Source organism: Panthera pardus, unplaced genomic scaffold (genome assembly GCF_024362965.1).
Source record: "Panthera pardus isolate Hobbes unplaced genomic scaffold, ASM2436296v1 HiC_scaffold_24, whole genome shotgun sequence".
NCBI lineage: Eukaryota > Metazoa > Chordata > Mammalia > Carnivora > Felidae > Panthera > Panthera pardus.
Window position 1 is genome coordinate 28,715,566 of NW_026526810.1, and position 288,358 is coordinate 29,003,923.

At 44.1% G+C, this 288,358-nt stretch overlaps 4 protein-coding genes, 1 long non-coding RNA gene and 1 pseudogene across 29 annotated transcripts in view; 2 read left to right on the top strand and 4 right to left on the bottom strand.

Annotated features, from left to right (window-relative positions):
• Positions 1 to 17,004: 17,004 nt before the first annotated feature.
• On the bottom strand, positions 17,005 to 19,675 carry RPLP1 (ribosomal protein lateral stalk subunit P1). Its single transcript, XM_019441639.2, has 4 exons — positions 19,480 to 19,675; positions 18,736 to 18,810; positions 17,588 to 17,705; positions 17,005 to 17,123 (listed from the first exon to the last, which is right to left on the bottom strand). Exons 1-4 carry the CDS (start codon positions 19,549 to 19,551, stop codon positions 17,044 to 17,046), a joined length of 345 nt encoding a protein of 114 aa, XP_019297184.2. The 5' UTR covers positions 19,552 to 19,675; the 3' UTR covers positions 17,005 to 17,043.
• A 30-nt stretch (positions 19,676 to 19,705) lies between these two features.
• Positions 19,706 to 86,738, top strand: LOC109262772 (uncharacterized). 9 transcript variants are annotated; one of them, XR_008417040.1, is made up of 8 exons: positions 19,706 to 20,205; positions 20,878 to 20,938; positions 22,369 to 22,499; positions 45,469 to 45,637; positions 71,593 to 71,683; positions 72,334 to 72,488; positions 72,601 to 82,453; positions 85,535 to 86,738. It is a non-coding gene; the product is annotated as an uncharacterized LOC109262772 (long non-coding RNA). The 9 variants fall into 9 exon arrangements; XR_008417038.1 differs by lacking the exon at positions 22,369 to 22,499 and having other exon boundaries at positions 85,535 to 85,682; positions 85,899 to 86,738; XR_008417042.1 differs by lacking the exon at positions 22,369 to 22,499 and having other exon boundaries at positions 72,601 to 78,389; positions 81,227 to 82,453.
• KIF23 (kinesin family member 23) lies at positions 45,163 to 72,425 on the bottom strand. Of its 6 annotated transcripts, none has more exons than XM_053888906.1 (24): positions 72,318 to 72,425; positions 70,500 to 70,569; positions 69,107 to 69,235; positions 65,056 to 65,161; positions 64,664 to 64,800; positions 64,348 to 64,457; positions 63,739 to 63,909; positions 62,424 to 62,465; positions 61,611 to 61,723; positions 61,347 to 61,468; positions 59,979 to 60,081; positions 56,004 to 56,083; positions 55,799 to 55,918; positions 55,447 to 55,573; positions 54,950 to 55,108; positions 53,473 to 53,630; positions 52,643 to 52,816; positions 52,228 to 52,410; positions 51,624 to 51,935; positions 48,319 to 48,549; positions 47,354 to 47,436; positions 47,096 to 47,174; positions 46,402 to 46,472; positions 45,163 to 45,658 (listed from the first exon to the last, which is right to left on the bottom strand). In XM_053888906.1, exons 1-24 carry the CDS (start codon positions 72,326 to 72,328, stop codon positions 45,643 to 45,645), a joined length of 2,907 nt encoding a protein of 968 aa, XP_053744881.1. In that variant the 5' UTR covers positions 72,329 to 72,425; the 3' UTR covers positions 45,163 to 45,642. The 6 variants fall into 6 exon arrangements, with proteins under 6 accessions (XP_053744881.1, XP_053744880.1, XP_019297172.2 ...); XM_053888905.1 differs by having other exon boundaries at positions 47,090 to 47,174; XM_019441627.2 differs by lacking the exon at positions 62,424 to 62,465.
• On the bottom strand, positions 78,190 to 156,671 carry PAQR5 (progestin and adipoQ receptor family member 5). Of its 9 annotated transcripts, none has more exons than XM_053888909.1 (10): positions 140,512 to 140,643; positions 125,815 to 125,999; positions 122,924 to 123,015; positions 119,222 to 119,366; positions 101,235 to 101,362; positions 98,879 to 99,084; positions 94,334 to 94,460; positions 87,170 to 87,266; positions 84,720 to 84,861; positions 78,190 to 81,436 (listed from the first exon to the last, which is right to left on the bottom strand). In XM_053888909.1, the coding sequence occupies exons 3-10, from the start codon at positions 122,977 to 122,979 to the stop codon at positions 81,195 to 81,197; spliced, it is 1,143 nt and encodes a 380-aa protein (XP_053744884.1). In that variant the 5' UTR covers positions 122,980 to 123,015; positions 125,815 to 125,999; positions 140,512 to 140,643; the 3' UTR covers positions 78,190 to 81,194. The 9 variants fall into 9 exon arrangements, 7 of the variants coding, with proteins under 7 accessions (XP_053744884.1, XP_019297176.2, XP_019297174.2 ...); XR_008417032.1 differs by lacking the exons at positions 122,924 to 123,015; positions 125,815 to 125,999; positions 140,512 to 140,643 and adding exons at positions 87,912 to 88,023; positions 89,556 to 89,697; positions 156,275 to 156,633 and having other exon boundaries at positions 81,321 to 81,436; XR_008417033.1 differs by lacking the exons at positions 78,190 to 81,436; positions 122,924 to 123,015; positions 125,815 to 125,999; positions 140,512 to 140,643 and adding exons at positions 87,912 to 88,023; positions 88,801 to 88,847; positions 89,556 to 89,697; positions 156,275 to 156,671 and having other exon boundaries at positions 84,835 to 84,861.
• Positions 156,672 to 179,690: 23,019 nt separating this feature from the next.
• Positions 179,691 to 288,358, bottom strand: part of GLCE (glucuronic acid epimerase) — a 114,415-nt gene continuing 5,747 nt past the window's right edge. Inside the window, exons 2-5 of one of the 4 annotated variants that reach the window (XM_019441641.2) lie at positions 213,611 to 213,658; positions 193,034 to 193,630; positions 189,545 to 189,790; positions 179,691 to 183,677 (exon numbers count right to left, since the gene is read on the bottom strand). In XM_019441641.2, the coding sequence (XP_019297186.1) occupies positions 182,653 to 183,677; positions 189,545 to 189,790; positions 193,034 to 193,616 (1,854 nt within the window). In that variant the 5' untranslated portion in view covers positions 193,617 to 193,630; positions 213,611 to 213,658 and the 3' untranslated portion in view covers positions 179,691 to 182,652. Of the gene's footprint in view, positions 183,678 to 189,544; positions 189,791 to 193,033; positions 193,631 to 213,610; positions 213,659 to 255,498; positions 255,566 to 288,358 lie in introns of all 4 variants that reach the window. The other 3 variants (XM_019441642.2, XM_019441640.2, XM_019441643.2) reach the window with 3 other exon arrangements.
• LOC109262568 (peptidyl-prolyl cis-trans isomerase A-like) lies at positions 245,555 to 246,023 on the top strand (annotated as a pseudogene).

Genomic DNA, 288,358 nt, shown 5'->3' on the forward strand with positions numbered 1-288,358 from the left:
CTGACATTGAGCAGGAGATATTGTGAGATCTTCCCAATTTGCATGGTAGTAGGTATTCCGGGGGAAACGCAGTGTATATTAAAGCCTTGCAAATATATTTGGTGTTTATTATGCAAATCGGAGGTTAGTGTTTAGCTCACATAATCATCTACATCAGTGTCTTGACAGACATTCTTTTTTTTTTTCCTTTTTTTTGTCTTGAGAGACCTTCTCAAGTCCTGTGGATTTGCAAAACCATTCTCCATTGTGAGATGGCCCCGGGCATTGCAAAATGCCTATCAGCCCTGGGTCCTCACAGGCTCCTCAATGCCAGCAGCACCCCTGTCAACTGTGACTGCCAGAAATACACCCCCCCACCAACATTTTTTTTTAATTTTTATTTAACGTTTATTCATTTTTGAGAGACAGAGAGAGACAGAGCGTGAACAGGGGAGGGGCAGAAACAGAGGGAGACACAGAATCTGAAACAGGCTCCAGGCTCCGAGCTGTCAGCACAGAGCCCAACGCGGGGCTTGAACTCACAAACTGCGAGATCCTGACCTGAGCCGAAGTCAGACGCTCAACCGACTGAGCCACCCAGGCGCCCCTTCCCCTCCCCCCCGCCCCCCGGCAACATTTGAGTGTCCTCTGGGACTTTCCTACCTTCACGGTGAAATTATCTGAAAGGACACAGTCACCACATGCACTAGGGTGGGTGAGGAAAGGTGTTTGGGGATGGGCATCTATTATCCATCAAAGGTTTCAAGGACCCCACCATTCGCATACCATAACATTCACCCTTGTAAAGTATATAATATAATACAGTGGTTATTAGTATATTCGCGAAGTTGTGCAGACATCACCACTAATTCCAGAACGTCTTTGTCACTCCGAACAGAAGCCTTGTACCCATTAACAGTCACTCGCTCCCATTCGCCCCTCCCCCCAAGCCCTGGAAGGCACTAATCCCCCTTCCCCCTCTATGGAATTGCCTATTCTGGACATCCCATTTAAATGGAATCGTACCCCTTATGGCCTCTTGTGTCTGGCTTTTTCACTTAAAACAATGTTTTCAAGGTTCACCTATATTGTAGCACGTGATTCCATTGAATGGCTGAATAATATCTCATTCTTTGGATATACCATGGATACTCACATACCATGGATCTCATACTATGGATATATCTACTGGTTGATTCATCAGTTGATGGGACAGTTGAATAATGGCTATTTCTGACTACTATGAATACTGCTGCTATGAATATTTGTGCATCATTTTTTGTGTGGACATATGTTTCCAATTTCCTTGGGTATATACCAAGTTGTGGCTGGGTCACATGATAACTCTATGCTTAAATTTTTCAGGAACTGTCTCAGTTTTTTGGTTTTTTTTAAGTGATTACACTCTTTTAAAATCCACCAGCAACATATGAGCGTTCCAGTTTCTCCACATCCTTCCCAACACCTATCATCAGTCTTTTTGATAATAGCTGCCCTAGTAAGTGGGAGGCTGTATCTCCTTGGGGGTTTTGTTTACATTTCCCCAGTGACGAATGATGTAAGACATCTTCCCATGTGCTTATTGGCGACTTGTATATGTTATTTGGGAAATGTCTGTTGAAGTCTTTGGCTCATTTGTAATTGGGTCACTTGCCTTTTTGTTGTTGAATTGTAAGAGCTCTTTACATATTCCAGACACAGGCCCCTTATCAGAAGTATGATTTGCAGATCTCTCTCCCAGTCTGTGGGTTGCCTTGGAGTTTTCTTGATGATGCCTTTTGAAGTGCCAGGGGTTTTAATTTTTGATGAAATCCAAAGTATCAGTTTTTCTTCAGTTGCTGTATGCCATAGGCCTTCGAACCAGCTACACCAGTAACCCCACCTGAGAGCAAGGCCCAAGAATGAAGGCTGCTATGATTTGAATGGGGGCAACGTCCTTCCCGCTTCAAAGCCTCTTGCCGAGATCCCATAAAGAGGGTTTAATTTCTCTAGATAAACTCTGTCCCTGCCCAAGTAAAATGTCCTCAGAAGGGGCAGCACCAACCCGAGCAGTCATTCACACCTTAGAGGAAACTACCTTACCGGCCCTTGGTCTAAGAGCAAACCCGGCTGGGGGTGTGGGGTGTGGGGACCCTGAACCCTGGGAGGGGCCACGTGGGTAAAGGGACACCAGAGGGCGAGCTGGACACTGAGGAAGGCCAAGGTCACCTCTTTGCCGAGGGAAGTCACCTCAAGCCGTGTCCTCCATGGGCCTTAGCTGGGAACCTACCCATTTCCTACCTGAGGCCACACTTGGGTTTCACAGCAAAGGGCCCTGCTAAAACGTACACATGCCTGCAGGATGGGAACACATTCCTGGATGGCTGATGGCAGACTGAGAAAGACCCCACGCCTCTCTCCTGCAGCCCCTCCAGTTGGAGAAATCGAGGCCCGCTGAGGGCTTCACCATCCCCCTGCTCCCCGCCGACCAACAGTGAGCACGTTGGCCTGAAGGAGATTCACAGGCCTCTGGCAACAAGCGGGGCCCGTGGGACACAAACAGTTTGCTCTGGCAGAAGAGGCACAGATAGGTCAATGTCCCAGAAGGTGAGCCCTTTGAAGGAGGGGAGCCAGAGCAGGGCAAGGACACCATGCCTGGGATGGTAGGGGCCTCACCTCTTTGGGACTACCCCACCAATCAACAGGTCTTTTTTTTAGAAAGTTGTTTTTTTTTTTTTTTTTTAACGTTTATTTATTTCGAGAGAGAGAGAGAGAGCACGTGCAGGGAAGGGGCAGAGAGAGGGAGAGAGAGAGAATCCAATGCTGGCTCCACACTGTCAGCACCGAGCCCCATGCAGGGCTCGACCTCACAAACCGTGAGATCATGACCCGAGCCGAAATCAAGAGTCCGATGCTTAACTGGCTGAGCCACCCAGGCGCCCCTACGTGTACATTTCTTAGCAGGGTATCTGGCACTCGAAGAAACTCTCAAGGAAAGGCATCCGTTACTGTTATTAAGACCTATCGATTTGGGGCGCCTGGGTGGCTCCGTCGGTTAAGCGTCCGACTTCAGCTCAGGTCACGATCTCGCGGTCCGTGAGTTCGAGCCCCGCGTCGGGCTCTGGGCTGATGGCCCGGAGCCTGGAGCCTGCTTCCGATTCTGTGTCTCCCTCTCTCTCTGCCCCTCCCCCGTTCATGCTCTGTCCCGTTCATGCTCTGTCTCTCTCTGTCTCAAAAATGGATAAACGTTAAAAAAAAAAATTAAAAAAAAAAAAAGACCTATCGATTTGTGGCGCCGGGGTGGCTCGGTTAAGCAAGGCCGGCTCTTGATTTCAGCTCAGGTCAGGCTCTCCTGGTTCGTGGGATGGAGCCCCGCCTCAGGCTCCACACTGACAGCGAGTCATGAAGCTGTTGAATTTCTCTTCCATGAGGACACTGAGGTTGCAAGAGGTTAAGTGACTGGCCCATGATCGCGAGCTATGCAAGAGCTGAGCAGGCTTTCAAACCCAAGGGCACCAACTCCAAAGTCAGTGCTCCTAATGGCCATACTTCCTGGTTTCTGGAGGCCGCTGCGGTTCTCAGCTCTCTGGTGGATCCCGGCCTGAGGGGATGCGGGACTCCTGGCCTTAGCCTGCCTCATCAGGCTGAGTTTCTCTGTGGAGCCTTCAGAACTGGATCTGTTTCCCAAGGGGAGCCGAGTTCTCCTCCGGTGTCACAGCGCCCCCTGCTGCTCGCCCACTCTCTTCCGCAAGATCATTTACTGCCAAAGGGCTGCCCGTGAACAGAGACTCTGGGGCTTCTCCAAATGGGAGCCCCACTCACTAACACCCTGTCCTCTTAAAGGTCCTCCTGGGGTCTGGAGCAAAAGCAGAGAGGAAAAAGTAAGCGTGTTTATTTCTGGGCGCTGAGGCCAGCCCAGGGGCCCCAAATCCCCGTATCTTGCCACTCTTCTGCAGGCAAGAGGAACTCTGGGACTTTATATCGCACACTGGAGGTCAACGACCCCACTCCAGCTCTTCACAGTCCTGGAGACGTGTGTAAACCGAGTCTCAGTTCCCTCACCTGCCAACAGGTGACAGAAGTGCCTACCTTCCTGTTGGGGTACGCCTAGGGTCCAGCGTTTGGCCAGTACCCCATACTGAGCTCCTTCCCTTCCTGGGCCTCTGTTTCCTCGTCTGCTGATGTTTCTTGGGCACCTGGCCTTCACCCTGCATTACCTCACTCACTCATCACAATAATACATGGGGTGGAATAAGGCAATCGAGGCTCAGAGGAGTCAAGCAAGTTGCCCAAAGTCACACAGCCTTCCAGTGCCAGATGCCCTATGTACTATGAAATGTGCAGAGTTTGCACAGGGCTGGGGAGATGTGGTAGAGGAAAGAATCAGAACAATCGGTAATTAGAAGAATAATGCCACAGTGGGAAGACTTCTGGGCTTGCATCCATCTTGGCCGACTTCCTGGAGGAGGTGGGGGCCGAGCCAAATCTCACAATATTACAGGGTCCAGCGGTCAGAATGACTGGTGGAAAAGGACCTGGCTGTCCTCCATCTGCCCATCTGGAAAGGAGGATTTCCCAACTTCACAGGAACTTTGAGAGAACAGGCATGAAGGGACTGTCACATTAATGAACACATTTACTGGGTGCCTATACTGGGTGTCTATACGGACCAGGCATAGTACTAAGTGCTTTATGTTTTTTTAACCCCCCAAGAGCCCTGGGGGCGTAGGAACCATTAACATGGCCCCTTTACATTCAAAGAAATTGGGCTTTCAGAGAGACTGAGTGGCTTTCCCAAGGCCTCACAACAACTTAGAGGAGAAGGCAGGATTCGAACCCAGGCAGCCTGACTCAGAGCCCTGTGCCACACGCCTAAGCCACAGAGCTCCGCTTCCTGGGGAAGAAAGCCCTTAGCAGCCATCCTCATTTTCCTGCTGTCTCCGCATGGACCGTCTTCCTAGATATTCCTCCTGGTGACTTTGCTCTCTGCTGAGGCAAAACAAGAAGAAGAAAGCCTTCCCTTCTCCCCGTGTCCCGGCATCCAGAAGGTACCAGTTGGAGGATGCTCCCAGAATAAATGGCTCTTGCTTAGGGAAGGACAGATTATCTATGTCTCTGGCGCCCCCTCCTGCCCTAAAGGAGAACTTCACGGGACTGCAGCCATTGGGGAGCACGCCCCGTGCAGGCTGCAAAAGGGGGTCAGGAGCAGCGCTTCCCAAGCCATCTTTGAAGAAGGACCAGGTTTTATTTACTTATTTTTTTTTTTACCTTCCAATCTGTCATGGACCGATACTTTTTGTAAACTGCAATAAAAAAATGAATCCGGGGGAAAAAATGAAATGCTGCTTAAACAACGCAGCGATGTCGAATTGCTCTAAAAAGTTTCCGAGTGTTGCTCTCAAATTCTCAGCAAGAATTTCCTGTGCCTGTCTTCAGGTAACAAGGGTCTGTGAGCCAGCATGGGTCCAGGGCTACAGTTCGAGTAGCACCCGTCCGCAGGGCCACTGACCCAAAGGCTGGCCCAAGATCAATGGCCAGAAAAGAGGAATCCATTCCCCGAGGCACTGCCTCAGCAGACAGCAAGGATTCCGGCGCCATTCTGAGACTCGGGGCCTGTGGCTCATTCGGGGGACAGCTCTGCACCTGCCGTTGGAAAAGAAGAAGAACTTAAGCCTGACGGAACCCCAGGGACAGTGCCCCAAAGACGGGTTCCAGAAGCCAGGCCCTGGGCTCTGCCGTCCCCATCTGTAAGACAGATGGGCAGGAAGGCGAGGACGCTTCCACGGAGGTCTCTGGAAACAACCCTATCCTCCAACAAGCTGGGAGGTTGGGGGACGTCTTAACCCGATGTGAGACCAGGGTGGCGGATGCCCTGGTTTCTAGTCCAAACTGGATGGCCATATCACCTCACCACTCTGAGCTTCCTCTTCCACAAATATTAAAAAAAAAAAAGGGGGGGGGATCGGATCGTCGCCGAGGTCCCTTCTAAATCTAACATGTTGTGTGTATCCTAGAAGATGTACTTATTGCCTGCACTCAGCGGGGGCGGGGGGAGGGGGCCGCAAAGCGAACGCACAGCCAGGAGGAGACCCCCAGACCCCGTGGAATGGAAACAGGCATTAGTTTTGCACTGCAGGCTGCTGCACCCACCCCCATCCCCCCCCCCCCCTCCGTGTCACCCCCCGGGGCTTCTTGAGGACAAGGAGAATCCAGGGCCTGGGAGACCAGACAAGGCTTCTGGGCCAGGGCGCGCACAGGGGTACCTTAGAGGGCAGAGGTGTGACAGGTCAGCTGGGCAGAGGCATTTGCCAGAACTGAAGGAGCGCTTGGGGGAAGTGTAAACAGCTCTTTCCACGTTAGCGGCCACACACACGGCCGCACTCCTCTGGTCCCACCGTCTTGGGCGGGAGGTGGGGGGGGGGGGGAGGGGGGGTCTCCAGCCTCTAAGTAAAGCAACCCCGAGCCCTTGAACGAAAGCAAACAGCTGCGGAGCAAGGAGCGAGCTTCCCACCCATTCCCAGCCAAGGTGAACAGGCTGCGAGTTTGTTGACAGAGAAAAAAGTCATCAATTTTTCATTACCCAGTGAAGGCAACAGAATGTCTCAGGATGCCAACAGTTTCCAGGCAACAGAGACAAACCAAATACACAGTCCCCTCGTCTAAAAAGATGTTTCCTTCACAAGCAGTCGGCTCGGATGGGGAGCGGGAGACGGCGAGAGGCAAAGGCAGGTGAGATCGCTTGGCAGCCACAAGGACTGATCCAGACGCTGGTGGCTTGTGGCTGTCTACAGTGACCCTATTAGCAGATCTTGTCAGACTATGACTCAAGGCTGAGCCTGCCTTTTGGAAGAATTCAGGCACGAGGTGTCAGAGCAAGACCCAAGAGATCAGCTGGAGTAGTTGATTCATCCCTTTATGCGAAAGAAACATTTTTGAGCATTCTTAGGGCCTGTGCTCTGGCCGGGGGCCCGGTCTCGCTGCGGAGATGTGTATGTAGACCACTCGCTCTCACCTTACGGATGAGAAAACCGAGAGCCAGAGAGAGGCAATGGCTGCCCCGGGATCACACAACCAGCTAGAGGCCAAGCTGTACTTGAACCCCCAGCTGACGGTCTCTGCGGCTGTGCCGTGGTCCCCAGCGTGCCCAGGGCCGGGCACTCGGAAGGAGGCCCAAGGGGCTGGCACGGATACAGCCTCGTCCAGAGCCAACACAGGAAGCTTTCTACACTTGATCTTAGCCAAAAGGCCGAGAAGCGATCAGGAAGCTTTCTAGAGACCTCTAGCAAAAGCCTTGAGGTACTGAATCTAAAAACTAAAAGGAGATCATCAGAACCTCTTATGGTGCGTGCATTACTGTTATTTTTAACTCTCAAGGTGATTCTAACCAAAACGGGAAGGATGGCCCTTTCTGGAGCACTTTGTCAGGCCTGTAGCTCCCAGGGTGGCTCTCTGTGTTTGCGTTGACATTTCCCAGTGAATGTCAATGAAGACTCAAGAATAAGTCAACACGGGTCCTCACAATAAATGCCAAAGCTTGTTAGCAGAGTAAACCGTGTGCTTAGCCTGTCTTAAAAGAATCTTTGCTGAGTAAACAGAAGGAAGGCTTTCCTTGGGAGTAAACAGAGCAAGGAGCTGGGCGCGCCCGGAGGGCCGGGAGGTGAGTCCACAGGCCCAGGCTGTAGACACTTCTTCTCAGGGCGGGAGGTCATGGGGCTTGTCTATCGTCACACAGCCAGTTCAGGCAGAACAGGGCTCTCCACCCAACAGTCTCTGATCTCGCCAGGAGCCACATCTCTTGGTGGGGAGGCGGAAACCAAGACTCTGAAAGAAGAACCTAGGGATGGATCTCATTTCCTCTGAGGTGTCAGAGACCTAATGTCTTAACCTTCCCAGGACCGTTTTTATATTTCAACATGACCGAAGGAAATGAGGCTCTGACCGTTGGGACGTCAGACAGCCGTGCGAAAAAGGTTTGGGGTCCAAATAGGCTACCAACCTTCTGTCTCTAATTTAGTCAACACTGATTCGATATTACCCTTAGTGGCAGTGGACAAGGAAATGAACCTTAATAGCTTCTGATCTTTTGCCCACAACTTACCACTTCCTTGAGGGCCTTATTTACATGAGCTTCTCATTTTCCCAAGTAAAGGCTCATTACGGTCTGAAGTCTTTGACCCATAAACTTGTTCGTCTCAAAAACCCAAGTGCAGCCACTGACTTAAAACCATCTCTAAAATCTTTGGGCCATAAAAAAAAAAAAAAAAAAAACCCTGAAATATTCCACTTTTCGTTTAATTTGTGGATTCTTGGTTCTTTCTTGAGAAGGATATGGGAGCATAGATCAAAGTACAAATATGCAGTGAATCATTAAAGGAGCCACGAAAAAAATTTTTTTTAATCAGTATCAAGAAAACATTACCCATCTGGGGGCAATTTCACTTGCTGAGATTAGACACCCAACTAACACCGTTTCTCAGCAGGGGAGGCAAGTGTAGTTAAGCCACGAGCTCTGGTTAGTGCAGAAGAGGCAGGGCTACCGATTCCTCAGAGGATACAAACTTTCTCTCGCCCCTAAATTTTAAAAGAATTTTCACACGAGACCTTATAACAACACAGCCTCCACAAGCCTTGTGGCAAAAACAGAAGTGGTTTTGATGCGGCTGTTTCTTCCAACAAACTTGGTGGGAAGCCAAGAGCACACCAGATAGCCCGGCCGCCTAGTAACGACCTTCTTGTTTTTAGACAAGAAGTGAACTTGAGCATGCTAAGAGGAAAAGTCAAATGTGCTAAGTAAATAACACAGGAGTCACCACCGTATTAAATAAAGTGCGCTTGTTTCTTCTCTTGGCTGAGTCACGGGCGGGCAGGCAAACATCCCTTTCCTTCCCAAGGTGTAGACCAACTCATTCAACCCCTGGGCCAACAGCTGGCCACCCCAGCCTGCCTGATTCACACACCCCCACCCAGCCCAGGTGAGCTCTGGTAAGCAAAGGCCAATTTACGTAAGGAGCCAATCCTACGATTGGCCACTGTGGGGCAGCACTGAGCCAGTATCCGGAAAACAACCTTCCATCAATTCCCTTTTGAAAGCGAAGGCGTCCAGCGTATCTGCAATAATTCTACCAATCTACTAAATCCGTTAATCCTGAAAATTCCATATTGGCTGTTTCCATAAATGTTTAAGGGTATAAAAACAGCCCCTCCAATAGTAGAAATGTTTTCTGTGATTCTCTTTTTAACTGTTTACGTGTCGATCCATCGCGTGGAACAGCAAAGAAATGCTAACATTTTTTGAACAGGAACTGTGCTGAGTGTTTTACTTGTACCGGATCATGTAATTCTACGAGAACTCTATGAGGTAGGTGTCATCATTTTCCCTCTCACGTAAATGCAGAAACTGAGGCAACCAGAGTTTAGACAATGAGCCTAAAGTCACACAGCCCTATTCGGTGGCAGAGTGGGATTGGAGTTAATCCAGGTAGGGTGACATAGAGCATTTAGCCCTACCCCCTTAAAGACCTGGGGTATTTAGCTACAAGAGGTATTTAAAGCACACTCCTCACGGAAGCAGACATTGTAATCCCCACCCCAGCCTCGGTCTAACGGCCAGCAAAGTTTTTCCTCATTTTCCTTATTTTGAGATAAAACTGTCTCACGATTGGTCAGACTTCTTCCCTCCAGACCTAGATAAATTCGGTTTTTCTCTATCTTGAAGTCCCTTCATTGTGGCTCCCCAACCACCACCCTCCTTCTCAAAACAACAGCCCTGTGGCAGGAACAGGTCGTTACTCCTAAGTTACGAATGAATCCCATCCTTTTCCTGCTGGTTAACAGCAAGTGCTGGAATCTCTTGACACAAGTTTCACAAGAGAGGAGTTGCTTTAATGGACTAACTAACACCTACTAAAACTAATACATGGTTGTGGCTTTTAAAAATCCAAGCGACATGAGGGGCGCCTGGGTAGCTCAGTTGGTTGAGCATCCGACTTCAGCTCGGGTCATGATCTCATGGCTCGTGAGTTTGAGCCCCGCATCGGGCTGTGTGCTGACAGCTCAGAGCCTGGATCCTGCTTCAGATTCTGTGCCCCCCCCCCCGCCCCTAACCCACTCACATTCTGTCTCTGCCTCTCTCAAAAATAAAATCAACGTTAAAAAAATAATAATAGGGGCGCCTGGGTGGCGCAGTCGGTTAAGCGTCCGACTTCAGCCAGGTCACGATCTCGCGGTCCGTGAGTTCGAGCCCCGCGTCAGGCTCTGGGCTGATGGCTCGGAGCCTGGAGCCTGTTTCCGATTCTGTGTCTCCCTCTCTCTCTGCCCCTCCCCCGTTCATGCTCTGTCTCTCTCTGTCCCAAAAATAAATTAAAAACGTTGAAAAAAAAATTAAAAAAAAAAAATAATAATAATCTAAGCGATATGGAATGGATAAACTGAAACGGAAAAATCTTACTCCTATCCTCTCCAACCCTTCTCCTCAGAGGTGATCATTTACCTTTTTACCTGTTTCTTTTTTTTTTAAATTAATGTTTATTTCCTTTTGAGAGAAAGAAAACAGTTGCACAAAGGAGATGCAGAGAGAGAGAGAGAGAGAGACAGAGGATCCAAAGCAGGCTTTACACTGACAGCACAGAGCCCGATTCGGGGCTTGAACTTACAAATCACAAGATCATGACTTGAACTGAAGTCAGACACTCAATGACTGAGCCTCAGGCACCCCCACCTTTTGCTTGTTTCTTTTGAACACTTCCAGAAATTTTCCTTACATGTATAAACACATGCATGTGAATCTTTTAGGATCATGCTATGTATACTGGTCTTCAACTTTTTCTTTTTTTCAAGTTTATTTATTTGAGTGGGGCGGGGTGCAGAGAGAAAGTTAGAGAATCCCAAGCAGGCTCCGAGCTGTGAGTGTGGAGCCTGACGCGGCGCTTGATCCCATGACTGTGAGATCATGACCTGGGCAGAAATCAAGAATTTGATGCTTAACTGACTGAGCCACCCAGGCACGCCTTGCTTTTTTCACTTAACAAGCTATTCTGGGTATCTTTCAATAACAGCATTCCTGTTAATTGCCACATGAAAGCCTCCTCTCATGCAATTTTCTTCTCTTACAAAAATGCTTCATTGAAATTGCACATATATTTTTGGATGGATTTCTACAAGTGATATTCCTGGATAAAAGGCAAGAGCACTTTTAATTCTGAGACATAGAACCCAACCACAGTCCCTAAAAAGTCGTGATCATTTACACTCCAACCAACAGTCCATTTTCCACGTGTCGTCAACGTGGTTTATTATCCAACTGTTAAACCTTCCTTCAATGTTTGAAAAGTTATTAATTCAGTCATTCTTTCAGACAGTGCTTATTATGCACCTTGTACTTGTCAGGCACCGCGGGAGGAGCTGTGTTTGCCCTAAACCAGTCATTCCCAACGCTAATCAGACTCTTCAGGAGAGCTTGTGAAAATGCAGATTTCCACCCCCCCACCTCCCCCCCACCCCGCCTCCCCGGAGGTCTCGGTTCCTTGGCCTGCGGAAGGGCCCAGAAAGCTGGGTAAGTTGTTGCTCTCTGTTTCATTCGGATGTTGTGTTTTGTTCTGTTTTGTTTAACAGCTTCCCAGGTGACTCAGCGGGATGATAAGCAGCCAAGTGCAGAGCAAATCTTCTCACTTCTTTCTCTGGGCGAAAACGCTTTCTGGAAATGAAGATGCTGGGAACAGTCAGCACCCACTTCCCTAAAGTAGAACAGGAAAGTAACTGAGGTGATAATTAACTAGGGGTGTCCAAACGCAGACACCTGTTGTCGCGCCCCACGCCCCAAAAAGCCAGTCCTGGGGGTCATTATTCCCAGTTTACAAATATGCCCCATCCCATTCCTGCTGGTTAACGAAAGTGCTGCAATATCCCGACAGAGAGGTTTCACAACAGACTAGTTGCTTTAATTTACTAACGAGCGCCCCAGACAGCGACATCGCCACTAAACCAGGCTTAAAAGCTAGTGCCAGCGGGACTAATATTAATGGGCATGCGCAAAAGGCTCGGAGGCTCCGCGCGTGCCCCCTGGCGGTCAATAGTCCTCGGTGCAATTGAAAAGTTCGGCTTCCCTCGGCCACACTCGGTCTTTAGCCCCGCCTCTCGTCCCGCCCTTGCTCCCAGCACCGACGTTGATTGGCGAGCGGCAGACTATAAAAGCTTGAAGGGAGGGCGGGGAGGAGTCTCAGGCACCTGCGCGGGTTGAGGATCTTGTGGGTGAAGCAGAGGCGAGCAGAGACGCCTTCATCCAGCCGCCTGCCCTCCTTTTCCAACCTCCTGCATCATTGCCTTCATCCTAGGCGACGTGGACGTGACAGGGAAGGTAACATGTCACTTTGTCCAGAAGGCAGTTTGCGGGCTCGAGGGAGCCACACCTTTGCGTCTGCTGCCCCACCGGCTGAGAATTCCCGGCTCAGCACTGGCTGGGGCCTCACCTGGGGGGACCTCCGGACGCCCCTGCCTTCTGTTGGCGGAGCCGGTCCCGTGGGTTTAGGATTAAGGAATGCATGAGGCCAGACCTGGTTGAGCGTCTCGGCCTTCAGAAGGTTCCCACCTTAGGGCCTGAATACCCTCACCTGTACCTGGTACCCTGGAAGGTGCGCCCAAGTGGGAATTGAATGAATGAATGAATGAATGAATGAATGAATGAATGAATGAAACTTGCGATGGGGGGCAGGCCTGGTTTTGTGCCCTTGCACGGCCTGCTACACTGGAAAGAGCATTTGCTGGCCCAGAGCCTTGGATTCCAGCTCCGGCTGTCGCATTCGCTGCCGCTGAGCAAGTTCCTCCCACCCTCTGGGCCCCGACTTCCTCCCGTGTAAAAGGAAAGGGTGGGACAGTGTGATGAATGCATATTGAACACCAACGATGAGCCAGACGTTGTGATAAGTATGGGGGATACAGGTGAGCCACAGCCCTGCTCCCCAAGCTTACTGTATGGGGGAGGATGATACTGAACAACCTGTCATAAACACGTAATTACACATCTACTATTAAGAGACGGTGAGACAGAGAACTTTCAGAAGAGGATTTTATACAGCCTGGGTGGGCTTCCTAAGGCTTGACAGAATTAACTGGGGTAGGTAGTCACTGGCCCTGGCGAGAGCGGGGAATAGCAAATACAAAGATATAGAAGGTGAAACACACACTTTTTCCCCCTTTTAATTGGATGTGATAATAACCCTCAAAGTATACAAGCCAGAGGAGTGGAAGCTTTGGTGAGTTAAATTGAGTAGAAGTTGGAGGGTTCTTTGGAAGCCCATAACTATCTTGAGCAATCTTGTGAAAATAAGGGATGGCCCCTGACCCTGCGTCCTCATAGGAGTGTTCCGGAAGGTTGTTGAATCAGACCTGAACAGTCCAGGTTTCATGGTGCTGTGTAGAATCCGTGCTTTGACTTTGAGAGGCATCGGGCTGCTTCAGAAGAACGAAAACAACAACAACGCTCTCTTGAAAGCGGCCCACGTCTACCTCAAGCTGAATTATCCAGGCTGGTTTGCACGGATAAGAAGACGGAGAGGTGGCTTGTACAGCGACAGAAGAAAAAAAAAAAATCAAGGGCTCATCACTGTACCTTATAAAAGCACATGTGTGGAGGGGTCACTGTGTCGGAGTAGAAGAAATGCTGGAGACCACTGAGGTGACGAGCCTGGCTTTGTCTTAACCTTAGCTACGCGAACCTGGCAGGCACTCAAACTCTCTGAGCCAACAGTCTGATAGATGAACAGGGCGAATGAAGTTCTCCTGCTGAGGTCAAGGCCAGAATGGGAAAACAGGTGAAAGTTATTTCTAAACTACAAAGCTCGACCCAACCAAACCAGGAACCGCCTGGCTCGCGTTGTCCCCTCAGAATTTTACTGTAGATCCTCCCTCAAAGTATGGGGAGAAAGGATTTGGCAGCTTTTATTTGCATTTGTAGCAATATACCAAGTTGTTTTGTTGCAGACGTATTTTGAATTCTTTCATTTTAATTAGAGCGTTTCTCTTTTCCAAAAGGTGGTTTTAGAATTTCATGTGTGGTTCTCTCATCATTTTTAGAAGAAAGAAGAAAAAACAAAACAAAACAGGGTAAAACAGTTGACAGGAGGTTTGGATTTTTTTTTATGCCATTGTGTAACACATCCAGTGACAATATGGATTTTTGTAAAAACTGTTGTTCTTAGATGGTTTGTCGGGAAGCAAGTCTGTTCCTAAAATTCTCTTACCCCTAATCCTGGCCCCCTTGCTAATCCCAGCCATGGACCTGGGTGTGCTTTCAGTGGTCACAGGAGAGATGTGAACAGAACCTGAGAAACAATGGAGCTTTTTTTTTTTTTTAACGGTTATTTATTTTTGAGACAGAGAGAGACAGAGCATGAACAGGGGAGGGTCAGAGAGAGGGAGACACAGAATCTGAAACAGGCTCCAGGCTCTGAGCTGTCAGCACAGAGCCCGACGCGGGGCTCGAACTCACAGACGGCGAAATCACAAAGTCCGCCGCTTAACCGACTGAGTCACCCAGGCGCCCCAACAATGGAGCTTTTTAAACAAAGTAGCAAGTATGCTTGGTGAACAATCAGAAGTGGGAAACCAGTTATGAGAAACCAAAGCTGCTGCCTGATTACAAAGGACTGGCAGGAGGGGGTTTGAAGAGCGCAAGGCTTAGGCTTGCTGGACCTGGGGATTCTGAGACCCAGGGTTGCCAGCTGTGTTCTTTGTACCTTATGCAGAAGGGAAATAGTGCCAGCATACGGGCAAGCATTGATGGGCATGTTCCCTTTCTCTGTTCATTCCCCAATATAGACTAGAGACTGTTCCCATTTTGCCAAGAAGAAATTCAGGGTCAGGAGAACTAAAAGGGGAGTGGAATTGGGCCGACTTTTTAATTCAATATCAAGTGAATAAAAAGATAGCATTTCTACAGGCCTATGTGAGTCTCCTAGCTTGATCATCTTTGGGAAAGGTTTTAGCTCTATTTAGATTTTTACTACCTTAAAAGATTTCTTTTCGAAAGCTGGGTCCACCCATGAGGCCATGTTAACACTTGAGTCTTGGGGGTGCCTGGGTGGCTCAGTCGGTTAGGCGTCCAGCTCTTGGTTTTGGCTCAGGCCGAGTCAGGCTCTGTGCTGACTGTGGAGCCTGCTTGGGATTCTCGGTCTCTCTCTCTCAAATAAATAAACGTTAAAAAAAAAAAAAAAAACAAACAAACAAACACTTGAATATTACTATAGTGAACATTTGTGATTGTACTGTTTGGTTCAGATAACTGAACTTGATGTTTATAATATCACGATTTACCACTTTTCTGTTCTAGGTGCTGTTTTCCTTTATCTTCTTAAGTGTCCTCTTTAACCCACTGAAAATATTTCCTTGGCTACATGAAGTGTCGGTATTCCCTCCTGACACCTGAGTGCTCACCAAAGGCAAGGAATTCCTATTCTCTCAGAACTCTCCAGAACCCAGTGAAGTAGACACTATCATTACAGATGAGGAGACTGATGCAGGAGGGGAGAAAGGAGTGACAGCCTGGGGAGCGATGCAAAGAGTAGGCTTTGCAGTCGGGGCCTGGTTTGAATCCTTCCACCCACTTACTAGCCTTTACCTCCCGCTAACCTCTGGCTTCCACTTGACCCATCTGTGACTTGGGGCTTTCCCTTGGGATTGTTGTGCAGAAAGCCATGACGTGATGACGTGCCTGAGATCAGTGCGGCCTTGGCTGTTGGCTGACAGATGAGGTTAGGGGGTAGAACTAGGCACCGAACGTAGACGTCGATCAGTTTTCATTTAAGCTCTATGCCCAAGGTGGGGTTTGAACTCATGACCCCCAAAACAAGAGTTGCACGCTCCACCTGAGCTGGCAGGAGCCCCACCATCATTTTTGTTTTACGACTTATTCCTCACTGGTCTGCAGATGACTCATTTCTAATACATGAAAACTCGCGAAAGTTGAATGACATCTATGTGCTACTGTTCTGAGGGTCCTAAAGTGAGCGTCCCTGCCTGATCTCTTGTAGATGTCCCAGCTTTTATTTTGGACCTTCAGGAAAAGGGTGGGGTGTTATACGCAGTTTGCTGGGATTTGTTTTCAACCCAACCTTATACCATTAAGGATTTCTCTATACCCATAGTTCATTTTCAAAGCTAACTTAGGATCATTTATTTTCTAGTTGATGGACCTTTTGAAGGAGTGTTGCCATTTTAAAGTACTGCTGATTCCCATTGCATATTCTCTTAGGTGATACCTGGAAGCGGAGTTGTGGGTTGTAGGTGTTTTACAAGGCACACCAGCCATTTACCCAAGTGGTTGTAAGACTGACACACATCGTCTCATACGATGGACTGAGGACAGTCAGGGATTTAAGTCCAGCTTTTCATCAACTCCTGATCCCATCAGGTGTTAAATGGAGACAAAAAAGGGCCACGATGTTCCACGTGCCTGGCACTTAATAGATGCTCTGAAGACAAAATCACATTTCATAAACCCAAGTCTTCGGGTCCCCTGGTATTTTGAAGTGAACCAGTCTCCACACCAGTGTTCAGCCACCCTTGGAGGTCCCCCAAACCTGTTAGTCAAACACTGGTTTGAATTTTGGTTTTAGCCTCTTTGTGTAAATACGTGGGGACTCAAACCTGAATTCTTCCCACTCCTTCAGTACTACTGAACTAAACCCAAAGTTTTAATAATACTCTGGCTCAGCACAGCACAAATACTTGTAGCCAGGAATATATTTGGGATTTTCAAGAGGTCTTGATTACACCATCAGTGACTCTTCTTCCCATCAAGGGGACAAACCCTGTAATCATGAACTCACGCATGTGGCCCCGACAAGGCATCTGCTCTGATCTTGTCTTCTCCCACCTCCCCACACAGTTCTCGGTGCAACAATACTAGATGCATTTTTGGTACAGCATCCAGCTTGTGTGCTATTTCCCACCACGAGATGCTAGCCGGGGTAAACACCCAGCTGGTGTCATACCAGAAGGCTGATCATCCCGACAAAGCACATCCCCAAACGACTGGCAGAACCAACAGCAACAAAGAGTTCAGCTTTTTATTGAATAGATTGCAGAAGAGATTTAGTCAAAAAGACCAAAGCCCATGTCATCATCAGACTCCTCTGACTCTTCTTTCTTTGCTTCCACTTTCTTCTCCTCAGCTAAAAAACAAAAACAGTCGATCACACACCTCAATATTTTACACTCCAAAGACCCCCAGGCCCTTCAGCATACATGGTCAAAAATACTAGACTTCCTCCCAACTATTCCCCTGGGTTTAGGATTTCTATACATCATTGATTCTTAGCAAACTAAAAAGTATCATAGGTGGGGCACCTGGGTGACTCAGTTGTGGTTGAGCCTCTGACTTCAGCTCAGGTCATGATCTCGTGGTCTAGGAGTTCGAGCCCCACATTGGGCTCTGTGCTGACACTCAGAGCCTGGAGCCTGCTTCAGATTCTGTGTCTCCCTCCCTCTGCGCCTCCCCTCCCACTCATGTTCTGTCTCTCTCTCTCTCAAAAATAAACACTAAAAAAAATTTGTTTTTAAGTATTGTAGGCAAGATAGCTCTTCATCTCCACACTCCTCCCTCCCATACCCCCCCCCCCCAAAAAAAGTTTTCTACCTGGGGCAGCAGTGGTGGAAGGAGCAGGACCGCCTGCTGGTGCAGCACCAGCTGCTGGAGCGGGTCCACCAGCTCCTACATTGCAGATGAGGCTCCCGATGTTGACGTTGGCCAGGGCCTGTAACACAGTACGCATACAGGTGACACTCAGTTCTGTCCTTTTGTTATAGTACCTACCCCACAAAAGGTACCCCATTTCAACTTACAGCAATAATTTCCCAACACTATATTGCTCTTCCTTTCTCCTTTGCTGCAGTCTGACAGTGACATTTTGTCTGCCACTGAGATTCCCTAAGACTTACTTTAGATAGGGCCACGCATATTAAAAATTAGTCACAAAAAAATGACTCAAGCTTTGAATGTTACAGTTGCAATGCAGTACCTTAAGTAGCAAGACAGAATAACCGAATCCCTTCAATAGATGAGAAAACTGGTCCCAAAATGCTGGCTTAAGTTGTTGGCAAAAAACGCAAGCTTCCTTAAACACTCAAACCAGGATTCTTTCCATAGTTCCAAGTCTCCTCTCAACACTGATTTCAATTTTTCAGACTGCTAGTCCAGGGACTTTTTATTAAAGAGGAGTACCTTTCTTAAAAGCCTAATGCTTTCAATCCTTCAAAACTCTTTGGAGGACAGAACCTGAAGAGATAGAAGCTAACAGCCTCTTGCCAGAGATTAAGTAACATATACAATGGAAGGTAGCCAGTGCCAAGCTCCTGGGGATAGGAATCCTGTCTTCATCAGTCTTTTAATATCGTAACAAACAGTAAATGGTCAATGACAGGCCACCAAGCCCAATTTCCACGAAACCAGATCATGCTGGAAGGATTTGCTTGAAGCAGTGTGGGTGGTATTATCTCCTGAGTGACCCTTTTAAGCAATCATCTGGCTGGTATCTCGTGTAGTTTTGGGTCATGGTTTCAGAACAGAAGGAAAGAGAAACCAGACTGAGATCAAGAAAGAAAAGGCAAGACAAACTTTAGACACTAGATGTGGAACTATGAAGAAGTTGTCACTTCAAAAAGATCCAGTGGAATACGGCATCTTCCAGCATTTTTCATGTCCTATGAATACATGAGTTGTGGAAGGTAATCAGTTCACCTTCCACAAGTCTGCTTCCCGAAGTCACTTTGAGGCCATCACCTTACCTTTGCAAACAAGCCCGGCCAGAAAGGCTCAACATTTACACCCGCTGCTTTAATGAGGGCGTTGATCTTATCCTCCTAAAAAAAAGTAAAACAGAAAAATCCATCAGGAAGCGTAACTTTCCTAAATGTCTCCAAAATACTGCGATTGAAAGTAAATCACTCAAAACGTGTGTACAAAACCGTGCGTAACCACTTCAAATATTCCATCCGTATTTCATGTATGCTTATCTAAACCCATCACGTCTAACACAAGTCTTACACTCTTAAGATTATCACGAGCAAAAGAAATGCATCCTGCTCCGTGTGCCAGGCACCTGGCTGCCATTTCACAGGCCGGGACCTGCCTAAGTCACGCAGCTATTTTAAGTTACGAGTCAGGCCGCGGGGTGGCCCAACAAGGCCTACTAAGAGGACCGCAGGAATTCAAGGCTATCCCACCAAACAGGGATAAAGTGCCCTCGGTGCGGGTGAGGATGCCCCCACGCCGAGAAAGCTTCGCTAAAGAAAGCTTCCCAAGGCCGGAGCGCGCAGCCCAAGTGAAATCCAGTCCCTCGGGGGCCAGCACGTGGCCAAGGTCCCCGGCGGCCGGGCACGCGGGCCCGCCCGCTACCGAGCGTCCGCCCCGCCGCCGGGGTGCTGACGGCCTCGGCTCCGGCCGGAAGGGCTTGGCAGGGACGCCTGGCACGTAGAGGGGAAAAGGCTGCCCGCAAGCATACCCCGCCGCCGGCCCAGGCCCGCACTCACCGTGACCGTCACCTCGTCGTCGTGCAGGATGAGGGCCGAGTAGATGCAGGCGAGCTCCGAGACGGAGGCCATGATGCGGGCGAGTGCTGAGCGGACGCTGCCGAGCGCGGTGCTAGTCGCCGGGTGAAGTGAGAGGCTCACCCCAACGCGGCCTTAGCCTCCTCGGAAGAACCGAGCACCTTAGCGGCAGCTGAGGAAAGGGAGTCCCGCGCCTGCGCACGGTGTCTTATACTGGTCACGCGGACCAATCGGCGCCCGCGCCTGGCGGAAGAGGCGGAGCGAGAAGCTCCTGCGACGACCACCAGGGCGCCTGCGCACAAAGCGTGACTGGCTTGTTAGCGAGTTCAAAAAGTTGGTGGGTCCGCGCTTGTAGTGGCGTCTTCTCTTGGTTCAGCTGAAACGCAGGGTTCATGAACAGTAAAAATATTTTTAGGAAAAAGTTATCTAGGTAAATGGACGTCACTCCCACGTACTGTATCCCATGTAACAGTATTTAGGCATTTAATGACGTCGGCAGCCTCCCCCAGCTGGCTGTGACCACTTGGAGCGCAGGAGCTAAATTTCAGTCCGGAGGACTCGCTTGCTTAGCGCAGCGTCTCGGATAAAATAAGTGATTTAAGAGGAAGAGAGAAGCTTGTTAGGAGAGCAGTAGCATTTGAGCGCCTATGTCCCAGGGATTGAGCCACACTCTACAAGGATTCATTTAATCCCGACACAGCCTAAGAGGTAAGCAACTATTGTTTTAAGTACAGAAGATCTGTTAAGAATTTAGGGAAACTTCCCACTTCAATTTCTTTTTCTTTTTTTCTTTTCTTTTCTTTCTTTTTTTTTTTTTTTTTTTTTATAACTCAGGCATCCTGTGTTAGGGTGGAAATTGTCTAAAACTTGCCCTTAAAATGTTCAAGACATCTTGATGCACCTGCTGCCTGTGTGGGTGCTGAATTGCCATCGTGTATCTTTTGAAGCTTAATAAAATTGGTATTGGATTCTATATTTAGTTTAATTTTTTTTTTGAGGTATAATTGACATAACATTTTTATTTCAGGTGTATACCATAATTGATGTTTGTATATGTTGCAAGATGGTAACAAGAAGTCTAGTTAATAGTTTAACATCCATCACCATACACAGTTACCACTCTTAAGGTCTACTCTTAGCAACTTTTAAGGAGGAAATAATATATTAATAACGATAGTCACCACGTTGTACATTACATCTAGTGACTTACAACTGAAGGTTTGTGACTTTTGACCCCTTTCACCCATTCCATCCCTCCCTCTGGCAACCATCAATCTGTTCTCTGGATATATGAGTTTGGTTTGTTTATTTTTGTTTGTTGTGGGATCCCACATATAAGTGAGATCATACAGTAGTCTTTCTCTGACTTATTTTACACAGTATAATGCCCTCAAGGCCCACCCATTTGTCTCAGATGGCAAGATGTTATACTTTTTTACAGGTGAGTAATATTCCTCTGTGGGTGACATTTACTTTATCCGTTCACTTTGGTTGTTTCCATGTCTTGGCTGTTGTAAATAATGCTGCTATGAACACGGGGATGAATATATCTTTTGGAATTAGTGTTTTTGTTATCTTCTGATAAGTACCCAAGAGTGGAATTGCTGGATCCTATGGTAGTAATACTTTTAATCTGGGGGTGAGGGGGGCACCTCTATGCTGTTTTCCAAGGTGCTTGCACCAATTTATAGTCCCACCGATTGTGCACAGATGTTCCCTTTTCTTCACATCCTTATGACCACTTAGTATTCTTGTCTTCTTGATGATAGCCATTCTAACAGGTGTGAGGCGATATCTTACTGTGGTTTTAATTTGCATTTCCCCGATGATTGGTATTGTTGAGTATCTTTTCATGTGCTTTTTTGGCCATTGCATGCCTTTGAAAAATGTCTATTCAGATCTTTTGCCTATTTTTAATGGGATTTTTCTTTATACGGAGTTGTATGAGTTCAATGTTTATTTGTTTTTGAGAAAGAGAGAACCAGAGTACGAGCGGGGCAGGGGCAGAGAGAGAGGGAGACACAGAATCCGAAGCAGGCTCCCGGCTCTGTGCTGTCAGCACAAAGCCCGACGCAGGGCTAGAACTCACCACGAGATCATGACTTGAGCTGAAGTTGGACGCTTAACCGACCGAGCCATCCAGGCATCACTATAAATTTTTCTCCTATTCAGTAGGTTGCCTTTTCAATTTGTTGATGATTTCCTTTGCTATGCAGAAGTTTTTAGTTTGATGTAGTCCCACTTGTTTACTTTAGCTTTTTTGCCTTGGCTTTTGGAGTCAGGTGCAAAAAAATCATTGCCAAGATCAGTGTCAGGTGGTTTACTGCCTATGTTTTCTTCTAGGAGTTTTATGTTGCAGGCAAGTCTTTAACCCATTTTGAATTAATTTTTGTGTAAAGTTTAAGCTAGTGGTCCATGTTCATTCTTTTGCATGTGGCTGTCCAGTTTTCCCAACACCATTCATTAAGGTCACTGTCCTTTCCTGAGTGTATATTCTTTTGTCATAAATTAATTGAGCATATATGAATGGCTTTATTTCTGTACCATTGATCTGTGTGCCTGTTTTAATGTCAACGTCTGTTTGGTAACTGTAGTTTTATGGTTTGAAATCAGGGAGCATGAAGTCTCCAGCTTTATTCTTTCTCAAGATTGCTTTGGCGATTCAGGGTCTGTTGTAGTTCCATACGAATTTGGGGATTGTTCTATCTCTGTGAAAAATGCCATTGGAATTTCAATGGAGATTGTTTTGAATCTGTAGATTGCTTTGAGTAGTATGCACGTTTTGATAATATGAATTTAACAGTTTAACAATTCTTCTGATTCATGACCACAAAATATCCTTCTTTTCTTTTTTTATTTTGAGAGAGAGAGAGAGAGAGAGAGAGACCGACCCAAGCAGGCTCCATGCTCAGCACGGAGCATGATGGGCCCGATCCATGACCCTGGGACCATGACCCAAGCTGAAATCAAGAACCGGGCACTCAATCTACTGAGCCACCCAAGTGCCCCCAAAATATCTATTTATTTGTGCCATCTTTCATTTCTTTTCATCAGGATCTTAACTTCTTTATTTTTGATGTTTTTTAAATTTTCGATACTTTGAATTGTCTAAAACGTGTACATATTGTTTTACTACATGATATGAAACCTAAATGTAATTCCTCCTATCAAAAATGATTATCTTTACATTTTCCATCAACTATTTCCCTCTCGGAATTCACGCAGTTTCCTAGAAAGGTGGTGTAGTCAATGTCATTATTTCATAATCATCCCTGACCAAACATCTCCATTGGAATCCCCCAGTTTAGGGGGCACCTGGGTGGCTCAGTTAAGCGTGCAACTTCGGCTCAGATCATGATTTCGCGGTTCCTGAATTCGAGCCCCATGTTGGGTTCAGTGCTGACAGCTCAGAGCCTGGAGCTTGCCTTGGATTCTGTGTCTCCCTCCCTCACTCTCAGCCCTTCCCTGCTTGTGATGCCTCTCTCTCTCAAAAATAAATATTAAAAAAAAATTTTTTTAAGGGAATCCCTCAGTTTAGGGACCCACTTGGATCACTCTTAGCCACAAATATGAACATATCTTAATATTCCAAACTTTTAAAAGAGCTTAAAAAATATCAAGCTTTCTGAAAATAAAAGTTATTATGAGTTTTCATCCAAATCTGAGAAGCACTTATAGTGGAATTGGGTGGAAAAGGAATACATTTTAAAGCTATTGAAAAATTCAAACAAAAAAGAAAAATTCAAACCTTTCCAAAGTCAGAATGGATCAGTCCAAAACACAGTCACACCCCACCCCTCCACCCCATCTCCAGTGTACTTCAAAAAAAAAAAAAACAAAAAACAAAAAAAACAAAACACAACTGATCTGGTAAATATGATACATCAACACAAAGTAAAACAAATATCACTTTGTTGAACTATATTAATTAGAAACCTTTTAAATCAATATTTTGTATCCCCTAATTGTTTTATAATTGTAGCAGCAAAACCTGAATGTTAGAGTATATAAAAGGTAAATTATAAGTTCTTCTCACTTGTAAATGTAAACACAAAAATCCAAAATAAAATGTGAATGTCAATTATGTCAGTAAAGCTGGAAAAAAAATTAAGGATTAATGAACTGAGTGCAGTACTGTGTATGAAAATATGGTATATCGTGACTAAACAGGATAGCTCAACATAAAATCTATTAAAAATAATTCACTAACGAGTTAAAGAGGAAGATCTATATGAAATTCTTATAGCTTCAAAAAAACCACTTGATAAAATTAAGTAACTATTCACGTTGACTCTTAGAAAATTGGAAGAGAAGGTAACTTCCTTAGCCTGATAAGGTATCTACTAAAAATCTATGGCAAATATCATACTTTTTTTTTTGCTTTTTTTTTTCCTTTGAGAGACTGAGAGAGAGAGCATAAGTGGGGGAGGAGCAGAGAGAGGGAGACAGAGGATCTGAAGCGGGCTCTGTGCTGACAGCAGAGAGCCTGACTCAGGGCTCAAACTCCTAAAGTGTGAGATCATGACCTGAGCTGAAGTAGGATGCTCAACCAACTGAGCACCAAGATGCCCCACAAACATCATACCTAATGGTGAAATTTTAAAACCTACTCTTTAAAATCAGGCACAAATAAGGATATCTCCCTTCTCTTCTTCTGCTTCAATTACTATTTTAGAGTTTAGCTATCTCCATAAGACAAGAAACAAAAAGATTATTAAATTGGAGAGTTATAAACTCTCTTTATTCATAGGTAATATGATTATTTATCCATTTATTTATCCATAGGCAAAACAACGTAATAAGTAGTTCAGTAAGGCAGCTAGATTCAAGATTAATACACAAAAGATAGCAGCATTTCTGTGATCTGCCAAACTCAATTACAAAATGTAGTATTAAAAAAATACACCTTATGCAATAGCAACAAAAATCATTTTGTTTCTAGGAGTAAATCTAATAAGATATGCATGACCATTATTTAAAATTTTCTTAAGTTTATTTATTTTGAGAGAGACGGAGTGAGAGCGGGGAAGGGGCAGATCGAGAGAGAGAGAGAATCCCAACTAGGCTCTGCACCCTCAGCACAGAGCCCAGTGCTGAGCTCAGTGTCACCAACCATGAGATCGTGACCTGAGCCAAAGTCAAGAGTCGGATGCCCACTGACTGAGCCACTCAGGCACCCCTTAAAAATTGCAAAACTTTATGGAACATCAAAGGCAACCTAAATGGAGTGATATACCATATTCACAGATGGAAAGATTTTTAAATGGGTAATTCTCTCCAAATTGTATAATTTCAGTCAATATTCCATTAGGGGTTCTGGTGAAATTTGACAAGTTGACCTTAAATTTTCATGGAAGGATCAAGGACCAATAATAATGAAGACAGTTTTCTAAAATATAACAGGCTTTGCTTACATGTAAATTCCATGAAGGACACAAACTTTGGTTTGCCACTGCATTTCTTATGCCTAAAACAGAGTCTGGCACATAGGAGACACTCCAGTAAATACATGCTGGATGAATTAAAACTGTGTTACTGACATAACAAATAGACAAATAGACCAATATAACAGAGAATCCAAAAATCCACTCTCATACGTATGGGACCCTGGTAAGTCAGAGGTACGGCTTTATAGATAGGGAGGGGGTGGACAGAGGGAAGAGTACCTTTTCAAAAAACATAGTACTGGGACAGTTGGTTTTCTATCCACATGGAAATGGGGAAACAATTTTTTTAATTTTGTCCTTATCATACATAATATGAAAAGGAAAAGTCTAAAATTTTAGAGGAAAATGGGAGTTTATTATTATTAAGTGTATATGAAAGGTTTCTTAAGGCACAGAACATAAAGGAAAAGATTCATATATTTGATTGCATTAAAATTGAAAACTATAAGCCAAAGAAACCATAACCAAACGTCTGAAAAACTATCATACTTAAGAGCCTGAGGGAACATAATGACTAAATGTGATACGGTTTCCTAGATGGGATCCTGGGAAGGACACAAGTCATTAGATAAAAACTAAAGAATTCTAAATAAAATATGGACTTTAGTTAATAACAGTATATCAGTATTGGTTTACTAATTGTAACAAATATATTGATATGTTAAAAGGAGAAACTGGCCTGAGGTATGTGGAACTCTCTATGCTCAAAATATTTTGATAAAACTAAAATAATTCTAAAAATTAACTTTATTTTTTATTTTTATTTTTTTAAATTTACATCCAAATTAGTTAGCATATAGTGCAACAGTGATTTCAGGAGTAGATTCCTTAATGCCCCTACCCATTTAGCCCATCCCCCCCCCACAACCCTTCCAGTTACCCTCTGTTTGTTCTCCATAGTTAAGTCTCTTATGTTTTGTTCCCCTCCCTGCTTTTATATTTGCTTCCCTTCCCTTATGTTCATCTGTTTTGTCTCTTAAAGTCCTCATATGAGTGAAGTCATATATTTGTCTTTCTCTAATTTTGCTTAGCATGATACCCTCTAGTTCCATCCATGTAGTTGCAAATGGCAAGATTTCATTCTTTTTGATTGCCAAGTAATACTCCATCATATGTATGCACCACATCTTATTTATCTATTCATCCATTGATGGACATTTGGGCTCTTTCCATGCTTTGGCTATTGTTGATAGTGCTGCTATAAACATGGGGGTGCACGTGTCCATTCGAAACAGCACATCTGTATCCCTTGGATAAATGCCTAGTAGTGCAATTGCTGGGTCGTAGGGTAGTTCTATTTTTAGTTTTTTGAGGAACCTCCGTACTGTTTTCCAGAGTGGCTGCACCAGCTTGCATTCCCAAAAATTAACTTTATTTTTAAAAACACCTTGATGAGGCCCCAGTAGTTCATTTTTGCTTTTGTTTCCCTTGACTCTGGAGACATGACTGTTTAGAAGTTGCTGTGGCTGAGGTTAAAGAGGTTGCTGCCTGTTTTCTCCTCTAGGATTTTGATGGTTTCCTGTCTCACGTTAGGTCTCTTATCCATTTTGAATTTACTTTTGCGTATGGTGCAAGAGAGTTGTCCAGTTTCATCATATTGCGTGTCACTGTCCAGTTTTCCTAACACCATTTGCTGAAGAGATTGTCTTTTTTCCATTAGATATTCTTCCCTGCTTTGTTGAAGATAAGTTGGCCACATATTTGTGGGTCCATTTCTGTGTTCTCTATTTTGTTCCGTTGATCTATGTGTCTGTTTTTGTGACAGTACCACACTGTCTTGATGACTACAGCTTTGTAATACAGCTTGAAGTTCGGATTTATAATGCCTCCAGCTTTGGTTTTGTTTTGCAACATTACTTTGGCTAATCGGGGTCTTTTCTGGTTCCATACAAGTTTTAGAATTGTTTGTTCTAGCACTCTGAAAAATGCTGGTGTTATTTTGATATGGATTGCACTGAATGTGTAGATTGTTTTGGGTAGTATACACATTTTAACAATATTCTTCCAGTCCATGAACATGGAATGCTTTTTCATGTCTTTGTGTCCTCTTCAGTTTCTTTCATAAGCATTCTATAGTTTTCAGCGTACAGATTTTTTTTTTTTTACCTCTTTGGTTAGGTTTATTCCTGGGTATCTTAAGGTTTTTGTTACAGTTGTAAATGGGACTGATTCCTTGATTTCTCTTTCTGCTGCTTCATTATTGATGCATAGAAATGCAACAGATTTCTGTGTGTTGATTTTATATACTGTGACTTTGCTGAATTGATTTGAAGGGGCACATGCATCCCAATGTTTACAGTAGCACTATCAAGAATAGCCAGATTATGGAAAGAGCCTAAATGTCCATCAACTGATGAATGGATAAAGAAGATATGGTATATAGAAGACACACACACACACACACACACACACACACACACACACAGTGGACTATTACTTGGCGATCAAAAAGAATGAAATCTTGCCATATGCAACAACATGGATGGAACTAGAATGTATTATGCTAAGTGAAATAAGTCAAACAGAGAAAGACAAATATTGTATGGTTTCACTCATATGTGGAATTTAAGGAACAAAACAGAAGAACATAGGGTAAGGGAAGGAAAAGATAAGAATAGAGAGGGAGGCAAACCGTAAGAGACTCTTAACTATAGAGAAAAAACTGAGGGTTGCTGGAAGGAAGGTGGGGGATGGATGGGCTAAATGGATGATGGGCATTAAGGAGGGCCCTTATGAGGAGCACTGGTTGTTGTACATAAGTGATGAATCACTAAATTATATTCCTGAAACCAATACTACACTATATGGTAACTAATTTGAATTCAAATAAAAATAAAGTCACCATAACCAAAATGGAAAAAATGTCACATTAGGAGAAGATATAAGGCCCAAAGTACCCAAAGGCTGTATTTAAAGTCATAGAAATCAGTAAGAAAGTACAAAACTTTCCTGTTTTGCAAAACATCAAAAATTATCAATTAAGGGGTACCTGGCTTAGTTGGTAGAGCATGCAGCTCTTGATCTTGGGGTCCTGAGTTCAGACTCCACAGTGGGCATAGAACTTCAAACAAAATAAAATTTTCATCTAAAAGTATCTAGGGCTAAGGAATTTTTATTTAAACTTTAAAGATGAGACACAGTCATTAACAAACTGGTTAAGCGCTTTGATGCCAGGCTCAGGCTTGGGTTTAAATATGATTTCCACCATTTATGCTGTTGGGGTCCTTGAGCAAGTCATTAATCCTCTCGATCTGTTTCTTCACCTGTACAATATCGATAACACCTGGTCAGGATGTCAGCTACTGAGCACCCAGTTAACCAGTTAGTCTTCATAAAGGTTGAGAGCAAGACATCAGTTGCCCATACGTTTCCCTTTATTATGTGTAGTTGTGGATTCAACATCATACTTTTACTTTAAACAAATTCTATCCCTCATCCCCCTATCATAGTACAAACATCCTGTTAAGATGTATTTTCAAAAGACTAAGCGGGGGGGCACCTGAGTGACTCAGTCGGTTAAGCGTCCACTCTTGGTTTCAGCTCAGGTCATGATTGCAGGGTTCATGAGTTGGAGCCATGCCTCAGGCTCTGCGCTTGGCAGCATGGAGCCTGCTTGGGATTCTCTCTCTCCCTGTCTCTCAAAATAAATAAATAAACATAAAAGAAAAAAAAAAAAAGGCTAAGCAGTATGCCAATTTAAAAAAATAAAAATAAGAAATGGAAAGGTTAAATCCAGTAACATCTACTGAAATACGATTAAACTTTAGTGCTCTGGAGCATTCTAGAAACACAGCTATGACATTGCTCACCACTATTAGTGACAAATAAGTGGGTTTTGTGGGTTAATATTACACTTTCACTATTAATTTAAAAAAATAGATTAAACTAGCATTGTGGTAAAAAAAAAAAAAAAAATCAACCTCCAAAGAAATCCTAATTTAATCAGGGAAAAATGTATGTTTGCCTAGGTAAGAATGTCGATTTCACCATGTTTTTCAGTGTTACTTTTTCTAATTTATGTTGTCTCCAAGCCATGTTTTTTAGTTAAGTGTCTAGAAGAGCATATTTAATACGTGGATATTACAGTTGTCACACAAAAAAGACATTATCAATTTAATGTCAAATTACTTTATATTTTCTACTGCTGTTTCATTTTTACAATTCCAAGAATTCTGTTCATTTTTTTCTATTGAAATGTATTTGACATGTAATATTATGTAAACTTAGAGCGTATAACACCATGTGTATAATTTGATGGATTTGTATATTGGAATATGATTACCATTTTGGCAATAATTAGCATCTCTGTCATATGACATAATTATCGTTTCTTTATAGTACTTAGAATAATTAAATTCTAGTGTCTTAGGGTGTCTGGTGTTTGTAATACAATATAATTGTCTGTAGTCAGTGTACTGTGTGTTAGATCCCTAGGACTTATTTACTACAGTGTTTTAAGTGTGTACCCTTCAGAGCGTCTGTCTTGTGTCCCCAGCCCCATCCGTTGATAGCCACCATTTTATTCTCTATTTTTACAAGTTTGGCTTTTTAAAATTCCACGTGTAAGTGATATCATACAGTATTTGCCTTTGGCTTGCCTCACTTAGTATAATGTGTTCAAGGTCCATCCATGTGGCAAATGGCAGGATGTCCTCCTTTCTCGTGGCTAATATTCCAGCGTGTGTCTGTATATACCACATTTTTTAATCCATTCCTCTACTGATGGGCACCTCAGCTGTGTCCTTATCTTGGCTGTTGTAAATAGTGCTGCAGCGAACATAGGGGTGCAGATGTCTTTTCAAGTTAGTGTTTGATTTTCTTCAGGTAAATACATAGAAGTCTGAATCCTATGGTAGTTCTAATTTTAATTTTTTGGGGAACCTCCATCTGTGTCCGTAGTGCCTGGACCACTTTCCATTCCTACCAACGGTGCACAAGGCTTCCCTTCTTTCCACATCCTTGCTAGCACTTGTTATTCTTGTCTTCTTGACGATGGCTGTTCCAACAGCTGTGAGGCGATATCTCACTGCTGTTTCTTTTGCATTTCCCTGATGATTAGTGATGTTGAGCATCTTTTCGTATACCTGGTGGCAATCTGTATGTCTTCTTTGGAAAAATGTCCATTTAGTTATTCTTCCCAGTTTTAAATCAGATTGTTTTTCTCTTTTTTTTTTTTTTAATTTTTTTTTTTTTTTAACATTTATTTATTTTTGAGACAGAGACAGAGCACGAACGGGGGAGGGGCAGAGAGAGAGGGAGACACAGAATCCGAAGCAGGCTCCAGGCTCTGAGCCATCAGCCCAGAGCCTGACGCGGGGCTCGAACTCACGGAGCGCGAGATCGTGACCTGAGCTGAAGTCGGACGCTCAACCGACTGAGCCACCCAGGCGCCCCTGTTTTTCTCTTACTGAGTTGTATGAATTCTCTATATATTTTGGATATTAACCCTTCATCTGATGTACGGTTTGCAAAAATTTTCTTCCATTTTTTGGGAAATGGTTGCCTTTTGTATTGTTATGTTGTTGTTGTTGTTGTTCAAAAGTTTTTTTTACTTATTTTGAGAGAAAGATTGAGAGCAAGCAAAGGAGGGGCAGAGAGAAAGGGAGACAGAATCCCAAGCAGGCTCCACACTGTCAGTGCAGAGCCTGATGCAGGGCTCAAACTCATGAACCGTGAGATCATGACCTGAGCCAATATCAAGAGTTAGACGTTTAACTGACTCAGCCACCCAGACACCCACGTTATTCATTAAGTTTGATGTAATCCCTTCTGTTGATTTTTGCTTTTGTTGTTTGATATCATATCCAAAAATCATTGCCAAAACCAGTCTCAAGGAGCTTCTTCCCTAGGAGGAGGTTTATAGTATCAGTTCTTAAGGTCAAGTCTGTAATCTATTTTGCATGAATTTTTGTGAGTGGTGTAAGATAGGTGTCCAGTTTCATTGTTCTGCATCTGTTTATCCAGTTTTCTCAACATTTGTTGAAGAGACTGTCTCTTCCCCATTTGGTGCTATTAGCCACCTTGTCAAATGTTAGTCTAAATGTATATTGTTAAATGTATAAGCAAAGGTTAATTTTGGGCTCTCCATTCTGTTTGTCAGTGTATCTGTTTTGTGCCAGTACCATACTGTTTTTAATACTATAGTTTGGTAGTATAGTTGAAATCAGGAAGTGCAATACCTCTAGTTTTGTTCATTAGCTATTTGGAGTCTTTTGTGGTTCTGTACAAACTTTACAGTTGTTTTTTTTTTGTTTTGTTTTGTTTTCTGTTTCTGTGAAGAATGCCATTAGTATTTGATGGGGATTCTGTGGAATCTGCAGATAGTTCTGAGTTGTATAGACTTTTTAACAATATTAATTCTTCCAATACATGAACACGGGCTGTCTTTCCATTTGTTTGTGTCTTTTTAGATTTTTTTTTCAGAAGTCTTATAGTTTTTGTTGTGCAAAACTTCTCACCTCCTAGGTTAAATTTATTCCTAAGTATTTTATTGTTTATGATGCTATTGTGAATAGGAAAGATTTCTTTTTTTGTGATCTTTATTATACTTTACTTTTTTTCCTTTTAAATTTTTTTTTAACGTTTATTTATTTATTTATATTTTTTTTTTTTTTTTTTTAACGTTTATTTATTTTTCAGACAGAGAGAGACAGAGCATGAATGGGGGAGGGTCAGAGAGAGGGAGACACAGAATCTGAAACAGGCTCCAGGCCCTGAGCTGTCAGCACAGAGCCCGACGTGGGGCTCGAACTCACGGACGGTGAGATCATGACCTGAGCCGAAGCCGGCCGCTCAACCGACTGAGCCACCCAGGCGCCCCTACGTTTATTTATTTTTGAGACAGAGAGAGACAGAGTGTGAACGGGGGAGGGTCAGAGAGAGGGAGACACAGAATCTGAAACAGGCTCCAGGCTCCGAGCTGTCAGCACAGAGCCCGACGCGGGGCTTGAACTCACGGACTGTGAGATCATGACCTGAGCCGAAGTCGGCCGCTCAACCGACTGAGCCACCCAGGCGCCCCTAAATTTTTATGTTTATTTTTGAGAGAGAGAGAAAGACACAGAGCACGAGCAGAGAAGGGTCAGAGAGAGGGGGGGCACACAGAATCCGAAGCAGGCTCCGGGCTCTGAGCTGTCAGCACAGAGCCTGACACGGGGCTTGAACTCACGAACCATGAGATCATGACCCGAGCCGAAGTCGCCCACTTAACCGACTGAGTCACCCAGGTGCCCCGATTATACTTTTCTTTTAAGACTTAATTGTTTTATTGAAACATAATTGACAATTAGTTTCAAGTGTACAACATATTGATTCCACAGTTCTGTGCATTACTCATTGCTCATCATGATAAGTGTAATAACCACACATTATTACAGTATCATTGATGATATTCCCTTTGCTGCACTTTTCATTTCTATGGCTTACTTATCTTACAACTGGAAGTTTGTACTTCCAGTCCTCTTTATTTTTCCATCCCTCTACTCGCCTCCCTTCTAACAATGGCCAGTTTGTTCTCTGTACTTAAGAGTCTGTTTGTTTTGTTTTTTAGATTCCAAATAAAAGTGAAACCATGTGGTATTTGTCTTTCTCTGTCTGACTTATTTCACTTAGCATAATATCCTCTAGGTCCATCCAGGTTTTTGCAGATGGCAATATCTGATTCTTTTTTATGGCCAAGTAACATTCTGTGTGTGTGTGTGTGTGTGTGTGTGTGTGTGTGTGTGTGTATGCCACATCTTCTTTATTCATCCACTGATGGACACTTCAGTTGCTTCCATATCTTGGCTATTGTACATAATGCGGTAAGGAACATAGAAGGGCATATATCTTTTGAATTAGTGTTTTCATTTTGGTGGGTAAATACCCAGTAGTGGAATTACTGGATCATTTGGTATTTCTGTTTTTAATTTCTTGAGGAACTGCCATATTGTTTTCCACAGTAGCTGCACCAATTTACGTTGTCACCAACAGTGCACAATGTTCTGTTTTCACCACAGAACCCTCACCAACGCTTGTTATTTCTTGTCTTTTGGGTACTGGACATTGTAACAGGTGTGAGGTGATGTATCATTGTGGTTTTGATTTGTATCTCCCTGATGATTAGTGATGATGAATATCTTTTCATGTGTCTGTCGGTGATCTGTAGGTCTTCTTTAGAAAAATGTCTACTCAGGTGGTCTGCTCATTTTTAATTGGATTATTTGTATTTTTTTGGTGTTGAGCTGTATGAGTTCTTTACATATTAACCCCTTATTGGAGGTATCATTTGCAAATATCTTCTCCCATTCACTAGGGAGAAAACCTTGTTTTGTTGATGGGTTTCTTTCACTATGCAAAAGCTTTTTATTTTGATGTAGTCCCAAGAGTTTATTTTTCCTTTTGTTTCCCCTGCCTGAGAAAACAGATCCATATATATGGTGCTGAAGCCAAATTCCATGACATTACTCCTTATGTTTTCTTTTAGATTTTTATGGCTTCAGGTCTCACATTTAGGTCTTTAATCCATTCTGTTTATTTTTCTGTATGATGTAATAAAGTGGTCCAGTTTCATTCTTTTGCATATAGCTGTCCAGTTTTCCCAATACCATTTCTTGAAACAACTGTCTTTTCCTCATTTTATATTCTTGCCTCTTTTGTCATAGATAAAACGACTGTTTAAGTGTGGATTTATTTCTGGGCTCTCTGTCCTGTTCCACTGAACTATGTGTCTGTATTTATGTCAGTACTATATTGTTTTGATTACTACAGCTTTGTAGTATATCTTAAAATTTGGAATTGTGATACCTCCAGCTTTGTTCTTCTTTCTCAAGATTGCTTTGGCTATTTGAGGTCTTTTGTGATTCCATGCAAATTTTAGGATTATTTGTTTTGGTTCTGTGGAAAATGCTATTAGTGTTTTGATAGGGATAGCACTGAATCTGTAGATTGCTTTAGGTAGTATGGACATTTAACAACATTCATTCTTCTAATCCATGAACATGGTATATCTTTCCACTTGTGTCATCTTCAGTTTCTTCCATCAGTGTTTTATAGGTTTTGAAGGACAAGTTCTTCACCTCATTGATGAAGCTTTTTCCTAATAATTTATTGTTCAAGGTACTGTTTCCTCATTGATTTTCTGCCTGGGTGATCTAGCCATTGATGTAAGTGGGGTGTCAAAGTCCCCTATTATTATTGTATTACTGTTAATTTCTCCCCTTGTGTCTATTAATTGTTCCTGTGTTGGGTGCATAGGATTGATCCTTTTATTATTATGTAGTGTTCTTTGTTGCTTGCTATAGTCATTGCTTTTCTTTTTTCTGTGAATATTTGAGATTTTTAAATTTTTTTATTAGAGAGCATGAGCAGGGAGAAAGAGGTGGGGGGGAGGGAGGGAGGGAGGAAAGGAAGAGAGAGAGAGAGAATGAATGAGTGAATATCTCAAGCAGGCTCCACACTCAGCACAGAGCCTGACGTGGGGCTCAGTCCCACGACCCTGGGATCACAACCAACTGGGCGACCCAGGCGCCCCTATTATTTTTTCTTCTCAGATTTTTATTTAAATTGTACGTAGTTAACATAAAGTGCAATATTGGTTTCAGGAGTAGAATTAAGTGATTCATCACTTACATACAACACCCAGTGCTCATCATAACAAGTGCCCTCCTTAATACCTGTCACCCATCTAGTCCATACCCTGGCTATCTCCCTCCCTCAATCCTCAGGTTGTTCTCTATCCTTAAGAGTCTCTGGTTTGTTTCATTCCCTCTTTTTCCCCCCTCCTGTATATTTATCTGTTTTGTTTCTTAAGTCCCACATATGGGTGAAATCATATGGTATTTGTCTTTCTCTGACTGACTTTGCTTAGCATAACACACTCTAGCTCCATCCAGGTTGTTGCAGATGGCAAGATTTCTTTCTTTTTGATGGCTGAGTTGTTCACACACTCTTCTGTGTGTGTGTGTGTGTGTGTGTGTGTGTGTGTGTGTATGCTACATCTTTATCCATTCATCAGTCGTTGGACATTAGGGCTGTCTCCATAGTTTGGCTATTGTTGATAATGCTGCTGTAAGCATTGAGGTGCATGAAACCCTTCAAATCTGTACCTTTGTATCCTTTGGATAAATACCTAGTAGTGTAATTGCTGGGTTGTAGGATGGTTCTATTTTTAACTTTTAGAGGAACCTCCATATTGTTTTCCAGAGTGGCTGCACCAGTTTGCATTCCCACCAGAGTGCAAGAGGGTTCCCCATTCTTAGCACCCTCACCAACACCTGTTGTTTCTTGTGTTGTTAATGTTAGCTATTCTGAGAGGCGTGAGGTGGTAACTCATTGTGGTTTTGATTTGTATTTCCCTGATGGTGAGTGATGTTGAGCATCTTTTCACGTGTCTGTTAGCCATCTGGATGTCTTCTTTGGAAAAGTGTGTATTCATGTCTTCTATCCACTTCTTAACTGGGTTATTTGTTTTTTGGGTGTTGAGTTTTATTAAGTTCTTTATAAGTTTTGGATACTAACCCTGTATCACATATGTCATTTGCAAATATCTTCTCCCATTCTGTAGGCTACCTTTTAGTTTTGTTGATTGTTTCCTTTGCTGTGCAGGTTTTCATCTTGATGAAGTCTCAGTAGTTCATTTTTGTTCTTGTTTCCCTTGCCTCTGGCGACATGTCTTGTAAAAAGTTGTTGCAGCCAAAGTCAGAGGAGTTACTGCCTGTGTTCTCTAAGAGATGGTTTGCTGTTTCACATTTAGGTCTTTCATCCATTTTGAATTTATTTTTGTGGATGGTGTAAGAAAGTGGTCCAGTTTCATTCTTCTGCATGTTGCTGTCCAGTTTCCCGAAGACCATTTGTTGAAGAGACCGTCTTTTTTTCCACTGGATATTTTTTCTGTTTTGTCAAAGATTAGTTGACCCTACAGGTGTGGGTCCATTTCTGGGTTTTGTGTTCTGTTCCATTGATCTACTTGTCTGTTTTTGTGCCAGTACCATACTGTTTTAATGAGTACAGCTTTATAAGAGCCTGAAATCTGGAATCATGATGCCTCCTGGTTTGTTTTTCTTTTTCAGGATTGCTTTGGCTATTTGGAGTCTTTTGTGTTTTCATACAAATTTTAGGATTATTTGTTCTAGCTCTGTGAAAAATGCTAGTGGTATTTTGATGGGGATTACATTAAATGTTTAGATTGCTTTGGGTAGTATAGACATTTTAATAATGTTTGTTCTTCTAATTCATGAGCATGGAATGCTTTTCCATTTATTGGTGTCCTCTTTAATTACTTTCATAAGTGTTATATAACTTTTAGGGTATAGATCTTTTACCTCTTTCATTAGATTTATTCCTGGGTATCCAATTGTTTTTGGTGCAATTACAAATGGGATCAATTCCTTGACTTCTTTTTCTGCTGTTTCATTATTGGTGTATAGAAATGCAACAGATTTCTGTACATTGATTTTATATCCTGCAACTGTGCTAAATTCCTGTATTAGTTCTAGCAATTTTTTGCTGGAGTCTTTCAGGCTTTCTACATAGAGTATCATGTCATCTGCAGATAGTGAAAGTTTGACTTCTTCCTTGCTGATTTGGATGCCTTTTATTTCTTTTTGTTATGTGACTGCTGAGGCTAAGACTTCCAATACTATGTTAAATAGTAATGGTAAGAGTGGACATCCTTGTCTTGTTCTTGACCATGGGGGAAAGGCTCTCTGTTTTTCCTTATTGAGGATGATATTAACTGTGAGTCTTTCATATATGGCCTTTTAGGTGTTGGGGTATGTTCTATCTATCCCTGCTTTGTTAGGGTTTTTGTCAAGAATGGATACTGTATTTTGTCAGTTGCTTTTTCTGCATCTATTGCGAGGATCATATGGTTTTTAATCCTTTCACTTATTAATGTGGTGTATCACATTAATTGATTTTCAAATATGGAACCAACCCTGCAGCCCACGAATAAATCCTACTTGATTGTGGTGAATAATTCTTTTAATGTACTGTTGAATTCGATTTCGTAGTATCTTAATGAGAATGTTTGTATCCGTGTTCATCGGGGATATTGGCCTGTAATTCTCCTTTTTAGTGGGGTCTTTGGTTTTGGAATCAAGGTGATGCTGACCTCATAGAATGAGTTTGGAAGTTTTCCTTCCATTTTTGTTTTGTGGGACAGTTTGAGAAGAATAGGTGTTAACTCTTATTTAAATGTCTGGTAGAATTCTCCTGGAAGCCATCTGGTCCTGGACTTTTGTTTGTTGGGAGATTTTTGATTACTGTTTGAATTTCTTTGTTGGTTATGGGTCTGTCCAAATTTTCTGTTTCTTCCTGTTTCAGTTTCATAGTTTGGAATTTATCCATTTCTTCAAGATTGCACAGTTTGTTGGCATATAATTTTTCATAATATTCTCTTATAATTGCCTGTATTTCTGTGGTGTTGGTTGTGATCTCTCTTCTTTCATTCATGATTTTATTTGGGTCCTTTCTCTTTTCCTTTGGATAGGTCTAGCTAGGGGCTTATCAATTTTATCCTTTCAAAGAACCAGCTCATAGTTTTGTTGATCTGTTCCACTGGGGTTTTTTTGTTTGTTTCTGTATCATTTATTTCTGCTCTAATCTCTGTTATTTCCCTTCTTCTGCTGGCTTTAGGCTTTATTTGCTGTTCCTTTTCTAGCTCCTTTAGGTGTAAGGTTAGGTTGTATATTTGAGACCTTCCTTGCTTTTTGAGGTAGGCCTGTGTTGCAATATACTTCCCTCTTAGGACTGCCTTTGCTGTGTCCCAGAGGTTTTGGACTATTAAGTTTTCATTTTCATTTGCTTCCATGCACTTTTTTATTTCCTCATTAATTTCCTGGTTATTAGGATGTTCTTTAATCTCCAAGTATTTGTGGTCTTTCCAAATCTTCCCTTGGAGTTCACTTCAAGTTTCATAGCGTTGTGATCTGAAAATAAGCATGATATAATCTCAGTCTTTTTGTACTTGTTGAGGGCTGATTTGTGACCCAGTATGTGATCTGTTCTGGAGAATGCTCCATGTGCACTCAAAAAGAATGTGTATTCTGATGCTTTAGGATGCATTGTTCTGAATATATCTGTTAAGTCCCCATCTGGTCCAGTGTGTCATTCAAGGCCATTGTTTCCTTGTTGACTTTCTGCTTAGATGATCTGTCCATTTCTGTGAGTGTGTTGTTAACGTTCTGTGTTAGTACTGTATGAGTGTCTGTAATACTACGGTATTATTGTCAATGAGTTTCTTTATGTTTGTGATTGATTTATATATTTGGATGCTTTCAAGTTGGGGGCATAAATATTTACGATTGTTAGATCTTGATGGATAGACTCTTTAATTATGACGCAGTGCCCTTCTTTATCTCTTGTTTCAGTCTTTGGTTTAGAATCTAGTTTGTCTAACATAAGTATGGCTGCTCCAACTTTCTTTTGGCATCCATTAGCATGATAGATGGTTCTCCATCCCTTCACTTTCAATCTGCCTATGTCTTCAGGTCTAAAATGAGTCTCCTGTAGATAGCATATAGATGGGTCTTGTTTTGTTATCCATTCTGATACCCTATGTCTTGTCTTTTGATTGGAGCATTTAGTCCATTTACATTCAGGGTGATTATTGAAAGATACGAGGTTAGTGCCATTGTGTTACCTATAAAGTCGGTGTTTCTGGTAATGTTCTCTTTTCTAGTCTTTGTTCCTTTTGGGTTTTTTCCCCCACTCACAGAGTCCCCCTTAATATTTCTTGCAGGGCTGGTTTAGTAGTCATGAACTCCTTTAGTTTTTCTTTGTCTGAGAAACTCTTTATCTCTCTTATTCTGAATGACATCCTTGCTGGTAAAGTATTCTTGGCTGCGTATTGGGGTTCACCTTGTTAGGGACTCTCTTTTGCTTCCTGGACCTAGATGTTTGTTTCCTTCCCCAGAGCGGGGAAGTTTTCAGCTGTTGTTTCTTCAAATGAGTTTTCTGCCTTCACTCTCTCTCTTCTCCTTCTGGCAGTCTGTAATGTGAATGCTATTATACTTGACGATGTCACAGATGCCTTTTGTCAGGTCCAGTGAGCATCTTTATGACCATTATTTTGATTTTTTTATAAAGCGTATTATGTGTATTTCATTTAGCTCTTCTTCTGTGGTTTGTCTTACTCTTCGGTATGTATTCCCCTGTCTCCTCATTTTGCCTAGCTGTTTTTTTTTATGTATTGGTCAGTCAGCAATATCTCCTGGCTTGAAAATAGTGGCCTTGTGTAGAAGCGGTCCTGTGGTGCCCTGTAGTGCAGACACCCCTGGTCACCAGAACCAAAGAGGATACGTCTTTGTGGGCGTTGTGTGCCTTCTTGTTGGGGCTAAGCTGTGATCGCCCTCAGCCCCGCCAGTTGCACTTACCTGCTTTGCCTGCTGGGGGCATCCGGGGAGTTTACTCCCCCACTGTTGACAGGCGTCTGCAGCAGCAATGGGTTTCATTAGTGGACAGGGCCGGCAGTCGGTCCAGCTGTCTGGACTTAGCCTCTGCCACAGCTGTAGGGCTTGCTCCGTCCACAGTCAGCTAAGAGGCTCAGCTGCAGGAACTGTGGGCACGTTGGTGTGTGGGCTTATTTCCACCGTGCCTCAGGGCAGGAGTCACTCTGGAGTGACTCCTGTGAGGCAGGCAGTTGCATTTGGGCAGGTCTGCAGGAGAACGCCAGGGTGGGGCGTGCGATGCTGGCAAAGTAGGTTGGAGAGTTTAGCGCTGGCTCCTGCAAGTATCAGCTATCTAAGCTGAAGAAGAAGAGAAATGGTGGCCACCAGCACTTTTGTCCCTGGAGAACTCTCCTTCCTGCAGATCCCTGCCTCTTCAACACACCTTCTAAATTTAGTCAGTTTATCTCCTTCGTGTAAACCCCAGGGGCTTTTCAGACTGCTGGTTTTGTGCTGTGTCTCTAGCCGAGTTATTTAGTGTATTGGCACTTTAAGGGCTGTGACTGTTTCCTGTCACCTGTCTCCTGAATTTTAAAGCTCCTGGGAGGAAGGCCCATTGGTTTCCAAAATCAGAGGTCATAAGGACTCCTCTTCCCCATTCTGGGTCCCCAGTGCCAGGGGTGCCTGGTGTGGGATCCTCTTCTCCATGCTTGTGATGTCCCTCCTGTTTGTGTCTAGTTACACCAGGAGGCTGGTTCCCAGCCATGTCTCCACCCCCTGCACTTGTTTATGATTAGCTGTGGAAGGTCTGTTCTGTCAGTCTTCAGGTCATTTTCAGAATTGGTCATATAGATGTAGCTGTTGTTTCAGAGTGTCCGTGGGACAGGGTGAGCTCAGGATCCTCCCACTCTGCCACCTTCCCAAAATTCTCTCAGGAGGTTTATTTTTTTGTCCAGATGTTTCACACATAGTGTATAGAAATGAAACTGATTTTGGTATGTTAGTTTTGTATTCTGCAACGTTATTGAAATAATTGATTAGCTCCAACAGTTTTTTGGTTGAGTCTTGGGATTTTCAATATACAGAATCATATCATTTAAAAATAGTGACTGGGTGGCTCAGTCGGTTAAGGGTCCGACTTCGGCCCAGGTCATGATCTCGCCATCTTGAGTTTGAGCCCCACGTTGGGCTCTGTGCTGACAGCTCAGAGCCTGGAGCCTGTTTCAGGTTCTGTGTCTCCCCCTCCGCCCCTCCTCCACTCACGCTCTGTCTCTCTCCAAAATAAATAACAAAAAATAAAAAAAAAATAAAAATAGTGACAGTTTTACTTCTTTCTTCTCAATTTGGATGGATTTTAGTTCTTTTTCTAGCCTAATTGCTAGGACTTCCAGTACTGCATTAGAAAACAGTGTTGAGAGTAGACATTCTAGGGGCGCCTGGGTGGCTCAGTTAAGTGTCTGACTTCGGCTCAGGTCATGATCTCACAGTTGGTGGGTTCGAGCCTTGCCTCCGGCTCTGTGCTGACCGCTCAGAGCCTGGAGCCCACTTCAGATTCTGTGTTTCCCCCTCTCTCTCTGCCCCTCCCCTGCTTGTGCTCTGTCTCTGCCTCTCAAAAATAAGTAAAAATGTTTTTAAAAATTTTTAAAAATAAAAGAGTGTTGAGAGTAGAGATTCTAGTCTTGTTTCTGATCTGAGAGGAAAAGCTTTCATTATTTTTCTTTCTGTGTTGAGTGTGTTATCTATAGGTTTGATGTGTATAGCCCTTAGTATGTTCCTTCTATATCCCATGTACCAAGGGTTTTTATCATGAAAGCATGTTGTATTTTGTCAAATGGTTTTTCTGCATCTATTAAGATGATCACGTGATTTTTATCTTTCATTGTGTTAATGTGATAAACCACGCGTAGTGATTGGTGTGTATTGCATCAGAGATAAATCGCACTTCGTCGTGGTGTATAACTCTTTTTATGTGTTCTTGAATTCAGTTTGCTAATATTTTGTTGAGAATGTTTGCATTTATATTCATCAGGGATACCGATGTTCAGTTTTCTTGTGGTGTCCTTATCTCACTTCGGTATCTGGCCTTGTTGAATGAGTCTGGAAGTATCTCTGCCTCCTCAATTGTTTGCAAGAGTTTGAAAAAGATTGCTGTTAATTATTCTTTGAAGGTTTGGTAGAACTTGCCTGTGAAACCATCTGGTCCTGGAGTTTTCTATGTTAAGTTTTGGTTACTGATTCAATCTCTTTGCCCATTATTCATCTTTTAAGATAGTCTATTTCTTTCTGACTCAGGGGTGGTGGGTTGTGTGTTTCTTGAAATTTATCCATTTCTTCTAGGGTAATTGACATAACAGTTGTTCATTGTAGTCTCTTCTGGTCCTATGTGTAGTACAGTTGTAATGTGTCCTTTTTCATTTCTTATTTGAATCTTTTTTTTTTTTCTTATTCTGGCTAAAGGTCTGTCAGTTTTGTTTACCTTTTCAAAGAACCAGCTTTTAGTTTTGTTGATCCTTTCTGTTGTTTTTCTGGTCTCCGTTTTATTTATTTACACTCTGATATTTATGATTTCCTTCCTTCTGATAACTTTGAGTTCGTTTTTCCGAGTTCTTTGGGGGAAAAGTTTATTTGTGATTTTTCTGATTCCGTCACATATGTATTTATTGCTATAAACTTTCCTCTCAGATCTGCTTTTATTACATCCCATGAGATTTGATATGCTGTATTTCCATTTTCCCTTGTTCCAAGGTAATTTTTATTTCCCTTTTGATTTCTTCTTTGGCCAATTGGGTTGTTCAGAGCATGTTGTTAGTTTCACATATTTGTAAATCTTCCTTCCAGTCTCCTTTTGTCGATTGCTAGTTTCATACCATAGTGGTCAGAAAAGATAATTTAAGTGGTTTCAGTCTTCTTAAATTTGCTGAGACTTGTTTTGTGCCCCGTTATGTGGAAAACATTCCATGTGCACTCAAAAGGAATACGTGTTCTGCCCCTGTTGGATAGAATGTTCTGTATACATCTGTTATTTTTGTTTAAGAGTATAGTTGTTTTCTTTCCTTGTCAATTTTCTGTCTGGATGGTTTATTGCTGACAGTGGGGTACCAAAGTCCTCTAGTATGGTTGTCTATTTCTCCCTTTACATCTGTTAGTATTTGCTTAATAGATTGTGGTGACCCAGTGTTGGGTGTGTATATAGTTACTATTGTGAGATCTTCCTGATGTATTAACCCTTTTATCATCATAAAATGATCTTCTCTGTCTCTTTTTATTGTTTGTAGGCTACATATCTGTTTTGTCTGGTCTAAGTATAGCTAGCTATTCCTGCTTTCATTTGGTTTCCATTTGCATGGAATATCCTCTTCCATCCTTTCCCTCTGAGCCTCTGTGTATCTATAAAGTTGAAATGAGCAGGGCACCTGGGTGGCTCAGTCAGTTGAGCATCCAACTTCAGCTCAGGTCATGATCTCACAGTATGTGGGTTTGAGCCCTGCGTCAGGCTCTGTGTCTTCCTCCCCACTCATGCTGTCTCTTTCAAAATTAAATAAACATTTAAAAAAAATGTTTTTTTAAGTTGAAATGAGCTTCCTATAGGCAGCATATGGTTCGGTCTTGTTTTTAATCAAGCTAGTGTGCCTTTGATTGATGGATTCAGTCCATTTCTACTGAGCGATTATTGATCTTAAGGACTTACTACTGCCATCTTCTATTTAGCCTTCTGGTTGTTTGGTATCTCCTGTTCCTTTTTCCCTTTCTTTTTACCTTCATAACATGGTGGCTTTCCATGGTGATTTGTTCAGTTTCCCTTTTTTTTTGTTTTGTTTTGTTTTGTGACTCTATTCTAGATTTTTGCTTTGTGGTTACCTTGTGGCTTACATAAAACATCCAAGGAGTCCTTTTTATGCTGATAGCACCATATTTCCATATAAAGTTTCCACCTTTTTACTCCTCCCTTTGTATTTTTGATGTCAGTTTACCTTTTTTGCTGTATATTCTTTGAGGAATTCTAGTGGTTGTAGTTTTTTTATTGCTTTTTTTGTTAAGCCTTTGTAATTAAGTGGTTAACCTATCATTCTAATACAGTTTTCCAATTCTGTTTTTTCACCTTTGACTAGAGTATAGTGCAATTTCATTTGCTTTTATGTCGCTAATTAGCGTCTTTCCATCTCAGCTTGGAGAATTCCTTCCAGCATTTCTTGAAAGACAGGTGTAATGGTGCTAAACTCTCTCAGTTTTTGTCAGGGAAAGCCTTTATTTCTCCTTCATATCTGAAGCATATCTGCCAGATAAAGTGTTCTGGGCGAGCAGCTTTTATTTTTCAGCATTTCGAATAGGTTATTCCATACCCTCCTGGTCTGTACGATGTGTGCTGTGAAATCTGATAGGGTAATGGAGGTTCCTTTGTAGGTTACCTTCATTTTTCCCTGGCTGCCTTTAAGACTTAACAGGTTCAATATAATGTCTAGGAGAGCATCTTATTGCATTGAGATAATAGAGTGTTCTGTTAGCTTTTTGGACTTGCCCAGTTCCTTCCCCAGGTTTGAGAAATTCTGTTACTATTTCTCTAAATATACTCTCTGCTCCCTTTTCCCTTTCTACTCCTCTTGGTGGACCAGTTATTCTTACATTTGTTTTTCTCATCATATATGATAGTTCTTGTAGGGTTTCTTCATTTTTAAAATCTTAGTTCTCCTGAGTCATTTCTAAATTTCTATCTTTCAGGTCAGTAATTCTTTCTTCCATCTGATCTGCCCTGTTCCCTAAGCTGTCTAATGCACTTCTTCATCTTACTCATTGAATTTGTCAGCTCCAGAAATTGTGTGGGACTTTCTAAAAATTTCAAACTCCTTTGTAAAAAAACATCTTCTGTTTAATAATTTTATTCCTAAATTGAACCATAGTCCCATTTTCTTGTAAGCTCATCAAATCTTTGTAACAACTATTTTGAATTATTTGTTAAATCATAACATTTTGCACCTTTGTGTTGCTGGAGAATTTTGTGTGTGTGCAGTACCATAGTATTGCATTTGAAATTGCACACACTTTTCTTTGTTGTTTATTTTGTTACAGTTGTAAGATTGGCAATTACAGACCTTTCTTTTGTTTCCCAGAAGGTGGTGCAATAGCTCAAGTTTTTGGTTTCTTCTTAACCTTAGCTGGTTCTGGGGCTGCACTCAGGAATGCATGTAAAAAAAAAGCCAATGTAGAAGCTTGTAGGAGGTGAGGGGAAGTATAGGCTTAGCACTGGATTTTGTGATTGCCTACAGACGGGTAGGGAGATCCTGGAATGAGGGTACTCCCAGAGGTCCATGTGCGAACCTCCTGCTGAAATCCCAAAGCAGACAGCAAGGAATGTTCCTTCGGTGTCCTTTGATATTTTTGTCTGTCTGTTCCCTTTTCCCTCTCCCCAGTCAGGGAGTTCCCTCTTCAAAGTTGTGTTGCTAGAGAGAAATGGGTCCTTGAGCAGGAGAAATACATCCCCCCCCCCCCCAGCTCCGCCCCTTTGAAGCTGTTCCTTTGTGTGCTTTAAAACAGGTAGCACCAGGGTGCCTGGGTGGCTCAGGCAGCTAACTGAGAGTCTGACTTGAGATTTTGGCTCAGGTCATGGTCTCATGGTTAGTAGGATTGAGCCCCGGGTCTGGCTGACAACTCAGAGCCTGTTTGGAATCCCCCCTCCCCACCTCTGTTCATGCAGTCTCTCTCAGAATGGATAAACATTAGAAACTTCTAGTGCTTGGGAGTATGTGGTAAATGTCCCACAACTTTGTTTCTGTTTCTCAGTTTTTTCAATTCTTTTGGCATATCTAAATGTCAGAAAGTGGATATATACATACAAAATTCAAAACAACTTCCTAAGATGGTTTTAGTATTGGCCAGTCACTGACATCTTTATTTTGAAAGTTTGAATTCCCAAATATGTCTAAAGTGCATTCTTGCAGCTAAGCTATAGCAGCATTTGTTTATAAACCCTTAAGAAGTATTCAGACAAGAGCTGGAAAAGTCACAATAAAAAAGTGTGATCTAAATATATTTTTCCTTAATCACCTAGGACAAAACACTTGTGTGAATTAGTTTATAAGTATACAAGAAATATACAAAATAATAGCATTATTAAAAAGTTCATATGGCAAGGCATATAATATAAAAAGTGTGCTGAATCCTAGATATCTTTGGAACCTTCGGGGGAATCTCTGATCTGCACCAGCGTCTGATGTATCTGAGGTCTGCGGTATTCAACAAAGCTGCAGTTCTACAGGGTGACTCTGAAGACTGCTGGCTCTGCTTGGAGAAATCACCAACACAAATGAAAATGTCCTCTCGTTACTGAAACCGGTAGGTCAAGGTTTCTTGCGCCTAAAATGTGAAAACCAGCATTTAGTATTGAGTTTTGCGATCAGTGATACATCCATAGCAATTAGATCTCCTAGGAAGACTTTACAAGAACTCTTTTATCATGGGAAAGTTCAGATCCTGAGATAGCAAGTAACAGTTATAAACTGTGAGTCTCCAGTATTAAGTTTAAAAAGCAGGACTTCCCGCCTTTATCCTATTGTGGTACTTTTCCAACCTGCCTGAGGAATGAATACCTGTGTTAAAAATGGACACACAGACATGTATAGGTAGACATATGAAAAGAAAGGGTTTTACTAACATGGAAAAAGAATGGGGTATGCATTTAACAGAAGGAAAAGTGTGATTCCTTCCCCTACCGTAAATTCGGCCACCCCGTTTTATTTTACTGAACACTTAACCACTATAAAGAGACCAAGAGGCATGTTCAGAAAGAATGAATTACAGAAATTGCTGTCATCCCTGACTAAAGCCTCCAGCCTCCCCTCCTTATGGGTGATCTCAGTTCAGCCTCCGAGAGCTTTATGAGCATTAGCAAAGTACGAATAAGAGTGAGCAATCTTCCATCACCTCCTCCTGTTACTGCTCTTCCCAAGCCTTCTGAGGTTCTCCGCACCGACTGTGGCAGTCTGCCAAAGCACCCAGATATTCCAAGGGGTAAACAGAAACCACATAATGTCCTCTTAAAGTGGACGGTAGGGAGAAGGGAGAAGCCACACAGAAAGGCCCAGTCAGTCAGGACTCACTTGGGTTGTGCGTGATGCTGATATCCGGGTCCCAGCTGAGATCCTGCTCTCATCTCCACAGCCACAGAACACTGATAGGAAAATTACAGAAGAGGAAAAGATCAGCTCCTCTGTGCAGTCTATAAAACAGTTCTGCTCAGATGGGTTCAGCCAAGGTGACACCCCACATTGCTTTCTAGTGCAGCACAGACAGCTATGTTAAAATACCAGGTATCTGCAGTTTATTTGACTTAAGCCACAAAGATGGTGAGCTGGAAGTGTCCGTAGACATCATCTGGGTAATTTCCTCAGTTTAGGTGAGGAAGAAATGGCCTCCTAACACCACCTGCCCTTCCCATGCTCTTTCCAGGGGAGCCTCTCATCAGGAGTAACAGTTCCACAGGGAAGTTGTGCTTGTGTGAAGATTCCCACCAATTTGACGTGAATTCTTGTCACTCTGCTGTGACGCTCTCTGACCTGATTCTCGGGCCCTATTCCTCTACACTGAAAACAAGGATGCTGAACCAGAGAGCTCCAGTGAGAGCTGATCCAAACCAGCATGAGTCCCTTGGCAGGTTTGCTAGGAACAGAACTACAGGCTGCACTGGCAGTGTGAGATCCGACCTCAGCTGCTTCCAAGAGCCAGAAAAACAATAAGCAGGGGGGTTAAAAATAGGTTACCCCTTATTTTTATTAAGCAAATATTTACCCCTACCCTTGTTTCTACATCGGTCCATTCAGACTCCGTACCATCTGGTTGGGCAGGTGCTGCCGAGGAAGATCTTCGTTTTCGCCTACAGAAAAAAGGGGAAACAATATGCAACAATTATTTTGTGTCCAGGAACAGGAACAATGTTAAAAATAGGGAAATATCACTACACTCCTTCAGATAATGAATGATACATTTCATAGGATGTTGTGTTCTGCAAGAATAAGCAAGCTAAGAAAACAATAGCCCTTGATGGTCACTCACCCAGTTGGCGATTCTTGTTTTAAAGTCTCGATATCGGTAAACTGAACAGATTGTCCACCACCTCTTGTTTTGTAAACATCACCCTGAAGTCAAGAGAAAAGGTCACCATTACACTTTGATATCCCAAGTGATAAATGTTTCAAACTGAACTTGAGATTCTCCATAAACCAATAAAGTCCCATCCACAAAACCAGATGGTGTTTCTGACTGCTGGGTCTGTACTATTAAAATACTTCAGAAATTATCTCTCACTAAACAAAAGTCCAATGCAGTATAATCAGTAACATTCTTCAGAATATTCCTTTTTGTTCTATAAAAACCACACCAAGGATCAAGAAATCTACCAGAAATTTCTAAATGTTCAAAGACATTTATACTTTCCTCTGGGTATACCCCACCCCTCATTTCCAAATGACAGTACAGTCGTGTTTGTAACTCTGGTTATACTAAGAATCATCATCTGAATTAAATTTGATATGAAAAACGTTTTTTCCCATTTGCCTTTTACTCCCCAATTATTCATTGACTCTGCAATCAAAGGAAAATTTTTCTACAGGAAGGGAAGAGAAAGGGCTCTGGGTAGCTCAATAATGAGAAATTTTGCTAGGTCACATTTTAATGTGGGCTTTTTATCTAGAACTGACAAATGGTACAAGTTCTTTGGGCTTACTTTTAAAGTAGTGGTTATAACTATATTAATTACAGTATATAATAGGATCCTCTAACAGAGGATCCGGAGAATCTAAGCCTCATTCAGTACAGAGCAGCTGATTTAATTGTAGTTTAGCAGATTCATAGCCTGAGCAGTTTTCTAACGAACAAACACAAAGGTCAAAAAGGTCGTATCAACACCCATTTATCTTCGTTGACACCACCTGTGTGTCATCAAAGGAATAGAAGATTAAGTGGTTTTTTGTGAAGTTGACATTTTGTATGTTTTTCGTCCTGTGTAAATTTGTTTTTACCTTGATTAGTTTAGTTTCAATCTCCCCATCGGAGGCTAGTTCCTGGTGGGTCAGCATATACTTCTCACACTTAGCTAGTGCCTTTTCATTTGCAACAGATACTGTGATGGCATGAGGGACATGTGGCTGCATGACTGTTTCAGTTTGCACGTTAGAGGCAGGCTTATGATCTACCCATCTGTCTCCTGCAGAGCGTGATCGTCTGTGTCGGAGACGAATTGGTGGTGCGTTCTGATCAGGTTGAAAGAGGAATCAAGAAACAAGCATAACCCAGAATTAATTTAAGGGTATTATTAGAAGTGCAGCAGGTTTGGCTACATTAGCTGATGATCATATCAAAACAAACGCACAAACATTTTCAAAAGCTCAATATGTTACTCAAATGATTTAAATGTTCTCTTGGTATTTAAACACCAAACCCACAAACATCTCTTAAAACCATCTTGTATGTTCTACGTTCTGCCAGGGAGCTTCCGTTTCAACAAAACAAAATGGAAGGAAAAATTCTGATAATGCTACTAGGCTTTCCTGTGTAGGTGGTATATTCAAGACCATTCATTTTACATTCTTGATCAAAACTGTTACCTGTGCCTGTCGTTGTGAGGTAATCTGTTAGGTCCACAACTGTGTTAAAGGCTCCAAATAAGGTCAATAAAAGCCTTAAACATGTCACAGGCCTCTAAACAAAAGAGAAAACACTCCTCCTACAAAGACGGACAAAAAATGAAAGCTAATGGCCTGTATGTACAAAATGCTAAAGAACATAAGGTATAATAAGAATTCTATGTATAAAATGATCAAGAGAATGTAAAAGAACTACTTCTGAGTACTTTCTGAGACTTTAAAAGTTCAAATAGAACTTCATGAAAAGTTCAAACACAGTGATGGCTAAAACATACCAACTATTTTTCCTCAAACATTTCATGAAGGTTCTAAGAACCAAACTAAAAATACAGTATCAAATTAGTCTCCATCAATCACACAATAAAAAACTAGTTGCTTCCAGTCAACTATCATGTAAATTTGGGGAAGTTAAATTTAGCACATTCAGTCTAAGAAAAGGTATCTCACACACAGGACATAGTTCCAAAGATACCCACTGCTTCAAACATCTCCTTTTTGTATAACTAAAAGCAAATGAAACAGTCTGTTACAGGCCAAATCCTTCAAAGCTGGTCGCCTATGAAGATCCCAAGTTGAAAATGCCTGTCTGGGGCGCCTGGGTGACTCGGTTGACTTGATTTTGGCTCAGGTCATGATCTCACAGTTTGTGAGATCGAGCCCCATGTCGGGCTCTGCTCTGATAGCAGGAAGCCTGCTTGGGTTTCTCTCTCTCTCTCTCTCTCTCTCTCTCTCTCTCTCACTCTCGCTCTCCTCTCTCTACCCCTCCCTTCCTCTCTCTCACACGCACACGCAAATAAACATTAAAAAAAATAAAATGCCTGTCTGGAGAACTGCAGCGTTTCCCCTAATAAGCACAAGCAACAGCAGAAGCACTGGTGAGAAATGATGCTGCTACAGAACGTGGGCAGTCAGTTTGCCATGCAAGATGCCCAAGCCTCCAAGCAACTAGGAAACCTTCCATTCTTAAAGTGGCCTCAGGCTCTCTCCCAATCTGTTTCAGTTTGCACGTCGTTACCATTTAGCAAAGGTGATGGTTTTCCTGAACACATTTGGCAGTAAATACATTATGAAACAAGCTTCAGAAAGATAGTTCTTACAATCTACTGTCATTTGTCTACTCGAAGATATTTAAAATTTCTTCCTCAAATTTCACTTTAGTAGTGTAAATTCAGTCCACCTGACTTAATTTTTGGCCAATAAACCTAGATGTGTAGATACTAGCCTAAACTTTGCTGCACTTCTAAAGAGATTTGATTTCAAGTGAGAAGTCAAAGGATCGCTAGTAAATCCTCTTAAGTATCTCAGAGCCAAATTGGATAACACGTTAATGCTGACCAGGCATAAGCAGGCCTTGAATAGTGTTCAGTCTATAAACTTTCATGAAAAATAAAGGGGATTTATTAGACTTGATCAGAAACTCTATCACCATAATTTTCTCCCTAAAAAGGTTTAAAGCAAAATCTGCAAAGTAAAAAACTCCGACTTTAGAACACATCTGTGCAGGGTCTTGGTAAATACCTTGCAATTAATTCTTCACTATTCCTGAATAATCAGGAGTGCAGGTGATCTAAATGAAGCTTATCTGTACCTAAATTATACAAGAAAAGCTAAAGCAAATACTATTAACTTGTTAAAAGAAAAATTCTAAAAGCCATATTGAAATTTTACTAAATATAAATTCACAATATTAGCTTGGCCCATTTATTCAGATTCAAAGTAAAAAGTTTATCTTAATCCTTAAGAAAATTTAAACATGAATGACTTTAAACACCCTTGACTGAGGCCGAGCCCTTGTAAATTGAGATCAAGTTCTTCAGATTAAAAGCAACTACTGGACATGCAGACCTTCAGTCGTTACACAACAGACCTGGAGTATTCAAAAACATTGAGTGTCATGAAAATCAAAAAAAGATATAGAATAACCACTTGCAGGGCATTCACTTTGTTAGGCTCATGGATTAAAAATAGAGGATATTTATTCAATTAATGTGAACTTTGTTGGGTTTGGTAAAGACTGTTTACACAGGACAGTCCTTATTAGGGATGAAGCACCACAAAGTGTATGACTGACTTTCGAAAGTTTGAGGAAAACAAGATTGCATATCTGTATAGATAATCACTGGTAAATCCAGGTAAGGGGGAAGGAAGCCACTGTACCATTCTTTCAGCTTTTGAGTTTGAAATTTTTCAAAATAGAAAACATTTTGAGAAAACATTTTTAAAAACAAAAGGTCAAAAGTGGCAAAAAATTTGAGGAAAGGAAACCAAAAGGAAAAACCAATGGAAACCGCCCTCAGCACTCGCACCCCGGTCTGGAGTGCTTAGGAGCAAATGCGGAGGAAAACACGATTACTCCGGGCCAGCCCCGTTGACCTGTGTTCCTTGGCATGGCTGCTGTTACCACATACGTTACAGCTTTTTCAGATTGAAGAGCTAGGCCTCAATTTCAGGGTGATTTCTCCAAGTAATTAACAGAAAAATTAGACCTTATTTATACTGGAGCTCACCCGTCTTCCGTTGAGCTTTCTGAATCAAGTCACACACAAAAATAATAATAATAAAATAAAATAATTAAAAACCAAAAAAGCAAAAAACCAAAAGCAAAAAAAGCAACCGCCACACAAAAGCCCCCAAGATGACGCTCTGTGGCTACGATACTTGAAGAGAATGCTGGCACTAACCCTGCAGCAGCGGTCCTCTTCTGTTTCTACCTCATTTCTGAATGTGGGCACCACCTCCCTGCCTTCGGTCCAGTACAGCCCTCGCCTTCTGTCTGACACGACACAAGTTTTACTTTGTCCTGGCTCCTGCTGCCTACGCCTTGCAACAGATGTGACATTGAGAGGTGTGTTGTACGGAGGAATTTTCTGCTCCCACTCCGAAATACAGGAAGCTACAGAAATGCTGCTGCAAGAGTTAGAGCGCCTATGGAGCTGCAGCTGGCTCAGGAGTTGTTGGCCGTTGGAAATCTGAGCGATACAGTTACTAGAAAGCTAAAAAAATGGAAGAGAAGTTAATGAGCGAGACAAACACTGAGAGAAACAGTTCACTGCTTTTCTATAATTTTAGCGCACGAAGACAACTCTAGACTTAGTTTTACTGAGTTAAAAAAATTTTTAGACCGAATGCGCTACATTGGCGTTGATGGCTAAATTTAGAGATATTTATGCAGAGAAGTTGGCGAAACACAGTAAGTAATATAAACGACAAGTGCTCATCATAGAAAGTCACCTAATCTGAACAGATTTTCTCCAGTGCGGGTTACTCCACAACCACATAACTTACAGGTACTGGTGACGGAGAGACGGCTCTCTGGGTCACTTTCTCCCGGTCCCGCTCCCGCGAAGGTCTCTCTGGCTTTTCAGCTGCTTTGGGCTCGGTAACAATAGCCTTCAGTTGTTTCAGTTTTTCATCTTTGACCCAGAGTTTATTTTGCATCTCCAGCTGCTTGGCTGCCACCCGACGCTCCTAGGTTGGCGACAGCGACACACATCGAATTCAGTTACACCACACAGGCGCAGCGCGTCACCCGGACGCATCGTTTGCCAAGAACGACAGTCCTCCCGTCCCTCCCGCGCTCGCCAGGCCAGGTCACTGGTCAGGAGCTGGAAGGGCGGGCAGCGGCTGCTGGAGCCGCCGTCACCACCACGGACACCCTCCCCCGGGGACGCGAGTGCGGAACGCTGGGAGCGACACTCACGCATTCCTTCTCCCACTTCATTGTCGTTTCTGTCACCATGCCTTGCAGCCTGGCTTCCAGTCTGCGTTTGTCAGAAAACTGCCGCTGCAGCTTCTGGTTCTGAGCTTCGAGTTCCTGCTGCAGGGTGCGCTTGTCTTCCTCATAGATGGTCGTCGTTTTCTCTAAAATCTCAATCTGGGGAAGCAGGCCATTCTGTTCAGCGTGTGGCACATAAACACCGCACGTAGCTGTGAAATAAGCTCGCAGAATTTGCTCATGTGGGCACAGTTGTGGGAGGAAAAATCAGGGAGAAAACAGTTTCCTTTAAACTCTCACCTGAATTCCTACCTCCATTCCTAGAAGCGAGAACTTTTAAACGAGTTTCTCACAGAAAAGATGTTTTAACCGACTTTGTGTGAAAATAAGTTTCCCCTGAGAGTAAGACCTGAATTCTCTTTTAGGCTGTTCTCAGACCAGAGAACACTGTGTTGGTTGAGATGGGCTTCTCTGGAATGAATGGGCACCCCCTAAATGACACTCAGTTAATGAGAGCAAACATGCTTCACCAGAAGTCAAAAAGCAAGCTACGAGCAGAGCCGAACTCTAGAGAGCCCTCTGGAAAACTCACCTGTTTGGTCCAAGAACATTCCCATCGATCACTAAAGTCTAACTCATAAAATTAAAGAGCATTATTACCCCTTGAATGCTTTTCATTCCCATTTCCTGTCTTTGGGGTGAGGCGAGGACGAGTAAGAACGCAGTGGTGAGAGGCTCTACAGCAGAACAGCTAAGGCAGAGAGAGCGGTGCTCAACGGCCAGCACGTACGCCCATAAATGATGCCGGCACAAACCTTGTATTCTAAAGTTTTGTTTTTCTTCTCCAGCCGTTCTATTTCCAACTTCTGTCCTGAGATCACCTTTTCTTTTTCATTTAGTTTTCCTTGAATGTAGTTTTCTTTATTTAAAACAGCATTGTCAAATTCTTGCAACAGGGCTTTGAAAGTAATAGCTGAAACAAAAGCATGCAGGCCAAGTTTACTCCAATTCCAGGATGACCGGTGGAATCAACTTTTACTAGTCGGTACTTTGTAAAATGTAGCTAGTCAGCAAATCATGAGGGTTAGTCCATAAAGAGTGTGAGGGGCACCTGGGTGGCTCAGTTGCTTTAAGCATCCAACTCTTGACTTCCACTCAAGTCATGATCCCAGGGTTGTGGGAACGAGCCCTGAGGCAGGTTCCACACTGAGCACGAAGCCTGCTTAAGACTCTCTCCCCTCCCCACCAGCCCCCCCTCTCTCCCTCTCTCTCTAAATTAAAAAAAAAAACAAAAAAAAAAAAAAAAAGAAAGAAATCTCTCAGAGAGACATTCCCAAAGGCTGTTTTTCACTGGAAAACACTGGGTCTTTCATTTTGCACTATGACATTCCCTTGTCAACCCTTATAGGTTAAGTCATTTGCTTCAAAACAAGTGCAAAAACTGGATTTAGGATCAGTTGTGGGACTTGACAAGTTACTTAATTTTTCTGAGCACATTTCCTCATTTCAAGACAGGGATATAAATATCACTCATCTCACACCTTTCTTATGAAGGTTTAAATGAACCGACGATAAAAATTGTTGATCTGTTTCCGAGCACTTAACTACATACCAGGCTGTTCGCTGTTCTGCATGATTTTCATAAATCATCTCATCCCCACGACACCCTCCTAGATAAAACAACTAAAATCTCCATTGTGCAGACGTGGAGAGTAAGAAATACATGATGAAGTAATTCGCCCAAAGACAGTTATTAAGATGTAATACATGTGGGGCGCCTGGGTGGCTCAGTCAGTTGAGCATCCGACTCTGGCTCAGGTCATGATCATGATCTCACGGTTCATGAGTTCAAGCCCCACATCAGGCTCTGTGCTGACAGCTCAGAGCCTGGAGCCTGCTTCAGATCCCACTCTCTCTTTGCCCCTCCCCCATTTGCGCGCGCGCGCTCTCTCTCTCTCTCGCTCTCTCTCACAAAAAATAAAACTAAAAAATTTTATATATAAAAAAAGATGTAATATATGTGAAGTGCCTTGCAAGTAACTAGTAAGAACTAAAAACAAAGTAGCTATCACTCCACTCTTTTGTGTCCATCAGTGTAAATTTTAAAAAGGGACCGTATACACACCCACCCACCTCTTTATTTTGTTTTATGATCTGTGGGAAGGTTCCGTGTCAGTCTAATTAACCAATGCCTTGAGTACTAAGATCCTTAAAGATCTGCCCCACCAGAGAACTCCGATTCACTGCATATTTCTGGAGTTGAAATGATCGCAGACCACTTTTGGCCCTTACATTGTTTGTGAAACTCCTCGATCATCATCTGCCGTAGGTGATGTCGTTTCTCTAATGCTTCAATCAGCCTGGGAAGAGTCTGCTCATCGTTGATATCCAAAAGTTCACAGGATGGCAAAGGTGGAAAACTCTGTAAAACTACTTCTGTAACCAGTGGTTCTGTGTTGAATTATAAAAAAATTACAAGAAGTTACACAGGAGAGAAAGAGCTTATTTAAACAAGTTTAACACTGTGATTAGAACCCCCAACCCCCGGTTCAATTAACCATGCACTTAGAGTTGTCACAATCATACTTCCTTTACAATGAATTACAAAAAAGGAAGAGTGGGGGGAAAAAGTTACAGTATGTGACAAAAGAAATCTCATTTATACTCTGGTTCAGAAATTCCCCCCCCCGCTTCGTTCTTGGGAGGAAGGGAAGTAAACTGTTCTCTCATGTAAAATAGATCTGAAGAGAGACTGACCAACATGCACATGATGTAACACCGAATCATACCGTCTCCGACTGGACCTCCCCGAGCCTGGTTTCTGTATCTCCTTCCAGGAGTTAAACCACAGATTGCCCTGTCTATTGGTCTTGCCACTTCAACCTCTTGGGTCACTTCTGCAAATCTCATGACTTGCTAAGATACAAGACAGATGGGAGGTTTTTAAATTTTTTTTTTAAATAAACATATCCAAGCCTTTCTTCAGAAATTACTTAATGAAATAATAGATTGGTCATTAGTTCCGTAACTAATGGTTCTGTATCAATTTTAAAAATATTTAGAATGTCATTCTTCACATCCAAATAGTTGTTTTCTCCATAGAAACTCTGAGACTTTATAGGATAAATACGTTAAAATTACCAAGCTTTCTTCATAATCTTCAGCCTTTGGATTCACACACACGATCATGCGTACTTTACCTTCCCCATCAAAGTAGTTCTTGAACAGATGGGTTAACTTTGAATCTCGGTATGGAACCATCTGTAAATAAATTCAAATCCAAATATATAAGGCCAAACAGTGCATACAAACAAAGCTACAGAAATGATGAAAGGCTATTGCTTACTTTGTTAGTTCCATACATTTGATTTTCTCTCAAGACTTCCATACATGTTCTTAGTGTCATTAATGACTGGTTAATGTTTCCTGACAGAAAAATAGAGACAGAAGACATTTGAAAACAGTAAAGTAGCTAGAGTGTGGTCTGTTTGCCTATAAAATCCCTACTTCATAGAAATATATGGAGGGGTGCCTGGGTGGCTCAGTTGGCTGAGCATCCGAGTTCGGCTTAGGTCATGATCTCATGGTTCGGGGGTTCGAGCCCATCATCCACCTTTGTGCTGACAGAGCTCAGAGCCGGGAGCCTGCTTCAGATTCCCTGTCTCCCTCTCTCTGCACGCCCCCCCCCCCCCCAAAATAAACACTGGTGCACATGGGTGGCTCAGTTGGTTGAGCATCAGACTTCAGCTCAGGTCATGATCTCGCAGTCCCTGAGTTCGAGCCCCACATCAGGCTCTGTGCTGACAGCTCGGAGCCTGGAGTCTGCTTCAGATTGTGTCTCCCTGTCTCTCTCTGCCCCTCCCCCGCTCTCGCTCTCTCAAGAATAAACATTTTAGAAAAAAATAAAAATAAAAAATAAACACTAAAAAAAACCCACAAATACTATAGGAAATTACAAATAACAGGTTATAGTGGCTAATTTAAAGATCACTCCCATATGGCCTGGCAGGAACATTCTATAATAGCGGTGTTTCGGGAGAGGTTAGATCCCATCCCTCAAGAATTCTAGTAAAAGGAATGCAACGTTACACTTCCTGGCCCATAAAGTTTCTTCCAAATCTTAAATTCTGTGAGAGAGTGTATTAGATGCAGATGTTAAATATCCTCTATTAACATATTCTCTACAGCATGACAATTTCAGGCTGTAGTTGGCTCCATCAGCACTGAAGTGTCCCCTGCACCCGGAGGGCCTCGTGTTTCTAACAGTCATGGGTCTTAGGGTCCAGCTAACTGCGTCCCTTCCACATCCAGACAAGGATTCCTTGGGCAGCATAATTGTTACTTCTGACCACTCTGTTTGGATTTCTGAGCCAAGGCGAGTCTGACAGATTAATTAAGCCTCCCATAATGCAGGAGATCCCATTTGCAGAGACTCCCCCTTCCCACATACGTAGCGATTTGTTTATTTTAGAACCTTGATTAGGGTCAGCTAACTCCCACCGTGCTCTCATCCTTGGCCACCTCTCAAAACAGAGCTCGTCTGTGCCTCCATAATGTCCCATGGTTCATGATTCCTCCTCCTTGACCCCAACTCCCAGTGTCCTTCCCGCTCCCGTTGTGTTCTCTGGAACCCAAATTCCTGTTACTAGACTTCCCCACCTCCTCACACCTCTCGCAGAGGGCTCCATCCGTCTCTCCCTAATTGCCAGGGGTTCTGAACCCGGGGTCCATGTTATCCATGGGCACATTTGGGGGAGTCTGCAAACTTGGGTGGGAAATAAATTACACCTTTATTTTGTACTGACTTCTGAAATTTAGCAGTTCCTTTCAATTACGAGCATAGGCCAAAAAGCAGTATTAGTGATACCTGTGATTTTTATCAGTAGAAATCACAGGTAATTTTATAGCACATTACAGTTTATTGCTGATCTCAAGATATTTATGTTCATTACTGCTTTGAAATTATGTAGTTTTAAGACCTCCTGGTGGATCTTTAATTTAGGCATTAATAGGAAGCATGTAAATTACTGTAATGACAAATGCTTTAAGAATACTGTTAAAAACACATTTTAATCTAATCGGTTTCCTTTGTGATCCTATGTATTTTATATTATTCATTCAGAAATCTTCTGTGAAGCGTCCATGGGCTTCACCCTGCAGCCACGGCGCAAAGCCCTGCAGCGCTTTAACTACAGACGGGCAGTGCCGCTTCCCCCCCGCAGCCTAAGTAAAAGTTGCTTGTTTTCTAAAGCCTGACATTTTATAAGGACGGTGAGCAGAGGGAGGCCAGCAAGATTTGTCCTAGTCCCTAGCTGCCATGCCTTCAGTGTTCCCCCTACACGCCCGGGTCATTTCTGACAAGCTGCCAGAGGCCCCACCTCCCTCAGCACATTGTTCTCTCTTTAGCACGGGAGCCGCGCAGCTATGACGGGCCCTGAAACCTTATCATTCAGAACCGCACCACCTCTTGAAACCTGGGCCCCAACCACCATCTCCCGTTCTTCTCATGCTCACGGCCTAATTTTAGTCACACCTGTTCCTCATCCTAGTAACTCTGGTAGTCCTTTCTGGCTTTTCCCCCAAAGCATCAGAACCCTCCAGTTTCTACTTTCTTGCGTTGAGACAAACCTCTTTTCCCATCAAGGTTAATCCTTTGTCATACCCTGGATCCCAGATTCTCTATCTACACGTACATAATGTGGATTGTTTTGTCATCTCACCTGGCTACCACCTTCTCTCTCCTTCCAGGCTCTTTAAATCATTTACCTCAAGTGTTTGTTCCTCCAGGCTCTGCCCTCAGCTTGTTCCCTTCTGTCCTCCAAGAGTAATCTCATCTCCCCTATTGCTTCCGTCATATTGGCAAAACCTAAAGCTGTAAACCTCCAGTCAGCTCTCCTTCCAAATGTGTGCACCTCTACATCCAGTTACTAGGCACTTCACCGGAATAAGCTACCCGTGTCCAACACAAACTCGAACCGCCCACACCTGCACCTCAGACTGCTTTCTCCTCAGTCAAGATCTTGGATCTGCCCTTGCCTCTCCCTGCCTCTCCACATCCAGGTGGCCTTCCTAACTAGCTCACTTTTGTCCAACCCTTGCCTCTGGGTCACATGATTGCTTGTGTGAATTACTGCAAAAGGCTCCCGACTGCTGTTCTTACCTCTGGACCTGCCTCGGTACATTAATTCTCTACATAGGAAAACAATCTTTCTAAAAGACTAATTCCTCATTGACTTTAAGGACCCTGTATAACAGCAGAAAGACACAAGCTTTGAGAATTCACCCGGGCTCCAGTGTTGGGAAAATTCATCTCTCCCAGCCCACTTCCTCATCTGAAAAATGGGTATGATACAGTCCTGAAAAGTCAGAATCAAGAAATCAAACCCATGCGTAGTAGATACTATGACACACACTAGTCCTTTAATAATAGGTAACCACCATTATTCCTTCAGGACAAAATTCAGACTTTTTAGTATGACAGACAAGGGTCCTCGTGACCTCGCCTTGCTCTGCCACCCCAGTTGTCATAGGTCATCAGCCCACACCATTTCAGTGACCTTGACTCTGCCGTTTCCCCCCCAAACTTGCCCTCACACACACACCCAGATTGGATGAGTGTTCAGATACCAGCACACAGTAGGTACTCCATAAATGCTATTATATGTAAAACGTAACATGAATAGCTACACTAATGAGAGACTAAAAACACCAACAACAAAACACAGATTCCCTTTCAATTTGTTTTTGTGTTCAAAGATTTTTCCCATCTCCAGAAGCCAATTTTCACCAGAATGAATGTTGGAATAACTGTTAAATCACTTAAGTTTAAGGGCCTAGTACTTATATTACTGGCAATAGATACAATATGAATGTAACTTGTTTTATATTCATTTTAATCACTTTTTTTCGTTCATTTTTTTTTTTAAGATTATTTATTTACCTTGAGAGAGAGAGCGCAAGTGAGCGAACCAGGTGGGGAGGGGCAGAGAGGCACAGAAACCCAAGCAGGCTCCACACTGTCAGCACACAAACCGATGTGGGGCTCAATCTCACGAACCATAGGATCACAACCTGAGCCGAGATCAAGAGTTGGATGCTTGACCCACTGAGCCACCCCAGCGCCCCGCTTATCTTCATTCTTAAAACAAGTCAGTGTATGGTCATATATTGATACCAAACCGGCATAACTAAAGAAACAGCACTGACCCCTAACTTTAGCCTCTAAACTATCAAATCACCACCTATCAATAAGCAGGTGACAGACTGACACTGCAAGTTCTGGAAAGTCGTAGCAATCACAGGAGTACTATGCTCTGCTCACCAGCTTCCCGTAATCTGTTCCCTTCTGCCTTCGTCCGATTAGTTCTTTCACTTCCAGCAAGATCTACCAGGGACAACTGGCTTATCGTGATTTGTTCCTTTTCCTGAAAGGAAGATCATAACGCCAATAACACAAGATACAACTGGTTTATGGTGTTCTTTAATTACATTCCTGTCAACGAATTATTAAGTCTTACGAATATAACATTTGCACAATACAAATGGTAGGGCCAAAGGATACATGTTCTGGGGGAAGAGTCCGCTAAAAGCATATGGGCTAAATGAATACACTGGTGAAGGGGACAAGGACTTGCCCATCGTCTGGTGTCTGCATTATACCATGAGCTTCACGAAAGCAGGGACTGCCTCTCAACCAGTGTTGTTCCCTCCGGCATCTCACCTAGCACCTAGCATGCAGCAGGAGCTCAGTCCGCATCTGCTAAGTCTAGAAAAGACCTATCCTAATTTTTCTATAACCGGATATTTGACAATTTTATAATCAAACACTTTCATAATACTGTAATTGTAGAATAAGAAATGAAAAGAGGTACATAACTGATATTACTAGATGTGATTCAAAGGAAAACAAGTGTATTTGAAGGCTTGACTTACAAGCATTTTCTAACTAACATTTACGAGTGCTGTCAGTCAGTTCTTAGGCACTGGCCTAAGAACTCTACATGCACTCCCTGCTCTAATCCTCACAACACTATAAAGAGTTTATAACCAGTCAGACAGCTAGTAAATTAACAGGAATCAAAATTCGAATCCTGGTGGTCTGCAATACCCTGCTGTAGTCATGCCATGAGGAGACCTTCTCAGTTTCAAATGGAATTACACTTTAATAGCTTAAAGTTATTAAATGATTTCTACTCAGGCCCAAATGCTTTTACTAATTGATGTAAGCCTTGTAGCATGACAGGCCCAATAGTAACGAGTGATCAGCAGACGGGAGCCCTACTGGCCTATCAGCCAAAAGAAGAACAATTTAGAATTGTCATCTCCTGAACCGTACCCACCCTGGGAAGTTAACTGCTGACATTTCGAAACCATTAACTGAATTCCCACATACAAAATGAGTCTTCAGAGATAAAATAATGATCCGTACCTACTTCTTACTTTATCTCCTCTATTAAAGAGATTTATAAAGATTTGTAAACCTTTTTCACAGCAGAATCCCAGGTTCTCAGATTCAATAGCCAGTTTCCCAAAACTACACTCTCTAGTGCAACAATTTTTAAACGTCATCACCTACCTATAATAATTCTAGAGCAGTCTTCATTGCGGCGAAACTTTCCTGTTTTAACTCTAGTTCCAAAAACTAAAGCTTCAGTTAAAACAAGAAAAACTCCACACGCTACACATTTACCTGTAAGACATTGTCTCCATCTGCATCCAAGGGAGCCTGCACTAATTTAATGTTGAACACGCTATGGGAACGGCTGGACTCACGATTCAAATGTGTGTTAGCAATACGTCTCTTTTTCTGGCCTGTGATGACAGAGACATCACTGATTAAACCTGAATTCGATCACTACAGTACTAAAAATTTAACTGCTGTTAAATTATAGTAGCAACTCTCAGGAGTATACTTATTGTTTCAGATTTTCTGAATGTTAGCGTGATTTCTAACCTCTCCAGAAAACTTCAAAAGCCTCTTCAGTAGATTTCACTTCTACTTCTGTACATCCTGCAACGTACATGTTATGGTTCTTATCTTCACGAAGCAATTTGGATTGTGGTGGTCTATGAGAAAGAAGAAAACATTAGTCTCCTAAATTATGGGATACTAATATTCTCAGTTTAAGACTAGGACTAAAATGCCAGGTGACATGACATCGATTCTTATAAGGGAATAAGCCTAGGCAAGAGCTCCGAAAAACATTGAACTTGAGTAAGTGTAAGGATGTATAGTCAAGATTAGTTACATAACAGGAGAACAGGAACCTACACTGTTTTAGAAGCTTTGCTATAATTTGTTCTAGTAAAGCACACAAAACACTTCCTAAACGAGTAGAGATCAAAATAGTAAGACGGCAACATCACATGCACAGGTTAAGCATCAGAATCTAGCGGGCATTTCCCTAATTGTAAAAGAGCCGGTCCCGACATCAGAGTCCGCAGAAGACAGATTCAGGAAGAGTTTGGTTTATACCAGGAGTGGCAGTCCTTTCAGAGTGGCTGCTCGAGTTCCGGTCTGTACGGTAGGATAAGGATAGGAAGGGCGCCACCTGCTCGGCCTGCCTCATGCACGGTGGGGGCACAAGCGAGTGCCGGCCACCACTGCTCAGTGAATGGCAGGCTGCTGGGAAGCAGGGAGGGGCTTAGAGGCAGCAGGCAGCCCAGTGCCAAGGACACACCAGCTCCGTGCAGACTCGCCACAGATGCCAGCCGCTAGTACAACCACACCCTTCTCCTTAAGAAAAGAGTCAGCATGGTCACATACACAAACTCTGTGCTCCTCATGGGCGTGCTGCAGCTGTTCCACCTACCGAAGGAAGAGGGTGTGAGCTACGTGACAGTCACAGGATCGGCTCCTCAAAACCCTCCACTTGTAATGTTTCTTCATCATATGTAAAAACACTTCAAAGTTAACCAGCTTGGAAGAGCAGGCTAAACACCACCCTCGCAAATTAAATCCGAATTCAGGGCCAAATACGCACCCGGTGGGTTCATTCAAGGAGTTACCAGAATGGTTGTTAAAAGGCGTGCAAGGCACATTTGTCAGCCTTCCTTTCGTAAAACTAAATAAAACCAAGCTAGGCTTCTTTGAAAATGATCGCATTTAGAACCCACCAACAAAGAACCTTGGCACGTGAGCAAAAAGGCAAGGGATCGGGAGCAACGAATGACATCACAAAAGTTTAGGAAAATGGGTAAACGTGACCGATACTCTGAAACAAATGGGAAAGTAAGTAATCTGTACATTGTTTAATGTAATTTATTAAACTCTTTCAGTCTGATGGTTTTCTAAATATCCAGCTGTTTCTCCAATAATGTTCAATTAGACACACACACACACACACACAGGTCTACATACTATTTATGTTCTGAGAGGCTCTAACAAAGACAGCACTGAAGATAAACATTTAGCTTGAGAACAAAACCATCAACTCAAGAGCAAGATACTAATGTTAAATGAGACTCCAGAGTCTGCTCTGGCACAGGCGCGGATTGGGATGCCAGGCTGGAGTTGTTCTTCAGTCTGAGCAGGCCAAGACCCAAGGAAATCTAAGGAGTTGTCTTTTAACTCTGGCAGAGTGACGATACAGATCACTTCCTATGTATGAATCAGTGATAGAAGACCTGTATTAGTTGTATAGACAATAGCTTTGGGCTCCTCCCTGCAGAGGTCACCGACCACAGATGGTTAATGTGGCTACAGACTCCCGACACTAAGTATTCGGTTCTTGAAAGGTGACCGCAGGTAACCCTCACCCTTAGGACACTTCCTTATGTGATCATGATCGTTCTCAAGATAATAGCCCCGAGGCCAAGAGTTTTCAAAAGTAATGTCTAAGGTGAGTATTCAGGTCTCTCTTCTCCTTAGACACCTTAACCCCCTGGTGCCCTGACACAGCTGCAGATCCAGTCAAGAATAAAACTACGCACCGAACGCCAACCGTACGATACACAAGTTACCTTTCATTTTGAAAACAAAAGCACGATTACCATTTATCACTGAGGAAACTAAAGCTCACTGAGGTCGAGTGGCTTCCCCAAGGTTAAGCAGCTAAGATGGGACTCTCTCCACTACTTACTTAGGCTTTATGGGATCAAACGGCACCTCTTCCAACAGATCATATATGTAATTGTTATATATTTCAATATACGAGACAAATACACCATAGACACTGTCTTCATCGACCTCTTCTGCTTTGCAAAATTCTTGTACATTTATCATATCTGCAAACTCTGGGTCTACTTGTCGTCTGAAAAAAGAAAAGGGCCAAAAAATCTGCTTACTCATTGTGAGTCAGAATCAAAAGTAAAGATCCCAAGAGGAGACTGAGAGAGAGAACGTAAGCGGCCTGTCACCGCAAACAGCAGTGCGTAAAGCAGTCTGTCCATGCTCCTGGTCAGCCGACAGCACCGCCGTGTCCTCCCGCATACACACGGCACCGGCTTTTATACCCTCTCCACCAAGAGCGGCACCTTCTCTAAACAGTAATTCAAGAACACTGTGCTCAAAACCAAAGAGGACATCTGAGCAAATAAACTTAATTAAGAACATTCCTCAACTTTGATCTCACTGCAGTCGACCGACCGTCAGACCAACCACCCTTCACTTTCACCATCCCGGGTGCCTGAGGAAACCACCAGACAGGGTTCCCCTCGGGCCAGTGTCACATACAAATGTAATTACTTACTTGCCAGAGGGGGTCTTTGGATTGGGCATGGCTTCCCTTTTCTGCCGTTCTAACAAGGCGTCAACTTCACACTGTATATCCATGCTATTCCTGTCATTAGATTTAAAAACCTGAAGTGGAGGGTAAAATCAGACCATGATTTTTAGATTTGACTTAAATAGTAAGAGACCTAGTTCAGAAATAAGAAACATTTACTATGTAAGGTTTCAGAATGTACCCAGTTTATTAGGAGTTCTCCCTTAACACTACATCCACAGGTATCTCCGTCTCTATGCCCTCAGGTGAACTAGTCACAACACAAAAGAATTACACTTACATATCGTTTAGCTTGAAATGTGCCTATACTGTTAAAGATCATGTCCAAACAACGAGGAAGCAGACCTCCTTCCCCTGGAGAACCAGTCATTGTGTGAGTTTTTCCACTTCCTGTCACACCATATGTAAAAAGGAGACCTACAATGTAGCAAGTCACATCCAGTTATATATTAAGTCAAGTCCTCCGCTCTTTTTCCTTCTTTCATAGCATTAAAAAACACGTAAAATTAACCAGCTCAAAAAAACAGGGTTTATACCACCCTTAATGTTTTATACCACATTTAACAAATTAAATGTGAGTTCAAGACCAACCATAATCAAATACATAAGTATCAAAAGAGTTTTATGAGGCAGACAGAAAGGAAAACGCAGTGAAAACTCCAGTACCCATACCATTTTTGCCATGAATGAGGTCATCTACCAAGGGATTAGCCACAACATCAAAGAGCTCCTTCTGGGTGGTATGAGTGCCAAATACTTGTTTAAATGAATACTGCGTCTGTGGAGAAGGGAGAAATAAAAAGCATATGAATGGCATTTCACTCTAAGCTAGAAATACATCTGTTTTAATGTATTCAGATGTTGCTTTAAGGTGTAGACACAAAGAAAAACCATGAAGTCTTTAAATTTGGAACCCTTAAAAAAGGCATGATGTACCTCAATCACACCACTTATAAATGATAAAGATTTACAGTTACAACTACTGAAGAGAATGTAGAAGTCTTAAGCCCACTAACACATCACAGACCACGGCAGATTGTAGACGACAAAGAGCAAAAATGACCATGACTCAGTTACGAACTTGTGAAAATCATCGGGCATTATTACTCCATACACTAGTTTGCTCTTTTAAAATGACACAGCACTCAGGGCGCCTGGGTGGCTCAGTCGGTTAAGCGGCCAACTTCAGCTCAGGTCATGATCTCACCATTCACCGGTTCGAGCCCCACATCGGACTCTATGCCTGCAGCCTGCTTCAGATAGTGTGTCTCTCTGCCCCTCCCCTGCTCACACACACGCTCTCTCTCTCTCTCTCTCAAAAATAAATTTAAAAACATTAAGAAAAAAATTTTTAAATGGCACAGCAGCATAAAACCAAGTGTCTTATTGTACTGTTTTAAAACCAGAAATGAACTATAAATTAAATTTCCTGAGTTCTTCTATGAAATTTTAAATAAATCGTGACCTTGAAAAAATCAACACTTCAATTATCAAATCTCTATCAAAATAGGATTATTATAAAGTTATAATCATAGTACCAAAAATATTACCAAACTCCTACCTGGAAAATTAGGTTGGGGAATATAAGTATATTTTAATGTCAATTAAATTGTCCTAACTGGGCAGGGGCTGGAGTTCTATTATTTCCATTTTTGTTATTTTTTAGTTTTTTTGTATTACAGACCTTGCGGTTTTGTCTGTGACCTTCTTGCAGGTTTTACTTCATGAACGTCAGTGCTAGGTTATTTGTTGTATGAGCATTTGCTGGAATTTATTACGGAGTATAGCAATGTCAAGTGGGACCCCTTTCCTGTTTCATACCCTTTTCCTTAAATTCAGCCTGCACAGATATCACTATCACAACCCTTACGTTTTTTAAAGTAGCAGTTTCGTCCCCCCAAGAGGAGACACGTACCGATTAGTACTCAAATATATAATAAGACAGCAGCTGGCCCTGAGCAGTGGCCAGGCACTGCCTTCGCATGGCAGTGACTCGTCTCACTCTCACCTGTGATTACATACTGTGAATTATGTTCATTTTACAGCTCGTTATAGATCACACACACAGCCTACTTCAGCTAGGCTAACTCTTCACTTTGCAGAAGTTTTTATTCTAATCCTGTAGATCAGCTGTAGAGTTCATAAGAGGTATAAAGAATCAGACCAGGAAGGACACACCTCAGGTAGTACCAGCAGGTTAGTTAGATGACCTCCAAGTCCCTGTGAACAAACCCCTCCTTTCCAGCAAAGAAAAGCAAGGCCCAGGGCAGGCACCTGCCCAAGCCTACAGCGCTGACTGGTTGCAGCCGTTTTCAGTCCAGCACCCTTTCCAATTTTCGGCCTTGCCTTCTGTCACAGGCAATGAGAGCTACTAATCCCCACCAAACTTTTTGTCTACTTATACATGCTTGAAAGTAAGTCCAATTAAAGACGTGAAGTTCTTCATAGTAAGTCAACTCTCAACTATCTGACATCTTCGAAAACCCAGTCCTCCATGAAGCCCTTCCAGACCATTCGTGCTTCATCCATATTCACTGAATGGGACACAGGACAGAGAAGGTGCATATCCTTGAAGCTTACACGATAGCAGGGGAAAGAGACAAAAAACAAACCTCTAGATGCAGTAAGTGCTACCAAGGAAGCACATAAAGGGCAGAGCGGGAGAGAAGGGGCTAAGGTGTAAGGGTGCTACTTCCGATAAGGTCGTCTGGACAGTCTCTCTGAGGCGGCGATTTTTAAGCTGAAATCCAAAGATGAGGAGCCATCCATGCTAAGAGCCAAGAGAAAGAAAAGTCCAGGCGAAGAGAACAAGCCTGAAGCAGGATCTGGGCTTATCCAAGGAACTCAGAGGATCGGATGAGTACTAAGAGAGGAGGGTGGAGAAACAGGAGGCAAATTAAGCAGGGTTTTGCCCATTTAAAGACATTCTGCCTTGAAAGATTTTAAACAGGAAAAAGGTCAGATCGGATTTATGCTTTAAAAGATCTCTCTGGCGGCTTTTAGAAAATGGACTGGAGAATAAGATTCAGAGTGGAAGCGAGCAGTCCAGTTAGATTTCAGAGTAGGGTCAGCAAACCAATGGACCTCTGAGAACTGCTTGTTTCCTATCTAGGAGGAGATAATTCCAGAAATGGAGAGTAAGTTTAGAAACTTCTGTAGCCACCTAACACGGCTGCAGCATCCCCGCACGTGATCAGGAGGCTCATCTCGTTGAACAGATTGTAAGCTCAGCTCTCAATGGTCTCACTCAGATGGCAAAGCTGCACAAAAGGATGTCACGATGCACTGAAGATTTTAAAAAGCTGTTCCTTCAGCACCAATCATTTGAGAAGTCCTAGTCTTGGTGATTCATAACAGGGCTGAGACAAGGGTGGTGGCAGTGGAGATAGAAACAAAAGGACACTTTCACATTGGAGAAGGGATAGAATCTACTGATACATGAGATACAAGGGGAAGAGACAGCGGTACCATTTATTTGGGAGAGAAGACAAGGGAGGAAGTGATTTAGAGGGGACGTGTAAAATTTCAGGTGCCTCCGTGACATCCAGACAGTGGACGTTTGACTTTAGAGCTGAGGACAGGTTTCAACTGGAGATCAACTCCAGAATTATTGTCACATAACCAACATTTAAAGCCATGAGAAGGGGTAGAGGAGAGAGTCCTGGGTGAGGGCACCTCAGTATTGAGAGGTTGGAAAAGGAAGAGGAACCTGCAGAGAGTGGCCAGCGAGAGCCGAGAACACAGAGACTTGGACGGGGAGACGGCAGAGGGCTTCAGGAAGGAGGGGACTGCTGAGAAATACGTTATGAGGACAAGAGGCGTCCGTCAAAATGTTAGCGGCCCAGAGACCACTGGTGGGCTTCTGACGGTTTCACAAGAGCAGCGTGCACACGAGTGAGACAGCTCGACAGTAGAGACAACGGCCCAAATAAACGTTTTCTTCTGCATTCCCACAGTCCCTCTCTTTCAGCACACCTGTCTGTCTCCTCTCGATACGAAGGTTACCTGTTTTCTATCCGTGCCCCCAGTTAAGTTGTAAGCTCCGTAAAGGCAAAGATTGTGTCTTACCCATAAAATCTTCTGCCCTGCAGCTTTAGTGCAAGATGTTTGAACTGCATTCAACTCACTTTGCTCAAGATTTTACTAAAAATAACACTTCTCAAGAGGTCGAAACAAAAACACAATGCCTATTGCTATTTTATTTTTAAATGTTTATTTTATTTATTTTGAGAGAGAGAGAGAGCATGAGCAGGGGAGGAGCAGAGAATCCCAAGCAGGGTCTGAACTATCAGCATGGAACCTGATGCAGGGCTTGAACCCATAAACTGTGAGATCATGACCTGAGCCAAAACCAAAAGTCAGACGCTTAACCACTGAGCTATCCAGGTGCCCCCTGCCATTGCTACTTTAATCTGCTTATGAAATTGAATATGTGTGTGTGTATAGCCACCTAGCACAATCATTCTGCATTAAACGATCCCTGACGTGCTCTAAAAAACAATATCCAGTACAAGAAATTACATTATAAAGGCAATCCTCTACCTCAATGATACCAAACGTATGCCTAGCCACACTTTATATATGGTGGTTATAGGGAAGTAAACAAGTTTTTCAAAAAAGTAGAAACGTGAATTTTGTTAAATGGAAAAAAATGAAAAAGCCCTGCAGGAAAAATCGAGTAAATCATATCAAGTAAAAATAGCTTGGGTCCAATGGCAATTACCTCCTTATAGTCTCCATTTCGGTTGAGTCTGTAACCCTCAGGAGTATGAAGTTGAACGGTCGTATTATTGATCACTTCTATGCAACACTCTTGATCAGGAAGGCTCAGTGGGCGCACCCTACAGTATACCTGAAAATACAGGAAGGGACTTTAAGAACAAAGGTTGACTTTTTACCTGACTTTTCATTTAAGCTTCCCATTTGTTCGTTCAACATTTGGTCTCTCGATATTAGAGATTCATATAAACTTAGAGCCATGAAAACCAAAACTTGCTACCAGAAATGGTCAGATGCACACAGATATATTAGACATTAGAGAGATTTTTTTTTTTTCAACGTTTTTTTTTTTTTTTTTAAATTTATTTTTGGGACAGAGAGAGACAGAGCATGAACGGGGGAGGGGCAGAGAGAGAGGGAGACACAGAATCGGAAACAGGCTCCAGGCTCCGAGCCATCAGCCCAGAGCCTGACGCGGGGCTCGAACTCACGGACCGCGAGATCGTGACCTGGCTGAAGTCGGACGCTTAACCGACTGCGCCACCCAGGCGCCCCGACATTAGAGAGATTTTTAAATGCACCTACAGTTGAAGTAAATTTGGATAACAAAAGCATCAAAGTCACACAGCTTCTCTTCACTGTTGTACAGGCACAAATTTAATAAAGTTATACTATTACTAATTTAAAAAATCTCTAAAATCAACATTACACAATGAGAATTTGAAAAGCTGTTAGAATTGTTTGAAACTGAATGTCAAGCAAAACTTGACAGCTTAACACTCAGTAAATATACAAATAAAGTATAAAGTGCCACATCCTAAACACATCTTCTCAATCAGTGATAGGGTTGAGGAAAAACTATTCAGCTTGCAAAAAGCATCTAGTTCCCTCAACTTAGAACAAGAGACACATTCCTGTGCCAGTGAAGGACAGACAGAAAATATCCCAGAGCAAATCAAACTACTATTTTTTGCATTTGAATTTAAAAGCAAGGTCCCAGGTCTGAAACTAGTGAAGTATGTGCAATTTTGAGAAGTTTACTAGACTGAATTTAGCTATTCTACAGCAGAGTCTTTATGAAGCATGCCATCAATTACTATTTAATGGTGGTGAAATGGGGAGGACGCTCACTGGAGCAGAAATTCCTACCTCCAGCCGAGGGTAGGAAGAATTCTCTGGGACAGCTGAAGAACATTTTTCATCACTTAATTGTTCAAATCATAATTAGTTACAGGAGTTATGCAATTGACAACCAAAGATTTCATTTTGCTGGACTAAAGAATCCTACACGGAGACAAAATCTCAAAGCTGAGATCTCCATCCCTTCCAAGCACACACAGAAGACAGAAAAGGACTGAAGAAAAAAACACACAAACAAATTCACAGAGAGACCTTACCCCAACTGGGTCTTTAAGACTCGTTTGGGATCCTTTCTTCACTAGAAGTTTCCTGGGCGTCTTAGTCCTCCTGGTCATGGGTTAAAAAAAAATTCTGTTCAAACTAACGTACAAAAACCTCACCTATAATTCATAGGGAGACAACCTTCCTAGAGCTTATAAAGTTATCCCTTAGCAGTTCCAAAACCTCACCCCCCAAATAACTAAGAATATGCTGCATTAGAAGAATGTGACACACATAATGCAGAAGTAAAACTGGGTTTAGGAGACATTTTTGGTTCTAGATGTGCCTACTTACTGTTTGAATAGTTCTATATTTTAAGTAGTTTGCATATTTTCTTGAACAATTTTACAGAAGCATGACAAAGTTGAAAAATCTACAGATAATTGACCACACTCATCTTGAAGGCACTTATCTATGCGCACAAGCACACACAGCGCTCTGACGGCCCTTGCCAAGGCAGACTGACAAGCTATTGACTTCACCTAATTATAAAAATGCAGATGGAGGGGCACCTGGGTGGCTCAGGTCATGATCTCACAGCTTGCGGGTTCGACCCCGCGTTGGGCTCTGTGCTGACAGCTCAGAGCCTGGAGCCTGCTTCAGATTCTGTGTCTCCCTCTCTCTCTGCTCCTGCCCAACTCGTGCCCTCTCTCTCAAAAAAATTAACATCAAAAAAATTTTTAAATAAAAATGCAGATGGACGGATCCATTTTTTCATCAAGATCAAGGTCTATACTTGTAAGGAACAACTGTTTATTGAGTTCTCCACGCTATCATCCTTTGTCCCCAAACAAAATTTAGTCTCCAAACTGCAATTTCTCTTGCTATCTTAGAAACAAAGGAAAAAGATATTTTGACTTCAGTTCACCAATTTCTCCAGCATGCCCCTTTCCTCCACCAACCCCCACATTTATCTGTCGTGTAGATGAACACTTAACATCAAAATTAAGTGAAATTACTGGCATGGGCTACGGATTATTAAAATATTTTCTCAACATGTTCCAAGATGAAACAAGCAAATTAGTGTTTTAAGTACAAACTATTACGGTAGGTTTACTTAAACTCAACTTTTTTTTTTTTTTTTTTAAGATAAAGATTTTGACTTTGGCCTCAAGAGAACAAGCTGCTTTTTGCAAATGACAGCCCTCCCCTCCGCGCAGGGATTGCTGTACCCAGAGCGGTGAGTGCTCGGGGCAGCGCAGCAACGCCGGCCGACTGCAGGGGGGAGGAATGTGGGCGTGGGCGCCCGTGGGCGGAGCGGGGCTGTCAGCGGCCCCAGACCGCGGCCGAAGAAACTGGTCTCCGTCTCAAGGCCACCGGCTAGGCTCAGAAAAGCACGCCGCGCTCCCGGGTGCCAGGGCCCTCCAAAGACCGAGGCCTCCTGGCGCCCTCAACCCCGGGGCACAGCCCGCGCGCGGGGAGACCCCCTGCCCGCACTACCGCGGCAGAGTGCAACCCGGACGAGCGGGCGGACAGGAGGGAAAGAGCTGGGGGGCGGCGGTCCCGGAACCAGGTGGATGGCAGCCCGGCTAACGGGGACTCGGGTCGCGGCACAGACCTCCCCGCTCCCCCCGTGGGCCGACCTTTCCTACCCCCGGGAGGCCGGGGCGGGACGCCGGGCTCCGGGCGGCAGAGGGCGGGGTGGAGGCTGGAGGGCGCGCCGCGGCCGAGTCTCCGCGCCCGGACTCCCCCTAAGCGGCCCACGCGGGGGCTCCCACTTTGGGGGGCAGCGGCCCGGGCCGCGCAGGGCTCCGTGCGGACCGCGCGGCCGGCTGCGACGGGAGACGCCGGCCCCGGCCCGGCCCGGTACTCACGCTGGCTTCATGGCAGCGGGCTCCGTGCTGCCCGGAGGCGCGCGCGGGACGCCGGGCTCGATCTGGCGGGCTGGCGAGGGCGGCAGGCCGCAGGGACGGGCCACGGGAAGCGGGACTCCACGACTCAGGCGCGGCGCTCCGAGAAGCCGGTCGACGCCGCCGCGAGCCCAGGTGAGCTCGCGCCCGGCGCATTTCAAACGGGCCAATCAGCGCCCGCCCGCGCGGAAGGGGCGGGGCCTCAGAGGAAGTGACTGCTCTGCCGGAAGTGGCGCTCGTCTCCTAGGCGACCGCGGGAGTGAGGCACGAGTTGTCTGCGTCTCCGGGCTGCGCTCAGATGTAATGAAGTCCATCCCCTTCCATTTTCCCATGAGGAAACTGAGGGCTTATTTTACTACAGTACAAGAAGTCCAACGGAAGGGCCAGTCCAGCGTGCATTCAGAGGTCAGCGGGGTTCCCGCACAGGAGTGTCCTATTGTGCGGTGCCCTGCACAGCCAGACTCCGCGTCTGGCTTCCATATCACCACATCATGTTGGCGTCCTCTCCCCCCTTCACGTTTCCTGGGTTCTCCCTCCCTGGTTCCTCCAGTTCTATCTTATATATACATTCTCTTATCAAATTATTTTCTTTTATCACATTCTTAACAATGTTTGATCCTGAGCATTGCTAAAAAGAAAACCACTGGCCCAAGATGGAGTCCCTTATGCTATGCCAGGTCACCAAACCGGGGCTTAATATCTAACCTAAGTGTAGTTTCTACCCCTCCCATAAACGTACTCTGAACCGGTCAGTCAGGAACTTTCTGGTCCGCACCAATGAGGTAATCTGTCGCAGGGGACCTCTCCGTCTCCCCTCTCCCCTCTCCCCCTGCCCCCTACCAAAGGAAGATGAGATGACCTTCCAAATAAGACCCCTGCCTTCCCCGCTTAGGGATGGTGACCTGGCCTGAAATAATCCTCACTTTTCTTTTACCAGTAACTTCCTTACCCTACCCTCCTTCCTATGAAAGCCTTACATTTTGTATGGCTCCTGGGAGCATCTCTCTGCTTGCTAGATGGGATACTGCCCCATTCATGAATCGCTTAATAAAACCAACTTGATCTTTGAGATTCCTCGGGTGAATTTTTAACAGCCTATAGAGATGAATAAAGTTTGGTCCTCACTCTTGAGGAGCAATGTCCATCCACTCTTTTCTAAGATGAACTAATTCTATCCCATTTTGACATTTGTCGCTAACCTCATGACTGTCAAATCTGCATCTACATCTGTGCTCTCATGGGACTCTAGTCCCAGCTCCTCAACCAGACACCAGTTAAACGGACAAAATTTAACATCCTTGTCCCATATTATGTGACATAAAGATGATTTTTCCTAATGCTTTTATTGCTTTGTTTGTTGTTAGAGGACCGGTTGGGACCTGTATTATTTAGGAATTAGGCGTGGCCATTTGACTACTTCTTAGTTACCCTGCAATCTGGCGTTGGCCTCAGTCTCTCCGTTAGAACTCTTCTCACTGAGACCACCACCTCCTTGATGCTAAATCTAATTGACCCTTCCATGCCCTTCTCTTGGCCTCTCAACAGCACCGAAAATATTTCTCATTCCTCTCGTACTATGTCTTCATTTTCCTCTCCGAGCTCTCTAAGTGCCCCTCTTTCGCGGAACTCATTTGTGAGTTCCTTTTTTGGGTGTGCTTAAATGTCGTAGCTTAGGGTTTTGACCTGGTCACCACTAGCTGAGGACTCTCCTCAGGCACTCCCAACCACTCCTGCGGCTTCACACACGTTTGTTCTTCTGAGCTCCAGACATTCTCCGCTTGGGTGTCCCACAGGCACCTCATACCTAAGACGCCCTAATCTCTTACCCCGAACCTGCTCCCCTTCAGTGGATGGGTGATACACCATCTACCCAGCCACCCAAGCCAGAGTCCCAGGTACCATCTTGGACTTTTGCCTCTCCTTCTGTTCCAACATCCACTCACCACATCTTGACAGTTCTACCTACCAAAGAGCCTTCACACCTCTCAAACGCTGCTCTCTATCCCCTTGGCTACTCCTATCATTTGTCTGGATGACTGCAACAGTACCCTAACAGGCTTTCCTGCTGCTGCCTTCCAAATCTGCAGCCCGTTCACCTCTAAACCACAGATCTAGTCATGTCACTCCCCTGTGTAATGCTTGTCACACTGCAGGAGCTTCCCAGCGCCGGACACCCTCACAGGGCCCTGAGGCTCTTCCTCTCCAAGCCCATTCCTTATCATGACCCCCTGCACACACTCCCTCTGCTGACAAGCTCTCCTCCCCGCCTTATTATGCCTCCTTATTCTCGGTTCTCAGCAGACCTTCTGCCAACGACTTGCCCCCGGATGCTAGATCCCTACTGTGTACCCCAGTCTCCTCCACCCTGCCAGCAAGCTGTTGGTTTGCTCCAGAGCGCCCAACCCGGTGTGCTCACTGTTCCTCTACTAGCTTATCCCCACAGGCTCACTAGGTGGCACTGTTGCACCCTTAGTGCCGCGCCACGGAGGCCCCCTTGCAACTGTCTGGGAGGAATGGATGAATCCATCCCAGGGGAGGACCCAGTTCCATCAAGCCCCACCCCAGCTTTTCTTCGGGCCACTTTCTTCTTTCTCCCTCGCCTCTATCCGTACTAAAGCTCTCTAGCTTGTTTGCTTTAAAATATAAAATAGAATAAAAACCGTCACCTCACACCTAACACGTTCTTCTCTCTCCCCTGCCTTCCTCTCCCCTCTCCCCCACTCCCCTCCAACGGGCTCCCCATAGGCTGTAAAAGATTTGCATTTTCCCCTAGAATTAGAGATCCAGACCAGGGGGAAGGGTAAGAGATGGGGAGGGAGTAGACCCCGGAGGCTTCTACCAAAGTCAGGGTTATGGAGGTACATTCTATATCCAGCAAAATCCACCCTTCTTGGTTGTACCGTGTGCATGGATTTAACAAACACACCATCCTGTAACCACCGCCACCATCACTGCAAAACTTTCTTTGTGCTGCATTTTGGTAGTCCATCACCTTCCTCTACCCCCAGCCCTCGGCAAGCGCTTTTCTGACTTCCTCCCTTAGAGTCTTATCTGTTCCAGAATGTCTCTTCTTTAGCTGGGCAAAATGCTCTGGAGATTCAACGCTTTTGAGTTGCACGTATCGATACCTGTTTCCTTTTTACTGCTAAGTAGTAATCCCCTGTAGGAATGCATGACAGCTCATCCATCCGCTATCCCGTTGGACGTTCAGGTCGTTTTCACCTTTAGGCAATTATGAATGAAACTGGTATAATTATTTGCATAAAGGTCTTTATGCAGATAGGGAGCTTCATTTCTCTTGGGTGGGATTGCTGGTCTGACGGTAAGTATAACTTTATAAGACACTGCCAAACTGGACTGGAGGGTCCTATGCAAATCACTGGAGAGAGGCTGACCCTACACGGATGGAAACCAATATAATTAACCCAAACACCCACACGAACAGCTGTGGGAACCTTGTAACAGCCAGTGACCGGAAAGGGCTGAGGTCTAGCGTGTTTGAGGAAAAGTGGTAAAAATGAGGACAGGATGACTGTGATATACCCAAACACTCCATGCGAGGAGCTGTCTCCCTGACCCTCCCTGCTGTTCACACTCAAGAGCTTAGGCTGCATCATCTCATATCCACAGGCCAAGTGACTCTCCCCAGGCCATTTGAAAATGAATGGATGTTAATGTTTTACATACTCAAAAGACAATAAAATCAGCAAACGGGGGGGGGGGGGGGGGGGGGGGTGTTGTAGAATTGATACAAAAAGAAACAAATGATCTGAACCATATTTCAAATGAGTAACATACACATAAAGCGGCCATAACTAAGCCAAGTAATTTAGACTATTGAGACTATATGCCCTCAGGCTCCAGACAAAAAGAACTTGAAACATATATTGGATTCTAATTAGCAAGCCTTTTTGCCGACGTGGGTTAGTAATTTTGAAATGACATTCTGTACGTTCTAAGATTGAGCAAATAATATATTGTGGATAATGGGAGCCAAGTTTCTCTCTGTTAGAGATGAGAGTTATATACATATCAAAAGGGGGAAGGATGAAAAGTACCTGGGAATTGTTTTTTAAGATTTTATTTTTAACTAATATCTACACCCAACGTGGGGCTTGAAACTACCATCCCGAGATGGATAGTCACATGCTCTACCAACTAAGCCAGCCAGATACCCCAGTACCTGGGGATTCTTCATACTACTCAATGTTTTTCCAAATCTGAAAAAAAAAAAAAAAAAAGAATGGTTGGACTAGTGTTTTCTTAAACTGCCTTATATTAAAAAGCACTTGGGGGGCACCTGGGTGGTTCAGTTGGTTAGCTTCCAACTTCAGCTCAGGTTATGATCTCACAGTTCATGAGTTCGAGCCCCGTGTCAGGCTCTGTGCTGACAGCTCAGAGCCTGGAACCTGCTTTGGAGTCTCTCTTTCTCTTTCTCTCTCTCTCTCTCTGCCCCTCCCCCACTCACACTGTCTCTTTCAATAAATAAACATTAAAACATTTTTTTTTAATTACTTGGGGCTTTTGATAAAAATGTAAAACTCTAAGACTACTTTTCCCTCCCAAGGTATGCTGCATCTGTCCATTTGGGCCTGACAATGTGCATTTTGCATCATCAAACACATTTAAAAATGTATTTATTTATTTATTTATTTATTTATTTATTTTGAGAGAGTGAGCAAGCAAGTGCAAATGGGGAGGAGCAGAGAGAGAGAGAGAGAGAGAGAATCCCAAGCAAGCTCCACCCTGTCAGGGTAGAGCCCAACTCAGGGCTGAAACTCAAGAACCATGAGATCGTGACAGGCAAAATCAAGAGTCGGAGGCTTAGCCAACTGATCCACCCAGGTGTCCCCATCATCAAACACATTTTTGAAACGCTGGATTAAATTATCTTTGAGGTCCGTTGTTCCATGCTCTACAGGAGGCATGAATTAAGCCAATTTTAGAAATTTGTTGCCCAGAGTGAAGAGAATGGGGGTAACGACTCTCTGTTTGCCTGAAATATATTTATTACAGAGTTGAAGCATTCATACAAGTACCAAGAGCCCAGAGGAAAGCCCCTTGGACAATCTCCTGGGAAGAACATGCAGGAGAAATCCCAGAATTCTTTGAAAGCCAAGTGATCCATACATTTGTCTAGAGTTACACATTTCAGGAATAAGTGGCTTGATTTCCATCCTTCCGATAGGACCAAGTGCCTACTGGTCTGGGGGCCTTCGCCCATACACCATCTGACCTGAAACACCTACCCCACCACACACTGGCAGGGCTGGCCCCTTCCTGCCCACCAAGGCTCTCCTCAAACGTCAACTTCTCAGAATGGCCATCCAATCTCACCTGCCCTATCCCACCCATCTCTATATCTTCACCAGCCTTCTCTTCTCTATAGCACTTACCGTTACCTGAATTTATCTATCTTTCCCTACTGACAGTCACAAGATTCACTCCATGCAGGAGTGTTCATTCCATATACACCAGGCACAGAATAAACATTCATTGAATGATTTAGCAATGTACACATGTACAGGAATCGATTTCTTAAATTTTTTAAGTTTGTTAATTTACTTTGAGAGAGAGAGAGAGACAGCGAGTGCACAAGCAGGGGAGGGGCAGAGAGACAGAAAGAGAGAGAGAGAGAGAGAGAATATCCCAAGCAGGCTCCACACCATCAGCGCAGAGCCCGATGCAGGGCTTGAACTCCCAAATCGTGAGATCATGACCTGAGCCGAGATCAAGAATCAGACGCTCAGCCGACTGCACTCCCCAGGCGCCCCAGGAATCAATTGCTTATGATGAACAAACATGTTTACAGTGTGGTAGGTGAACCATAACCAAATCAAGTGGGAAACAGGCCTTTATTATAATAAAGTTTATTTTTTTCCTCCCATACAGTTTAAGAAAACCAGACATCAGTGTAAGTTGGGGGAACAGCTGTGTTCAGAAATGGGTCTTTGCCTTTTCATCCACAATGGATTGTTGAGCAGAAAATCAGAGGCCGGCGTTCAACTAATATGTTATCAAGAGTTGTTATACAGTGTGAATAGGTGTTTCATATAGCACCACGGCCAAACAAATTTGGGACACAGCAGAGCCAAATGAAGTTGTCTCTCCAAACACATCTGATCACACTGATCCACTGCCCCTTGCCTTCCTTAGAACTTCTCACGTGAGCTGAGTTCCACAACAAACACTTTAAGACGGCAGCAGGTCAGACAGGTCACTTTGTACTCAAATGGTTTCCTAAAACCTCCCACTTCTCACTCCAATCGGTGACAGATTCGTTGCTCTCTAGAAACCGAGCAATGGAAAGCAAAGCTATGATGAGGGAAGGACAATGCGGTTAGCTAAACGGCCTCATTCGAATACATTCAAGTTTCATCACCACCGTGGCATCTGGGAAATGTGGGGGGGCAGTGTTTCTCATGCAGGGGGAGGAAGAAGAGGGTCATCCCATTAGGAGTTTGTCACCCCCCACAAAATCCTCTTTGAGATCGTGCGGTGGCGAGCATTGCTCCCAAGGGGAGTATGGCACATTTCCAAGGTGTATGGAGACAATAAAAACCTGAGGGCCGCCACATGAAAAGACACCTTCCCAGTGAGCTCTCCAGCCCACCCGCTGCCAACCTTTTTGCCTTTCCTTTTTGACTTTGGCTTAAGCAAACCCACATTACACTTAATACCTAATGGTAATTAATATTTTTGAACCCATTGTCTGTATCTAGAAGCTTCCAAATCAGCACATTGCAAACTGTCATCCGATTTTAATTTGTAACACTGTCCAAAAGTATACAGTGGGACTGAGTTTGCCAAACGTATAAAAACATTATGAAACACTGGTCTTCTTTTGTTGATGTAACATTTTCTTTCCCATCATTAAGGATGACGAAAAAGTCACATCACCCAAAATTAAATAATCTGAAGGTCCTTCAAATCAATCACCTATAACTTTCAACTATTTCTGAACTAAACAAACATTTTCCTCTCCCTAAACAAAAGAGATGTTAAAGAGCTTCATGTCTTTGGCACCTGCTAGAATAGGGTATTTAAACTCTGTGCCTTTTTGCAGCATAAAATTGAAGTTACAGCAAGACGAAACGGGTGCCCACAGACCCTGCTAGAGTAAAATTCCACTAGGAGTGTCAGATTATCGCCCCAAACCAAATTTTGTCATGCAGCGGGCAATTAATGTACCAAAAATTTACCAGCCCATATAATTTTATCAGTCTACCTTTCCCCAGAGGAAGTAAATAAACAGTAAAACTAATGAAATCATATTTCTTGACCACTCTCAGCCAATATAAATTTTTACTTGTCCTCAGAGGGTTGGACGATGAGCTATTCGTGAGGCCATTCAAGTTTCTGGGCCAGTTACCACAGAGGCAGTATTCTAAGTTTTGAGGGTGTTCCTGAGTCAGCAAAGAGGATCCTGCTTTGTGATGGACAGCCCAAGTCATTAGCAAGTACAGATCAGGGGTTGATGGGCGTCTGCTACAGTTTTGCATCAGCATTTCTGAACTCTCTGAAAACAGCACGAAATACTAAACTTTAACTCCTAAGGCAACAGATGAGAAAATGCTCAGTGTGCTACTCTTGTGCAGAGTAGACAGCAGGGGATACATCCTTAGGTGGTGAGTTGCTGAAAATTAGGTCAACTGCAACAAAGCTGAGAGGCCCAGTGCCTTCTGGAACTCATGACGCCAGCATTTTTCCCATTTGGCCTGTGGCCCTTCTGCATTAGGGTCACCTGGGGACTTCCTCAGATTCAGGGCAAATCTCCTCCAAAAGACCTACATCTTAAACTACTAACACAGAATCCCCTGACTTGGCCTGGGAATCCGCACTGGTCGCCAACTCACCAAATGTGTCTGATTCGCAGCAAAGCTTGAGGATCACTGTAGTTGACCAACCCTTTACAAGGTCTTTGACATCCTCTGCCCAGGAACACTAAACTTTGCAGCACCTTTGAAATGCTGAAGCAATATTAAATGGATAGCATCCCCAAATAGAGCCATGCCGTTGGTTTACACAGTGACAGATGAGCACAGCCAACTGGAATTAACTCAGCCAGCTCCCATGCCTCACACATTTGACCTGCACTGCATAATACTTTGCAGCATCGAATTGGCAATGAGAAAACAGAACAAAACAGAACACAGACACCCAGCCATGTGGCCTTTAGAGAAAATCCAAATCCACGTGACATGGGAATTGGCACTTTAAGGCACAACAGACTTGTGGGAAAGAGGACTCTTCTATTCATTCATTCATTCCCTTCACTAGGGGGAAAGGAAGAAACACCCTCCCCAAAACAGGTCTCTTCATCCTGAAGTGTCTCCCTAGTCCCCAGGGCTCCCACAGACCCAGCTTCCTCTTACTCCGCCCCCTCCACACCCCCCGCTGATCTTTCTGGCACATTCTCCTCCCACCGTGGAGGTCTCAGCAGGAGCTGTGCCATGTGGGACTCAACAAATGAAGCAGGGTCCGTTTTCAAAGGGTAACACTACAAGAGTAGTAAAGCTTCATCCGGCCATTTAATAGGAAGGCTTCAAACTGCCTTATTTTAAATAAATTTAAGACTTAATGAACTATTAAGGATTCGCCTGAACAAGGACTTACTTGAACCCATCTTCCCCTTTTAAAATCACAATTATAGAATAAGTGCACATTGAGAGACATTTCCCCAGTTAAATACCTTATTGACATGAACGCACTCAAAAATGCCAAGACATCAACCACCGTGAATATTTTAGACCTTGGTGAACAGGTACCACGAGGCACTTATGGTGCTTAGGAGGTTGTAGCTTAATGTTGACATCTGGCATGAAAAGCTTATGGTCTGAATCATGTTTCTTTTTTATGTAATTCTGGCTCAGGAATCCGATACAGAGCAGCTGAGAAATAAATAATGTTGCTGAGGCTGAAGATGAGGCACAGAAGTACAGCTCCAGCTATCTGAGGGAAAGACAGGGGCCTGGAGTTGGCCAGGAGCCATTCCCTCCTCAGAGTCTTGTCCAGAACAATGGCTTCCATCTGCAGGTGTGTGGCCAGGATCACACACACGTGGAACAGCTGGTGACTGTGACCTACGGCGAACACAGAAAAAGTTGCCAGGATCAGCAACAAAAAACGAACAGGGGCCCCTGGGTGGCGCAGTTGGTTAAGCTCCCAACTCTTGATTTCGGCTCAGGTCATGATCTCACAGTTTGTGAGTTCGAGCCCCGCACTGGGTTCTGCGCTGACAGGGCAGAGCCTGCTGGGGATTCTCTCTCTCTCTCCCTCTCTCTCTGCCCCTCCTGTATATCTCGCTCTCTCTCTCTCAAAATAAATAACTAAACTTTTTTTTTTTTAAAGGAATAGACTGCTGATACTGTTCCACGGTGTATAGGCTAAAAACATTATGCTGGGTAAAGAAGCTAGACACAAGGGACCACATATTGTCAGAATCCATTTATATCAAATGTCCAGGAAAGGCAAATCCACAGACACAAAGGTTAGTGGTTTCTTCAGGCAGGGGGGTAGGAATCAGGATTAATAAGACATGGGCAGGAGGGATCTTACCAGGGTGATGATCATGTTCTAAAACCCATTTGCGATGATGGGGATTCAACTTGGGGGGTTTACTAAAAATATCACTGAATTGTATCCTTGAAATCAGGGAACCATGTGATACGTAAAATATGCCTCAATACATTTATTTGTTTGTTTTTTAAATGTTTGTTCATTTATTTTTGAGACAGCATAAGCAGGGGAAGGGCAGAGAGAGAGGAAGACAGAGAATCCCAAGCAGGTTCCGCACTGACAGCACAGAGCCCCACAAGAGGACTGAAACCGCGAACCATGAAATCATGACCTGAGCCGAAACCAAGATTCTGATGCCCAACCAACTGAGCCACCCAGGCGCCCCAACATTTTTTTTTAATGCAGTGTGAGAAAAATTAAAAGGCCCGAGTACATTTTTTCAACTTCCACCAGTCCTGTTTTTCACATGAAGTCTGGCATCGTGTTCTCCCAAAGTTCACCTCCTCAGAACCAGCACTCATCAGCTCCAATTCTGAGGCCAACGGAGAAGCCAACCAGACTTTCTATTGGCCAGTTACAAGGTAGCCCTCTCCTTACTGCTGGTTAATCCCAGATATGAGCAGGGGCTCTTCCTCCCTGATGACCTTCAGGACCTTGGCTCACCAGCTATGTGTCCACAGAGGGGAGGACCCAGCAGAGGGGGGTGGTAGTGGGCGGGAACATGCTGAGTTGGTAGTGATGAGAAAAAGAGTCCATTGCCCAGGGCCGAGGACTGTTTGCAGGACAACCCTCAGAAATCAGAAGATGAGAAGAGAACAAAGACAGCATGTGTCATGGGCTAAGTTGTGTCTCCCTTCCCCCAGTTCCAAATGTTGAAGTCCCAATGCCCAATACCTCAGAATGTGACCATATCTGGAGACAGGATCTTTTATTAAGTTTCTATATTTATTTTGAGAGAGAGAGGGAGAGAGGTAGAGGGAGGGGCAGAGAGAGGGAGAGAGAGAAAATCCCAAGCAGGCTCCGTGCCGTTGACAGCAGTGAGCCTGATGTGGGGCTTGAACTCACAAACCACAAGATCATGACCTGACACTCAACCGACCGAGCCACCCAGGTGCCCTGTGACTGGTACGCTTCTAAGAGGAGGAAGTTAGGACCTGGGCATGAATGTACACAGAGGAAAGACCACGTGAGGAGAGACAGAGAAGACGGCTGTCTGCAAGCCAGGGAGAGAGCCAGGAAAGAGACAGACCCAGCCCCCACCTTGGTCTCAGCCTCCAAAATTATGAGAAAATGCATTTCTGTTGTTTAAGCCACTCAGTCTGTGATTCTTTGTTATGGCAGTCCTAGCAAACAGATACAACACAAGAGATAAGGATTCTCTTTCATTAAAAGAGAGAGAGAGAGATTCCCGCAATCTGGCTGGACAGGAATATGGAGGAACTTCCTACGGGCAGGGCCAGCACTAACCAGTTAGCACTCTGCCCCACGTCGGAGAGGGAATCCCACATCTGGCAGACCCCATTATTGTGGGACGGATCATTTTCCAAACCCGTTGTTAATTAACAGTTGTCATTAACATTTGTCTGTCATTAACAGTTGTCTGGCAAATGTCTGGCCAATGGAGGGGTGTCTCTGGGTTCTGTTCCCCTAGGCCCAAGAGAGTGGGATTAAAAGTGAATAAATGAAATGTTATTAAGACACCAGGGAGTTGGTAAAACAAGGCCAGGGCTATTTTTTTCCTGCAGTCCCCGGACTTCATTTACAACCACCGATACTTTGTCTAGGTGGGGCTCGGGAGGTGGACAGGGCTCCTGTAGACAAGTTCCAACTCCGTGGCCCTCTCGTCTCCCCCGCCCCCTCACCTTTTTGTTTGAAATTTACCCTCCAAGCATCTTGGTCCTTGGCATCCCTTCTGATAGGACAGAATTGAAATAAAGGAGATGAAGCTCTTTTCAGAGCCAATAAAGCAAATCTGGCCACACGTCTTAGGTGGGAGGAGATGAAAAAAATCATTGGAGAAATGGGCTTGGGGAGAACCAGGGTCCCTGCCCACCATTTAAGGATAAGGGCTGACCCTTGAACCCCCATGACAGCGTATCTAGGGAGCTCTCATCTCAAGGAGTCCTCAGCCTCACCAGAAGTGGCCCAAGGGTCCCTCCTCCAGCCAGTGCCCGACCCATTTCCCTAGACAGAGAGGAAAGGCGCTCTCCCAGCAGGTGGAAGTCCTCTGGCTCTGACAGCTCCTCTCCAGCACATCACTTCTTTAATGGCGGTGAGCTCAGGTTCCCCTGGAGAGTCACCCAGCCTCTGAGTGAGGCGCCCCGAGCTTCTGGTTTGGGATGTCCGGGGGCCTGAGAATCTGAGAATTCCCAGATAATGCTAAATGCTGATGCTCCAGGGGCCACACCTGAGAACCAAGACTCCTGGCCCCACTGCAGCCGCCTGAACGAGACGAAGACACGCTCCCCTCCTTGGCACAGCCCCTGCCATCTGTCAGCCTCGGGGCCATCTGCACTCGGTCTGTCTTGTTCCTCTCCAGGGCTGCCCTCGATGTCCATTTAATCCTGGGATTTCATCTTCGGGGTAATAACGGGACTCCCTAGGCCCCGTAGCCCATAGGAATGCCTTAGAATCCTAGATGCACCTGTTCTCCATCCTCCCATCCTACCTGGCCATTTGCTGGCTACGTACATCCTGGCCTCCATTGCCTTACAGTTTCACTTCCCTTGGCCTGCTCCTAGAGAAGCCCCTGGGGAATTGCGTCTCTCCATGCCCCTGCTTCCCCTTCGAGACCGCATGCACTGGCGTCCTGGTGGCAGGGAGACAACGGGGCCGCCGCGCACTCACCGATGTAGTCGAAGCGTCCGGGCGCCAGGCGCTCTGGCAGGTGTGCGGAGTAGAAGAAAGAGGCCAGGAGGGTCATGGCCGTGTGCTTCTGGTGGTACAAGGCGGCTTCATTCTGCGCACCGTCCCCCGAAAGCAGGAACAGCTGCAGGGATTCAGAGGAACATCAGGTCTCGAGAGGAGGCCCCCTTCCTTCTCATCACCTGAAGCCATCTCTGCACACGCGTGCGGGCACCACGGGCCAAGGCCCTCACCTCCTTGGTCTGTGACTTGGAAGGGGAACTCTCAGGGACTGTGGGAGCAGAATTCCTATTCCTTTTTTTTTTAATATTAAAAAAAATTTTTTTTAGGTTTATTTAGAGAGAGAGAGAGTGCAGGGGAGGGGCAGAGAGAAAGGGAGAGAGAGAATCCCAAGCAGGCTCCGCACTGTTAGCACAGAGCCCAGTGTGGGGCTCAAAGTCACAAACTGCGAGATTATGACCTGGGCCGAAATCAAGAGTCGGACACTTAACCGACTGTGGCACCTAGGTGCCCCTTAATATTTTTTTTAATGTTTATTCATTTTTGTGTGGGAGAGAGACAGAGCGCAAATAGGGGAGGGGCAGAGAGAGAAAGAGACCCAGAATCCGAAGCAGGCTCCCAGGCTCTGAGCTGTCAGCACAGAGCCCGAACCGGGGCTCGAACTCACAAACCATGAGATTATGACCTGAGCCGAAGTCAGATGCTTAACCAACTGAGCCACCCAGGCTCCCCCATAATTCTGACTGTGATCTTTTGAGAGACCCAAGGCAACTGTATTTTATTTTTTCTCCCCGCAGGGCAGCTGTATTTTAATCCTCCAAATGCCCATAAAGCCTTTTGGGTTATTTAATTACCAAAGAAAAGGAAAGAAATCAAGGAAGGAAGAGAAAGGAAAAGAAAAATCCTACTAGATCTATTTACTACTCTTTTGTCTGGGGGTAAAATGTAAGTATAGTAAAAAGTGGTCTAGTCACCCTTGAACTCACTTCTCACCAGCGCATCCCCTGATTTCAAGCTCCTAATTAAGGCTTTAAAGCCTAGAAATCCCTGGAAGGCCTTTCTGAGTCATCAAAACGTGTTAATTACAGCCATTATCCTGTTTGAGAGCTAAGTATAGTTTTTGTATTATCATTATAATGACAGCAGCCATCACTTACCTAGGGCACTAAGCCAGCCTTTTATTTGCACAATTTCATCACAGCCTCAACAACTACCAAAACATCCCACTTTGCGGATGAGGAAGCTGGGCCAGAGGGTGACTTGCAAACCACTAATCAGCAGTGAAGTCAGGCTGTGGATCCAGGCAGGCTGATTCCCGAACCGGTGCTCAACCTCCCCGCTCGCGATCAGACCTCCCCGCCCCTCCTCCGCCCCCTGTCTGACTCAGCTGGTGCTCCTAATAACGCAGACCTGTGCTATGCGATTTGGTGGCATGTGGGAACGGCTTGCTCTCTGCTCTGGTTTCCTATGGGTGTTCTGTGTCGTCGAGGAAGGAGTCAGGGGAATGGGCCGCACCCATGCCTCTGGGTCTCCCCCCACCCCAGGCTCACACAGGTGGCACCGGCTCTGGCCCTCCCCTTCGGTCCCTGACTTGCGCATCAAACTTCAAGCTGCCCCTGGGAGGGAAACTCCACTCACTGGGTGCAGGCCCTCTGCCGGGCATTGCTGAGCCCTCCGATCTGCTGATTTGATTAAGCCCCTCTACCCCTCTGTGCGGGAGAGGATGTCAGCCTCATTAACAGATGAGGAAACCGAGGCTCAGAGAGATCAGGTGCATTCCCTAAGGTCACAGAGCCAGTGCGCGCTGGGATTTGAACTCAGGTCCATCCGATTTGTGAGTGCCTCTCCCCTTTCTTGTGTCCCTCCTACACCCCCTTCCTTCATGTTCTCCAATTCCCATCTATCTTGCGACCTTCATTTATCCTTTTTCCTTCGCTGCTAGTATGTTAGTTGATAATACAGAATAAATGCATTTAGTGGCCACTTGCCACGAGCCAGCGATCTCATGTAATCTTCCCCGCAGTCTGATGAAAGCAGGTGTTATTACCATGCCCATTTTACAGAGGGGGACATCAAGGCACAGAGATGGTACATAACTGGCCCAAAGTCTTACAGCGAGTACGTATTAGAGATTTGCCTCCAGAGCCTGCTTTCCTGGTCACCGCACTAAACCCCAGGCTGCCTCCCCTTCCCAGCCCTCCACGACTGCGTCTGAGCCCCCAGTCAGTGCTGGCCATTGATGCATCCCCTGTGGTTTGCCAGGGCCTTCATTCTCCTGCTGTGTCCTAACTACTAAGGGACCCCCTGAGTCGTGCCTCCCACGTCCGTCCCTCGCAGTGACCAGCATGGCGCTCCGAGCCCCAGGAGCTCAGGAAACAATAGATTCCCTGGTGTTGCCAACAGGCAGAGAAAAGACGGAGCCGGGCCCTTACCCTGTAGAAGATGGGAAGGGAGTCCCAGGTGTAGGGATAAGCAAAGGCAAGGACGCGAAGCATCTTGCAGAGCCCGGGCTTCTGGATTTCAAGAAACCTAAAGCGGGGAAGGAAAGGGGGAAGACGTTGGACCGAAAACGGTTTCCGTGAATGACACACGTGCACGCACATGACAAATTACTGAGGGCAGGTCGTCCGCAGAAGAGAAGTCTTTTTGTACAACCTCCTCCGGAGGCCAGTGGCTCCCCCTCGATGGGCCTCTTCCACTTCTCCCAGCCCGACGGGAGTGACTCTGCCTTCGAGGAGAAAGGGTCTCAGGGGAAACCATCTCCTGGGGCGCATCGTTAGAGGCAACGGTGTCCAAAGAAGCCAGGGAGGAGGTATTGGACTGGGAAGGCCCTCTGGGAGGCAAGTTGTCAAACTGCCAAAGGGCCTTTTAGAAGTCCAGCAGCAACCAGGGTGGGCAGACGTGGGGGGCGTGGGGGGCCCCCAGCCCGGGCTCCGGGGGCGAGCACGGCTGTGAAGGAGCCGATGTCAGCTGCCCCGTGTGCGTGCTGTGCCAAAGCCCTTGGTTCGGTGAAGTCTTTAATGACTTTGAGAGACTTCCGGAATACTTGGTACCACACACAGGGACGCTGGCCTGGGGAAACCGAGTAAACGTGGCCTTTCCCCCTCGTTCAGCAACACCCCGACCCGCCTCCAGTCCCAAGAGGAAGCCAACGTTAAAATGAGCGATGCTGACCGTGGCAAAGACAGGTAGGTCCTCCTGGACAGAATGCGATGGGGCGTCTGCTGGCTCGGGGCCGGCAGCGCAGGGTGTGGGGACTCTGGCAGCACAAATGGCAGGCTGGACGCTGGGAGGACGTGAGAGGAGCGAGGAGAATGTCCACACAAAACCAGAGCCCTGAACTGGGGCTCAGGCGAGGGAGGGCTCACGCCCTGGGCCAGGGGGCTGTCGAGGCAGGGTAGCAGGGCAGGACCCCGCTTGGGTACCACTGGTTATCAGTGGGGGGGGGGGGGGGGGGCGGGGCCCTCCCTCAGTGCCCCCAGGGCTGCAGGGCGAGGCCGGAGGTCCCCACAAAGGTGGGGTGCAGAGTCAGGGCGCCAGGGCTGGTGGGGTGGCCGTCCTGGTGCAGCCAGTAAGGCAGTGGAGGCATTTGGCCCCTCTCAGCCCTTCCTGACGGTCCTGCCCCTCGTCACGCTCTCTGGCGAGAATGGAGTCTGCTCCCCACCCCTGGTCCCCAGACCCCCCAGTCCCAGCCCACAAGCCTGCCCTTTCCTCCACCAAACACAATCTGCCTCTCTGCTCAGCCCGTGCCCATCTCCCCACTCAGCCAGGTTCTTCCTGTCGCCACAGGCTGGTGCCATCACCTGTCACCTGCTGTCCCCCTGGCCGCTGTGTCGTGTCTAGCCCTCAGGAATGCCAAGCATGAGGATCCCTGCTCCAGAATAAGAGGCAGAGAAGCCCCACAGTCTCCAGCGATAGGCTCCGACTGCTCTCAAGCCCACGGCAGCATGTGTCCCCTTTCCTGACCCTGTCCTACATCAGACAAGCGCATGGCGGGCGCTGGGTAGAGAAGGAAGACAAGCTCCAGGAAAAGGAGGGAAAGAAACAAGGGACAGCAACTTACATCCCCCCGCAAACAGGAACCCCAGCCTTGGGAGTAAACCACCGACCCTGGGAGAGGGGAAGAGACACCGTGCCATGATTTCACACGCAGTTTCTGACCTGGACACCCGGGGTTCGAATCCTGCCTCTGCCCTTCATGATCATGTGACCCCGGCAGGTGAGGTAACCTCTGCGCCCCTCTGAATCCTCGTGTGTGACACAGGGCCGACAACCCTACCCCCTCACGGGCTTGTTGCAAGCATCTGATGAGATGATACTTACGAGGGAGCTTACATCACAGAGGAACACTCACGAAATGGAAGCTTTTACTAAAATGTGTGTCGTGGGATTCATTCTCTCCCCGTCCCCATCTTATAGCTACGCCATAAGGAAAATGGGCACAGGCAGGTTCTGGGTGATTTGCCTAGAGTCAGAGGAGCTGGTAAGAGGCAAAGCTAGGACTGAAACCCTGGGCCGTCTGGCTTCCACGTTTCACACCGCCGCCCCTCCGGCAGGCTGAGCAGGCCTCAGACCACAACCCAGCCTTCATCCTAGCCTGTACCCTCTGCCCCAGGGAGCAGCTGGGACACACGCCCACTGCCCCAACAGCCAGAGTCCATCTCAATAGCATTCACGGTCTCCTGGCAAACCCGACCGCACGCCCACTCCCTCCTGCCCCGTGCATGGCACGGCCTATCCTTCCTGAGTTAGGAGAGGCTCGCCATTAAACGCTCTTTATGGCTCACCATAAAGCACGCTCTTTCTGTGACCACTTACACAGGAGGAAAGCTGGCTGTGGCCGGCGAGGGCCATCCCCCAAACCATGGATTTCCCGTGACTTGAGACAACATTTCGCCCGGCCTGACAAAGTGCTTTCCCGGGGGCAAACGAACCAGCCTCTCCAGCTGCAAAGCCGAGTCTACAGGGAGAAAAAAGGAGAAAAAGCAGAGCAGAAGAGAGACAGCAACAGAATAAAAGGCAGAAGGGCCAGCAGCCACAGACAGGGGCCTCCCACTACTAAGGTGCAGTTCCATATTTAGCCACAGGGTGTCGCTCCATCCAGAGATTCCCGGAAGGAGGGGTGGGAGCCACAGAATCCTCAGGAAAGCACCGGATGCCCCACCTGGTCTCCAAAGCCCCACCTGGTCAGACAGTCCCTACACCACAGAGTTGAGAGGCCAGTTTACAGGGAGTCAGGCCTCGGCTGCCTAGAACCAGGTTGGCAGGCAACACTGGATTTTTTTGGCAGAAGCCTTTATCAGGAGAGGGTCGATACGATACCAGTCTGTTCTAAAACCTGATAAATCTTGTTGCAACAAAGCCAGCAGGATTTGCAAGCAAGTTCTGGAACGGGTGCCTGAAACGGGTGAGCTTTTGGCAACGTTCTGTTGCAGAGGCCGTGTGCGTGTATGTGTGTGCGCTGTGGTTACAGCTGTTCTGTTGTGGGAGCGACATCACAGGAATGTGGACGTTTCCGCATGCTGGGCCCTGGCCCCGGTAGCACTGTCATCTGGCTGAGCCCTCCGACCTCCAGAGGTGTCTGAGAACCACTCACTGCTGAGCCTCCTGCCTCCAGCTCTGACCTCCAAACCCTCTCCTGGGCCTTCTCTGTGCCGCTCTTGGCTGCCACAGTACCAAAGCCACAGGATGGCTCTCACGGTGCAGCTCACTTTCCGTCCGGGATAAAAAGTCACCCCTCTCCCTCACAGCACTGCCCATAGGGCATTCCACTGAGCAAGTATCTGTCCAAAAAGCCGACTGCTGGGTGCCTTGGATGCGTGGATAAAAGTACCTACAGGGACTTGTAACATACAGCAAACTCTGTGGGACCAACGTGCCTTAAGGGAGTGAGGACACCTTTCTGGGCTTCTGGGTGGTCAGCAGGATGAGCAAGCGAGGTCTCCGTCACCCCACTTTGCTCCAAGAGCCACATAGAGATCACGCATTCTCCCATCTCCTTTCTCAAGTGCTACCGAGGAAGAAAGCAGTTTTCTGGAATATTCATTTGAACAAGAGGCCATGATCATAGGGACCAGAAACCCAGTCAGGGGAATCCCCGGTTCTCTACGTTCTGAGGACTCCTCAGAAGGAGATTTACCTTAAAGACATGCACTGTAATGGAATGAATGCCACTTAGACCGTGATACTCCGGTAAGCACGGAAATAACTAAAAACTACTCGCGAGGTTCACGGTCTACTTCCTGCCCAGGGAAGACGACGGTGGTTCTCTGCCACTCCTGGCCACGCCGTGGACTGATGGCGCAGGAGGCCAAGGTCGGGTGGGCTTGAGGGAGGGGGAAGGCAAGGAGAGAAATCTTGGAAAAGACTCCGAAGCTCCGGCATTGTAGAACACCCAAACCAGACAGGACCCAGAAACATCCTCTCAGATGCCCTTGCTTGTATAGACACTGGAGCCAGAGGCCACACGGAAAGTCTGTGAAATCGGGGCCTCCGGGGGGCCCTGGCCCTCCTCTCCACCTGCTTCTCCTGAAGTTAATAGGGGCTGAGTCACCCCCCGCCCTGGGCACAAGTCCTCTTTCTTGTTCCTCAGACACTGAAGACCAAGAAGGAAATGAAAACATGAAAGGAAAGAGGACCAGGTGAGAAGGGAGCCCAAAGGGCCCTCAGATGCGTCATCCCACCCTGTCTGTGGGCCCCCTTCTCTGTTTCTCTTCCAGCACCACCTTCCTCCTATCCCCACGGCAGCAGCTGCTACCACACCAGGAAGCCCCTCAGCTCCAAAGTGGAGTCCATGGAACTGGCCTCCTACAGAGATCACTGTCCTTCACGAGCACAGGGCCAGTCCTCAGAAGGACACGTGAGGCACCTCAGATCCTGGCAGCTGCTGAGACCCTCTCCAGCCACTCTCCTCCTTCCAGCTGTGCAGGCAACTTCCGGCGACTCCTTGCTGCCTCCCAGTACTATCCTCTCTGGCCCCCTCACCCTACCCAGGCCGTTCGCTCTGTCCAAGAGGCCCATCCCCCATCTCCAGCTAATACTCAGTCCTAGTACCATTTTGCAGAACTTTGTGTATCCAAGCAGGTGTCATCTTATATTCTCATTGTTTATGTTGCCTTCTGTAATGCTATACTCTAAATTCCATCTCCTCTGGCCGTTAGAGGAAATGATGAGTCCGCCTGGCCTTTGCGGGGGTCTGCAGTCTGCTTCAACCACTGCACTGGGTGCTCTCTGAGGGTGAGGGCTGTGCCTTTCTCCTCCTGGTATTCCCAGATCTTAACATGATGCCTGGAGTAGGGCAGGCATTTAAGGAATGTTGGGTGGTTGGTTGGCTGGCCGGCTGGCTGGCTGGATGAATGGGTGAATGGATGGATGGATAGATGCATGGACGGATGGACAAGTAGGGGGTAGATGGGTAGTGGATGGATGGGTGAATGGATGGATAGATGCATGGATGGACGGACAAGTAGGAGGTAGATGGGTAGCGGATGGATGGTTGAGTGAGTGGATGGGTGGATGGATGGATGGATGGTTGGGTAGGTGGATGGGTGAATGGGTGGGCAGATGGATGGGTAGGTGGTGGTTGGGTAGGGGGAATGGTGGATAGGAAGGTGGATGGATGGATGCATGGATGGATGAATGGATAGACGGATAGATGGAATAGCGACAGATGTGCCCCAGAAGTAAACAGAGATAATCCATTTCATTGACAAGGGAGAAGCCTCCAAGCACAAGCATCAAGAGATTCCTAGCCAGCCTGCCCTGCCAAATGAGTTTGTCGAAAGGTAACAGGTATGCCACATCCAGAAGACCCATTTATTATAAACAACCCGGGTGGATCCCTGGTTAGAAGGAAACAATCTACCCTGGTGGCTTATAGGTGATTCAGAAAGCTTAAAAAAAGGGGGGGGGGGAGCAAATGTTTTGAGAATTTGCACTGGGAGTTCCTAGGAAAGCAGTCCTGGATCATGAACTCTGGGACAATTTGTTTGACACTCATGGAAACTTCCTTGCACCCTTGCGGCCCACAGTGCTCACCTCCCTCCAATCCTAACTACACAGCCCAGCAGGAGCTAACCAGACAGGGCGGTGACTCATCCAAGGACCAGAGCTAGGTGTGTGTGTGTGTGTGCATCCCCGGCCCCGTGCCTCGAGGTCATGCTTCGCGTCTCGTGGGCGGTGGCTGGCATCCTTGTTACTTTTCTGTGAGTGTTAAGCCTTGTCTCACCCGAGGCAGGGACCCACCCACTCCTCTCTGTCACCCATGCAACCGTCACAGCGCCAGTCTGGCACAGAGGCTGCACTCCAGAAAGAGGCTTCTGCGTCCCTGGCAACGGAGTCCTCGAGGAAGTGGGGAGGAGGCGAGGATAAGCCCGTGACATCGGATTCGGTTTCTTACCCCCACGGGCAGACCCGATCTCCTCACAGCTTTAGGAGGCTTCTGCACTTCCAGGAGGGAAGAGACTTTATCCCCCACTCCCACCCCCAGGCTTCTGTCATGGGATGAGCAGCCCTAATGTTGAGACGGAGCCTAGAAATGAGACTCCCTCTGACTCAAAGCAACTCCACGCTTCCCACCCGTCTCAGGACAGGCAAGTAGAAGGCAGGTTGGGGCAAGTGGGTCTGCATGCTCTTTAAGAATCTATCCTTCCGTTTCTACAGAAAACCAGCCTGTCAAGTTTGGGAAAACGGGCCTACCTTCTGTGCCACGAAACCCCAATGTCACCCAAGGAAAGGTGTAGCCACAATCATCGCAGAGAAGCGCCCCTCCCTCCGCCCCCGTCCGTCTCCTCCTGGGGAGGGGCGAGCGGATGGCTACAATTCTCTGAGCTGGTCCAATGGGGAGACCCCAACCGGCGCCCCGGAATCGAGACCGGGGGACGGAAGATGGGATGCAACCTGCCAGCCTCCCACGAGAGCCCCCGCCGCTCCCCCACCCAGCACCCCGGCGGCATCCAGACATGGCTAACACCCTAACACCACCATCTGAGAGGTGTCCCAAATAATTTAAGCAAGAGGAAATTGAGGCGGTTCCTTTTCACAAAGGGCTGCATAAACCAGAGCTTTTAGCCACAAAACAGTGTCTCGTGTATTCACACTCCAGTGAGCTTTCTTGAGTGAAAGGGAGAAACTAGAGAGAATCAGAGCCAGTGATCTGGGTGTGGCTCACAGCCATAGGGTTTCTCCAGGGACGCCGGGGACACTTGGGTGCCATCTGACAGCTTGACAGCTGGCACATATGTCTAGAGACGGGCCCGCTCAGTCACTGTTCGCAGACGGCCCACTGATGGGGCACCGCCTCTGGGCCAGCTGTTCCCACCACATTGCCTGTAACCCTTACCTCCATCTCACAAGGAGAGTAGTTGGGTTGGCCCCATTTTACAGATGAGCAAACTGAGGTTCAAGGAGGAGACGCAGCCTGCCCCGCAATAGGGCCAGCATGAAGCCAAGTGTGGAGTCCCCTTGAACACGCAGGCTTCGTGCCCACGAAGCGGGTCCTGCCAGCCGCGGGACGTCCGTGTGGACCCGAGCCCCCAGGCTTCCGAGAGCCCTTCCACTGAGCCTCCCCCGCCCTCTGAGGTGCAGCGGCCGGGTACCTGGAGTAGCAGGAGAGGCCGGTGCTGATGATGGTGTTCAGCACGGCCAGGGGCACGTAGTAGTCATGGAAGGTGGTGTTCACCATCACGTTGGGGATCGAATAGGCAGAGTAAGCGATGGCTGAGCCTGGGGAAGAAAAACCAGCTTTGGGCGGGAAGCCAGGATGCAGCACAGTCTGGACTCCTCGGGAAGACCAACCCCAGCATCTGGCTGAGCCCTCATTATCCCCAGGGACCATGAGCGTCCTGCCGCCATACCTTGCCTGCGCCACCGCCCCTCCCAGAACGTCCTCCCTCTCCTCCCTGCCTACCCCAATCCTACCCTGAGAACTTACTATGAGCCCAGCACGCCCACCCCCCGGGGCTTTACACACGTTGACTCGCAGAACGTTTACAATCACCCTGTGACATAAATCCTGCACTCATCCTCATGTACAGATGATGAGACGGAGGCACAGAGAGGTCTAGCAACCCACCTGGGGGGCACCCAGCTAGAAAGCGGCAAAGCCAAGCTTCAGCCTGAGGCAGCTCAGTGAAAGCCCCCACTGTTAACCACATGCCGTGGCCCACGAGGACCCCTCCACATGCTCAGATTTGCTCTGAGTGTGCACATCTCACCTGCCGATGACGCGGGGTGCCCCCGTGGGAAGGTGGATGTGGCAGGGAGGGAGGGCCCTTGCCGAGGCGAGGCATATCGCGCCAGTGCGCTGGGGGACTGGCCAGCTCACGGGCGGGTATGAGAGGCTAGGCTTGGTGTTCCGTTGCCTTAGGTCTGGGAGTCTGTGACAGAGGGGTTACCAGGGGCCCTTGAGAGACCTGTCTGCTGCAGCTTTTACTTGAAAGAACAGGGGAGATCGCTGTCCTTTTCAAAGGGGCCAGGTGTGTCCATGGGCCTGGCCCAGAAGCCCTCTCCAGCCACCCTTACCAGGTCTCCTCTGGGAGGGGAGAAGACAGTCACGGACCTGTCAGCCCAGGGCCTCAGGGGTCAGCGCTAAGCTCACCTGTTACTCCAAAGATCTAGAGAACGGTGAAATCCCGGCTCAAGGCTGAAGCAGGCCTGGGCCACACAGGTTCACCTCTGCCTCTGACCCCATTTAACAGATGGGAGTCTGATTAAAGCCAAGGGGTGTTCCCACTCAGGGAAAAGAGCCGAGATGGGATTTCAGCTGGGAACTGACTCCCGGGGCACAAACTCTTCCTCTGCCTGATACACCCGGGGGCTCCATCTGGACCAGGATGCACTTGCTGGGCGGGGGGCCAAGGTGCACGCAAGCTCCGTGGGTGGGACAAGAGCAGGGGAACCTCAGACCCTGCCCCCAACCGCGGGCGGGGGGGGGGGGGAACGAAATGACTTCCAATAAGAAATACACGTTTGGTCTCCTCCACTGTTCCTGGCACAGAGCTCCTAAAACCCCTGGAATGTCCTAAGCGAGGACCGCCACAAAGGTGTCTCTCGTTCTGTTAATGAGATGACTTTGGAAAGCCCCTTCGGGATGGGGCCTGGATTTCTGGAGACCAACCCTGTCACCAGAGGGTTGGAAGCCTCAGTCCCGCACCCCCGACGCCCGGGAGGGGAGAGGGGCTGGAGGTGAAATCAACGGTAACTAATGAAGTCTCCATAAAAAACCAAAGGGAGAGGTTCGGCGAGCTTCCGGGTGGGTGAACACGTGGAGATTCAGGGAGAGGGGCGTGCTCGGTGGGCGTAGAAGCTCCAGGCCCCTCCCCAGGCCCTACCCTGGGCGTCTCTTCTATCTGGCCGTCCCCAAGTTATAGTCTTTTATAACAGACCAGTAATCCAGTGTGTAAAGTGTTTCTCTGAGTTCTGTGAGCCGGGGTCACTGAAGCCTTGGGTCTATAGCCAGTCTGTCAACGGCACAGGTAACAACCTGGGCTTGAGATAGGTGTCTGAAGGGGGTGGGGGGAAGGGGTGGTCAGTCTTATGGGACTGAGCCCTTAACCTGTGGGAACAGTATCAGAAATGAGTTGAACTATAGGGCGCCCAGCTCGTATCTGAGAATTGCTTGGTGCCGTGGGGAACCGCACCCCTCCACACAAACACGCATTGTAAATGGTGCTCAGACCCCTTTAGGGGGCTTTCCAGGGAGCAGGAGTAGAGGCAGCTTTGGATTCCAGGCTAAGGAAAGGAAACATCCTCTTTGAGGCACTAGGGAGCCACGGAAGGTTTCCGAGCAAGGGATTGAGATGGCCAAAACCTAGTGAAATTGCACAGGATGACCTAGAGAGAGGAACAGCTGGAAACCAGGGAGGAAGTGGGGGCAAATGCCATCTGGGGGGGGTGGGTACTGAGGGTTTCCACACAGGCAGGAGAGGCGGCTGCAGACAAAGGGTCAGGGAGGCCGAGGTGGAATCCGTAGGCTCTCTCCACGGACTAGACCTCCCTTCTGTGTTCCCTGAACCGCTCCCCATCAGGCACTGGGCCACAGGCTGGAAAGCCAAATGCAAAGGAACAATGTCCCATCCTCAGGGAGCCATTCTGAGCAAGGAGCAGCAATGAAGACATCACTGACCAGGCTGGGGCCCAGAGCCACATGGAGGGGCTTCCGGTCCGGGCGCTTGGAGGGGGCCATGGGTAGGGGCCGCTGAGGCTGCCGGGGCCGAGCCTTGAAGGCCCTGCAGGGAGGGAAAGAGGAAGTTCTCTGGTAAGGTCCTGTGTGGGGGCACCAGACACCCAGGAACTCTTACAAAGACAGAAAGCCAGTGACGGGAAGGGAGGCAGTTCGGGGGGGGGGCGGCTGACCCCTGGGGCTTGGGTTCTAACCCTGGCTCTGCCATTGGCAAGCTGTGCGACCTGAGTAACTCACTTCACGGCGCCTCATTATTCTTACCTACAGGGTGGGTACAGCGATGGCCCCCATCCCCGGGGACCGACGTCAGGGTTAAGGACAGAATCGTGGTAATGGCTACCTTCCGATGCTTGCTCAGTGCCAGGCACTGTGGGGGGTGCTCCCCTTGGCTAAACTCGTCTCACCTTCATCCCACCCTATGAGGGAGATAGGATGCCCATTTTGTGGCCCAGAGGACTGAGGCTTAGTGAGGTTCAGAAACGTGCCCGCGAGCATATAATGATTAAGAGGCGGGGGCGGCCGGGCCACAAGCTCTGCCTTGTGCTGCCCCCCCTCGTGACATGTGTCAGGGGCTCAGCACGCAGCCTGCTGTGTCGTGGTTTCTCCAAAATGCCTGCTCTTATCATGGGTCTGGGGCGGGTGATCAAGGGCTCCGGAAGCCTCTAGACTAAGGAGTGTGAACTTCCTCCGGGGTCACTGGGAATCCTGAAAGGTCTCAAGTGGGCGGGGGTGCCATATTGGAAGGTGTTAGAGAAGGCTCCCAGGAAGGAAGCTGGCTGGAGTCGGGGAGAAGCAGGAAGTGGAGGGGAGGCTGTTGTCATGGTGCAGGGGGAGAGGCAGGCAGGGGGGTGTGAGTGAAGCCCACGCCAGGGAGCGATTTGAAGAACGTGGGGTAGAGACTCACTGAACGGCGTGGACAGGATAGTGGAGTTGCACGGGCAGGGGCCTGAGAGGGAGGGGACTCGAGGGCTGTGTACGGATTCGGACTTGGAAGACCGGGTGGGGGTGCGACCACCAGCCAGGTGAGTCACTGCAGGAGGGGAGCAGGTGTGCCCAGGGGGTGTTGGGGCGGGGGGGGGGAATGAGGGCCGGACATGGTGTGGACCTCAGGTGGGCGGTAAACCAGAGATGGCTTTGGGAGTGCCCGGTCCAGAGGTGTTGGGGGATGGCATGGGCACGAGGGAGATCACCCTAAAACGGGACCCCGCAGCAGCAGAGGCCCAAGGACTGATGGGGAGCTTGCCCGCTGACGGCAGAGCAGAGGAGGGGAGCCAGCAAAGGAGGGTGAGAACATGGAGAGGCCGAAGGAGAACGGGGGAGTGATGGGATGGGGGCCAGAGAAAGGGGAGTGGTTTGGGGCGCACGGCGGGGCTCCCCCCCCCCCCCCGACCCCGCATCAGAGGCTGGGAGAGCTCTCGGAAGAGCGGCCCATGAGGCCGCGGGGACCCGGCAGCCGGGAGGAGGCGGCGCCCTGGCCTAGGACAGCAGATTGCTTAGCTTGCCCAGATCCTGCAGGCCGACTGTTAAAACACGGCCAGCTCCACAAGCGTGCAATTAAACAAGCACGTTCGCAGAAGTAACGACTTCCAGTTAGTGCATCTACCTAGAGTCTCTGCACAGACAAACTTACTGCCTGATGGTACACGACCGTGTGTCTCTCCCCGCCCGCGTTCAGGGACGTCTGGCTGCAAGTTAGCCGCGATGGGAGTCGTTTACGCCGCACGAGTCGGCCAACACCACAGAGCAGGGCCCTTGTCCCCAGACGATCGGTCGTTAGCATTTGCCAGCACACCCTTGGCCCGGCTGCTTACCGGACACTCACCGGGAACCTGGATGGGGCCCCGGCGTCCCCGTGACTCTTCCGCAAGCCCAGCAACGCCTTCCGGTGGCCCCAGCTCCCAGAGGAAGGGGCGAGGAGCTTGGCCCCGGGCAGGGGAGGAGAGCGCGGGCCCCCACGTACCCAGGCTGAAGAGGTTGACGGCACCGTAGTCCAGGAAGTAGCAGATGTGCCGGGCGTTCTTGGACATGGAGTTGAAGGTATGCGCACAGCTGGACGCAAGCGGGTACACGCAGCTGGTGCCCATGTACACAAACAGAGGCCAGGAGTAGCTGTCATTCCAGATGTCTGTCACGTACAAGGCGGTCACAAACCTCCACGTGAAGAACCTGGAACACAGCGCAGCCCACTCGACCTCTGCGGTGTGGTGGGGGGCTCCCCTCACACCCCCCACCCCTCCCCGGACTCTCCGTTGCCCTGGGACAACTGAACCCCGTGTGTTCTCACCTCGGTGAAACACCAGGCGGGACGGAGGGTGAGTGGGATCCTTTTGGGGTTGGAAGTGGGCAGGAGGGGCAAGAGGAGAGCATTTAGGTTCGTCTAGTCCGGTCTTCGCCCGGCCTTGTAAGCACAGAATCTCTCTTACAGCATCTTGCCCGAGTCCTTCATTGAGCTGACACCTGTCTCCCCTGAATCTCTCCATTGGGTCAGCCCTGGTTCCCCCTCAACGGGACCGCAGGAGAACAGCCTATCCCATACCCGAGGCAGTCTTCGTAACCCTCCCCCACCTCTTTGAACGTCACATTAAATAACCTCATGACACTCAGCCACTCCCCATAGGAGTGGTCGGCCTTGTCACCATCCCTGTGGTTTGTCTATGTCCCTTTGCAGGAAGGCTCTTCAAAGAGAAGCATCCTCCCGGGGTGGTGGTGGAGGGCGGGGGGGGGGGGGTGCTTGAAAGTCTAGAAGATGCCAGGACTTTTTTCTCCCTCCTCTCCATGCTATTCCCTCACTGCCACTGCAGCCCCCATTCTGAGTGGCCTCGTCCCATGCTGAGGCTCAGCTGACCCTGGGTCTCTGGGCCCCACCTGTACACAGAGACACGGCACAGCTCTGCCTCCCGTCTGCCTCACCCGCGACCCGGGCAAGGGGGGCCCTGCCTGCAGAGTTGCCCTCCACCACAAACCACTCCTTCTAGAAAGCCGGCCCCTCTGCCCACTGGCTCTCCCACAGAGGGAGACAACAAAGCATCTTCTGGCTACACTGACCATCTTTCTCCTCCTGTCCCAGCAAACACAGGCCTTCAGCCATGTGCTGGTCTCAAAACCTGTCTTATCACCTCAAGATGACTCCCCGGCCCCACTTGGCCAGGGCGTCTCTCAAACCCTCCCCGCTCCGCGTCACTCAGTGGTGACCGCCTCTCGGGGGCCTGGCAGTGGCAGGATGTCGTACGCAGCGGGGGGCCTCAGCCAGAGTGGCTCAGCTTTAGGACCGCCAAGAAGTCGCCCCACAGGGATCTGAGCACCGGAGCTTAAGACGCACAAACAAGGATGGTCAGGCCAGCGCCCCTGGCGGCACAAACTTTAAAACAGCTGAAATCACCAGTGGTCCCTCCACGCAGCCCGAGAGGTTTGTGGCCAGATGGGGATTGGAGGGAAGAAAGCCAGGGCCGAGCAGGAGCAGGGAAAGCCTGGGGGCTGGGGGTGCTCACATCACCGGGGGTGGGGGGGGCTCTGAGAGGACCCACAAGAAGCAGGTGACCCGGCACCTCCAGGGAGAACAGGGGGCGGGGGAAGAGACCACCACCATCCCCATCTGCAAATTCTAATTTATTAGCATTTAAAGTATTTTTTTAAATGTTTTAAGTGTTTATTTTTTGAGAGAGAGACAGAGGGTGAGCAAGGGAGGGGCAGAGAGAGAGGGAGACACAGAATCCAAAGCGGGCTCCAGGCTCCGAGCTGTCAGCACAGAGCCTGATGCGGGGCTCGAGCTCACGGACCGCGAAATCATGACCTGAGCTGAAGTCGGATGCTTAACCGACTGAGCCACCCAGGCGCCCCTAATGTTTTAAATGTTTATTTATTTTTTGAGAGAGAGATAGAGGGTGAGTGAGGGAGGGGCAGAGAGAGAGGGAGACACAGAATCCGAAGCGGGCTCCAGGCTCCAAGCTGTCAGCACAGAGCCCGACGGCGGGGCTCGAACCCACGAACCACGAGATCGTGACCTGAGCCGAAGTCGGCCGCTCAACCGACTGAGCCACCCGGGCGCCCCTAGAGCTCGTGACATTTTAACCAGGCGCTGGAGCAGGGGAAGACTGGGGAGCCACCAGGAGCCCCCTGAATCCTACCAGAGTCCGTGTGCTAAAGCTCGCCCAGCTGTAGGCCCCAGCAACTCCCAGCTCCACACCCATGTGCCATGGGGGCGTCCCCCAACATCCCAGCATGGAATCTCAGCCTTCCCAACCCACCCTGGGCTTTAACGAAGCCCCAGTCCCCGGGGCTCCCGAATGAGACGGCCGGTCAAGGGGGCTGGAAGGTACCAGAAGGGCAGCAAGTGAGTCCAGATGTTGAGGGTCTCATTGGTCATTTGGAAAAGGCTGAGGACGCAGGCCGTGGCGGAACTCTGCGGATGCCGGTAGCCAAAGAGGATGCCCTGCTCATGGAACACCTGCAGGGGGCGGAGAGAGAGGGGCACCGAGGTGAGGTGAGAGGGCGGCGAGAAAGTCTCAGGAGGGGCAGCTTTGGTAGCACCTAGTGTCCTCTCGGCCTGCGCGCTTGAACCCTGAAGCCTGGACCACTCGACCCCAAGTCCTTGAGCTGTCAAGCTGCTTCCCTCTCCCCGCTCCTCTCCTCCTTCCCGTAAGTTCTAAAATCCTTCCAGATTTCCAGAAGCCCGCAGCGGCTGGAGGAGAGACGTTAAGAGCCAGACTCCCTTTGGGAGCCCAGCCCGTCTCTGCATTCCCAGGCACACTTACTCTTGTCATGAATATTGGCTGGTTTTGCACCCTCTGCCTGGGGCCTACAGCCCGGTCTTTGGGTGCCTTCCCGGTCGGAGGACGTATATGCTGTCTGCCTGAGCCGACATGCCCTGGATGTCAGGGGCTGGTGGGAAGATCTCTGCAGAAGATCCCCGCTCAGTGCCAGGATATATTCACCAAGGCGCTTCATAAAGGCCTTTTGATGATGAAGACGGTGATGGCATTAGCCTGGGACGCGGGCAGAGGGGAGGCTGCCACAGCTGGGCCTGCGCAAGCCCCCCCCCCCCCCATTGTGCGGCACCTGGCAAGTCTCTTGGTCACCACCCCCCAGGGGAGAGAGTTGGGCTGGTCAGCTCACATATGGGGGTCAACCCGCCCGGAGAGCTCCATTAGAGCCATTAAAAAGGATAACTGTACGGGGCGCCCGGGTGGCTCCGTCGGTTAAGCGTCCGACTTCAGCTCAGGTCATGATCTCGCGGTTCGTGAGTTCGAGCCCCGAGTCGGGCTCTGTGCTGACAGCTCAGAGCCTGGAGCCTGCTTCGGATTCTGTGTCTCCCTCTCTCTCTGCCCCTCCCCCTCTCACGCTCGCTCACTCTCTCACTCCCCCTCAAAAATGAACACTAAAAAAAAAAATTTTTTTAAGTACAAAATAGGTAACGTGTACTATCTCTCGAGGTTCTGAGTCAAGTGGAGAAAGTCAGGGGTTATTAGGATAAAGAGTCAAACCTGGGCCCCATGACCTTGAGCCAGCCACGCCTCTCAGGGCTTCAGCGTCCTCACCTATAAAACAGGGAGTACATTCCCTTCCTAGTTCAGTTCTGGGTTAAACTGGTCAACCAGGGGGAGGGGGACCCGTGAAGTTGGTTCATGGTCCAGTGGAAAAATACTATTTGAATTAGGTTTGGGTTTTAGCTGATTAAAGCGATTTGTTCCGGTTTCTGATTCACCGTTCAATTCTGCTGACGTCCCCGGTTTGCAGTGGACAGGCATCAGTCCCGGGCAGCAGAAATCCTGGCTCGCAGCTACGCACCCCCCCCCCCCCCCACCGCCCAGGGCTGCTGACAAGGAGGCAGGTGGGCCCATGGACTTCAGCTCTGTACCCGTGAGAGGAGGGTGGCCGTGCCCGGTGGGCATACGACAGCCCTGCAGCGGAAACTGGGGGTCTATTGTCCATCTCACATTACAGTCTTCCCTTAAAAAAATTTTTTTTTGGAGGGCGCCTGGGTGGCTCAGTCGGTTAAGTATCTGACTTTGGCTCAGATTCATGATCTCACAGTTCGTGAGTTCGAGCCCCGTGTCGGGCTCCGTGCGGACAGCTCGGATCCTGGAGCCTGCTTCGGATTCTGTTGTCTCCCTCTCTCTCTGCCCCTCCCCTGCTCCTGCTCTGTCTCGTCCTCTCAAATATAACATAAAACATAAAAAAAATTTTTTTCAAGTTTTTTTTTTTTTTTTTTGAAGGCATTGGCCTCTTATGAAAATGTAAAAATTCCAGAAAGGAGCCATTGTTATTGATGATTCACTCCTTCACATGAATGAGTTTAGCAGATCTGTGCAGGAGGAGATCTCATGACGAGGGGCTCGCAGAGCGCTGGGCATGTGGGGGGCGGGGTGGTGGCACACAGGGCGGGGTTGGAGGACAGTCTGGACACAGGGCCCACAGGTGGGCAGTAGACGGACAGGAGGGGAGGGGGAGACCACCTACATCTTGCCCTGGGTGATTCGGGACATGACTACTGTTCTCTCTTTGGATCAGAAGATGCTGACATAGTTCAAAGCCAGAGGGGAACAGACGGGCTGGGAAATTCACACTCTGGACAACCGGACCACACTTAGGAATCTTGCCCCAGACCTGGCGGGGTTACTTTACCACCAACGCCAGGATTGGGCCTATATTTAAAGAATCTCCTCTGACCTGCTATCCTGACCCCAGATAGGGATGGGAGGCCCACTAACCATGCTCTAGGGGCAAGATTTATTTATTTTTTTAATTGTTTTAAATGCTTATTCTTGAGAGAGAGACAGAGACAGAGCGTGAGCGGGGGAGGGGCAGAGAGAGAGGGAGACACAGAATCCGAAGCGGGCTCCAGGCTCCGAGCTGTCAGCACAGAGCCCGACGCGGGGCCCGAACCCACGAACTGTGGGACCATGACCTGAACTGAAGTCAGATGCTTAATCCACTGAGCCACCCAGGCGCCCCTATAGGGGCAGGATTTAAAGCAGCCCCTCCAAAAAAAAAGAATAAAGACTGGATAAAAGAGAAGGAGTCCCTCAGCCCTAGAACAGCGATGTTCTGACCTGCCCCTACCCTCCTCAACTTGAACCTCAGTTTATTAGGCCAAAATGCTAGACGCACTCTTGCCCCGAGGCCCTCTGAACACGGGAAAGGAGCGGCATTCTCTCCATCTTCCCGCCCTGGCCTCAGCAAAGTGCTCTGCACAGAGTAGATCTTAAAAGAAGACACGCGACATAAATCTAAACAACCAATGGGACATTTGAAAACAATTTTGTATTCACACCCAGTCTAACCCCACAAGGCAAATTGCAATCATTGCCTTAGTGCTCCAGAGCTGGGTCTCATTTCCAAACAGCCCTAGGTTAGCAGGTGCTGGCTAATTTGCACGGCAGGATTGATTTGTAGGAATCCACCCCGCATCCCTAGTTGTGGGCTAGGCAATTTCATGTGAAATGAAATCAAATTGTGTGTGCAGCCTATTATTTAGAAGTGAGAGCCCCCAGGTACCCGGGGTGGAAGGACAAATCAGCGGGTTTTCCTCTTAGTGCCTGCCAAGGCTTGGCTTCCCGGAAAGACCCTATGCACCTGCCAGTTGAGCCCGAAATTCCACTGTGACGATTTTAAACCCTTGGTTTTTCTAGCTATTAAACTGCAAATCACCTGGGGAAAATAATCGAACATTCCGGCTAGCAGTAAATAAGGGTGGATTCTGACAGCCGGCCAAGAGGGCCAGGCGCTGTCGGTGTGGCAACCTACATTTCCCGTCCAAATCTCAGGGAGTCCTCATGACCTTGGGAGGGAGAGCCTTTCATTGTCCCCATTTCACAGAAAAGGAAACTAAGGCCCGGGGAGCTTAAGACATTTTCCCAAGCTCCCAGGAGTAGGGGGAGCAGATCTGAAAGCTGCATGCAGACCTCAGACTTCCCTTCCTTGGCCTCTTACACCTTCATTGCTGCTGCTCAGAAGGGCTCTTGTAGGAGGCGAAGCGCTCATCTTTAGGCCTGTGTTGGGATTTGGACTGTCAGGTGCTTCTCTGAGCCTGTTTCTTCTTCTTCAGGGTTATAGGCTGTATCGTGTCCCCCACAAAACTCACATGTGGAGGCCCTAACCCCCCAGTAACTCAGATGTGACCGTATTTGGAGACAGGATTTTTTTATTTTGAGAGAGAGACTGAGCGTGAGCAGGGGAGGGGCAGAGAGAGAGGGAGACACAGAATCCGCAGCAGGCTCCAGGCTCCGAGCTGTCAGCACGGAGCCCGACGCGGGGCTCGAACCCACGAGACCGTGAGGTCATGGCCTGAGCCAAAACCAAGAGTCGGACACTCAACCGACTGAGCCACCCAGTCGCCGCCGGAGACAGGGATGATTCAAATGAGGCTATTAGGGTGGTCCTGGTCCAATCTGACTGGCGTCCCTCAGAAGAAGGGGAGACGGTAGGGGCGTGTGCAGAGGAACCACCACGTGAAGGGGCACCTGCAAGCCAAGGAGAGAGGCCCCAAGAGAACCAGCCCCGCCAGCACCTTGACCTTGGACTTCCAGCCTCCAGAACTGTGAACTTCTGTTTGTCCAGCCAGTCTGTGGCACTTTGCCACGGCAGCCCGAGCTGGCCAAGACCGGCAGGGACACCGGGTGACAGTGTCCCTAAGTCAGCGCCCCTCAAACGCTCTTGTGCAGGTGTCGGCAGATCGCCTGGGGTTCTTACGGCGAATTCGGTGGGACTGGGGGAGAACGTGCACTTCTCGCAAGGTCCCGGGGCATGCCGCTGGTGACGCTGCCTCTGGTCACAGCCCGTCCCCCGCCTCCGCATCCGACGGTCACTTCCCTGCCCAGAATCCAATTCATTGCAAAAGGGGGACAAGGTGCGCCTGAACACATGGGCATTAAAAGCCAGAGCGGGAGAGAGAGACCAGTGAGGAGTTCAGTGAGGTGTTTGTGGGCGGAAGGCACGGAGATTATGGAGAAGGAAAAGGGAAGGCCGCTAGCTGATGCATCAGTTATAACCTGCCATTTAGTGAGCGCCTGCAGGACTGAGCTGGACGCTAAGCCACTGGCTCGTGCAGGACGGGCCGTGCTGAGCCCTGGCAAGAGACAGCACTTAGGATCTCAATTAAAATGCCATAAAACCGCTTATACACAAGTCACATGCAATTACGAGAACCACAAATACATTGAAGTGACAGCCAACCGTTGTTGGCATTAAGCGATTACAATTACAGGTGAATGTAATTTAGGACACTGGGGTCGCGTTTTTAAAAACAGAAGTGGCCAGTGTTCAGTCCAGTCGAAGGATGCTTTTTGTAAATGCACCACAATAGTCATAGACAATGAAGCCGGGGCGCCTGGGTGGCTCAGTTGGTTAAGCATCCGACTCTTGATTTTGGCTCAGGTCATGATCTCATGGTCATGGGATCGAGCCCCGTGTTGGGCTCTGTGCTGACAGCGTGGAGCCTGCTTGGGATTCTCTCTCTCTGCCCCCCTCCCTCTCTCTCTTTCTCTCTCTCTCTCTCAAAATCAATAAACATTATATTAAAAAAAAAAGAAAATGAAGCTAAATTTCTTTTGGCTGAACACAAAAGATGTATAAAAAGTCAACAAATTACCTATCACCATCTAGGACAGAGGCTCCCAAGGACATTAGTGATTTAACGGACAGGAACGTGAAAAAGGACACATACGATGTCTTAAAAAAATAAATATTGCTCAATGCAGGTTGGGCGTACCGGGGTGAAAGGTCCCCTTGAATGGCCAGCACCATACACAGCACTGACCTACGGAAGAAGCAAGGAAGTTGAGACAATGGAACATTCCACTGGTTTCACATTTGTTGTAAAAAGTAAGTCTTTGATTTAAGAACTAGGAAAACAATTTTCAATTTTGGGCACTGACTGAAAAACCTGCCATGGGCTTGGTGTGGTAACATGACTGGAAAGTCTACGGCAGGCAGAATAATGCGCCCCCCCCCCAAAGATGTCCACACCCTAATCCCAGAAACCGTGACTACGTAAGGTGACACGGCAAAAGGGAAATTAAGGTCACAGATGGAATTAAAGTTGCAAATCAGCTAGCTTTAAAATAGGGAGATTGCCTGGATTATCCAGGTGAGTCCCGTGTGATCACAGGGTCCTTAAAGGAAGGAAGGAGGAGGCGGCAGAAGAAAGGGAGATGTGGCCGTGGAAGAATGGTCAGAGATGCTACCTGCCTGCTCTGAAGGTGCAGGAAGGGGCCAGAAGCCAAGGACACACGTGGTCTCCAGAAGCTGGAACAGGCAAGGAAACAGACTCTCCCCTAGAGCCTCTACCAACACCATGAGTTTAGCCTAGTGAGACCCATGTCAGACTTCTAACCTCCACAACTGTAAGACAATAAATTCATGCTCTTTTTGAAAGCCACCCAATCTGTGGTAATATGTTGTGGCAACAAGAGGAAACGAACATAAGGTCAGAATTTGACCAAAACTCCAAAAGCAATCCTAGAGCTGGAAATAAATGGCCACCCACGGTCTCAGTTTCTTCCGAGGGGGACTGAGGACTTCCTTTGGAACAGTTCAAAGATGATGAGTGGCGTTCTCTGAATCTTCTCCAGCATGGGACATCTTGCGGAAACACTCATCAAAGGTGACCAGAAACTACTCTCATTCACACAATGAGAATGCCAAATAAATGCCACTAAACTCCTAGATTTAATCTAGGCAAGATGCAAGGTGATGGAAAGAAATCAATGAAACAGAGGGTCCTCAAATACAGAGCAAGCCCCATCTTTGGGACGAAATGGCATTAATGCGAGTCTGAGCTCTCCACAGGTATTCATTATGGGATGTTGTTAGCAAAAGCCTACAAAAATATTGGGGTTTGGGGCGCCTGGGTGGCTCAGTCGGTTAAGTGTCCGACTCTTGATCTCAACTCAGGTCTTGATTTCAGGGTGGTGAGTTCAAGGCCCACGTTGGGCTCTACACTGGGTGTGAGGCCTACTTCAAAAGACAAAAAAAATCGGGGCGCCTGGGTGGCTCAGTCGGTTAAGCGGCCGACTTCGGCTCAGGTCATGATCTCGTGGTCTGTGAGTTCGAGCCCCGCGTCGGGCTCTGTGCTGACAGCTTGGAGCCTGGAGCCTGCTTCTGTTTCTGTGTCTTCCTCTCTCTCTGGCCCTCCCCCGTTTGCGCTCTGTCTCTCTCTGCCTTTCAAAAATGAATAAATGTTAAAAAAATTAAAAAAGAAAATCAAGGTTTGGCTATTTCACTTCTAACGGGACTCAAAGTACATATTTATTATCATAGATACGTAGAGGATTTTCCTAAGCCAAAGGAGCCACATGTGAAATATGTAACAAAAATGACATTTAAACACAACAAAACTCAAAAAAAGAAACAAAACTCAAAAAAAGAAACAAAACGTCCGTGGACAATGAAAGAGAAGATTCGCATACAAATGAGCAGGAAATTAACTTCCATGCAGATTACTTTTCTGAACATTATACAGTATAATTTTGACTAAGCAAAATATTGCTATTTGAAGTTTTCTTTGTAACTTCTTTCTTGAAAAAAAAATCAAATTTAAGTACTGTATGGGTCTATATATTGTTTTAAAAGAGAGTAAAGAGAGCCGTATAAAAATGGTAGTGTATATTAAATTTAAATATTTAATAATTTTTCTTCTTAACTTTAATTATTATATGCAATTTCATTATGCTTGAACTTGATATGTAGAATTTATAGTTCACTTCTGATTCTAAAAAGGCTTTAAGAATGCATACATATGCATATATATGCAATATATATATGTACATATATTTTTTTTTCTTTTTTTTTTTTTTAAGTAGGCTTCATACCCAGTGCAGAGCCCAACGCAGGACTTAAACCCATGACCCTGAGATCACGACCTGAGCTGAGATCAAGAGTCTGACATTTAACTGACTGAGCCACCCAGGCACCCCAAGAACATTTTTTGATAATTCCAGTTACTATACTTGAGCAGAACTGAGCAGAAACTCACCAGAATTTTCTCCCACATGAAATTAATTAAAAAAAAACAAAACAAAACAAAGACTCAGTGACTCAAGAACAATGGTGTAATTTGGAATCATTGTTAACAGAGCACTAATTATATGATAATGTTGATTATAGCAAGATAACCCATAATTTTGCCGAAATAAAGGCAAAAAATAAATCTTATGGACTAAACGTACTAATTTATAAATTGCATATGGTTTTTAAACATTTTTTTTAATGTTTATTTTTGAGAGAGAGAGAGACAGAGCGTGAGGTCGGGAGGGGCAGAGAGAGAGGGAGACACAGAATTGGAAGCAGGCTCCAGGCTCTGAGCCATCAGCACAGAGCCTGACGAGGGGTTCGAATTTATGAACCGCGAAATCATGACCTGAGCCGAAGTCAGATGCTTAACCGGCTTGTATTACCAAATTGTACATGTTTTTATTTTATTACTCATCCAAACATCACTAATGCATCAACGTAACATCCAGATATGTACAACAATAGTTAAGTTTAGTTGTCTTTGATATTTTGCTTTCACTGTATAAAAATTAGAGCTTTACATATACTCTTTTGGGATTATGACGGGATATTTGTCAAGAGAGAACAGAACCATTCCGCCTAACTGTTTGCCAGCTCCATATGTAACTTTCACATTCAGACATGCGGTCTGTGGTCGCTATGGTTCTCCTGATTCAGACCCAGCGCACGTTAGGAGCACAGCCTGTTTTATCGGATCATCACGAGGAGACTGTAAGATACAGACCGTCAACCCCGTTTTACAGAGGAGGAAACTGAAGTTCAACGAGAGGAGTTTCCAAGGCCATAATTCATAGCAGAAGCAAGAGGCAATCGCTAGTCTGTTCGCTCGCAAAGCCCATCACACTTCGCTGCATCCGCCCTAGTGAAACCAGCGATTGCTATAGTCGGTGGAAATGCTAAGTGTTATCAAAGTTTTCAGAAGCAAGAGGTCACTGGGCCCAGAGTAAGGGAGGAAGAACCTGGAAGAATGGTTGGAGACCCTCTGGTTTGGGACGAACGATGGTCAGTTAGATGTCACGAAAGATCCTTCTGACTAGAACAATTAAAGTGCTGGATGAAGTCTGCATCGAAAGCCGGATAAGCGTATCAGCAAAATGGCACAAAAGAAAGAGCATCGCAAAGCCCCCAGGAGCCCCGTGCGGTAAGCTGCCTTCAGCATCAGAGTTTCTGCTGCCAGACCCTGCAAATAAGAGATGAACCCTAAGGCCCATCAAAGGCAGACTTGCCAGGAAGGCTAGGACTCTAAAGGCAAGGGAATGTGAAATAAACCCCACCAGGCAGAAAGAAATAATAAGGAAGCTGTCTCCCTGAAACAATCAGGGCGGCAATCGCTATCTCCCCAGAATTGAGGATCTGGCAATCTCCCCAGAATTGAGAACAACCAGCTAGATTGCATACAGGCTTCTGATCCAAATCCACACTGACTTCTATGGTCCAAGAAATCTCAAGTGGAGAAATTAAAGTGGTTTCAAATAACCAGAGGTGGAAGGTGTGCGGCTCCCTCCCATCAGTAACAAAAGCAAATGCAAATCCTCTCTGGGGAGTTTCTGCTTCAATGCAAGCAGGCACAAGCAAACGACACTAGGTGTCAGACATGGCAAGAACCATAGATGCTAGACAGCTCAAGGAGCAGATATTGAAATATAAAATAAGTGTGTTCAATATGTTTAAAGGAATGACTTAATAATATGAACGAAAAACAAACAGACTGGGAAAGGACCCAAGATAACATTTGGAGGTTAAGAAACATTGAAGTAAAAAGTCATTGAAGGGATAAATAGCAGACTAGATCTAGCCGAAGAGAAAATTAGTCAACTGAAAACAGATTCCAAGAAAGCAGTCCAGAGAGATTAAGGGGTAGAAACTATGAAAAACTGGGGCGCCTGAGTGGCTCAGTTAGTTAAGTGTCCAACTTCGGCTCAGGTCATGATCGTGCTGTCCCAAGTTCAAGCCCCGCATCGGGCTCTGACAGCTGACAGCTCAGAGCCCGGAACCTGCTTCAGATTCTGTGTCTCCTTCTCTCCCGGCCCCTCCCCCACCCTCTCCCTCCCTCTCTCTCTCTCTTTCTCTCTCTCTCTCAAAAAGTGAATAAACATTAAATTTTTTTTTAAAAACCAAATAAGAGACACGGTATATTTCTCCAAAGGAGAAAAATACAACGGTTTTGTTGTGATCTATGAAGACAAACTGATAAGCTTCCAGAATGTTTTTGATGTTGCCGGTCTTGAGATCCAAGAAGTTAGGTATGGCAGAGACAGCTGGCCAAATATTCCGTGTGTTTTCTGACCTTTCTCAGCCTTTTTGGCAGTTAGGTCGGGGCCATGAGACTATCTCTGGTTAATGTTACATCTACCCAGAGTGCCTTCTGGTGGTGGATACTATGATGCACTTAGGAGGGAACCCTTCCCTCCTTCAGAGCTGAGCCACTTGTCCCTCTATGGGAACTGCTATTGGCCAAAGGCCACCCCAGTGACCACGTTATACTCCCTGCCCAGAGGCAGCACGCATCCACTGATGATGATACGAAATCCTAGCCTCCTTTTCTCATTTGGGACAAGTCTGAAGGACCAACCCCATTCCAGAACATTCTGTGTGATCAACTGAGGCCTGGCCCTTCCTGCCTAGCCCAACGTTTCATATTACCATAGCTACAGTAACCACTAAATGAATCAATATAGAGCATATTAACTGTGAAACAAGTGGAGGAGAAAATCAAAAGTTAAAAGGAAGGAAGAAATAAGGATGTAAAACTCAATGCAAAGAAAGCAAGAAAGGAAATAGAGACAATAACTAGAAACCACATAAGATGATCAAAATGAATGGAAATACATCAATAATCCTTATAAATATAAACAGACTAAACTATCCAGTGAAATGACAAATATTATCAAACTTGGTAAAATCCAACTATGTGCCATTTACACAAGATACAGTTAAAATATAAGGGCAGAGAGGGATTAAAAGTCAAAGGAAGGAAAGAAATAAACCAGACAAATAACAAAAACAACAAAGCTGGGTCGTTATTTGACTATGAGAGATTCTAATACAGAAAACAGAACTAGACAGAAAGAGCATCACTACAAAATAATAAGAAATTTACTTCACTAGGAAGATATTATATAAATCTGGATGTACCTAAAAAACATAGGCTCAAAATCTATAAAGCAAAAATTGACTGGGGATGCGTAGGTGGTCAGCTAGTTAAGCGTCCAACTCTTGATTTCGGCTCAGGTCTTCATCTCAGGGTCATGAGTTCGAGTCCTGCCTTGGGCTCCACACTGGGTGTGAACCCTACTTAAAAAAAAAAAAAAAAAAACAAATGACTTGTCCACAGGAGTAATTCACAAATCTGCCACCACGGTGGAAGATTTTAACATATCTCAACTATGACTAGATCAAGCAGAACAAAATTAGTAATAATATAAAAATATTGGATATTACAGGACATATATGCAATACTGCCCCCAACAACTGAAGATTATGCATTATTTTCAAGTACATTTAGAAGATTTATGAAAATTGATCACGTGCCAGGCCATAATGTATTCTGAACAAATTTCAAAAATGGGAATGATACAGAGGACATTCTCAGGCCACAATCAATTAAATTAAATCGATAACAAAAACTCCCAACTTTTGGGAATTAAAAAAAAAATACATATAGACTTCTAAGCAATTACACATTACATAAGAAATCAAAACAGAAATTAGATATGAATTCAAACAGGGGCACCTGAGCGGCTCAGTCGGTTGAGGGTTCGACTTCAGCTCAGGTTGTGATCTCACGGTTCGTGAGTTCGAGCGCCACATCGGGGGCTGTCAGCCCGTCAGTGCAGACAGAGCCTGCTTTGGACTTTCTGTCCCCCTTTCTCTGACCCTACCCTTGCTTGCTCTCGCTCAAAAATAAATAAACATTAAAAAAAATCTTGGGGTGCCTGGGTGGCTCAGTCGGTTAAGCGGCCGACTTCGGCTCAGGTCACGATCTCGCGGTCCGCGGGTTCGAGCCCCGCGTCGGGCTCTGGGCTGATGGCTCAGAGCCTGGAGCCTGCTTCCGATTCTGTGTCTCCCTCTCTCTCTGCCCCTCCCCTGTTCATGCTGTGTCTCTCTCTGTCTGAAAAATAAATAAACGTTAAAAAAAAAAAAATTAAAAAAAAAAATTAAAAAAAAAATCTTAAAAAAAAAAGAGGAAAGGAATTCAAACAGCATATGTGGGCTGCAGTTAAAGCCATACTTAAAGGAGATAATACATACTCAGTTGTTTACTTTAGAAGGCGGAGTGATTCACTTAAAAAGTTAGAGCAGGCACAACAAAAGGAACCCAAAACGGAAAGAAAATCGTAACAAATAACGGACATTAGAGATATAAAATACATAACAGAGCGGCTCCGCTGAGCCACCAATCCACCTTTTTTCGGGTAGAATTTAATATTCTCAATTATTTTTTTTTATTTAAAAATTTTTTAATGTTTTTATTTATTTTTGAGACAGAGAGAGGCAGAGCATGAGCAGGGGAGGGGCAGAGAGAGAGGGAGACACGGAATCGGAAGCAGGCTCCAGGCTCTGCGCTGTCAGCACAGAGCCCGACGCGGGGCTCGAACTCACGGACCGTGAGATCATGACCTGAGCCGAAGCCGGACGCTTAACCGACTGAGCCACCCAGGTGCCCCAATATTCTCAATTATTGAAAACCAGAAAGAAAAGAGACAAACTGACCAGATTCATTCAGAGGAGAAAAAAAGAAAAAAAAAAAAAGAAACAAAACCACAACTGTGTCAAAAAACACAGAAAAGGCATTTCATGAGATCCAATATCCTTTCATGACAAGAAGACGCTCAACAAAATAGGGATAAAACTTCTTCAACCCAGCAAAGGCCACCTATGAGAAACTCACAGCTCACATACCTCGTGGTAGGAAATGAAATACTTTCCCCTTACAATCGGGAGCAAGACAAGGACGTTTGCTCTCACCACTTCTATGCAGTGTCAATCATAGTGGAGGTTCTAGCTAGGTCAACTGGACAAGGAAAAGAAAAAAAAGGCATCTAAATAGGAAAGGAAGATGCAAAACTATATTTGCAGATGATATAATCTTACATATAGGAAATCCGAAAGGATCCACTAAAAAATTATTAGAACTAATACATGAGTTCGGCGAGGCTGAAGGATTTATCGATATACCAAACTCAGTTTTATTTTTATATACTAGCAACGAACAATCTGAAAGAGAATTTAAGGGAATAATTCCATGTGCAACAATATCAAAAACGATAAAATGCTTTGGAATAAAGTTAACAAATTCTGGTTTTGTTTTTATGATTTTTTTAATGTTTATTTTTGAGAGAGAGGGAGGGAGCGTGTGGAAGCGGGGGGGGGGGAGGGATAGAAAGAGGGGGAGGCAAAATCCCAAGCAGCCTCAGTGCTGCCAGCACAGGGCTCAACGTGGGGCTCGAACCCATGAACCGTGAGATTATGACCTGAGCCGAAACCAAGAGTTGGACGTGTAACTGACTGAGACACCCAGGTGCCCCTAATAAATACTTTTACTGGTGTGAGACCTGTACACTGAAAATTACAAAATATCACCGAAAGAAATTAAAAACCTAAATATAATGCAAAGACATCCCATGTTCATGGATTAAAAGACTTACTATTGTTAAGATGGTAACGCTCCCCAAATTAATCCATAGATTCAATGCAATCCCTAAAATAAATCCCAGCTGCCTGTTTGTTTTGCAGAAATGAGATGTTCCACTTCTGGGTGTATACCCCAAAAAATTGAAAGCAAGATCTCAAAGGGATATTTCCACACCTCGGTTCATAGCAGCATTTCTCACAACAGCTACAACACAGAAGTCATCTGGTATCCACTGATGGAAGAATGAATAAGCAAAATGTGGTGTGTCGATACAATGGAATATGATCCGGCCTTAAAAATGAAGGAAATTCACAGGGGCGCCTGGGTGGCTCGGTCGGTTAAGCGTCCGACTTCGGCTCAGGTCATGATCTCACGGTCCGTGGGTTTGAGCCCCGCGTCGGGCTCTGTGCTGACAGCTCAGAACCTGGAGCCTGCTTCCGATTCTGTGTCTCCCTCTCTCTCTGCCCCTCCCCCATTCATGCTCTGTCTCTATCTCAAAAATAAATAAACGTTAAACAAAAATTAAAAAAAAAAATGAAGGAAATTCTGACATATACAACAGGGATGAACCTTGAGGACACCACGCCGAGTGAAATGAATAAAGCAGTCACAAAAAAAACCAAACACCATATGATTCCACTTCTATAAGGCACTGGAAGAGTCAAAATCATAAAGCCAGGAAGTAGAAGGATGGTTTTCAGAAGCTAGGGGGACAGGGCAAGTGGGGAGTTATTGTTTAATGGGTAGAGAGTTTCCGTTTTATCTTCAGATAAAAAGAATTATGGAAGATACACGGCAGGGGCAGTTGCATAACAATTTGCATATATTTAACACCGCTGAACCCTGCACCTAAAATTGGTTAAGACGGTGAACTTTAGGTTAACTATATTGTACTACAATAAAAAAAAAAAATAGTTAAGCACAGAGTCACCACGTGATCCAACATTGCACTCCTGAGGGGGTGCCTAAGAGAACCGGAAACATGTCCACACAGAAACCTGTCCACAGATGTCCCCCGTAGCATGATTCAAAACAGAAACTCAAGTGTCCACCACCTAACGAATGAATAGACAAACGGGCACATCCACACAAGGGAATATCACTCAGCCATGAAAACAAAGGCAGCCCTACAGGGTACAGCATCGACGAACCTTGGAAGCATTGTGCCAAGGGAAAGAAGCCATTTGCCAAAGGCCACCTGTTGTGTGGTCCCATTTATATGAAATACCAAGATCAGGCAAATCCACAGAGATCGGTGGTTGCCATGGCAAGTGGAAAACGACTGCTAATTGGCACATTTTCTTTCTAGGTAATGACAATGTTCTAAAATTGACCGTGGTGATAGTTTTGTGCAACATACGTCTTGTGTGCCATAACCCACGGAGCTACTTTTAAAGGAGGACTCGAGAGGCATGTGAATTATTTTCCAACAGACCTCTTATTAAAAAAAAAAGGGGGGCACCTGGGTGGCTCGGTCGGTTAGGCGTCCGACTTCGGTTCAGGTCATGATCTCACGGTCCGCGAGTTCGAGCCCCGCGTCGGGCTCTGTGCTGACCGGTCAGAGCCTGGAGCCTGTTTCAGATTCTGTGTCTCCCTCTCTCTCTGCCCCTCCCCCATTCATGCTCTGTCTCTCTGTCTCAAAAATAAATAAACGTTAAAAAAAAAAAAATTAAAAAAAAAAAAAGACCTGAGCTGAGATCAAGAGCTGGACACTTAACTGACTGAGCCACCCAGGTGCCCCAAAAGCATTCCTTTTATTTATTTTTTTTATTTTTTTTTTCCAACTTTTTTTAATTTATTTTTGGGACAGAGAGAGACAGAGCATGAACGGGGGAGGGGCAGAGAGAGAGGGAGACACAGAATCGGAAACAGGCTCCAGGCTCCGAGCCATCAGCCCAGAGCCTGACGCGGGGCTCGAACTCACGGACAGCGAGATCATGACCTGGCTGAAGTCGGACGCTTAACCGACTGCGCCACCCAGGCGCCCAAGCATTCCTTTTAATTCAAGTCAAGAACAATATATAAGGATCCCTGCAGTCATTAACAACTCCCTAAAGTACCCAGACCTGTTTTTAGGCACAAAGGAGGCTAGAAATTGTGAGTCACATACCCAAATCCCACCTTCTGAGGAAAGGGACAAGCTGTCCTTTCCTGGGAGCGATCTCTCGGCCAGGAATGTGCCGGAATTATAGCCCTGACGATGCCGGGAGGTGGTGCTCTGGCCCCCTCTGATGGGTGAGGCTCAGAGAGGGTAGGGAAGTCGCCCAGGCCACACAGCTCATTGATATACAAAGGGAGAGGCTATCTGGGGCCTCCGTATGAAACAGGTGATGGCAGCAACATTACTGACTGTTCACCATGTGCTGGGCTCCTCTAATCCTCCCCGTGACCCCAGGAAGCAGACACTCTCATCACCCTGCTTTACAGGTGCAGAAACTGAGGTAGGGAAATGAAACATCTTGTCCAAGGTCACGCCACAGACTGAGCATCAGAACCCACGGAGCCCCCCAAAAGTAAGCTCGGTGTTTGTACCACGTCTGTGTTAAATGTTCATGCACGTCACGCATTTTTCTCAATCTGGTTGCATCTGTCTTAATAAGCAAAAACTGCTTGTTCCCTACTCCCAGCAAATCCTCAAATAAACTGACCTTCTAGGGGAACCTGGGTGGCTCAGTCGGTTAAGCATCCGACTCTTGATTTTGGCTCAGGTCACGATCTCACGGTCCGTGAGTTCGAGCCCCGCGTCGGGCTCTGTGCCGACAGCTCGGAGCCTGGAGCCCGCTTCGGGTTCTGTGTCTCCCTCTCTCTCTGCCCCTCCCCTGCTCATGCTCTGTCTCTCTCTGTCTCCAAAATAAACAAAAACATTGGAAAAAAAAAAAAAAAAGGATACTGTCACCTCCACTGTCCAAATCCCACATCGCTCCCCAAAGCGCCCACTGAGACTTTCACTTCTCCTTCATGTCTTTCCTGGGCACATACTCTGAACCCAACCTTGACCAAAACACCCAGGGGGACATCTCAGCAGAACCCATAATCCCTCCTCCCAGAGTCCCCACACCTGCCCGGTGGTTTCCCGTATCCAGGCCTCTGCCCACACCGGTCCCTCCACCTGGTATGCTTTCCCCGCCTCCCACATCCTACCTACCCTCAAGCTCATCTTAAAGATCATGCGGCCTTCCCTGAGCCTTTCCTCTCCCACGACGGAAGGGACCAACCCTCCTCCGGGTCTTTTGGGACACACCCCGACCCACTTTGCAACAGAAGCACTCCGGCATATTTTTAAGTCCTCAGGGGCGGGATTCGTACCCGATTGTTCTGAGTCCCCCCACAGAGCAACACCTTGCACGCAGCAGGCAGGCAAGAAACATTTCAAGAGTGAATGAATCAAAGAATCACCCCGTGCTCCCACTAACCACAGCCACTAGTGCTGTGTGGGCAGAACTGAGTGGTGAATCACAGAGGAGGAGACACAGCCTCGGGAGCACAGAGGGGGCGCCCTGATTGGCAGCGTCCTGCGAGGCCAGCCTCATTTTTCATTTGTCCGTCCTCTGCCTCGTGTCCGATCGTGCCACCCCTGTGCCACCTTGCTGCAGTCACCTAGTTTCACGGGCTTTCGGGACAAAGTCTGGCCGTGGGTCTGCTCCTAATCTTCCACGCCTGGTGCTGAGCCACGGCAAGCTGGTGCGCCCCTCCTGCCCTGGAAAGAAAACATCATCTGGTCGCACCCTGAGCTCAGTGTCAACTTTCCTTCCTTTTTGACCGAAAATGAGCAAGTGTTATCTCAGGGTGGGACGTTTCATCTGGAGGATGTCACAGACAGAAGGGACACCTCCTTTCCACTCAGCTTGCCGTGGCTCACAAGCGGTGGCCTCGCCTAAGGCCTATTACAAATGCAGGTTATCGTATCGACGTGTACCAGGTTTTTCGGGGTGGCCCCGTGTGAGTTCCCGGCCCCGGGAGCCCACGACAGGAGGGGGTAAGGCCCTCTTGACAACCCTCCTCACCCCCCCCGCCCCCCCCCCTCCCGGCCAGGCCTGGCCTGAGCCTCCCACAAGTGATAAGGACAATGGCAAGGCCACACGCGAGGTGACTCCACCCCTGGCCTGCTCTCAAGCACCCAAGGGAGGGTCCCCAAGACACCTTCTACCCGGTCAGGTGCCACTGGCTTCTTCTCTTCAGCTAGAAAGTGTAATCTCAATAATGACTTCCCGATACAATACAGATGTCACAGGGAGGGGGTTACAACCCAGACAGTTTCAGGACCACTTCTGTTTCCAGGTGCCATGGAGGTGGGGAAACAGGAAGCTCTACTTCCCCGAGGGAGTCGGGGAGGGCCTTCTTGAAGAGAACGGGCCGGGGGCAGCCGGTTGAACCCCCGACTCTCGATTTCAGCTCAGGTCCTGATCTCAAGGGTTCATGAGATCGAGCCCCACATCAGGCTCTGCACTCGGGATTCTCCGCCTCCCTCTCTCTCTCCGCCCCGCCCCTGCTTGCTCTCACCCTCAGGATAAATAGATCAACCTAAACAAAAATGTTTTAATGAAAATAAAAAGAGAACAGGCCTACACAGAACAGGCTGGCTGAAGACAGAGTAGTCACTCCGGTGCAGACACCATGCCCTGGCCTCCGCCTGGAACTCCCCGGAACCAGAGCACATACCTGGGGCACCTGGTCGATGCGAAACAGCCGGGGGAGCTTCAGGCTCAGCATCTTGAGGCTGTGACAACCGCTCTCTGTCACCTGCTCAAAGTTCTGACATGGCCCGGGGTGCCTCTGGCCAGCAGCCGGTGCCCAGGATGCTCCCCTGAAAGAGGCCAGCGTGAAGAAATCCGGTCAGCCCCCGCCTAACTCCAGCTGGACCAAGACCGTCAGGCTTTGAACCACGGAACAAAAACTCGCCTGTCATGGCAAAATCATCAGGCTTCCTTAAAACCAGCCGCAAAAATATCAGACCGCTGAGTCATTTATCCCAAGAGCGCTGGGGGGAGGTCATTAAATCATAATATGGGCAATCATAACATTGTAGAGCTGGAAGGGCCGTGGAGGCCACCCGGTCCCCTTGTGTTGCACATCAGGGTCAGAGGGGTGGGGTGACTTTCCCAAGGCTGCACAGCGAGGGGAGAGCTGGAAAGGCTGACTCTCCACTGCGTCGGGTGCTGCCCTTGGACGGACAGCGTGATCTCAAGTCTGGGTCCCCCCAGTGGGCAGAGGAAGGCAGGAGTCAGGCCCCGGGTCACCCAAAGAGAAGCAGCTCTTCCAGAAGGCTCCCGGGAGCGTGGCTGCCCCATGACACATAAAAGAACCAGACAGGCCAATCGGAGGCACTTGTGGGAGACAGAGCAAGTCCCAGTAACAAGGCCGTTTAAAGGCAGGATGAAGGCTGCTTAACAGCTGCGAGTAAGAGGAATCCAGGCCTAAGAAACAGAAGCATCCAAGCTGGGCTTAGCCAAGAAAGGGCGGCGCTAGGAGTTTAGTTAACGCCTCTCCTGCCCCCATTATCGCCGGGTGGAAATCTGCCACCTCCTTAAAGCTCCCCCAGAGGAATTCTGTCCTTCCCCCTGAAGGTCCAGAGACCTTTCCTGCACCTCCCTCGTGTGGCACCAACCTCGTCTGCCTGCAAGCAAAGCCACCTGCCCAGGTGTCTGGGGAGGACCCTCCCGGGATGGTTGGCAACTCAGCAGGTACTGCCAGGTCGTCCTGGGCCTTCAGCAAATGTTTCTTTCACACCATTTGTCCCAGCAGTGCCGCTCGCGCTCGGGACGGAAGTGTATTTTGGTTTCTGTAGCTTATACTTTTGTTCCCTACTGTGTAGTCCTTTACGTTCTATGTGTTCTTATCTGGGACTATGGTGCAACATACAATGTATGTTTCATCGTCATAAAGTTGTTTCTTTTTCAAAAACACTGATGTAAGGGGCGCCTGGGTGGCTCAGTCTGTTAAGCACCCACCTTCAGCTCAGGTCATGATCTCACAGTTCGTGAGTTCAAGCCCCGTGTCGGGCTCTGTGCTGACAGCTCAGAGCCTGGAGCCTGCTTTGGTTTCTGTGTCTCCCTCTCTTTGTCCCTCCCCGACTCGTGCTCTGTCTCTCAAGAATAAACATTAGGGGCATCTGGGTGGCTCAGTCGGTTGAGCGTCTGACTTCGGCTCAGGTCATGATCTCGCGGTCTGTGAGTTCGAGCCCCACGTCGGGCTCTGTGCCGACAGCTCAGAGCATGGAGCCTGCTTCCGATTCTGTGTCTCCCTGTCTCTGCCCCTCCCCCACTCATGCTCTGTCTCTCTCTCTCTCTCTCTCTCTATCAAAAATAAATATTAAAAAAAATTTAAAAAAAGAATAAACATTAAAAAAATTTTTAAAAAAGAAAGTAATGCCATTCTGCTCCATGTTTCAATATGAGTGAAACTTGAAAACATCACACCAAAGTAAATAAGCCACTCACAAAAAGACAGATATTGTACAGTTCCCCTCATGCAAGGCACCTAGAGTGAGCCAACTCACACAGACAAAATGTAGATTAGAGGCCTTGTGGGGGGAGGAATGGGGTATTGTTTAATGGGTACTGAGTTTCCATTTGGGATGACAGAAAGTTCTGGAAACAGGTAGTGGTGATGGTTGCACAACATTCTGAATGTAATGTCACTGAAATATGCACTTAAAAATGGACAGAACGGTCAGTTTCATGTTGTGCATAGTTTACCACAGTAAAAACTTACGTAATGTTTCCACATTACCGAATAATAAAGAAAATGCTTTTTTGAGAAAATAATTTCTTTTTTTTTTTTTTTAATTTTTTTTTTTCAACTTTTTTTTTTTTTTTTTGGGACAGAGAGAGACAGAGCATGAACGGGGGAGGGGCAGAGAGAGAGGGAGACACAGAATCGGAAACAGGCTCCAGGCTCCGAGCCATCAGCCCAGAGCCTGACGCGGGGCTCGAACTCACGGACCGCGAGATCGTGACCTGGCTGAAGTCGGACGCTTAACCGACTGCGCCACCCAGGCGCCCCTAATTTTTTTTTTTTTTTAACGTTTATTTATTTTTGAGACAGAGAGAGACAGAGCATGAACAGGGGAGGGGCAGAGAGAGAGGGAGACACAGAATCCGAAACAGGCCCCAGGCTCTGAGCTGTCAGCACAGAGCCCGACGCGGGGCTCGAACTCACGGACCATGAGATCGTGACCTGAGCCGAAGTCGGACGCTTAACCGACCAAGCCACCCAGGCGCCCTGAGAAAATAATTTCTTAAAGCACATGTACACATGTACATTTTACCCAGGTTTAAAAAATAAAAGTTAATGCTTTTTAAGTGTATTTATTTTATTTTTTTATGTTTATTTATTTTGAGAGAGAGAGAGATAGCACGAGTGGGGGCGGGGCAGAGAGAGAGGGGGACACAGAATCCGAAGCGGGCTCCAGGCTCTGAGCTGTCAGCACAGAGCCCGACACGGGGCTCGAACCCACAGACCACGAGACCATGACGGGAGCTGAAGTCAGACGCTCAACTGACTAAGCCACCAGTCGCCCCAGTTTATTTGTTTTGAGAAAGAGAGAGAGTGCAAGGGGGGGGGGGGCGAGGGGCAATCCCAAGCTGTCAGCGCAGAGACTGACCTGGGACTCAATCCCACAAACGGTGAGATCGTGACCTGAGCCGAAATCAAGAGTCAGGACGTGTAACTGACGGAGCCACCCGATCTCCCCCCAGATTAGTACTTTGCAAACAACACCGATGTGAGCAGGCCACGGTTCTCTCGGTTTTGCAGGCCTAAATCAACAAGACTCCCCCACTCCCGGAAGCACCATGAATTCACCCAGTGGTAGGACACGAACGGAAGGTCCGGTACTGGGGGGACCCCAAGCACACCAGGAAAGCCTCCACAGACCTGCCCATCTCGGTCCTCCGGTTCTCCCTAGAGTAGCCTCAGTGTCACGGGCAAGAAAAGGAAAAGAAACAGTCCCTTCCCGCCCAGCACACACCATCCAGGTAGGATGACCAGACTAAACTTCCAACATCGGCAATAATCATAGTGCCGGAATCACCGATTTCTTCCTTCAGTCACCGCTTACTGCGCGTTTATCACGCGGCAAGTAAGGGGAAGGCTAAATGCCTAGGTGCTTGTTCTCCGTCGGCTGCTACAGCTTGAAGGAAAAGCTGAGACCTTAGGGAACATAAAAATCGTATAGGTTTGTGACACGCAGAGTAGAGGAGTGTAGGCATCCTCTGTACGTTCTCTTCTTTTACAACACAGGGGAACAAAAAGATTAGTAAGAGAGTCACCGTCCCCAAGAAATGTGTAAAGAGAGAGCTGAGACGGATAAGCACCCAACTGGCTGGCAAAAGTCGCCCTGAGAAGGAGGGAAACTCTTACCCACTCTGCACCAAGCCCGGGCTGTTCCCCTGCCCCATCTCATTTATCCTCACCATGGCCGTCTCAGGAGGCGAGGCAGAGTGGATAAGGGCCTGGGTGGAAAGGAAATAAGGCAAATAAGCTAGTCACCAAAGGCCACTTGCGTTCAAAGGCTCATTCGCCATTTCCTGTGCAACCCTGGGCAAGGAACTTAACTCCTGTGCCTCGGTTTCCCTATCTGTAAAATGGAAGTAACAGTAGCACTTTCTTCATGGGGGTGTCATTATAATTAAAAAAGAGAACTAAGGCACCTGGGTGGCTTAGTCCATTAAGCATCTGACTCTTCTTTAAAAAAATTTTTTTTAATGTTTATTTATTTTTGAGACAGAGAGAGACAGAGCATGAATGGGGGAGGGTCAGAGAGAAAGGGAGACACAGAATCTGAAACAGGCTCCAGGCTCGGAGCTGTCAGCACAGAGCCGGACGTGGGGCTCGAACTCACGGGCCGTGAGATCATGACCTGGGCTGAAGTCCGACGTTTAACCGACTGAGCCACCCAGGAGCCCCTAAGCATCTGACTCTTGATCTTAGCTCAGGTCTTGATTTCAGGGCCGTGAGTTCAAGCCCCACGATGGGCTCTGCACAGGGCGTGAAGCCTACTTAAAAAGAGAGAGAGGCAGAGAGAGAGAGAGAGAGAGAACCTGTGTAAAGGGCCCTGCCATAAAGCATGGGTCCAAGAAACACTTGCTATTTTTTTAAGTTTATTTGAGAGACACAGAGAGAGAGAACAAGAGAGAAAGCAAGTGCACGAGCAGGGGAGGGGCAGAGAGAGAGAGAGAGAGAGAGAGAATCCTAAGCAGGCTCCAAGCTGTCAGCACGGAGCCCAACTCGGGACTTGAACTCATGAACCGTGAGATCACGATCTGAGCCGAAATCAAGAGTCGGACGCTTAATGGACTGAGCCACCTAGGCACCCCAAACACTTGCTATTATTATTAATTTTCAGGTTGGAAAATTCATTTTGTATTTTATAGGCAGGAAAACGGAAGCATAGAATAGCTATGGGGCTTTCCCAAGATCACACAGCTGGCGGCTGGTAGAACTCAGATTTGAATCAAGGTTATTCAAAGCACTAGGACTTAATTTCCCTTTGCTACTGAGAGACGATGGAAAATACAGAGTGTTTATGATGATGCTGATGACCTAGAGGCTGGACGATGGCCATTCCTGTCTGTTGATCAGGTTGAGACAATCTCTCAGGTAAGACTTGACCTTGCTCTTTCAAAAGCGGGAGATTTCTCACGTCATGTTTTTCTGGCAAGGAAATAAGAACTCTTCCGGTACAACATTGCCATGTGGCACCTGAAACGTAAACTTTTACGCTTGTCGAAATGGCGAAACATCCCTGGATGGTCACGGGAAGTCCTAAAGCATGGCCGATGCTTCAAATGTTGTGGCCGTTGTTAATTACTGCAGATACAATTGAACAGCAAATGAACTCACTGGTCTCTGGGGCCACTTTCCGTCATAAGCCAAGCTCCCAATTTCACCAACACCATAAAAACGTAGGGGCGCTTGGGTGGCTCTGTGAGTTGAACGTCTGACTCTTGACTTCGGCTCAGGTCATGATCTCACAGTTCCTGGATGGAGCCTCGTGTCCGTGCTCAGCATGGAGCCCGATTACGATTCTCTGTCTCCCTCTGCCCCTCTCCCCCACTCACACTCGCTCTAAAAAACTTTTTTAAATTAAAAAAATTAATATATTGGAAGGGACTCTAATACGCCTGACCACATTAATAAATTAATGTTAGAGACCGATTGTGTACTAGTTCATTGATATCCCCAGAAGTTACGCGCTTTTTGGACCCTCTTAGAGGGAAAACAGTCCGACTTATATTCAGCCATCTTACACGTAGACATATCTGGGAGGTTACGGGTTTGCTGGCTGAGTCCTCAAGCCTGTGGGGGGAAGGACCTTCAGGAATATGGACGGAGCACTAGCCTTATAGAGATGAGGCAGTCAGGTTCAAATTTCACCTCGCATTAAGTTTGTTTGCTCTTGACCTGAGCGGACTAGCCTGAAATCTGATGGTGATCTCGTTATGATTTGCCTTTTTAAAACAGAACAAACAAAAAACAACCAGGGGCACTTGGGTGGCTCAGTCGGTTAAACGTCCAACTTCATTCAGCTCAGGTCATGATCTCACGGTCTGTGAGTTCGAGCCCCGCGTCGGGCTCTCTGCTGACGGCTCGGAGCCTGGAGCCCGCTTCGGATTCTGTGTCTCCGTCTCTCTCTGCCCCTCCCCCGCTCACACTCTGTCTCTCTCTCTCAAAAATAAAATAAAAACATACAACTATTTTTAAAAAGCAACCATTTTTTTAGGGCTGTTTTAGGAAAAGTCGGCAGATCTTTGAGAGTGTGTTATAGCCCATCCCCCCCTTTTTTAGTTGTTTTAAAACCTATCTTTTAGCTGTGGAACCCTCACGCAAATGAAATCTCACATAGAACACCAATATACTGTTGACATATCGGCAAAACTTGACATTGTGCCTCGATTTCAGCACGATCCGAAGCCTTTTGGTTTTCTTCAATCTTGGTTTTAGGTCTCTGAAGAAAGAGACAACGAACCAAGCTGCTGTTTGAAATACTGGAAATTATATTATTATTTTTTTAAATGTTGATTTAGTTTGAGAGAGACAGAGAGAGAGAGAGTGGGGAGGGAGGGTCAGAGAGAGAGGGAGAGAGGATCCCAAGCAGGCTCCACACCATCAGTGCAGAGCCCCACTTGGGGCTCGTCTCTGGAACCTCGAGATCATGACCTGAGCCGAAGTCAAGAGTCAGACGCTCCACTGAATGAACCGCCCAGGCGCCCCCCAACGTAATAATTTTAAAATACTGCTTTTCCACTCACATTTCACAGAAGTACGCACATTCAAAGTCTTCATATGCATCTTCAACGACAGTAGCCTCGTAACTACAGCCACTTTTTGGAATGACTAACACAGCTGACGTGCAAAACCTTCTCATTTCCCTCTGGGTGACTGGAAGTCTGTGCTCCGAGAAGCTGCGTTTCATGCCGCTGCTACAAAACGTATCCTAAATCGGAAGTATTCATTTGCTGGTATTATGCTGCCTGTGATTTGCTTTCAAACGCTTCGCACAGACAGCGTGATACGGAAATGTTAGTTTTAACCCACACCCCTGGGGTGGCGATTAATTAGCATCTTGAAACACTCACACTTCAGAGGCCACACCTTTGGTGCAACTGGGGCTTTTTCCGATCCACCTAAGAGGGTTTGCGACTTAGCGTTAAGGGGTGCTGTTTAATTGGAGAAACGAATGGAATAGAGACCTGGGAGCTGATGAGAGGCACTGCCCAGGTGCCCCCCCTCTTGCACGAGCAAAGACAGCGACAGGTGAGCCCAGTAGGGAGGATTTGGGGGCCAAAAACCGGCAAGAAGTCCGGCTGACGCAAGCCCCTAGACACATTTGCACGAACTTTGCTCACACGTTCAGAAAAGGTGCGCAGAAGCGTTCCTAAAAGGGCAGATTGCTGGGACTTCACCTGCCTGCAGAAACAGGCCATCCTACTGCTTTGCACCTGCTGAAAAATATGCGGATGGTGGCAGAACTCAGCCACAGACTCTCACAGGCCACCTGGCCATGAGGTTGGGGGGGATCCCCTGGCTCTCAGGTACTTCTAAATACTGATAGAGCCCAAGACCATATCTCAATACACTCAGACGCTCTCCGCTGGCAGTCCCACGACTATTTTGGGTACTAGTAAGACGGGGAAAAAAATGCTGCCAATCACAATCAGGGGATGACGTCACTGATTGGAAAGGATTCCCGATTTCAGAACTTGTAAAGAAAACAAGGGGCGCCTGGGTGGCTCAATCGGTTGAGCAACGGATTTCAGATCAGGCCGTGATCTCAGGATTCATGAGCTCAAGCCCCGTATGGGGCTCTCTTCGGTCAGTGTGGAGCCCACTCTCCCCCACTCTCTCTCTTGCAAAAATAAACATTTACAACAATACGTAGGAATTGATGAAATACAGAAATTATAAATGAGCAATTGGATTGGCTAAGTTTGCAGTGGCTACTCTCTCCATCTTCCTACTCTGCTCTTTAAAGGGATCATTAAAGTAAAGTCTCCTTTATAACAAGGGGCACCTGGTTGGTTAAGCTCGGTCGGTCGGTTAAGCGTCAGACTCTCGGTTTCAGCTCAGGTCATGAGCTCACGGTTTCATGAGTTCGAGCCCCACGTCAGGCTCTGCAGTGATCGTGTGGAGCCTGCTGGGGATTCTCTCTCTCTCTCTCTCTCTCTCTGCCCCTACCCTGCTCATGCTGTCTCCGTCTCCCTCAAAAATAAGTAAATAGACTTTAAAAAAAAAATTAAAGTCTCCTTTATAACAAAACCAGTTCTTACAAGTGGGAGACCATGTACCTGGGAATAAATCTCCATCTGTATTACATTGTTTTTCTTCTGCCTCTCTTTCTCTGTCTCTTTGATTGTGTGTGTCAGGTGCCTTCTGGAAGGATCCCAAACAAGCATGGATGGGGAGAGTTTCAGGTTACAGTGTCTTTCCCAAACAGCCCATACAGCCAGGCCATTGTTCAAAACTAAGGGAATGCAGTGGCCCCGAATATGAAAAGCTCTGGATGGACCCAACTGTTATGCCACTTCCTCTTTTCTGAAAAAAAAATTATGCTGGAAAACAAAAAACTCATAGTTGGGCATATGTAGCAAAAACAAAGAAGGCTGTTTGGTGGGGAATTTTTCCCATGCTTGCTTTAGAAAACTAGAAACATGAGATCAGGAAGCTCCTGAGAGGTCTCTAATCCAAGTTGCCACTGGATGCATGAATTTCATCAATGGGATTTTGGACAAGAGGTCCCACACTTGACCCAAAGAAGCAACGTTAACAGAAGGAGTTCAGGTTTCATGAGAAGCCAGTGGGGGAACCTGGAGACAGGACAGGCATTTTTACCTTTAAAAATGCATGTGAAAATTAGCTTTTTTCGGTGTGCATCAAAGGCTGCTGTCAACAGAGTGAAAAACAGAATGGGAGAAAATATAGAAGCCACATATCTGATGAGATTAATATCCAGAATGCATAAAGAACTCCTACAAGTCAGTAACAACAAAAATAACCCAAGTCAAAAATGGGCAAAGGACTTGAGTAGACATTCTCAAAAAAAAAAAAAAAAAAAAAACACACACACACGCACACACACACACACACACATATACATGGCCAATAAGCACATGAAAAGTTTGGCATCACTAGTCCTTAGGGAAATGTAAATCAAAACTACAGTACGATACCATTTCATACCACTAGCGTGACCATGATCACAAACAACGAGTGTTGACAAGGATGTAGAGAAGCTAGAACCTGGGCACATTGCTGGCGGGGAATGGAAAGACAGGGCAACCACTATGGAAAACAATATGGCGGCTCCTCAGAAAATTAACCAGAGAATTACTAGATGATCCAGAAATCCCACTGTTGGGCATATACCCAAAGGAGTTAAAAGCAGGCACCAAACAGATAGCTGTACCCCCCTGTTCCGGACAGCAGGATTCACGATACCCGAAAGGTGGAAGGAACCCGTGCGTCCGTCAGCAAATGAACGAACCCAGTGTGGCACACACGTGCAACAGGATTAGTACTCAGCCTTAAAAAGGAATAAAATTCTGGCCCATGCCACCACGTGGAGGAACCCTGAAAAACACTATGCTAAGTGAATAAGCTAGATTAAAAAAGGGCCAATACCATACGATTCCACTTAGACACGGTACCTAGAAGAGGCAAATTTATAGAGGCAGAAGATAAAATCGAGGTTGTCAGGAGCTGGAGAGAGAAGTAAATGGGAAGTTGTTGTTTAATGGGTACAGAGTTTCTGTTTGGGATGTTGAGAACGTTCTGGAAATGGATAGTGACGATGCGTGCACAACACCGTGAATATAAATAATGTTACTGAACTTTACGCTTAAAAATGGTTAAAATGGTAAATTTTATGTCATGCATCTTTTACCTCAATGAAAAAAGTATCTATAAGAGAACATGTGTGGGGGCACCCGGGTGGCTCAGTTGGTTGGGTGTCCGCCTTCTTCTCAGGTCATGATCTCACAGTTCATGGGTTCGAGCCCCACGTCGGACTCTGTGCTGACAGCTCAGAGCCCGGAGCCTGCTTCGGATTCTGCGTCTCCCTCTGTCCCTGCCCCTCCCCTGCTCACGCTCTGCCTCTCTCTCAAAAATAAATAAATGTTAAAAAAAACCAAAAACCTTTTTTAAATAGATAAAAGAAAACGTGAGAATCACTTAACTATGTTTGTATTAATATAACATTTTATTTTCTCCAAATCTTCCAGAAAAATATAAATCACAAATATACACACTTTGGCTTAGCCCATTCAGGCTGCTCTAACAAAATCCCACAGAGTAGAGGGTTTATAAACCACAGACACTTATCGCCCACAGTTCTGGAGGCCGGAAGTCCAAGATCAGGGTGCCAGCCAGCATTTGGGGGTCATGGTGAAGGCCCTCTTCTGGGTGCAGAGTTCTTGCTGTGTCCTCACACGGGGGGAGGGGCAAGGAAGCCATCTCAGGCCGCTTTCATAAGGCCACTAATCGCATTCGTGATGGCTCCAAGCCTCCTTCCCTTCCCTCCGGAGACTTCCGCTCGCTCCTACTAAGGATTCGAGCATCCAGACAGTTTGCCCTCAACTCTCCTCCTTGCTGAGACACCTCCTCTCCCCTCCCTGCAGCCACTGAAACTTGAGATTTGCCCAGGTCTCTGTCACTTGCCAACTGCACCCAAAGCCTGTTCCCTGGAAGCCCCGGACCCAGCACACATCCAAGCACGGAGCCAATTCCAAAGCACTCAAGGCCTGTCCTTGAGGATGCAGGCTTCTAGGCTTTCAGACTTCTCTGAGTGCCTCAAGGACTTCATCGTCTGATAGGAGAGAAGTGTGACAGCACACTGTCCCTGTCCAGGGATAGGCAGCTCCAGAGCTCAGAGAGGCAAGAGCTGCCTGCAGGGTGGGGAGGAGAAAATGAACAGGAGGCGTGTCGCGGGAGGAAAGTGTGGAAAGTAGAGGGTCTGGGCTTCCAAAGTGTTTCAAAAACAAGAAGCATGGAAAAAAAAAAAAAAAAAACTGGCATGATCCTGCCATGGTGGATACATCAACATTATATCTTCCGGAAGCACACAGAATGTACCAGAGTGAACCCTGATGTAACTACGGGCATTAGTTAATGACGTATCAGTGTTGGTTCATCAGTTGTAACAAATGTACCACACCAACGCAAGCTATTCATAATAGGGGAAAGGGGTAGGACAGAAGGGGGCATCGGGAACGCTTTCTACCTCCTACATAATTTTTCCAAAAACCTAAAACTGCTGTAAAAAAAGAATCGGGTCTATCAAGAAAAACAAACATAGGCCAACATTAAAAAAAATCAAGGGATGTCATATAGAAACCGGGACTCCAGTTTCTGTTGGCAAATCTGAAGGTCAAGTTCACCCATGGCTACAACTGGCTGTTCCTTTCCTCTGGGTAAATGGAGGTAAGCACTGTCAGGCTCACAGCAGCCGTCTCACCCCTGCCAGGCCTGGCCAGAGATGTGCAGTTTGGGTTCTGGGGATCAAGGTCAGGTGTCTGATCACAGCGAGCCCGGGTCTCAAAGCGGCATCTCCTAAGGGCTGGGAAATCGTGCCACCCATGAAGGAGGGGAGTAAGACCAGGACAGATTTCAGTCAAGTTGAGTCTGACTTGCACAGATTTGCGGTTTCAAAATTTTTAAGTTTTTTTTAATGTTTATTTGTTTTTGAGAGGGAGAGAGGGAGAGCAGGGGAGGGGCAGAGAGAGAGGGAGGGAGACACAGAATCCGAGGCAGGCTCCAGGCTCTGAGCTGTCAGCACAGAGTATGACATGGGCCTCAAGCTCACCAACCGCAAGACCATGACCTGAGCTGAAGTCAGATGCCTAACCGACTGAGCCACCCAGGCGCCCCTGTAGTTTTAAAAGTACGTGACCATGTCCTGGAGGAGAAATCAAGGCTACAGATAGATTTAGGAGGCAGAGAGAAGTGACCTTCAAAGGTCCCCTCGAGGGAGAAGAACAGACAGAAGACCCAAGGGACGAGAAAAAGTCAGGCACTGATAAAGCAAAGCTGACACAGTTGGGAGGGCAGGAGCCGTGATCCAGAAGATTCTCCCAGTACCTCGGTTTCTCTGGCAGGGCAAGGCAAGACCTGTGAAAGAAAGGGGCGAGCCGGTCTGGAGGAGGGCCAAGGCTGGGGGCCAGTGCTGCGGGGCAATGTGGGGGAACCAGCCAGGTGAGAGGCGGGGCAGCCCGGAGCAGCGGCTGGTAGACAGCGTGTTCATCCAAGACGCCGGGTTAAAATCATCCCTGTGTTCTCCCTGGGGACAGCTGCCCAGGGCAGGGGGCAGAAATGGAGAGTGGACAGGAAGACGCTCGGTCCTTGACTCATTCATTCAGCACCCATTACTGAACACCCACTATATGTCCGAGGCTACCGTAGGAAACGGGGGTGGGTCCGAGGCTACCGTAGGAAACGGGGGTGGGCCCTCCCATCCCTTACCTCACATTCTCAGTGCAGGAGATCAGCACTGACAAGTGACACAAACACAGCAGATGCTTCTGGGAAACACGGCTTCCCAGGGAAGCCACACCAGGGAGTCAGGAAAGACTTCCTGAAGACACGAGGTCTGAGCCAAGTCTCGAAGAATCAGGAGCGCCGCCGCCACGGAGGACAGAGACCGCTCTACACTGCGGGTGCAGGGGCGCCTGGGTGGCTCGGTCCCACTTCGGTTTGGGAGTTCGAGCCCCGCGTCGGGCTCTGTGCTGACCGCTCAGAGCCTGGAGCCTGCTTCGGATTCTTTGTCTCCCTCTCTCTCTGCTCCTCCCCCTCTTGCACTCTGTCTCTCTCTCTCTCAAAAAAAACAAAATAAAATAAATATTAAAACAATTAAGTAAATACACTGAGGGTGCAGCAGGGGCCCAGGCGGAGTGCACATGCGGGGAGCTGTCCACAGTTCAGCATGGAGGTGGTGGGGGGTACCAGGTGGGAAGGGCCCAGGACGGAGCCCGCAGAAGAGCCCAGAAGAAGGCTCAGCGCGCGCCATCTGAATGCCGTCGGAATGAACGCACCAGGTGGTGGGGAGTCGGGACTGGGGGTCTCAGGGATGGTGGCCGGGGAGAGGCTGGTATGGTCCTGAGCGGTGGATGCAGGACAATTCCAAATCCTGGCTCCATCGTTCACCGTGTGCCCCTTGGCGATCACCTAACCTCTGCCACTTGAATTTTCTTATCAGCTAAATGAGGATAATACAAGTATCAATGGCTCTTGCAGGGATGAAAAACCATGGTATCTACCCGATAACAGGCACTCAATAAAAAGTGGCTCTTATCACCACGGCGCCCTAGACCATCTCGGCTCTGCATGAACACTCATGCCCCTTCTGCCCTGGGGGTATAATTTTGCTTGAAAAATAGACTGTTTCCTTTTCGGCTCTCACCCACCTCCCCGGCTGGAGGTGGAGCTCATGGGCACTCCACGAGCGAGTGGGGGAGGGGTTGCCATGGCGACCTCCCAGCGTGGCTTTAGGACCCGGTGAATGAACCAAACCTTTCCTTTATTCCAGCGATCCCGGCTCTTCCAGCTAGTTACTGCTAGGCCATTACCGCACATCTGAAGAAGCTGAATGATATTCTTTAGCACATTGTGAAAAAACAGGAAACCATCCAAATGGCTGGCAACACAGAGCTGGCTGGGTAAGTTATGGTACACCCATGCAAACCGGCACTGTGCGGCGATTAAAAATGTTACAGATCTGTGTGGTTACTGACAGGACACGGTGTCGCGACATGCTGTTAAATGCGAAAAAAGAAAAAAACCAAACCCGGGTTATGGGGCAGCATAAATCTTGGAACACCAACCGTATAAAACCGTGTTACCGTTAACTGCTTGGATTTATGGACAGAAAAGTGTTTGCAAGGATGTTCCCCAAAGTGTGTTCACAGCGGTTCCCTCTAGACGGTAGTGGTGAGCCCTAGGTATCTGGGTTACTCTCTTCCTCCTCCTTTTCTAGAACACTAGCGTTTGCCCACAATGAGCATGTGGATTATTACGTGGTTGTTTTTTTCATTAAAGCAACAACGCTATTAACAGGAAGTAGGTGAATGAGTTAGTCCTCCAGCCCTTGGCGAGTCTTGAGAAATTAGCCATGTGAGCCAATCCATGGGTTGCAAAGACCAGCCTTTCCCCACACACACCCGCCAAGAAGCTCGTACCTGAGCCTTCCTCCATGTGCCCTGTCCTGCCTGCTGACCCAGGGGCAACCCTGGTCCTGAAGTGCCCCATTCAGGGTAACTGGGGCACCTAAAGCCTAAAGCCTTCCCATTTTGGAAGAGCCACCAGATTTCCCCCAGGCGAAGCTAAAGGGGGCTCCCTCTGTCATGACCACGGTGAGGGTGGAAGTAGGCAGGAGTGCCCTGCACTGGGAGCACCGAGAGGAGGTCATCAGTCAACGGACACGGAGTGAGTACTTTCTGTGTGCCAGGCCCCGTGCCCGCCCTGGAGATCCACAGAGTTCCAGACGGACACAGGCCTGCCCCCACCACCGCATGCAGGACTCCTGGTCTAGCGGATGGAGGGCTCCAGGAAGGGCCTGGAAATCCAAATAACTCTTCGTGGTTCCTCCAAGGCTCTGCTCTCCTGACTCATGGTCCAAACTTGATGCTCCTACAGACCAAGGCATGGGGTCTCCTCTGAAAGGGCCCAGAAGATTCCGCTCCTTAGCATAACCTCAAGGCCTCCACAGCCACCCCCCACCACAGCCCCAGCCTCAGCTACCGCCCGCCTCGCCACACGCCCCACACCCCATCACACCCATCTCTCTTCTCTGTCCTTGAACGCTCCATGCTTTTGCACTTCCTGTTTACTGGGAGTGGGGCACCTCCTCTCCCACTTTCTCTTCTTGATGGAATTCTACCCATTCTTCAAGGCTAAACTCGAGGATCACTTGCAAAAGTCTCTATCATCCCACGTGCAAGCTTCACAGTGAAATGCCAGTACCCTGTCCCCCCTCAGTCAAGACTGCCTGGTTCGAGTCTGCCTGATTCACGGCTATGTCCACGATGCCCTGCCCGGGACTGGGCACGGTATTACTACTGATTGAATGCATCAATTTGGTTGCTGAAACACCAAATGATTTCTGCTGCCCACTGCCCTCTGAACCCCAAAGGCAGGGTCTGACCCATCCGTGTAGAACCTTCTGCCTGGTGGTTGCCATGCTCTGTTCATAAATCCTGTACGTCAGTGCCAAAAGGGTGTTATTTTTGCTTGCTCCCCGATTTTTTTATTTCAGGATTTTTAACATCTGAAATCTCAAGCCAATTGTAAAAAAAAAAAAAAATGTATGAGACAACTGGGGGACTCTGAATGCCGGGTATTTTATGATGGAGAGAAACGATCAATTCCTAGGGTGCGATAATAGAACCACGGCTGGGTGTCTTACAGGGCCCTTCTCCTTCCGAGAGGTATAGTGAAGGGATTACAGGTGAAATGAGATAATGTCTTAGACCGGCTTCGACAGACTCCAGCTGGGGGCAGGGGGCGGCGGGTAAGGGTAGAGGTGAAGGAAGATTGGCCATGAGCTGGTCACTGTTGAGGCCAGTCGTGGGAGTCCGTCATACTTAACGTCTCGATTTGTGTACGTGTTTTAAAAAGGAGACAAGCACAATGTAAAAAAAAAAAAAAGGACAAAAGACCCTGAGATGTGACAGAGGTCTCAAGTCCTGCTCGGGCATTGCCTGGCAGGAGACAATGTGAAACTCTGTAGCAAGAATAATTACTACTCTATTTGGAGACTCTCCGAACATTTGGAACATCAACATGACAGTTGTGAAACTGACACCAGAAACGTTGCCTCAGAATCTCCATCAGAACAAGATGAAACCAAAGAAATGGAGGATAAACTGGAAATGCTTTAAAAACAAAAACAAGGGCTCCTTATGAATAAACGACTGCAGGCCCTGAGAAAAAGCCAGAAGGCCTTGTCAGCGGAAAATACTCGGAGATATCTCACAAATATATCTTCTCACCATTCCCCGGCTAGGGTTAGAGCCAGGAACAGCTTTTGCTAGAAAATCTTACAGAGAAAAACATATTCGAGACACAGCGATACCACCAGCGTGCTTTTTAAAGATTCTGCTTTAAAAGGGGGAATCAGATAATATTGCAACTTCCAACTTTTCACCATTGGATGTGGTGCTTTTGAAGCGTGTGGCTTTTAACGTGTTGGATGCTTCATCTGTGTTCAGCTCTCAACGTAGACTAGACCTATGACATCCGTCTTTATAAATTTTACAGTTACTTGATGTTCTAAGATGTTAATACAGTTTTGTCCTTTTTAATTATTGAATATTTGATTTAAATTTTTAAATGCCTTCTTATGAGCTTTGTGAGATACATGTAATATATTAAAACATTTCCATATTCTGGGACACACAGAGCAAGAGGACCTTGGCTCTTTTACTCCTGGGTAAACTCTTCCCACAGGTAGTCAGAGCTAGACCTACGGGTGCTGGGCATGTAGCCCGGTGGTCCTCAACTCAGAACCACCTAGAAAGTTTTTACTTTTTTTTTTTAATGTTTATTTATTTGGGGAGAGAGACAGAGGAGGGGGGCAAGGGGCAGAGGGAGGGAGGAGAGAATCTCAAGCAGGCTCCTCGCTATCAGCGTAGAGCCCACAGAGCCTGACGCGGAGCTCGATCCCATGAACCGAGCGGAGATCCTGACCTGAGCTGAGTGAGATTAAGAGTCAGAGCCTTGGGGCGCCTGGGTGGCTCAGTCGGTTAAGCCTCCAACTTCGCTCAGGTCACGATCTCGCAGTCCGTGAGTTCGAGCCCCGCGTCGGGCTCTGTGCTGACAGCTCGGAGCCTGGAGCCTGTTTCAGATTCTGTGTCTCCCTCTCTCTGACCCTCCCCCGTTCATGCTCTGTCTCTCTCTGTCTCAAAAATAAATAAACGTTAAAAAAAAAAATTTAAAAAAAAAAAAAATTAAAAAAAAAAAAAAAAAGAGTCAGAGCCTTGACCAACTAAGCCACCCCCAGGCGGCCCTCCACCTAGAAAGCTTTAAAACATACTGCTTCCCCCCAGCCCACCACAGCTCAGTTAGGATAAGCTCTCCAAAAGTCAGGTTGGGAAGGTGAAGCCCGGTGACGACAGGCACAGCCAGAGACGAGAGAGCTGAGATTCTGACCCACCCAGAGCTGGCCTACCTACCACTGAGCTCTGCGGAGCGAGCACCAGGGCGTCCATATCTCGCAGCTCACGGCCTCCATCCGGGGTGCGCGCGTGGGCAGGTTCCTCCCCCCCCGGGCTGGGAAAGGGTGAGTCCCTGCCAGGTTGACGGAAGGTGAATGCAGGCCCTGACTGTTGGGGGACCCCTTCACCCCAACGGGGAAGTGTGGGGCTGCTGGAGAACGCACGATCCGATCTCTACCACCCTCCCAAGCCTCTAACCTGATGAGAAACTTAAAGTCTGAGATAAGGCTGTCAGCCTGCAAGGGAGCCCAGACCACAGGAGGAAGGAGAGGAGGGAGACCGGCGAGGACGGGGCACGCAGCGCCTTCCCACATCCTGGGGAAGCAGGTGTGGAAAACCGAAGGAGGTCATGCAGCCCCTAAGGTCAGAACCAAGACCCCCAGGGGGGTTCTCCTGGGAGGCGGGCTTCGGCTCAAGCCGCAGAGGCACTCTCCCCCAGTGAGGAAGGCCTGCTCCGTGGGCACTGAGCCCCCCACCTTGGAAGTGTCCAGATGAGGTCTGAGGCACCTACCCTGGGGAGGAGGGTGAAGTCAGGGGTCCGGACAGGGGCCTGGCAAACCTCTTTCACATTAAGTCCCAAACTCAGCCGTGCATCCAAATAACCCAGGGGTTGTTGCTGGAAACACAGAACAGACTAGGCTGAGCCCATCTCGGGCTTTTGGAGTCAGAATCCTCGGGGGGGGGGGGGGGGGGGGCAGCCCGGAGACCCGCCGGGGTATTAAGCTCCAGTGCCGACTCCCAGGCATGGCCCCATCCTGGGACAACTGCCCACCTCCACGTGGCCTAGATCCAGTCGGGAGACAAAACACTCAGAGCCCAAAGTGAGCAGAAGTACGGGGAGCTGGGGACCAGTGTCCGCAGGAGAAGGTGGAAAGTGTGCTGGTGGAAAGTGCGTGCTCAGTGAGCAGGTGCCCATGACTCAGCCCCTGCTGGGCAGAGTAGGAGAAATTACGGCTGCCCTCGAAGAGACCCCTTCTTTCTGAGGACACGTTTCATAATATTTTGAGGGATCGATAGGAAGGAAGGAGACAGACTTCTCTGAGGGGCCACCCGCCTTCCGGATACACCCCCCTGGGGATTCACAGCTACCTCGAAGGCCACACATCCACACTCGAATCGTCATCTGACCACCCCGCCACGCCTCTCTGTGCGCACGGCTCCCTCCGCAGGCAGATGGCCTGGAAAATTCTATCTCCCCTTCAGCATCCACCTGAGCCCCTCAGACGCCAGCCCCTCACCTCCCATCTGCCCTGGGCCTCCTCTGCCAGTCCTGCTGCACGGGTGCTCCGGGGACAGCAGTCCAGGAGGGAGTGCTACCCAGCACTACCCAGGGAACACAGCCCCCGGGTGCCAGGCAAATGGTCAGGGGCAGCAAGGAGACAGGGAAGTGTGACCTGGCAGAAGGAAGAGCGTCGCAGGGACTGGGCAGGGCGATGGGGAGGTGGCTGGCGCGTGCCCAAACCCTCAGCTGAGACCAGACGACGCTGAGGGTCAGAGGACAGAGGGCCCAGCCAGGAAAGGGTATGGCTTCTACGTGGCCCCATAGCCACTGAGGAGCTCAGATAGGCAGGAGCCTCGGTCACACGCAGTCGTTCCCATCGGTGATGTGGGAGTCAGACGCACGTGGCTTTGAGCCCCGGAGCCTCTCCGGGCCTCACTCTCCTCCTCTGTAAAATGGGGATGATGTTGATTCGAAGTCCCTCGGTCTATTCCAAGCCCTTATGGGCAGTGTATGCTCCACTGGGCTTTGACCCTATGCTCCTGGGGGCGGGGGCACTTTCACAACCCCCAGAGTGACTACCTCTCCGGCCTGGTTCGGGCTTGGTGCACAGCAGGGGTTCAGTGGTGCCCCCGAATTTATGCCGACCCGACAGAGGACGTTGCTCCCCCGGCCTGCCGTGGGCTACAAGGGAGATTGCAAAGCTGACCTTCCTTCCTCCTCACTGGAACGTTATTTTTCCTGCTAACCCCACATCCTAGCCAATACATTTCACAATATTTGAATACGGTGGATTCAGAGCCCCACGGGCTGACCTGTGCCACAGGTCCTTATTCTAGCATTGTTAAGCACAGGCTTTTTTCAAGGGCCGAGGCAAAATGCATTCGTCAAAAGCCCCTGAAAATGGGAATAAGAGGTCCTTCCAGATCAGCCCCCACAACCGTGCAGTCAGCGCTCGGGACGGTGGAAACGGCAACCCCCCACCTTCTCTGGACTTCTGCTGCTGGACCGCCTCTGAGGCCCCAGCTGGCCTGCACCCCTGCCCTCAGGTCTGCCCAGAACCCAACTGGGCCACTAGAGTCTGCAGCGAGGAACCGGCGAGCTGATGACGGTGGGAAGGGGGGGATTCTGGCTGCGTCTGTCCCTGACCCCGGCCATCCCTCCCTGCTCCCAAAAGCCCCTGCAGCCACTGGTTGGTGTTGAAAATGATTCGCTTTCCCCGGGGGGAGTGCGGTGGGGGGGGGACACCAGGCCTCTACGTGAACAGTGAGAAGAAAACGATCATTTTCGTGCTTCAGACACGTCTCCCCTGCACATGTCCCCACGGCGTCCCACAGAGCACCGTGAAGCAGCAAGCCCCGTCAAAAGGTCTCTCTTGCTTCTTGGCCCAGGGATGTCACACTGGGCTGCATCTGTGTGAGGAGGTAGAAAAGTGGTCGCCTCAACACTGTGAATTTCACCATTACAGATTCATTTGTTTGGACTTTGAAGGAAGGGCCGCAGGTACATTCCAGGACACCGGGGAGAGGGGGAGGTGGCACCGGGATTAGCTGAGATTATGGGAGGAAATTTCCGTCCCCTCACTTTCCACACAGAGGCCCAGATCCTCCTCCCGGAGCAAGTGAGTCCGCTTCCACGGGCACCGGGCAGCAGCTGGCGTTCATGGGGGAGAAATCAGGGCAGAGAACCCGCGCGCGTTAGGGCCCATCTTAAACGGTTTTCGGGAAGACGACAAGGGCAAGGAGTCCAAACACCTGGTGCACGTCTGACTGAGCTGTCCCTGGGAGGCCCAAGGGACCCTGCACACGCCGCGTGTCCTGCCTGTGCCTCAGTTTCCTCATCCCAGCATGAGAAAACGGGAGGCAGCCTACCTGCCTGCAGCAGCAGGTGCCTGGTTTGCGGTGCTGAAGGCACAAAGCGCTTTTGCTCACCCGCTGCAGGGACAATGTCACCCACAGAGGCCTGTCCTCCTCACGCCCTGGAGCCCAAACAAAGCCGGCTGTAATGGAACGAGGCCCACCTTATCAGGAGGGGTGCTTTTCCTTTGAAAGTCAAATCTGAGGCCTTGGGACAATGAAGCGTGGGTGTTCCCACACAGCACACCCAGGCAGGCGGGGTGGAGGCCCATCTGGCCCAGCCTGGCCCAAGAGCCCCCCCAACCCGTCCCCGCTGCTCCCCCCACCCGCCGCCCTGGGGAATTCACTTCCTCAGACCCCTCTTCTGCTCTTTTCAGAGTCTTAAGAAAACCCTGAGGACGGCAAGCAAAGGCATCCAAAGGGCAAAATTTCTCTAGAAGAGATGCCCGGTGTGAAACCCGGACCCAGAGACGTCGGCCGCTTACCCAGGATCACACAGCACGGTGGTCCTAGGGTAAGTCCCGAAGCCCCCAGGCTTGCTGAGCAACATTCCAATGCTCAAGCATCAGCTGGACTCAGGGAACTTGTCCAGGAGGACAGGGATTAAGCCAAGCCTGACTGCAGGGAGGAGGGAGGAGGGAGGAGGGGGGAGGGCAGCAGGGCTCTCACTTTCTCCCTCCCACATCCTCTCCCCAGCTTCATGGTTAAGCCAAATGTTTCATCCTCCTTCACACAATTTCCTTTTTTCTTTTCTTTTTTTTTTTTTATCACTGCCATTTTTTTTTTGGTTTGTAAACCATCGGTCAGGTTCTAGAGAGGATGTGTCCCCAAAACATCCGAGAAACGAACTACTAACATCCCACATTTCAGCTGCAGCTCCCCACCCCTACTTTCAAAAGGATCTCCCCCCCCCCCCCCCCCCCCCCGCCACAAGGCATCAGGGAGCCCCGATCTGGGGACACACTTGCTCCCTGCCCTGGGGGCATCCCAAGGACACTTCAGCCTCACGGAAGGGCAAGGTCACTGAGCCCATCCCCGCCCATCTAGCTTGAGGGCGCCCCAGGGCTCGCTCCCCTGCAAGCAGCGGGGACCCAGCACCGCCCCCACCGCTGTTGACAGAGCCCGTGGGGACTCTGCTGCCTCCCGTCCCCTCCCATCCCAGCGGCTCACCTGTTGCCCCCAGGGAAGCCATCACCATCCTCCTGCCATCCTCCTGCCCCTCGACCTCCCCCATGGACAGCTGGCCCGCGGACTGCGAGAACCAGGGGCCTCCTCCCCAGACCTCCTTTCCCCTCCTTTCCTCTCCACACCTTTTCCACACCCACTGTCTGCTTGAGCTCTTCCTCTTTCAAGAAGTCTGCTCTGCCAACCACAGCCCAGCTGGCTTCCCTTTATCCTCCGCGCTGGCGCTGGTGGCTGGGCCTGCACAGCATGTTGGTGAATCATTACACGGTGTCGTTTCTGGGGAGGCAAAGCAAACACGGCAGCATTCTAAGACCCACGGCACACGGCCCAGTTCAGAGTTCATAAGAGCTAGATAAGCACTCGGTGAATACGACATTATTTCCCCACAAATTCCACTCTCAAAAAGGTAAATAATTCCCTGGGCGACAATAAAGAAATCGCAAGGTAGCATGAGTAATCGCCGGCTGTGTGCGTGTGTTTGTGTGTGAACTCCAGACTCGCTCACCCAGAGCGCACAGGCCCGGGACCTAGGCCCACGTGATCGGAACAGACAACCCCCCCGCCCCCCGCCACCCTCCCCGAAAAGACTCCGCGTGGTGTGCCGCAGCGTGGATCGGCGAGGGCCCCCCCAGCTCCAGCACAGCAATGTCATCGCCAAACGTTCCGCCATTAACACCCCACTCGCCATGGTTCGAAGGCTATTTGGTCTTTAAGAATGCTTCTCCCAATTCAGATGCCACTCTGCAGCTCAAAACCTGCTGGCATCTGAGCCCGAGGGAGGCTCTGGAAGAGAGGAGGGGGGTGTTCACGGGGGAGACAGAAAACACCACGCTGGTGGAGGCTCTCTTGAGACAGGAGGGGAAACAGGGCCGCTGTGTAAGCAGCTGAAGGGTGGGAGCAGGGTGCCCGTGTGGGGCTGGTGGTTGCAAGCTGGGGGAGTGAAGGCGGGGAGGTGAATTCATCCATGGATGGGTGGTGTTAACGTGCCATCAAAAAGGTAAGGGGGCGCCTGGCTGGCTCAGTCGGTTGGGCGTCCGACTTCGGCTCAGGTCACGATCTCACGGTTCGTGAGTTCGAGCCCCGAGTCGGGCTCTGTGCTGACAGCTCGGAGCCTGGAGCCTGCTGCGGATTCTGTGTCTCCCTCTCTCTCTCTCTGCCCCTCCCCTGCTTACACTCTGTCTCTCTGTCTCTTAAAAATAAATAAACGTTAAAAAAAAAAAAGGGGGTAAGGTGCAGGGAGGCCGCTGTCTTCCTGGGAGTTGGGTTGGTCCTAATGTGGGGTTAGACCACCTGTCACTGTTTAGACTCACCATCAGAAGCAGCCCCACCCTGAGCCCCCACAGGGAGCTCACACAAAGTCAAAGTAGTCTTGGGAATTTAAAAAAAAAACCCACTTTCAACAAGTATCCCCAGGACCCACCCTGCATCTTGGACCCTATCACGTACCTCTTCTCCCCCTTAGACCTGCCCCCCTCTCCTATCTTCTTCAGCCTCACTTTGGACCTCTGCCCACCCTCCTCCACCTCCACGGCCCTGTGCCTCCTAATCTGTACCCCTGCCATCCCCACCGCAGAGGCCTCTCCTCATCTCCAGGCCACTTCCTCCAGGAAGCCTCCCCCTCCCCCCGGACAGCCTGCTTATTTAACCACCCACACTGTGACAGTTTTGGAGCCTCACTGGGACCGGCAGTCGACAAACCCTCATACTCTGTCCCTGTCCAGGGCCACTGTTGTCTCAACTGAACGCATAGGGTTTTAACGTATGGAAGTGACCAAGGGACACGCGGAGAAGCTAATGCCCTTGAAAGAAGATTTTTATTACTTACATTTCCCGAGAGGGAGCGTGTTACACCTCCCAGGGCCACATGGAAAAGCACCCGTGTTGGTCAGGGGGCAGAAAGGAATGAGGGGAAGACACAGGCCACTGCCTTTATTAGGGTTTCCATGGGGAAGGCAAGGCAGGGCAGGATGACTAGCTTAGGGTTGGCTAGTTTGAACAGCTCAGGCGGGCTCTGGGGCACAGGGGCTGTCCCCAGTTGTCTGGTCCCTGGCCCCGGGTGGTTCAGGGCAGGGGACGTTATGTGGCGTGTAAGAGTGAGATAAGGAAGACTCCAGATCACAGGCAAGATATAAACAACTGGGACCGTTAGTCTAAGAAAGCACATGATGCATCCACTTGCCTCCGGGCATCTAGCTGAGTTTCCAGTGTTTTTTAATCAACTGCTCTCTGGCTAACACCATCACTCTCCTGCCCCGCTAGCTTTCTGATTCCTCGTCAACACAACCCCATCCCTGGACTAACTGCAGACTCCTCCCTCCCTCTGCCTGTTACACAACAGAGAGGAGTTTCACACCCGGGAACTCACCCCAATGCTTCCTCAGGGACCTCCCCACCAGGGACCCGCCACTCAGTTGACTCTCTCCCTCGGCATTCATAATTGTTAAAAACATAAATAAAATAAAAAGCAGCGACAGCCAAAAACTTCTTGATCAACTGTGGGGGAAACACTTGTAATTGATCTTCTAGACAAAACACTAGTTTCCTTCATATACAAAGATCGCCTCCAATTCAATAAGAAAAAGACCAACCACCTGAGAGAAAGGAGGCAAAATATACGAAAAGACAGTTCATGGTAAAGAAAACACAAGTGGCTCTCAGGTCGGTGAACACAGCCAAGAATTGCAAATTAAAACTCTATTGAGAAACTATTTTTACCTTCCAGGTTGGCAAATGTCAGCAAGTTTGGTAACACTTCACGTAAGAGGGCATGGGACCAGAGCACCCTCATCCACCGCTGGAGTGTATCTTTCTAAACTTTTATGGAGAGCGGTCTGCTGATATCTTTCAAAATCCAAACACACACCCTTCCGGCCCTTCAATTCCTCTCCTGAGGCTTTATCCCACATGAACCGCCTACACTGCAAAATGACTAGATGACAAGGCAATTCAGTGGGACGTTGTTTGTGACACCCCAAAACCAGGAGATTCATCAAATAAATGTGCGACATCCATGCAGTGGCACATTCTACAGCCTTGAACACTCGAGGGACCAATCTGGAAGCATCCCAAGAGAGCTAAGTGGGGAAACAACAAATGAAGGGCACCCGTGGGCCACCCTTTGGGGGAGAATGAATCGATACACGTTTTTACTGATTCGTCCCAGAACCGTCTCTGGAAGGGTACGTAGGAAGCTGGTGAAGCTGCTTCCAGGAAGGGGAGTGCGCTAGGAGGCCAAGGGAGACGGGAGACAGAGACTTTTCACGGGAAGTCTCTGCAATTTACAATTTTTTCGGCACCACCTACGTTTACTTTCTAAGAAAAAAAGGCGGGGCGGGGGAAGGGTGGGCAACAAGCGGATGAAATAAACAGAACAAAACCTTCCCTGACCCGCCTCCCTTTCTGGCTTCCTCTCACCTCCACAGAGGTGTCTGTACCTCTGTTTCTCCAGACACGCCGGCTGCCTCTGTTCCCTCCTGCCCCGCTGCCTCGGCCAGACCTGCCCCAGGGCACCGGGCTCCTTGATTTCTGGTCTCCAACTCCAGTGGCCACTCCGGCCCCACCGACCTCACAGCGGCCTCGCCCTCCTCCCCGACTCTCCCCCGCACCGGGCACCACGGTTTTTTTTCTGCTCCCTCTCTGGGAGCTCCTCCCCAGTCTCTACATGGTGGAGCTCGCTTCCAGGTCCGTTCGCTCTCCCTGGGCTGCCTCGTCCACCCCAGGGCTTCACTCATCATGGGTATGCATGTAACTCCCAGACGTGTACCTCTGGCCAGACCTCTTTTCTGAGCTCAGGGCCCCACCTGGAAGCCTCCCAGGGGGCTCCAACCCAAAATGCCCAAACGTCACTCGCCAGCCTCCAACAGTTCCATCCCGTGCGTCCGGGAGGCTCCCTGGCCTGTGCTCCCTCCCAAGCACCCCAAGGGTCTGGCCCCTCTCCCCACCTCCACCATGCCTCCGCTGGTTGGTCTCCCTTCACGGTCTTCCCCACGTCAGGGCCTGAGCACACACTGTCACCTAAGCCCGGAGTACTCTCCCCCGCTCCCCACGTCTGTTTCATCTTGATTAATTCTTACATATCTTCTAGAGGGTGGATTAACATCATTCCTGCAAGAAGCGTCTCCCGGCCTCCGGACCGACGGATGTCAACTGAAGGTGATTTCTGTCCCACCAGGGGACATCGGGCAGTGTCTGGGAGACATTTTTGGGTGTCACAAATGGGCCGGGAGTGTGTGTGGCTACTGGCACCCAATGGGCAGAGGCCAGGGATGCTCCTGAACGTCCCACAAGGCACGAGACAGCCCCCCACGACGCGGGATGACCTGGCCCAGAATGGCAGTAGCTCTGAGGTGAGAGACCCTGACCTGGACTAAATCATGGACCCGTGACACCCTTTCAGTACACGCTCTACTTCCACCGGGGATCGCCCACCCCGAATGTGATTCCATGCGTAACTGTGCAACGATATTGGCCGAGTTCCATTTCCTAAGCTTTGGAGGATGCATAAGTGAATTACACTTACCGGCTCACGGTATGTGATACGTAACCGGCTCACATTTATCTATCCCCCACCCCCAGGACCCAGCCCCAAGCGCAGAGACTGGTGGTGTGGATTGGTATGACGCGCTCAGGGTGGGGCGGACCCGGACCAGGCAGGGGTGGCGTCCTGGCCTCCAGCTCTTCTGGGCCCTCTGTGCCACCCCAAGGTCGCCCCTTCCGTGTGGTCCCACCGCTCTGCACCCCACTCCGACCCTCGTCCCCACCCCAGGGGTCCTAAGAGACCCTTCCAGACCATCGGGCCCCAGCTTGCCCCTTGGTCATCTTGGCAAACAGGCCACTCCCCCATCAGCTGACCCAGGCAGGAGCGGGCACCTCAGTTCACCCAGCCGCCGAAGCAGGTCCACCCTTAGACCTGCTCCCTCCATGCACACCGGCCACCCGGCTTCAGCGGTACCCAGTTTTGACGCACCTGGCCCTCGCCTTAAGCGTCTTTCCCTCCCAGTCCGCCGTGACACGACCCGCACGGACATCCTTCTGGCTGGTATCACTTCCCGATTAAAACCCCCTTCAGCGCCTCTTACGGCCCGTAGCCAGGAGCCCAAGTTCGCCAGCCTGGTCCACCTACCTTTCGCGGTCCACGACCCTCTCCACGGCTCCCTCGCCAGCCACACCCGGCTTCAGCAAGCACACGCACCACTGTGCTTCACGGCACGGGTCGGCCCTTCCTTCCCCTGCCCTGCGCTCCCCCGCCTCTCCTCTACCTGGATGCTTGGATATCCCGTGTTCACCGTTAACATCCACTTCTGACCTCTTCCTCACCAGTACGGCGACGCCTCAAAAGGTTAACCGCAGAATTTCCATCTGACCCGGCAATTCTGCTGCTGCGAATATATACAGAAGAACTGGGAGCGGGGACCCAAACGGATTATCTGCACACCCACGTTCATGGCTATACTACTGGCAATGGCCAAAAGGCAGCAGCAACCCAAATGTCCACCAACAGGTGAATGGAGGAAGAAAATGTGGTATATACTTAACGGTGGAATGCTATTCAGCCTTTATTTTTTTTAATTATCTTTAATGTTTACTTAGTTTTGAGAGAGAGAGAGGGAGAGAGGGAGAGAGACAGAGCACGAACAGGGGAGGGGCAGAGAGAGAGGGAGACACAGAAGCTGAAACAGGTTCCGGGCTCTGAGCTGTCAGCACAGAGCCCGACGTGGGGCTCGAACCCGCGAACCGTGGGATCGCGACCAGAGCCGAAGTCTGGCGCTTAACCTACTGAGCCACCCAGGCGCCCTGCTATTTGGCCTTTATAGGGAAGGAAATTCTGATGCACCTAATGAACTTTAAAACATGATGCTAAGTGAAGAGCCCAGATGGGGGGCTCACATGGCGTGTGATCCTGCTTACACGTGGGACCTAGAACGGTCCGATTCACAGAGGCAGAAAGAACAGTGGCAACCAGGGGCTGCGGGATGGCGGGGACGGGGAGTTAGTGTTTAACGGGTTTATCTTTTTTTTTTTTTTTTAAATGTTTATTTTTTTATATTTGAGACAGAGAGAGACAGAGCATGAACGGGGGAGGGTCAGAGGGAGGGAGACACAGAATCCGAAACAGGCCCCAGGCTCTGAGCTGTCAGCACAGAGCCCGATGCGGGGCTCGAACTCACGGACCGCGAGATCGTGACCTGAGCCGAAGTCGGCCGCTCAACCGACTGAGCCACCCAGGTGCCCCAGTGTTTAACGGGTTTAGACTTTCAGTTAATATTCAGTGGGTACAGAGTTTATAGGGCACACCTGTGGCTCCGCAATTAAGTACTGAATCTTTGTCCTCTCGGACCGATGGTGGGGGTTCCTGAGGTTAAGCCCCATGTCCGGCTCCCTGCTGACAGCGGGAGACTGGGATTCTCTCTTTCCCTCTCTCTCTCTCCACCCCTCCCCCCCACTCTCACTCCCTTTCTCTCTCTCAAACTAAATAAGCTGTTAAATAAAAATAGTAATAACATTGTTGTGCACACTTGAAAGCTGTCAAGAGCAGCTCATAAAAGTCAACCTTGGGGGCATCGCGGTTTGTGAGTTCGAGCCCCGTGTCGGGCTCTGTGCCGACAGCTCGGAGCCTGGAGCCCGCTTCGGATTCTGTGTCTCCTCTCTCTCTCTCTCTCGAAAATATTAAACATTAAGGAAAAAAAATATTTTAAGTCAACTTTGTATGGGGACAGATGGTGATCCCCTCGCAGTGTGTGCTAATATCAAATCATTATGTTGTAAACCTGAAATCAACATGTTAAACATCAGTTACACCTCAGTAAAAAAAATTAAAGGAAAAGAATGAATAACCCAAACGAATCATCTGGGTTAATGCTTTCCCAAATCTCACAGCCTGCTGTACCCAGAACAATGACTTACTTCCAGGATTCACTGACAAACCCCTTCCACCCCTGGAGGAGACACATTTTCGCCCTTCCATCAGGCAATGAGGTCAGAAGGGGCTTCTGTGGACAAAGTTAATAAACAGCTAACTTGGGAGGAATAAACAAAATAAAGCCAGGGCTGGGTCAGTGCAGGCGTGTGTGGCCCTTGTGTCTGACACCACTGGGTTGCATCCCTGCCCCCCACCCCCACCCCCGGCTGCCCACTGGCTGGGCTGATTCACTTCCTGTGTCCTCTCAGGGGCAGGCAGCCAGAGAGGGGACAGGGGACTGTGGACCAGAAGCTGAACCCTTAGGGCACACAGAGACTATTAGTCACTGGCTGGAGGGCTTCCGACCTTAGTGCTCATGGGGACCACAGGCCTGCCCCCTCCCATCACCTTCTTATGTAAGCCAAGGTCTGGAAGGCAGAGTGAACTTGGCCTTGGGGCTCAGCAAGAGGCAGTGGCCCAGAGCCTCCCTTTTCCTCATAGCTCACGTCGCACCCTACAAGCCCTTGGAGCCCCCATCCCCAGGCCCCCCGTTCATGCACTGTCCATATTTATAAAATAGGGGCTGGAAAAGAGAAATGTGTCCCTAGTCATCAAGGTGTCTTCAACCAGAGACCCCCTGGGGTTCTCCACCGGAGAGGATTTTGCCTCCGGGACATTTAGCAACATCTGGAGACATCGTTGGTTGCCAAGAAGGAAGTGACAGGTGGCCCCGGCACCTGGCATCCGAGGGGTAGAAGCCAAGGTTGCTGCTAAGCATCCCGCGACACACAGGGCGGCCCCCACCCCCACAACAAAGACCTGTCCTGCTCCCAGACATCACTAGCGCTGAGGTGAGAAACCCTGATCTAAGCCAAGCTGTTTTTTACCGATGAGGCCCACCCAGGAAGGGACAGGGCCAAAGTCACACCGTGATATAGTATCAGAATTAGCACCCATGGTTCCCCACCAGCCACAGCAGCCTTGAGCTCCCAAGAGTGCAGTGACCAACTCAAAGATTGGTAGTGGGCTGGCAGAGTGGCCCGATTTAGGACCACGCGACCTAGAAGCCCAGGGTGGCTGGGCTCTGGGCCTTTGACAGGCTCCCAATCACTTCTACCGCGGTCAGCCTGGCCAGGGGGCTCCCGAATAACTGAAGGGGAAAAAACGTCTCATGGGCGATGGTGTGCTCAGGCAAAACGCGGGCTTGAGGCCTAGGCAAAATTCACCACTCACACCCCGCAGAGCACGCTGGGGGTGGTCAGGGCCACAAGTGAGGCCAATCCTGTGAAACAAACCCTGCCTTAGAGGACACGGCAAGGGCAGGAGTTACAGCTTGGGTCACTGCTCTGGGACACGCTGCCTTTTCTCCCAGACACTAAAAACGGCTGTGTCTCTTGCACCTGTTGGCCCCTCGCTGCCACCTGCATAATTTCAAAATAATGTCTAGAGTCACCCTGTCCTTTTCCCCAAGCAACCAGCCCCAGGTCTCCAGGTACCGGGGTGCAGGCCAAGGCCTCAGAGCTGACTGTGCAACCCCATCGTTGAAGAAGGGCTGACTCATGCTATGTCACAATAGGCGAACTTTTCCATTCACTGTTGCTGGAAGCCACCGAACTGGTAGTGATGGGGGCGATAAAGAGAAGGCCAGGGGTCAGGAATGCATAAGCTATGTCTCGGGTCAGGGTCTCGCCTGCTCCAGGGGAAGGGAGCCCGTAGGGAGCAGTTGGGGAGCAAGGAGGGGGGGACCACAGTGGCCCGGGACACAGGAGGAGTCACCATTATGGATTCACTTCTTCAGGCAAAGCATTTTCTTTGTCCGCCCCCCCCCCCATCTCCCGGTCCCCTTCCTCCCCAATTTTTTCCAAACAGCTGATAAACTCGTAAACACGTACATTCCTAGAGGCACAACTTCTGGGTGTCTCCCCCAACACCAAGGCATAGGGGCATTCCCGCTCTGCATCTGGCAAACCACAATGAGAACGGAAAAGGATCTGGGGGTCAAGAGCAGGGCTCGGGGGAAACAGCCAAAGCTCCCCAAGGCGGGTGCTGGCCACCCTCGCGTCCAGGCTCTCTGTCCCATCTGTGTGGCCTGCTGGGTCGTACAGAGGCAGCACGGCCGAAAGGCTACGGCCGTCCAGGGTACCTCTGGCCCCCCTCTCCCTCTGCCCAAGTGTTATCTTGGGCAAAGTTACACCACCGCTCTGGGCCTCGGTCTCCACATCTGTCAAATGCAGACGACCCGGGTTTCAACGTCACGGAGTTAGTGTAAAGATTAACCGATTCGTGCAGAGAGGTTAGAACACGGCCTGGCAAACAGCTAACAATTACTGAATGCTTATGACTGGTATTAAAATGCAACGATCACCCCTCCAAGCCATCGGGGAAGAAGGCAGGAGCCATATTTCCTGTGAGTGTGAAGAGGAAATGCCTCCAGGGACCTCACCTCCCACCTATGGCCCTACTAGCTTCCTCCAGAAGTCATCTTTGTCCCATCTCTTCTCCTCCAATTGACTCCACAGGGGCCCAGAGTTTTGCCTTGAGACACAGATAAAATTCCTTTGCTGAAGATGGCAGCTGAAAGAACGATGGGGCGGGGCCGAAGCCGCTTGGTGTGTGTGTGTGTGTAGGTGTGTTCCATATTTTCTATTGCATAGAAAGTTCCGGCTTCTACTCTAGATAATTCTTGGACCTCCACTCCACCCCCACCCTCGAGCTTCTCCATCCTGCTTGTCCCTGCACTGGGGTAGTTCTTGGGTCCTCCAAGGAAACCACTCTGATCAGATTCCTAAGTGAGGTCTCAGAGCCCCAAGCCTTCCCCAGGGCCTTGGGCAGAATAATGTCCTCACTCTTCCCAGCCCACACATCTGGTCACACCTTCTCAGACTGGTTTGTTAACCTTGGCCCATGATCTGAAGCTCCATTCTTCCCCCCAGGGCTGCCTGGGGACCTGGCTCTGGTCCTCCTCCTTGGTTCTCCAGTGTCCCGGGGAATTTTAAAAGTGCCTGGAAAGGCCACTGTTTTCACCACTAACTGAGGAACTTCCCACCTCTGGAGAGCAGCACTGGGAGTTTTCTTTGGGGGATGGGAGTCTAAAGGGGAGCACTCCTCCCTGGCTCTCTCAGTTCGCGGGGTGGCCATGCGTTCTGCCTGGGAGCTGCCTCTCTGGGTGACCTGAAGGTTCTTGCCAAGGCAGCTCTCAAGCACCGCGAGCACCCAGGTGCAGGGAACAGAGACCCAGCTTTGAATGAACTTGAGTTCCATCAAGAAGAACTCCAGCTCTGCCTCCAACAGGTCACTCTGGGCCTCAGTCTCCCCGTGAGGAGAGGAGGGGTGGGCTGAATGTGTTCATTTATTCAACACATATTTAACTAAGCACCCATTACACACAAGCCACGGCGCCGATCCCCAGCGGCAGAGCCGTGACTAAAACCGACAGAAAGCCCTGCCTTCACGGCCCTGATATTCTAACCGGGAAGACAGATGATAAACGAGATAGAAAAGGAAACGAGACAGGATGTTCGCTGATATGGAAAATACAGCACAGAGTGGGTAGAAGGGATACGGCCTCTAACGCCATTCCAGCTGAGAAACTCCGGGTCTCAACCTCTTCCCCTACTGGGTTCTGGTTAAGACCCAGGAACTGGCAGAGGCCTCCTCCAGGGAAGAGAACTGATCAACTCTGGCTGTGCGGGCCTGTCCTGAGGGCAAAGGGGACACCTGGGCCGGCTGAGGAGTCCAGGGCTATAGGGCTCCTGGCAGGGCCTCAAAAGTCTTCAGGGCCCTGCCAGGGAAAGGCCTACACCCCCTGCCATGCTTCCCCACTTGACCGTGGCCTAGAATGAGCCAGACACTGACCACCTCCTCCTCTAGGGGCTCTCAGACCCCTCCAGTCCCTCCTCCTGCAGCCTCCCCTGTATGGTAGAATGTTCTCTCTGCTTACATAAGGATGGGGGGGAAGGATTAAAAAAAATCCAATTTTAGCACCTTCTCTTCCTGTAGAGACTGTTTTTGATCGGTGGCTACTTCCTGTGAACCTACTGTATGCTCAGGATAAGACCAGCTCTCTGAGGGAGACCAAAGATGTGTGATCGCTTCCCAGACGTATTCACAGGCCACGTGGGGAGCTCAGGCTAACACACATACACAGGAGGAAATCACCATCATCTCTTACAGTTTGCTTGGAAGCTTACAGAGCCCTCTGGACCGCTCACTCATAAAACCACGCAGACTCTACTGTCCCCGTGTTACAAATGAGGAGACTGAGGCATGCACCGTCTCTGCCCTCCACCCATGGTTGCCCCATGAATGGGTAAGGAGAAGGAGGAGGCAAAGGGTCAAGTTTCCAACGAGATTTCCTGGAAGGCTGGGTAGGACTCCAGTGCAAATGGGACAGAGGCCTCGGTCTCCGAGGGCAGGGCGAAGCCAGGCACATAACTTACCTCCCTTGGGCCTGACAAGTGGATCCAGGGTAAAGGCAAAGCCTACCTGTCTGGAAAAGCACAGGGGATTATGGATGCGCTCGCTGGTTTATAAAGCATCAAACCGCCCCAAGTGGGTGTCAAGGACCCTCGGTGGCAGGAGGCACCTTTCCAGTCCAAAGGAAAGAATCTCTGCCCTTCGAGGTTGATTCAGTCCGTTCCTGTTGGGCAGCCTCCGGGAGCCGCGAAACTATGGCTACGGCAGTGAACAAAACAGGTGCCTGCCTCCCGCAGTCCTGGAGCTTAGCAAGGAGCTGGCTCTCTCTTGAGGAGCCGCCTGACCGGATTTTACTTCTTCTTGGAGGTGCCCTTTCCTGGCCTACCCCTTCCAGAAGAACCTCCAGGGAAGAGGGGAGGAGGGGGAGAAGAAAGGAACCCCTGCTGAGTCAGAGGCCCCGGCAAAAATGGAGCACCAACCACCTGGCTCTAGGAGACTGGTTTGAAGTTCAGGTCTACCATATTTCGCCCCCCCCCCCCCAATGACTTAACCTGTTTGAGACTCCTCCTCCCCCCCCCAACCCCCCACCCCAACCTTGCTAATGGGATAAGACCTACTACCTCGCTGGTTTATTGTAGGGGGGGAAATGAAATCAGCGACGCGTCCATGCTAGTGATGTTAGCTCTTACTCTGATCCACGGACCTCCCTCATCTGTTCTCTCGGGTTCTGCGTGGAAAGGGGCATCTTTCACCCCCGTCCTCACACTGAGCTGGGCGTCCTCGCCGCCTTGGCTGCACGAAGCCCATTCTGCTCAGGTCCGCAAGGGTCACAGAGCTCTAGACCTAGCTAGGCCCCTGCCGGGCTGGTGGGGGAGGGGGGGGTTGGGGACGCCACCCTCCCTCCTGCTCTCAACTCCTCCGACTGGGGCTTGGGGAGTGCTTGGGGGGAGCCAAGGATGCCCAGCCGGGCGGCGGCCTGCCGGAAGACAGGACAGAAGCCGGGATGCCCTGGTGGCTGGGCACCCACCGCAACAGGGCCCAGCCGCCCCCCACCCCGGGCAAGGGACGCCCCCTCACCCGCACCCCGCCTGGCGCGGCCGGCTCTCCCGTCGTGGGTCTGGCCCCCGGGCGGCGGGAAGCGCGAATGTAAACATCCCTCCAGAATTCGCCAACTCCGCAGTCCCCATCCGAGGACTCTGCTCAGGGGCTCGGGGACGGGCGGGGAGGGGCGCAAACGCCCAGGGGACTGAGAGATGGGACGCGCGAGAGGGCCGGCGTCCCCAGGTGTCCGCGGAGACCCGGCGCGCCCGCCCCAGCTCCGCTCGGGCTCCCCGCGCGGGGACGTGCGGGGCCGCGGATGCCTGTCGCCGCCGCCCGGGGCGCGGCGGTCCCGGCGCAAACTTTCCTTCCGAGAGCGGCCCTCGGCGACCTCGGCGGGCCGCGGGCAGCGCGGGGGCGACGGCGGGGTGCGCGTGGACCCCAGGCGCGGGGTCCCGCCCTCGGTTACCTGGGTTCCGAGGGGCGCCGGCGTCCGGCGAAGGGGGCGCAGGGACGCGGCACCGGCAGGCCGGACACCGGGACGCTCCTCCGGGGCCGCTGTGGCCCCCAGACACGCGGGCGCTGCACCTGGCCCGGCCGGTCGGCGCGCCTACCCCGTGGGTCCCGCCCCCGGTCCCCTCCCGCCCGGGGCGGGGCGCGCAGGCCCCGGGGAGGAGCCGAGGGCAGGGGGGAGGGCAGGGGGCACCGCGGGGGCACCCCTCTCCGCGCGGCCCGCACAGAACCACGTGCCACCGACGCCGGACTCGGTGACCTCCCGAGCGGCGCCCACCGCTCGCCCCGCCTGAGATGCCACCGAAGCCGTGCGCCAGGTGGAGTCGCGTGTAGGCCCCCGTCACCCGCCGGACCCCTCTGCACGCTCCACCGCGCGCACCCCCACTCCCGGGGGCCGAGGGCTGGGAGCCTGCCCTTCAGAAGAATGCACGGGGTGGAGCACAGAGAAGGAAAAAAACAACCGGGTACCCGCAGCCCCACCCCACCATGATCTCTCCCCACCCCTGGCTGTTCTTGGCCTTGGCCAAGCTCCACCGGCTCTCTCCGGAATGCCCCTGCCCAAGGGAGCTTTGCCACCCTCTCCCGTTCCCCAGGACTCCACTTCCCAGGCCTGGAAGGGGCTGGGCCTGGACTTCTGCCACTCAGTGGACACAGCAGAAAGAGTCACAGGGGGACACAGGGGACAAAGAAGAAACAGCCACCCAGACTGTGTGGCTACTCCCAGGTGCTGAAGGAACAAGTTGTAGGTTGTTCCTGCCTGCCCCCCCTCCCCTAACTCTCCTAGAGGAATTCTGGAAAATGCACCCTTTGGACAAAGCTTCCAGAATGAAATGGGGGGCGGGGTCGACCTTCCTTGCCTGCCCAGGTTGTCTGAGCTCTTTTTTCTGCCTGCCTTGCCTTGTTTGTTACATGTGCAGACACAGTGGAAGGAGCACAGGACCAGGAGTCCAGAGGCCTCCATTTAGCTCTGTGGCCTTGGGAGGGTCTCTAGCTCTTCCTGAGCCTCAGTTTCCCCATTTGCCGTGAGTTAATGATCTCTCAGGCCCTTTTTATGGATCCTCAATGGTACTATTGGGCATCTTGCTTAGGTTGGCCTGCAGCTGTGCATCACATAAAGAAGTGTGTCTCGCTTGTCCTTTCAGATGTAAGTTCTTGGAGGGAAGGGACAAGGCCGTACAAACAGGCAGCCGTGCTGTGCAAACCAGAGCTTGACAGGAGTGGGGGGCATGGAGTGGATCCCAGTCCCAGCTTATGCTGAACTCAGAGTGGCCTCGTAATCCCTGCTTTGCCTTCACGAGGGTTTGGGGGACTGAGATTTGAGACGTGGAGCCCTTTGCGGGGGAGGCAAGGCCCCGGGCGGTGTCCTTTCTGATGTCATCTTTATTTTTTAATGTTTATTTATTTTTGAGAGAGACAGAGCACAAGCAGGGGAGCGGCAGAGAGAGAGGGAGACACAGAATCGGAAGCAGGCTCCAGGCTCTGAGCAAGCTGTCAGCACAGAGCCTGATGCGGGGCCCGAACCCACAATCTGTAAGATCATGACCTGAGCTGAAATCAGACGCTTAACCCACTCAGCCACCCAGGCGCCCCATAACATCATCTTTAGATGCCCGGGACAGTGATGGGCTTTGGAGGCAGAATAGGGCGTGAGGTGTTTAAAGCCAAATGCTGGCCTGGCCCCCAGCCTGCAGAAGCTGTTGGCACGCACAAGGCAGGCACACAGCCCACCGCTGAGCAGAGACAGCCAGTGCCCCACCGGACTCCTGCCCACCGCAGGCCTTTTTGTGTGCACCTTGGGGACTGAAGAGGGACGACTAAGTGGCTCCCAGAACCTAAAGGAGTGTGGTCAGTGGATCTTGGCCAAACACCTGGTCACCAGGGGCCACAGCCCCCACCTCTGCTGCTGGGAGACGAAAGCCTAGCTGAGTGGTTAAACAGGAACCCTCTGGAGAGGGCTGTGGAGCAAGGAGAGGCTGCTGGGGAGAAGGGGGGAGCAGAGGAGAGAGTGCTGGAGTCCCAGGGAGGGTCTGGAAAGCTGGGCTGGGATCGGTCGACCTTGGGGGATTTTGAGGCCACACCGGTTGGGAGATAGGGGCACGGGACGTTTCTGGAGAGACCCGGACCGCAAATTACCCAACGAGGCAGCCGATGATATGTCAGGAGAGGCAGCGAGGTGACATGGAAAGAGCACCAGGAGTCAGGCAGCCTGGATGCAAACGGCCTTGAGCAGCTGTTTCTTTATCTGCGAGCGGGGATCGGAATCCTGTTCCTCGTAGGGTTAGCGTGGTGACCACAGAATGCATTTGGAAGTGCTTTGGGCGCAGGAGTGCTGTGTGAATTAAATATTCAGGCTTTGTAGTTTCTTTTCAAGGGCCTCAGCGAACATTTGTGGGACCGGCCCAGTGGGGGGGACAGGCACTACGTGTCCTCGTGGCCATGGGAGGTAGACCACGGAAGGGTGTGGGGGGATGTCTGCAGTGGTCCGAGGGACCGAGGAGGGGTGGGGGAAATGGAGAGCATCACTCAGAAATGTCAGTTCTCTTTGGGGACACCTTTATAACACAATGCAAATATCCTTTTTGGGCAGAGCCACCCCCCCATCCATATGACACAGAATCAACCATTTCTCCCTCTTGCCCTCGCTGCCCCCTGGGCGTGCAGGGTGCCAGGTGTCGGAAGTACTTTTCCCGGCCAGGAGCCCACTCCTCAGGGTGCTCACCAGCTCCTCCCGGGTGGCCCCAGACGGTCTGTCCCCTTTGTCCAGAGGGCTTTATCTGACAGCAAGAACTGTGCACCCCAAACATAGCAGGACTCGGGAGCCTCATGCATCCTTAGCTCTCTTGCACCCAACGCTCAGCCCTCAAGTTCTCTCCCTCCTCTTACCTCCCCTGCGATGGAGTCTTCAGGCCAGGCTTCCTGCTCCACTTTGCGGATGAGAAAACGGAGGCCGGGAGAGGGGCCAGCGCTTGCCCGACAGTGCCTCTGACGAGGCTCTTCCCTTGCTGCATCGGGGCTGGAAGTATTAGCCTCATTTCACAGGAGAAGAAGTCGCCGCTCAGGGGGAGTACATGGTTGACAGAAAGGCCTTCTCTCACTATCCTGGGGGCTAGAAGTCTCCAATCGCTACATCAGCAGGGCCACGCCCTTCGAAATTTCCATAGGAGAGTGAGTCCTGGTCTCTTCCAGCTTCTGTGGGCTCCGGGCGGTGCTCGGCTTGCGGGGGTGTGACTCCAATCACACTCCCTTCTCCTCCGTGTCTCTCTGGGTCCTCTCCTGTTTGTATGAGGACTCCAGTCCCTGGGTCCAGGACGATCTCGTCTAAAGATCCTTAATTACAACTACAAAGGCCCTTGTTCCCAAATACCTTCACAGTCCCAGGGACTGGAGGTTAGGGCATGGCATTATCTTTTTAGGGGACACCATTCAGCCCAGTTCGGTGTTTTTCCTCCTAAGGGTAGCACCTCGTGGTCCCCCAGTGTCGTACCTCATCTCAGCTGCCTGGGAGAGGCCTCCCTCAGCCTCCTCCCCCACCTGGCTGTTTAGGGAGGAGACAGGCTAAGGCCACTTGGGGGCCTTGCTGGGGCAGTGAGTTGGGGGACTCCCCTTCCTCTGACTTCCTGTCCCAGCACCTCCCAGTCTGACCACGGTTGTTTCAGTAGCACCCTTTGTGTCCTTTTCTCTAACACCTTTCCATCATGGGGTACTTATGGGAAAGACTCCCTTCAAGGGGGATGTTCTCCCTGCCTTCCATGCCCCAGCCCCTCTGCTGATGCCCAGGGCCTGACAGCCCTTTACCGGGGAGCTACGAGAAACGACAAAGGTTTGCATTCCCCGCAGAAATCACAGACCCCCAGGGGAACACCCCCCCCGCCCCGGGGGGGGGGGCACAGTCTCTCCCCAGGTGTGGATCCGGTCCTTAGAGGGGAGTTGAGGGAGGTAAAGCATGAGAAGCCCCCGAAGGGTGTGTGTGGAGTGGGAAGACGCTGAGAGGGGAGGAGGGTGACCCCCCGCCCCCTTGTCTGGGACTCACCTCGGCCAGGGCTGAGCCACAGGGCCAGGCTTAGGGCCCGGACACCCACCTCCCGAGGGAAATACCACGAGGGCCTGTGCCCAGTGGGTTTTTCTCCACCAAGAACCAGAGAATCTGGAAAGGCCTTCAGGGTCATTTGACCTAAGGGGTAACGGTGCTCAGGGAGGAGCAGAGATGCCATGAAGGGGACCAGGAGGCTGATGGTGTCTCGCGTGCCAGCTTCCTAGGCCAAGGCAGGTCCGTACAGCAGCCCACAGTCCTCTAGGCAAGGGGCTTGGGCAGCCCCTGTTTGCAAGGGGAGGGCTACAGGACTGGTCTTGAGGCCACAGTAGCGGAGAGGCGCACGGGGTCTATTGGGTGGAGGGTTTCTAACAGGTGGCTTGGGGGAGGGCACACATGGACGTTATGAAGGAGATTTAGCTCCCGCCCCACCCCCTGGCGAACTCCATCATAACCCCACCACAACCTCTGTTTTCTCCTGTCAGCCTCGGAGGGCCTCTGTCCCTGCAGCCAAAAATGCCCTAGCGTGAAAATATAATATCTAGTCCAGCGGTTCTCAATCCCGGCTGGACGTCAGCATGAGCCACCGATTCAATCCAAATCTCTGGAGGTGGGGCCTGGGTCTTTTCTAAAGTTCCCCAGGTGATTCTGGCGGGCCGCCAGCGTGGGGATCCCGAGGTAGTCCGACGGCCTGGGCTGTCTGGCTCTTGGTCTGTGTCCTCATCATCCCGCCCCCAGTGCCGGGTGGGACCCAGGTCACAGCAAATATACATACAAATACGGGAGCCCGCCCCGACGGTTCCAGCACCTATGATGGTGGCCTACGTGCCCCAACAGCCATTGTAGCAACACTTCCTGCCTGGATTCTGGGCCATCCATTGCACGTGGCTCAGCGCTTCCCTGGGTTTCTCCTGCTCCTGTCCCCCTGAGCCCCACGCACCGGGTGTGGACGGCGCAGACCGGGCGTGGACATGCTGGAGGTGAGTCAAGCTCTCCGGGCGGGGGAGGAGGGGGGTAGGGAGGGGGACGAGGGGTGCTGCCTCTGGTTCTCTTCTCTCAGCCAGAGGCTGCTCCCTCTCCTCCAGGCCTTTAAGGACTGCCCTCCCCCACCGCAGCAAACGTTGACTGCCCCGTGAACCCAGAGACTCCCTCCCGGACCCCCAGCTCTCTCTCCGCCCCCAGGTACCAGCTGTCGGCAAGCTCCCCGCAAAAACCGGACTCCCGCTCTCTCTCCAGAGCCAAAGGCACACGCATCACCTTTAACACAGCAGTCCCACCCCTGAGAGCGTATCCCAAGGGAATAATCCTGAAGAAATGAAAAAGCTCTTTGAACAAAGTTTCGGCATTGTATCCAAAAGCAGGGAGCTGGAAGCAACCTAAGTGTCCAGTTCCAGGGTGCCTGGGAAGCAACAGCACACCCACCGTAAAAGCTAATTGTGAGGACGGTTGCAACATCGGAGATGGCTAATGATACAGTGTTGAGTGCAAAATTGCACTGGGCAGGAGCCCAGCTGTGAAAAGTTGCATATGTGCATGTACAAGGGCTGGAGGGGAACTGGGGGTGGGGCGGCGGGGGGGGGGGGGGGGGGAACCTCCAGTGCCCACTTTTTAAAAGGCCGGCAATTGTGGGTGATTCTTTTTCTGATTTCTGATATTGTTGTAATATTGTTTGTGCAATAAATAGCTGAATGAATATAAAATAATAGTAATTATTATTAGTCTCTAGGGGAAGGCTCTTGAATACACCTATTCAAGCTCAGGTGTAAATGAGCACAGGTCCCCGTGCGGGCTGCCTGGGTGGAACATTTGCATTTGAAAGAAGCTAAAGTTTCCGACGAACCCTGGCATTCAGGTCCGGGTCGCAGAGCTATTTTATAGGCAGGTGAAGGCCTTGAAGTCCCCAGCCGTAGATGAGCCCCCTTCTCCACACATTTCTTAGCTCAATGTGCCCACTTTGTGGGGCCACAGGGGAAGGGACAGCACACAGGTAACTCAGCCTCTGAGCCTCGCCCTACACTGCACATTATTTTATTCAATAATAAGGATATCTGTGGCATCAGACAACAACACTCTGACTGGGCAGGGAAGGTGCCAGGGGTTCACAGCCAGGAAAAGGCAGGGGCTGAGATCTGAACCCTGGTGGGGTTTAGCTAAGGGGAAGGGGGCTTCTCCCCTCTGGCCTTGGGTCTTTCCTTGGAGATGAAAAGGTGACAGGTGCTATCCAGAGCCTCTCAGTGACAGCCTGGATGCACAAGGACAGTTCTAGTCATAGGAGTGGGACAGGGTGCTGACGGACCCCAGGGAGAAAGAAGGGCAGGCTGGCGCTGGGTCTGAGGCTTTCTTAAAAATCTGGGTGTGGACCTTTTGAAGTTGTGTGCTCAGGAAAGGCGCAGGAAGCTTGCTGTGTTCTCTGTCCCCACCCAGCTCCGGAGCTGTCAGAGGTGGGAGGGGGAAGTGATCCCCTGCTGATCTCCTGGGGCCTGGCTGGCTAGGCAGGGCAGCTCCAGAGAGCCAGTGAGCCCTGTGATATATACCCAGTCTGCTCACGGGCGTGGAAGTCCAGATTTACACAAACAAGCAGGAGAGCTTCTTTCTGACCAGAGGATTGAAGGCGACAGTCCCCACCAGTGTTTACCAAGTTCTTACTACTACTGGTATAAGCTCTATAGACCCCGTATCTCATTTAATGCTCACTGAGCCCCATACCATTGTCCCTGTTTCAGAGTTGGGAAAGTGGAGGCAGTGACTTGGATGAGGTCACGCAGCAGGGACTCGGGACTGGCGCAAAGTTTGTGCTCTCAACCGCGGTGCCATTCTGCCTTAATAACCAGAGGCTACATTTTGATTTCTGAAACTTCAATATATATACGACTTCTCCTGGAACACGTCTGCTCTGAAGTTCACCACAACGTCCATCCTAACAGCTAACGTTCAAAATAGGACCATTCGCATCAGCCAGCTGCTCCCCAGGCTTTCACAGGTCCAAGCCTTTGAGAAACAGTCCGCTTATGGGAAATACGGAGCACCTGCGATCAGTTTCATGCATTAGAATACAGGGACCATAGCCATCTATTAGCCATCCTAGCAACAGTAAGATACTAAAAGAGCAAACGACTTGCCTGAATGGCTCCATGACCTAGACGCCGAACTTGTATCGCACAGCCATCAGGCCTGCTAGGATTTCTTCCTCCTCAAAAATCGTTGTGCAACTCTTTTCCGGGATGGTTTCTGACCCGTTTTCTAGAAAGTCCCTTTGGCTCCAGCCCGTGTCGTACCTAGCCAACACGGTCTGCTTTGCCTTTTAAAGATCCAAGTGCAATGTCTTTCTTCCGATGCCCAGGTCTGGAAGAGCCAAGGGGATGGTCCTGGCCTCTGACGAAAGCAGCCGGGGCTGAGAATGTGCCGAGGCCCCCGGCGACATCTTTGTCACTCTGAGCCATAGTTGGGTTTGCGAATACTCCCAAAATCCCTGCTAAATATTTTAGCATGGGGAGGAAGCTGCTAAAGAGAGGGAGAAGATTATTGAGGGCTGTGTAAATATTTAATTTAGCTCCAAGCTGGTAACCTCAATTACAGCACACTAATGCCTTTAGCCTAATATTCCTGAATCTGAGGACAAAGAGCCCTTTCTCAGGCACACGTCAAAGCCCTTCACCAGCAGGGCAACCCCACCCTCATTGACCACACCAGGGCTGGAAAACTCATGCCTTCTCTTCAGTTCCCATGACAACCTGGTGAAGCTGGTGGTATCATCCCACATTGCACAGGAAGTAACCGAGGAGGCACAGAGTGTGTACGTAAGTGGCAAATGGCTGAGTCGGGACTCGAGCCCAGAATGTATGTACTCTTGGTGACCCCGGCCACCAAACCTACCAGCAGGCGTCCCACATTCCCTTCACGGCCCACCTTTGGATTGCTGGCCCACCGGTCCTAATGTTCGCTGAGTGGCGTCCCTGGCTCCGTCCTGGGTGGTGGAGCCTCACTTCTGAGTCTCACCTGCCCAATGCACTTGTAGCCAAGAAGCAATGTGCTCAGGACTATGGACAGGTCTCATCACCTAGGAACCAGGTCAGATGCTCACAGGATGCGGCAGAAGGAGGTTTCCTCTGGACTCCGATTTCTTTCTTCATTCACTCATTCACATTCTTACTACAGATCCTTGCTGAGCACGTGCCGTGGGACGGATGCTGTGGTAGGCTGCATAACGGTCCGTCAGAGGTGCTCCCAGATCCTGTGACTATGGTAACTTATGTGGTGAAAAGAATTTTGCAGATGTGATGAAGTTAAGGATCTTGAGATGCGCGGATCGTCCTGGATTTTTAGAGTGGGTCCCTCGTAATCACAAAGGTTCTTATAAGCGGAAGGCAGGAGGGTCAGCGGTCAAAGTGTGACAATGGTAGCGGAGGTTGGAGAGACGCAGAGGTGAGCGGAGGAAGACGGGCAGCCTCTATAAGCAGGAAAAGGCAAAGAAATGGATTCTCCCCTGGAGTGTCCGGAAGGAACATAGCCATACCAACACCTTGATTTTACCCCCAGTAAAACTGATTTTGAACGTCTGCTCTCCAGAACCATAAGATAATAAATTTGGGATGTTTTAAGGCACTGCGTTTGCAGTCATTTGTTATGGCTCCAACAGGAAACTAATACAGATACCAAGATAAATGAGGTGTGGTCCCTAACATTGAGGAGCCCTTTATGGGACCATGAAGAATCCCCTGGAGGGCTTGTCAAACACAAATGCTGGGCCCCACCCACAGAGTTTCTGCTACAGTGGGTCTGGGCGGGGGCTGAGAATTTGCTTTCTAACAAGCTCCCAGGAGATGCTGAGGCCATAGGCTGAGGACCACACTTTGAGAATCGCTTGCCTAGAGGCGCGGTTCTGGAGTTTTACTGTGCATTCAGCCGTCCCGGGGGATCTTGCAACATGCAGTTTCTGAAGATAAATGCGTTCATTTATTTGTTGCCATGTGTATTGCCTGCACCCTCGGCTAGAATGTCAGGTATGGGAAAACAGCTCCTTTGCGGCTGCTGCCAGAGCAGTGCCTAGCAATGGACATGCAATAAACATCTGGTGACTGGCTGGGTGGATGAGCAAGGCTTTGGAGCTTGCTGGCACCGTTTTAGGTCAGACACGGTGATGTGGGTGTCCTGGGTGCCCTTGCCGATGGCACGGAGTGAATGAAACCCCATAGGGACAGAATAAAGATTAGGAGGCAAAAGGGGGTGGAAGGGTCCCCAGGGGCCCTCCATCATAGGAGAGGGGCAGCATGAGTATCCCTGAGGGAGGAGGAGCAGCTGGGGGGGGGAGCGGGGAGAGCCAGGACACGGCCAGGAAGGAGGGTATTCCCAAGAGGGAAGGGAAGTCAGCAGCTCCTACAGCAGCCAGCCAAGAGGGGCTTCCGGATAAGGCTCCAGGGAGGGAGAACTCAAGCACAAAACTCCCACTGTTAGGAACTGGGGTGGCATCTTCTGTGTGAAGGGAGGGCTTAGGGGCTCAGATAGGCATCCATTTTTTTCTCTCTTGACTTATTAGACAATTTATAAAAGCCAGATGTGTATGCTGGGAAATATTTTGGAGAATTCTGAGAGGTATACAGAAAAAAACGGAAATCTCCAGTAACTGCCATACCCAGAAATGAGCCTTATTTATGTTTTTATGTATTTGTTTTTATTTAATACGTGTATGTCACACACACACTATTTTCCTTCAAATTGGGATAGTACTGTTTGTATCTTTAAATCCTGTTTCTTTTACTTAATACAGTGTCCCATAAATATTTTTTATGTTATTTTGAAGAGCAAAATAGAATTTCTGAAGGAGGATAATACGCTTCCTCACAAATGCACCATAATTTAGCTCTACCCTTATTTTTTTAGTCTTTACGTTGTTTCATTTGGTTTTAATTTCCATCACCCTAAGACTAATGATGTTCGACATCTTTTATGTGTTTATTTTCCATCCTTATCTCTTCTTTAGTGAAATAGCTACTGAGATGTTTTGCCTATTTTTTAACCAGGTTACTTCTTATTGTTGAGTCCTTTACATATTCTGAATATAAGTCGTTTTTCAGGGATAGGATTTGTATTTTCTCCCAGTCTGTGTTTACGTTGTCCATGTCTTTGGCAGAGCAAAATTTTTGAATTGTGGTAAAGTCCACTTTGTTATAAATTTTTTTTCTTTTAGATTGTTTTTGATATCTGAACACTCTTCACTTAACCCAAAGTCACAAATGCATTCTCTCGTGTCTTCTAGAAGTTCACAGGTTTGCATTTTACATTTAGGACTATGATCCATTTTGGAATGAGGGTTTTTGTTGTTGTTTGTTTGTTTGTTTGTTTGTTTTTTAATAAGATGTGGGGTGTGTGAGGTCTTTTTCTTCTTCTTTTTTTTTTTTTTTTCCTTTTCGGTCTTGCAAATAGATGCCCAGTTCTCCCGGTCATTCATACACTTGTCCAAAGGATGTGAGTGTGCACCCTGGCTTTGCACATCCCCGCTTACACATAGAAGACACAGGAATTCGCCATCGCTCTACACTCCTTGCCCACAAGGAGAGACAGCGCCTGGCACGAAGTGCCGGGGTCTTGCGATCAGACCTCCACCGTCTCCAGCCCGCCCCTTGCTCTGTGGAACAAGTCACACCATCTCCCTAAGTCTCCGTTTGAAAACCGGCAGCAGCAGTCCTGACCTCAGCGGGTTGTTGTGAGGGCTGTGGTGTTAATCTGGTAGCAAAATTCTGGACACACGGTTACAAACCGCGAAGAGCTTTCCCGAGGCAAGGAGATGGGTGTGAGCGCGAGCTGCGGCTGGAGAGATCGGGTTCGCAGGAATGGGACGGGAACAACCCACGCATTCGCAGGGAGCTGTATCTCTGGAAGCCCTAGGAAGCAGCTACAAAGGCTGGGGTTGCCGGTTCTCTGCAGTGAGAAAGGCTTCCTTGGCAGATGGAGCGATTGAGGTTAGGCATTGGAAAGAACTTTCCCTCTGCCGGAGGAAGAGGTAAAAAGGGATAACTGAGTAAATAGGGGAGGGGCGGCTTTCCTGATTGCGCATGTGCAGACCTTCTTCTTTCCCGAGGGCCCCGCACGGGCCTGAGCAGCCTCTGTCCGGGTGCGGTTCTCCCGGCGATGCGTGCGGACGGGCTTGCTCGGGAAGGGCCCCCGCTGCCCTGCAGGTGGCGCCCTCGTGCCGGCGCAGGGGGCGGCGCGGCCTCGGTCCTGCTCTGCCTCCGCGGTGACCGCGGCCAGGGTCTGGTCCCCACCCTGGGCCCCGCACAACCTCAGGCTAGGGTTGCAGGACCCCCGAGCCTGAGGCCTGAAGGAGCCAGAGCTAGCTTCGCGCATCAGTGTGAAGACGAGAACGCCCACCTGCCCACAACAGTTCAGATCCCTGCCCGATGGGTACTCAGCTGTGTGGTGAGTCAGAAAAACCTGAATCGGGTCCCGGTTGTGGCCCTCACTGCCTGAGGCCATCAGGACAAGTCCTTGGTTCCTCTGTTTTCCCTAATGAGTACTCCCTCCCACCGCATAGGACCGCCAGAACACGTAATGAACACCTAATACATGTGAGCAATTATTGTTATTCAGCAAACACGATGTGTCAAAGACTCAGGAAAGGCTACATTGCCAGCTGGGTGGACTGGGTTGAATGCCAGAACCACAGCGGTTTTTATTTTTATAAAATATTTAACAAGGTTTAGTTACGATTTCAAAACATTAAGAATTCCAAATCAAGTAATTTTGGTTTCAAGTTTTGATATTCATTACCTAGCATTTGCATTTGGCCTCTAAAGTTTAACAGTTAACTTTTGAATATTTTCGGGAAAAAAAAAGATTATTTTTCACATACATTTTTTGAAGTTAATTTTTACAACTGATGTAATTTATATTCCTATGATGAAAGTACATTCAAATTGTATACCCTGGATGTAATTCATTTCGCCTCGAATCCCTTGGATCATCCAGACTGAGTGCAAATAGAAATCACAGGAGAGGGCACAATCATGATAGTAGGGTGCAGGCAAAAAAAGGAAAAAAGAAAATGAAAAACCTTGAAGGAGACCATCTGCTTAAAATTTTTTAAATTCCCAATAGCAAAGTGAGCATATTTCACTTGTCCCCCCCAAAAGCATTTATATGATTACTAGAGACGGGAAAGAGGCATAGACAGTAATCCATGGTCAGTCTTCAATAAAGACAAGGGAACAGCAATAGGAAACATCCGTAGGATGTTCCTAAAAGAATAAAATTATGTGCCCTATGTTCAGCCAAACGTAATGTTTTATTCGGGGTGGGGTGAGGCAATAATGGCGTAAAATATACAGAAAACAAAATAATAAAGCCTAGGTTTAGTAGAAATGACTTCAATTTGTTTTTCCTATTTCACCCCTCCCCCCCACTCTTGCAAACACCAGTTTGTTTTCTGTTATTTAAGAGTCTGGTATTGTATTTATCTCTTTTTTTCCTTGTTGAAATGACTTCAAATTTTAATGTCCAAATAGCCAACCACGCAGGATGGATTTGTAAAAAGTGAAACAAATAATTACCTAGGAGATAGACAATGACTTTATTAGTTTGGGGGATAAGAAACGGGAGAAGAAATTGAACATAACAAATATTTTTAAGTGACTATTACTCAGATCGATTACACTGTATCAGGGTCAAAAGCCACAATGAATGACTAATGTTTATTGTCCACATTTTGAACTACAGAAAAAGAAAACAGAGTCACGGAGCATTTCACTGGTTTTATGCCTTTTACAGAAAGTAAAGGTTTTGATTAATATGATGAACTGAATAAACAGTTTTCAGTTACAGGCAATGAACTGTCAAGGGTAAACCTATGATGATGTCAGCAACACAACTGTAAAAAAAAGGAAAGAAGTGTATAAGCCAGAATTTTGACTAAAAAGGCAGAAGCATTCTCTGTGCTGTGCACAGCTCGTGGCTTCAATTCATAGCAGGAGGCGTGGCTTCACTTATGTCCATGCAATGGCATTCTTTGGACAATTCAACGATCCTATGTGATATTTTCTGAGCCACTAACAATGTTAGCCAAAGGTTATTTTCAAAAACAAACATCTAAATTGGCTGTGTCATTTTTTACTTTTAATATTTGAGAGAGAGAGAGAGAGAAAATCCTAAGCAGTCTCCATGCTAGGCATGGACCCAGACACCAGGCTCTATCCCATGACCCTGGGATCATGACCTGAGTTGAAATCAAGAGTTGGACGTTCAACCAACTGAGCCACCCAGGCGCCTCGGCCATGTCATTTTTTAAGGGACTGAAAATATTTTCAACGTTTAGAGAAAACATTTTCTTTTTTTAATACACAGAAGGAGCCTTCATAGAAAATATGCAATAAAAGTGATATTCCAGTAAAATATAAGAAAATTAAAAAACAGAAGGAAAATGCTCATATGACTATAAATAAGAAGATTCATATTCAAATAGTCCAGTTTATATCTCTATAAACTATATTCAGGTCACTCTACATTAAGGCAGAGTCTCAATTGAAGAGATTTGAACAAATGAGCCAAATACTAGTGTTTTGGGTTTTCTTTATAATATGCCAGTATTGAGAAATGTAAAAGAATTTAAGAAATGTTGAGGCACCTGGGCAGCTCAGTCGGTTAAGCGTCCGACTTCAGCTTAGGTCATGATCCCATGGAGCGTGAGTTCGAGGCCCGCATTGGGCTCTCTGCCCTCAGCCCAGAGCTCACTTTGAATCTTCTGTCTCCCCCTCTCTGCTCCTCCCCTGCTCAAGTGGGCACCCGTGTGTGCATGCGTGGTCTCTCTCTCTCTCTCTCAAAAATAAATAAACATTAAAAAAGAACAAAAAGAAGCTTGAAGTGTCTCCATGTAGAATTTAAAGGAAAATTGTCTAAGAATTCAAGAAAGATTGTCTCATGTGGCATTTCAGTCAATAGAACAAAATTTGGTTATTCACTATGTCACAGCATAATTAGTAATTTTGTTGAAATAAAGGGAGATAACTTACAAAATCAATCGGTGCGTAACACGTGTGTTTTTATTCTACTATCCTTTCAAACATCACTAGCCCACCAACAGAACCCTGATATACCCAGCCACGATTAAATGCAGTCCTCCTTGATATTTGACTAATTTTCAGCCATATTAAAAACCAGTTTTCAGTCCCTTGAAAACACACTGTTCAATTCTATCACTATTAAGGTATATTTGTTAAGGTAGGAGGAGAAAATATTTTCCTTTTATGGACTGTGAGCCTGATTAGTAACTTAAATATTGAGACATATAGTAGGTGGGCCTCCATCGGTGTTCTTTCGGGCCCCAGAAGTGTCAGGAACCAGCCTGAACCTTCACCAACGATAGTGTTACGCAGACGCCTCACTCCCCTTCTTCTGAGAGGCTCTGAGGCATAATGGGGAAACCACTGAGTATGAAACATGAGGACCCACGTCACTTGCCTTATTTCCTTCATCATCCATGGAGCAAAGGTGATACGCCTGCCTCCCAGCACTGTTCAGAAATCATGTGATATGGTATATGTGGGAGTGTTTCACGACACAGGGAGGACTATCCAGATGGAACTATTCTTGCCATGCCCCAGGACCCCTGGGGTCATGCCTTACCTCCTTCCTAAGGAACACTGGCTTGCCCCAACACTTGACTCAATGGCAGGTCTAGGCTGTCATATTTTATACGATGGGCTTCCTCTTGCCCCAGTAGTCAACCTATGATGTGGGGCAGGAGTAGACAAAGAGAAGCTGGCACAGTAGAACATTTTGAACCGCCTATTGATTTCCCTGCCCTCCCCAGGACATCCTCAGGATTGTTGCCAAACTTTTCTCCAATCTGCCTCTTGTTCACCATCCTGCCTGTCCAGCTCCTAAATGTAGTCACAATTTATGTGTGTGTGCGTGTGTGTGTGTGTGTGTGTGTGTATGGGATTTAAGCTTAGAAGTAGTTATAAATTCTTTTTTTTTTAAGTAGGCTTCATGCCCAGCATGGAGCCTAATGCAGGGCTCAAATTCACAACCCTGAGATCAAGACCCGAGCTGAGATCAAGAGTCAGACGATTAACTGACTGATCCACCCAGGCACCCCAGAAGTAGTTATACATTCTGAAGTTTTTTATCCAATGCATAGAAAAACTAAGATAGCTAAATTCAATAATTTGTAATCTACTAGAACTCATGAAAGAATCCAATGTTCTTGACAAAACTCGGAACAAAATTGGACCCTGGAAAACGGACTTGGTAGAAATAAAGTTCACAAAAGGAGAAACTCACCACCACAGAAGCTGTCATCAGTGAAATGTAATATTGACAAAAATTTGATCTATGGACCAAATTTCTGATATAAAACTTAAGTGCAAAAGAATTGGTCCCAGTGAAAATAGTTTCAATCAACTCAAAATGAAAAAAGTGAAAAAATTGGAAATAGCTTAACGGAGCTTTAAGGAAAATTGATCAAGGAATTAAATTGACTTCTTGGGGTCTATTCCGGAAAACCCTTTCCCAAGGAAAATTCATCAAAGTCAGCAGCCTTCCTAGTTACATGTTTGAATTCAGAATGTCTCCCATGGATTTTCTGGAATTTTCCTTAAGAAGCAAAGGAGAGCTGGCCTGTGGGGAAAGTTGTGCCTGTGAGGTCACAGCGTGGAGAGACCAGGAAGTGTGATGGGCAGTGCCTCAGTGGGCAGGCCCCTCTCTTCGTAAAAATACATTAAAAATTATATAGACTGCATTGGCATAGAGGAAAGGGCATAATCTAAACTAGATTCATTATTTTATATTCATTATTATTATATTCTTTTTTTCTTTTGATTTTAAAAGAAATTAAAATATTTTCACTAAAAAGTCCCCGAGGCACTGTGGCTGATGGATAAGTTGGCCTGGTAGGAGCCCAGGTCAAGCAGGAGAGTGTGGATGAACCTGGGGTGGGGCGGGACAAAGAGAAGAGACCGGGCTTTGTCTGAATCTTCTTAATGGAAGGCGCCAGCGTCTCCCAGAGGCTCCCAGCCTCGCCTTCCCGGCCGGTCCGCTTTTGCCACACCCTGGGTTTCCATTCAGTCTCTTCACAGTGAATGAATGTTCCACCTCAAGGCCTGGCTGCATTTCTGTTCTTCTAACCTAAACAGCCCAACTGAACAGACAATTCTAATGTTCCCCCCCACTCCCGCCCCCCGAACTCATGAAGCCTGTCTCAGCGAACTCACGTCCTGGCGGTCGGGCCTTAGTTGAGTTGTCTGCATGGAGGAGGCCAGCCGTGCTCAAGGTGGCCTCCTGACCCAGCTGTGCACTACTGGGGCCCAGGTTGACTCTTTCTCTTTAGGCCCACCCTCCAGGCACGGGGTACCTCCTGCATGCCAGACCCTAGGTCACAGGCCCTGTGGGCAAAGCATTAACCAGAACACAGAGCTGCCCTCAATAAGCTCATTCAGGGTCAGCTCAGGACAGGGTTTCTCAACCTTGGCACTATTAACAGCTGAGCCAGGTAATTTTTGTTTGTGTCCTACGTTCAGCAACATCCTTGTATCCCATCTCCAAATCATGGCCTTCAAAATGTTTCCAGACATTGCCAGATTGTCCCCGGTTGACAACTGAGTCAGAGGGCTCAGGGAGCACAGTGTAGCTCATCATGGGCTCCTCCAGAACACCCACAGGAACTAAAGGGCGGAGGCATGTGGGTCTGGCTGTCAAGGACGCTTCATGGTGAAGGTGCTGTTTAACTTGGGCCTCGAGTGAGCAGCCCCCTGGAAGAACTGGGAGCAACCCAAAAGAAAAGCAGTGAGAGAATTCTTATCAAGGAAGATGGAGGGGAACTGGCATATGCACCAGTAGGAATGACTGGGTTACGGAATAGGTAGATCTCGTTATTGGTTGGAGACAGGGGGCAGATGTAAATACCTCGACAATCCTAAGACCTGGTAATAATTTAATTGTTGAAATGATTTTACTTTTCATTATTTAAATTTTTATTTTAGAGAGAGAGAAAGAGAGCACAAGGTGGAGAGAGGGGCAGAGGAAAGAGAGAGAGAATCGTAAGCAGGTTCTATGCTCAGCACAGAGCCTGACTCGGGGCTCCATCACACGACCCTGCCATCATGACCTGAGCCAAAATCAAGAGTCGGACGCCCAACTGACTGAGCCACACCAGGCGCCCCTGATTTTTGAAATGATTTTAAATGCTTCATTTTAGCCACAGTCCCCACCACTCCTTATCACCCACTGACCCAACTATTCATTTGCAATGATTTTACCTGCCAGGTTTCTCAAGGCTTGTGAGTTTATATTTTAAAACATAAGCAATAAAGTGATTTTTCACCTGGGGTTCATGGACCCTCTCCAGATCTTTGGTTGAAATTCAGGGCATCTGGAGGCTCAACAACTGTAGGCAGGGACGATGAGACCCTGAATGCATCTATACTTTTCTGGGCACTATATTTTCTGGTGAAAGAGTCCTTGGCTTTCATAGGTTTCTCCAAAGGCTCCCCCGTCTCCTCAGAAGGAAGTCTGGCAAGGTGGGGCAGGGGTCTCTGCAGGTCCCTGGAGAAAGGAGAGACAGAGCCAGGGCTGAGTTCTATTCACCTTTCCCTCGCAGGCCATTTTAATTCAGTTAGTAATTTAAAATACTAATGCACTGTGGGGTCTGCTATAGCACAGGCAGATGCTGTGGCTGTCACCGGAGGGCTGGGTGCGCTGATCTGAGGAGGGGGTGCAAAGTGAGCAACTTTGTGAGCCAGAGCGAAAGCCTCCCGTCGGTGATTTCTTCCACCCAGGAAGAGGCTGCTTTGGAGGACACAGAGCCAGAAAGGGAGACCGGAGTTGTGGCAGGTGGCAACCAGCCAGGGAGGACCCTGCTCGAGGGTGGTGTGGCCCACAGCAGGCCTCTCTCACCCTCCTCCACCCCTGGTCCCAGGGCACACTGGCTGTGTTACCTCCCAGCAAACCACTCCAAACAAAGGATCTGATCACTCCATTCACACCAAGGAGGAGACAATGAAAACAGCTTACTAATATTTTAACTGGCAGCATAGTTCAGCCCAAGGGCTGAGTCTCTGATTTCAGCGATAGCTTGTTGGGACGAGGCAAGGGGACAGGATAACTCTGGGAAGGGGTCTGTGGGGGTGTGGCCTGGGGGAAGGGGTAGGGGTCCTGTCCTCAGATTAAAATCCCGTTTCTTCAACTGAGAATCGGAATTGTTTGACACCCTAGGACAGCTAGGGCATTTTTTCTTGGTGGTTCCAGCATGGGTGAAGACGCATTTCCATTGACAGAGGCTGAGTGTGCTTTTCCTCATTTCTCTCGGTTTTCTGTTAACTGTATTTCCCTCCAGCTTTTGCCCAAAGGATCTGCTGGGCCCACCAGGCCTGAGAGGAGCTCTGGATTTCCCACGGGGGTGGGCAGGCTGGCAGTGTGTATGTGTGTGTGTGCTCACGCGCACACGCACACTCACACACACAGGTCTGGGGCTCACTCTGACCCTGGCCCACCTTCCCTGCTGAGCACCCACCAGAGAACTTCCTGCTGAGAGCTCTGGAGACCTGGTCTGTTTTAGGGGATGGGGAAAATGAGAAGGCTTAGGGAGGTCACTGTCTGACCAGGGTTTAGTCCCTAGTCCGATCCCCAGTCTCCCTGCGGAGAGCAACATGAAGAGGAATAAAACAGGGCCCTGAGCACCTTAGGAACCAGGAGAAGGGTGCTCGAAAATAACAAGCGACCTGCTGATGGCTGGACCTAAATGGGAGGCAATCACATTTCCCTTTCTTCCTCCCACCGTCTCCAAGCCTTACCATTCCTTGAGCCCTGCGCTTTGCTTGCCAGCAGGCAAGAGCTCGTTCTCTCACCAGCTAGTTCTCCACCTTGGCTGCACAGTCTAACGGGCTGGGTACTCGGCCACAGCCAAGAGCAGAGCAGATCAGAAGCCCCAGGGGAGGGCCCAGGCAGCAGTGTTGTGTATGACTCCCCATCAGTGAACTAGGGGGCGCTTCTTACACTTTAATATGCACACCGATTGCCTGGGGGTATTGGTGAAATGGTAAAACCCTGACTCTGATTCAGTAGGTTTGTGTGGAGCCCAAGATTCTTCATTTCCAGCAAGCTCCTAGGTCATCACCCAGGAGCTACGCTGATGCCAGAGGTCATAAGGAACTCTATCAGAGTGTTGTAAGGAGAGAGCTAATTCCCAACCCCCCTGAATTCTTTGAAGCTTGCATTTATTCATTCATTCATTCATTCATTCATTCAACCACCCATGCACCATTTATTGAGCTCACAGGGCTGGGCTCTGTGCTAGGTGCTAGGAATAAGGTAGTGACTGACCAGAGTTAAGCTCCTGCTGTCAAGGAGGTTGCATCCCAGTGGGGGGCAGGGGGGCGGGGCACAGGTGAACCAACATGCGAGCAAGTCCATTCCTGCTGGTGAGAATGGCTACGCACATATAAAGTGGGGGGCTGTGACAGGGGCGTCCAGGAGGCTAGCTTCGCTGGGTGCTCACAGAAGGCTTCAGGAAGGATCTGAGATTGGAGCTGGTGACTGAATGAGAAGCCGGCCCCTGAAAAACTGGGAAACAGTTCCGGCAGGAAGAACGACAGTGCCAATGCCCGAGGCTGGATCGGGCGGTCCAAGAAGCCTCTGCGTGGAGCGCAGTGACAGGGGAGAGGCTAGGACTGGGCGTGAGGTGGGTGCAGGGGCAGGGGCAGCTCCTGGTGAACCTCCCAAGGCTGCGGAGGAATCCAGATTCTGGTTTGGGGCAATGGGAAGCCATTGGAGAGTTTCAAGCACCTGATTTTTGTTCTAAGACAATGTCTCTGCTGGCTATGCGGACACAGGATTACAGCGAGGCAGGAGTGAAATCCCACTGGTGAATAAATTGGCCTCGTAGTGACACACACACACACACACACACACACACACACACACACACAATCCTTTTATCTCCTCATACCCTCACACACCCCTGGAAAAGGCACTGTTCTTTGGCCTGGGAGGGGACCTGGTCTGCAGAAGACCCCTGTGAGCACATTTAGACCTCTCATCTCAGCCAATGACCCTTCTGTCACCCACACCTAGGAGCCGCCCCTCACCCCCACCCAATCCTGTCCCATTACCCCCTACCCGCCACACTGCCTGTCAATTCTTAGTTCAACCACATCTCACAATCCAACCACCTCAGTCCTGGCCACCCCCCTATCCCACCCAGGCTCCTGCAATGACCCCCTTACTCCACTGTCCACTTCCCCGCCTGCCCCTGTGACCCTGGGTCCACACAGCCGGTGGAGTCACTGAAGTGTGGGAGAGGCCCAGTGAGCAGTGGGCCAGTGTGAGGACTGCAATTAAATGAAAGGCTGGGGGGCCACTCAGCGGTGAAAGACTCAGCTTGGATTTTCCTTGGGAAGGAAATAAAACTATGGTTTCTAAAATTTATGAAGAAATTGGCACCTTGAGAGAGAGAGAATGTTTTTTCCCCTTTAAAATTTAATTTGCTTTAAATAAAAACCCAGCTTGGGGCACCTGGATGGCTCAGTTGGTTAAGCGTCCGACTTCAGCTTAGGTCATGATCTCACAGTTCGTGGGTTCAATCCCCGCATCGGGCTCTGTGCTGACAGCTCGGGGCCTGGAGCCTGCTTCGGATTCTGTGTCTCCCTCTCTCTCTGCCCCTCTGCTGCTCATGCTCTCTCTCTCTCTCAAAAATAAATAAGCATTTTAAAAAATTTTAAATGAAAACCCAGCTTTAAACAAGGTGGCCAGGCAACAGGTAGGCAGACCTTTGGGTGGTTCTCTGGGTCACTTTCTTCTGTCTGGTCAGTAAGAGCTTGCATGTGATGAGACAGGGGACTGATAACCAAAGAGAAACAGAAACCAACAAAGAAGGGCCCCCCACCCTCATGCCAAGCCCAGGGCCAAAGGAGACAAGGCAAGGCCCCGCCCTGGCTCACGCCAGGCCGTGCCGACCCTGGGAGCCCCCTTCTAGACTCCCACCCAGGCTGTGAGCACAGCACACGATGAGGAGACGAAGTGGGAGCTTCATTCCAGCTCTGGTGTCAGCACAAGGACCCCAGGACGCTACCACACACTGAGCCCCTGCTCCCACACTGGAAGGAGACCCCACTCGGCTGGTCCCCCAGGACCACTCTGAGGCTCGACTCAAACAATGAAAGGACTCTAAAAGGTGTGAATGTAGGCAGGTCCTTTAGAATCTCATTAATTCAAACTCTGATTTGGAATCTGTCGTATTTTAAACATGTTTTGATTCGTTTTCACGGCAAAGAGTAAAAACTATGTACCTGCTGAATCTGTTACTTGGCGGACATGTGAGGGGCAGGGACTTCTTCCTCATCATTGCATCCCTGCAGCCGGCGGGGTGCCTGGGAGCTTCACTGTGACTCCTTCCAGATGTCTTCGTGCAGCTGCGCGTGCGCACGCACACACACACACACACACACACACACTCGATTACATCCTACTCTATAACAGATACAGCTTTTGCAAGTCCATTAGGGAAAACAGTCAATGGCAGGAAGGTGTTGCAGAGAGGCCACAGAGGGGACCGTCATGCCGGGTCACCCCAAATCTAATGTAAACAGACAGTCTGGGGATGCCGAGGAAAGGGGGGCACATACCAAGGAGACTTGATGGCGAGAGAACCTCCTGTTTCTGGACTCTTCTAACCATGTCGTGGAGCACGTATCAATTTCAGCAGAGCGGACAGAGCCTGCGGATGAAATGGGCTAATTCTCTCACCTGTGGGGGAGCGCCGGGGCTCTCTCGTCCCCGGGAGGCCTGCAGCTCGGGTTGAGCACACTGTGCGGGGTGCGGTCGGGAGCGAGTGGAGATGGTGATGGCCTGAGGACCTCGAGGACGGCGCTTCCGAACATGGAACCTGGCTTCCGGACCTTGGTGTGTCAGAGAACCGAATGACCTCTGGCAAGCGGCTTTGCTTCACGTTTGTTTTCTCCACTGTACAGCTCGCATGATACCACTTCCCAAGATCGTCAAAAGAATTCTAAAGAATGTATACGGGGTCCTTCCGCAAAAGCCTGACTGAGGACACTTGGCCACTTTAGCTGTTAGTGTTGCCACTATCGCTTGGTCTTTGATTCTGGAAAAGGAGGGCTACCCAAGGCCTTCCAGAGCGAAGAGCATTCCAGGGTGTGCAGGGCCGGAATGGGATCTTCTCATCCTGTCTTCTGGCAGGGAGCACAGGCTTGGCGGGAAGCTGGTCAACAAGCGTTTCAGGGAAAGGCACTGCGTGACCTTGACCAAGTTATATACAGTGTTCCATTTTCTCATCTCCTGCCAGAGATGAGCCAGGCTTTCACTCATGGCTGTGAGAGTCTGGGAAGCACCTGAAACAGTGTTTGTCCCCAGTCCCTAAGCAAAGATGGCCAAGAAAGACCAATCAGAACCATAGTTTGTTGTACCCGGACAGTAAGAACTCAGATTTATTCAAGCACATAAGCAGTTGCCCAGGTAGTATCTACTGGTGGGCGTTTCCAGATGGAGATAGTATCTCTCTCTGTTGGCTGCAGGAGTTGAGAAGATACACTCTCCTCCTGATTAACTTGCCATACCATTGACAGGACCGGAGAATCAGTCTGGGGCCTCCCACCCTATATTCAACTGAATTACAGAGATTTCATTTCACTGGTGTTAAAAAGGAAAGATGAAGTTAACAGGCGTTAAATTAAAATCATGCACGTTTGCCAAGACACCCCCACCCCCACCGCGCCCCAGGGATTTCTTTCCTTCCTCTAGTCCCCAAAGAGAGGAACGCTCTTTACTAGATTTTCTAAACTGGAGTGGGGCGGCCCTTCTCGTCTCAGTGCTTTCACGGGGTGCAGATGAGAACAGAGTAGAACCCCAGGAAGGTACGAGCTCTTCCAGGGGGTGGGCTTGGGGTTGCCCCCTAATATCCTATCTAAACTGTGTGTTTGCTGTCAGGCTGCTAGCTTTCTGATCCTTCACAGGTGTTCTTTCTCCCCCTTTGGCTGTTCTCTTTGCCTCTGCGCCTCTCTGCTTTGCTTTGCAGCCCTGTCATTTCAAGAAATCCTTCTACTCCTGGAAAAAGATTAGCAAAATTACACAGTGTTGCTGCTACTTAACATTCAGGAAATGCAGCACGCGCGCGCGCACACACACGCTACCCATCATGCTTACCAGATGGCAAATGTAGCTCTTTTCACCAGAAAGTGAGCAGCGTTCAAATTCATCACCAATACAACATTTAAATTCACATCCATTTTCAATTTGACATCTTTAATGGGTTGGTATAATGAAAAGCAATATTTTATCCCAATATTGCTAACTATTTGTAAGTTACAATAATGCAGACTCCAGAGTAAAAAAAAATTGTCATTAAACAAATCTTACGACTTGCAATTTTGATACACTCTGGATCTATTTATCTATTTTTGATCCCTCCGAGTTCTGTATTCAGAGAGGCTAACAGGAATGGCACTGGGTAGGAAGAATAAAAATCTACTAGCTAATGCTGGGGTGTGTGTATATATATATATATATATATATATATATATATATACACATATATTTTAATTTTTTTAATGTTTATTTATATTTGAGAGAGAGACAGACACAAATGGGGGAGGCACAGAGAGAGAGGGAGACACAGAATCCGAAGGAGGCTCCAGGCTCTGAGCTGTCAGCAGCACAGAGCCTGATATAGGGCTCGAACTCATGAACCGTGAGATCATGACCTGAGCTGAAGTCAGATGCTTAACCGACTGAGCCACCCAGGCGTCCCTGGTCTGTACATTTTTTTAAATGCCACTGCTTAAGTTTAGTGGTGACAGTTTACTAGTTTATAAAAAACTTTAAGATTGATTAGTCTTATTAGACTGTATTACCAAATAGTTGAGGTCCATGGGGTAGAGCAAGTTCCTTATGCTAACAGTGGCCAAGCCCACAAGCCCTGTCTCTGGAGTCTCAAGTGTAGATGTCTGCCCACCTACTGTTCCCCAAAGATCTCAGAGTTTTGGGTTTTAAGCTGGTTATCAACTAACTAAATGGCACCCCTGGCTAGTTCAGTTCCTCTACACTGAAGAGTAAAGAGTAGCAAGGGGAGCCTGGGTGGCTCAGTCAGTTAAGCGTCTGACTTCAGCTCAGATCATGATCTCACGGTTCGTGGGTTTGAGCCCCGCATCAGGCTGTTGACAGCTGGGAGCCTGGATCCTGGTTCAGATTCTGTGTCTGCCTCTCTCTCTCTGCCCCTCCTCTGCTTGCACTCTCTCTCTCTCTCTCTCTCTCTCTCTCTCTCTCTCAAAAATAAACATTAAAATTAAAGAGTGAAGAGTGGTTTTTATGAGCTGATTGTGTCCCCCTCTCCCCACCAAATCCACGCTGAACGCCTAGGACTTCAGATTGTGACTGCGTTTGGAGATAAGACCTTTAAAAAAGGTAATTAGGGCCGCCTGGGTGGCTTGGTTGGTTAAGCGTCCGACTTCGGCTCAGGTCATGATCTCACAGCCCGTGAGTTCGAGCCCCGCGTCGGGCTCTGTGCTGACCGCTCAGGGCCTGCAGCCTGTTTCAGAGTCTGTGTCTTCCTCTGTCTCTGCCCCTCCCCTGTTCATGCTCTGTCTCTCTCTGTCTCAAAAATAAATAAACGTTGAAAAAAAAAATTAAAAAAAAAATAAATTAAAAAAGGTAATTAAGGTAAAGAGGTCATATGAATGGGGCCCTAATTCACTACGACTGGTGCCCTTATAAGAATAGGACACAGACAACACACAGGGGGGTGACCAGGTAGGGGCACAGCAAGGCAGCCATCTACAAGCCAAGGAAAGAGGCCTCAGAAGAAACCAAACCTATCGACACCTTAATTTTGAACTTTTAGCCTCCAGAGTTGTGAGAAAAGAAATTTCTGTTGCCTAAGCCACTAAGTCTGTGGTATTTTGTTATGGTAAACCTAGCAACCACAGTGGTCCAGACTGGGGGGAAATGTATGTAATGTAGAATTTACATTATACATTTCTCTGTAATGCAGACACTATGTTATTAACTAGGGTTTGTTATTCTAGGGAACAGAGGTCAAATCTGGCCAACCTAAGCAAGCACACATTAGGAATGCATCCTGAGGAGACAGCGGTATCTCACGGAACTGGAGAAACGCAGCAGGCCCCAGAAACACACTGCATCCAGGGCCCGAAGCACTGACAAGATTCTGTTCTCATCTCTGCGTTTCACGATGTATCTACTTCGGTTTTCTAATCCATCCCAATTTCAGATTCCTGGGGCAGACATTCATGGGCCCAGCTTGAGGGACTCACCCCTGGTCTCACAGTCCTGGCTCGAGGCAGCAGGGTCACGTGGCACAGTGGCTGGCAGGGTCCCGTGGAGAAGGAGGCATTCTCAGGTCACACGAGCTCCTCAGACTGTGGAATAAGTCCTCTGGGGCTTGGAGGGTCTGTTCCCGCTCAAGGGCAATGGGGGAGGTGAACAGAAGAGGTTTAGTGTGCTAAAGCAGAATGGCCAACGGGTTAACAGTTTGGCTCTAAATAGCAAAATCAAAGCAAGAGCAGCCTGAGCCCTCATCCAGACCAAGAACTGCTTGCAACCCGTGGCTGTCTCCCAACTGAGGATGAGAGAGAGAAAAAAGAGATGCCAAGGATGTTGAGTCGTAGCCTGTGCACCCATCAGCTAGAAAAGTTGCTTGGGGATCCACCGGTACTCCATCATACAAACGGTGTGCAATGTGTCTAACCCAAAAGATAATGTGCAGTGAAACACAACATAAACCCGGACTGGTCTCTGGTTTTACATGTATTGGGGAGGGTATATCATTACTGAGAAGAAGGGAGGGGCGGAGATTCAATAATGCTTATTGTTCTGGAGAAGAGGCGAGGGCAGAAAATACAGGAAGGACAAACTTTCAAATAAATCTAAGACAAAAATGGTTACCAGCCTGAATCAGCATGGCAAAGGGCACCCTGATTTTGCTCGTTGCCCTTTCCTCTTCTTCGACTCGGCACCGGGAACTGAAGCCCCCAGGGAGGCACTGTCTCCTCCACAACACCTTTCCTGACCAACCAGAGTCTGGCAGTTTACTTTTCTGAAACTGTTCTGTGGACACTGTGTCCCCCTGTACAATAAACCTCCTAGGGGTAAGACCCACGGGACAGGCCCTTCCCACTTTGTCTTAAAGGGCCCGATACACCTTTGATGAATATTTACTGCCTAGTTGTCACCGGTTGAACAGAAAATCCTCAGAAATCCACTTGCTGGGCTCAAAAAATCTTAGATTAGAGAAGGAAGAAATCTCCAGAGATATTCCTTTTAAGATAAAAACTTTATTTTACAATTTTATAAAGCAGCTTTACATTAAGCACAAACAATCCATTTACTTTGTATAGAAACAAAATACCTTTCCATCTGCAAAAAATCCAGTTTTGCTGTATAGAAAACTAACATGTGCACATTGTGCTTAAATTGCCAAGTCTGTACAGCTTTACAAAGGACCGCCCTTCAGAAGGGCGTCCTGTAAACACTTTATTGCATATTTAACACATGGCATCTAACCCACATGGACAATGGAGGAGAAACAAGAAAAACAATTACAACAAGGATGAAAATAGCAGCTTTCAGTGAAAGTTTGCACACCGACAAAGAAAAGGCCTCTGCCACATCTGGAAAGTTGTGCTTGTGTGTCACTTCTGTATTTGCTCACAGACACTGGGTGGTTTTTGGATGAAGCCTTTATGTACAATAATCCTAAAGGGCCAAACTTGACCTTTATGTGGAAACTTTTGGCTGGTTTTACAACTGAAGTGGCAATAGATTTAATTTAACATCAGAGCTAACTCAAGATGAATGCAAAAAACAAAGACCCATTATCTTGAAACAAAGACAAATCAAAAGAAACAAAACAAAACTAAAATATCTTCCCCATTCTTCTAAGCTGAGAACAAGTAAACGTTTCACATGGTTTAAAACCCTAGAAAACTCTGTAGGTGCTTCGGAACAAAAACGCAATCGATGGTCTTGGGCAGTGTTCCTCCACGTCTGCCCCGCAGATCACCTGCATGAGAATTATCCGAATGCTTGTCAAAAATGCAGATTCTCATGCTTCACGGGCAGATTTAGTGAGTAACCGGCATCTGAATTTCAGGAAGCTCCCAGGTGATGCTGAGGCACCCTGAAGTTTGAGAACCACCGGTATATGCTGGCGGGGCGGTCGCAGGTTCAACTCATCCTCTTAGAAAATTCTGGGACCACGAGAAAAATCAAGTTGCTGTTGCAACGTGGAAGGCAGTGTGAAACCAACAGCAATGAAACAGCAATGCCATTTCTAGATCAAAATGTCTTTCCTTTTTCAGTGGAAAAGGACAGCCACATCGTTAAGGCACTGGTATCTGTCACGGAAGCATACCACGCTGTTTTTGCTGATTCCCTTAGTCTGAAGTACCAGTATGCAAACACAAGGCAGAAGTCTGGACCGCTCTAGATAATAACAGAGAAGATGAAGTAAAAAGGGTTTCCAGACTGGAGAAAGTTTATTTTTTGAGCACTGAAATTAAAAAAAAAAAAAAAAAAAAAAAAGAGGAGTCTAGGTATTTTTGTTGAGACATCTAATGTAGAACTCCAAAAGTCAAATGCTAGGGGGAAACTGAATAACCCGCAGCTCTTCTGTTGTGGGCAAAATAGAGTTGTGGCCGCATAACTTGGGAGTTGAAGCTTACTTTTCTGTAATGTCGTCTTCAGTGTAGGTCTATATTGTTTTCTCGGCTCCTGCTCCCTTTGCCACTAATATGTATACTTTGCCTTTATATTACACTCATACACATGTATACATTTTCTGACTTCTAAGTTGTGTTGGTAGGCTGAGTTCAATTTAAGATGCAGTATGTGGGCAAGTGCCCTCGTGGCTCTTGATGTGCATTTAATACAGGTCACAGACAAATTGCAATGTGTTTGTCAGACTCAGTCTCCTGAAAGTGTGGGGTCTCGTATTTCAATCTGTGTAAGTTACAGTAGTGACTTGGTGTTCGTCACACACTAAAACAAAAACAGCAAAATCAACCTCGCTTGATATTGACAATGCCGGAAGCCCTCTAGCAGACACTGCCCAGGGTGTGAGGGCTGTGAACCTATTTATGTGAGGTATGGTGGGATAGAACACCAAAAGAAAGGTCTGGTTACACACATACAGCGAATGTGGTAGCATCTACCCAATAGCTGAAATAATTTAAATTTAAAATTGCAAAAGAAAAACACTGATGTGCAGAGTCAATGGTCTGGAAAGTTGACAACCAAGAATGACCTGAAAGAAGGGAAAAAACCTGCTATGGTTCTTGTGTATAATATCTGACAGAGTACGTTTCTTTACAGAGGGGAAAAAAACCCCTGTAAGGGCAGCGGGAGGGGACTAGCTCCTTAAAGAAAATTTCCAAAATGTCCTCCCAAAACAGATAAAACTCTCAAGTGTAGTCTGAAATGAAATACAGAATTCTAGACAGTGACAAAAAGAAACCATCACAGGGGGAGTGGGGAGGGATAGACTGATTATCAAATCTTTACTGATTGTAGATCGAGTTTCATAAAACAGAATAACATTTTTGTGATTTCTTGTGCAGTCAACAAGTTTCATTTTAGTTGTGCTTACATTATATAACTGTGAAGCCTGAACACTGGCTGTGTTTTTAATTTACATGTTTCAAGAAAACCATACATTCAAAATATTCTCCATATATAACAAATTCAACAAACGCAACACGAAATTTGCCCAGAAATTAATCTATAGAAAAGAAACATCATTTTAAAAAGTTGCACACAGTCCACTACTCAGGCTGCGAGTACACACTTACTGTATTACAGCACATAATTTTTTAAAGTTTGCTTCCAACATAAACATAAATAGTCACATTTTAAGAGAGGCCCATACTAAGTTTTCAGGTAAGCACTAGACAGCTGGCCACTAACAGCCACTTACCAGTGTCTTTCCCAAACCCAGAGGGATGGGACTATCTGTGGAACCGCAGAAGGTGATAAGCAAGGCAAAGTTAAACACCTTTGTTCAGCCATCGACTAACACTTTTCTGCTCCAAGGGCCACCGAGGTTTCAAAACACCCAACCCACAGAATGCAATGATCTCCGACGACTGGTTTCATTTATCACTTTGATGTAATCCACAAAAACCTAGTATACCACCTTTCAAAATGTGCCTATGCTCCGCTGACGTAGAGCCCATAGCTGTGTATGACAGAGGCTGAAAGACGATTTTGGTTCTGAGCTCTAGTTGTGCTTTGCCCTGCTGCCTTTAAGGTAGCTTTTCCACCTCTTGACAAACTCTTTGAAGATTGGGGACTCATCGATGGTGCTGAGTAGCTGCAGCTGATTGATGTGGGTGGTGTGGTAGTCCCAGCGGGCCAGGTTGGGGGCAATGCCGAGCATGAAGTGGCGGAGGTCATAGATGGTTCCTGACCCGGTGTCATACAAGGGGAGCATGGCTTTAAGGGATTCCATACCACGCTCATACAAGGACCTCGCTTCTTTCCCGAGTTTTTCCCCTGCAGTTTCTTTTAAGTCATACAGCCCAATTAAAGAATACATAAAGCCATTTAAAACGAAAGAGCTAGGTGTGGTGGGATATTCTTCATACCAGTCGTGTTTATTCATAAACACAGCCCTAACTCCATGCTGTTCAGACAGAAACTTGTAAGGGGCTGTTGCCCTTAAAGCTGAACTGAGGAATAAATGGTCTTTTGTTAACAGATAGGCCCTGACTAAGGTAGAAATGGCCTGCCCTTGGGCCATGGCCGAGTACCACCCTGGCTCTAAAGACTTGAACCCCTCCCCTAACTTACGGGTCACCATAATTGGCCAGCCACCTTTCTCATCCTGGTTCCTTACCAGCCAATCGCTGGCAGCGAAGAATGCAGCCATGTGGGCTGTGGTAGAGATGGTAATGTTGTCAAGGAAGCCTTTCCCTTTTGCAATCAACCTAACCACCTTTTTGGGCATGATTTTGGTTGGCTTGACAGCTTTTGTGTTGGAAAGACCCACTCCTTTCCTGAGGTCAGTGACCAGGTCCCTTGTGACCGTGCTCCACGAAGTTCTAGGCCCAATGCCATAGTATATGTCTCTTTCTTTAAAAGCAATTAGCTGGGTATTTGAGACATAATGTACAGTGAAGAGCTGATTCTTTTCTGTGGTCTCTAGAACCACGGACACACTTCCATTTGTCAAGAACTTGAGGTCAAATGAAATAATAAAATCTTTTGTGTTCCCCAGTTGCAAGGATACACCTTCACTGGTTTCTGTAGGGGGAAAATATACCAACAGAGACTGGTTAGAATAAAAGCTCTTTGTATTAAAAATAAATCACAATTCCTCCTTGATAACCACTAACCATACAAAATTAGCATTTCGATATTTTGGTTAACCATATCATCATCATCATCATCATCATCATCATCATCATCATCATCATTTTACTGAAGTAACCAAAAACAAATGATACAATTGATGAGCCCATCCATGACGGCTCACGAGTTTCAGGCCTGTCTAGTTTAGCGGGCTAAGAGCAAATGATTAAGGTGTTGTTGATCAAACTGCCTTTTCTAGATCGAATGCTGGCTGGTCGATAATCAATGGCTGCCCTAATATACCCATTCTATAAAGAGAAAAAATAGCCAAAATAGGCTTAGCACATAATATTGTGAGACGTTAGAAGAATGGCTGCACATGAATTTTTTAATCTAACATTTAGTAAGTATTTACTATGTTCTAAGTGCTTTACTAGTCGCTTTTTTTTTTAATGTTTTTATTTTATTTTTGAGAGAGAGAGACAGAGTGCAAGCAGGGGAGGGGCAGAGAGAGAGGGAGACACAGAATCGGAAGCAGGCTCCAGGCTCTGAGCTGTCAGCACAGAGCCCCACGTGGGGCTTGAACCCACAGACCGTGAATTCATGACCTGAGCCCAAGTTGGACACTTAACCGACTGAGCCACCCAGGCACCCCAGTGCTTTACTAGACTTAACTCACTTAATCTTTGTAACAAGAATAGTGCTATTATTACTCTTACTTTATGGTTGACAAACTGAGACACAGGAAAGTTAAGTAACTTGCCTGATGTACAAAATGTGAAACTCAGGTTGCCTAGTTTGGCTTCACAATACACATTTTTTTTTTTTTTTAGTTTATTTTTAAGTAATCTCTATGCCCAACATGGGGCTCAAAGTCACGACCCAGAGATCAAGAGTTGCACACTCTGCCAACTGAACCAGTCAGGCTTCCCTTTACAATATACACTCTTAACTGCTGCTAACTGATGCTGAAAATGATAGGTTTGCTTCCAGATATCTGCTGGAGTTGTGAATAAAATTTCTGAAAATTAAGCGATGGGTTCATGTAGCCCACAAAAAGGGAGGGAAACTGGGGGAGGTCGAGGGGGAAGCATAGAATTAAAACCCCACCAAACCTTGTTTGAACTGTTACTCTACCACCTACTAGCTTTGAGATGTTCAAGACGATATAACTCTTTGAACCTCAGTTTGTTCGCATGTTAAATAATACTTTGCAAGGTAATTGTGAGGATTAAAAAAAAAAAAAAGATAGTGGCTTGGAACAAAGTAAAAATTGATAGTGATTATGATTATTATTACTCTGAAGCCACTGGCCTTCGGAGGCTGATAAAACAGTAACAGCTGTTTTATCTGGCAAATCATCAAATAAGAGATTTCTCTTGCGTATCTACAGTACAATGACAGCTGACTCCCAAAAAGTTGCCTTTCTGAATATGGCTGGTCTAGATCTACCAAGAAAAGAAACAGAGCATATTAAAGAGCAGCAGCAACACGACCATCACCACCAGCAAAAATATACGTACTGCATATTTTATATATGAATTTACACTCCCATGTGTTATCTCACAGGATCTTTATAATAATCTGAGGCCGGTAGAGCAGGAATTACTACTTCCATTTCAGGAACAAAGATATGGAGGCTTTGCAAGGTTAAAAGGTTTGCTCAGAGCCAAATGCCAATTCGTGGTAGAGTAGGGACCAGAAACCAGGATTCCTGGACCCAAGATCAAAGACTATGAAAAAGAAATGGTATTGGAAATGGCATCCTCATGAGCATAATCGCTGGAAGAGTTATTTCTCTCAAAATAGCTACAGAATCAGATCTGCTTTGAGGAGTCCTTTGAAGAAATCTTCCGTATATCACCAGGGGCAAAGATGAAGTGTGGACTGATGATGGTGTATACAAGAGTAATTAGCCTGGAGAGCCCTAGCATGTGGAGCTGGCTGTTAAACTCTCCCAACACTGGACTCTACCAGTGTGGACATAATTGGTCCGGGGCTCTTAATTATTTCATTTGATGGAACAGACAATCATGGAAATTGTATAAGGAATGAGAACATCTTGATAGACTTACATGTCAAATGATGCTTTGAGTGACTTTTTTTTTTTTAACTTTATTTTTTATTTTTTAAAATTTACATCCAAATTAGCATATAGTGCAACAATGATTTCAGGAGTAGATTCCTTAGTGCCCTTACCCATTTAGCCCATCCCCCCTCCCACAACCCCTCCAGCAACCCTCAGTTTGTTCTCCATATTTATGAGTCTCTTCTGTTTTGTCCCCCTCCCAGTTTTTATATTATTTTTGTTTCCCTTCCTTTATGTTCATCTGTTTTGTCTCTTAAAGTCTTGAGTGACTTTTTAAAAAGGGATTTCAGAAGCATATTTCTAATAAAGATCCATTTTATCTGGAAAAATGTCAACATGCAATCTCTCTCTTTACTAGTTGTTTTCCTACATCTACGGTAAAATGGAATCTGATGCTCAATACAACATTCCCAAAACACTGCAGGGTTCTAAATTGACTGACAAATCACTCAAGTTTAAATTATATTCAGCAGAGAAGACTGTCTTGAGTGCTTATTTTTTCATTCTTAGGGTAATGCCTCATTAATAAGACAATATTATTAAGTATGACCAATTCATTCTCATGAAACTGAATAACAGTGATCCATCTTTAGAAGTCCAAATGGGGGGGCTCCTGGGTGGCTCAGTTGGTTAAGTGACTGACTTTGGCTTGGGTCATGATCTCACGATTTGTGGGTTTAAGCCCTGCATTGGATTCTGTGCTGACGGCTCAGAGCGTGGAGCCTGTTTCTGATTGTATCTCCTTCTCTCTCTGCCCCTCCCCCACTTGCACTCTCTTTCTTAACAATAATAAAAATTTTTAAAATTTAAAAAGTCCAAAATGGGAGGAAGCTGAAGAATTATCTATTTTCCTCCCAGAATTCCCTTCTTTCACTTTATCAATATAAATCTAATGAAATGATATGGCCAAAATTACCTGATGTTTCACTATAACAGATTAGTTGATGTCATGGGATATAACCTTTAAAAAAAAAAGACTATTTTCCTAAAACACTATCACCACCAGAGGGAGCTACTGAGCCACACAGAAGAAGAGAAGAAGTCCTAATTCCCAACATAAATCAATCAAACAAAAAATGGTAGTCTTTACAACAATCTTCCAAGTCTTTTAATTCCCAATTTATAGATATACAGAGTGGTTACATAACCTGTCAACACCACTCGGAAGGATCCAAATGGTAGCAAAAGGGATGTGAGTGTGGTTGTGGCAACCACTCTGGAAATACAGCAGGCGAGGTCTGAGCTCTACTGAAGGTATTCTGTACCTAGAGATGCCTACTTTCAATCTATTAGTAGAAAGTTCTGGGTTTCCCATTTTTTGAAATCCATACTCATCCTCTCTCTGAGCAGTTAAGCCTAGGAGTTACTAGAAGTGTTTATTCTTGGTGTATGTGTCCTTTAGGCCAAAAAAGGATGATAAACACTGAAGAATGGTCTTTAAATCAATGTTTTCACATACAACACAAACCATCATCATTCATTAATTTTAATCCACATACTAATAAGCTCAGTGAGAAGAGGCCCTCCCTACTCAGAACCTTGAGGAACAGTGAGAGATAAGGGCCAGGCAGAACAGGAGAAGCTCACAAGAAGTCTGAGAAAGAATGGCTGCACAGAGAGAGGGGAGAAAGTGAGGTCATGCAAATGAAGTGAAGAAAGTACATCAGGAAAGGGAAAGCTAATTTAATTTAATGGAGTATGACAGGTATAGTTTCAGTTCATTCAATTTTAAAATTAGGAAGAGGAACTCAAACATTATTCAACAAACAAAACAATAAAATATGATGTAGACCCATGTTCTGGTTCTTTCTTCTAGAGGATTTTAATTTTATTTCCTTTCAAGGAAAAAAATTAAAGGCCCCAAAAGAAAAACTAAAAGGCCAACAGCATTCAGCCCCTGGTCCTCTGAGACTCACCTCATTGAGGCCAATGTTTCTATACACAAGTTCCAAATTCTTCTCAACAGGGATTCTCTGAATTGATCCCCCAGGAGGTCTATACCCTCTGAAAAGCCTCATCTCCCCATCCTGCGCTTCAAATACAACAGTCTCACTGCTTTGATTTCCTTCTCCTGCGCTGAGCAACAACTTCCATGTAACCCAACTCACTTGCCCTCATAACCTAGATCAAATACACCTCCACGCATGCCCAGATAGCAAAACAAGCGCCCCATTCCCAATTAGCACACTCCACCAACACGGAGTTCCAACTGTGAGTAGCTTGTGTGCCACTGACAGAGTGTCCCAGAGTTCCCTCCCCCCATAGAATGAAAACCACCTTAGGAAGCAGTTCTATCTCTAGCTACGGGCTGCAGAATGAAGAGCTGACGTGAGGGTCCCTCACACAGTATGAGGAGACTTATCTTTTGTATCACCCAGGGCATCCAAAGTGAGCAATGAAATCTACTGCTCTAAATAGAATAGAGTTCAAAAGACCACTCTAGACAACTTCTCAACATTTGAGATCAAGATGAGAGCTGTTTCTCACCCTAATCCAGACAACATTATTAATTAGTGCAAAAGTAAGCTCCTTGGGTACATACAAAAACAAATGTCCTTTTGCTTAGTCTAATCATTTCCTGCTACAATAACCTCTTTGGTATCACAAGCTAAATACTCTTGAACATCTCCATGTACTTTCTCACCAGTCAAGCCTGTGGTTTTACAATAAGCAGAGATGCTCTGTGTACTGGAGTATCACAGAATACCATAGGAGAAAAGAAGTTCTAGTCACAATAAAAACTAAAGGTCATTCATTATTTGCACTGCATTAAGCACTCATAAATCCATTACTTAAGGTCATCTAGAATGAGTAGATTTGTATTGTGGCTTTCAAGGTCTGTGAATTACACAGTCATCAATAAAGGACAAGGAGAGAATACAGAAGAGGTCTTATAACCTTTTCTCTCGTTTTATTTACCGACTGCAAGGTTGGTGGGAGGGGGGAATCAGTTCTGTTCTTGACAACATTTCCCCCATAGAGAATTAAGCCTGAGGTGCTAACTGAAATTATTTCATTGTCTTTTTAAGTAATCGACTCATTAATTCTCATGGATATTGATTAGAGGAGAAAAATACATTACATCCTAATTAATGAGACTGTCTTACTAAAAGGGGAAATGTTGCATAAAGTTAATTTGATTTTATAAATGCTTTTATTAATGAAATGGTTTTATATGAAGTTTGAGACAATCTAGTACATTAACAAAACTCAATACGAGAAGCAGGCCTGGTTGCTAATGCTATAATATTTTGAAAAAAAAAAACAAAAAAAACAAACAAAAAAAAACCATGCTGGTAAAAACCAGACAAAGGAAAGGATGGCTCTCTATAAAGAAAAATTTCTACCTTAATGCAAAACAGTTTAAAAGTTAAAGAATAAATGCTGCACTGAAATACTAAAATAAACCAATGAGGGTCATTCCTATGGGACATAGATCCCTGGAAGGAGACACATACCATGTAGTAACCTGGATCTTAATATTCAATCTATGGCTTGGTTTTCCACGCAGTTTTTTTTTTTTTTTTTTTTTTTTTTTTTAATAACCTTGAATTTTTAGCTGTTCTTTTTCTAGGGATTTCACTTGGGTGACACCATGTTTCTTTATATAGATACAATATAAAGGGTCTGCTAATGTGCTTTTTAAAACCATAAAAGCAATTTTAAAGGAGTTATCAGGTACCATAAATCAACATAAAATTAGCAGACACATATAATAATCATCACTTACCTGGAGTAATGAACTGCTTAACATTGGTGAATCTAGACTTATCAGCCACACTAGCCATAAAGCAGCCCTTTGGCACAGTCCAGTCATTCGGCTTGCTGTTTCTGTCTCTGTCTTCTGCTGTTTCATATACCTCTACATGAGGGGGTTTCTCAGTTAGATTCTTGCTGTAATGACTCAACCCATATTGTGCAATCTGGATTGGGTAGAAATAGCCTTGAGGTCCCCATTGTGTAGATAAAGGTACACCTACAAAATAGAGAGACTAAATAAATAACCACATCTGGACATTTCCAAGCGTATTCTGAACAACGCTCTCCACTGCTTTACCTCTGGGGCACGTTACAGGGTTATCGGCAGCTTTAATGCTTTGGTATTACGCTACTTTCATAATGATTAAAAAACTAGTTAATGAGGCAATCAGACATGAAAAACAAAATTGAGGCTTATTCACTCTTGTTCAGTATTTGACAGACAGCAATGCAGTGTGGTAGAAAACCCTTTAAGAACTGATGTTTTACAGAGCTACAGACGTCCCGTTTTCAAAACCCCGTTTCATACATTCGTATTTTGTACAATTTCAATACATGTAGATAATGTTACCACAGGTTTATCCTAAAATATTAACTCTGAAATTTTCTTACATGTTTGTACTTCACATTCAAGTTAGTAACCTACTCCTCTCTCTCTCCAATGTTAAGATGTGGTCTAACTATATCAGCTGATGGTTGAAGTATTTGCTTAAGGAGCCGGGTATGACCAGGCAACTTCAAGTATAAACGCAGTTTGCAATTCTTCTTCATATCCGGCATGTCAAAATGTGACTTTTGAGAATGAGGCGTGTTTTTTAAATGAGTTAAAGTTGTATATCTAACCAGAGATTTCTGACATAATTCATTAATGGATGATCTCTTCTTGTAAAGTTCTAAGCAAAACTTTGAGATGTTTATTAGTGTTTATTTTAGTAATTTTACACGGGGAATACAATAATGCCACATTGCACAGAATATTGTATTGCTGCCTCATGGTCTATGTGTTTAGAAATAAACTCCTTTCTGTAGTTCTAAAATAATTTGATCAACATCAGATGGACATAGCAGAAACCAAGAACCTACAAAACTGTATGTGTGATGTAGTTTCAAAACAGTTTAAGGAATTAGGAGCTATAAGGGCTAAGAAACCTAGGCTACAGATATGCTTTTAATATAAAGACTGCATCATGAATTGGTGGGGACAAAAGATTATTCAATACATGTGAGGGGAAGAGTCTGAAATTATACCCTGACTTTGTACCATTTACCAAAATATAAATCAATTAAGCTGGCCTAAAAAGCTTAATGTAAAAAACCAAAACCCTAATAAAACTATTAAGAGAAAATACAGATGAACAGCTGACCACAATGTGGCAATGACTTTCTAACCATAAAAGTAAAAAAAAAAAAGTCTGTAAGTTTAGTAAATGAAACTAAAAACTTCCAAAACTAACAAATCATAAGTAAAATGAAAGATAACCAAATTGAAGAAAATATCTTTAATAAGTGCAACAAAGTATTATTAACCTTACTATATATATAAAAGTTCACATAAATATTTTAAAAGCCCACTTAATTAGAGAAAGAGGGAAACAACATGAAGATCATTTTATAATGATTGAAAGCATATGAAAAAGATATCTGACCTCACTAATTGTTATAGAAAGCAAATCATGAGATCCTTTGTAAACAACAGATTAAAAAAAGAAAAACCAATGTTCCTTGGGGCCCCTGGGTGGCTCAGTCAGTTAAGCATCTGACTTTGGCTCTGGTCATGATCTCACGGTTCGTGAGTTCGAGCCCCATGCTGGGCTCTGTGCTGCCGGCTCAGAGCCTAGAGCCTGCTTCAGATTCTGTCTCTCTCTCTCTCTCTGCCCCTCCCCCGCTCACACTCTGTCTCTCTCTCTCTCTCTCTCTCTCTCTCTCTCACAAATAAATAAACATTAAGAAATTAAACAAACAAAAAAACAATGTTCCTTACAGAAAAACAATAAAAACAAAAAACGATGTTCCACGATGTCAAGAGCTGGGTGACAAGTGTGCCCTCACACTCTGCTACTAGAAACATGAGTAGTTCAACCTTTTCTGGAAAAAGCAGTGTAACTAAATAGATCAACTTCTATCATTTGAATGACAGTTTACTTCCTAGGAAACTACTCTTAGAATATAATTAAAACAGCAAATGATTAACTATAAATATCTATACCATTATGTATAAAAGCAAAAAAAAACTGGAAGTGACCTAAGTGGCCAACTAAGGAGAAAGGCTGAACACATTACACATATCATGGCATATTCTCACTATATGAGAGTAGTTGTTAAAATATTCGGTAAATATTTAATAACAAGGGGGAATAATCAATATATTTTAGATGAAAAAAGGAGAATATAAAATTGACTACACAGTATGATCTCAATTTATTTAAAAAAACAACAAAAAGATCGGGAAAACACATCAAAATATTAACACCAGTTATGGGTGCTTTTTACTTTTTCTTTAGCATCCAAACATCTATTACTTTTATACATTTTACATAATTTACATGAAAGGGTTTGACGATGGGTATCTCTGAAATCTCTAAGAAAACATTACCACCCTGGACACTGTATGGTTAAGTATCATTACAACTATGTTAAAACATAGACCTAGGTACAAAGACCTCCAGAGAATATACAAAATGGTAACAATTATCTTGAAGTGGTATGAATATAAGTGAATTTGGCCCTTCCCTCTTCTGAACATTAGGTAAAGATATTATAAAAAACTTAAAATATTGTATGAAAATCACTTTTTAATAGAATGAAGAAAATAAAATAAAATAAAACTAAGCAAAGCAATCTGAAAACACACTAAGTTCTTTCCTCGGGTTAAATGATGTATTTTAAAGTCAAATTCAATTTGGCTTTCAGATCCATCTTAGGTTTGACATACAAATTCCAAAATGTACTAATGACACTCATAACGAGCTCCTACTGCGTCAGGTTTTAAAGACAATATGCAATAGACTATAGGAGTGTAGCGTAAACGTTCAGAGAAAATGGTGTCTTGTTCTGAGGACTTTAAACCTCCATCCAGAGATGACACCTGGCTAATCTGGTAGTAAGACTGCATTGGTACATAGGTCTATTGGTCTCCTCTCCTAGGGCACTAACTGCATATTTTAATGCAAAATTTTTGGAGATGCTGTGCCCTTACTTTAGAGGTGATAATTTTAGATTCTGAGGCGGGTTCGTGGAATAATCCTATTTGATCAGGTATCATCTCGCAGCCCCCATATCACATCATCTAGAATGATGCCTCAGGTTTAGACTTAACCCGGTCCTCCTTGCGACGTCAGAGTGATGAATGGTCTCCTGACAGTAAGCTATGTATGTACTTGCTATATCATTAACACCTACAATTTCTTATTCCTCAACACAATCAAGATAGAAAAAGGCAGTGGAGCAGACAGATACCAACCTTCAACCCCACTTATGCACTTGACTCTGTCTCGGACTTCCACATTGTAGCCTTCAAAGGACATAAACACGCCATCAGGGTGATAAGGGGCTCTCTGTGCATAGACTTTGGAATAGCTATGAGAGAATTCAAACCGATCGTAGCCATCATACTGAACCACCTTTCCATATACGTCAAAATATTTCTCTACCCAAGTGAATGGAAGAAAGACTTCATTCCCCTCTCTTCTCCCTTTAATTGTGTGTTCATCATTTATGAGACAGTCAATTTCTTCGTATTTGAGCCCTAACACCTTGCTTCCCCCATTGCTGTTGAAGCTCCCAACAACAGGGGGTGCTTTCTGCTGTTCCTGAGGGAATGCCTCCTCAGACTGCTTGGCCATGTGGTTCACATAGTTGTTACTCTCAGATGCTGCTGCTCTTTTTTCTAATCCATCCACTCTGAAGCCACTACTCAAGTGCCGTGGAAACTGGATCGCTTTATCGCTGGAACATTTATTCCACAAAAGTACCGTGACCAAAGTGAAGAGTGTGCAGATGATAATCAAAGTCTTATAGTTGACCCGAGCTGCCAAGCAACGCATATTTCAGACCATACCTATGGAGGCAAGAAGAAAAATTCATGCAAAGCTGTACTGCAGACATTTCATAGGATAAGGTTTTCCTTAGTTTTTTATATTGAACCACATTAGGGCAATTTTATTCACTGCAGTAATCTGATCAGATTTAAAATGACTAACTCAAACTTCTCAGCAGAGACAAAGAAAAGGCAAGAGGAGCTTCCCCCTCTTAAAATACTTAGCACGATCCTCTAAAGTAGAGATTCTCAAACCTTCTGTTTGTGGCTCTCTTGGTATCTTACTAATTGTTTCAAAGTCCCTAGGCCAAAAGAAATACCTGACAGTTCCATTTATTAAGTCCTTGGGCCCAAATAGCTTAATACATTATTTTTGTCTGAACAAGTTAGTAGCTGTCGGAAAAAACACAGCGGTTTTTGTAAAGGTAAAAACACTGATATCCATGCTGCCAAACCCAACAGTTTGGTGCCCCTCCTACTTGCTCTCTCGGCAGCGTGAATAGTCAATGACTCTTTCCTACTGGAAACACTTTCTTCTCATGGCTTCCGGGGCACCATCCTCTCATGGATTTCCTTGTACACCACTGGCTGCTCCTCCTCAGTCATCTCTGACCATTCTTTCTCATCTCCCTGAACCGTAAGTGTTAGCGTGCCTTAGGGTCTCAGGCCTCATACCCCTTCTTGACCTCTATTCACTCCTAGGCGATCTCACCCAATCCCATGGCTTGAAATACACTTTATATGCTAACTACTTTCACAATTTCCTCTCTAAGCCAGAACTTTCTCCAGAACTAGAGGCACATACATCTCAGTACCAATCCAAGTAGCTGACATCTTTACTTGGAGACCAAATGAACTTTTGAAACACCCCAAACTTAACTCCTCATCTTTCCCCCCATCTGTTTCTCTTTTCCTATTGCTCAGGCCAGAAACCTCTACTCCTTTCTTGCTCACCCCATATCCAATCAGTCAGGAAATGCTGTTGGCTCTACCTTCAAATTATACCCAGAATCTGACCTCTTTTCACCAACTCCACCATTACCACCACATCAGAGCCACTGCCATCTTTCACTTAGAATACTACAATGATGTCCAAACTGGTCTCTTCTTATTTCTATCCTTGCTCTACTATTCTACCCCAAGTCTGTTCTCAACATAGCCATTAGAATGATGCTTTTTTTTTTTTCAGTTTATTTATTTTGAGAGATACAGAGATAAAGTGAGTAGGGGAGGGGCAGAGACAGAGAGAATCCCAAGCAGGCTCTGCACTGTCAGTGCAGAGCCCGATGTAGGGCTTGAACTCACAAACCACGAGATCATGACCTGAGCCGAAGTCAAAAGTCGGATGCTTAACTGGCTGAGCCGCCCAGGTGCCCCAGAATGATGCTTTTAAATTGTAAGCCAGATCATGTCACTCTAGTCACAATGGGAAAGGAATCTGATGCTGTTGCCATATAATACACTAGCCAGTTGTGACTGCAATTAAATAGTCCCGAATTACCTGTTGCTGAGGTCACTGGGAACTATGGAAAATTATGGGATTAGTCTCCTTAGTGTTTGCTACAGTAGCTCTATAATTCATTTTATGGTGTAAATCCACAACTACTTATTTTACTGTTTGAAATTATTCATCCCCTTTTTTCTTTCCACAAACGCTTTTGGGAGCGATGAGATTTTTTATGTTGTTATTATTTTTTTTTAATGTTTATTCATTTTTGAAAGACAGAGAGAGACAGAGCACAAGCAGGGGTGGGGCAAAGAGAGAGGGGGACACAGAATCAGAAGCAGGCTTCAGGCTCTGAGCTGTCAGCACAGAGCCTGATGTGGGGTTTGAACCCATGAACCGTGAGATCATGACCTGAGCTGAAGTCAGATTCTTAACCCGACTGAGCCACCCAGGTGCCCCACAATGAGATTTTTTTTAAAAAAAACCCAAAATGAAAATGTTTAATGAGAAATTAGACAATAATTTTTTATTTTTTAAAGAAAGGTGATGGTGAGGGGCACCTGGGTGGCTCAGTGAGTTAAGCATCTGACTTTGATTCAGGTCATGATCTTAATGGTTTGTGGGTCTGAACCCCTGCATCTGACTCTCTGCTGTCAGCACGGAGCCTGCTTCAGATCCTCTGTCCCCCCGCTCTCTCTGTTCCTCCCCAGTTTATGCTGTCTCTCTCAAAAATAAATAAATTTTTAAAAAAAGAAAGCTGATGGTGAATGTGTAATTCTCTATCTATCTATCTATCTATCTATCTATCTACAGCTTGAATTCATGACCCCAAGATCAAGAGTCACATGCTCTACCAACTGTGCCAGCCAGGCACCCTCACTCATTTAATTCCAAAAGAAGGTGCCTTTGAGTTCTTATATGTCTAAAATCAACTTCAGTCTGCTCTCTCCTTTGATTTATAGTTTGGCAAGATATAGAATCCCTGGTTACACATTATTTTCTTTTGAAAAGTTGTAGGCAATGTTTTATTGTCTTAAAGCATTAAGAACTACTGATGAGAGGGGCACCTGAGTGGCCCAGTTGGCTGGGTGTCCAACTCTTGGTTTAGGCTCAGGCTCACGATCTCGCAGTTTGGGAGATTGGGCCCTGAGTCGGGCTCTGCGCTGGGAGCGCGGAGCCTGCGTGGGATTCTCTCTCTCCCTCTCTGTCTGCCCCGCCCTTGCTCACTCTCTCTCAAAATAAAGAAATAAACTTTAAAAAAAAATTTTTTTTAAAGAATTACTGATGAGAGGTTTGATTTCAGTTTGATACTTGTCACTTTGTACATGAATTTCCTCTGGATCTTTTATCTTTAGAATTCTGCAGCTTCCCAAGAATGTATTGCATTATGATATTTGACTCACTATTTCAGCACTTGTTGTGCCCTTTCCATCTGAAAACGTGTGTTCTCCAATTTTTGTTTAATGCGTGAAGTTCTCTCCCTACAGCCCTGAGTATATTAGAGTTCCTTTCTGGTTAAGTTCTCTCTGATTAGCTCTATTTTCTCCAGTAGCAATTTTTCTGGTTATTTTAGTCTTTCACGCCATCAGTTTTCCTCACATGCCTGGTGATCTTTGGTTACTCATTCGCATTTACATCTGAATGATTCATTTTAGCCAACACAGATTTCCTCTATCATTGTGAAGATGGTTTGATTTCTGGTCGGACTGCTCTCCTGAGGAGGGCTCTGTGTGGGGTAGGTACAGGCTGACTGGCAGTGTTCCTTTAGGATGCATGGGTGGGGACCAGCAGACCTGCTAAATACCAGAATAAAGATGGCTTTTTTTCCCTTTTGTTCTGGAGATATAACTTGTACTTTAAAAGCCTTAGCTTTTCCCAATTTCTCTAAACAAAATCTGTTTGATGTTCTGCCTGGGGTTTGTGCCTGCTATCAATAGTCTAAGTGCAGGGAGGAGAGCGGTAAGGAGAAATGAGAGCCTTCTAGTACTTGAGCAGAGACCCAGAAATCTGTTCAATTACCACTCTTTGGTAGCCTTCCTATTTATTGTTATTGGTTTCTTCATTTCTTATTTCTATACATTTTATTTCAGTAGGGCATCAAGAGGGAAAGTAGGCAAAGACAGGGTTTTGGTCCATCTTGGAAATCATACACAGATTTAAGAGCCAGAATGCAATAACACTTTATCATCCACATTATTACTATTCGAAAATGTACTGAATGCTAAAAAACCAAAGCGTGGTACAAGCGAACCTTTAGAAGTCATATATTTACAAAGGATTTCCTTGTATTATAGTACCAGCAAACCAACACACTAAATGGCGTTTATTTTTAAAAAGAAGTCCTTTGTTAAAAACACTTACGTGTCAACATTTCAATCATCTGTCAGCTCTACCTAACATTTAGACCAATTAAAATAGAAATATACAGATTTTATCCCATCTTTGAGAAGTGCCCCTTCCTTCACGACTCAAATGAGAGTAAACCCGCCTATGGAAGTAAGCTACCATTATAATGAGATGCATCATGGGAAAATATGGAAAAAATAAAAATAAAAAACTTTCAATAATCTTTATGCACGGATTTTGTTATCTGATCCCATTCTTTAACAAAAGCAGTGAGGGCTTCTTAGAGAAACGGATGATTCCAGGTGTAGGTCCTTGTCATGCCAGAAAATAAAGAAAACTTTAAAGTATCAATGGGTTCATAATCCAGGGGATCAAAAAAAAAGCAGTAGGAGAAAGATAAAATGAGATTAGAAACACCGATAATGTTGAAACTGAAAGATATGTTGAAGGTTCACTACATTATTCTCTATACTTTCGTTTGTTTGAACACTTCTGTTAAAAGAAAAAGAATAGTATCATAGCAAAAAATACAAGACAAGAATCACCCTGAAAGGTCCCTTTCCCCATTAGTCAAAGTTGTGAGAATTATGACTGATCATAACTGAAACACACTGAAACCAGAAAAATCTGGGCCTACAATGATACTCAAAAAGGAGAAAGCCAGAAAAAAACACTAATGTCATCTTCTGACTGGGCTGGTGAAAACTGGTAACTAAATGAAAGAATTTATTTATCTATCTGGCCTTGTAAGAGAAGAAGTCAATAGCCCCAGAAAATAAAGAATTCTGTTACAGAAAAAGGGTGGCTAATGATGTAGAAGAAAATTTTTTAAAACATCAGAAAATTTGCATTGTGATCCCTCACAAAATTTACTAATTTAGACAAGTATTATATTCAGGTATATGTTTGACAGGAACCTAGTGATTCATAGTACTCAAGGTAACACCAAATACATTATTTTCTAGTAGCAAGAGGAAAAAGTTGAGACTCTACAATGAGAGGATCAGATTCATTACCCTAATTCAGTACTCAAATGCAGTCTCATTAATGCTGACTCATCCAGATACTGTGGCTTTTGATGAGTTAAAAGAAAAAGTAAATAACCTATTATATATCCCAGCTAAAAATGTTTAACATGATCTCTAGGCTTTACAATTTGACTTGTAACTAATAGGATATACAAGAAACAGAGGAACAAATTAAATGCAGATACAACCAGACAAATCTAGAAGGCAAGACGTCCTGCAGGAGAGCTGGCTCTGTCCCTTTAATAAGCCAGTGGTATGAAAAGAAAAAGGGGACTAGGTCAAATTTTTTGGGATATGACAACCACATGTGAGACATAGTCCCTCCCTGGGAAATCAGACTGTGGACTTGATAAGACATGAAGACAGAAGAACATACAGAGATTGTAAATTGGAAAAAGGAGGTTACAAACAGCACACACAGAATGATCTCACTTTAGTAAACAATGCATACATAGGTCTTTATTTTCTCATTTCCCATGAATATATTTACTGGTTTTTTTTTAAATCATTAAAATAGAAAATTAAGGTCAAACACTTTTGTTAAAATATTAAAGTAAATCTAAAATTTAACTTTAAGAATGTCTATAAATATAGTTTTCAAAATAGGCACGGACGTCTCTTCAGGAGAGAGGGGAAATATGGGAAAAAGAAGGAAGATGGAAAAAAAGAAAACCCTGAGTATCGACATGCACTATTTATTAACTACTAAATAGATTTACCTAAAGGTAAACATGATGATTTTATTATAGTGTTGCTCAGATTATAGAAAACTAAGCAGAAACTTCAAAATTTCAGAAAGTATACTGCACTGACATTTTGCTAGTGCAATAACAACGGTACTTGTAACAGCCCAAACCAGGGTTTTCTGCTGACTGTTGATAAGCTTCCTACTTACTTTAAAGCTTTTGCCACATCTATAAACCAGATTAACCTTTCAAGTTAAAAAAAGAAAAAAATGTTTTAACCAAATCAATGAATTCCAAAACCTTGAAACCTCATCTACTGCAGGTCCTGAAGATTTATTTCATTAGAAACATTATCCAATAAAAATTGGTTTTAGTACCTTTGGAGATCTAAAACAGAAAATAACATTCAGTAAGCATCATAAAGAAACGGGAATAATTTCTCTGCAGAAATGGTCAAAAATTAGGGAAAACAAAATACGCCTTAGTTTTCCTTTGGGAAAGCAAATTGTTCTCTTCTAAAACGATTTGCAATTCTAAGAACTCTTGTGTGATACTTTACTGAAATTAAATTCATTTTTCTAACTGAATATTTCAAGTAACCAAGTCATTCAGTAAACATTAAATCATGGATATCACCATGAGTTTTTAAAATATGAAGGTCATATTTCAGATAAGAACATTTAAATAAATTTGTAGAAGATTTCATTGAAAGAAATTTTCTTCCTCTGAATAATGCAGACCAAGGCTTGCCTGATCATTATTTTCTCTTATTTACTCACATATCTAACAATTTGTATTTCTCTGGTACCAAGAAAGTAGGAAGAAAAGTAGTTGTGCAATATATAAACTAACTGACTTGTTCAATCAGCATCCGTTCAGCACCTACTATGTAGCAGGTGAGGCACTACTTCTGTCCCTAAAAGCCAGATTACTGGGAGATATGTGCACAAAAACGATAATGCTGAGATACCAACCGAAAAAAGTTACACAGGATCCTACACAGAGGAGGTGGCCAGTAATTCCCCCTTAATGTTTTAAGGTGTTAAGGATAAGCTTTAAGGTGGAATGAATAGAATACTGACAACTAAGCGTACTCCCAGATCAAGTACCTGAACTTGCCATGCCCTCTGCCTGGCACCGTTTCCCCAGATATCATTTGGCTTGCTCCCTTACTTCTTCAGGTCACTGCTTAAGTGTTAATGTATCAGAGAGGGCTTCCCTGACCACCTTATCTAAAACAGCACTTCTTACCCCAACAGTCTCTAGGTCTTTACTCAGCTTTACTCTTCTTAATAGCATTTATCATACTTGATATCATACATATTAAGCTTATTATCCATCTCCGGAATCTAAGTTCCATGAGGGCTGGGTTTTGCTTCTCTTGGTCACTGCTGGATCCCCAGTGCCTAGAAATATGTCTGCTTCACACTAGGCATTCAATAGAGATTTGCTGAATGAACAAATATTGTTAAGTATGCAATTTTAAAAAATGATAGACAACTTTGTTTTCTTTCCCATATTTGGGTACTCTGAAATCATAATCCAAATAAAAATGAACGTAACTGAGACAACAGAATATGGACTGTGATGCTGTATACTGGCCAACTCTTCAAAACAGATTTACAACTTAATTACTCCTGTTAGAAATGTTCCATCTGTTTACTGCTTGATAGACCAAGACTTAAATTACACAGTCAAATGGTTAAGTACTCTGTGACAGCTCTAACACAAAAGAGAAATGCCTAATATTTTTCGTGGTCAGGACTCTTCCAGTAATGTAAAACAGTACTCTCACTATAAAGAACAAAGTGAGAAGGTAACTTTGCCATCCTATTTTTTAAAAATATCAAAGTTAAGGGCGCCTGGGTGGCTCAGTCGGTTGAGCATCCGATTTCGGCTCAGGTCATGATCTCGCGGTGTGTGAGTTCGAGCCCCGCATCGGGCTCTGTGCTGACAGCTTGGAGCCTGGAGCCTGCTTCCGATTCTGTGTCTCCCTCTCTCTGCCCCTCCCCTGCTCGTGCTCTGTCTCTCTCTGTCTCAAAAATAAATAAAAACATTAAAAAAAACTTTAAAAAAATATCAAAGTTAAAATAATCTCTGATACAACTGGCTCACGATGCTTCAAGTAAGATTATACCTCTAGGCAAATATCCCCAAGAAATTGAGTAGGGGGTATGCAGTACACAGGCATACCTTGGAGATATTGTGGGTTAGGTTCTAGAATAGTGCAATAAAGCAAGTATCAAAATACAGCAAGTCAAATAAGTTTTTTATTTCCTAGTGCATATAAGTTTAATAGAGTACACTGTTTAATAGACTAATATGCTAAATAGACTATAACGCAGTCAATATATTAAGTGTGCAACAGCATTATGTCTAAAAAAGCAATGCACATACCTTAATTAAAAAATAATGCTAAAAAGTGCTAACCATCATATAAGCTTTCAGTCATAATCTTTGTACCGGTGGAGGGTCTTGCCTCGATGTTGATGGCTGATCAGGGTGGTGGGTGCTGAAGGGCAGGGTGGCTGTGGCAATTTCTTAAAATAAGACAACAGTGAAGTCTGCCGCATTGATGGACTCTTCCTTTCACGAATGATTTTTCTGTAGCACGTGATGCTGTGTGATAGCATTTTCCCCATAGTAGAACTTCTTTCAAAATTGGGAGTCAATTCCCTTAAACCCTGCCACGCTGCTTTATTAACTTACTTTATGTCATATTCTAAATCCTTTGTTGTTATTTCAACCGTCTTCACCAGAAGTAGATTCCATCTCAAGAAACCGCCTTCTTTGCTCACCCATGAGAAGCAGCTCCTCATCCATTAAGTTCTATCCTGAGACTGCAACCATTCAGTCCCATCTTCAGACTCCACTTCTAATTCCAGTTTTCTTGCTATTTCTACCACACCTGCAGTTAGTTACTTCCTCCACGCAAGCCTCGAACCCTTCAAAGTCCTCCATGAGGGTTAGAATCCACTTCTTCCAAACTCCTGTTAATGTTGGTATTTTGACCTTTTCCCAAGAATCATGAATGCTCTTAATGGCATTCAGAATGCTAAATTCTTTCCAGAAGGCTTTCAATTTACTTTGTCCAGATCCATCAGAGGAATCACTACAGCAGCTATAGCCTTTTAAAATGTATTTCTTTTTTTTTTTTAATTTTTTTTTTACGTTTATTTTTGAGACAGAGAGAGAGCATGAACAGGGGAGGGGCAGAGAGAGAGGGAGACACAGAATCCGAAGCAGGCTCCAGGCTCTGAGCTGTCAGCACAGAGCCCTACGCGGGGCTAGAACTCACAGACTGTGAGATCATGACCTGAGCTGAAGTCGGACGCTCAACTGACGGAGCCACCCAGGCGCCCCAAAAATGTATTTCTTAAAATAATAAGACTTACAAGTTGAAATTACCCCTTGACCCATGGGCGGTAGAATAGTTGTTGTGTTTGCAGGCATGAAACAACATTAATCTCATCGTATACTTCCATCAGAGCTCCCGGGTGACCAGGTGCAACCGTCAATGAAGTTATATTTTGAAAGGCATCTTTTTGTTCCAAACAGCAGGTCTAAACAGTGGGCTTGAATATAAAATTCAGTAAATCGTGTTGTAAATAGATGTGTTGTCATCCAGGCTTTACTCTTCTATATAGACCATAGGCAGAGTAGATTTAGCATAACTGTTAAGGGCCCTAGGACTTTCATAATGGTAAATGACCACTGGCTTCAACTTCAGGTCATGAGCTGCGTCAGCCTCTAACCAGTCAGCCAGACTGTCCTTTGAAGCTTTGAAGCCAGACACTGACTTCTCTCCAGCTATGAAAGTCTCAGATGGCATCTTCTTCCAATATGAGGCTGTTTCATCTACGCTGAAAACCTATTGTTTACGATAGCCAACTTCCTTAATTATCTTAGCTGATATTCTGGATAACTTGCTGCAGCTTCCGTATCAGCACCTGCTGCTTCACCTTGCACTTTTATGTTATGGAGACCTTTCCTTATACCTCATGAATCAACCTCTACTCGCTTGCTCCAACTTTTCTTCTGCAGCCTCCTCACTTCTCAACCTACGTAGAATTGAAGGGTTAGGGCCTTCCTCTGGATTAAGCTTTGGTTTAAGGAAATGTTGTGCCTGGTGTGATCTTTGTTTCAGACCACTAAACCTTTCTCCGTATCAGCAATAAGGCTATTTCGCTTTCTTATCACTCTTGTGTTCACTGGAGTAGCACTGTTAATTTCCTTTAAGAGCTCTTCCTTTGCATTCACAATGTGGCTAACTGTTTGGCGCAAGAGGCCTAGCTTTTAGCCTCTCTTTGCCTTCAATGTGTCTTCCTTACTGGGCTTAATCATTTCTAGCTTTTGATTTAAATGAGACATGTGTGACTCTTAACTTTCACTTGAACACTTAGAGGCCATTGCAAGCTTTTAATTGACCTAATTTTGATATTGTTGTGACTTAGGGAATAGGGAGGCAAGGAGAGGAAGAAACAATGGCCAGTCCATGGAGCAGTCAGAACACATGCAACATTTATTAAGTTAGCTGTCTTATATGGGCAGGGTTCATGGAGCCCCAAAACAATTATAAGATTAAGATCAAAGATCACCATAATAAGTAGATAACATTTAAAATATTGCAAGAGTTACCAAAATGTGACACAGAGACAAGAAGTGAGCGAATGCTGCTGAGACTCACAGACTTGCTCGATGCAGGGTTACCACAAACCTACAGTTTGTGAAAGACAAAACAACAAAAAACCAAAACTGCAATATATGAGAAGTGCAATCAAGCGAAATGCAAAATGAGGTATGCCTGCCTATGTTACATGATTCACATTTTACAGATGAAGGGACTAGGATATCATAGCCCACAAGAGATTCACTAAAGAGGACAGGAACAAAGCCAAGAGAGATGAGAACTTAAACATGGTTAAACATTGTGTTCTTTCTTATTTTACGGATGATGAAACAAACAGGCCTTGTAATGTTAAATAATTTACCCTAAGTTACATGATTATTTGATGGTTCACTTGAAATTTGAACTCAAGTTTGTTTGTCTGACTCCCAACCCTGTGCTCTGACAGGTCATAAGGTATCTTTGAGCAGTTATACAATATATTCCAGAAGCTGAATACTATCCTTCCCCAGAAGATATTCTAATTTATAACAGGTTACCCCATTGTGAATTGAACTCGGCCATCAATGGGTCTTATTCTAGACAGAGCTGAATTTTGATCTTCAATCAATAATTTGCATCGGTAAAATACAATTTTAGGAAAAGTTATTCTAAAAGTTTATTAGTATTTTTGAATGAAACTACCAGAATTTTGAATTTTCTTCAAATCTAACAGTATAATTATATGACATATTAATATCAGAATAGAAATGAGTCAGAATTATGAATATTTATGTATATATCATCCAATAAAGCTATCTGCTCTCCACATTAGAATAATTAAGCCCATGAAAATAGGATCCCCATTGCCCCCACAAATCTAGCAACAGCTCACAAATGCATTACAATACCTCATCTCTGCTAATAATTATTATGATATACTGGGATCACTTGTCCAAGCAAAACCTTTCTCTAGAGATAGGAATGGAGCTTAGTAACAGTTTTATCAGTCCACGTTAGTTTGAGGCTCTGAGAATAATGTCGTAACACCCCCAAGGTGGCAGCATATAAGAAGTGTGACTAGCATTAATATAAGAAGTTAGAGTACAGGGGCACCTGGGTGGCTCAGTTGGTTAAGCATCCGACTTCGGCTCAGGTCATGATCTCGCCGTCCATGGGTTTGAGCCTCGTGTCATGACAGCTCAGAGCCTGGAGCCTGCTTCCAACTCTGTGTCTCCCTCTCTCTCTGTGCCCCTCCCCTGCTCTCGTTCTATCTCTCTCTGTCCCTCAGAAATAAACGTTAAAAAAAAATTAAAAAAAAAAAAAAAGAAGTTAGAGTATAACAAAGTAGAAATCTTAAGTCTTATTGGGCATCATGGCTGTGTTGTGGCCCAGAAAGAAGAGAGAAAGGCAAAAGAAGGGCAAAAGAGGGTATCTCTCAGTAGAACATCTTACCCACTTATGGGAAGTACTCCACAAATATTAAATCAGAAAGTGCCTAACTCAGTCACACTGATCTAGTCACACATAAAACCACAGTGTTTATGGTTGCATACATTTTCAATTTAATCTATTGGCTTGTGTAACCTACGTGGCAACCTAGTCTTCCCACAGTCTATAGCTTGTGCTAAAAATTATCACTAACTAGCAATCACTGATGGGTAGGTCAGTCATGCCACCTCATCTATCCTCAAACCTTCATGGGACATACTTAGGCTTAAAACAAACAAACACCAAATTACATTTGAATGAGAAAGGAAGTTTGCTGATTTTTGAGGGGGTAGGGGGAAAGGCTACAGGGAAAGGAAACATTTAAAGACCAGTTTTACTATATGCCAGGTGCTATACATATTTCAGTTACTGAAATCAAACCCTAAGCAGGAGTTCTTGTTACCACCATCATATAGCTGAAGAAACTCTACAGAAGACAAATTATTAGCAAGCACACAGTGGGATTTAAACCTAGATTTATCTGGCTTCAGAGTGTTAGGTTCTTCTTATCATAGCACAATAGCCTATTATCTGCTTCCAAATCACTATTTACTTTCTCACCAACTAGATGAAGAGTAGAATGATTTGCTCTTAGTTTGTGCAGACATCTTAAACTACTGACACTATGCAGCAACTTTTGAAACTAAAAATTGTTTCTGAAAAGAGGTTCTAAATGTATTCAGCTTAATTCTCCCTAACATTGAAAGCAATAATATAAAGAACTAGGGCAGCAGTGTTTTTTAAGGAGCAAAGAGCAGCAGCTTTTGTACCCAGAAGAGTTGAACAGCTATAGTGTAGCTAAAATGTTCTTTGAAGTGCTGTATAATATTTAACTAAAAAAACTGCTTCTTATGAGCAATGTGTCAAACTCAGCATATGTTATGTAAATAAATCAGTTCAGAAAGGAGTCCTAGGCTTCTCCAGCTGTGTAACATTTCTCCCCTCATTAGGAAAGCAAGAGAAAGAAAACCTAATGATGTGTTTACCCTGCATGGCTCATGCATACGGGGATTTTACAGTACAGATTGGTGGAACTATCCTAAGAAGTTCTACAGAATAGATGCTAATAACTTTTTATCAAGTTTGATGCACCCCTGCAAAACAGAAATGACAGAAGGGGAAAAGTTCATCAAGTTGCTTGCTTATAGCAATTTTAAAGGTATAAAGGTATAAAGATAGAGTCTTTGGCCATGCAGAAAGTATGTGGAAGAAATCATATGTGGACATTGGCCCCAGATGATTTATATATATATACATACATACATATATACAAGTATATATATACAAGTGTGTGTGTGTGTGTGTGTGTGTGTGTGTGTGTGTGTGTATAATTTGAGAGAGAGAGACAGAGAGGGAATGAACGAACAGGGGAGAGAGGAAGAGGGAGAGAGAGAATCCTAAGCAGGCTCCATGTTCGGCATGGAGCCTCAATCCCCAGATCTTGAGATCATGACCTGGGCTGAGATCAAGAGGCAGATGCTCAACTGAGCCAGCTGCCCAGTGCCCTTAGAATGCAGTGTTGAGTTACTTCACAAGTAATGCAGAATGTATCACTTTGGGAAAAAAATGATTAAGGGAATGTGCTAAAAGGATCATGTGAGAACAATCTGCCAGGCTGTTGGGCTGTACTGTGAATTCTATTTGCTAGCCGAGTTTGTGTTTTTCTAATGTTTACAATAAAAAGAAACATCCAATATACTGGCCTTCTGATATTATATAATCTTTTGCAATTAAAAAGACATTGTAAGATTAGCACCCCTATTTTAGATTTCTCTGAATAAACAGTTAACAGAAGTGCAGGGCAGAAGACAGGGAAAGTGGGACCTTTATAAGAAGGGAAGGAGAGGGGCGCCTGTATGGCTCAGTTGGTTAGGCGTCTGACTTTGGCTCAGATCATGATCCCGCGGTTGGTGGGTTTAAGCCGTGCGTTAGGCTCTGTGCTGACAGCTTGAACCTGGAGCCTGCTTCAGATTCTGTGTCTCCTTCTTTCTCTCTGTCCCTCCCCAACTCATTCTCTGTCTCTGTCTCTGTCTCTGTCTCTCAAAAACAAAACAAAAAAACCCCACACATTTAAAAAAATTTTTACAAAAGGGGGAAGGAGAGGAAGAGACTGGCAAGTCTGAGTCCTTATTAATATACTCACATTTAATTCTCACAACTACAAAAGTGGGTATTATCTTCATTTTCCAGATAAGGAAACTGAGATAGGGAGTCAATTGTTGACTCACGCACCTTACTGGCTCTGCTCCCGCTGTCAGTTACCTCATTTCTGTGATTCGCAGTTTCCTCATCAGTGCAATAGGACTGGTACTAATCTACCTCATAGGTACCTCCTAGAGTGTCTAAATGAGCTAACATATACATCTAAACGATGTGGAAACCTTAGTTCCATCTTCCTTCTTGCAGAGTAATTACTAATTTGTTCAGTCACAATCTGTCCAAAGTATAGTAAGACATACACAGCTGGAAACAAACCAGGTTAAAGGACTAGTAACCAATTTGCCATTTTACTACATTTTCATTATATTTCATTTCATATCCTTTATCTTCATACTACTACGGCATACTACATTAAAAAGAGTATGTCCCAAATATCAGAGTACCCTTCAAATTTTGAAAACAGTCAACAACTTTCTTCATCCCCTGATTTCTAACAGAGGGCTCAGAGCCCTCCAATGAGGTATCTCATATTTTATGTTATCCATGACTAAATAACCTATGAAGTAGTATCAAGAGAAAGCCATGTCACTCAAGATGATGTCATAGTAACACAGAAATTTTAAAACTAAACAGGTTACTAACATGAATGTTTACAGCATTTATTCATAATATTCTAAAACTGAAAACCCAAATGTCCATGAGCTCAGGTGACTACATAAAGAAACTGTGGTTCACCCATATAATGGAATACAACTCAGTAATAAACTAATACCTGATATCTGCAACGACATGGATGAATCTTTTTTTTTAAGTTTATTTATTTATTTTGAAAGAGAGAGACAGAGAGAGTGAGAGCAGGGGAGGGGCAGAGTGAGGGGGGAAGGAGGAGGAGGAGGAGGAGGAAGAGGAGGAGGAGGAGGAGGAGGAGGAGACAGAGAATCCCAAGCAGGCCCCGTGCTGTCAGCACAGAGCCTGATGCAGGGAACTTACAAACCATGAGATCATGACCTGAACCAAAACACAGAGTTGGACGCTTAACCAACGGAGCCATCCAGGCGCCCCATGGATGAATCTTTAAAAGCATTTTACTAAGTGAAAGAAGGCAGACACAAAAGGTTACTTAATATATGATCCCATTCACATGACATTCTGGAAAAAAGCAAAATTACAGGGATAAAAATTAGGTAAGTAGTGGTGGCAAGGGATTAAGAGGCACTAGGAACTTTGAGGGGTAATGGAAATGTTCTAGATTTTTATTGTTCTGGTACAGGTTACATGACTGTATACATCTGTCAAAACTTATCTAACTGTACACTTTAAAAGGACTGCATTTTGGGGGTGCCTGGGTGGCTCGGTCGGTTAAGTGTCTGGCTTCAGTTCAGTTCACGATCTCACAGTTCGTGGGTTCGAGCTCCACACCAGGCTCTGTGCTGACAGCTTGGAGCCTGGAGCCTGCTTCAGATTCTGTGTCTCCCTCTCTTTCTCTGCCCTTCCCCCACTCTCGTTCTGTTCTGCCACAAAAATAAACATTAAAAAAAAAAAAAAAAACTTAAAAGGAGTGCATTTTACTGCATGTAAATTATATCTCAATAAATCTGACTTTTAAAACTTGTAATTTATAAAATTAGTCAAGAATAAATGCATTTCAAAGGGTGTCTGGGTGGCAGTTAAGCATCTGACTCTTAATTTTAGCTCAGGTCATATCTCACAGTTCATGAGATTGAGCCCCACGTCAGACTCTGCACTATCTTCTTGGGATTCTCTCTCTCTCTGCCTCTCCCCTGCTCATGCTGTCTCTCTCTCCCCCAAATAAACATTAAAAAAAATATTTTTTAAAAAAGAATTAATACATTTCTATCATTTTTTTTGAGTAATAAATGCTATGAATATACAGAAGTAACTTACAAAATAGGCCATAAACAAAAGGAGAGACTGTATTTGGGGGGTGGGGGGGAAACAAGCTTTTGAGCCCAATACTCCTAGATTTCAATAGTGGTAATCTGGACAATCTTGGACCAGGTAATCTCAATTCTCTCATCTGTAAAGCTGAGATAATACCTTCTACTTTATAAAGCAGTTGTAAGACTAAATGAACACTTAATTTGGTTCCCACCGCGTAGCAGGCAAAGAAAGGAAAATGTCAATGGATGAAGCAATACCTCTTTTTGAAGTCAATGAAGAGTAAGTTTCATCTATCTGTATCAGTTCATTTAATCAGCATCTATTTGTTAACATCTATTATATGGTAAGTCACCATTTTCCCAAATAAGCATTATGAAAAAAGAGATAAGTATATGTCCCTCCCCCTGAAAAGAACACCGTTCTCTAAGTTTCTATAATTTTTATTATCTCATGAAAGTTGGTAAGAACAGCAATCAAGAAACAAACAGAATGATATATTAGTAAGGAAAATACATTTTATCAGCAACAAATGTGAATTAAGTAAGATTTAAGCTAAGGTTTCCCAAATGTACAATTTTCTGAGCAAACAGGAAGGTTACCAAATTGAATTAACTTCAGCACTGTAGGAACTTTCATTTAACTCCTACTTAAGACCTTACTGCATGCTGAGCAAAGGGTATGGATACTTTCTGGTGGTTTTTAAAACTGAGATGAATGTAAATTACCACAAAGAAATCCATTTACCTAAATAAATAAGGTGGCTGGAGTAGAAATGAAACTTATCCAAAATAGTATTTCTTAATGCACAAAAATATATTTCTATACATTTTCTAAGGGTTGAAGCTAACTTTTCACTAACAATTATGTAAAGTCTCAGATCCTGGCACTAGGATCATTTATGATGGTAAACCTGAATTACAAATATTTAACAAAGAAAATTACATCTTCTAGGATTTTTTCCCCAAATCAAAATCCTTTTCTCCATATACATATATATGTTTATTATGTATATTTCATATACATATATTTTTTCTTCTGGCAACAAAGCCTACTGTATACCGAAGCACACGCTGCTTCATGTTTCTAAAAAATTATTCCTTCAGAACAGAATTTAAAGTATTATCCAACGTCTCATGAGCTTTAGGTTTCAAAGCGTGGCAAATACTGATTCAAGAATAAGAAATGAAGATAATACACAAATTTTCCCTTTGCTCTTCAGCCAACCATAAAGCAGAGATGGCCTTCCAACAACCCAATATGAATCTCTTCCTATCATGTCCTATGATGCACATTTGTAATAAGGATAGAGATCATTCTTTGTTAGTGCTAAACTCCATCTCTGGGAAACAGAGTGAATTTATGTAGGCATGTATATTTTGAGAGAGAAAAAGCAGGGTAGGAAGAGAGAGAGAGAGAGCGAGCGAGACAGAAAGAATGACTCCCAAGCAGGCTCCACGCTGACATCACAGAGCCTGATGCAGGGCTCAAACCTATGAAGTGTGAGATCATGAGCCGAGCTGGAATCAAGTTCGGACGCTTAACAGACTGAGTGCCACCCAGATGCCCCAGAAACAGAGTGAATTTTATTTTATTTTATTATTATTTTTTTAAAACGTTTATTTATTTTTGAGACAGAGAGAGACAGAGCATGAATGGGGGAGGGTCAGAGAGATGGAGACACAGAATCTGAAACAGGCTCCGGGCTCTGAGCTGTCAGCACAGGGGCCCGATGCGGGGCTCGAACTCACAGACCGCGAGATCGTGACCTGAGCCGAAGTCGGCGCTCAACCGACTGAGCCACCCAGGCGCCCCAACAGAGTGAATTTTAAAAGCTTAATATTATATACTGAATCTGAAGACATAATACCAATGTTTTCTACCCCCTTACTATTTACTGCCTAGGGTACGAAAGAGAGAAGGTGTTCACATTTGTTATTGGCAACTATTTCTTGACTGAAAATTAAATTCTTCTGGCAGTTTCTTGGTATAAATTGATATGGTCTGAATGCAGAAATGAAACAAGGGGACTTTGTTTGTAAGCTAAACAAACAAGGTCATTGAAACTTTTATTTCTCATTCTCCACTTTAGTCACAAAGCGACTAGTGCTCCACAACGGAGCAAAGGGGGTTATAGGAATTTGGGGGCTTCAAGACTTCTGGGGACCATATGGAGTCTTTTACATGTTTTCCATATACTTTAGACCTAAACTCTCTGAGGTTATGGAGCACCCTAAAGATAAACATGTCCAACCTGAACATACTTTTCTATAAGGAACTCCTTAAGAGAATTCATAAAATTCTAAACCAGAATATCTTCCTGCAGTCTTTCCAGGAAAATGAGAAATTACCCTAAAATGCCCCAATATGGATATCCTACAATCTTTAATAATATCAAATAAGTTATTTCTTTACATTATTAGAAAATTATTTCTCATTTGTATATCCTCTGCCTCATTCCTTAATGTCTACTGCAGCATATCCTCCACCAAAACAGAAACACTCTGAATTTATGATTTTGGACTAAAGTTTGTAACTCTCCAAGGATGAATTTCTTATATACCTTTGCTGTTGCATTTATATCAGAAAATAAAGTTCTAAGAAAGAGAGAAAGAAAGAAAGAAAGAAAGAAAGAAAGAAAGAAAGAAAGAAAGAAAGAAAGAAAGAAAAAGAAAAGAAAGAAAACGAAAATTAAGTCCTTGAGGGGAGAAACCATGTGTGAACAGATTTTTCTCCCTGCCAAAGTGCCTAGGAGTTTTCTTTCCACATAATAGCCTAATTATTCCTGAAATACATTTGGATAAATTCCTATGAATGTAATTCCCACCTCAAATTCTACTTTGCTATCTCATCCTAAATATCCACCTAAGGAGAAGTAGCCAGTTTGGGAAGTGTAAAAGATCCTAAGCTCTGCAATAATGAAATACACATTGAAAAATCAACACATTAAAAAAAAAAAAAAAGTATTTTGAAATCTTTAAGACAACTGGCAGAATAAGATAAAAGTACAATTGAGCAATTTCTACTTTCACAACAAATAAACCTAAGAGGAAGGAAGGAAAATGGGCACGAGTTTACACACACACACACACACACACACACACACACACACACACACACAACGCTTCATGCACTCACACCAATCCCAATGTACCAAGTGATAAATCAAGATCTTTACCTGGAAAAACATTTTGTAATATAGCACAATATTATGTATCTCATCTAAGATGCTACTGCCTAGAAATATCATTGATTATTTTTAGCATTTTCTTTCTTTTTTTAATGTTTATTTATTTGGGGGAGGGGGAGAGAGAGGGAGAGGGAGGGGGAATGAAGGAACGAAGGAACGAACAAGCAGGGGAGGGGCACAGACAGATGGAGACAGAATCTCAAGCAGGCTCCAGGCTCTGAGCTGTCAGCACAGAGCCTGATGCAGGGCTCAAAATCACAGGCAGTGAGATCATGACCTGAGCCAAAGTCGGATGCTTGACCGAGCCATCCAGGTGCTCTGAAATATCACTGATTATTCAGAATATAATATTACACCTGGATCAGCTACTGACTGTTAGAAAAGCATTAATGACTGTTCAACCATACTCTCCTATCAGATTGATACTATTGGCTTGACATACCAACATACTAGATACATATAGGAAGTTGTCCTCTAGCTTAAATAATTAGAATATTATTTTTATGCAGATAAAAGGGAACTATGATCACTCTGTCAACAGTCTGTTTTATTCCATTCAAAGGTTTGTATGAAAGGCAGAAACACCTATATACCCTAAATAAGAAAAACTTGTAAGGCATACATAAAGATATTGAAAAGGTCTTTCAAGAGCTAAAGAACAGAGAATACTAATAACATAAATATGAAATGGGGGCATTTGCTGTGAGTTTCAAGAGTTCAATGAATACTCCACCAGTTCACCTGATTTTTTAGGAATGACTGGAAAATAAATGGTAGAAGCAAAAACAAAACCCATCTCCTTGGAAAAATTTGGTAAAATTTAGATATTTTTGTCTTCAAAAATCTAAAGTATAATAAAATCTGTCTCTGTCTACTTATCCACACCCAAAGAGAGCACTAGGAGAAAACTGATTTTTGTCAGAACTGCAAAGTGGATTTGAATTCTTGACCATTTGTTCGCCTTTTCAAATATTTATATTCGCTGTCTTGTTTGAATTATCTATATATCAAGTATTCCATCTGAAATACAGGCTTTTTTATTTTAGAAGGGAGTCCTGAGCCACAGAACATAGACAGTCTCTAGAAGCTAGAAATGCAAGTAACAGGCAATTCCTAAAGCCTCAAGAGGAATGCAATTCTGCCGATACCTTGATTTTAGTCCAGTGAAATCCACTTTGGACTTCTCACTTCCAGAACTATAAGATAATTAATAAATTTGTGTTATTTAAAGCCACCACATGGTAATTTGTTACAACAGAAATAGAAACCTAATACATCTAGCAATTCGTAAGTCTCAATAATTATTTTTACTGATCCCTGGTTGTGGATACTTACACAGAATCGGCACCTTAATACTACTCTGATAATCAGGTTTGGGAGGCATAATCTTTTGGTTAACAAGACAGAAAGTCTCAAATCAAAGAAAACATTAAAACGAAAAAACAGCAATAAATCATGCCTCTCACGGTAGACTATAGGTCAAACATGTATTACTGAGAGAATGCTGAAGTTTGCAACTATGTGCGTTTGCCTACTTCTCCTTTTAGTTGTACTGCTTTTCCTCCATCTATTTGAAACTCCTGTCATTAGATGCCTACAGATCTAGGACTGTTATAGCCTTTTGACGAACTGACCCCTTTTACGTTATAAAATAATTTTCCTATTTTTTGTTCTGAAATCTACATTATCCAGTATCAATATAGGAACTCCAGCTTTCTTGTGATTACTGTTTACATGGTGTTATCTTTTCTGTTTACTTTTAACCGGTATCTTTATATTCAAAGTGGCTTTCTTATAGACAGTATGTAATTGAATCTTACTTTTAAAACATCTAATCAGGTAGTGGGGCATATAGACCATTTAATGTGATCACCAATATGGATGGATTTAACTCTGTTTTACTATATCTGTCTTATCTCTGTTCTCTTTTTCTTTCTTTCTTTCCATCTTTTGGTGTTTTTTATGATTCCATTTTAGCTCTACCATTTTTAGCTCTACCTCCTTTTTTTTGTTTTTAACTTCTACTTATAAACACCATAATGTGTTGTTATTCTTGTTCTAAACAATTGTCTTTAAGAATATATGAGGGGAAAAAGAATTTTATATCCACACACATATTTACCATTTCTTATACTCTTCATTTCTTTTTGTGGATACAAATTTCCATCTGAGATTATTTTCTTTCTGCCTGAAGAACTACTCTTTTAACATATCTTTTAGTATAAGCCTGCTGGTGACAAATTCTCTCAGCTTTGTTTATCTAAAAAACTCTTTATTTTGCCTTCAATTTGGAAACATCCTTTTTGCCAGGTACAGAGTTCCAGGTTGAGTTTTTGTTTTTCTTCTTCTAGTACTTTAAGGATGTCATTTCTGGCAGGCATAGCTTCTGACAAGTCTGTAGTGATTTTTATGTTATTGTTCATCTGTTATTTAAGGTGGTATATTTTCCTCTGGCTGCTTTTAAGGTTTCTTTCAAGATTTTTGTCACTGGTTTCAACCATTTAATTTTTGTGCCTGGTTCTTCCGCTTGGAGATTTGTGAACTTCCATAATCTGTGGGTTTACAGTTTTCATCAAACTTGGTAAATATTTGCCTTCTATTTTTTGAAATATTTTTTTGTCTCCCGATCTCCTTCTAAAACTTGTTATACTTGTGTTAAATAGCTTAATGTTGTTCCATAGCTCACTGATAGGTTTTTTCCAACTATTTTTTTCTGTTGGTATTTCATTTTAGATAGTTGCTATGTCTTCAGGTTTTAACTAATCTTTTTCTCCTGCAATGTCTGTTAATCTCATCTGCTGTATTTTCCACTTCAGAAATTTTATTTTTCATCTCTGGAAGTTCTATTTGGGTCTCTCTTTTGAAAAACAACTGCCACTTCTCTCATTGACATGTTTGTTTTCCTTTACTCTCTTCAACATACGGAGTATAGTTATAATCACTGCTTTAATGTCCTTGTCTGCTAATTTGATCATATGTGCCGTCTTTCTCTCTTCCTATTGGTTGATTCTTCTTCTGGTTTTGGGTCACATTTTCTGCTTCTTTGCATGTCCGGTAATTTTTTATAGGATGCAAGGCATTAAGAATTGTTGGGTAATGAAATTTTTTCAGATCTGTTATGGATATTTTTACCTTTCATGCTTCATCTTCACTACTGCATGTTTTTTAAAGCAGAAAATGGTATTTATAGAAAATATGAGTTGACAAATGAATTTGTGCAATCTACTTTTTTGTCTACGACAAAATTTTAAGTGTATAGTACAACATAAGCACAACGTTGTACACAAGATTTCTAGAACTTTTTCAACTTCCATCACTGAACCATTATACCCATTAAATAGCAACTACCCATTTTCCTCTAGCTCCAGCCCCTGGCAATCACTACTCTACTTCCGGTTTTTCTGAGTTTGACTACTTTTAGATACCTCATGTAAGAGGAATCATGCAGCATTTGTCTTTCTGGGACTGGCTTATATCACTTAGCATAAAATGTCCTCAAGGTTCATTTATGTTGCTGCCGGACAGAATTCCTCCTTAAAGGCCAAATAATATTCTACTGTACATACATATCACCATTCTCATCTGTTGAGACACTTGGGTTGCTTCCACCTCTTGGCATCTGTGAATAATACTTCAATGAACACAGAAGTGCAAATCTCTCTTCAAGATCCTGATTTCAATTACTTTAGGTAAATACCCAGAAGTGAGATTGCTGGATCATATGGTATTGGATTTTTCTGAATTCCTGTGTTGTTGAGCTTTGTTCTGGGTGTAGTTCAATGGCCTGGAAACAGTTTGATAGTTTCAAGGTTTACTTTTTAAACTTTGTTAGGTGGGACCAGAGTACAACAGTTCCCCCTCATCTGTGGGAGATGTTTTCTAAGACACCCAGGGGATGCTTGAAGTTGAGCTTAGTCCCGAAAACTATGTGTGTTTTTTCCTAAACACATATACTTCTGCTAAAGTTTAATCTATAAATTAGGCTCAGTAAGAAATTAACAACAACTAAAAATAGGACAATTATGACAATATACTGTAATAAGTTATGGGAATGTGGCCTCTCTCAAAATATCGTACTATACTCACACTTCTTGTGATGATGTTAGACGATAAAATGCCTATGTGATGGGATAAAGTGAGGTGACTGACACAGGCACTGTGATGTAGCATTAGGCTACTGCCAACCTTCTGAGGATACCTCAGAAGCAGAACCACCTGCTTTTGGACCACAGCTGACCATGGGTAACTAAAACCACAGCAAGTAAAACCGCAGATAAGGAAGGGCTATTACTGTAGCTTTTGGTCTAGAGCAGTGTCCTTGAGACTTTATCCAGTGCCTATTAGGAGGTCGTTCCACTCTGGCTAATGTGGCCAACTTACTCTCCGTGATCTCTGAGGGCTTTTTCTCCTACTCCTTCCAGTGGTTCTTTTCCTAGGGTTGAGTAGTTACTTCACATGTATACACAGATTGATAGCCAAAGACTTGAAGAGACACTCTCCAGGTCCCTGGGGTTCTCCATTTCTATACTTCTTTCCTTTCCAATATTTTGCCTTAAGATTTTAGCTTGTCCTCTCTGAACCCCAAACCCAATCCTGTGAGGCTCCTGGGCTGTTTAGGTTCCCTCTGTCGGCACTGTGGCTTGGAAACACGGTGGACTCACCCGCATTCATTTCCCCATCTCTCAGAGATCATTATCCTGGATTGACTTTTAGCCAGTATGTGAAAAACCACAACTAAGAAAGAAGTGAAGTTGAGAAGTCAATTCTTACCATTAATACGTTCTATGTGATAATTATGCCATTGCTTTGCTCCAACATAAAAAGCCTCACTTGTATTTATACCTGACTTCATGGAGGCATGTGTTAATTACTAAACTATCTCATAAAATGTTATTATTCTACAAAGTACATTCTTTTTTTTTAAATTTTTTTTAATGTTTTAATTATTTTTGAGACAGAGACAGAACAAGAGCAGGGGACGGGCAGAGAGAGAGGGAGACACAGAATCCGAAGCAGGCTCCAGGCTCTGAGCTGTCAGCACAGAGCCCAGCGCAGGGCTCGAACTGACAGACCGTGAGATCATGACCTAAGCTGAAGTCAGATGCTTAACCAACTGAGCCACCCAGGCACCCCAGTACATTCTATTTTTGTAAATGTTTATCCATTTTTGAGAGAGACAGAGAGACAAAGAGGGAGAGAGGAGAAGAAGAGGGGAGGGGCAGAGAGAGAGGGAGACAAAGAATCCAAAGCAGATTCTAGGCTCTGAGCTGTCAGCACAGAGTCCAACATGGGGCTTGAACCCATGAACCGTGAGACCATGACCTGAGCTGAAGTCCAACACTTAACCCACTGAGCCACCCAGGTGCTCCTACAAAATACATTCAAAATCAAGCATGACTGAGAAAGAATCTTCCATGGAAATGCAAAGTTTTCTTTATCTCATCTTATAAACTGAACATGTACATTTTTGGCTAACTCTCCAAGTATCATTTCCATTTTTTTATTAAAAATTTTAAATAAACTTTTTATCACAGTATAATATAGTAATGAATAGCTTAATTTTCATGAAGTTAATGTGCCTCTGAAACCAATACCCAGATCAAGAAATATAGTACAAGAACACAAGTCTGGTTTAACATTCAGAACTCAAATTAAAAGAAAAAGAGAGGAAACCCATACCATGTCAATAGCTTTTATCATATAAAAGCATTTGATAAAATTTAGTCAGTATTTTATTAAAAATGCTTAGAGCAAACTATCGGAATAGAACTTTCTTAACCAGATACACAGAAGATTCCCTGTTATTTCCCTGTCACATCTTTCCCCCAAAGAAATAATTCTCCTGACTTCTAACACAATAAATCAGTTTTGCCTATTTTTGAACTAAGTGGAATCACAATGTGTACTCTTTTGTGACTGGCTTTTTCTCCTGAACATTATGTTCCTGAGGCTTATCCATGTGGCTGTGTACCACAATAGTTCATTTATCCTCACTGCTGTATGGTATTCCATTGTACAAATAATACCACTATTTAGTTATCCAGTTTGCTGGCTTTGAACATTTGGATGGATTCCAGTTTTTGACTGTATGGGTATTGCTCTACGAACACGCTTACACGTGTGTTTTGGAGAACATATGTTAGCATTTCTGTTGGATATATACCTAAGAGTGAAATTGTAAGGTCATGTGGTATAAGCATGATTAAGTTCAGCTTTAGTGAGAAAAAAATAAAAAAAAGTATTAACCAGAGTGGTTAAAGCAATTTATATTCCCACCAGCTGTGGAAAATGAGTTGCAAATACAATACATCCTCATCAACATTTGACAGCATCAGTCCTTGAATTCTAGCCATTCTGTAGGATAGACAGCGATATCATATCATGGGTTTAATTTATACACTGCAAATGAATAATGAGATTGAGGATCTTTTAATATGTCTGTATGCTTTCTGAAGACCTTCTGCTGCGAATTGACCATTTAAGGGTTTTGCCCATTTTTCTATTGGGTTGTCTGTCTTCCTATTGCTGTATAGGAGTTTTTAATATATTCTGGCAGAGTATTCTGCAAATACCTTTTGTTCCAAATGCAAATATCTTTTTCTCACTCTGTGGTCTGCTTTTCAATCTTAACTGTAGTTTAGTGAACAGAATTACTTTCTTTTCTTTTCTCTTTTCTTTTTTCTCTTTTCTTTTAAGTAGGCGTCACACCCAGCATAGAGCCCAGTATGGGACTTGAACTCATGACTCTGAGATCAAGATATGAGCTGAAATCAAAAGTGGGACAGTTAACCAACTGAGCCACCCAGGTGCCCCAGTGAACAGAATTTCTTAATTTTAATGTATATTCCATGCGAAAGGAAAAGAAAGGAAAGGAAAGGAAAGGAAAGGAAAGGAAAGGAAAGGAAAGGAAAGGAAAAAAAGAAAAAGCTGGGGGAGTAATACTTACATGAGACAAAACAGACTTGCAAACAAACATTGTAACAAGAGCCAAATAAAGGCATTACATAACGATAAACATACAATCTTCCCAGACGGAATCGGGAAGAAACAGAAAATCTGAGCAGATTACTGGCTATGAAATTGAAACAAACAAAAGTCTAGGACCAGATGGCTTCACAGGTGAATTCTACCAAACACTTAAGAGTAAATGCCTCTCCTTTTCAAACTATTCTAAAAAAAATGGAAGAGGAAGAAATGCTACCAAATTCATTCTATGAGGCCAGCATTACCCTGGCACCAAAACCAGACACTACCAAAACCAAAAAAAAAAAAAAAAAAAAAAAAAAAAATTATAGGCCAACATTCCTGATAAACACAGATGTAAAAATCCTCAACAATATATTAGCATACTGAATTCAACAATACACTAAAAAGATCATTCACCACCATCAAGTGGGATTTATTCCAGAGATGCAAGATGGGTCAGTACCTATAAATCAATCAGGGTGGTACACCATGTTAATGAAACAAAGGATAAAAACCATATCATCATCTCAATAGATGTGAAAAGCCCATTTGACAAAATTCAACACCCATTCATGATAAAAAATTTTCAATAAAGTAGGTATAAAAGTTCTCAAAAATACCTCAACATAAGAAAGGCTATATATGACAAACCTACAGCTAACATCATACACAATGGTAAAAAACTGAAAGTTTTTCCTTTAAGATCAAAACCATGACAAGAATGCCCACTCTTGCTACTTTTATTCAACATAACAATGGAAGTCCTAGTCACAGCAATCAGACAAGAAAAAGAAATAAAAGGCATCCAAATTGGTAAATAAGTAAAACTGTAACTACCTACAGATGACATGATACTGTATATAGAAAACCCTAAAGACTCCACCAAAAAAAAAGAAAAAACAAACAAACAAACAAACATGAGAACTAATATGTAAATTCAGAAAAGTTGCAGGATACAAAATTAATATATAGAAATGTGTGTTTCTAGACATTAACAACAAATTGCCAGAATAATCCTATTTACACTTGCATCAAAAAGAATGCAATACCTAGCAATAAATTTAACCAAGGAGGAAGGAGGAAGAAGGCCTATACTCTGAAAACTATCAGACACTGATGAAAGAAATTAAAAATGACGCAAACAGGGGTATCTGGGTGGCTCAGTAGGTTAAGCATCCAACTTTGGTTCAGGTCATGATCTTGCAGTTTGTGAGTCTGAGCCCTGCGCCAGACTCTGCGCTAAGAGCTCAGAGCCTGGAGCCTGCTTGGGATTCTGTGTCTCCTCCTCTTTCTGCCCCTCCCATGCTCATGCTCATGCTCTGTCTCTCAATAATAAATGAACGATTAAAAAAAATTGTTTTAAATAAATCAGCCACAAGAATGTAAAGTAAGGCATAGGGAATATAGTCAATAATTTGTAGTAATTTTGTATGGTGACAGATGGTAACTACACTTATCATGGTGAACATTTTTTTTAAATGTTTATTTTTGAAAGAAAGAAAGGGGGAGACAGAGCGTGAGTGGGGAGGAGCACACAGAGAGGAAGACACAGAATCCGAAGCAGGCTTCAGACTCTGAGCTGTCAGCATAGAGCCTGACGTGGGGCTTGAACCCACAAACCATGAGATCATGACCTGAGCCAAAGTAGGACATTTTTAACCAACTGAGCCACTCAGGCACCCCCATGGTGCACACTTCTTAATGTATATAGATGTTGAATCACTATGTTATAGACATGAAGCTAATATTTATCAATTACATTTCAATTAAAATTTTTTAAAGATGTTTTCTTCTAGAAGCTTTATTGTTTTACTTTTCATATGTATTAACTCATCTATATTTATTTTTTTGTGTGGTTTGAAGTCAAGGTCAAGATTCATCTTTTTGTTTTCCCCACGTGTATGTCTAATAAACCCACTACAATTTATTAAAAAGAATATCCTTTCCTTCTGCACTGCAATGTTATCTTTAATATAAATCAAATGACTATACATGCATATATCTGTTGGGCTCTGTTTTGTTTTATTGATTTGTCTTTTCTTGTGGCAGAACCACACTGTCATTATTATAGTCACCTTATAACGTCTTGGTATCTTGTAATATAAATCCTCCAGTTTTGTTATTCTTCAGTATGATTTTGGCTATTCTTGGCTCTTTGCATTTCCATAATTTAAGAATCAGCTTCTCCATTTCAAAAAAAAACTAAACTAAGAAACAAATATGGGATTCTGTTAGAGACTGCATTGAATCTACCTGGGGAGAAGTGTAGAGGTCTTTTGTTAGATGTTTGGATATTTGGTGTTTTTGATATATTGATAGGGAAACATTTAAAAAATTTCATTTTTGGCTTATTGCTGGTATTCAGGCCTAAAACTGATTTTTGTTATGTCAATTATGTATCTGGTCAACCCTGCAAAATTTTCACTTTTTAATTCTATTAGTTTGTAGACTCCTGAATTTTCTTTGTAACAATCATGTCATCTGTAAATAACTAGTTTTCTCTCTGCTTCCTCCCTTAGTGCACTGAGTAGGCCAGCACTGTCCAACAGAACTTTCTGTGGTAATGCAAATGTTCTATATTTGTTGTGTTTGGTGGCCACTGGCCACATGTGCCTAGATGTGTTATGAGGCCAGTTTGATTGATGACCTATAATTTTAATTAATTGAAATTTCAATTGCAAAATAAGGTATTAGACAGCTTAGGTCTAGGATCGCCAATATAATGGTGGACACAAATGGTTATAGCAGTCACCCCTGTTTTATTCCTGATCTTGAGATAAATGTTTTCAATATTTTACCACTATGTGACGCTTGCTATAGATTTTGGGGGTGGCACGGGTAGAACTCTCTATGAGATTAAGGAATTAACATTCTACTGATGGTTTACTATAAGCATTTAATAAAATCATGAACAGATAAATTTTATCAAATGCTTCCACTTGATAAAACCTATTGAGATGATGTAATTCTCTTTTTTGTTAATTTGGTTATATTCACTGAGTTCCGAATGTTAGATCAAATTTGTGCTCCCGTATTAAATTCAACTTGGTCATGACATCTACTTCTGTACCTACCTATCTATCTACTTAGACTTGATTTACTAATCTATTGGAATTTGTTCACCTATATTTACAAGAAAAATAGACTTGAAATTTTTTATAATGTCCTTATCAGGTGTTGATACTAAGGTTATACAATCCTCAGAACAGGTTGGGAAATATTTTCTTTTTATTCTCTGAAGGAGTTTTAGTAATACTGATGTTAGTTCTACTGAAAATTCTTGGAAGAATTCATTTGTGAAGCCATCTGAGCCTAGAAATTTATTTGCGGAAACATTCCAAATTATAGACTCAATTTCATTAATTAATATGAAACTATTCAGATTTCTAATTTTTTGAAAGTTTTAGTAAGTGCTGTTTTCCTAGGAATTTGTCCATTTCACCTAAATTTTCAAATCCATTGGCATAAAGTTATTTTAAAAATCTTCTTCTTTTTTTTAACATGTGAAGTATCTGCTAAAATGTCCCTTTTTCATTCCTGAAACTAGAAGTTTAGGGGTGCCTGGGTGGCTCAGTCACTTGAGCATCTGACTCTTGATTTTGGCTCAGGTCATGATCCCAAGGTCATGGGCTCAAGCCCTGCAACGCCCTGCAACAGTCTCCACCATAAGAATGGAGCCTGCTTAAGATTTTCTCTCTCACCCTCTGATCCCTCCTCTGATGGGTACACACACTCTCCCTGTGTCTCTCTTTAAAAAAAGAAGAAGTAGTTGTTTATGCTTTTATTTTTTTCCTTCATCAATACTCTGGGGGGGGGGGGGGGAAGTTACTGTTTTTATTAAAAGTAGTGATTGTGTTGATTTTCCCTTTTGTACTTTTGTTTTCTACTTTATTAATTTTGGCTCTTTTATTGTCTGCTTTCAACATTCTTCAGATTGCTTCTTACAAGACTTTGCTTGGTCCTAAGTCTTTGCTCAAAAAAAAAAAAAAAAAAAAAAAAAAAAGAAAGAAAGAAAAAGTTATCCCGTTTTTTTTAGTGTCTTAGAAAAAATAAGTTGCTGGCTGCCCTGATTAAGCTACCTAACAGTTCATTCCATTGGCTGTGTTTTTAGAAGTTTCCTCTGCAATACCTACTCTAGTATCAGCTCTATAACGAGCAATTAATATTTAAGACTAGTGAGTTGTGTTGTTATAGGGCTTCACTAACACTTCACTAATACTGGTATTTTCTCTCCAAAGTATGCTTATATATAAATAGGGGGCCCCTAATGATTAATTGGATACCCTTACTGTAGAACATACAAATTAAGCTAGTCAGGATAATCAAGGCCTGGGGGAAGTAACAGCTATTCTTGATACTTTTAATGACTTTAGCAAAACAAATTTATTTCTTGCTCACACATGGTCTCCTAACTCAAATTACATTTAAACAATCAATCACCACTGATTTAAGTAAGCAATAATTTTACATGTGAGGTGTGTGTGTGTGTCTTTTTTTTTTTCCTATTGACATGCATTCAAGAATATACTCATTAGTTGGCATGCTTACTCTGGCTGAAGACAGGAAATCTATATTTAAAGTCTTGATTTACAGATTAGGAATATACATGAACATGAAGTCCTTATAAAGTTTCTATGCAGCCATGTTTGGATTTTCACTAAGGAGTTGGGATTCTTCGTAGTATAAACTTTCCTGCTTGGCAATTTAGCCTTACTCCAAAGACCCCATTATTTCTATACTGCTATGCAATAAACACTATGGACAAGGAAAAAACGCTACATTTAAAGGGACTGATTGGCTATATAATTGCCTTGGATTTTCCTATCTTCTGCATTGTACATCTATCTGTGGGACAGACAGGGCTTATACAGACTAGGAGGCTTATGAGATCTTTAGAAAAATATTCTATTTTCAATGTCTATCTTAGTACAGTATCCAAAATTCTATCTAGCTTGATAGTTCCAACAATAGCAGTGTTTGGAACTTTGCCAAAATCAAGTTTATTACTCATGAAATAGTTCTAAAATGTTAATAGTTTGGAACGAAAGTGTTATTTGTGTCAAAGACCTAATTTTTATCCAACTCACCTAAAGATAAGGAGTTTAGCGGTCACAACCACAAGATTGTCTAATCACTATAATAACAAAGAATTGAAATGGGTGTGTGTGAGGTCTGATGAATTTAAAGCCCGAAGTCCAACAAAATTCTGAAACTTCACATATATAACACTGGGAAGCTGTATAGCATAGTCATTAAGGATGTATGTTTCCAATTGCTCCTTATGGGTTTGAATCTTACCCTGTCACTTATTAACTGTATTTAAGAAGGTTATTTAACTTGTTTACATATCAGTTTCCTCACACACCATATGGGTTTAAAGAGTAACTACTTCAGGGACACCTGGGTGGCTCTGTTGGTTAAGCAACCAACTCTCGATTTCGGTTTACGTCATGATCTCATGATTAGTGAAATTGTGAGATCAAGTCCTGCATAGGGCTCTGCACTGACAATATGGAGCCTGCTTGTATTCTCTCTCTCTCCTCTCTCTCTGCCCCTTCCCCCCACTCTCGCGTGTTCTCTCAAAATAGATAAACATTAAAAAAAACAAAACTACTTCATAGATTGGGATTAATGAGTTAATGCATGTAAAGGGTTTTAGATCAACGCCAGGCACACAGAAAGTACTCAATAAATGTTAATAAATCCACCACAATCCACCATCTTAAAAAAAAAAGTGAGAAAAAGAATTTTTAATTAAAAAAGTCAAAGTTCAAAATTTTAAACCTCACAGCAAGTTGTTCATATACTTTCAACCTAATGTCTACCAAAGTTTCAAAACCTTTATCATCCCCCAAAACATTACTATTCCTTATACAAGACGATCCAACCAACAGTGTTTATTGAACACCTACTAGGCACTTGGACATAAAGACAAGAGGCATTACAACTGCTATTAAAAACCTTATAATCATATTTAAAAATTTTTTTTAATGTTTATTTATTTTTGAGAGAGACAGAGACAGAATGTGAGTGGGTTAGGGATAGAGACAGAGGGAGACACAGAATCTGAAGCAGGCTCCAGGCTCCGAGCTGTCAGCACAGAGCCTGACGCAGGGTTCGGACTCCTGAGCTGTGAGATCATGACCTGAGCTGAAGTCGGATGCTCAACCGACTGAGCCATCCAGGTGCCCCAAAACCTTATAATCATTTTAACAAATTATTTAGAGAATTAGACCATATATAATCAGATGCTGAACTCTGTGGTAAAGAACATACATCTTGACTAAGATGACAGGGAATTCCATGAGAGCTGATACAAAGGTGCCTAGTGTACCGCAGGCATTCCCAGTACTAAGGGCTTACTCCACATTATGCTAAGCATAGAGAGGTCCAAATAATCTAACCCTTCCCTATCTCCCTCCTGCAAAAAAGGGGAAAAAAAAAAAAGGTTAAAAATATTTGGCTAATGTTATAGTCTTTTATTCCTAATGGCAAGAAGCATATTTTTTTTTTACATGTACTGTATTACTATAGGTATATAGAGTACTCTAAGCACTTAAATTCACCAGCATAGTTGTGCTGGGCTGCTCATTCTGAAAACAAAAAAACAAAAAAACAAAACAAAAATCCCCATTTATTGGTTAGAACCAGAAAAGAAAAGTAGACCAACTATACCATTTACATTAGTTTTAGTACAGACATAATTTCTGGCCTAAGAATCACAGACGTGGAATTAATCTTAGAAACCACAGTCTAGGGGCCCCTGGGTGGCTCAGTTGGTTAAGCATCCAACTTCAGCTCAGGTCATGATCTCAAGGTTCATGAGTTCAAACCACGCGTCAGGCTCTGTGCTGATAGCTCGGAGCCTGAAGCCTGCTTCAGATTCAGAGTCTCCCTCCTTCTCTGCCCCTCCCAGGCTCTCTCGTGCTCTCGCTCTCTCTCTCAAAACTAAATAAACATTAAAAAAAAATTAAGAGAAAAAATGTTTTAAAAGAACCCACAGTCTAATTACTTTACAGACAAAAGAATTTAAGATCTAGAGGAGTTTAATGCTCTGTCCAAAGTCACACAATTAGTATTGGCTGTACCAACATTACAATTCAACTGTGCTGATTCCTAATGGTGTACTTTCCTTTTCAACCTACTGCCTGTATAGATCTTCGTGTAACACCAAAACAAATAAGTAAATAATAAGTAAATAAACAAGTAATGTTTTTACATCATCCTACTTAATATTATACTTTTCCCTAAAATATTAACAAAAGAATAATGAATTCTTACCAGATGTCAACAGTTAGCACTTTTAACAAAAGGTCTGTAGTCTGACTGCTTATATATACTGAAACAATTTCCCATACAATTTTATCATATTTGAAGTATTTTCTATATTTATTGATTTGAGAATTTTAATATGCTAGAAATAAATACTAAATAACTAATGACTGGCATATAGATGGATTTACACTAAATGTACAATAAGATCACTAATACAATGAAAACGTTAAGGAAAAACTCTTACAACTGACACCAATTCTACATATAGTCGTTAATTTTGACAGTATAACATCACTACGGGGTAAAATACCATTCAGATAAAGACAGCTTAATCACTGCACAAATGGAATTTATTGATCTGCCATAAAATGAATTTATTGACCAAACAATCTAAAGCATTATTTGCAAGCTATACAACAGTTTGTTTTGCAAATGTTATACTAAGTATCATTTCTAGTTTAATCAGACCACTAAAAAGTTACTAGTTACTAGAAGAGTGAGGTTTTGAAATAATTTTTTTTTTACTACTAAGCAATTCATACACGTATTATTTCTGATTCACACACGATTTTTATCAAGAAAGCTAATTATCACTAACATCACTAGAATCCTTTTTGAGACATAAATTGGAGACTCAATCGTCATTAGCATTAACATGTTTTATGTATTAACATGTATTATGTATTAACATGTATTATGTATTAATTAACATGTATTATGCCGGCAGTTCCCTCATATAACCTGTATAAAATAAGTCTTCCAAAAGCGAGGTCCCTTAAGGTTGAAGAAAACACTACCAAGGTTGAGGTAATCTCAGTCTTACCTAATTATTAGTTTCTCTCCCAGAGGTTTAAATGTTTAGAGATTTTCTAGTAATTTCCATTATTTTCTTCATTTTAGGAGAGGCAGTATAATGGGTAAGCATAGGCTTTTAGCTCAAAAAACAAAAGGTTCAAAATCCGACTCTGCCACTATTAGCTGTTACCTTGGATACATTTTATTTGTTAAAATGTGGGTAATTATACATACCATGTAGGCTATTGTGAGGACTAAGTTAAATAACGTGGAAATTACAGCACCTGATTTGGAGTCAAGCAAAGAACAGCTGCTCAGAAGTTAAACTATGGGGGCGCCTGGGTGGCTTAGTTGGTTAAGCTCCCGACTTGATTTCAGCTTCAGGTCGTACCTCACAGTTCGTGAGTTCTGTGCCCACAGCACAGACCCTGCTTGGGATTCTCTCTCTCCCTCTCTCTCTGCCCCTCCCCTGTTTGTGCCCACTCTCTCTCTCTCTCTCAAAATAAATAAATAAATAAACATTAAAAATTAAAAAAAGAAGGGGGCCACTGGGTGGCTCAGTTGGTTAAACGTCTGACTTTGGCTCAGGTCATGATCTCATGGTATGTGAGTTCAAGTATGTCGGGCTCTGTCCTGACAGCTTGGAGGCTGGAGCCTGCTTTAGATTCTGTGTCTCTCTCTCTCTGCTCTTCCCCTGCTTGTGTTCTGCCTCTCTCTCTCAAAAATAAACATTAACAATTTGTTTTTTAAAAGTGAAAGTCCATACTTCCTCAATTCCCCAAATTCAGAAATGGTGATTTCTTTCTTTTCTTTTTTTTTTTTTTTGAAGTTTATTTACCTTGAAAGAGAGAGACAGAGTGGAAGGGGAAGAAAGAGGGGGAGAGAAAGAATCCCAAGCTTGAACCCACGAATCTCAAGATCGTGAACTGAGCCAAAGTCAGAGGTTTAACCAACCGAGTCACCCAGGCGCTTGAAATCGTGATTTCGATACTGGAAGATAAAGCTGATACTGTCAACTGTCACACATGCACAACTGCTTGTGGCTGCCACTTCTTGGAATCTAAAGCAAAATCAACCGAAGTCACAAAGTTCACCTTCCTAATCTGTAAATAAGGAAGAAGCTACCATCAAAACATTAGAAAACAACCCCCCCTTCCTCTTTTTTCCCCGCTGTTCCAAGGAAAATGGAAAGAAGGAAATAAAATATATTTATAGCATAAATATATATAGCACACCCCCCACACAAAAGGCTGCTTTTTCTTATCTAGAACTTATTTACAAAGAAAGTCTGAAAAGGTAGGTCAATATAAGTAATATACAGTGACCAGAGCAGCCACTATAGAAAGGTTAAAATTTCCAATTTAAACTTTGCTGGTTTAGGGGCACCTGGGTGGCTCAGTGGGTTGAGCATCAGGCTCCATGCTAGGCATGGAACCTGTTTGGGATTCTCTCTCTCCCTCTCTGTTTGCTCTTCCTCTGCTCTCTCAAAATAAATTAATTTTAAAAAATTTGCTGGTTTAAATTCAAACTGCCATGATCATATTAACAACAACAACCCAGGTTCAGCTACTAGAATCATCAGTAATGTAATCACACTATCAAACAGGATATTTAAAGAGACAGGCTCATTCTAGTGGTGCCTGGGTGGTTCAGTCAGTTGAGCATCCAACTCTTTATTTTGGCCCAGGTCATGATCTCGCAGTTGATGGCATCGAGCCCCACACTGGGCTCCATGCTGTCAGCTTGGGATAATCTTTCTCCCTCTCTCTCTCTCTGCCTCTCCCCTGCTCATGCTCTATTTCTCTCTCAAAATAAACTTAAAAAAAAAAAAAAAAGAAAAGGCTCATTCTAAAGCAGACAAGAAAGGCATCTTTCCATTTGTAATAAGTTCTAATAATAACATTATTTTCATAATCTGAATATGTAAATAAAATACTGCTTAAGTTGGCTTTTTCTGCTGAAACTGGGGATAATTCATTTTGTTAACTAAAAATCCATATCAACAGAATCATCATAATTAACCAAGTGATTGACAGCAATATTATCCTTTAAGGCTTACATAATTGTTTTCCCAACTTAAGCATACATTTTATGAAGTATACTAAGTTCTTAAAAGGACTTTATACAGCAAACAAACAGAAAAATCTATTTAAATAATCTGGCATCCCTGCATATAGTCTAATAGATCAAATACAGGCCTTTGCAAAACAGAAACAGTAAATACAAAGCTTCAATAGGGTAAAAATCACTCAATAAAACTTTATATGTTTTTACTTCATTCTGATAGAAGCTAAATTTAAACTAAGAATTTAGTTACTGAATTACAGCTTTTTTCAGCAGTAGTCTTTGAAATGCAAGAACGTAGGTGACGAGTATTCCACACATTTTTATTAATTCAGCTCAAGGAAGCAACATGTTATTTTTAAGCTGTCAATTTAAATGTTTATGTAAATTGGGGCAAATTTAAAAACATTCACTTCTAATCTCTTTCACCTAATATTAACTGATGAGTTTATAAGAATATAACAAAGGCTGCATATCTTGACAGACATCCCAAGAAAGTATCAGGTTTGTTTGTTCATTTGATAGTCAAAGGGGAAAAGATCTCACCAAAGACCCTAAGATTTCTTTTTCTACAGTGACATTTGTCAATCCAAAGCCAACCTTTAGCACTAGCAGAGAATTTATTATGTTTTACCTTACCTTGCATGTCTATGTAGTTACAGATGTAATCTATGAGTAGATTCTTATAAAACAATCTAGCTTTAGACAACAATGAAATTATCATTCAAATACTCAGCTACATAAACACATTTGTTCCACTGTAGTTAAGTACAGAAAGCCAAAACTCATAATGGAAATGTGCACTTATTATAAAATATAGCCAAATTGTCAAAGATAATAGCAACCAGTTAAATCAAAACTATATTGGAAAAGACTATCCACCGGGTTGATCATAAAAGAAAATCAAGAGAAATAAAAGGGACCAGCTACCCATTTACAAACATGGATGGCATATTAACATTACTGGACATTTGGGAAACGCAAATTAAAACCACCACACAGATATTAGAACAGATACAAGACAAAAATGGACTGACAATACCAATGTGCTGATAAGGATACATACAGAGCAGGAGAAACTCTCATACTCTGGTGGCGGGAACGCAAAATTGTATAGCCACTTGGAAAAAAGTCTGGCAGTTGCTTAGAAAGTTGAATATGTACTTACAATAAAGTCTGTGATCCCACTCCTAGGTATTTACCCAAGTGAAAACAAAAACAAAAATAAAAACAAAAACCACCTTCATGTAAATGTAGCTTTATTTGCAATCACCCAAAAGTGGAAACAACGCAGATGTCCTTCAACAGGTAAATGGATAAACAACTCTGGTAATACAATGGAATGCTACTAAGCAATAAAAAGGAACAAACTAGTGATTTGTGTAACAGATAGATGAATATTAAATGCATTTTGTTAAGTGAAAGAAGCCAGTCCTAAGAGGCTAAATATTCTTTGATCCCATTTATATGAAATTCTGGAAAAAGCTAACTAACTAAAGGCATGGAAAACACGTAAGTGCTTGCTATAGTCAAAGGGTTGACTATGAAAGGGCAACAGAAGACATTTTGTGGATGATGGAACTCTTACTGGTAGATACATGACTCTATGCATTTCCATAGAACTGTACAACACAAGGAGTGAATTTTATTGAATATAAATTAAAAAAAAAAAAAACCAGAGTGTCGGGGAAACTGACGATGGAAACAAACTGTGAAAAACTGGATCTAACTGTATTACAAATGAATGACATAGCAGACTGAAGGGGATATGGGAGAAAAGACCTGACTTAGCGAGCTTTGAATAAAGATAAAAAGAACTGTACACAAACACTGTATTCTATTTAGTAAATGTGTTTCTCTCAGAAGTATATGACTGAGCAATTCTGAAACTACTACATACATGGATAGCAAATACATAATTAAACTGCCGATAATGAGAGGTTTCTCACTGTGGGCAAAATAAGTCACAAATAAGCAAAAGGAAATGCGAGAATAATCCTTATGGTGCTAGGTTGGAGTTGGAAGTATCAGTATCAAATAACGTTATATATATATATATATATATATATATATATATATATATATATACAGAGTGTACATACAGAAATAAACATAGGTGTGTGTGTGTGTGTGTGTGTGTGTGTGTGTGTATGTGTGGGTTAGTATACATGCACACAGTAGCAATGAGCACACCGAGCACCCAGATGTTGGTCTGTAAAGACTATTCTCCAAACAGATGGACCTGGGCTCCTTGGAGGTGTGAGTGATTTCAGGCCTGGGGCAGGAAAAATATAAAATGAGCCTAGAGCATTGTGTAGAGCCATAGAGTAAGAAATTGCTGGGGGAAAAAAAAAAGATGCTTTGAAAGGACAAAGATGCAAACTTCAAAGGGCTCCCAGGGGCCAAAACTGAAACAATTTGAGCAACAAAAGCAATCAACACTAGTACTGTTTCTAATCCAGAGAATAAAATAAAAATCCAAGAATGTGTATAGATATAAACAAATGATCAAATAAAATAAGTTAATGCGGGGAAGGACAACTCTTTCTTACAGAAGAAATAAAATTAATAAATGTAAGAGAAAGAAGTGGAATAGAAAATCACCATCAAACCATCAAAGGAGGGGCAACTGTGTGCCTCAGTTAAGCATTCACCACTTGATCTCAGCTCAGGTCTTGATCTCACAGTTGTGAGTTCAAGCCCCACAATGGGCTCCACACCTACTTAAAAACAAATCAGGGGCACCTGGTGGCTCAGTTAAGCGTTGGACTCGATTTCAGCTCACGACTGGTGAGACCACATCCCGTGAAAAATATACAAAAACTATATACTATCTTTAGACTTATTTCTACACCTAAAATTATTATAAAATAACAAGTTGAAGAAAATCCCATAATGATCAAATATAGTAACATTTTTTGCATGATCTCCTATAAGGATAAACCTTAAAGGTTTATTTCCAAATTACTGTCTTTACTGCCCTAAAGGCTATACAATGACATTATCAGGGTCTACAAAACTAAAAATTTGAATGTTTCTGTCCCCTGGAAATTCACGTTGAAACCCTAACCCTCAATGTGATGGTACTTGGTGGGGGGACCTTTGGGAGGTGATTAGGTCATGTGGGCAGAGCCCTCATGAGTGAGATTAGTGCCTTTATAAAAGTGGTCCCAGAAAGCTCCCACGCCCCTTCCACTACATGAGGAGAACAGAGGGAAAAGACAGATGTCTACTGATCAGAAAGCAAGTCCTTACTAGAAACTAAATCTGCTGGCACAGGTCTTAAATTTCCCGGCCTCCAGAACCATAAGAAATAAATGTCTATAGTTTATTAGCTACCCAGTTTATGTTATTTTGTTACAGCAGCCCAAATGGACTGATATTGACATTCAGAAAAAAAATTCCTAACTTGTCCACCCAACCTTTCTTCTCCAGACACATATACTCTAAAAAACAAGCAGCATATTCCATTTAAAGAAGAAATTCTGTGTCTTCAACCCATGCATCTAATTGCAGTGATACTGTCAAATTAACAGTGGCTCAGTATTTGATTTTTAAAATGAAATATTTTATGTTGACCTAGAAAAATCTAACTAATCTAAGTCTGTATGGAAGGACTATGACAAAACATAAATCAGAGAAGTTAAAAAAAAAAAGACATCTTAAGATATGATTTTGATAGAGGCAAAAAGCTTTAGCAGTACCTTCTTATATCATCCATCATTTAAAAGGGAATTCTTATTCATAAGTCTCAATCTATGAATCAGATAGGTACTTCCCCAAACCAATTCAGTTTAGACCACAGCTAAACACGCATAATACTAAGATGGCCTCATTCACATATTCAAGCTACCAAGAGTCCCATCAATTCTTCTGTAGCTTAATGTTATCCATCCTTCATAATTCAAATGGGTAAGTACCCTAAGTCTATACTGATTGAAGTATAAAATGATATAAAATAATGCAAAATACACTCTTTCAGATAAAATTCCAGATTCCTCCTTTAAAAGTTAATTTTAAAAGTTTTAAATTCATTTTATAAGAACATAAGCAAAGATACCTCACACAAGTCTATTAGAAAGTCAAATGTATCTCAGCTTTATGCATGTTATAAAAGAGACTATTTTTCAAATCAAATAGTTCTTATGATATAAAGATTTTAGAAACGTATTTTGTTAACATTACCTAGAAAATAGCAAAAAAGAATTTATTTTTCAGATTTTGGTTTCCAAAAAAGGAAAATCCCTTTGTTTGATATTGTTTGGAAATTCAAATTTATATGTCCACGTATTAAGAAATATGTTTTTCTGTGGTACCTGGGTAGCTCAGTTGGTTAAGTGTCCGACTTAGGCTCAGGTCATGATCTCACGGTTCATGAGTTCGAGCCCCACATCAGGCTCTCTGCTGTCAGCACAGAGCCTGCTTTGGATCCTCTGTCCCCACACCTCTCTCCCCTGCTCACACATTTTCTCTCAAAAATAATAAAATAAACATTAAAACAAAATATTATGTCTTTCTTTCGCCAAGAGATTCCTGAGCAGCCTAGAAAACATTTTATTAACTACGTAGGCTCATATTTTAATTTTTCCTTCTATCTTCCATTTTTAAAATACTCATAATTTCAGGAATCACAAACAAGTATAAGCGATTCAATACAAATTTCAGAGAAACTAATTCCAACTTTAACCACTAAAACACAGTTTTATATTAGAATCAGTTTTATTTCATTAAAAAATTTATGTACTCTAAAATACTTCTGTTACTAGGACAGATATTAAAACACATAATGATTACTTCCAAAATGTTCTGTTTAAATTTACTAGGAAAGAAAACAGAATTAAAAACATTTGTGTGCCTTTTATTTTTTTTCTTTAGAGCAGGAAGTAGCTTGACCTTTATCACATACATAAACTTTAATTTTTTTTTTTTTGATATTAGAATGATGGCTTTATTTTTATTTATTTATTTATTTATTTATTTATTTATTTATTTATTTTTATTTTTTAATATATGAAATTTACTGTCAAATTGGTTTCCATACAACACCCAGTGCTCATCCCAAAAGGTGCCCTCCTCAATACCCATCACCCACCCTGCCCTCCCTCCCACCCCCCATCAACCCTCAGTTTGTTCTCAGTTTTTAACAGTCTCTTATGCTTTGGCTCTCTCCCATTCTAACCTCTTTTTTTTTTTTTTTTCCTTCCCCTCCCCCATGGGTTTCTGTTATGTTTCTCAGGATCCACATAAGAGTGAAACCATATGGTATCTGTCTTTCTCTGTATGGCTTATTTCACTTAGCATCACACTCTCCAGTTCCATCCATGTTGCTACAAAAGGCCATATTTCATTTTTTCTCATTGCCACGTAGTATTCCATTGTGTATATAAACCACAATTTCTTTATCCATTCATCAGTTGATGGACATTTAGGCTCTTTCCATAATTTGGCTATTGTTGAGAGTGCTGCTATAAACATTGGGGTACAGGTGCCCCTATGCATCAGTACTCCTGTATCCCTTGGATAAATTCCTAGCAGTGCTATTGCTGGGTCATAGGGTAGGTCTATTTTTAATTTTCTGAGGAACCTCCACACTGCTTTCCAGAGCGGCTGCACCAATTTGCATTCCCACCAACAGTGCAAGAGGGTTCCTGTTTCTCCAGGAATCTCCAGCATCTATAGTCTCCTGATTTCTTCATTTTGGCCACTCTGACTGGCGTGAGGTGGTATCTGAGTGTGGTTTTGATTTGTATTTCCCTGATAAGGAGCGACGTTGAACATCTTTTCATGTGCCTGTTGGCCATCCGGATGTCTTCTTTAGAGAAGTGTCTATTCATGTTTTCTGCCCATTTCTTCACTGGGTTATTTGTTTTTTGGGTGTGGAGTTTGATGAGCTCTTTATAGATTTTGGATACTAGCCCTTTGTCCGATGTGTCATTTGCAAATATCTTTTCCCATTCCGTTGGTTGCCTTTTAGTTTTGTTGGTTGTTTCCTTTGCTGTGCAGAAGCTTTCATAAACTTTAATTTTTTTTAAACGTAAGCAAAATTAAGACTTCTACTGGAAATAAGAACTTGGCATTTAACTGCTCACAGCATTGTCTTATTTTTAAAATCAATTACTTCAGAAAATTAACACCTCTTTCTAAAAAATAATCTCTAATTAGTTTTCATACAGTTGTCTGTCACTTCACATATGATTACACAGCACGGTTAAGATACTCTCGATTCAGTTTTCTAAGCCAAAGGTCAACAAACTTTTCTTAAAGGGCTAGATTTTAGGCTTGCAGGCTCTACAGACACTGTTGGAACTAGAGAACTCTGCCACTGTAGTGCTAAGACAGCCACAGACAATACATAATGAATGGACGTGACTATGTTCCAATAAAATTTTATTTAAAATAGGTGAGTGGCCTGTGGGCCATAGTTTGCTGATTCCTGCAACCAGGCAAACAGATCTGATTATCAATATATAATACCCTCAGTAAACAAATCATCACATGTTCCCTTGTTTCCGAAAGTTATTATGTCCTCTTAAGTCTAGAAGCGAAACATCAGTTATTTATATGATAAAGAAATCATTAAAACACGTTGAGGTCAGAATCTCAGATAAACTGAAGAAATGTGCTAATAGAGAGCACACATTAAAATATAAGTTTCAAAATGTATAGTGGGGATATGATTAATTTTAACCAAGCAATCTTACATTAATCAAATGAAAGAATTTAAACTCTATTATTACATGTCTGGTTTCAAACTCAAAATATATTTAATCAAAACTTCAGTTTTTTGGTCAGATTCCTAGATAAATAAAATTTAAAGCTTTTAAGTCAGGTTCTAGTTCCAGATAAAATGGGTTAATCATACTCCAACCTGTCTGAGTAAAGGTAGCTACAAGACCTGGATAGAATACATGAATAGCTACTTTGTTTTATTATAATTATTTTTTTTTTATTTTTGAGAGAGAAAGAGAGACAGACAGAGTGTGAGCAGGGGAGGGGTAGGGAGAAAGGGAGACAAAGAATCTGGAGCAGGCTCCAGGCTCTGAGCTGTCGGCACAGAGTCTGACGCGGGGCTCAAACCCACAACCGTGAGATCATGACCCGAGCCAAAGTTGGACACTTAACCAACTAAACCACCTAGGCGCCCCTTGGAACAGCTACTTTAGAACTCTGAAAAGTAAACAGGAGCACAAAGATTGGGTCAGAAGACCAGAACTTGAAGTACCACTGAAACATCATTTTCCAGTATGTAAACCTCCAGTTCAGGTATCCTCTAGCCTGAACCTAATACCACCCCAAAACTAGAAGTGGGCATTAGTGCTGGCTCTAGGGGAGGGAAAGGGATCTTCCAACTAAAAGGAAAGTGTGGAAATCCCTCCCCCGTTCCCTCAAGCTCAGCCTCCTGCAGCAGCTTTGGCAATGGAGGCCCATTAGGACCCTAAAACTCTGAGGAAGGGAAAACCTCCCTCTGATTAGAGGAGCTGTGGTCCAAAGAGGATGTGGAGAATCCCTGTTGCTTTCTCTCTGTTATTCTGCCACTTGGCGCTGGATATGGGCACAGTTGTAGGGACTGCACATTAGAGAAGAAAAAATAAAGCTCCACCTTTCTGGTCAGAGAAAAGGGGAGCCCTGAGGAATCAGAAATTACTGGGAGATCCCAAAGAAGAGCAGCTTCGGAAAGCAATGCTTCAAAGTTGTTTATGGACTCCCAGGCTCATCTCAAGCAGCACATGTGTGTATCTGACCCAGACAAGCACAGACTTTGAGACTTAACTATGATATAGACCACTACCCAAGTTCCAGAATGGCCCATGTGTCATGCACATGTGGGACAGATCCATAGAGCATGGCAAAGGCTCTGAAAATCCAACTAATGTTGTAGTCACAACTCACAGGAACTTGCATCCTTAACCAAACTGGGCTATTTGCCTACTAAAACAAATACATCAACATTCTGCACAGGAACTGAACAAGACCCAAAGTCTCATAACATACTAGTCAAACTCTCCAGGATATAATCCAAAATTACTTGGCAAATGAACAACCAGGAAAATCTCAACTTGCATGGGAAAAGATGCCTACACCAAGGAAATACAGTTGCTAGAATTGAGGAAGATATTAAAGATATTAAAGCAATCCATCATAGAATGCTTCACCAAGTAAAAGCAAACATTCTTGAAACAAATGGATAGATAGAAAGTCCCAAAAAAGAAACAGAAGATATAAAAAGAGAACCAAACTCAAATCTCAGCAGTGAAAAAGTATCAATAACCAAAATTAAAAGCTCACTAGATGAACTCAACAGTAGAAAAGAGATAACAAAAGATGAAGTCAATGAATACAGAGGAACAGAATTTATCCTCTGTGAACAGAGAAAAAGATTAAAAACAAAACAAAACAGGAAGAGTGCCTCAGATCCCACATTAATGACACCAGAATCCCAACAAAGGGCACCTGAGTGGCTTAGTCGGTTAATGGTCTGACTCTTGATTTCGGCTCAGGTCATGGTACCACAGTTCATGAGATCAAGCCCTGTGTTGGGCTCTGTGCTGACAGTGCGAAGCCTGCTTGGGATTATCTTTCTCCCTCTCTCTGCCCCCCCCACCCTCTACCTACACACACGCTCTCTCTCAAAAATAAATAAACTTTTAAAAAATCCTAATATGAGAGTATTTCAGTATTTGTTGAATTTGTTGAAAGACAAAAACTTAGAGTTTCAAGCAGCCCAGCCAACTCCCCAAAGAGAATAAATATAAAGAAATCCATGAATAGCCACATTTAGAAAACTTTAGACAAAAAGTCTTGAAAGCAGCCAGAAAAATTTAACGTTACTTAGAGGGGGAAAGTGTTCAAATGACTGTGAATCTATTTTCAGAAATCATGCAGACCAGAAGGAAGTAGAACATTTTTAAAGTGCTGAAAGAAAAGAACTGTCCACCCAGAATTCCATAACCAGCAAAAATATCCTTCAGAGATGAAAGTCAAATAAAGACATTCTTAGATGAAGGAAAACTTAGAGAATGTTTTGACAGCAGGAGTGCTGTAAAAGAATTGCTAAAGGAAATTCTTCCAACAGATGGTAAATAACGCCATAAGGAAACTGAAACATCAGTAAGGAAGAGCAATGTAACTGTTAAATATCGAATTAAATATAATGGACTATTCTTATCCTCTTGAGTTCTTTAAATATGTTTGATAGTTGAAAGCATGAAGTATAACCTTCTGTGGTGGAGCTTTCAATGTATGTCATACAATACAATATATAACACAACTACAGCATAAAGTGGAGGGCACAGTAAAGGGACTGACTGTATGATGGTACAGTTTCTATGAGCCACATAAAGTAGCAAAATCTTGATGCTAAGTAGACTGAAAAGTTAAGCACGTTGTAACTTCCAGAGCAATCACTAAAAAACAAACCGTAAAAAGATATAATTAAAAACAATCAATAAATTATCATAGAATACCTAACCAAAACACACACACCAACACACACACACACACGCACACACCAAACACTCTAAATGAAGGCAGGAAAGGGAAAATTGAGAAATAAAAACAGGGGTAACAAATGGAAAGAAAGAATAAGAAAACAGTAAATGTATGAGGCGCCTGGGTGGCTCAGTCGGTTAAGCGTCCAACTTCAGCCCAGGTCATGATCTCACAGTCCGCAAGTTCAAGCCCCGCATCAGGCTCTGTGCTGACAGCTCAGAGCCTGGAGCCTGCTTTGGATTCTGTGTCTCCCTCTCTCTCTCTGCCCCTCCCCTGCTCATGCTCTGTCTCTGTCTCAAAAATAAACAAAAACATTAAAAAAAAAAAAAAAAAAGAAAATGGTAAATGTAAATTCAAACATATCAATAATTACATTAAATGTAAAAGATCCAAACACATCAATTAAGGGAAAATCAAAAAAGAATAGTAGAAAGAAGCATTCTTTAAATACAATGTCATAAGTAGTGAGCCACTCACAAAAGGGGCCACGAGCCAAGGAAAGTGAGCACCTTTAGAAGGTGGAAAGAACAAGGAAACAAATTATCCCACAGAGCTTTCAGAAAGAAACAAAAGTCTTGCGGACACCTGGACTTTAGCCCAGTGAAACTGGCTTCAGAACTGTGAGACAGTAAATTTGTCCTGTTTAAGCCACTGTTTGTGGTAATTTGTTAAAGCAGCAACAGAAAAGTAATGCACTGGATCACAAAACAAACCTCTACAAACTTAAAAAAAAAAAATTAAAACCATACAAAGGATGTTATCTGCAATAAAATTAAACTAAATTATCAGTAACAGAAAGATAACAAGATATTCTCCCAAGAGGAAGAAATTGCAAACACACTTGTAAGAAACCCATGGATCAGAGGCAAAATAGAAAATACTTTGAAATCAACAAAAATAAGACACTATCAAAATTTGTGGAATGCAGCTAAAGCAATCCTTAGAGGATAAGTTTTGGCATTAAAATACATTAGAAAAAAGAAAATCTAAAATTAACAATCTAAGCTTTCAGCTTAAGAGACTGGAAAAAGAAGAGCAAACTAACAAGTAGAAGGAAGGAGATAATAAAGAGCAGGAATCAATGAAATCGAAATTAATATTTAAAAAACCAATAAAACCTAAATTAGCTCTGTGAAAGATCAAGACAAGCAAGAATGGTAAGACAAAAAGGGAGAAGACATAAATTCTCAGTACCAGTACAAATGGGGAAATTTCACAATAGACTGTACAAACATTTAAAGAATAACAAGGAAATACTGTGAGCAAGTCTCTATGCACACAACTCCCTGAAACCATAAACTACTACTATTCACATATATTAATATGGATAAGCTGCACAGGCTGTAACTATTAGATAAATTGAATTTGTAGTTAAAAACTTGCAAAAGAAGAAATTCTCCAGGCCCAGATGTCTTCGCTAATGAAATCTACCAAATATTTGAAAAACAGATTAATAAGACTGATAAGACTAGCAAGTAAGAAATAAAACTGTCCCTATTTGCAAAAAACATTATTGTCTACTTAGAAAATTCCAAGGAATACAAACAAACAAACAAAACCCTCCTGGAACTAATAAATGAGGTTATCAAGGTCAAAATATAGAAGGTAAACATCAATTATATTTACACATACTAAACAGTGAACAATTCAGAACCCCCAAAGTTTTAAAATAATGTTATTTAAAATAGTTCCATAGAAACAAAATACTTAGGTATAAATCTGATAAAACATGTACAGGATCTGTATGCTAAAAACTACAACATGCTGATGAAATACGTCAAAGATGATGCAAGTAAGTAGAAGGACATACCGAGTTCACAGACTGGAAGACTCAAAACAGTAAAGATGTCAATTCTCTCCCAAACTGGTCTACATATTTAATTCAATTCCAACAAAAATCCCAGGATTTTTTGTTGTTGTAGAGAAGCTGATTTTCAAACTAATATGGAAAGGCAAAAAATCTAAAATAGCCAAAACTATCAAAAAACAAATTTAAAAAAAAGAAAAAAAGTTGGAGGAACTATACAATCCAATGGATCAGCAGTGCCCACAAATAGCTCCACACAAACACAACCACCTGATTTTTGGTAAAGGTGCAAAGATAATACAATAAGAAAAGGATAGTTTTTTGACAAACTGTGCTGGAACAACTGAGTGTCCAAATGCAAGAAAAAAAAAAAAAAAGAATGAATGAATTTTTACCTAAACCTCTTATATTATATAAAAATTAACTGAAATGGATCATAAACCTAAATGTAAAATATAATACTATAAAACTTTTTACCTACCCCCCTCCCCAAAATAGGACAAAATTTTTGTGACCTAGGGCTAGGTAAAGAGTTGTTAGACATGACAACAAAATACAACCCATTAAACAAGAAGGGATACATTGGATTTCATCAAAATTAAAAAATTTTGCTCTGGAAATTTTTTTTTACCATAATATAAAGACAAGCTATACACAGGGAGATAATGTTTGTAAATTAAATATGCAACAAAGAATTTGTACCCAGAATAATAAAGAACTCTCAAAACTCAGCAGTAAGAAAACACTCCAATTTGAAAGAAAGAAGGAAAGAAAGAAAGAAAGAAAGAAAGAAAGAAAGAAAGAAAGAAAGAAAGAAAGAAAGAAAGAAAACAATCCAATTTAAATATGAACAAAAAGCATACTGATCAGAATGGTTAAAATAAAAAAACATGGTAACACAAAATGCTGCCAAAAATGGAGAACAACAGGAACTCACATGCGCTGCTGGTGGGAATGAAAAATGGCAAAACCACTTTGAAAAACAGTTTGGTGGTTTCTTATAAAGTTAAATTTACACTTACACAACCCAGCAGTCAAACTCCTAGATATCTACTCAGGCCAACTGAAAGCATATTCACACAAAAATCTGTATACAATTGTTTAATGGAAGCTTTACTCAAAATCACCCAAAACTGAAGGAACCAAGATGTCCTTCAATGGGCTGTTTAAAAAGAAAATGATTAAAGGAAATAATTTAGGTGATACAAACAAATTGTATTTAACACTTTATGAGGTAGACAGTCATCCTTCCAACAACTGAAAATGGGGCAGAAGGCAGGAAGCTTTTATAGAATAAAGAATAAAGAACAAGGAAGAGAGAAACAGAAAATATCCGACTGGCTAGAGCCACACAGTCAACCTCATTTGGGGTGAGAAGGCCCAGAGGTGGCCTGGTAAACACCAGGGACTGGTTGACTAGAGATACCGTGTTTCTGGTCAAGCGGAGCTTTCATAGGGACACAGGTTTGCGGATGTGGCACCTAGAGCAGGAACAGCTCTATCTCGGGCCTAGAAAGTTGTTTCAACGAGATGAAGGGATAAAACAACTGTGGTAAATGCCTACAACAGAATACGCTGCAGGAATAAAAAGGAGTGAACCATTTGATTCACGTGACATGGAGAAAACTTAAATGCACTTTGCTAAGTGAAAGAAGTCAGATCCAAAAAGTTACATAGCATATGACTGCATGTGTATGACACACCGGAAAGGGCAAAACAGCGTGAAAATAAAAGAGATTAGTGGTTGTCAGGGAAGGGGGGATGTGGGAATGGCTGACTTACAGAGCAGGTATGTGAAGTGAGTCGTGGGCTGGGGAGCCCTATAGGACTGAGCCCTTCACCTGTGGAATCTGCTACTATCTCCAGGCAGATGGTGTCAGAACTTTAGTGCAATTTTGTGATTTATAACAAATACATACACTTGGTCATTCAGATGACCAACGTATATTTCTCACATATATTTTGCCTTCATGGTTCCTGGCTCACTGTTCCAAAACTTCCTGAGCAATAAGAGCAACAGGAACATCCTTTGTTATATTTGGTCCCTTGTTATTCGAACAGGCCCCTTTTTCCATCACAACTGGGTTTGTGTTAATGAGGTGACTTCCATAAAATAACTGAGTAAGGATGGAGACTGATTTCTGGAAGAACCAACCCCGTGATTAGGGGGTTGGAAATTTCAGTTCCACTCCCCACCTCCGGCCTGACCTCCAGGGAAGGGATAGGGACTGGAGGTGAATCGACTGCTAATGGCCAATGACTAAATCAATCATGGCTATGTAATGAAGCCTCCATAAAAAAAAAAAAAAAAAAAGAAGAAGAAGAAAAAAGAAAAACCAGGAACGGTTTCAGAGAACTTCTAGGTTGGTAAGTACAAGAGTGTTTGGAGAGAGTGGTATGCTCCTAAAGGGCATAGAGGCTTCGCACCTTTTTCCCATATCTCGCTCTAGGCATCTCTTCCATCTGGCTGTTCCAGAGCTATATTCTTTTTTAATAAACCAATAATCTAGTAAGTAAAATGCTTCTTTGGGTTCTGTGAGGTGCTCTAGCAAATTAATCAAGCCCAAAGGAGGGGGTCATTGGAACCTCTGATCTACAGCTGGAGGCTCAGAATCACTGGTGTCAACCTAGACTTGCAACTGGTGTGTGTGTGTGAACTGAGGTGTGGGGTGGCAGCCAGTCAGATGGGACTGAGCCCTCAACCTGTGGAATCTGATGCTACCTCCGGGTAGATGGTGTCAGAATTTAGTGGAATTGTAAGTCACCCAGCCTGGTGTCTGAGAACTGCTTGTTGGTGTGGGGAACTCCTCTGCCCTCCACACCCACACATACACAAGTTGCAAGTAGGTCCAGAACCTTTTAACAGAAGAATATTCAGAGTGATGAAACCGTATGGTACTGGGGTAAGCGGATAATGACCCTGTGCCTTTGCCCAAACCCGCAGAACTGTACATTGCAAAAAGTGAACTTTAATGTATGCGAATTTTTAAAAATCCACTACGATATTAGGGAAATCTTAAGATAGAATGCAGTCTGTGACAAATGAATCTGATGGTACTGCAAATGAATGGCAAAACCCCACTGAAGAGCTTAGGAGGAAAATGAGCTGATTTAAGTAACTTTGGAAAACCACATCTTAAGTGGAAACTTTAAGGCCAAATACAAAAGGGCCTATACATAAACACTGTAGTCTAGTTGGTAAGTTTATTTCTCATGAGAGTACTGGTTAATTCTGAATTTGCTTTTTACATGTATACTGGGGTGGAACAAGTAAGTAAATAGGCCAGGTTTCTCGTTCTCAGAGAAGTTGCAGATAAGCTCAAAGGAGAAAGCTAGAATGAACCCTAAGGTACTGAATGAGAGTCACAGACGCTGGTAGGAACTTAACATATATGCTGCTTAATATATAATACAAACGGATAAATACAGAAACAATTAAAGGTGTGTACAGACGCATCAATTAGCATCCAGATGTTTAATTCCTACCTCTGTCCTCTGAAAAGGCCTAGAAAGAGTGACACCCCAATAAAAACACCCCGACACTGGTCTCTAAACACCATTCTCCAATACCAGCTCTACACCAGAGCTCAGAGAAATGCCTGATTCTAGGAGTAGGGTGGAGACAATACACGATGAGTCTGGAGCATCTTCTAGGGCCAGAAGTCAAGGAAGTACTCAAAAAACGTCAAAGGGACACAGGGGTCAACGATGAAATAATTTTAGCAACAAAATAAATAACACAGCTTGGACTGTAAGCCAATGTATAAAATAAGTGTACATAAGGACGTAAATGACTGAATGAATGACTCAATGAATGAAAGGGACAAACTTCCTTATGGAAGAATTCCTAATAATATATGTAGACAGACCCTCATCGATAAAAAAGCATCCCCTTGAGTGCAGGCTAGAATTAGTGACTCACTTCCAAAGAACAGATGATGGAAAGACAAAAAATAATTTTACAGTGTAGAAACCTAGCAAATACTACCTTAACCAAGTGATATTATCATATACCCCCTGATAGGATGTGATGAGAAGGGAGGGCACTTTGCTATCATACCTTTGATATTCTTCCCTAAAACCATTGGCCTTGGTGTAATCATAAGGAAACATCAGATAAACCCAAATTGAGGGACATTCTCCAAAATACCTCACTAGTATTAGTACTCAAAACTATGAAGGTCATTAAAAGCAAGGAAAGACTGAGAAACTGCCAGAGACCATAGGAGACTAAGGAGGCACAACAAATGCAATGTGGAATCCTTGGAACAGAAAAAGGAGACTACTGGGAAATCTGAGTTTAGAATCTGGAACTTGGGTAACATAAGGTACCAAAACTGGCTTCTTCGTTTTGGTTTTGTAAGATGTTATCATTACAGGAAGGTGGGTGACAGGTATACGGGGATTCTCTGTATTGTCTTCACAACTTTTCTGTAAGTCTAAAATTATCCCAAAACAAAGTTTCTAGTATTTTAAAGAATGGACAAAAGACGTGGACAGACCCGAAGAGAATATGTGTATGGCAAAAAAACACGACAAAATGTTTGACATCATTAACTATTAGGAAAATGCAATTTAAAACCATTATCAGATATCGTTCCAAATCCATTAGAATGGCTGTAATTAAAAAGAATGACCACTTGCAGACACCGCAGCCCCAGAGCTGGTCATCCGCTCAGTCATAGTCAACCCCACCATGTTCTTCATTCTTCAATTATCATTGTGGATGGTAAGCCCTCCAGCTGTTTCCTTTGAGCTGTTTGCAAAGTTCTAAAGATAGGAGAAAACTTCTGTGCTCTGAGCACTGGGGAGAAAGGATGTGGTAATAAAGGTTTCTGCTTTCACAGGATTTACATGCCAGGGTGATGACTTCACATGCCATAATGGCACTGGCGACAAGTCCATCTATGGGGAGAAATGTGATGATGAGAATTTCATCTTGAAGCACACAGATCCTGGCATCCTGTCCATGGTGAACGCTGGACCCAACGAACAGTTCCCCGTTTTTCATCTGCACCGCCAAGACCAGGTGGTTGGATGGCAAGCACGTGGTGATTGGCAAGGTGAAGGAGGGCATGAATATCGTGGAAGCCACAGAGTGCTTGGAGTCCAGGAATGGCAAGACTAGCAAGAAGATCACCACTGCTGACTGTGGACGAATCTAATAAATCTCACTTGTGTTTTATCTTAACTACCAGACATTCCTTCCGTAGCTCAGGAGAGGACCCCTTCACCCCCACCTGTTTGAAATACCCTGTAATCTTTGTGCTCTTGCTGCCGTTCTATAGGTTCCATATTTTTCCTTACTCCCCTCCAAGTTTAGGTGGACTGCAGTGTCAAGTTTATGATTATGAATTAAAAACTAAACAAACAAAAAAGAATGACTGTACCAAGTGCCAGCAAACAGAACTAGAACTATCACACATGGCTGATGGGAATACAAAGTGGTGCAACCAATTTAGAAACTGGCAATTTCTTACGAAGTTAAATTATACAATTACCAACAATCCCACCGCTATGTATTTACCCAAGAGAAATGAACACTCACATTCATAAAAGCCTGTACACAAATGTTTATAACATCTCTATTCAAAATAGCTACAAACTCGAACAATTCAAAGTCCTTCAATGAATTAAGGGATAGTGGTACATCCATACAATTAACTACTACTCAGCAATAAAAGTGAATGAAATAATGTTACACAAAACAACTTAGTTCACATGAAATCTTAAGGCACTATGCTGAGTAAATGCATGTGTAACAGTGTCAAATAGCTAAATACTCTATGATCCCATTTAGTGTCATTTTTGAAAAGACAAAACTAAAATGACAAAGTGGTTGCTAGAAGTTATGGGTGGAGTCGGGAGGGTACAAGTACAAAGGGAGAGCATGAGGGAGTTTATGAACTAATAGAACTGTCTGGATACGGACTGCGATGACAGTTACACTAACTTATACACGATAAAATTCATCATCTGTTCACAAAGTAAATTTTACTGCATGCTCACTTTAAAAATTAATTTCTGATACTTAACCAAATCATCTTTAAGTCATCAAGATTTTTCCAGGATGTTTGGTTTGGATTTTACTATCTGTAAAAATCCTCTTGTTAATTCTGGCTATTTTAACATAGAACAAATGACACATTTCTCAGCTCAGTCCTAACATGTAGAATCACTGGGGGATCAATAGCCTAGAAGACAATTCCTCTAGTCAGTGCATCACCTGCAAAGGAGTCTGATCTACCAACAATCACAATCTCACCTAATTGAAGAGTAAATCCTGGCGTGCAGTTAATGGCATCATAAAAGAACATTCATTAATTTTTTAAAGAGAATACTGATTTATGGGGCCCCTGGATGCCTCAGTCAGTTGAGCAACTGACTCTTGATTTCAGTTCAGGTCATGAGATGGAGCCCTTCAACAGGCTCCTCGCTGTATGTGGAGCCTGTTTGAGATCCTCTCTCTCGCTCTCTCTCTCTCTCTCTCTCTGCCTCTCTTTCCTCCTCTGTTTCTTTCCCCTGCTCTTGGTCTCTCTCTCTCTCTCTAAAAAAAACAAAACTAAAAACAACTAATTAATTAATTAATTTAAAAAAAGAATATTGATTTATAGCCAGAGAATTCCAGGGAAGGGAAAAATGGGATTAATTCTACTTCCAATGTATTGAGAACATTCTAAAAATGAGAGAGTAAAACATAATCATTTGTCCCCGCATCTATTATCAGGGAAAATTAATTGTTTTATTTGAATAAGAAGGTGGTGAAGGATATAAATCAAGTGACATAATATTTCAGAATTCTACTCTTCTGCAAGAGTTTTACCTCAACTAATACAGTACTACTGTAAGCTTCCATTATACCATCCACACACATAGCACAAAACATTCAAATGCATCCACTACAACAATTGGTTTAAATTTTAAAATCTAAGTAAAAAGGTACACCTTTCTGGAAAACACCTTTATTATTATTTAATCTATTTGATTCCTAGGTTTATCTCAGGTGTTATTTTTAAAAATCATATTTTGGCAACTATCTTATTTATTTATTTATTTATTTTTTATTTATTTTCTTTTTGAGACAGAGAGAGACAAAGCATGAACGGGGGAGGGTCAGAGAGAGGGAGACACAGAATCTGAAACAGGCTCCGGGCGCTGAGCTGTCAGCACAGAGCCCGACGCAGGGCTCGAACTCACGGACCGCAAGATCATGACCCGAGCCGAAGTCAGCCGCCCAACCGACTGAGCCACCCAGGCGCCCCGGCAACTATCTTATTTAAATGAAACTCACTGACTACTTGTTTTAAAGGATACAATTGCTCTCAGTTGTGCTAGTAAATTTAGCAACAATCTTAAAGTATAAAATTTTAAAAATATAAAATCTTAAAGTATAAATTTCACTTTATACTTTATTTTAAAAGAACCAGAGATTTTTTTTTTTTTTTTTTTAAAGCCAATCTCCAACTGCACTAATTTCAAGTGGAAAACAAAAAACTTCTGTGAGGAACAGTTTTTGCCTTAAGGCTTTTTGTTTCCCTAATATTACATTCAATTAGAAGTGAAATGGCCTGCTTCAAGAACTTAGGTTTATTTTCCCCAGAAACACATTTGGAAAAATATATGACTTACATCTGGAACCATATCCTTGCAAACTGAAGCCATTTGTGTGCAGTCGCTGTAATAGTTCACTGAGGCCAGTTTAGTTTTAACACCCACTGACACAGTGCCTACTGCAAATCAGTCTGCTTAGTCCTCCATGTAATCTTCTCAGTAAATGTTCAATTTACTAAACAAAGGCTGCTTCAGTAATTCAGGTCTGACTTCTAAAGATGCAAATATACCTGTCAAAAGCTTTCAGTAAGTCAGTAAATTTCATCTCTGTGGCATTGCAAGTATTTAAGTCACTCCTATATGTTCATGTCCAAAACCATGGAGGGTTTTCCCCCTCTTCTTAGAAAAATCAACAGAACCTCAGTCATTTTCATTATTGTAGTGTTATACTTCCAGCCCTCTTCAAATCTCCATTTAATAAGTTTTTGCATATGAACTAAATCCAATAGGATACCACAGTTTCCAAGACACTGAAGCATCAAAAAAAAAAAAAAAAAAAAAAAACCAAAAAGCTCACAGAAATCAACATTATCTATTAATACTTTAAAGATTACAGTGCATTGGGGCACCTGGGTGGCTCAGTGCGTTAAGCGGCCGACTTCGGCTCAGGTCATGATCTCAGGGTTTGTGAGTTCAAGCCCGTGTTAAACTCTATGCGGACAGATCAGAGCCTGGAGCCTACTTCGGATTCTGTGTCTCCTTCTCTCTCTGCCTCTCCCCTGTTCACGCTTTGTCTCACTATGTTTCTCAAAAATAAATAAATGTAAGAAAAATTTTTTTAATAAAAAATAAAAATTAAAAAAATAAAAGGTTACAGTGCATTAAACCACGTCTATAAAATAAAAGTAGCTATCACCTACCTAGACCCACATTAATAACGCTCAAACTTAACAGGACAATAGCCATCTCAACTTAAGCAAATGAAATGAATTTTCTAGCCACTGTTCCAAACTTTCTTTTATCAGAAATGAGACTTTGTATAAATATACTTAGGCTACTTGTTTGGAGACACGAAGAGTCATATGGATAAGAAATCATCCATAAGTAATGTTAAATTACCAAAGAATCATGAAGGAATTTTAGTTGGAAAGCTGTGTACTGACATGAAGAAGATGCCCTAAGACCCCATATGACATTTACACTTTGTAGTCCAAACCTGTGTAACAAATATATTTAACCACTTGCCAATAGTTCTGATAACAAGTTCTGTGGTGATCAAGTTTAAAATTAATGCTGGCATATGATCTATAAATCTTACATACCTATGCTTACTCCAATCCATCATTACTAGAGTTCCTCATTGCTGCTTTGGGATATTATATAGCACAGAATAACCTTGACCATCACTGAAAAAATTAAGAATTGGCTTTAAAAGTCTTTGAACAATTGGTAATCCCATGGTTTTTCACAAAACTTAGACTGACACTTGGCACATAGTGGGAGCACAACAGGGAGTTGTATATGAAGGAGACAGAGCTCTAGGAGTAGTACACAATCTCTCTCATGATTTTAATTTATTTTTACTCATTTATTTATTTTTCTTTCATTATTTTAAAAAGCTATCCATCCCCAGAAAAGCCATATTGAGAAATTTATTTTAATGTGCTTCTGGGTTGGCAATTCACTGTCTATTGATGAATATAGGGCTTAAAAACAACAGCTGAGGGGCGCCTGGGTGGCTCAGTCTGTTGAGTGTCCAACTTCAGCACAGGTCATGGTCTCACAGTTCGTGGGTTCGAGCCCCATGTTGGGCTCTGTGCTGACAGCTCAGAGCCTAGAGCCTGCTTCAGATTCTGTATCTCCCTTTGTCCCTCCCCCACTCATACTCTGTCTCTGTCTCAAAAGTAAACATTAAAAAAATTTTTAAAAAAACAACAGTTGATTTTTTTTTTTTTTAATTAGGTAAGTATTTCTGGCTGTTGAAACCTGGGGGAAAAAAAGCAAAAGTGCCAATTTAGATGATGACAGCATTTATAAAGCTATCTTTAGCACTTTGAAGTTTTAACTCAGAAAAGATGGAGTACATGATAATTCTTAAGGCCTTTTAAAAAATTCTTCAGCAGGTATCTGATTAAATCTTAAATTGTCATCTGAGTCTGGATTGATGAACTCAAAATTCCTCACTGCTTCTGGAGTAGAAAGTATCAGAAAAGAGAGAGAAGTCAGGTTCCTACCAATGCAAAGGAAAACCGAAGTAAGCCGTGAACGGTATCGGTTAAACCCTATTCTAGTGTGGCATGAGGAAAGGACCACAACAAGGGACACTAAGACCTGCTTTCAAAGAACTTACATAAACACGAAATACATGAAGAGTCCTTTATAAAGCACTGCTGTATCTGTTTTGCTTGTTTTTTTATAAGTAAACTGCTGTACACATATAGGCAGGGCAGGGAATGTGTCTGGTCTTTTCACCACAATAGCCCCAGTGCCTACCGCAATGCCTGGCACAGTGTAAGAAATCAAAAATTATTTGTTGGACGAATGAAGACTTTCAACAGTTATGTCAATACTGACATTTGGTTTCCTGGACTCTGGTGACCTAGCCCCTTTTGACAGACAGAATGGCCCTTCAAAGATGTCCTTGCTCCTTTCTCTCCTATCCCCAGCCTAGCTTCCCTTACATGGCAAAAAAGGCTTTCAGTTATAATTAAGATTATGGATACTAAGATGGGGAGATTGTCCTAAATCATCCAAGTGGGTCCAATCGAATCAATCACAAGAGTCCTTAAAAGCGGAAGAGAAAGACAAAAGGTGGCATCAGAGAGGTGAGACAGAAGAGGAAAGAGGAAATACCAGAAGTGTGAAAGAGGTGACCAATGTTGCTGGCTTTGAGAAGAGAGGTAAGAATGCCACAAGCCAAGAAATGAGGGTGATCTATAGGGGCTGAGAAGGGTCCTCATCTGACAGCCAGCAAGACAACTGGGATGTCAGCCCAACAACTGCAAGGAAAAGAATCCTACCTCCAGCTCCAGGCTCTGAGCTGTCATCACAAATCCCAACGTGGAGCTTGAACCCACAAAACATGAGCTCAGGACCTGAGCCAAAGTCGAACATTCAACCAACTGAGCCACCCAGGTGCCCTGAGAGCCCGACTCTTGATTTCAGCTCAAGTCATGATCCCAGGGTCATGGGATCAAGCCCCACTTTGGGCTCTGTGCTGAGCGTGGAGCCTGCTTAAGATTCATATTCATATTCTCTCTCTCTCTCTGTCTGTCTCTCTCTCTCTCTCTCTCCCCCCTGCCCCTTTCCCCCACTCATGCTCTCTAAAATAAAAAAATTTTAAGCTATAAAAAAATACACCCCCCACCTTTAACCTCTACTCTAGCACCCTGTCCTCTTGCCATCACCCTGACACTACTCCAACAAAAGATCTAAAATCTTTAAATGCTTCAATCTGATCAAATCTCCTATTAACTTTTATTCACGCTGCTCATACTTGTCACGATAAAGGAAATATCTTGTTTGAAGGAAGGGATACCTTGAAACAAAATGTGTGGTTCACCAATCACAAATTCTATTTTCTAGTTACAGTGTTCAGTCAGCATCCTACCAGAGTATATGACTGCCCCCACTGAATGGTTATAATAAAACTGCAAATTTCACATTCCTTGCAACATGCAGTACCAAGGACATATACCGAACTGTGTTATTAAAACAACCAGTATGTCAAATCCTGACTGACTTACCTTCGAAGGAAAAGCCTTTTGTTTTTAAATCTGGAACCATTTCTTTGCCTCTTTATATTTATACACTTGCTCTAAAATATTAAAAAAAAAAACCAACCTCATAAACAATCTGTTTAACAGTAATTAGAATTTTATCTAGTTAAAACAACAGCAGAGTGTGCCACAACACAGATGGCAAAACACTTTCTCCTTGCCTGATCAGTGTCAAAGAACCATTCTCCTATTTCACGATCAGGAATAATTTTGTTACAGGCTATCGCATTTATAGCACACACACTAGTGAGTGAAAAGACAGCTTTATTAAGAAAGCCATTGTTCAGCAGAACTCTTGGCTATTTCTCAATGTAAAGATTTTTCTTACTGCCCAGATAAAACCCAGCCAAATATATGATTAAGGAATCAGAATGGACGGAAGTCTGTACTATTGATTTCATTCCGGTTCCAAGTCCTTAAGCACACTAATTCCTTAAGGAACAGGTTCCCAAACTTGGAGCTTTTAAAAATCCCAATGCTCAAGTTATACCCCATACCAATTAACTCAGAATATCTGGGGATGGGGCAGGCATGACTATTCTTAAAGATCCCTAAGTGGTTCCAGTATGATTAGCGGTGTGGCATGGTATGGCGCACTGAATGGAATCAGAGGCCTGGGATCTGGCAGTGGGCCCTGCTATGAGCAAGCCTGGGCACATCAATGACTGGGTAGCCATTTCCTCATCTATAAAAAGGTAAGACTGGGCAACTTATTGTTAATATCAAACATGTTATGAGTCTATGATGAGATTCCTTAGGTCTCTCCTAAAGATTAATAAACTGCCTCAATTTTAAACTCTCCCACCCCCCAACAAATCCAATCCATGATCTGATACTTTTCCCAGCCTGTTAAGAGCTTCTTTTTGTAAATAAAGATTATTTTAGAGTAGGGATCAAATTTAGCTCTTCCATTGCTCAGATTCTGATACACCATTATGTCTATCCAGGTCATAACGTAGTATATGGACTGGGAATGACTGGGAAGCTTGAATTACCTCAAAACACTACTTGTTATTAGACTACTTCTTGAATTCCCATTAAATTACATACACGTATTCTGGTTTTCCTAAATAGCATTCCTGGTTTTGTTTAGGTCACAGAGGTGTAACAGGATTTTAACTTTTCACTGATGTCAGCTCATTTCAAAGAAGGAAAGCATCAAGGACACTGGCCGGAAACATGGGTTGGGAGAACTGCTGAGGAGTGGCTGTTGCTGGACAGTCTCAGAGTCCCCGCCTTCTGCCAGACCTCTTACAAATGTACGCCACCAGTGATGAGGCTGCTTGAGAAAAGACTGACCCACTCAACATGTTAAGCGCTTCATAGAACCAGGGTTTGGGGACTGGGTGGCAGACTTCGAAAACAGACCTCCAACGATCCCTGCACTCGTGGCACTCACACAATTGTGTAATTACCTGTTCCTCTGAGTGCGGTCTGGGCCTAGCGACTTCCTTCGAAAGAACAGAATATGGCAAAAATGATGGGCTATAACTTCTGTGATTAGGTTAAAAATGATGTCCTTCTTGCTAGTATTCTCTTCTGCTGGCACTCTTTCTTGCCCTCTTCCTTTCCTGCTCTGAGGGATACTCAACAGTAAGATCCATGTGACGAGGGACCAAGGGAGGCCTCTGACCAACAGCCTAAGGAGAAAATGAATCCTGCCAATAACCACGTGAGTGAGCTAGGAAGTAAACTTTTAGATGAGACTGCAGGCCCAGTCAAGACACCAATTGTACCCTTCTAAGAGACCCACCTAAGCCATTCCTATATTCTTGACCCACAGTGAGATAGTAAATGTGGTTGTGAGCTGCTAAGTTTTGAGGCAATTTATTATGCAGCAATAGACAGAAAATACAGGCACAGAGCAACGAACACAAACACTGTACTGAAGGAACCAAGGGTTGAATAATGAGTAGGACCAAGGTATCAACAACCTAGTAATGGATAAGGGACATGTAAGTAAGCGTGATAAAGTGTTTTAAACACTCTGACAGAAGTAAAAATATGCAGGGTACAGTAAGGACATAAGAAAGGGTTTGTTTTTGGAAGGGCACAGGCAATGAAGTTCTTTAAAACAGGAATGTGAGCTGTAAGCATGAAATATAATGGTCAGTTCGAGAAACTACATGTAATCTGTTAAATCTGGAACATAGAGGGAAGAGATGATTATTAGTCCTCCAACTTCAAAAATGTGCAAGCATTTATAGGTAGCATAAGACTCAAAGAGGTCTCTAGTATTGTATGCTAAATTTATACTAGTAAACTCTCAACCTCCACTAGATTACAGAACACCATTATGGAATAATATCACTAATTATGAATAAATGATCCATGCTCCAAGACAGGACTTGGCCAGGGCCAATCCTTCCATCCGTATACTAGATCCCCATTCCCTTCCACCTATACGAGGAAAGTGCTCCAGCAATGACCTCTTCTCTCTACTGCATTGTCAAATATTCCCTCTCTACTGGATCATTCCCATCCCATATTTAAAAACAAAAATAAACCCGCTCCCTTAACTCTACATGCCATGTGTACATAGCTCCCCCTTTATGATAAAATTCAAAAGTGTTGCCAATACTCACCCTCTCATCTCCTTTTGAATCCCTGTCAACCAAGCTTCTTTCTCCACCTATTTGTCGAACTTGCCCTTAATAAAGTCTATAATGACTCCCACACTGCTAATACAATGATTAAGTCTCAGTCTTCCTCTTATGTGTGTCCAACAGCTGATACAAACAATAACTCCTCCCATAAGAAACATGGCTTCCAGGGCACCCCACTGTCCTGGTTTTCATCTTTCACATTATCTTTTGCTAGTTCCTCATTTCTCTATTCTCTACCTTCTGAATATATAATGTTCTAGACTTGTCCTTGGACCTCTTTTATGTAACTCATAATAAGAAATATATGCTCCATTTCTGGCACAAGCTCCTAAAACTCCTGGAATTTTGGAATTTTCTAAGAGACAAGAACAATAAAGATATCTTTTGTTGTGTTAATGAGATGACTTTTATAAAGCACCTAAAGAAGGGAGTTGGTTACCAGGAGAACCAACCATGAAATCTGAGGGTTGGAACTGCAGTCCCACCCACCTGACATCTGGGAAAACAAGAAGGGCAAGGGGCTGGAGGCTGAGTCAATCACTAACAGCCAATGATTCAATCAATTGTGCCTATGTAATGAAGCCTCCATAAAACATACAATAGGAAGGGTTTTAAGAGAGCTTCCAGGTTGGTGAACACATGAACATCTGCAAAGAGTGGGGTGCTCCTCGAGGGCACAGAAGCTCTGTACCCTTTCTTCATACCTTGCCTTATGCATTTCCTTCCATCCAGCTGTTCCTGAGTTATATCCTTTTATAATAAACCGGTAATCTGTAAGTAAAGTGTTTAAGTTCTGTTGGTCACTCTAGCATAAATTAACCAAACTCAAGAAGTGGGGAGGGGTCACTGGGAACACCTGATTTGCAGCTGGTGGGTCAGAATCACAGGTTAGCAACCTGGACTTGGAATCGGCATCTGAAAGGAGGACTGAGCCTTTAACCTATGGAATCTGATGCTATCTCCAGACAGAATTGACTTGTAGGATATCCAGCCGACACCCAAGAATTGCTTGGTGTGGGGAAAAACCCACACTCTGGAATTGAGTACAGAATAGTATAGTACTTCTATCTACATTCACTCCCTAAGTGGTCTCCTCCAGTCTGAAGACTTTAAATACTATCTACAAAATGATGACTCCCCCAATTATTTACTGATAAAGAATTATTCTTTCTCCATAATTGTCCTCTAATACATCTAAACTTTCTACTCAACATTTTTAATTGGACATTTAATATGCCTTTCTTAGTATGTTCAAAACCAACTCCTGGGGTGCCTGGGTGGCTCAGTAGGTTGTGTCCAATTTTGGCTCGGGTCATGATCTCGCAGTCCCTGCGTTCAAGCCCCACATCGGGCTCTGTGCTGACAGCTTGGAGCCTGGAGCCTGCTTCGGATTCTGTGTCTCCCTCTCTCTCTCTCTCAAAAATAAATAAACATAAAAAAAATAAAAAATAGGGGCACTTGGGTGGCTCAGTCGGTTGAGCGTCCAACTTCGGCTCAGGTCATGATCTCACGGTTCGTGAGTTCGAGCCCTGTGTTGGGCTCTGGTGCTGACAGCTCAGAACCTGGAGCCTGCTTCAGATTCTGTGTCCCCCTTTCTCTCCGCCACTCCCCTGCTTGTGCTCTGTCTCTATCTTTCAAAAATGAATAAACATAAAAAATATATATAAAAATTAAAAAAATAAAAAATAAAAAGTAAACCAAACTCCTAATTAACCTCACCACCATCCAACCCACAAACTTGCTCCTCTTCCACAGTCTTCCACCTTAGTAAATGATACTATAAACTTTTACTAGCTCAGGCCAAACATCTACTGTTAGCCCTGCTTTCTCTCTCCCTTTTAGTTCTTATCCATCGGCTGAGTTCTTATCCAAAAACTGTTGGTTTCTCTTTTAAAATAGAATCATAAATTAAATAAACAAACAAACAAACCATTTTTCACCATCTCCACTGCTACCAAGCACACACAAATTATTGCAATAGTCTCCTAAATGATTTATTTCTGCCTCAAGCCATCCACTTGCCTACCAGTGGTGATCCTTTCCAATCCCCATGCCTCCCAACATTCCGCCTCCCCTTTCCACCCCTTATTGTTCTCTATAGCACTTATTGCTATCTGCCATCCTTTGTATTTCACCTGTTATCTTCTGTCTCCCTTCACTAGAATGTAAGCTCCACAAGAACAGGAATTTCTGTAATGTTGTACACTGTTTAGAACAGTGCCTGACAATAGTAGGCATCGTATTAATATTTTTGTTTGATGAATGACTGAACCAACCAAGGGGATTCTCTCACAGATCCATTCTAATATAGGGAAATAATCTCAATAATTTCAAAGGTACCAAAATATTACATTCATATTTCAATCATTGTGATGTAAGTTCTGGCAGTTTTAACTCCCTAATTATATTCATATTGGGCTCCCATTAGTTTGCATTCCCCTGGATGCATACTAACTATGTGGGGAAGAGAAGTGCAGAATGATCTTCAACAACAAGGAGAACCCAGATTGATTTTTAAAACTAATTTTCCAGGGGCGCCTGGGTGGCTCAATCAGTTGAGCATCCGACTTCAGCTCAGGTCACGATCTCGCGGTCTGTGAGCTCGAGCCCCCCATGGGGCTCTGTGCTGACAGCCCAGGGCCTGAAGCCTGCTTCGGATTCTGTGTGTGTCTCTCTCTCTCTGCCCCTCCTTCACTCATGCTCTGTCTCTCTCTCTCTCTCAAAAATAAATAAACATTAAAAAAAATTTTTTAATAGAACTAATTTTCCATAGATAATCAAAATGGAAAATATTTCCCACAATATTTCACAGAACATAAATGTCCAGAATTTGCAAAGTGTAGGATTAGAGGAGACGTTAGGTAAAAATTTCAAATTTTACTAGTACCAACAAAAACTACTTTAAGGTTTTATAAATTTTTTCATAAGTAATTTATAACCTTTGCCTAGTATAATACCACGTTTTCCATCTGTACTCCAACCTATATTTTCCTTTTCCTAAACTATCTGTGGTAAAATAAATAAATAAACAAACTATTTAGATGAAACTAGACTTACAGATTCTCAAAGATAAGAACAGGACTTGACTGAGCTAAAATAATATATTATTACACTTGTATTTGTATAATGTTTTACACATTTTCCAAAATGCCTTCACACCTCTATGATGATCTTCATACTGATATGTACAAGAAGCAAGCAGATATTAGCTCACTCTCCCCTACCTCCCACATACTTAAACATACCTTACAGATGGAAAATTTTGAGTTTTAATGAGATTAACTGACTTGCTCAGGGGCACAAAGCTATTTACGTGGTTCAACCTGGACTGTAACCAAGTTCTTTCAAATCCAAGTCTACTGTTTTCTATCACAACATATTACCTCACCCAGTGATTAAAGAAAGGTACCACTGCCTAAGTCTATAAAACTTGACTGTAAGAGCGTCTTCCTTCAGGATTGGGCATTTTCACATTCCAACCTATTATAAAATGCTTTGCAGATGACACAAATGTGCAAACATTCCTACAGGGGAAAAAAAGGAGAAAAAGCCCAAGAACCAATAAAAATCAAGTAAAGAAAACTCAGTCTCCAAAGCAGCAGTAAGATGAGATTAATATTCTCTGCACACAAGATCAAGGTTTTCGAACAGTTCAACTATCAAACAGATACTTAATACCACTCAGCCAGAGGTAGATGTTTAACAGGGGCCATTCCAGGTAAAAATCACTTATTACGGCTAGAACTCATAGTAGGTCCCTATCTGAATAACCCTGGAAATCTGGAATGAAAATAAGAAGAATGAATTCTTTTTGCCCTTCTCCCCTACAGCTTAACTCAGGTTTAGATCAACAAGTAGTTCCATGACTCATTTCATCTGGACTTCTTCCTGGTTTCCTCTAATATTTAAGATGAGGAGAGAGAGGAATTCCTTTATCATTCCAGCTGTACCCTAAAGCAATTCAAAAGTGGGTCAAGAGTAGAACTCAAAAAAGAGTACATTCCGTGTGAGATTAAAAGCTTTGTTCTTCCCATCACCAGAACCTAACTGTGTGTCTCTGACCCGTATTAAAAGTTCTTCTAGGAGGGGCGCCTGGGTGGCGCAGTCGGCTAAGCGTCCGACTTCAGCCAGGTCACGATTTCACGGTCCGTGAGTTCGAGCCCCGCATCAGGCTCTGGGCTGATGGCTCGGAGCCTGGAGCCTGTTTCCGATTCTGTGTCTCCCTCTCTCTCTGCCCCTCCCCCGTTCATACTCTGTCTCTCTCTGTCCCAAAAATAAATAAAAAAAAAAAAATGTTGAAAAAGTCCTTCTAGGAAACACCTGGTAGCTCAGTCGGCTGGGCATCCGACTCTTGATTTCGGCTCAGGTCATGGTCATGATCTCACTGTATTTGAAATCGAGCCTTGCATCAGGCTCTGCACTGAAAGCACAGAGACTGCTTGGGATATATTCTCTCTCTCTCTCTCTCTCTCTCTCTCTCTTCCTCCCTCCCTCCCTCCCTCCCTCCCTCTCTCTACCACTCCTCTGTTCATGCTCTCTCTCAAAATAAATAAATAAACATTAAAAAAAAAAAAGTTCTCCTAGTAGAAATCTAGATTCATTTCTGAAGCCAAGTCAGGCATACTCAGGCCTCTCAAACTACAAATATGCCTGCAAGCTCAGTGGGCAGTAGCACACAGGAATTAACAGAACCTGGCCTAGGTAGGGAGAGCCACTCCTTTCTACGACCAGGACAGACTAACCTAAAAATAGGTAAGAATTAACCACACACGGTTTGGTTCTATGAAAGAATATTTGCTACCACAGATACTCTCCTTTCTTCCATTTCAGCCAATACCTAGGGACTGACATGTCACATCAGACTTGATTTCCAGTTCCTTCAAGAAAGTAATGGCTGGTGAGAAGTTAAAATAATTTAACTATGTAGGTTAAAAAAAAAAAAGTTAAAACTACTCTAAAAGAAATATGTAATATAGTTAATAGTGATTTGGGACCTACACCCTAAGTAATGAAAACGATCTTTGGTCTGGATTATCCCTTGCAAAGCCTGAAATAGAGTAAGACAAGCTAGGTACCTAGAGCACAATATTTAAGGAGGCAATGGGAAGTGCAGGACTGGTACCTGAGAGTGAGTGCCTCCTTAAATTTTGTATTAAAGGTGCCCCTTTATACTGTGAGATATATACACATATATCTACTGTGAGATATTCACTCATTCATTCATTCAAGGCACAGTGGAATATTCTGCGGCTTTAACAAACACCCCAGCAGAATTTAAAGTCTGAAATCCTGATCACATTTATCATGACTATCTTCTGAACAGAATAAGAAAAGGAGAGGCTTGACATTTTGCACATATCCTGAAATGCAATTGCCTTAGAAAAAGGAAAAGTTTATAGTGTAAATGGAAAAGTTCATTGTTTATAGAGAGATTTCCAATTTGAACATGAAGGACAGGGATTATTCTTCTGCCTAAACAACTAGAACCTAGACAAAATATGGAAAACAACTGTTTTCAAGCACTGAAAAAAGGCAACACAAGACTGTGATCCCAGACTACTGCTCTAAAAGGGCAATAAATGAGAGAAACCTCTAGCTTTCTGCCTGGAGGTAATTTCCAGGCAATGGTACAGAGGAGGGTAACCCCAAAAGAATCCAGCACTACTGCTGAGTTTAAAAGACACAGATCAAAGTTTGAAGAGGCCAAGGCGGCTAGAATTTTGTGTGGCAGTACCAACTAGCTGAAAGGAGAGATCTACACAAAGAAAGAGATCCAAGAAACTGCATAGGGAACCTAGTGGGTCTTTGGCTGAATACAATTTGTACATGTAGAACGTGAAATCCCAAAAAGTCAGGCAAAATCAGAATCAACCTAGGGAAAGAAAATTACTAGGAAGCTATTAGATAAAAAATTGCCAGAACTCACAAAGGGCCAGGAATTGTTAAAGTTCCCCCTCTGCAAAGTGGAGAAATCTTGTGGAACATAGAAGTCAACAATGACCCTAGAAGGGCCATGCCTTAGAAGTGAGGTTAAAATAGTCCTACAGTAAAGGCAAGTCTGGGTTTGCCCCGAAACTGTTTATAAACAAGCCATGAAAAGACCAAACTTACCTGCAAGTAACTTAGCAGTTTACCATAAAAATTCCAACATTCTTTAATGTAATACAACAAAATCCAGGAAACAACACAAAACAATGATGATCACACAATCAAAACCTATTATATAACATACAGCATTAAAATTAGGTTTATAAATAAGCAATAAAATGTGACCCATGAACTAGAAAACCACTGTCAGTATTAACAGAATCGGAAATGAAAGAGACGATCAAATTAGGAGATGAAGACCTTAGAGCAACTATAATATACTTGTTCAACAACATAATAGAAAATCTGAATATAATGAGGAGATAAGGAAATCTATAAAAATTAATCAAATGTAACTATTGGAGATGAAAAATACAATGTCTGAAATAAAAATGTCATTGGGAGGGATTTATAGATTAGCCATTGCAAAAGAAAAGATTAGTATTTAAACCTGAAGACCAGAGAATAAAACTGCTCAAAAAAGTAAAGAGGGAATGAAGATATTCCCCCCCCACCCCCCGCAAGGAACAGATCAGCAGTCTATCATATGTTTAACCTGAAGCCTGAAAACAAAAGAGGTGTAGCAATGTTGGAAAAGATAATGGCTGAGAAATTTGCAGTTTGTTGAATACCTCAAACTCACAGTTCCAAGAAGTCCAAGGAATCCCATATAGGATAAACACAAGCACACATTCACACATACACATAAAGCATATCATAAGCCAATTACTGAAAACAGTGACAAAAAGTCTTAAAAGCAGCTAGAAAATAAAAGGCACACTACATACAATGGAACAAAGAGAAGAATCACCACAATACTCAGAAGGTACGCAAGCCAGAAGACAACAAAATAAAATCTTTAAAGAACAAAAAGATAAAAACAAGGCAACCTAGTACACAGAAGAGTTAACTCAGCAAGCTCAAGACTGTTATCCTTAGAAAACATTCACTAGCTAATACAGGTGGTTCACTGTGCCTACAGTGTTCGTGCAAACAATATGATCTATGCTAAACGCCTGCTTTCCTTCTGGGAGTCTGGTATTTTGGTGCATGCTAGGCAGAGGATGCTTATGTGACCAAACTCTCAATAAAAACCTTGGACACTGAGTCCCTAATGGGTTTCTCTGTTAGACAACATTTCTCATGTGCTGTCACAATTCACCGTTAAGAGAAAAACATTTCCTGTGTGACTCCACTGGGAGAAGACTCTTGGAAGCTTGTGTTTTGTTTTCTCCAGGCTTTAGTCATGCACCTTTTCCCTTTGCTAATTTGGCTTTCCATCCTTTCACTGTAATAAATCATGAGTAAACTACATGCCCAGTCCTGAAAGTTCTCCTAAAGAAACACCAAACCGGAAGGCAGTCCTGGAGACTCTCAACACACTAAAATTCAGCAGCCAGAAAAAAATCTTTCTGAAATGTTGATAAAATAGTTTTTTTAGACAAATTAAAGCTGAGAGAATTTGTCACCAGCAGACTCGCACAATAAAAAAAAAAAAAAAAAATGCTGAGAAAAAAAATGGGTGCTTGGGTGGCTCAGTCAGTTGGGCATGCAACTTCAGCTCAGATCATGATCTCACCATTTGTGAGTTCGAGCTGCACATCAGGAGCTCTGCTGTCAGCAGAGACCCCGCTTTGGATTCTCTGTCCCCCTCTCTCAAAAATAAATTAACATCAGGGGCGCCTGGGTGGCTCAGTCGGGTAAACTGCCAACTTCAGCTCAGGTCATGATCTCGCGGTCTGTGAGTTCGGGCCCCGCGTCGGGCTCTGTGCTGACAGCTCAGAGCCTGGAGCCTGCTTCGGGTCCTGTGTCTCCCTCTCTCTCTGCCCCTCCCCCTACTCATGCTCTGTCTCTCTTGCTCTCAAAAATAAATAACATTAAAAAAAAAAAGTAGCATTTAAAACAAATAAATAGGGGCGCCTGGGTGGCTCAGTCGGCTAAGCGTCCGACTTCGGCTCAGGTCATGATCTCCCAGTTTGTGAGTTCGAGCCCCGCGTCGGGCTCTGGGCTGACAGCTCGGAGCCTGGAGCCTGCTTCAAATTCTACGTCTCCCTCTCTCTCTCTGCTCCTCCCCTGCTCACGCTCGGTCTCTCTCTCCTTCAAAAATAAATAAAAACATTTAAAAAAAAATAAAATAAAACAAATAAATAAACGTTAAAAAGTAACGGTGAGAAAGAATTTCTGCAGAAGAAAAAATGACCATAAACAAAGCATAAATCATAAATCTCACAGGAATGAAGAGTACTAAAGTGGGTAAATATGTGAATAAATATAAAATATTTTTCTTTCTTAAGAAAGATTAAAGATTTAAAGATTCTTTAAAAGAATAATAATCTTATGAGGTTGTAAAATATATAGAAATAAAACGTATGATAATATTTGGGGAAATGATGGGATAAGGGAAAAAATGACTATGCTTAAAGTCACACATTATACATGAAGTGATAGATTATTATTTGTAGGAAGACTGTGATAAGTTAAAGATGTTTATTATAACCATATAGCAACCAATGAAAAAGATAAAAAGAAGAGTTACAGTAGTAGTGTAGGCAGTAGTGGAGAGAAAATGGAACACTAAAATGTACTCAATTCCAAAGAAGAGTTAAAAAAACAAAGAAGAGATGGGACAAATAGGAAACAAACAGCAAGATGGCAAACATAAGTCCAATAATATTATATGTAAATGGTCTAAACATCTGACTGAAAGGAAGAGACTGTCATGTATAAAATGCCATCTAAAGAGAACCCCACTTTAAATATAAAAACATAAAGGTTAAAATTAAAGAATTATAAAAATATACCAGGCTACCACTAATAGAGTTGAAGTATCTATCTTAATATGAGAAAAATTATATTTTACAGCTAAGACTATTACCAAAGATAAAGAAGATCATTTCATAATGATAAAGGAAATCAATTTAATCAAGAAGATAGAAGAATCTAACTAAACAGCTTCAAAATACATAAAGCAAAAACTGACAGAATTGCAACAAAGGACAAATCCATAATTGTTATCAATGATTTCAACATTCCTGTCTCAATATCTGATAGAACAAGTAGATAGAAAATGAGTAAGGACAGAGCAGACTTGAACAATACTATCAACCAACTTAATCTAACTGAATTTATAGAACATTCAAACACCACTGACAGAATATACTCTTTTCAAGTAACACACTGACCCATTACCCAAGACAGACTACATTCTGAGCCATAAAACCTTCTCAATAAATTTTAAGGATTTTAAATTATACAAAATACATTCTATTATCACAGTGGAATTAAATTAGAAATTAAAATCAGAACATCTTTAAAATCCCCAAACATCTGGAAACTAAATGCTATTCTAGATCTTAAAAAAGAAAAAAGGTTTGAAATCAATGACCTAAGCTTCCACCTTAAGAAATTAGGAAGAGAAGGGCAAATTAAACATAAACAGTAAATAAAGTGTTCTCTCCTTTTCTGTTAAAAACAAAAAAAAGTAAGATCGGGGTGGGGGAGTGAAAATAGGGAAAACAAAACAGAAAATGGGGATGGTGGATGGTGTGGGGTGGGGGTGATAAAAGAATCAATAAAGACCAAAAAAGCTAGTTTTTCCAGATTAGTAAAATGCAAAATGGTAAAGACACTCTAGAAGACAGTTTGGCAGTTTCTTATAAAACAAAACATATTCTTACACAATTCAGCAATCATGTTCCCTGGTATTGACCCAAATGAGTTGAAAACATATCTCTACATAAAAACCTGCACATGAATATTTATATAAACCTTACTTACAATTGTCAAGACTTGAAAGCAACCAAGACTTCCTTTAATAGCTGAATGGATAAACTGTGGAACATCAATGGAGTATTATTCAGGGCTTAAAAAAAAAGAGCAATGAAGCCAGGAAAAGACACGGAGGAAACGTAAAATGCATATTACTAAGTGAAAGAGCCAATGTGAAAAGGCTATATACTGTAGGACATTCTGGAAAAGACAAAACTGTACAGTCAGTAAAGATCAATGATTGCCAGGAGTTGGGGGGGTGGGGGGAGAAACGAACAGGAGGAGCACACAATTTTTGGGCGGTGAAACTACTTTATATAATGCTATAATGGTGAATACACATCATTAAACATTTATCCAGACCCACAGAACATACAACACCAAGAGTGAATCCTAATGTAAACTATGGACTTTGGTTGATAATGATGTGTCAATGTACAGATTCACTGACTGTAAGAAATAAACCACTCCTGTGAGGAATGTTGGTAGTGGGAGGTTTTGCATGTGTGGGAAGCAAGGGGTATATAGAGAAATCTGTACTTTCCACTCAACTTTGCTGGGAACTTAAAATTGCTCTAAAACACAGCCTATTTAAAAAAAAAAAAAATCTTAAGTCCATTAAAGCAAAAGCTGACTCTCTAAGTAAAATTGATAAATCTCTAGCCAGACTAATCAAGGGAAAAAAAGGAAAAAAGGCAAAACACCAGTATCAGAAATGAGAAAGAATTTATAGACGTTAAAAGGAGAATAAGGGAATGTTATGAACAATTCTAGGTCAATAAATTTAACAATTCAGATGAAACAGACAAATTCCTTAAAAGACAAGCTACCAAAGCTCACTTAAGAAAAAATAAGTAAATCCTGAATCAGTTTTAAACAAACTGAAACCGTAGTTTAAAATCTTTCCATAAACAGAACTCGAGGCCCACTGGCTTCATTGGTGAATTCTACCAAGAATATAAGGAACAAATAATACCAAAGCTAAAAAACATCCAAAAAAATTGAAGAGCAGAGAATACTTCTCAGTTCATTCTACAAGGCCAGCAGTATCCTGATACCAAAACCAGACAAAGACATTCTAAGAAAACTATAGACCAAATCTCTCATGAATATGGACATAAGAATTCTTAACATTTCCGTAAATCAAACCCAACTAAACATGAAAAGTATAATGCATCAGGACCAAGTGGTGTTTTTACGAGAAAAGCTAAGTTGGTTTAACCATTAAAAATGAATTGATGTTAAAAAAAAAAAAACCTTTAATATAAGATTCTGTCCTTTAATGTGGAATACATCTTCTCATTTTCTTATTCTTTATTAACTTTTTGAATGCTTGTTTATTTTTGAGAGAGAGATAGACAAAGAGAGAGACAGAGTGCGAGCAGGGGAGGGGCAGAGAGAGAGAGAGAGAGAAAGAGAGAGAGAGAGAGAGAGAGAGAGAGAGAGGGAGGGAGGGAGGGAGGGGAGGGAGGGAGGGAGACACAGAATCCGAAGTAGGCTCCAGGCTCTTAGCTGTCAGCACGGAACCTGACGCAGGGCTCCAACTCGTGAACCATGAGATCATGACTTGAGTTGAAGTTGGCTGCTTAACCAACTGAGCCCCCATTTAACATAGTTTATTAATATATTCAGATTCCACATGTACATTAATGTAAGGCATGATGAATATATTAAGTAGTATTTTAAGTCAAATTCCTCACCATTATCTTAATTTCATTCAACTCCAAATATGAACTTTTGCTTATCAGAGTTCTCAGCAATGAAATTAAACATCTCCTTTAGCAATAACAATCAAACTCCACCCACATTTCTGTATGAAATCCTAGGTTTCTTCAAAAGAATAATGTTCCAAGAAAGAAAAAGAAAGTGAATATGAGAAAAGTCAATAACCAAAATAAATAAATAAATGTATCCATCATACCCTGCAATCCACATAAAGCACTACCGTTTACCTTTACTCTACACCTGCTATCTTTAAAAACAGCTTTACCCAAAAAACCAGGGCAAAAATTTGAATGAAAAAAATTATAGAGAATACCTGAAAAGTTGCTACTAGGATACTTACTCGAATCAAGCATTCAAATAGCTGTTTTCTGATAAAACATCTTTTACTCGTTGAACATCTTAATTTCAAAACAGCTACACATCCTTATCTTCTACTGACAGATGTTGTATACTCCAAATCTAAGATCAATTGTTCACTTTTCAGGACCAGAATCTCCTGTGTTATTTAGGTTTCCTCCCTTTAAATGTACCCACTCTTTAATTAGTGTAAAAATTAAGACAATTTAAAATTGTGTTACTCTATACTTTCCACATTTCCTTCACATCATTCTGACTCCCATAAGAACTTGGTGAAAAGATACTTCAGCTTACAGAGAAGACAGGTGAAGGTCTGAGAGCTGAAATGACTTGCCCATGATCACATATAACTGGAAAGCAGCGAAGCTAGAATTAATTAGAACCCTAATCATAACCCAACTCACTTTCTACTTTATCACAATGCTCCAGGCAATTTTTGAAGAGAGAAAGAAAGGAGATACAAATCAAATCACTAAAGTCTCTATGTAAATGGCAGCTAAGTCAATTATCTGGAGGTGAAAGAGGTTAAAAGTTATTGGTTACAAGGAGATACAGATTCAAAACTGCCAACTAGCTCTAATCTTTTCACTATTTCAACATTCTCTTTTTAAAGAAAGGAATGCTTAATAATTGCTATGTTGCTTTATATGATCGAAAACTCTGAACGTGGGCATTAAATCAATAAAATATGACTAAGCATATTTTGGCTCATTATGAAAGTGTAACAGAAAAAGAATGGAAAAGAAACCTCAGAGCACTAGGACACAACGAAAGCAGACACTGTGACTATTCCAATCTCCATTCTGCAACTTCTAAGTGGCAGCAACCAGGAAAACCGACTTCAGCTCAAGGGTGGGCTTATCCCTATCCTCGCTGCTAGAAACTGAATCAGAAATGAGGGGGAATCATGCCAATGAGACATAAAAAAAGGCTTTCTGTAGCTTCTGGTTAAGTTTGTCCTTTCTGTTCAGAGGAAGCTGTGGGGTATCCAATCGGATGGAGAGGGCACCAAATGTGGGGTGCTCTGATCTGGTGGACGCCAGCAGCACAGATGAAGAATTCATTCACCCAAGGCAGAATAAAATAGATACAAGATTACACTGCAAGGGCAGGTAGCGCAGAGAGCAAAAGAGACCGAGACAAGGCAGTAGTGACGGGCCACATTTATAGAGCAGAGTGAAGGATACAGGGACAGACAGAATTTTCCATTTTTTGGTAATGTGAGGAACTGTGCCTGGTTGTAATTGGTCAGTTAGGTCTATGGTTATTTCGAGGTGGGTAACTTCATGAGCCTATTTGCACTGCCTGTTTGTATTCAGCTCAGTGATGAGAGTGGGCCCTTTTCTATTACTCAGGTTTCCATCACTCAAGCTTGTTGCCTAAAAGCAGCCCCTACACAAGCCAGACTTTTCTTCCTTGTAGAAGAACATATGGTTCTTTTCTGGCAACCATCATATAACTACAAAGAAAATCCTGCCTTGGCATGAAGCCAGTACTACAGAGCCTAGAGTAGAACAATGCAAAGAATCTGAATTCTTGGTGTCTTCATGAAGGTACTGACCAACACTGTCCTGAACACTACTGTCCTCTAGTCTTCCAGTTATGTTAAAAGCTAATAAACTGCCTTATTGTGTAAGGCTGTTTGAAATGGACCTTCTGATACTCAAAGCTGAAAGAAGCCAGAGCGAAACAGACAGAAACAGACACTGAGATAATACATCCAGCTGATGAATTATATAAAATTTGTGTGAGAACCAAACTGAGCTCTTGGATTTTTGAAAAGATTTTAAAAACACTTACTCCATTAGCAGGTAATTTAGACACATTAATATAAAATGGAAAAATATATAGAATAATGGGAAGGAAATGGAACTCTTTGCTTATTTTTTATAATTGATATTTTTTCCTGACTTGGATATTCCTGAAAGACTTAGAGGGAGGCAGAGTTTGCAAGGTGGGGAGGTGTCATTATCCTGCACAGTTTCCCCACAACTACAACTAAATTGAGGAGGTGACTGGGAGGCTACAACAAAAATCATTTTTGTTAATGGTTCAGGATCAGTCTTGGGAAATATTAACCAGTGTCCTACTAATGTTGGTCTTAGGGCTGACATTCATTTTTACAAAAAAAATTCTGGATGCCAAACACAGAGAATGCTTATTAATTCTAAGTGCTACTAAAAGAAATAAGTCTACAAAGACAGTGTTAAAAAGAAAACGACAGGCCCAAAATGGCATTACTTGGGCCAAGGCAAGTAACCAAACCAGGGTTTTAATACCTAACCTAACCACAGTTTCAAACTCCCACAGAAACAGAAGTCTTAACCTATCAATCAGGAAGTTTTTGATAAGCACCAGTGAGGTCATCTGTCAATGGGCCCACTCACTCCCCCAATGAAAGAGGAGGAAATCCACCTAATAATACCCCTTGTCCTCCCACCTAAGGGAGGGTGACAGATCCTTTCTTTTCTTTTGCTAGTAACTTTCTTGCCCTACCTTCCTTCCTACAAAAAAACTTCCATTTTGTACAGACCCTCAGGGATCCCCTCTACTTGCGAGATAAGACGTTGCCCAATTCATAAATTGCTTAATAAAGCCAATTAGATCTTCAAATTTACTCAGCTGAATTTTTTCTAACAATGTCAAACAGGGATACACTTAAATTACAAAACTGCACTGCAATTTCTGCTTTCTCCAACACTGCGTATCTTCTATGCCTCCATGATATTCTATTTGGGATGTTCTTCACTAGCTCAACTGGTTAAGGTGATTCTTGCTCTAACCACCACTTGACTCTCCCTTCACCGTTGCTTCCCAGAATCCTTCTCTAAAAGAGTAAGAAGGAAAAGGAAATGAGAGGGAATCGAAACAATACACTAGAAAAAATAAACACAAAAGAAGGCAGTAATGGAGGAACTGAGGAACAAAGGGATGTATTTTTATTAAAAAGAAGACCTTTGAATAGTTACTTTAAATGTAAATAGTTTAATTCTTCTATTATAAAGCAGAAATTGGTAGAATGGATTTTAAAAGATGACTGAATTATATGTTATCTACAAGAGACTCATTTTGTATCCAAAGACACAAACAGGTTGAAAGTAAAAAAATGAAAAAAGACATTCTATGCAAACTAACCAACCAAAAGAGAGCTAAAGTGGCTATATTTATATCAGACAAAACAGACTAAGTAAAAAATAGTTATAAGAGATAAAGAAGGACACTATACACCAACAAAAGGTAAATCAGCATGAAAATATATCAAATATAAACATATGGACCTAACAAAAGATCCTCAAAATATATAAAGCAAAAACTAATGGAAGTGACAGAAAAAACATTCTATAATAATAGCTGGATACTTCAATATCTCACTTTCAACAGAAAAACCAGACAGATAATCAGTAAGGAAATTGAAGACTTAAGCAACACAATAAGCCAACTAGACCTAACAGATATATAAAGAACATTCCACTCAACAGCAAAACAATGCATTCTGGAACATTCTCCTCAAGTCCACACGGAACATGTTCAGGATAACCCATATGTTAGGCTAAATACAAACATAAGTCTCAATAAACTTAAAAGACTGATATCATACAAAGTATATTCTCAGAACACAGTAGCATAATATTAGAACTCAATAACAGAAGGAAAACTTACAGATATGTGGAAATTAAAAGACAAACTCTTAAACTCTTAAAAAAAATGACAAACTTCAAGCTAGATTAAGAAAATAAGAGAGAAGACTCAAACACCTAAAATTTTAGTTGTCTCTTATAACTATTGACCTTAAAAAAATAAAAAGGATCATAAAATACTATGAACAATTGAAATGCCAACAAATTAGATAGCCTAGATGAAATGAGCAAATTCCTAGAAAGACATGATCTACCAAACTGACTTAAAAATAAATTAAAATCTTAACAGATCTGTTAATGGGAGACTGTATCAGTAATCGAAAACCTCCCAACAAAGAATTAACACCAATCCTTCTCAAACTCTTGCAAAAAATTTGAAGGAACACTTACTAACTCACTTTAAGACACAAACATTGTCTTGATAACAAAGCCAGACAAGGATACCGTAAGAAAACTACAGATGAATATCCCTTTTAAACAGAGATGTAAGAGTCTTCAACAAACTACTAGTAAACTTAATCAGCAGCATATTAAAAAGACTTTGAGCAGGTAGTATTTATTCCAGGCTTGCAAAGGTAGATAACATATGAAAATAAATCAATATAACATACCTTATTAATATAATGAAAGAAAACACAATCATCTCAATTAATGGAAAAAGGCATGACAAAATTTAACACCTTCTGACAATTAAAAAAAAACAAAAACTCAGCAAACTAGAAACAAAAAAAGCTTTCTCCCTACCAAACATCGTACGAGAAGTTCTAGCCAGAGCAATTAGGCAAGGCAAAATATATAAAGGCATCCAAACTGGAAAGAAAGAAGTAAAACTATCCCTATATGCAGATGACATGATCTTATTTGCAGATGACATGATCTTATACATAGAAAATCTTAAAGACTCTACAAGAAAAATTATTACAGCTAATAAACAAATTCAGTAAGGTACAGAGTATATCAACAAACAAAAATCAGTTGTGTATCTATACATTAGCAATGAACAATCTGAACAGAAGATTAAGAAAATAATTTCACTTACAATAGTGTCAAAAAGAATAAAACACTTAGGAATAGGGGCATCTGGGTGACTCAGTTGGTTAAGCATCCAACTCTTGGTTTTGGCTCAGGTCATGATCTCACAGTTCCTGAGTTCGAAACCCTCATCAGCAGATAGTGCAGAGCCTGCTTGGGATTCTCTCTCTTTTTCTGCCCCTCCCACTTGCACTCACACATGCTCTCTTTCTCTCAAAATAAATTAAAAACAAAACAAAACAAACAAACAAACAAAAAAACCACTTAGGATTAAATTTGACCAAGGAACACTGTAAGGGACAAAAGACTACTGCAAGAAAATAAAGAAGACCTAAATAAATGCAAAGACGTCATATGTACATAAGTAGGAAGACTTAAAATTGTTAATTAAGATGGCAACAATCCTCAAAGGGATCTACAGACTCAATACAATCACTATCAAAATCTCCATAGTTGTTTTTGCAGAAATGAGAAAGGTGATCCTAAAATTCATACAGAATTGCAGGAACCAAACTAATCTTGGAAAGAACCAAACTAATCTTAAAAAAGGCAAAATTAAGTTGGAGAACTCACACTTCCCTATTTCAAAATGTACCACAAAAAGCTACAGTAATCATGAAGTACTGGCATAAAGACACAGCTACAGATCAATATAACAGAATTGAGAGTCCAGAAATAAACCCATTCACGCTATGAGAAACTGATTTTGGTGGCAAGGATGCCAAAACCATCAATAGGAAAAGAAACGTCTTTTCAACAAATGGTGCTGGTATAACAGGATATCCACATAAAAAGAAGAATTTGGACCCTCTATGTACAAATACACTACAATATATAATTATACTATGTTACTATATATAAATACTATATACTATTATACTATATATAAAAATTAACTCAAAATGGAGAAAAGACTTAAACATAAGAGCTAAAACCATAAAACTCCAAGAAAATATGCAGTTATATCTTCATAATCTCAGATTTGGAATGGTTTCTTAGATATGACACCAAAAGCATGAGCCACAAAAAAAAAAAAAAAAAAAAACAGATCAACTGAACTCTACCAAAATTAAAAATTTTGTGTATCAAAAAAAATTGTTTTAAGTTTATTTATTTATTTGGAGAGAGAGAGCATGCACACCAGTGGGGAAGGGGCAGAGAGAGAGAGAGAGAGAGAGAGAGAATCTTAAGCAGACTCTGCACTGTCAGCACAGAGCCTGATATGGGGCTCAAACCCACGAACTGCAAGATCATAACCCAAGTCAAAGTCAAGAGCCAGGCACGTAACTGACTGAGCCACCCAGGTGCCCCTGTGCATCAAGAAATATCATCAAGAGCCATTTAAACCTCTGGCTCTTGATTTCAGCTCAGGTCATAGCCTCATGGTTCATGAGATAGAGCCCCACATAGGGCTTGCGCTGACAGTGCAGAGCCTGCTTGGGATTCTTTCTCTCCCTCTCTCTCTCTCTCTCTCTGCCCCTCCCCTGCTCTCTCTCTCTAAAGATAAGTTAAAAAAAATTATTATCAATAAAGTGAAAAAAAAAACCTACACAATGGGAGAAAATATTTGCAAATCACATGTCTGACAAGCATCTAGTATCCAGAGTATACAAAAAAAATTTATAACCACAAAAAGACAAACCCAATTAAAAACTGGCCAAAAGATGGGGCACCTGGGTGGCTCAGACAGTTGAGAGTCCAACTTCGGCTCAGATTATGATCTTGCCGTTCGTGAGTTCAAGCCCCGCGTCGGGCTCTGTGCTGACAGCTCGGAGCCTGGACCCTGCTTCGAATTCTGTATGTCCCTCTCTCTCTGCTCCTTCCCCGCTCATGCTCTGTCTCTCTCTGTCTCTCAAAAATGAATAAACGTTAAAAAAAAATTTTTTTGGGGGGGGGGGCGCCTGGGTGGCTCAGTCGGTTAGGCATCTGACTTCGGCCCAGGTCATGATCTCGCAGTTTGTGAGTTCGAGCCCCGCATTGGGCTCTGTGCTGACAGCTTGGAGCCTGGAGCCTGCTTCGGATTCTGTGTCTCCCTCTCTCTCTGCCCCTCCCCAGCTCATGCTCACACTCTGTCTCTGTCAAAAATAAATAAACTTAAAAGAATTTTTTTTTAAATAAAAAAAAAATTTTTTTAATAAATAAAAAAGATAAAAATAAAAACTGGCCAAAAGACTTGACTAGATATTTCTCCAAAGAAGATACACAAATGATAATTAAGCACATGAAAAGATGCTCTGCATCACTAGTCATTAGGAAAATGCAAGTCTAAACCAAAGTGAAATGCCACTTCCTACCCACTAGGATTGACGAATTGCTAGAATTTAAAAAAACCAAAAGAAATAACAGCAAAGATGTAGAGAAAGTAGAGTCTTCATACATTGCTGGTAGGAATGTAAAACGTTATATAGTCACTGTGGAAAACAATATAGCAATCCCTCAAGAAGTCAATCACGGGGCACCTGTCTGGTTCAGTCAGTGAAGTGGACAGCTCTTGATCTCGGGATTGTGAGTTTGAGACCCACGTGGGGTAGAGAGATTACTTAAAAATAAAATCTTAAAAAAAAAGTTAATCATATAATTTCCACATTACCCAGTAATTTCATTCATACATATATACATCCAAAAATTGAAAACAGGTATTTAAACAAAAAACTTTACACAAAAGTTCGCAATAGCAGTATTCACTATAGCCAAAAGTAGAGACAACTCAAATGCCCATCAATGAATAAATGGATAAAATGTGTTATATCCATACAAGTATTATTCAGCCATAAAAAGAAGTGAAGGGGTGAGACATGCTATGACATGAATAAACCCTGAAAACAATACACTAAGCAAAAGAATCAAGATACAAAAGGGCACATATTGCATGATCCCATTACATGCAATATCCAGAACTGGCAAATTCATGGAGACAAGAAAATAGATTAATGGTTGCTAAGGGAATAGGAAGAAATGGGGAATGATTTAATGGGTACAAAGCTCCCTTTTGAGGTGATAAATGTTCTGGAAACAGTGGTAATCGTTGCACAACATTGTTAATGTATTAAATTTCACTTATTTGTACATTTAAATATGGTTAAATTTTATGTTATGCGAATTTTATCACAATTACTTCCTAAAAGACTCAGAACACAAATATTAGAATTAGCATAGAAGGACATTAAAATAGTCATTATAACCATACTCCACATGTGAAAAAGTTAAGTAAGGACATGGAAGATATTTTTTTTAATGGAAAATTTTTTCAATATTTATTTTGGGGAGAGTGCAAGCTGGGGAGGGTACAGAGAAGGGGACAGAGGATCTGAAGCAGGCTCTGTACTGACAGTCTGACAGCAGTGAGCCTGACGTGGGGCTGGAACTCACAAACCACGAGACCATGACCTGAAGCAAAGTTGGATGCTCAATCAACTGAGCCACCCAGGTGCCCCTTTTACCAGAAATTTTATAGATGAAAACTACAATGACTAAGATGAAATACATTAGAGGAAATTAGCATTAGCACGGAGTAGACAATGCAGAAGAAAAGATTAGTGAACTTGAAGGCACAGCAAGAGAAGCTACCTAAAAGGAAAAAAGAGAGAAAAAAGAATTAAAAAAAAAAAAGTGAACTATAAGTGGCTGAACCTATAGGTAACTGGAGTCTCCCAGAAGGAAGAAAGTATATTTTTACATTTTACAGAAATAGGGGTACCTGGGTGGCTCAATCCGTTGAGCATCTGACTTTGGCTCAGGTCATGATCTCACAGTTCATGGACTAAAGCCCCACATCAGGCTCTGGTGCTGACGTTGCAGAGTCTGCTTGGGATTCTCTCTCTCTCTCTCTCTCGCTCTCGCTCTCGCTCTCTCTCCCCCTTTCTCTCTGCCTACTCCTCCACTCACGCACGCCCACTCACTCTCTCCCAAAATAAATAAATTTTTAAAAATTTATACAAAGTTTTACAGAAATAATGCCTGAAATCTTCCAAACTTAAAGAAAATTATAAGCCTAAGCTAGGCTTTTATAACACATATAAAGGTAAAATTCATGATAATAGTAGTGTAAAGACCAAAAAGAGCTTTATAAACAACCTCAACAAAATCCAACCACAAAAAAAAAAAAAAAAAAAAAAAAAAAAAATTTTAAGAAAATTGCACAAAGGTACATTATCAAACTGCCCAAAACCAATGTTAAAGAGAAAATCTTAAAAGCAGCCAGAAGAAAAACAGACATGTCATGTATAGAACAATGAGGTAAGGACAACATCATATTCACAGAAACAATGCCAATGAGAAAGCACTGGAACATCTTTAAAGCACTGAAAGAAAAATATGTCAATACAGAATTCTATACCCAGCAAAATTATCTTCAAAAATGAATGCAAAATAAAGACTTTTTCAGACACTCAAAAGTAGAAAGAATTCATCACAAGCAGACCTACATTTTTTAAATGTTAAAGGAAATTCTTTAGCCAAAAGGAAAATCCAGACACAAATATGGATCTACCTAAAGGAATGAAGCAGAAATGATTATTTCAAGGGGAAATATATAAGATATTTTATTATTTAAATCTCTTTAAAATTGTTTAAATAAAAATAATAACAGTATACTGAGGGTTTATAACATGTAAATGTAAAATGTATCACAACGGCATAAAGACTAAGAGAAATGAAAATATTCTTTCCTATGGTTCGTATTATTATAAATAAAATGATATTAACTTTGAAAGTAGAGAAATTAAAGATGCATACTATAAAAATTTATATACTATAAACCCTAAGCAACCACAAACAAGCAGTTACAGCTAAAAAGGCAACTGATGTGATAAAACAAAATCATAGAAAATACTCAACTAATCCAAAAGAAGACATTAAAAAGAAAAAAGGAGCAAAGAACAGATAGGGCAAATGAAAAACAAATAGCAAGATGACAGACTTAAACACAATCACATCAATAATCACATTAAAAGTACAGGCGTACCCCTTACTGCGCTTCACTTTTTTATATTCCACAGATAATGGTGTTTCTTACAAATTGAAGGTTTGTGGCAATGTGGTGTTGAGACAAATCCATCAGTGCCATTTTTCCAACAGTATTAGCTCACTTTATGCTTCTGTGTCACATTTTGGTCATTCTCACAATATTTCAAACTCTTTTTTTATTATTCTATTTGTTATGACGATGTGTGATTAGTGATTACAACACTGAAAGCTCAGATGATAGTTTGCAAGTTTAGCAATACAGTATTTTTAAATTAAGGTATGTACACTGTTCTTTTGGACACAATGCTATTGCACACTTAATAGACTACAGTATAGTATAAACATAACTTTTATACACACTGGGAAACAAAAAACTCACCTGACACACTTTATTGCAATACTCTCTTTACTGCAGTGGTCTAGAACGGAACCCACTGATTTCTCTGAGAAGAGCAATAAAATTAATAAACATCTAACCTGACTGATGAGGGGAACAGAGAAAGACACAACCAATATCAGGAATGAAAGAAGTGACAGCTTTATAGATTCTATAGATATTAGAAGGATAACAGGAAAACATGAAAGCTTTATGCCAATAAATTTGACAAGTTAGATTAAACAGACAAATACAGAATTTGCAAACCACTTCTATAACAAAGGACTCTTATCTAGAATAAAGAACCCTCAAAATTCAATAGTAAAACAAAAAATTCAATTAAAAAACAGAAGACGTGAGACATTTCACCAAAGAGGATACGGATGGCAAATACATGTTCAACATCATTAGTCATCAAGGAAATGCAAATTAAACCACGAAGAGTTACCACTATACATCTATTAGAACACCTAAAGTAAAAAGTAGTGACAATACCAAATGCCAAGGAAGAGCGAGAAACTAGGCCTCTCATACAATGCTGATGGGAATCTAAAATGGTATACCATCTGGAAAATGGGCTGACAGCTTCTTAAAATATACTTTACACTTTCTTAAATATTTACCATAATGCCCAGTAATTCACACTCCTAGACATTTATGCCAGAGAAATGAAATCTCACGTCTTACACAGAAATGTTGATCACAGCTGTAATAGCCAAAGTAGCAACTGCCCAAATGTTCAACAATGGGTGAAGATTAAATAAACTCTGGTACATGCATACCACTGGATTTTGTTTAGCAATAAAAAGGAATTATTGATATATCCAACAACTGGATGGATTTCAAGGGAATTATGCCGAGTAAAAAAAAAAGTCAGTCTCAAAGATTACATACTTTTTGATTCCATTTATATATCATCTGGAAATGGCAGAGTTCAAAAATGGAGTCCAGACTAGTGGTTGCCAGAAGTTAAGGGGACAGATATGACTATAAAGGATCACAAGGATCTTACTGGTGATAAAACAGTTCTGTATCTCAGTTGTAATGTTGATTACACAAATCCACACATGTGATAAAACTTCAAAGAATTATTATACACACACAAATGAATACATGTAAAACTGGTGAAATCTGAACAAGATCTGTGGGTTGTACCAATGCCAATTTCCTGGTTTTGATATAGTGCTATAGTTATGTAAGATGTGACCATTGATGGGAATTGGATGAGGGTACATGGGACCTCTCTGTGCTAATTTAAGAACTTCCTAAGAATCTGTAATTACTTCAAACAAAAAAAATTTTGAAACACACTCTTGACCGACCTACACACACACACACACACACACACACACACAGTATAAAAGTGTAAAGTGTACATAAGCAAACCAAAGTCTTACTGAGATCTCAGACTTCTAATCTCCGAGCCCCTCTCCAGAAGAAACTACTCCTTTTCTTATGCATCCTTCCAGAGAAGTCTTTAACATAGAAGCATAAATGTGCTTATTAATGTGTGCATATATATTTGCATATTCACCCACATACACACAACTTACATTTTTTTCACAGCTTACTTTTTTACAGTAATGTCAGCATACCATAAATATTGTATTGCAACTTACTTTCTTCACTCAATAATGTGTTAAAGATGAATTCATGCAGAAGTACTCCTTTCTTTCTTTTTATGACTGTGTGACATCCCATTGTATGCTTGTACAATCATTTATTTAACCCATATAAAGAAACATTTAGGGGGCACCTGGGTGGCTCAGTCGGGTAAACATCTGACCCTTGATTTCAGCTCAGGTCATGATCTCAGGGTCGTGGGATCAAGTCTAGCATGGGGCTCATAGGATTCTCTGTCCCTCTCCCTCTGCTCCTCCCCTACTTGCTTTCTTGTTTGCGCTCTCTCTCTCTCTCTCTCTCTCTCTCTCTGTCTTCAAAAAAAAAAAATCATTTAGGGCTTAGGCATTTAAAGATAAATTCTTTAAAATTATTTATTTAGTCAAAAAGTATGAAAATTTACCATTTTAATAAGTAAAACCAACTTTTCCTTCCAAGAAACTGCACAAATTTACATTCCTGCCTAGAGTGTATGAGTGAGCAATTCTAAACATCCTTGCCATGGTGGGGTATTACTGAACTTTTTAATCTTTATCAACCTAGCAAGTGAAAAATGTTCTGCTGTTGTTTAACTTTGTTATTACTAACACTTTATACTATATAAGACCATAAGGTTCTGAGAATAAATGATGTACCCAAGAGAAAATTTTACTCTGGGGAATTATAACCAATGAAGAAATAGAAACAAAGATTGGGGGTATTCGCTGGCTCAGTTGGTAGAGCATGTGACTCTTGATCTCAGGACTGAAGGTTCAAGCCCCACGCTGGATGTAAAGATTACTTAAAAGTAAAATAAATTCTTAAAAATCAGAGTTGGAAAAGTCCTTCAAGAATACATTGATTAAACACTACTCCACACACGCTTTAACACCACAGTGAGAAACTGTCCACTCTATTTTCATTTTGATTGTTAAAAATACCTTCATTATGGGGTGCCTGGGTGGCGCAGTCGGTTGGGCGTCCAACCTCGGCTCAGGTCATGATCTCACGGTTTGTGAGTTCGAGCCCCACTTCGGGCTCTGTGCTGACAGCTCAGAGCCTGGAGCCTCTTCAGATTCTGTCTCCCGCTCTCACTGCCCCTCCCCCACTCATGCTCTGTCTCTCTCAAGAATAAATAAATGTTAAAAAAAAAAAAAACACACAAAAAACAAAAAACCTTCATCATGTACCAATATTTCCCTTCCTCTAACTTTCATTCTTCCTAGTTCTATCCTCTGGGGATACAAAAGATATGCTTCACTCCCTCTTCCACGTGCCATTCCTTCATGTGTTTACCAGAACCACACATTTGAGTCAGGAAGAAAGTTAAAGATCACTCAATTACCAACTTGAAAAGCATTCCCATATACTCCACTAAAGTCTTCTTTTTTCCTGGTTGAAAATCTCAAATGTTTCAATTATTTTGCAAGTATCTGTTTCAGACACTGCTTCATTCTGATTACCCTCCTTCTGAATACACTATCAACATCCTCCTCAAGATGTGGCAAACAGAACTGAGAACTCAGCTAAAGGCAGAATAGAAAAGGATAATCAACTATGTTTTAGACAAACTACTTCAAAATAATGCTGTTTAAGTGAGTGTGAGCCTTTGGAGCAGTTATAATAAACCACTGACTCATCGACTTCAGACAAATAGAGAGACCCACCTAGGCACACACCTACTTCAAACAAAAAAAATCCCACCTGTTAGCCCTCCAAGCCTTCAATACTGTATTTGTGCAGATTAAAAAAAAAAAAATTCAATTGTAAGAATTTTTTTGTCCCTATGAACCAGACATATCAAATATAGAATTATTACAAGTAGTTTTTTAGATACAGTCTAATTATTAAAAATTAATAGAGGGGGGCGCCTGGGTGGCTCGGTCAGTTGAGCGTCCGACTTCGGCTCAGGTCACGATCTCACGGTCCGTGAGTTCGAGCCCCGCGTCGGGCTCTGTGCTGACAGCTCAGAGCCTGAAGCCTGCTTCGGATTCTGTGTCTCCCTCTCTCTCTGACCCTCCCCCGTTCATGCTCTGTCTCTGTCTCAAAAATAAATAAGCGTTAAAAAAAAAAAAATTAATAGAGGAAGGATCCTGATTCTGTCACATAACATACTACCCTCATAATTTTGAGAGTAATGGATAAACATTTTAAATAGGACATAGGGGAAGGCAGCATCTTGAGGGACACACTAAGAATGAATTGCAGTTTAATTTTAACATCAGCCCATTGATCAATCACAGATCCACCTACCTATGCAAGTATTCAGACTACATTTCTCTAACTTGTCTATAAAGATATCATAAAAGGCTGTCAAATGCTATCTGTATAACCTTGGGGGTCCCTTACCTCATTTGTAAAACAGTACTAAATGAGGCAATCTATGTAAAGCATTTAACCCAGTGCCCAGCACAAAATTAAAAATCCAATAAACGTGGCTATAATTCTAGACGTACAATGGCAGAGTATCTCCTGAGGTACCTACCAGTTTACTTACCCCTATAAGAAAAGAAGTGAGACCAGTGTGGCATGACTTGTTCTCTGGGAACCCACGCTGGCTCCTAGTGATCAGCGTCTTCTTTTCAAAGTACCAACAACACGTGTGTTCAAAAATCTGAGAATTTGGGGGCACCTGGGTGGTGTCGGTTGACACCACCGAAGTCGGTTGACTTCGGCTCAGGTCATGATCAGGTTTGTGAGTTCGAGCCCTGCAACAGCTTGCTGCCGTCAGCACAGAACCCACTTCAAATCCTCTGTCCCCCTCTCTCTCTGCTCCTCCCCAGCTTGCACTCTCTTTCTCAAAAATAAACATACATTAAGAAGAAAATTTTTTTTAATCTGAGAATTTGTTTAGGAATAATGCCTAACTCATCAGTTTATTATTATCTGCATCCTTTACTTGTTTTCCAACATTGTATATACTTCAGCTAAAACACTCTTATATATAGTAGATCGTTAAAAGAAATTTTGTTGAATTTTCTTTTTAAAAATCAGGATGCATTTCTTACTTTTGATAACCATGGTTATATCCAGATGTCAATTAGGGTAAGCTGAGTAAAAGGTGTACGGGAATTCTCTGTACTATCTTTGCAATTCTCCTAGGAATACATAACTACTTCAAAATTAAACCTATTTTAAAAATTAAGATGATCTTTTCTGACCTCTGATAAACTCCTTCTTTAAATTCCTCAAATATTATCAACCACTATCAGGTGCAAACTCTTGAGCAGCCTTTACAACTTCATAATTAATCTGGAATGGAAGATATGAATTCCAACAAATAGGAATTCTCATAATACTCCTACTTACCCTGGGCCACACAGAGTTAGTATTCAGTTAGTATTCATAGCCATCCCCAAATTTTATTTTTGGAAACAAGAGCCTTAAAAGAAATCTATCCTAAAAGCAAACATTTTTATGCCTAAAGCATTAAAGCTCTGTACAATCCAATTAAAACCTCTGATTCTTATTGCTCGAATCGCATATTTAGCAGTAACATTCAAGTCAAGCTCAAGATCTTTGATGTATGAGACCAATTACCACCATATAGTAGCATTAGCATGAAAACTTTTTAAAAACTATACTTTAAAAATATATTTATATCATGGATTTATATCATGGTTTCTGAATTAGGTAAATAAGAGTTTAGGAAAATGATAAATTTTATTTGTAATTATTCAAGCTCAAGCTTCCAATGTTAAGCAACAAAGTCATGAAAATTCTGCTAAAACTTTAACTCTCAAGCAAAAAAATCCTAACACCAAAAAAAAAAAAAAAAGAAATAAATAAATAAAGTATCTTTCCCCTAAATACCTCCAAATAGGTTTTGTACTTTAGAGTTTCTTTCAGGTATCAACTAATTTTCAAAAACTTGGCTTTCCTTTTTGGAACAGTGCTACAGAATTGGTACCATAAACAGAAGTGCTATTGTCAAAGAATCGATCCAATAATAAAAAGAGCTAAGGCCACTTGTCTTATAGAAAATTACTGCCAAATGCTGCCAGACCCTGCTTTTCTTCCTTCTGGGCTAGTGGCCAGATACTAATCATTTTTAGACCCTTTCTAATTTTTAGTACACAATTTAGTACACAATCCCACATCTGAACTAGACAGTATTTTAATGAATGTTCTCCATAATTTGTCTAATGTTCCAGCATACAAATACACACACACACAATCCACCATACATCTGGAAGTATATACAAGAAAGTGATTAACAATGGTTGCCTCTCAGGCAACTGTTTGGGTCTTTGAATTTTGTATGCTTTTGTAAAAACTATTCAAAAATTAATTTGTCTATTAATTCCAGTTAAAATATTTTGCCTTACAAAATAATGCATGAGGCTTTCTCTTGAAGATATTTTTAGGGGCGCCTGGGTGGCTCAGTCAGTTAAGCATCCCAACTTCGGCTCAGGTCATGATCTCGCGGCTCGTGAGTTTGAGCCCCGCGGCGGGCTCTGTGCTGACAGCTCAGAGCCTGGAGCCCGTTTCAAATTCTGTGTCTCCCTCTCTCTCTGACCCTCCCCCGTTCATGCTCTGTCTCTCTCTGTCTCAAAAATAAATAAACATTAAAAAAAATTTTTTTAAGATATTTTTAAAATATTTTAATATGTAATTGTGTTAAAAACAACTTACAATGTTCAATGTTCAACTTCAATTATAATAAAAAAATACAAATTAAAGTAAGATCATTTCTGTTTACCAAATTAGAAAAGCTGAATACTAGCATACAAATTGTCATAACCTTTCTAGAAAACAATATGACAGTATCTAATTTTTTTGTCTTATCTTTGACTAAAAATTTTTATTCCTATCCTAAGAAAATAAGTATGGAGAACAATTATGCAAAGATTTTCTTCAATGTTAGCAGCAGAGGAAAAATTTTTCAATAATTAGGAATGGTTAAATCACTACACATTCATTCAATAGAACATTGCGCTATTAAAATTTAGGTTTTGAAATAATTTTACCAAATAGGAAATTCTTCATGATATAATGCTTGGTGGGGAATAAACAGCACACTATGAATAAATAATCATCGGAAGAGGAAAAAGAATGTATAACATAACGTTAGTAATGCTTATATTTGGGCTGAGCTTACATTTTTGTCTTTTGTATTTCTCCAAGTTTTTAAAATGAGTACCTAGAACTTATAAAATCGGGAGGAAAATATAATATTAACCTACAAAACATAAACACATACCTTTATTCTTAAATTTATAATATTGCAAAACTAATGTAGTATTTATTTTTGTTTTTTTAAGTTTATTTATTTATTTTGAGAGAGAGGGGTAGGGAAAGAGGCAGAGAGAGAGAGAGGAGAGAGAATCCCAAGCAGGCAACATGTTGTCAGCGCAAGCCCAATGTGGGGCTCAATGTCACGAATTGTGAAACCATGACCTGAGCTGAAATCAAGAGTCAAATGCTTAACCGACCCAGCCACCCAGGAGTCCCAAACTGATATAGTATTTAAGCAGTTGAAATTAAAAAAAAAAAAAAAAAAAAAAAGGAGTTGAAACAAATTAAGTCAAAACCTTCTAATTAATAGCATTTAGGGAAACCAATAAAGAGTAACTCAAATTACTGTGTATCTTAAGATCATTCCCACCATACAATAAGCATTACCATTCAATACAATAAGCACTAGCAGCTAGCTCATTTTTAAATCAATACAATTAAAAAATAAAAGAAGGGGCGCCTGGCTCAGTCGGTTAAGCGTCCGACTTCAGCTCAGGTCATGATCTCACAGTCTGAGTTCCAGCCCTGTGTCAGGCTCTGTGCTGACAGCTCAGAGCCTGGAGCCTGTTTCAAATTCTGTGTCTCCCTCTCTCTGCCCCTCCCCTGCTCATGCTCTGTCTCTGTCTCAAAAATAAATAAAAACATTAAAAAAATTTTTTTAAATAATAATAAAAGAAAAATAAAAGAAAACATCAGACTATAATATGGTACACAATATGGACAAAAATTAAATCCCATCAAACAGGATTAATTATGTAATTATGAGTTAAATTATAATGATAGTTATTAGGATAAAGAATATCCCTGAAAGAAAGAACTCTTTAAACAAACATATAACATCTAAACTAATATATATTACCAGGGGCACCTGGGTGGCTCAGTCGGTTGAGCGTCCGGCTTCGGCTCAGGTGGTGATCTCATGGTGTGTGAGTTCGAGCCCCGCATCGGGCTCTGTGCTGCAGCTTGGGGCCTGGAGCCTGTTTCGAATTCTGTGTCTCCCTCTCTCTCTGCTCCTCCCCTGCTCATACTCTGTCTCTCTCTCAAAAATAAATAAAGATTTAAAAATTTTTAAAAATAAAAAATAAAAAAATAGACTAATAAATATAACCAAACTTTTCCTTTAAATAAGCAGAGTCTGCTAGGGGGAAAAGTAGTTATTGATGAACAAATGATCATTTCTCAGACATTAATCTGTATAGTTGCAAATGTAGATGGAGTATATCCCTCAAGATTATATCCACCACTACTGACCACTTAACTCACAAGTTCACTATTACTCTTAGCACTCTTCATTGGGTTACCACTGCCTTAAGCCCAAATTCCTTACATTGGTTGTAAGACTCATGGGATGGTCCTTGCTTTCACTCCCCACTCCTTCCTTCTCACCTTCTTTCTACATCTTAACCCAGCAGTTTGCAAGCAAGTGTGATCCTTGAACCAGCAACATTTCCATCACCTGTAAGCATGTTAGAAGATTCATATGCACCAGGAGATTCATATGCACATTAGAGCTTGAAAACCACTGCTGCAGCCTTCCTGAATGACCCGCAGATCCTCAAATCCGCCCTGCTCGCTCGCTCTCTGCTCTCTCTCTGCAAATGCAGTTCCCTACCTAGAGTGTTCTTTCACCCCATTCCCTATGAGGTATCCTATCCACCTTGTTTCCTATTAGTCTTTCAAGTCAGCTTAGAAATCACTTCAAAAGAAAACTGTAAACTTTTCCAGAATTAGAAAAATATTCCTCCAGATCTCTTCTATTATTGTAGGAGCTCTTATTTGCACTATTCACCAACTACAGCCACTTCTAGAATTATTTAAGGCCATCAAAGAAACCCTTTGCTTGACATACCCCAAAACATAACTAACACATGACAAAAATAAAAAACAGACTCAAAGCTTTTTTACCCGTGTTATGAACGCATTAGCAAAGTTGATTTCAAAGCATATAGAATATTAAAGAAATATACAGAAGAAGCAAATGTCAGAAAAAATGACTTATTGTTGAAAAATTATAGAAAAATAGCCAACCAGTTCTGAAATTCACATCTTGAAATTAATTAATTTGAATGGTCTCTTTCCTGCACATATTTCTTCTCCCATTTTCTGGAGGAGGAAGAGCAAGTAATAAGGAATATGGCTTAGAAAAAAAAAAAGGGCAAACCCAGATGAAAGAGAAATGTGTAAAGCCTGGATAAAGCTATGTTTTATGTCAGATATAAGAAACAAGTGTGGACCAGAAACAGTTCTCCAAAATTTTAATAAGTTCGAGATAATCTCACAATACATGATTAGCTAATAATTTATCTTCAATCATTTAATGATCATCTAACATGTGCTAAAAACCATGTGGGATTAAGAATTATGTGTATGTCTCTCTATATATGGAGATAAGTAACTCCTAGTTATTTAGCCAAAAACTTAACCATTATGTCCACCAAAAGACAGGTACAAAGTTGTTCACAGCAGCTTTGTTCCTAAGAGCTAAAAACTGGAAATGGCCCAAATGTATCAAAAGAATAGAAAAAAATATATGTACTCAAACAACAGAATACTACACTGTAATGAAAAAGAATGAGCTACTGTTAAAAAAAAAAAAAAAGCATGGATGAATCTCACATAATGCTGAGCAAAGGAAACCAGGTTGATTCAATTTGCACGAAGTTCAGGAATAAACAAAACTAATCTATTATGAGAGAAGCCTGAATAATGGTTACTGTTGGGAAATACTGACTAGGAGAGAACATGAGGAAGGTTTCTAAGGTCCTAGAAGTGTTCTATATCCTGATCTGGCTGGTGACTACATGTTTACACATGTAGAAGTTCATTAAGCTATTTAGAATTTCTGTACTGTAGGGGCACCTGGGTGGCTCAGTCGGTTAAGCGTCCGACTTCGGCTCAGGTCACAATCTCGCGGTTCGCGAGTTCGAGCCCCGCGTCGGGCTCTGGGCTGATGGCTCAGAGCCTGGAGCCTGCTTCCGATTCTGTGTCTCCCTCTCTCTCTGCCCCTCCCCTGTTCATGCTGTGTCTCTCTCTGTCTCAAAAATAAATAAACGTTAAAAAAAAAAATTAGAATTTCTGTACTGTATATGATTTTCTTGAAGTCCCATACATTTTTTTTAGAAAATGGAAGAGAAAAATTCCCCTTCCTCTATGCCAGCCAGGAAAGAGGAACAAAGGAAGGAGAAGTTAAATCAAATAATTTTCAAATTCCTGCTTTAAAGTTCAATTATTTATTGAATAAAAATCTGAGCACCTACTTAGTAACAGGTACTGTTCTGGGTGCTAGGGAGATAGCACTGAATAAAATGAGTAAAACTCCCTGCCCTCATGGATCTTATAGTATACTAGGGGTAGAAAGACAATAAAAATATAGAGTATGCTGGAAAACAGAAAGAAGAAAACAAAGAAACAAAGCAGGGAAGAGAAATAGGAAGACAGTGTAGAAAGGATGCTGTGATTTTTTTTTTAATTTTTTTTTTTTATTTATTTATTTTTGGGACAGAGAGAGACAGAGCATGAACGGGGGAGGGGCAGAGAGAGAGGGAGACACAGAATCGGAAACAGGCTCCAGGCTCCGAGCCGTCAGCCCAGAGCCTGACGCGGGGCTCGAACTCACGGACCGCGAGATCGTGACCTGGCTGAAGTCGGACGCTTAACCGACTGCGCCACCCAGGCGCCCCGGATGCTGTGATTTTAAACAAGGTGGCCAATAAAGGCCTCACAGAAGGGGTGATATTTTAACTAAGACTTGAAGGAAAGGAAAGAGACACGGATGTGTGGGAGAACATGTTTCAGGCCTCCTGAAACAGAGAGAAGTCCACCATGACTGCAGGGAAGTAAGCAAAGGTAAGATTAGAAAACAAAACAAAGCAAAACAATGAAGAGTTTAATGAAGAGTTTGACTCCACCTCCTCATTTAAAGATTAATTTAGGGGCACCTGGGTGGCTCAGTCAGTTAAGAGTCTGACTTTGGCCCAGGTCATGATCCCACGCTTCATGGGTTTGAGCCCCATGTCGGGCCCTGTGCTGACAGCACGAAGCCTGGAGCCTGCTTCGGATTCTGTGTCTCCCCGTCTCTCGGCCCCTCCCCTGCTTGCGCTCTGTCTCTCGGTCTCCCGAAAATAAGCAAATATTAAAAATAATAATAATAAAAACAGGGAGTTTGTTTAAAAAAATAAAGATTAACTTAAATCGGGGCACCTGGCTGGCTCAGTGGGTAGAACATGCGACTCTTGATTTCAGCTCAGGTCATGATCTCAGTTTGTTAAGAGCTCGGAGTCAGGCTCTGCTCTGACAACGCAGGGCCTGCCTGGATTCTCTCTCCCTCACTCTCTGCCCCTCTCCCACACACAGGCACTCTCTCTCTCTCAATATAAATAAACACTAAATAAATAAATATTTTTAAAAGATTAACTTAAGTCAAATCTTTTTCACACAGAAATTTCTGTAACTACTAGCCCAATCCACCCTGATATCTTCTGAGCTCCTACAGCTGTATCGCTCATGACATCTTTACATACTACCTTGCAATCAAATACATACTGTCACCCACTCCCAAATAAACCAAGCCCCTTAGGGCAGTGACTAGATTTTTTGCTTTTTTTCTATCTCTACAGTTGCCCTGTGGATGGCACTTAAATGGTTACTGGTAAGGCTGACACCAATAACAACTCCATCAGGCATAAAGTTAGTAAACTGAGGATAGATTTTCAAAAAGAAAAAAGAGGAAGGACAGAAGCAAAGACTAGGGAACTACGTGAGTAAAGGCACCAAGGCGTC

Coding starts and splice junctions, on each gene's coding strand:
- PAQR5 (XM_053888908.1), bottom strand. CDS start 156,423: ATGAGGCTAATACTTCCAGCCCCGATGCAGCAAGGGAAGAGCCTCGTC. Junction 101,363..119,221: donor GCATCGACCAGGTGCCCCAG/GTATGTGCTCTG, acceptor CGCCCCCTGCAG/GTGTTCCATGAGCAGGGCAT. Junction 81,437..84,719: donor CGGACGCTTCGACTACATCG/GTGAGTGCGCGG, acceptor TGTTCGCCGTAG/GTCACAGTCACCAGCTGTTC.
- RPLP1 (XM_019441639.2), bottom strand. CDS start 19,551: ATGGCCTCCGTCTCGGAGCTCGCCTGCATCTACTCGGCCCTCATCCTG. Junction 17,706..18,735: donor GGCCGGGCTTGTTTGCAAAG/GTAAGGTGATGG, acceptor ACTGTGTTACAG/GCCCTGGCCAACGTCAACAT. Junction 17,124..17,587: donor TTCCACCACTGCTGCCCCAG/GTAGAAAACTTT, acceptor TTTGTTTTTTAG/CTGAGGAGAAGAAAGTGGAA.
- KIF23 (XM_053888905.1), bottom strand. Junction 62,466..63,738: donor TTTGATCCCATAAAGCCTAA/GTAAGTAGTGGA, acceptor TTCCTTCGGTAG/GTGGAACAGCTGCAGCACGC. Junction 55,919..56,003: donor AAATGTATGGAACTAACAAA/GTAAGCAATAGC, acceptor ATTTATTTACAG/ATGGTTCCATACCGAGATTC.